Source organism: Scyliorhinus canicula, chromosome 20 (genome assembly GCF_902713615.1).
Source record: "Scyliorhinus canicula chromosome 20, sScyCan1.1, whole genome shotgun sequence".
In the NCBI taxonomy this organism is placed as follows: domain Eukaryota; kingdom Metazoa; phylum Chordata; class Chondrichthyes; order Carcharhiniformes; family Scyliorhinidae; genus Scyliorhinus; species Scyliorhinus canicula.
In genome coordinates, this window is record NC_052165.1 from 64070249 (window position 1) to 64358606 (window position 288358).

At 46.6% G+C, this 288358-nt stretch overlaps 5 protein-coding genes and 1 long non-coding RNA gene across 11 annotated transcripts in view; 1 reads left to right on the plus strand and 5 right to left on the minus strand.

Moving 5' to 3' along the window:
• Positions 1-1075: 1075 nt before the first annotated feature.
• LOC119955207 (V-type proton ATPase subunit S1-like) lies at positions 1076-62614 on the minus strand. Its single transcript, XM_038781217.1, has 10 exons — positions 62483-62614; positions 48287-48413; positions 48100-48168; positions 36297-36478; positions 27942-27982; positions 23470-23555; positions 12857-13098; positions 7828-7890; positions 5802-6039; positions 1076-3155 (listed from the first exon to the last, which is right to left on the minus strand). The coding sequence occupies exons 1-10, from the start codon at positions 62590-62592 to the stop codon at positions 2946-2948; spliced, it is 1368 nt and encodes a 455-aa protein (XP_038637145.1). The 5' UTR covers positions 62593-62614; the 3' UTR covers positions 1076-2945.
• An 11969-nt stretch (positions 62615-74583) lies between these two features.
• iqub (IQ motif and ubiquitin domain containing) lies at positions 74584-157674 on the minus strand. 5 transcript variants are annotated; one of them, XM_038781262.1, is made up of 19 exons: positions 157615-157674; positions 152233-152420; positions 146970-147098; positions 144726-144848; positions 141208-141327; positions 137424-137510; positions 133468-133608; positions 125865-125999; positions 123650-123784; positions 120941-121108; positions 111096-111274; positions 108843-108998; positions 103411-103621; positions 98363-98538; positions 95936-96106; positions 83020-83196; positions 76969-77217; positions 75606-75791; positions 74584-75216 (listed from the first exon to the last, which is right to left on the minus strand). In XM_038781262.1, the coding sequence occupies exons 2-19, from the start codon at positions 152414-152416 to the stop codon at positions 75049-75051; spliced, it is 2895 nt and encodes a 964-aa protein (XP_038637190.1). In that variant the 5' UTR covers positions 152417-152420; positions 157615-157674; the 3' UTR covers positions 74584-75048. The 5 variants fall into 5 exon arrangements, with proteins under 5 accessions (XP_038637190.1, XP_038637191.1, XP_038637189.1 ...); XM_038781263.1 differs by lacking the exon at positions 157615-157674 and adding an exon at positions 157523-157553; XM_038781261.1 differs by lacking the exon at positions 157615-157674 and adding an exon at positions 153652-153821 and having other exon boundaries at positions 137424-137507.
• A 4933-nt stretch (positions 157675-162607) lies between these two features.
• Positions 162608-169770, minus strand: ndufa5 (NADH:ubiquinone oxidoreductase subunit A5). Its single transcript, XM_038780778.1, has 5 exons — positions 169441-169770; positions 168168-168212; positions 166807-166923; positions 164976-165041; positions 162608-162809 (listed from the first exon to the last, which is right to left on the minus strand). Exons 1-5 carry the CDS (start codon positions 169459-169461, stop codon positions 162708-162710), a joined length of 351 nt encoding a protein of 116 aa, XP_038636706.1. The 5' UTR covers positions 169462-169770; the 3' UTR covers positions 162608-162707.
• Positions 169523-223509, plus strand: LOC119954994 (ankyrin repeat and SOCS box protein 15-like). Of its 2 annotated transcripts, XM_038780776.1 has the most exons (11): positions 169523-169581; positions 173621-173699; positions 176384-176531; positions 177865-177917; positions 178079-178210; positions 181007-181165; positions 194283-194528; positions 196266-196437; positions 211719-212262; positions 215841-215994; positions 223324-223509. In XM_038780776.1, the coding sequence occupies exons 3-11, from the start codon at positions 176419-176421 to the stop codon at positions 223407-223409; spliced, it is 1659 nt and encodes a 552-aa protein (XP_038636704.1). In that variant the 5' UTR covers positions 169523-169581; positions 173621-173699; positions 176384-176418; the 3' UTR covers positions 223410-223509. The 2 variants fall into 2 exon arrangements, with proteins under 2 accessions (XP_038636704.1, XP_038636705.1); XM_038780777.1 differs by lacking the exon at positions 215841-215994 and having other exon boundaries at positions 223324-223482.
• Positions 223510-243789: 20280 nt separating this feature from the next.
• Positions 243790-266882, minus strand: LOC119954620. The gene is made up of 3 exons (XR_005458276.1): positions 266707-266882; positions 261308-261363; positions 243790-244046 (listed from the first exon to the last, which is right to left on the minus strand). It is a non-coding gene; the product is annotated as an uncharacterized LOC119954620 (long non-coding RNA).
• Positions 266883-278952: 12070 nt separating this feature from the next.
• Positions 278953-288358, minus strand: part of LOC119955167 (leiomodin-2-like) — a 9493-nt gene continuing 87 nt past the window's right edge. Inside the window, exons 1-3 of the mRNA XM_038781125.1 lie at positions 287795-288358; positions 280477-281883; positions 278953-279544 (exon numbers count right to left, since the gene is read on the minus strand). The exon at positions 287795-288358 is cut by the window's right edge and continues 87 nt beyond it. Of these exons, the coding sequence (XP_038637053.1) occupies positions 279518-279544; positions 280477-281883; positions 287795-288070 (1710 nt within the window). The 5' untranslated portion in view covers positions 288071-288358 and the 3' untranslated portion in view covers positions 278953-279517. The remainder of the gene's footprint in view (positions 279545-280476; positions 281884-287794) is intronic.

The following is a 288358-nucleotide window of genomic DNA, read 5'->3' on the forward strand; positions in this document are numbered from 1 at the left end:
AAAAGGCCTCCTTGCAACGGTTTAACAAGTTCCTCAGGGAGGAAACCTTCCATCCTATTTATAACTCTACTGATTGAGTGTTAACTATCTGACAACTAGCGATGGTCAATACATGCTGGTCTTGCGAAGGAAGAACATCCCAAGAATTAAGTTTTAAAAATGTACTTACAATTATAATGGTTTTCTGAACAAATAAGGTATTAATAATCAATGTCAATCATGGTTAATTGTTTCAATTCTGGAAATGGCTGAAGATGGTCACACCTTATGTAGTTCAGGTGGTATCACGAATTGCAGTGGAAAATCGTATGACATTTCTGCAATTATTAATATTTTCAACCATGACTTCTACTTTTCAAAATGGTAAAAGAACTCATCTGGCAATTGGATGGTTTGGAAATCTCAGAATGTTTGATTTTATTTTAACTGAAGTCACATAAATCATTTCCACGTAAATCAATTCCAGCATGTTTATAGATTACCAGTCAGAATCAGAATAGAACATACAGTGCAGAAGGACGCCAGTCAGCCCATCGAGTCTGCACTGACCCACTTAAGCCCTCTATGCCAATAACCCTCCTAGGAGTTCTGGACACTAAGGGCAACTTTAGCATGGCCAATCCACCTAACCTGCACGTCCTTGGACTGTGGGAGGAAACCGGAGCACCCGGTGGAAACCCACGCAGACACGGGGAGAACGTGCTGTCTCCGCACAGACAGCGACCCAGCAGGGAATTGAATCTGGGACCCCGGCGCAGTGAAGCCACAGTGCTAACCACTGTGCTGCCATGCTGCCCCATAAAGTCGAAGTGTCTTACGGAGGATCACACAATCATGACATTCCAAGTATGTTGCAGCTCCTGATTCCATAACTACCCATTTTAATTTCCCTACAGAAACAATTAAGCTTGCACCAACATTGAACTTTAATGGTCTTGCGCAACAAAAGTTCCATAGTCAGGACATACTAGTTTGTGGACACACTCCCAGCTTACTACTTGCAAAAATAATGAGTAGAACTCAGAGGGACAAACGTCTTTCAAAATTGGTTTGAGATATAGACAGAACAACGTGAAACTTGGTATGGTCTATTTTTTATTGTGTTGTGACCATGGAGGCAGCTCATCAAAGCTCTACAATCTATGAGTTACATTTATACAAGAATTGCAAACAGACACTAGCTTTTATCATTTTCCTCCATTCTCCTGTAAATTAAAAATATCGCAATGAAGCAGAAAAATGAAGTCATGGAGCGACTAACTCTTACACTCTTTATTGCTAAATTGTGACCTGAGAAAAATCATGTTGAGATTATTCTGTGTCTAATTTTGCAGTCAGATTGACAAATGGAGACATGAATGTGATGCGTTTGCACAGATTATTTTGTTAACGTCACTACCAAAGAATAAACAGACAGGCAAATGTTCCATTTGTGCATTGACAGTGTTGCAAAGTGGCCTTGGAAGCTCTGCATTCACTTTTAGAATTAGTGACCCTCTACAATTCAAATCTGGAACAGATTAGTTTTGCACACAATGTGATACTGGATTGTAATCAGAGGTTGCACCCAATGATGCTTTTCTTCCTGAGCAAAGTTAAAGAAAAATAATTTGCCAGGCAGTGCTCCAACTAAATCTACATTGTCATTTTAAAACCTGTGCAAAATATGTTAAAATAAATCATTCAGAGTCACCTTGGGCTGTTAAATATTATCTATTGGTGACATGTTTTATTTGCTGGTCATCAAGAAACATTCGATGGCGCTTAAGACCATTGTGGAATGAAATATTAATTTCACCTGTTTGTAATGGATGTGAACCCAAATCCCAAGGGTGCGAAGATAGCAGTAACACAGTGATGCAAGTGAATCAATTGTCCAATTGGCACATGGAAGATTGATTGATGGTTCCACTAGAATTTATTTAATAAATTAATCCACTCTCAATCTGGGTTCTTACTTTGAAATGTTATACTTCAATTTTCTTTCATAAAAAGGAGTTTCCCCTGACTTTGGGCCATCTCTTATACCATCATCATGGCTAGTTTGAATTTAAGTTAATTTAACTTGTATCACCAAAATGCAGAGTAATTGGTGGTGTATATAAAACAATCCATCATGCCGCGAGTATTGGTCAGTTGTTCCACATGGTTTTTTTGTTTGGAATTTGTTGTCTCTATCCCTATGTACGGAAGGCTTGTGGCACAGTGGTAGCATCCCTGTCTCTGAGCCAGAAGCTCGAGCCCCATCCCAGGATGGCCAAGGAAACACAGTTCATAACACAGTCAAACTGGTTGTGCATCAACCTGCAAATCCTTCCAAACATGCCAATGACTGGCGACAAGAACAAGACTCCTGGTCAGCCACTCTTGATGTGGAGTGGCCCCCCTCAACCTATAAAGCCCTAGCAACAGACTAGCGATCTGTCATGGAATTATTAGCCATGGAAACTAATGAAAGTCTGCCTTAGTACACCCATAGGTGCGGGAAGAGAATTGGGAAATCCCCTATGTACAGATGGAACAAGATAAGACTTCAGGCTCTTTTCCTTAAGGCAGACCCAAATTAGCTTCAACAACTGCATTTCACTAGCATTTGTTCATGTGATTTTATCCTCCATCTTTTCTTTCTTACATCCAAATTGTCTTTCTCTGTCAAACATTCCCACTACACCAGTGAACAGACTATGGCCTTTCACAATCTTACTCTTTGATTGTTTGAAAACTGTAATGATTGAGCAATTTGAGTGTATTTTCCTCTGGTCAATTTTCCCTTGAGGTTCCAGTATAAACAAATGTTCAGGCTGAATCCAATGCTCCGAAATTATAACTAGCTTCATCATTCTGTGAATGGTAAAATCTGTAAAATAATATGTTGCGTAAACTTGATTGAAGTAATGAGAAAAACTATTAAAGGACATGTGGTGGATTCAGCTTAGATCACAAACTCAGTCAGTCTGGGGGACTGTTAGAGCCTGGCCTTTGGGATCATCAAAACGGTCATTAGTTGTCAACTGCATGATCATGTGAATGCCATAGGTAAGGATGTACAAAAGAACCAGCGATGTTACCAGGGCCATCCAGATTGCACGAGTGAAGAAAGAGGTGCAGTCACTTGCATAAGCAAATAGATTGTTCTCCACATTGAAACCCTGAATCTGTTGAGGAGAAAAGAAAGATATAAAAACAAGAACATTTGAAGCACCGATCAGTACTTTAGTCAAGACCACGTTTAGATCACAAAGGATTTATTTGGCTTCTGTGCAGATCAATGCAACACACCTTGTAAATCGTTCCATTGTCTTGGAAGCTTGATCTAGAATAGGCTTCACCTAAGATATTTCCATAACAAACTTTAGGCTTTCACCACCAGATGCATTTTAAAATTGGACACAAACAAAAAACTATAAAACAGCAAAGTACTGCAGGTGGTGGAAATCTGAAATAAAAGTATAAAATGTTGGAAATACTGAGCAGGTCAGGCTGCAATTATGGAAAGAGAACCGAGGTTAACATTTCCATCGACATGAAATGTTGACCCTGTTTCACCTTCTACAGATCCTGCCTGACCTGCTCAGTATTTCCAGAACTTGCGTTTCCAAGATTTTTGGTACACCAACCCCAAAATCACCATTCAATTTTGACATCAGCTTTAATTCAATCGAAACGGAGTCAGACCGTTGTAGGTACAAGACTCACTTCAGTACATAATTGAAGCGGATTCTTCAATGTAGCATGGAGGCTGGCCTGCTCTGTTGAAGGTGTCAGTTTTCCAATGGGATGCTAAATTGAGGCTCAATTGCTCTCTCAGGTAGGCCGAAAAGATCATCTGGCACTATTCGAAGAACAATGGGAGAGTTTTTCCATTGTCCTGGTTTCCATGACCAACACTTTTCCCTCAAACAATGCGACTAAAAGAAACAGATCATTATTTGTATCATTGCTGTTAGTGGGACCTTGCTGTGAACAAATTGGCTGCCTCATTTCCATCAATACAACAGTGTCATATATTTCAAAGAGTACTTTCTTAACTGTGAAATGCTTTGGGACATCCCAAGGTTGTGAGATGTGCTACATAAAGACCACTGTCTATAATTAAAGAGTTACTTCTTCAATTCATCTTAAGTGGCAGAAACCAAATGCAGCTATATGCCAGTGAGATGTGCCTCACTCATGTATTAGGAAGCACATTCTGCCATTTTCTACTCTACATGGGACTGTGTAATGACAGCCTCTGTTCACAACATGGTGTGGAAGTGTCAGCAATGCACTAGTAGGTGCCTTACTGCACCTTTTGTTGAAGGTAGTTTAAAGGTTCATTGTTGAGAGCAACTTGTTTACAGTTTCTCAGGTAACAAAAGGAAAACTCTGAAACCCGATGAGATCATTTCATGGCAGAGATGCAACCCGTTCATTATTTCCCTCTCATGCTGCCTAATGACAGAGTGTCTTCCAAGGCAACTCACCCAACACAGCAAACTATTGTGGAACTAAGATTCCATTTAGTGTCTCCAACTGAAACTGTTGGCAATGCCGAATATATACCATTTGTGCTGTGGGACTTGACCATCAGGTCTCAATTTTAGTTCTGGTCACAAAATTGGCTAAATCAATTGTTAATTTTAAAACTGAGATAGATAGTCTTTTGTTAGCCAAGGGTACCAAATCATATGGGCAAAGGTGGGTATGTTGAGTTAGATTGCACATCAACCATGGCCCCATTGTCTGGCATCTTTGAATTTGTCTATATATATGTTTCTGGAACATACCTCTTCATTCACCTGAGGAAGGAGCAGTGCTCCGAAAGCTAATGTTTGAAACAAACCTGTTGGACTTTAACCTGGTGTTGTAAGATTTCTTACTGTGCTCACCCCAGTCCAACACCGGCATCTCCACATCATTGAATGGTGGAACAGATTTATGGAGCTAAATGGCTTAGTCATGTTTCTATGTCAATAAGCAAAACCACTCAGCCTCTGCAGAAGGAAAATACAATGCCCCTGGCGTTGGTAAATCTGCCCTGGGTCCAAACATGGCAATTGCATGAAGAACTGAGTTGCCAACCCTCCCAGATTTGTTGTGGAGCTTCACAAGTCTGATTTCCAGGAGATGGGAACCAATGAAAAGAGGCATTGATTTGATGGGTCAGAGGAGTAGCACTTATCAACTGTAGAGAATCCGTAAAATCATTAAGTATTGAAATCAAATCCTGGACATCGCCCATATGCTTCAGATCTTGAAAGTCCATTCATTTCGCTAAAATTGCTACCACATCTGCCCGATAGGTAGGTTCGCTTACTAAACAGATATTTCTGTCCAGCGTCACCACATTCAAAAAAAAGATTCTCTCGACCCAATTAGTGCACGATACATCTCAGGACAATTGCGCAGAAAATAATTAAACAGAGACAAAGGAAAAAGAGCCAAGCATGATTTCTAACAGAGGTGTGAAAAATTGCTCATAACCCATTGAAGTGACAGTCTCACAAGCCAGAGATTCCAAATACATAAGACTTAATATGCTGATAATTTAAATTATTATGATTCTAGATCAATTTGTTACTTTGCTTTAGAGAGGTATGAATATTTCAAGTTCTGAAGCAGAGTTTTCTTCCATAGACAGAACTGTTGGCTTTTTCCAGCATTTTTTATTTCAGATTTCCGACACCTGCAGTATTTTGCTTTTATTTATATGAATGATGTAAGGTTTGTTAGAAGGTAACTATTTTCGCATTTCTCACATCGAGCATTAAATCAACAACTGCATTTGTTAGTAATAAATTTGTTGAGTATCACCTATTTACCTGAAATTCAGAAATGGTGATGGTCCAGGCTTCAGCTGCCTTGTTAGCAGGAATAAATGTTGCACCGTAAAGCCTACTGGTCCCCACTAACTGACAGTGGAAGGAATACTCCTGAGGTGCTGAGATTCCGGACACATTAAACATTGCAACATTTTGCTCGTCCTGCACAATTTCAACAAAATCCAACCTGAACCAGTTTCGAGCTGATCCGGCGTAGAACTTGTTCCTCATTAAAAACCTTTGAAAGAAAACAAAAGGGTTTTATTTCCGCAAAGTCTTATTACTTGGTAAATTATTTGTTCAAAGTTGAAGAGTCAATAGCAAGGAGGCATAATGTTTAGGTGAAAGACAGGAAGTTCAGAGAAGATTTGAGGAAAAGTATTTTCGCACAGATGGTGATGGGAATCTGGAATGCACTGCCTGGGAAGGTAGTTGAGGCAGGAAACCTCCCAACCTTCAAAAAGCACTTGAAATGTCATAACATTCAAGGCTACGGGCCGAGTGCTGGGAAGTGGGATTATTATAGTTTAGAGTAGCTTTTTTTCTCGATGCAGGCTTGATGGGCTGTATGATTCTATAATTCTGTTTTTCTGTAATATGATCCCCCAAAATATCTTGTTCATGTGACAGATTCAACGTTGGAATTTTAGGCCCCTCTTGACAATTTTTCTTCAAATGACAATGAAAACAGAGAAGAAATTAGCAGATAAGAAATGGCCATGGGTGAGGAGCAGAGGAAAGGCAGAGAAATAGCAGCAAAAAGGCACAAGCAATAGTTCAGAAAGGACCGCATTCATTGATTTACTATGTACAACTCTGTGGCATTGAATAGTAATAATACGAAACACAAATATTATATAAAATTAGGGTCAAAATAAATTACTTCAAAATTGGGACAGAATTGTGTTTGCAAGTTTTGGTTCCATTATTTCTTGCCCTTCAATCCCATCATACTTAATGATCTCATTTAGGGCTGGATTCTTCCGCCCCGCCTGTCACAGGCGAGTCGCGAACAATGGAAAAGTCCATTGACCTCGGGCGGGATTTTCTGGTTGCCAGGCTGGCGTGGAGGGAGAATCCCACCCTTAGTCTTTATGATCTATGAATAACATGGGAGATCAGCAAGTAATATATTAAACATCTAAATATAATTCATGGTCATGTCCTACACTATAAATTTCTATGTCCACATTTATAATTGGAAGGGCCCTGTAAAATGATCAACTTGTAAATGCACATCCTCTCAGTGACCGTGCTGCAGTGCCAGACAATATCAAATAATCGTCTATCATCTCCATGAGAAAATATCATCTTTTTAAAAAAGTGTGCCCTATAGCTCTTTCTGCTCTGGACATTAGTTCCTGTTATTTGAGAGTCGCTGCTGTGGGCACTGCAGTGTCACACGATTCAGTGCCATCCTTTTCTAGCTTGCCCACCTTCCTACTGCAAGAGGTATAATTTAGGTTGTGGGTATTGGCTCCAGCTCCAGCCTTGCTACTCAAAGTTGTTCCTTCTCCCACCTCTAGTTCCAGAGGTTTCTAGCCACATTCTTCTCCCAACTGTTTCTAGTTAGATCACTTGATCAATTACCTAATCCTCTCAAAGGCCTCCACAAAAAAGTTACTACTCAGTGCCAGATGGATGAGAATTTTGATTAGTTTGGCCCATGTCTTCTGCTTGCTCCTCAGAATTGACATTCAGACCATCTCTCCCACTTAGAGATTTTTATTGGTGCAATCAGCATGCTCCATAGTGCTCTCCTGTTGAAACCTGTTCCACCATCTTCAGGGCCTACACTCCTCCACAGCCTGCTCTTTGCTGCCCAGCTCCCCGGCAACCCAGCTTCACCAGAAGCTGCCATCGAACCAGGGGAGCAGGACGCATTAATGTCAGGAGCCAGACACCACTTTAGGACTGGTGTCGGCCTAGTTTAAAAATTATTATTATATTTAAGAGATTTTGAAAACCTTTTGATTGCATGAAAGCAAATCCCTGTCATCTAATCAGAAATGGCAGCTAGGCTTACCTTATTTCCAGAGTGTTAACACGGATTATTGGATTTTTTTGTAGTGCATACTTGAGGGATAACCTAAAGTAAGGTACATAAAAATATGAGGTGTCTTTGTCAAAGCAAGTTTTAAAACTGAAGTTCAAAAATCTGAGCCCAAATTTGAAAGCACAATATTAGCACAGTTTGGATACGTCTAGACTGGCTAATGACTTATAAAATCAGAAATTTGGGAAATGGGAATAAAAATATTATTGAAAAGTAATATTTGATAATAGCTATATGTGTCCAAGCCTCACTTCAGGACTGGAGAACATAAAATCTAGGCTTATACTTCAGTTCAGGCCTGAGAAATCACAACAATGACATTGGTAACATTACACAGTGCCCGAGAAGAACATAAACATTCTTGGGCATTTCAAAAAAGAGAAAGCTAGCAAAGTGCGCTCTATGGTCAGCTGTGATATTATGCACCAAATTCAGAGTAAAGTTCAGTTCAGTCGCATTGTGGTTCAACATTAAAAAGACAATGCGCATACTACACTTACCTCACCAACCTTGTGCATACCAGATATTCAGGGCAGCACGATAACACAATGATTAGCGCTGCTACCTCACAGCACCAGGAACCCGGATTCAATCCCGACCTTGGGTGACTGCCTGTGTGGAGTTTGCATGTTCTCCCCATTTCCGTGTGGGTTTCTTCCCACAGTGCAAAGATGTCCAGGTTAGTTAAATTACACAATAGTCTCCAAAAATGTGGAGCTCAATTTGCAGGGAGAGTGAGCTTTTATAGGGTTGGTGAAAACTCAAAGGGCCAAATGGCCTCAAACTGCATTGTGGGGATTCTATGACTTCTATATGTGTTCCTGGTTTACTCCCAGATTCTGAATTTAGGCTGGAATTCTTTGGTTATTGCGATTAATTTTCCCACCGGCAGAGTATTCCAGCCCACGGGTTTCCTGGCAGTGTGGGATGGTTTTAATGTAAAATCCCATTGACAAATGACGGGAGTATAGAATCTCGCTGCCAGCGAATGGCGCACTGCTGAGAAACCCGAGACTAGCAGACCGGATAATCCCGTCCAGTATTCAAATGTTAATTCCTGCTGCTCTGATGCTAGTCTTTGTTGCAGCGGAACCCTCAACCACAAAATAATCCTTTCTCTCGGATATATTTCAACTGGACTTCCAAACTCATTCAACAAATTAGGTCAGTTCCTCCCACTTTGGTGCAGCATAATGTTAAGGACGATCAGTGATCTTTTGAGTGCCACTGGCATCTATTCAGTAGTATTTCGCTTTGCAATACTCTCAGTGGGACAGTCGAGTATATAGTGAACTGCCCTCACACTATTCAGCAAGGTCAGCCAGACCTTGATGTCTGATTCCCCAGATGTTCAGAGTCTGTGCGAGGTGTGTACTATCTATCCAAAAGTGAATAACAATTGCATTTCATCGATTACACATTATCATTTGCTGGTGACATGACCCCTATGTTGATTTCCATCACAAATACCCTATAAGTGTGAGGTTACTCACTTTGGAAGTAAAAACAGGAAGGCAGATTACTACCTGAATGGTTGTAAATTGGGAGAGGGGAGTGTGCAGCGGGACCTGGTGTCCTTCTGCATCAGTCGCTGAAGGTAAGCATGTAGGTGCAGCAGGCAGTAAAGAAGGCAAATGGTATGTTGGCCTTCATTGCGAGAGGTTTTGAGTATAGAAGCAGGGATGTGTTGTTGCAATTATACAGGAGGGATGTTCTTGCTCTTGAGGGAGTGCAGCGAAGGTTTACCAGACTGAGTCCAGGGATGGCAGGACTGTCATATGAGGAGAGATTGACTAGGTTGGGATTGTTCTCGCAGGATTTCAGAAGAATGACGGGGGGATCTCATAGAGACTTACACAATTCTAACAGTACTAGAGAGGGTAGACGCAGGGAAGATGTTTCCAATGATGGGTGTGTCCAGAACCAGGAGTCACAGCCTGAGAATTCAGGGTAAACCATTTCGGACAGATATAAGGAGACATTTCTTCACCCAAAGAGTGGTGAGCCTGTGGAATTCATTACCACAGGAAGTAGTTGATGCTAAAACATTGGATATATTCAAGAGGCGGCTGGATATAGCACATGGGGAGAATGGGATCAAAGTCTATGGGGAGAAAGCAGGATTAGGCTATTGAGTTGGATGATCAACTATGATCGTGACAAATGGCGGAGCTACTCGAAGGGCCAAAAGGCCTCCTCCTGCTCCTATCTTCTATGTATCTATGTATGTACACAATCAGTGAGTTGGATTTTGACCACAGTGATTGCTGGAATGGTTCCAGGTGGGGTTTTAGCCATAAAGTTAGGTTTGAGAAGCTGGGATGGTTCAGCTTGGATCAAAGGAGATTGAGGGGAGATCTGATAGAGCTGGCAAAGATTATGACAGGTTTGTATAAGAGGACAAGAAAAATATGTTCCATTAGCTGGTGATACAAGGACATGGAGGAGTGGGGGGAGCACAGATTTAACATTTTGGGCATCGGCCATCAGCTGGGATTCTCCATTCCCGCCCACTGTGATTGGAAATTCAGATCGGGCAGAGAATGGAGCGTTTGCAGAAAACAGGATCACGCCAGGCGTCAGACCCATTCCCATTCTTCATTCCCTTGCCACAGGCCATAGTGGGCTATTAGCCCCACACTGGTGGGAAAATACAAAATAATGATCAGCATGCATTAGCTTGCAATTAACATGCTGAAAGCCAGATTCTCCCTCCACCAACCTCCCCTTGCTGTTGTGTTTGGTATTCAATGTCTAGCAAGGAAACGACTTGTAACATGTCCAAACCAGGATGCTTATTAAATCACACGTGGTAAGATGACGATCTGACACAGAGAAAGTTATCATGGAGTTTAGTTATATCCCCAGAACTGCCCCATGCACAACTGTACTCATGTAAATCTTATAACCATCTGGGGATCGCTGGTCGTGCCCCCACTTATAGCTGAGTGCCTGGTCACATGATCACTGTCTCAAGACTGCATGATGGATCTGTACCACCACCTGCTGGTTGGAGATCGCTCCACCAGCTATCTACAAATTGCTTATAGGCATATCACCACACCCACGTGTTGCTCTGACCCCCACAGCAGGAAGTTCACTGGGCTGGCTTTTGTGTAAGTATGGCCAAGCGCAGCCCTGGCGAGGTGGACCCTGAGGAGGGTCAAGAGGGGTCAGTCCATCAGGTAATGTGCCACGCTGCTGCTGCCAGGCTGCAGAGGGTGGGTCCCCCAAGACTCTTGGGGATTGGGTGGGATCGAGCTGGGGATGTGGGATTGATCCGGGGAACCCCCACTGGCATGGAGGTCCCATGCCTGGTCTGTCCCTTCCATCCCTGGGCAACCTGAACATCGCCCTTGACATGGTGATCTCAGGCAGCTCTCTGCTCAACCTCATCATTTTGGTCATTTTAAACTCCAAAATGGTCTCCTCACCTTGCTCTGCCTGACAGCTGATGAGCAGTCCAGGTAGATCAGTGATAAATCAATGCAAGAACACTTTCCCTTTCCTAACATCTGCGCTTTCAGACAAATGCCTTTAAAACAGCAGCTGTTACAAAAATCAGAGGTTACCTCAAAAGGTCACAACACTCAAACAAGCTTCAATCCTCTGACACCCATTGAAATGCTCAGCATCCATTCAAATTCACAGAGTAATACATTTCACTAGCCAGTGATTGATGATTTTATTGGTCCCCACACAGCGTCTGAGGGGATTTGTTTATCTTCCCCTGCAAGCTTGACTGCATCTCAAGTACCCTCCATTGATCCTAACCACAATGCTTTGATATGACAGCACCTGACCACATCAAGGCAGCTAAGTGCTTTCTGCTCTGAAACCATTAAGCTGTCAATCACAGGCTAGGGTGATCGTCAGGTTGTCCAGTGCTGGAAGGGGCAGACCAGACACAGGCCACCATCCTGGGATGGGGGAAGCCCAGAGTGAACCCCTCACCCACAGCCTAAGCCCACCCAACCCCCAGGACCCTTAGGAACCTTCCCTCTGCAGACTGGCAGCAGCAGAGGGGCACATTACCTATGGACTGACCCCTTTTGGGGTCCACTGCACCGGGATGGGCTTCACTGTCAGGCTGTAAGGGGGCAGTGAGCCATTGGCAATGCTGATAGTGGGGTCTGAAGAAGGTGGCTGGTGGGTGGCTGAAGGGGCGGTTGAAGGGATTGTTGATGGATGGGGTGACCGGGTGCTGTGGGGCTGCTGAGGTGGCTGAGACAGGGCTGAGACTGGGGGAATCGTGTGTGCGGGGGGGGGGGGGGGGGGGGGGGTCACCCTAATGCATGTGTGGTGGGAGGGTGACCCATAATTTCCATGGTGAGGGAAGTGAGTGCCCTCCCAGATAAGGGATAGGTGTGCTCTTCTTGTCAGTGGGGGAGGGAGCGGGGTTCGTGATGTGCGGTTGGGGGGGATCCCGCTGCTGGATGCTGGGATTGGGCCACGCACTCAAAATAGCCGGCCGATACCAGAATTTGAATGAAATCTAACATGGTCTCCACCATGCATACATTTGCATGGATAAGGACTGTGACTCACACCTGGGCACCATTCCTAGCACCAGAGAAGACCAGTCTCATTCTCTGCTGATGAGAGAACTCAGACTCCATAATGGAGAATCCCAGCCGATAGTTGCACAGAGAGCCAGAATAGCCTAAATGGCCTCCATCTGTGTCATAAAAGATTCTACGTTACAACATGAGGTCGATGTGTAGGGGAACAGCATACCTTAGAGATATTACCAAAAATATGAGGTGCAATTTAAAATGAATAAGAAATGAAATCTTCTCTCATCCCCACTCATTCTTTTAAGTCATAAGCTGCTACAAATCTATATCCATGCAGGTAAAAATAAGCTTCAGATCATTACCAAGTTAATCAGGAACATGTTTCCAAACATGCATATGGCCTTACATTGGGGAAAAAAAATTCAGCAGCTCAGACTGAAGAAACTATGTTTAACTTTAGTACTGCCATTTCTTCAACTTACGTGGTATTAGTGGTTGAACATATGGAGCCACTGGAGTCCACGGAATTGGAAATAAAAGTTTCATTAGTCAAGTTGATTAATGTTCCGTTGGCTGTTAGCAGCAGACTGGTAGCATGAAAGAGAATGCATATGTTTGTGCCATTAGTCACATTCAGGGGTGAGTATGGAACAGGGCTTATTGAATCTGTGGTCATTAATCTCCGTCCAGTTTGAAACATTCCATCATTAGACTTTCTAATAACCTGAAAGAGTAAAGAGATCATGTCTGATAAAGCAATTTGATGACAAACAGTAACAAATGACTCTAACAAATGACTCACTCTCCCGTGTACCAGCCATTGATATCTGGATCCTTACTTTGGCTAAATAAGCTATCATTGCCATCGTGCATAGGTTTGCTTCATGGTCCACGGGATGAAGTTTGTGGCCACTTTCCTGGCTTATTTGAAGGGGGTGTGGTACATGAAATAAAGCAGGTGGCTGGCCCACCACCTTCCCCACTTTAGGGCCTCAAGCCGCAATTCCTTGGTCTGCAGGCAAAGATGGGGGAATGGTGAACAGCTCAGTAGCTTTAACTACATGAGCTATTGGTGGGCAAAAGGGGCTAGTAACTCCTTTGAGGGAGTCCCCGTTTCCATTTCTGAAGAGGCTCAGTTTGGAGGTTGAGGCCAGAAATACGGAGCTCTGACTCCTTGGAAGATTCAGCCCAAGATTGTGGATCTTAATCTGTCACAGAATCCATAGAATCCCAACATTGCAGAAAGAGTCCATCCGGCCCATCAAATCTGCACTGACCCTCGGGAAGACACCCCACCTAGGCCCGCTCCTACAACCTATACACGTGACCCCACCTAACCTGCACATCTTAGAACTCTAAGGGCCAATCCACCTAACCTGTACATCTTTGGACTGTGGAAGGAAACCGGAGCACCCGGAGGAAACCCACGCTGACACGGGGAGGACGTCCAGACAGACAGTGACCCTGGGTCAGAATCAAACAGTGCTGACCACTGTGACACCGTGCCGCCCAGATTTCTAAAACAGATGTTGAATTTTAATTTCTCCCCTTTTGTGTGTTTTTTTCTAAAGGTGCAAGTTAGTCTGTTGGACACCTGTCAGATTGGAAGCTGGAATACGGCCAACACCAATGATCATCAGCTGTCATTTTGCCCACTATGGAGCAGTAATTAATCATGATTTCAAACTGTAAATCAGAAACCAAGACCAGGATGAATGCTGATCACAGATGGCAAAGGAGTGATTATCTTTTGAGTGGGATGTCTGATCCACATTTGTACAACATGTTAAGTTCTAGCTGCAGCATTTTTACTGATGGGTAAAAAATATAATGCAGGCCCAAAAAAGCATTCGTAAAGGGCTCCAAAGCTTGCGCGATAGATTGTAATGGAAACAGAATGCTATTTGGCACTGATAACAAACAAAAATAATTTTGAATTCAAAAGATATGGATAATGCAATGACCAGCTGTGAGGCAGATTCCCAGGGTTGGTGGACTGGGTTAGAAAGAAGCGTGAAAAATTTGGCCTCCTCAGCTTTGAAAGGACATGATCGAGAGGCAGGTTTTTTTGGCATTAATTCAGGTAGAAAAGGTAGACCCTATCTACTGCTTCAGAAGGATACAGTTGAAAATGATAATAAGATGACAGGAAATAGAAGCAGGTGAAGGCAATTTGACCTAACGATCCTGTTCTACCATTCGATAAGATCACAGAAGATTAGACTGTGCCAATAACTCCATTTTCTGGACTGTGTCCCATAACCCTTAATTCCCTTGTTGATAAAAAATCTGTCCAACTCAATATTGAATACTCATTTATTTTTATTTGTGCTGCCGTTTCATTTACCTTGGAAGGAATTCTGCATGTATTCCAGATGAGAAGCCTGATCATTCTGTCTCCAGACAATTTCTCCCTACTCTGACTTTATTTATTGGTGCAGTCTTAAATATTTACACTCTGTACCTTCCTGGCACGCTCTGCTTATCATGACCCTCATTGTTGCCCTGCACTATTGCCTTATTCTTTGTCCATAACTTTCTAAATCTCTCCTCACATGACTACCCACACCTCGCCCCCACCCCGCCCCCACCTCCTGCCCTCTACTTTCTCTACTTAGTTTGAAACCCTCTCTGCAGCCCTAGTTATACAAATTGCCACCGGTCCCAGTGGGTTTAGGTGGAGGCCACCCCAATGATGTGGCACCCTCTTTTCCCATTGCCAGTGCCAGCACCCTTTGAATCAAAATCCATTCCTCCCACGCCGATCTTTAAACCACAATTTCAGCTCTCTAACCTTATTTATCCTTTGCCAATTTGTTCGTGACTCGGGTTGTTGTGGTGATAACCACTGTAGTTATGCGTACTTGCAGTAGGGGGATGTACGGCTGTACCTGTAATACAGGTTCCTCCGGTAAGCCCCTGCCAGCTAGCTCCGCCCACAGGGAGCTTGTGTATAAATATGCATGTGAGTCACTGAGATCCTATTCTATAGTTGCAGCCGGAGGAATAGCATCACACAGCAATAAAGCCTCGATTGTACATGTTTCTCATCTTTGTGTGCAATTGTTAGCGCCACAATTTATTGCTGTGTGATTTTCCGTACACCAGTGACATCAGGATCAAGCCTGACCATCTGCAGCTGGATCCACAGTCGCCTCACGCCAGGAAATACTTTGTTCACTGGCTTGCAGTCTTCGAGGCCTACATCTCTTCAGCGGACCCTCCCCCGACGGAGGCTCAAAAAAAAACAACTCCTGTACTCAAGACCTAGCTCCAGTGTCTTTCCCCTAATTCGAGATGCGCCTGACTACACCAGAGCTACAGAGCTATGGAACTGCTCAAGGAGAACTATGCACAGTCGACGAACACCCCGTTTGCGAGACATCTACTCTCTACTCGCGTCCAGCAGCTGGGTGAGTCGATTGAGGACTTCTGGAGGGCCCTTATACCTCTAGTACGAGACTGCGACTGCCGGGCCCTCACAGCCACGGAACACTCTGACTTACTTATGCGCGATGCCTTTGTTACAGGCATTGCATCGGACACCATCCGGCACGACCGCTGGAAGTGGCCGCCCTCGACCTCGCGGCCACAAAGACTCTGGCGCTTTCCATGATGGCCGCCTCCTGTAGTGCGCGATCTTACTCCGCTAGCCACTCGGCCCACCCGTCCTACCCCTCGTGGAACCCACAAACGGCCCCCCAGGCCCACCCTTCCTACCCCTCGTGGACCCCGAAACCGGCCCGCCCAGCAGCCGCCCCCGCGCACTACGCCTGCGCTGCTCGCCTCACCGCGCTCCCTGGGGGTCCCCGCTGTTACTTCTGCGGTCAGCAGAAGCACCCCCACCAACTCTGCCCAGCACGCACCGTGACCTGCAAAGCCTGTGGCAGGAAAGGCCACTTTGCAGCGGTGTGTCAGTCCCGGACGGTTGCCGCTATCGCGCCCCCCGTTCCCCCCCTCGCCTCAGCTGATCACACAATGGGCCCTGCCGTCCGCTTCCCCCGGCCCCACGTGCGATCAGTGGGCGCCGCCATCTTTCGCCGCCCCGGCCACGTGTGCTCCATGGGCGCCGCCATCTTCATCCCCCACCGTCATGTGCGTTCCATGGGCGCCGCCATCTTGTCCCGACCTCACAACGTGCGCTCCATGGGTGCCACCATTTTGTCTGCCCCCATCTTCTCCCACACAGGTACTCCAGATGCCGCCATTTTGTCCTCCCGGGACAGGGCCACGGGTCGCTACCGCTCCTCGTCGGACTCATCAGACTCGACTGCCGATCGCCCGCTACTCGCCTCCGTTACGCTCAACCAGTCGTGTCCTCACAGCCTGGCACCCTCTTCCACAACGGTGCTGGTCAACGGCCACGTGACCTCCTCCTTCATCGACTCCGGGAGCACCGAGAGCTTCGTCCACCCAGACACGGTAAGGCTCTATTCCCTTGCGGTCCGTCCCGCCAACCGGCAGATCGCTCTCGCCTCCGGTTCCTGCCTGGTTCCTGCCTGGTTAAACTTACTGTACAGGGCATGGAATTCGACCGTTTCCGTCTGTACATTCTCCCCAACGTCTGCGCGTCACTCTTACTAGGCCTGGATTTCCAATGCAATCTCCAGAGCCTCACCCTCAAATTCGGCGGACCCCTACATCCCCTCGCGGTTTGCGGCCTCGCGGCCCTCAAGGTCGAGCCTCCCTCCCTCTTTGCCAATCTGACCGCAGTTTGCAAGCCCGTCGCCACCAGGAGTAGACGGTACAGCACGCAGGAAAAGGCCTTCATCAGGTCCGAAGTCCAGCGGCTGCTTCGGGAGGGTATCATCGAGGCCAGCAACAGTCCTTGGAGAGCCCAGGTGGTAGTGGTTAAGACCGGGGAGAAGCACAGGATGGTCGTGGACTACAGCCAGACCATCAACCGGTACACGCAGCTCGACGCGTACCCTCTCCCCCGCATTTCTGATATGGTCAATCAGATTGCACAGTACTGGGTCTTCTCTACTATTGACCTGAAATCCGCCTACCACCAGCTCCCCATCCGTAAATCGGACCGTCCCTACACTGCCTTCGAGGCAGACAGTCGTCAGTACCAATTTCTTAGGGTTCCCTTCGGCGTCACAAATGGAGTCTCGGTATTTCAACGAGAAATGGACCGAATGGTTGACCGGTATGGACTGCAGGCCACCTTCCCGTACCTCGACAATGTCACCATCTGTGGCCATGACCAGCAGGACCATGATGCCAACCTTTCTAAATTCCTCCACACCGCATCTCTCCTTAATCTCACGTACAACAAGGAGAAGTGCGTGTTCCGCACAGACCGCTTAGCCATCCTCGGTTACGTAGTCCAAAACGGACTACTGGGGCCCGACCCCGACCGCATGCGCCCCCTCATGGAGCTTCCACTCCCCCACTGCCCCAAGGCCCTCAAACGTTTCCTAGGGTTCTTTTCTTATTACACCCAGTGGGTCCCACAATAGGCGGACAAGGCCCGCCCACTTATCCAGTCCACACATTTTCCCCTCACGGCCAAGACACAACAGGCCATCGCCCGCATTCGATCTGACATAGCCAAGGCCGGGATGCACGCAGTAGATGAGACACTGCCTTTTCAAGTAGAAAGCGACGCTTCAGATGTCGCCCTTGCCGCCACGCTGAATCAGGCAGGCAGAACCGTGGCATTCTTTTCACGTACCCTCCACACCTCCGAAATTCGACATTCCTCTGTTGAAAAGGAGGCCCAGGCAATCGTTGAAGCGGTGCGGCACTGGAGGCATTACCTGGCCGGCAGGAGATTCACTCTCCTCACTGACCAACGGTCGGTAGCCTTCATGTTCAACAACACGCAGCGGGGCAAGATCAAGAATGACAAAATCTTGCGGTGGAGAATCGAGCTCTCCACCTACAATTATGAGATCTTGTATCGCCCCGGCAAGCTCAACGAACCCCCAGACGCCCTTTCCCGAGGTACATGTGCCAGCGCACAAGTGAACCAGCTCCGTGCCTTGCACGAGAGCCTTTGCCATCCGGGGGTCACTCGGTTGTACCACCTAGTCAAACCCCGCAATCTGTCCTACTCCTTTGAGGAAGTACGGACAGTCACCAGAGACTGCCAGGTCTGTGCCGAGTGCAAACCGCACTTCTACCGGCCAGATCGCGCGCGCCTGGTGAAAGCATTCTGCCCCTTTGAACGCCTCAGCGTGGACTTCAAAGGGCCCCTCCCCTCCACCGAACGCAACACGTACATCCTTAGTGTGGTCGATGAATTTTCTCGGTTCCCCTTCGCCATCCCATGCCCGGATATGACGTCTGCCACCGTCATCAAGGCCCTGGATTCCATTTTCGCTCTGTTCGGTTTCCCCGACTACATCCACAGTGACAGGGGATCCTCGTTCATGAGTAATGAGCTGCGTCATTTCCTGCTCAGCAGGGGTATCGCCTTCAGCAGGACAACCAGCTACAACCCCCGGGGAAACGGGCAGGTAGAGAGGGAGAACGGGACGGTATGGAGGGCCGTCCAGCTGGCCCTACGGTCCAGGAACCTCCCAGTCGCTCGCTGGCAGCAGGTCCTCCCTGACGCGCTCCATTCCGTTCGGTCACTACTGTGCACCGCAACTAACAGTACACCCAATGAACGTGTTTTTGCCTTCCCTAGGAAGTCTACATCCGGGGTGTCGCTCCCGACTTGGCTCACGACTCAGGACCCAGTCCTTCTCCGTAGGCATGTCCGGCACCACAAGGCGGAACCACTGGTGGACAAAGTACGCCTTCTCCACGCCAACCCTCAGTATGCCTACGTGGAGTTCCCCGACGGCCGCCAGGACACAGACCCGCTCCGGGACCTGGCTCCCTCAGGTGCCGATCCCATGCCCACGCCCCTTTCCCCCCTGCGCCACCCTCCTTTTCCCCGGCGCCCCCGTATTCATCCCCACCAGGTCCATTCCTCGTCCCCCTGCCCACACTGGAGGACACGGAAGATTTCGGCTTGCTCTCGGAGTCATCCCGCCAGCAGCCAGCACCAATACCGCCAGCACCTGCAACATCGTTGCCATCACCGCCTGGGCCGACGTCGCCACCACAGCTACGCCGATCACAGTGGAACGTTCGACCGCCGATTCGGTTCAACCTGTAACCTGCTAACCGATGGACTCTTGGTTTTCTTTGTTTGAACCCTTTTGTAAATATATCATCCTTTGTATTAGAGTTACATGTCACCCCTGCCGGACTCATTTTTTACAGGGGGTGAATATGGCGATAACCACTGTAGATATGCGTACTTGCAGTAGGGGGATGTATGGCTGTACCTGTAATACAGGTTCCTCCGGTAAGCCCCTGCTGGCTAGCTCCGCCCACAGGGAGCTTGTGTATAAATATGCGTGTGAGTCACTGAGATCCTATTCCACAGTTGCAGCCAGAGGAAGAGCATCACACAGCAATAAAGCCTCGATTGTATATGTCTCTCGTCTTTGTGTGCAATTGTTAGCGCCACAGTCGTAATCCAAAGATTACCACCTTTGTGGTTCTGCTGTTTAATTTAATTCCTATCTGCACGTACTCCCTCAGCAGAACTTCTTTCTTAATTCTCACTATATCATGTTTACCCATATTGGGCCATGACAACTGGATCCTTCCCCTCGCCAAGTTCCCCTTTAACCCTGACAAGATGTCCTTAACCCTGGCACTACACTAGGCAGGCAACACAGATATTAACACAGACTGACCCCATTGGCTGCTGAAAACAGTATTCACCCAGTAACTGGGTTGCTCCCGACCAAAACTATGTTCCTTTTTACTTTCCCCAATTGAATGCCTCCCTACACCGTGGTGCTGTGGTCAGTTTACTCACCCACCCTGCAGTCCCTGTTATTGTCCACACAAATGTGTTGGACAATTGCAAGGGCTGAGGCTCCTCAATTGCCACCTCCTGTATCCCGATACCTGCCTTACTCAGAGTCATACCATCTTGAACCTGAGCATGAAATCTGAAATGCCTTGCTTAACAGGTGTGACCGCCTCCGGTAACAAAGCATCCAGGTTATTTTCTCCCTCCCTGATTCACCACAGTGCTCAAAGCTCGGACTCAGGATCATCAACCCGGAGCCAATGTTCCTGGAGCTGCAGACAGTGACCACAGATGTGATTAAAAGTAGATGATGGAATCTGAAACCAAAACAGAAAATACTGGACAATCTCAGCAGGTCTGACAGCACCTGTGGAGACAAAAGGGGGCTAACGTTTTGAGTCTGGAAGGTGTCCATCAGCTTCCACATGCTAACGGCTGCAACATGTCATCTGCCACGCCATCTTCATTGTGTTTAACTTAACTAATTAGGTTTTAAGTTTAAAAATACCATTCAACTGTAGTCTGTAGTTATACGAAGTAGTTTAACTAATTAACTATGAAATTAATACAATATCTCCCCAGTATCTGTTTAAACTGTTCCCCAAATTTAGAGAGATAATGGGCATGATTTAACGCACAAAAGAGAGTCCCGTTTTGGGAGCGTATAGCGGAGTCTTTCTTGGAGCCTGCAGTGCCGAGACTGACCCCGCTTTCTAGTAGGACTTTGTTGGGTTTTTATAGCCTCGGTTGGGAACGCCTCGCTGAGGCCTCACTTACTTCACTTCCTGAACCGACGAACTCAGCTTGCGCAATTTAACAGCCCCATCATTGCACCAAGTCGGGCGCGACGAGGCCATTAACTCAGCCCCAAAGTCTTAAAATATCATCAAACTATCACATGCATGCTCATCTAATTAAGGCTTGGAATGGAACATTCACCTGAAAGAAATAGATAAATTGCAGCACTCCCTTTCTCATCCGCACAGAATTCCTGTTAGCTCTTATATTTGTCACACTCAGGCCTGCTCCCATTCTGTGCGATAGTAAAACCTGTCTAATTTTAGAGAGGGCAGATGACTATTGCCTAAGTTTCAACTGCTAAGTCAGCTCCCCGCTACAGCGATTAACACCAATTCACTTTAAGTTGGTTGACAGATAACTGCCACTGCTAGGTAAATTCTCCATAACTAACTTGCAGTTTAAAATTCTAAGTCAGAAATCAATGGCTAATCTAAATTGTAGTTTGAGAAAAACGTAGCAGACAGATTCCCACTGTACCAAATCCCTGCAGCACAAATAGAGGCCCTATGGTCCCATGGTTCAAGCACTTATCTATTCTAATCCCATTTTCCAGCACTTGGTCCATAGCCTTGTGTGCTAAATGTTTCTTAAATGTTGTAAGGATTCCCATCTCTACCGCCCTGTCTGCCAGATCCTCACCACCCTCTGAGTGAAAATATCTTTCCTCAAATCCCTTCTACGTATCTGACCCATTACATTAAATCTATTCCCACTGAGTATTGACCCCTCCACTCATGGAAAAGATCTTTCCTATCTACCCTATCTATGTCCCTCGTAATTTTGTACATGTCAACTAGGTTCCCCCTTTCTCTGCTCTAAGGAAAATAATCCCAGCCTAGCCAGCCTCTCTTCATAGACTCTCAACATCCTGGTGAATCTCCTCTGCACCCTTTCTAGTGCAATCAGAATTGCACACAGTACTCCAACTATGGCCTAATGAGCATCTTATACAGCTCCATCATAATCTTGCTGCTCTTATATTGTGAAGGCAAGTATCCCATATGCCTCCTTAACCACCTTATCTACCTTTCCTGCTGCCCTCAGGGATCTTTGGACATGCACCCCAAGGTCCCTCTGGGCCTCCTATTTCCTACTGTCGCTCTACATTCCCTTGCCTGGTTAGTCTTCCCAAAAGAGATCACTTCACACTTTACAAGGTTAAATTCCATTTGCCACTATCTTTTCCATCTGACCAGCCCATGTATGTTGTCCTGTAATCTAAAACTTTCTTCCTCACGATTTACCACACTACCTGTGAACTTACTGATCATATCTCCTACTTCCACATCTAAGTCACTAATGTACACTATAAACAGCAAGGAACCCAAACCGATCCCTGTGGTACCACAGGACACAGGCTCCCAGTCACAAAACAATCTTCGACCATCACCCTCAGCCTCCTGCCAGTAAGCCTATTTTGGATCCAATTTGTCAAATTGCCCTGGATCCCATGGATCCCAAATTGTCCTGGACCGTCTTGATCAGTCTCCCATGCGGAACCTTGTCAAAAGCCTTACAGAAGTCCATGTAGACTACCTCAACTGCACTGTCCTCATCTACACACTGAGTCACCTCCTAGAAAAATTCAATCAAGTTTGTTTTACATGGTGTCCCCCTGACAAAACCATGTTGACTATCTCTGATTAATCCTTCCCTGTCCAACTGGAGATTAATGCTGTCCCTCAAAATATTTTCAGATAACTTTGCTACCACTGAAGTTACACTCACTGGCCTGTAATTACCATATTTTTCCCTACCTCCCTTCTTGAATAATTATACCAGATTAGCTGTCCTCCAATCCTCCATCCCCTCTCCTGTGGCCATGTGGCCAGAGAGGATTTGAAAATTGGCGGCAGAACTCCTGAGGCAATATCTTCCCTTGCCTCCCACAGTAGCCTGGGATTCATCTCATCTGGGTCTGGGGATTTATCCACTTTTAGCCCACTAACCCCATCAATACCTCCTCTCTCCCAATACTAATCTGTTCAGTTATATCACAGTCCCCCTCTCTAATGTGAACCATAGTGAAACAGATGCAAAAACTTATTTAACACCTCACCTACGTCTTTTGGCTGCACACGCAGATTGTCACTGAGGTCCCGAATGGGTCCTACTCTTTCCGTGTAACATAATAAGTGCTTAGATAAGTTTACTATTACTGCTTATAGTTTTGTACTTTCAAACTATTAGTTAATCAGTTTTTTCAATATTATGTAATATGTCTGAGAATGCCTGCAGTCTTAAATGGGATGCCAAGGAGTTTCAAGATTGGGAGAAGATAAAATTATCTAGATACAAAATGTCGGTTTAGAGACACTAGACATCTCTCGTCCACACATTTCTAGAAACTAAAGTGTTCAAACTGCTTATATTAACATATGAATGGCTAATGGGTTAATGCTCCACATGAAGGAATTTCCAGCCATAATTGGAACTCCGACGCTTTGTTTCTATGTTATTACTCACCACACTAGGCCTCATAGCTGTATAAATGCCAGAAAAGTGTAGTCCTTTCTTTCTCAAAGTACGAGATACCATCCCAATTACTTTATCTAGAAATGGAATTTAAATGCTTTATGAAATCCAGAACGTAACATATAAAAACAAAAATAGTTCAGTCAATGCTAACAGGGTTGAAATACATTTCGGCTATCAACATGAGGCGAATGAATACCGGCTTGGCTTTCTGAATGAATATGTATCTGAAATAAGATACTGGGCTGAATCTTTACTTATAAATATTTATACAGCAAAGTTCCCAAATATAATAGACTCACATTCACAATTTTGAAGTCAAGCACACAACATTGTGTATTTTACTGTATTTTACCCAATTTTTAAATGTGTTGAATGAGAACAAGTAAAATTGTTGTACCTTTAGACACTGATTAGTTAACCTTTCAGACAGTGCATGAGTGTAATTGTTTTGAGAATTAACACCTTCTTTGCTTGGACGCCTAAAAATATTGAACTGAGGGACGTGGGTAGGAAGAGTAGAAAACAATAAAACATTGAGATCTTGTCAGCAGATCTATGAAGCCTAATATTAATAATTGCTTATTGTCACAAGTAGGCTTCAATGAAGTTACAGTGAAAAGCCCCGAGTCACCACATTCTGGTGCCTGTTCGGGGAGGCTGGAACGGGAATTGAACCCGCGCTGCTGGTTTTGTTCTGCATTACAAGCCAGCTGTCTCAGCCCACTGTGCTAAACCAGCTGCTGGGGATTTATCCACTTTTAAGCCTATTTTGTGTAAAGGTTTCACTAAAATTCACTTCCAGAATGGAGGAATGAAGCGAGCAGAAGATGGATAGTCATTATTCATCAGACTCTGAAAACATACTTAAGTACATTACCTTCCCAAAAACTTCTAATTAATTTATTTTCAGTTGTTGAGCGGTAGCAGCGAGAGCAATAACCAGGGGTCTGTCGGGAAGGTAAGTTTCCTGCATAAAAAACTTACCTTTCAGGAGAAGCGGCATTCAGTTGTTGAGCAGCAGCAGTGAGAGCAGTAACCAGGGGTCTGTCGGGAAGGTAAGTTTCCCGCTTTAAAAACTTACCTTTCTGGATAAGCGGCCTTTGTTTTTTAACTAACTTTTTTTTTTGGAGTTGTTTTTTTGTTTCAGAGCAGCAGGAAACCGGAAGTTGGTAGTCGGGATTTCTGGGAAGGTGTGTAGTGCCTGTACATAAGTTGGGCGGTTGATAAATCTGAGACACTACACTTGTAGTGTCCCCCACCCTTCCACCTCCTCTAACCTAATGGGTTGAGTGAATATCAGGTAAACTCTTCCTTTCTTTTTCTTGTTTTATCTAGAGGGGATGGCAGGGAAGGCAGTGCAATGTTCCTCCTGCAGAATGTTTGAGGTGAGGGACGCCGTCAGAGTCCCTGCTGATTTCACCTGTGGGAAGTGCGCCCATCCCCAGCTCCTCAGAAACCGCGTGAGGGAACTGGACCTGGAGCTGGATGAACTTTGGATCATTCAGGAGGCAGAGGTGGTTATAGATAGTAGCTTCAGGGATGTAGTTACTCCGAAAATCAAGATAGATGGGTGATGGTGAGAGTGGCTGGGAGGAAGCCGTTAGTACAGGGATCCCCTGTGGTCGTTCCCCTTAGTAACAAGTATACCGCTTTGGATACTGGTGGGGAGGACAACTTACCAGGGGTAAGCCATGGGATACAGGTCTCTGGCACAGAGTCTGTCCCTGTTGCTCAGAAGGGAAGGGGGGGAGAGGAGTAGAGCATTAGTCATTGGAGACTCCATAGTTAGGAGGATAGATAGGCGATTCTGTGGGAATGAGAGAGACTCGCGCTTGGTGTGTTGCCTCCCAGGTGCCAGGGTCCGTGATGTCTCGGATCGTGTTTTTGGGATCCTTAAGGGGGAGGAGGAGCAGCCCCAAGTCGTGGTCCACATAGGCACCAACGACATAGGTAGGAAAAGGGAAAGGAAAAGGGATAGGGATGTAAGGCAGGAATTCAGGAGCTAGGGTGGAAACTTAGAGCTAGAACAAACAGAGTTATTATCTCTGGGTTGTTACCCATGCCAAGTGCTAGCGAGATGAGGAATAGGGAAAGAGAGCAGTTGAACATGTGGCTTTGGGATGGTGCAGGAGGGAGGGTTTCAGATACCTGGATAACTGGGGCTTATTCTGGGGTCGGTGGGACCTCTACATACGGGATGGTCTACACCTGGACCAGAGGGGTACCAATATCCTGGGGGGGGGGGGGGAAATTTGCTAATGCTCTTTGGGAGGGTTTAATCTAATTCAGCAGGGGGTTGAGAACCTCAGTTGTAGCTTCAGTACACAGGAGTTGAGAGTAGTGAGGTCATGAGTAAGGTTTCCAGGTTGCACAAGGGTACCGACAGGCAGGAAGGTGGTTTAAAGTGTGTCAACTTCAACGCCAGGAGCATCCGGAATAAGGTAAACTTGCAGCATGGGTTGGTACCTGGGACTTCGATGTTGTGGTCATTTCGGAGACATGGCTAGAGCAGCGACAGGAATGGTTGTTGCAGGTTCCGGGGTTTAGATATTTCAGTAAGCTCAGGGAAGGTGGTAAAAGAGGGGGAGGGGTGGCATTGTTGGGAGTGTTCTATAGGCCTCCGAAAAGTTCCAGAGATGTGGAGGAAAGGATTCCAAAGATGATTCTGGATAGGAGCGAAAGTAACAGGGTAGTTGTTATGGGGGACTTTAACTTTCCAAATATTGACTGGAAACGCTATAGATCGAGTATAGATGGGTCAGTTTTGTCCAATGTGAGCAGGAGGGTTTCCTGACACAGTATGTAGATAGGCCAACAAGAAGCGAGGCCACATTGGATTTGGTACTGGGTAATGAAGCAGGACAGGTGTTGGAGTTGGAGGTCGGTGACCACAATTCAGTTACGTTTACTTTAGCGATGGAAAGGAATAGGTATATACCGCAGGGCAAGAGTTATAGCTGGCAAAAGGCAATTATGATGCGACGAGGCAAGACTTAGGATGCATAGGTTGGGGAAGGAAACTGCAGGGGATGGGCACAATTGAAATGTGGAGCTTGTTCAAGGAACAGCTACTGCGTGTCATTGATAAGTATGTACCTGTCAGGGAGGAAGTGGTCGAGCGAGGGAACCATGGTTTACTAAAGTAGTTGAATTACTTGTCAAGAGGAAGAAGGAGGCTTATGTAAAGATGAGACGTGAAGGTTCAGTTAGGGCGTTCAAGAGTTACAAGTTAGCTAGGAAAGACCCAAAGAGAGAGGTAAGAAGAGCCAGGAGGAGGCATGAGAAGTCTTTGGCAGGTGGGATTAAGGATAACCCTAAAGTTTTCTGTAGGTATGTCAGGAATAAAAGAATGACTAGGGTAAGAGTAGGGCCAGTCAAGGACAGTAGTGGGAAGTTGTGCGTGGAGTCTGAGGAGATAGGAGAGGTGCTAAATTAATATTTTTCATCAGTATTCACGCAGGAAAAAGACAATGTTGTCGAGGAGAATACTGAGTTACAGGCTACTAGACTAGAAGGGCTTGAGGTTCATAAGGAGGAGGTGTTAGCAATTCTGGAAAGTGTGAAAATGGATAAGTCCCCTGGGCTGGATGGGATTTATCCTAGGATTCTCTGGGAAGCTAGGGAGGAGATTGCTGAGCCTTTGACTTTGATCTTTATGTCGTCATTGTCTACAGGAATAGTGCCAGAAGACTGGTGGATAGCAAATGTTGTCCCCTTGTTCAAGGTGGGGAGTAGAGACAATCCCGGTAATTATAGACCAGTGAGCCTTCTGTTGTGGCCAAAGTCTTGGAAAGGTTTATAAGAGATAGGATTTCTAATCATCTAGAAAGGAATAATTTGATCAGGGATAGTCAACACGGTTTTATGAAGGGTAGGTCGTGCCTCTTAGGCTATTGCAGAAAATATGGAGGCATGGGATTCAGGGTGATTTAGCAGTTTGGATCGGAAATTGGCTAGCTCTAAGAAGACAGAGGGTGGTGGTTGATGGGAAATGTTCAACCTGGAGTTCAGTTACTAGTGGTGTACCACAAGGATCTGTTTTGGGGCCACTGTTGTTTGTCATTTTTATAAATGACCTGGAGGAGGGCATAGAAGGATGGGTGAGTAAATTTGCAGATGACACTAAAGTCGGTGGAGTTGTGGACAGTGCGGAAGGATGTTGCAGGTTACAGAGGGACATAACTAATATTGTTAACGATTTTCTCTCTTCAAGTGTCATTCCCCGTTCCTTTAAATCAGCTGTCAACACATCTCTCCTAAAAAAAAACATTTAACGCACCCCCCCCCCCCCCCCGCCCCGCCCCTCCTCCCTAACCTCCCCCCACCTTCTAGCTTCGCTCGTAGAGTAATGATTGTGCCCTGTACATCTCTCAAAACCCACTGGGTAGGCAAGAAATGTAAATTCAGTCTTTAACAGTCTTAAACCAAGAAAGAGTAACAAAGTAAAAAATCAATCTTACCATTGTCATCTAGAGTCTGTGCCAATTTCAAATCAATTGTCCTGTTAGTTAAGACAAAGACATTTGTTAATGTCAATGTGTAACAGTAATAATTATTGGCACAATTCAATTACTTTTTAAAATAAATTTAGAGTTCCCAATTATTTTTTATTTTCCAATTAAGGGGCAATTTAGCATGGCCAATCCACCAACCTGCACATCTTTGGGTTGTGGGGGTGAAACCCACGCAGATATGGGGAGAATGTGCAAACTCCACACAGACAGTGACCCGGGACCGGGATTCGAACCCGGTTTCTCAGCGCCGCAGTCCCGTTGCTAACCACTGCGCCGCATGCCGCCCACAATTCAATTGCTTGCACTCGTTGACGCCCATGTTTCAAAATTCATTCATGGCTGCCTTCAGCTGAACTGTGCTTGCAAGCGAGGGATAGCACTTCTCGGGCGTGGGTTGGCTACAATCTTTTAAAATGACTGACTTTGAAAAATGAAATGAAAATGAAATGAAATGAAAATGAAAACTGCTTATTATCACGAGTAGGCTTCAATGAAGTTACTGTGAAAAGCCCCTAGTCACCACATTCCGGCGCCTGTCCGGGGAGGCTGGTACGGGAATCGAACCGTGCTGCTGGCCTGCTTGGTCTGCTTTAAAAGCCAGCGATTTAGCCCAGTGAGCTAAACCAGCCCCTTTGCATTGGTCCTCACATTCACCCAGCCTCCCCACCTATGACCCCAAATAGTTGTCAGCATGTGACAGCAGCACACCCTGGTAAACCACTTTTGATTTCAGGGTAGGTGCTGGGTGACCTAACCTCAGTGACTTAGGGGCTTATCTTCCCTGGCATGCAAAGAGTGACTTGGGCGGGCTGGGCAGATGAGACCAAAGTAAGCTCCAATAATTTGAAGGCGGGTCAGCTCCGTGCTGTGGAACGGGTAGAGTTTGACATGACACAGAAGCTATCCTGGTCACCCACGGCCAGCCTTATCTTCCAGTTCTATCTTCAGCCATCTAGATTCATCTTGCCACAGGACAAACACAGGTTAGATTGAGAGAGCGAGGCTGCCTATCATCTACATTGCATGTAAGTCACATTTATCATCTGTCAGCTTTATGCCACAAGTCCTGTGGTGATGGGCGATTAACATAGCAGCAGGGGTGGATTCATTGGGAGCTACAAATGTGAACTAACACACAGATAGTCCAGGCAATATAGCCATATTTCACTGAAAGGAAACAGAAGTGGAACTCGGAAGCTCTGGCTTGGAATCTGAAGGAAATTGCTCCCGGTTACATATTCTCTTGCAATGGCCATGAAAAGAAGACTTGCGCGAAGTTGGCTATTGTCATGGACTACATTGTCAGTAAGTTGACTTGCCTTCTCAAGGATGCTAATGATCACCTGATGGTGCTTAAATTCCAACAGGCAGGTAACTCTCATCAGTGTGTAAAACCACTACCATTACCAACCCTGATGATGCTAAGGATAAATTCTATGATGACCTCCACTCCTAGGTTCCCTCTGTACCAAAGTCAGACAAACTAATCATTCTTCAATGCAAGAGTTTGTGCTATCACCAGATGTGGGACAGGGTCATTGGGGAAAATATGGGGTTAACAGCTGCACCAACAATGGTCTCCTCTTGCTGAAGACTTGCATTAAACATGAGTTCTTTATTAGCAACACCCTTTTCCATAATCACAATAAGACTCTTTGCGTTGCTTATTTCAGGATAGATGGCGTAGTGTGACTCGGGCGGATGAGACCAAACTAAGCTGCAAAGACCTTGAAGGTGGGTCAGCTCTGTGCTGTGGAACGGGTAGAGTTTGACGTGACACAGAAGATATCCTGGTCACCCACAACCAGCTCTAACTTCCAATTCTATCTTCAGACATCTAGATTCATCTTGCCATTAGACCAACACAGGTTAGATTGAGAGAGTGACTATCGACACTTCATCAACCCTTGCAGTGCTGACAGTTATGATAACGCCACAAAGACATCTTGGATGCACCCCTGTTCTACATTTGGTATTTAATTGGCCATGCCATCATCAGGCAGAGGGTCTGGCAGGATGTGTAACGAAAGCTGTGTGTGGCGCTGACAGCTGGACTGACCACTGTCTTATAATATCAAAGCTAACCATCAAGATTTATCTTCTAGGATGCCCCCAGACATGATGGTCCAGAAGTGCCTCAATGGCTCAGGCCTCACGGAGGCAGTGAAGAAGAAATCCAAGCTAAGACTGAGGTCTCCAAGGACATACTTTGTGATTTCTTGCATGCCGATTACTGTGCAGTACCTGCTGGTTCAGAGCTTGAACTGTTCTCCAATGCATGCAACAACTTCAATCTTACTGTTTTAATGCCCATGAAGAGCACAGGGATCGCTGATTGATCGCCAAGTGGGCTTCGTAGAATATGAGTTCCCATGTTGAAGGGGCTCACCAGTGACACCTTAAATATTGACCCACAGACATGGACAGCCAATTCCTGATAGTCCCAGGCCGGAACATTTGTTTTGTACACTGTGGCTGCAGTTTTATTTATGTTGGAGAATAAACCTGTTTTGCCTTTTCCATAGAATATAATCGCTGAGGTGAAGAAAGAGGTCATTTAGCCCATCAAGACCGCACCGACCATCCAAAAGAGCAGCCTACCTAGGCCAACTCCCCCGCCTGATTCCAGTAACCCCACCTAACCAGCACATCTTTGGAAATTAAGGGGTAATTTTAACTTGGCCAATCCACCTAACCGGCACATCTTTGAGCTGTGGGAGGAAACCGGAGCATCCGGAGGAAACCAACACAGACACAGGGAGAATATGCAAACTCCACACACACTGTCTCCCAAGCTGGAATTGAACCCGGGTCTCTGGCACTGTGAGGCTACCGTGCTAACCACTGTGGCACCCTACCACGCCTGGACTTATTACATTGGCGACATTTTTAAACTTCAGAAGACAATTCCCGTAAGGAAAAAAACTCGAAAATGCCTTCCTTTGGAAGACTTGAGCAACATGCAAACGTAGAGGACTGGTAGAGGAATAGCTCATATGCTATTTTTTTCATGCCTACCACATTGAAGAGGTTGGGAGACAAAACGTAATTCTCCTAATAGCATACGATGCCCCATGTTTAGCATTATCAAAAGCTTAAGCCTTGGCATCAAAACATTCAATGAGCCCACGGGCCTGGTGAGAAACCATTACAACCCAAAGCCGTCATTATTCTTCAACCCTACTGTTTTAATTGAGGACTCCAGGGGAAGACATTATGGAATTTCTTGCGGAAATTGATAGAGTACTGCGAATTTGGCCCATCTCCAATTGAGATGCGAACAGATAGGCTAGTTTGTGGGATTAACAATGTTACAACCCAGAAAGAATGACTGGCAGAACGCAACCTGGACCTCAAAAAGGCGATAGAAATAGCTTTGTCCCTGGAGAATGCTGAGAAAGGGCCGCAAGAACTTCAAGGGATGACAGAAAGTCGTGTCCTCAGGTTGGGTGAAGGGGGCGTCCTCGCAGACTGAAGTCAGCGTATCTGTGGAATACACCAACATGCTTCACCCACCATCAGCCCAACTTTCCAAATGGGCATCCTGGCATTATAAAATTGGCCGGATAACCCCAGAAGTACCTGGGAAACCTCCCTGGAGGACCACAAGTTTCAGATGCAGATCTCCTGTAGGTGCTATCGAAGGCTCGACCCAGGCAACACTACGAGAACCATCAGCATGTTTACTGCCCAGGCCGGAAGCCAAAGCCATCTCAGGTCCATTCCTTGCATGTGTACTAGCCCTCAGAGGATGAAACATTGCAGTTAAACTGTGAAGGTTGCCTTGATAAGAATAAGGCTGCTTGTCAAAGGTCATTCCTTAGGGAGGGAGATGGATACGGAAGCCGCTCTCTCCGTCATTGGGAAACAGATATTTCGGCTTCTCTGAACAGGTATTCTGCCCTTAAACCTAAGGGACACCTGGGCTAGAGTAGCCACATACATGGGAGAACCTTTGAAGTTTATGGGTCCACTGAGACCCGGGTATCTTATCGATATCAGTTAGCACAACTCCCGCTCGTCTGAGGATCAGAATCATGTCTCAGGGGCAGGGATTGGCCCCTGAAGATCCAGTTGGATTGGCTAGAAATGTTTAAATTGAGGATCAGTGGATTGTAGGTGGTTATTAGCAAAAAACTCAAAGTATTCCAAGAGCGCCTCGGTAAAATAATAGGAGCCAGGGCCAAATTCTATGTGGATACTGATGCCTTACCAAAATATTTCAGTGCTCGGCCCAGCTCATACTCTTTGCTTGCGAAGGTAGAAACTGAACTCAAGTGGTTGGAAACTTGGGATAATTAGGCCAGTACAGTCCGCTGAGTGAACTGAGACAGTAGTCTGCCTTCTCAAGCCTAATAAGTCAGTCCGCCTTTGTGGAGATTACAAACTAAAAGTCAACAAAGTCTCATAGCTGGATAGGAACGCCATGCCGCAATAGAGGGTTTGTCGGCCAAATTGGCAGCTCGTCAAACATTCACAAAACTGGATATGAGCCATGCCTACCTCCAGCTCAAACTAGATGAAACATCCAGACAGCATGTCACATTAACGCCCATAAGGGCCTGTACGAATATACACGCCTGCCCTTTGGAGTCTCGTCTGTATGTGCTATCTTTCGGATCCTCATGGAAAATATTCTTAAGGGCTGCCTAGGGTGGCAGTATACCTCAATGTGGTAATAATCACAGCGGCCACTGAACAAGAGCACCTACGAACTCTCTGGAGCTCTACCTAACATCCTAAATGATGGACATGGACATCTTCACCCATAACATAGAACAGTACAGCGCAGAACAGGCCCTTCGGCCCTCGATGTTGTGCCGAGCAATGATCACCCTACTCAAACCCACGTATCCACCCTATACCCGTAACCCAACAACCCCCCCCTTAACCTTACTTTATTAGGACACTATGGGCAATTTAGCATGGCCAATCCACCTAACCCGCACATCTTTGGACTGTGGGAGGAAACCGGAGCACCCGGAGGAAACCCACGCACACACGGGGAGGACGTGCAGACTCCGCACAGACAGTGACCCAGCCGGGAATCGAACCTGGGAACCTGGAGCTGTGAAGCATTTATGCTAACCACCATGATACCGCGCTGCCCTAAAATAACATGCTAACTCTCAAAGGCTCATATATATATATATACTCCTTCCATTGTCAAAGACATTTTTAAAAAACTAACTAATTACCTTTCACCTGAATTAAATTATAGTCTTCATCAAAAGTACTCAAAGACACTCATGGACTCCCATGGTATTGCTTTTGGTTAGTCAAAGGAATTTGAGGAAATTATGCATGTTTCCCCAGTAAACACTTGAAAAAGGTTTGAACAAATTCTGCCCTGAGTCACGGAAAGGTTATTAAATTAAGTTATGTTTCTTCTACATATTCAAAATTAATAAGTAAAACCACAGTTTCATAATAAATGCATATCTGGAAGAAACGTTATGCCCTCGGCTTTGGAAACTAGAAATATCACGAAACTTATAAAGTTTCAGAAAATATTAAAATACTTTGCTTCTTTGCCAAAAGGCCCAGCAGCATTATTTAAATTACCCAAATATTTTACATAAATTTCCATGTTTAAGTTAAGAGTTTGACTCTGAAGGCAGGATTGGTTTCCTGTTGCTTGCACTCACCGCCGCTGGGGATCCCATGGTGGGGGGTCGCCGTGGGCGGGACCAGAAGATCCGACTGGTCAAACATACCAAGCATACTAATGCTCATCAGGATTAGAAGGATTTCTGGCATGTGTACAGAATGAAGATGACTGCATACCCAAGTAAATGCTTACGGAGAGGTAGCCCGTGCCAAGAGGGCAGGGTGCCCAAAGTTCCACTTCAAGGATGCTGTCAAGAAGGACATGGAAGCCCTCAACATCGAACATGACAAGTGGCAAGCTTGGGCTGATGATCCATACAATGGGAACAACATCTGTGGGCAGCAGTTTGCCACCATGACTGTTATATGCCTTCCCTTTGCCTCCAAGATAACCATATACGTAGTGTTGACAAAGAATATAAAAAATGAAGTTTGAATCAAAACTAATATATTTTACATGACTAACTTTGATGAGGTTCGCACACTTTACTGAGTAACAGATACTAAACTAGTAATACTGAATCTGTGGTACAGTAGTCAATATTCTATCTAGCTATGAAACTATTTTAAACTATGACTTGACCTTGTGCTATGTCTCTACAATCAATTCTTACTCTGCTCTCATCATGGGCGGGATTCTCCGACCCCACGCAGGGTCGGAGAATTGGCGGGAAGCGGCGTGATTTCCGCTCCCGCAGGTCTCCTAATTCTCCCGCCGGTAAAAAACCGGCGTTGTGCAAATCCCGCCGGCAGCCTGTGAAAACAGCTGGCGCCGGCGGGATTTCATTTTTTTAAAACTCACCTTTAAATCTCCGGCCCGGATGGGCCGAAGTCCCGCCGCTGGGAGGCCTTCTCCCGCCGCCGAGGTGTACACCACCTCAGAAACGGCGGACTCAGCGGCGCGAGCGGGCCCCCGGGGTCCTGGGGGGGGCGGGGGGCGATCGGACCCGGGGGGGTGCCCCCACGGAGGCCTGGCCCGCGATCGGGGCCCCCCGCTCACTCCGCGGGGCAGTGCCGTGGGGGCACTCTTTCTCCTTCCGCGCCGCCACGGCCTCCGCCATGGCGGACGCGGAGGAGAACCCCGCATCGCGCATGCGCCGGCAGTGAGGTCAGCGGCCAGCTGCCGCTGACGTCACTGCCGGCGCATGCGCCGACCGCCGAAAGCCTTTCGGCCAGCCCCGCTTCCGACTGCGCCGGGTGTTTGCGCCAGTCTACCGGTGCAAACTGCTCCGGCGCGGGGCTGGCCCCCAAAGGTGGGGAGAATTCCCCACCTTTGGAGGAGGCGCGACCCCTGAGTGGTTGGCGCCACTCCCCTACGCCGGCACCCTCCGTCACGCCGGGTAGGGGAGAATCCCGCCCCATGTTCTCCAGCTTTTCCCAGAATTCCTAGAGATGCTGTCTTACATACAATGAATTAGTAACGCAATCTAGTGTTTGATTTACACGTAGTTTCAGATATTAGCCCTTTACTACACTGGCACTATATATATCATTACAATGACCACATGTGGTTTCAGAAGCTTCAAAGCAGATGCCAGCCCAATAAACAAAGCATCAGCAGACTCCTGGCAAAAACTGACTTAATGTGTGGTACTTGTGGCAGCTTGGCCTTTCCAGAATCACCTTTTCAATTGTCAAAAATGTACAGAAGCCGTCCTCAACAAAGTTCTGAGGCCGCATTCCCAACATCTCACAGATGGCAGGATGCCAACCTATTATAATCAGTATGAAGTAAGTATGAAGTACTCATAAGTTAGACAGGGACTTAATTAAGACGTGATTCTTTCTCTATTCTGCTCCAGCAATGCGTCTTTGAACAAACTTCAGAATATTATATTTGAAATGAAAAATGAAATGAAATGAAAATCGCTTATTGTCACGAGTAGGCTTCAAATGAAGTTACTGTGAAAAGCCCCTAGTCGCCACATTCCGGCACCTTTTCGGGGAGACTGTTACGGGAATCGAACCGTGCTGCTGGCCTGCTTGGTCTGCTTTCAAAGTCAGTGATTTAGCCCTGTGCTAAACAGCCCCTGTTTGGAGGATGCAGTATAGGTTTTCATGTCCTTCTCCTCATTGGGATAGTCCTCTTCTGGCCCCAAGTCTGTTCACATTATGTATTCATGGACATAAACTATGAACCAAATAAAAAATAAACTAAGTGCATTTACTGTATATCATCAGGCTCAACTCGTTCGAATCTAGTGATGTGCATGTTTATTTAATAACTTAACATTCACTTTCAGTGATGGGCAGCATGGTTAGCATTGTTGCTTCACAGCTCCAGGGATGCGGGTTCAATTCCAGGTTTGGGTCGCTATCTGTGCAGAGTCTGCACAGTCTCCCCGTGTCGGCGTGTGTTTTCTCCGGGTGCTCTGGTTTCCACCACAAGTCCCGAAAGACGTGCTTGTTAGGTGAATTGGACATTCTGAATTCTCCCTCAGTGTACCCGAACAGGCGCCGGAGTGTGGTGACTAGGGGCTTTTCACAGTAACTTCATTGCAGTGTTAATGTAAGCCTGCATCTGACAATAATAAAGATTATTATTATTATCAACAAAAGGATCAATGAAGATCTTTCACTGGAATATATCTAAAGGTTTTTCACAGTTCTTATTTAGTCAGAAGTTCCTTTATTTCATCACAATTTAAAAAGTAGATGCCTATAGATTAGGTTAGGAATTGAACCACATACCTGTTGACTGGTCTTAAGTTTATGCTGATTAAGTTTGGATTTGAAGGATCTATATTCAGGTCAAACTCCTCAAACTGACCAATTTGAACTTTGGTCCAATTTTGATTTTCCTGCAGATGTTTTATAGCCCTCCAATCAACAGCAGGCAGAACCAGGGATGAGTTTGAGAATTCAAGCAATTGCTGGAAAAAAATATATTCCACTGATCAGATTTAAATAATAAACTTCACAAATCCATTTGCATGTAAAGGAGAGCATTCAAACACCTGATGATATACAAAACCTCATTCAGCAAACATTTCTTCCATATTTTAATTCAGTTTGGAGTATAATTTTCTCTGCTTGTTTATGGATCTAGAAATACATAGACTGAACAGACCTTAATTACTAGCTATATTAGTTTTTCACGTAATCTAAAGTTGGTGTAATATCAAACGCCTTTGATCAGAAACTTTGAAAGTTTTATGCTTGCCGAGGAATGAAACCGGAAATGTCTCCTGCATTTTCATTTCAAAAATTAGGATTCAGTAATGCAAAGGAAGGCCAAATAGGCTTTCACTCAGTCAGCCTGCTTTGCTACTGAGGGTTGTATGATTTTAACAAAAGGAACAGGGCGAGGAAACATGGACACATTCAAACAGATATTAATGGTGGAAATGCTGACTGTTATCTGCACAGTAACCAGAAGCAACATTATCCGGGGGCGTGTGCAAGCCTGGTCACTTGGATTAGCTCGTGAAGGTCTCGATTTGAGGAGGGCTTAGTGGAAAGCGTGGCTTACGTAAGAGAAATAGGCAAAACTGAAAAAAAAGTCCAACTGACTCTAATGAAGAAACATCTAAACTAGAAAAGTGAAGGGTGAAGAAAATAATTCAGAATGAATGGTTATGATTGGGGAGGTGATGTTAAGGCACTTGGTGGATTTTCTACCTTCCACCACCACCACCCCTCGCCCCCGAGTGATGTTTTCTGGCAATGGTGGCGGCTCGATTGGCATCGACAGGATCTTCTGGTGCCGCTGATGACATTGGGATTGATTTAACATTTACAAAGTTAAGTAGCTTCAATGAAAATAAGCATATCACATGTCAGACTGGAGCTTAAGGAGGAGGTATTGGGAAAGCTATGTAATGGATTCAAGGCTAATGATGGACCTCTGTTTTATATGTTGGCTGAAACTGCTCACAAGGACTTAGAGGTTGATCACTCTGTTCATAAGAGAAGATCTGGGAGTGGTTAAATAAATCATATAACACAAAGGAATAAATATTTGAACAAAGATAACTTAAAGCATGCTCCCAGACACCCAGCACAGCAAAGGACAGGGTTTCTTTGAGCAGCTTATGTTTGCTTTACAGCTGTACTGACATGATCAGAATCAAGAGTTTGAAAAGGAAAGAATGCATGAATATGTTGCGAATAAGGACAAGCCAGCATGGATTTGTTAAGAAAGAGAAAATGCTGGAAAATCTCAGCAGGTCTAGCAGCATCTGTAGGGGAAGAAAAGAGCTAACGGTTCGAGTCCGATGACTCTTTGTCAAAGCTAACAGAGAAAGTGGGAAATATTTCACACGTTCTCTGTCTGTTAGCTTTGACAAAGAGTCATCGGACTCGAAACGTTAGCTCTTTTCTCTCCCTACAGATGCTGCCAGACCTGCTGAGATTTTCCAGCATTTTCTCTTTCGTTTCAGATTCCAGCATCCGCAGTAATTTGCTTTTACGGATTTGTTAAGGCTAATCGTGTCTGATTAAGTTCTGATTGAATTCTTTGATGAAGTAACAGAGAGGAATGATAGCAGTGTAGCGCATGCATATATGGACATTAAAAAGGCATTTGATAAAGTACCACATTACAAATATTCAGAAAAGAGAAATGATTAAAGTTATCTTGGGTATGCAATTGGTTATGGATGGGGGAGCAGGCAGTAGTGAAAGAAGTATGCAGCCTCCCAGGATTTGGTGTTTGAGCCATGTTTTGGTTGCATATAAATGTTCTGGACATGTGCCTAGGAAGCGTGGGTGGGATTCTCAGACCCCGGGCCGGGTCGGAGAATCGCCGGGTGGGGGGGGGGGGGGGGGGGGGGGGGTCGCAATTCACGAGATGCCGCCCCAACGCCGGTCCGCCGATTCTCCGGCAACCGGAGAATCAGCGCCATTGGCACCAGCGGTTGGCGCGCCGCTGGTCGGGGGGCGCTCTACGCAGTAGGAGGGCCAAGTGCCCTCCGAGATAGGCTAAGTCCCGCCGGCATCATTCACGTGTGGTCCTATCAGGCGGGACCTCGCCTTTTGCGGGGGGGTGGCCTGGTGGGGGAGAGGGGGGATCCGAACCCAGGGGTGGGGACTCCACGGTGGACTGGCCCGCGATCGGGGCCTACTGATCGGTGGGCAGACTTGGTGGGGCCTATTTTCCTCTGCGCCGGGCCCCTGTAGCTCTCTGCCATGTTGCGTCGGGTCCTGTGCAGAGAAGGCAACCCATGCACATGCGCGAATTTGTGCCAGCCGTAGTGCGCATGCGCAGACCCGTGAAGCCCATTCTGACGTCGGTATCAGCAACTGGAGCTGCGTGAGTCCCTCCAGTGCCATGCTGGTCACCTGTGCGGTGCAGGATCGCTGCTCCTAGGGGCCTGTTGACGCCGTCGTAAAACGCAATCGCGTTTACGATGGCGTTAATACTTAGCCTCAGGATCAGAGAATCCCGCCCCATAGCTTTGAAACTTGAGGATGATGCAAAACTTGGCAGCGAGGGAAATAGTGAGGTGGATAGTAGTGGGGAGGTACTGCTGCTCGACCAGTAATCCAGAGAGCCAAGCTAAGGCCCTAGGGACACCAGTTCAAATCTTACAATGCCAGCGGGAATTGAAAGCTAGTCTCAGCAATGTTGACATTGAAACAGCGAAGCCCACATCACATGACAGAATAAAACGAGTACACTTCAGAAGAATGTAAGCATAGTGGTGGAAATGCGCAGCCACATGGGAGATGCCATTTAATGACGATCAGTAGGAACAATAAGATGGACAAGCAATTTAGTCAAAATGGCACTATTTTGAGGTGGATGCAAGAACTGAGGGATTGGAAACTATAGTTATTTAGGAAGGATGTCTAAGGGCATAAAGGATGTTTATCAAGATAATACCCGAGTTGAGGGACTTCAGTTATGTAGATCAATTGGGGAAATTGGGATTGTTTCCCTCAGAGCAGAGCAGGCCAAGAAGAGTCAAATAGAAGTATTCAAAATTTTGAGGTGTTTGATAAAGCAAGTAGGAAGAAACTATTTCCTCTGGTAACTGGTCAGCAACCAGCGGTCATCATTTAAAATAATTAACATAGGAACTGGTGGGGAAATGAAGAGTGTGTTTTTCACACAGAGGAATCTAGAATATATTCAGCCAAATCTTCCCTTCTCGTTGGAGACGGGACATATGACCAAGATGTCAGGACTTTGTGGAGTCCCGATGTGCAGGCCTTTCTGGGAACTTCCCAGGATATATAATTTCCGACGGGCAATTCCCCTGCTCCTTGGGAGCCTCGCAAATACTTCTGACCCTGAGTTACATTTAGAGACTTGGGTCAGATGTAATGTATCTGCCTATCTAGTTGCTCAGGAAATATTAGATGGGTTAAAACCTAGTCTCATTCCTGGATAACCACACAATTGGACACCCTAATCATCCTCCTGACATCCTCAAAATACATCCCCAACCCCCCTCTCCCCGGCAGCCATATCCCCCCCCCCCCCCCCCCCCCCATGGCTACCATCTAATTACCCCCCGACCGCCCCCTGACCATACCACTACCCCTTCCCCCTGTGATTACTATCCCAACCATCTGACTACCTTCCGACCACCCAACTACCCTTCTGATCCTCAAATCCACATCCCTTCCGCTCAATACCCTCCTGATCATCTGACTACCTCCCCAAACACCCAACTATTACCCTGAACATCTGACCATACCCCAACCATCTGTCTCCCCCAAGGTCCCAACTAGCCTCATGACCAACCTACTACCCTCCTGACCTGACACCCCCTGACCTGACTACCCATTCACCTATCTACCTTATACTCACATGTCTACCTACCCCTACCACCTCACCCACCTACCCCCTACCTACTTAGCCACTTACCCACCTACCCCGATCCACTTATCCACCTACCCACCACCCCTCACCCGCCTACTCGCTCATCCACTAACTCATTCACTGACAATCAACGCTAGCACTCATTCACTAGCATTTGTTCACTAGCATTCGTTCATTAGCATTTGCTCACAACCATTCATTCACTAACATTTAAACTTAACATACACAGCTAGAGCTTTAAATCTGGGTTTCACTTTCCCCCATTCCACCACGATCTGAAAGTTCTTTGAGGGATTCTGTGCTCCATATTTTCAGGACAGCTGGGCATGGAAGACCCTGGTAGAAATGTGGAGCAGCGTTGGGTTGGGAAAAAGTCTGGATGTAATGCCAATCCAATAATGACTGCTGCTTCTCGGAAGGTCCAGGCAAGTACCTGGAAGGGAGGTGGAATTAGATTCCATAGGAACTTTTGAAAGATAATTGGATATGTACTTGAAGCAGGCTAAGTTACAGGATTCTGGGGAAAACGTTTGGGCCTAGGGCTCGATTGAATACCTCTTTCAAACTGATAGCACGGTTGCTAATGGCCTCCTTTGGTGCTGTAGAGTTCTATGATTCTATATTTTCACATCTTACAATTTGCTTTTAAATAATGTCATAGTCTAATATTCATTTAATAATACTTTACTGGAAAGTTACATTTATAGAAGGTATGTATTTCCCCCAGAGTTTGTAATATTACAACAAAAATGTTGCTGAGAGTGTGGTCAAGACTTTTTCAGCTGCGACCAGGAGAAATTTCTTCACTTAAGGGGTTCAGGGTCTTTGGGACTCTCTATCCCAGAGAATATGCTCAGTCATTTAATGTATTCCATAACAAAGGTTGATACATGGTTCGTTATTAAGGGATTTATGGATAGTGCAGGAAGTTGGAGTTGAGGATAAGATTGGCCATGATCTTTCTGAATAGCAGAGCAGCCCAGAAGCACCAAATAGCCGACTGTAACTTCTATTTGCTCTGTTCTTATGGTTTAAATCTTCATTACAGGCGTCCACAGTGTGCACTCCGGGGGGCTCATTTCCTTTACATTTAAAACGTGCAGCATGTTTTTCCTCAATTTCTTGCACATTTAGACTGTAAACTGCAGCATAACTCTCAGCTTTAGGCAAAAGACATACAGCGTGACACATGTGACTGTTATTCATTCACAACCATTAGAACTAATGAGTCTAATATACCAAGGGAAATTAAGAATAAAGCACAAATCAGAACCTAAGTTCCCATCTTCCAGTCGTTAACACTGAGCAAATATCTTTGAAGAGAAACAAATGATTGATTACAATTGCTAGGCTAACAGGATGGTGCAATATGCTACTTTCTAGTCTTGAGATTCTCTATTTTTCCATATTTTCTGTGAAGATTAAGTCTGGGGATTTATTTGACCCAACAGATGGAATAAATAATTTAAAATGTCACATTCATTCAGCCAATTCCAACATAAACTAAATTATTTGAAAGTTATGCTGCGAGTGTTATCAGATTTCCCACCTTCCCGTGTTCTTCCTTCTATATTTCTGCCATTTTAGGTGATTTTCTCATTCCCATAATCGAATGCGTGTGTCGCAATCTCAATCGCAGCGCAATTGCTGCCAGCTCAGATTCTGAACGTCCGTTTCCTACATTTTCACTACAAAAATAGAAGAACTTTTCTTCCTCTCTGCTTCCCCTTCAACTTGAGTCGGTAATTTTGTGCCGAAGAAGCATCCTTTTCTGTGGAGCAATCTTAATAAAAGCTGTCAAGGAAATTCTGTTAGCGATGAATAGTTGAAAGCTGCGTCAGTGGTGCTAATGGGCCTTTGCCTTTCCCATCATTTTCCATTTGCCACGCGGAGCCAGCTCCCTTTTAATCAGCATAATGCCATTTTGTGACACTTCTTTGCAAGTTTCAATTTCTCAGCATGGAAAAAAGGTCGCCTGAAAGCGATGACTTCAGTCTCACCTCATTAGACAACCTGAACTCAACCCGAGGAAAGGTGCCTTCAGTTAACTGCGCTGCCAGCGACAGGAATAATTCTCCTGACTTGAAGCTGATTTAATTGTTTGCGATAGGTTAGACAGTTAACTGAAAAAGCATTCAACAGTTTATGAATAATCCCTTCAATCACTTGCAGCCTCCGCTTGGACATAGATTAAATGTGAGAAATCAATCATCCTATCCTGGCCTGCCAATGACGTTTGGTTTATCAGTGATTTGAACTTTGTAATCAAATCACAGCAGCATATGGGGTGGCACGGTGGTTCGCACTGCTTGGCCATGCTAAATTGCCCCTTAATTGGAAAGACATTTAAAAACTTCAAAAAAAGTATCACAGCAGCATTCTATCTTTCTTATTGTCCATTAATATTTAAAATCCGTGATCATGACAGAGATTTTACGCAGATTTGAGAATGATTTGAGAATCACCATGGACAATAGTTTGAGGCCAATGTAGTTGGTTCGAGCTGACAAGATTTAATAACTGCAAGGTATTCTGCAATTGTTTCAATTAGATATGCAGTGATTACTTGTTAGCTTGCATACTGGGAATTGTCCAAATTTCACTCATTTAGAGACAAATTCACTCATTTTGGTTCAAAGAGATATCGTTTACTTAAAATGAGGATGTTTTAGTGTGCTAAGAAATCAATCTCGCCCTTACTGATCAAAAATCTCACTCCTAGCGCCCCCACCGACAGCCGTATGCTCCGCCCTGCCAGCTGGCCAATGGGCTTTCCCATTGTGGGCACCCCCACGTCATTGGGAAATCCGCAGGCGTGAGTGCGCTGCCGGCAAAGCGGAGGATCCCAACGACGGAGAAGCTGGCCCCTAACATTACCCTGATGTTGAGTGCACATACACTGCAAGCAAGGAATAATGAGCAGTACCCCAAATCCTCAAGTACATACATTAGCCTGGGCATTCAGAATATCTGGCCTGCTGGAACACAGTCACATAGGAACAGGCCATTCTGCCCCTCGAACCTGCTCGGCCAGTCAAGGTGGTGGATGCTGCACTTTTAGACCTCAATAATCCTCCAGCAGTAAAAGTTCAATTCCGCTGCCAGGGACACTGAATAGTCCATCTCAGCCAGACTTCGCCGGTTCGCTCAGCACTTTGAGATCGGAACCGCTTTGTTCTCACAAAATGCTGCACCACTGTTTCGTTTGTGGAGTCCATAAACTCAACATCCAAAAGGAACTCAAACTGAAAATGCAAACATGTTAGAAAAAGGCGGTCGAGGTAACCCAGGTGACGGAATGCACTGAAAAAGGTGCCAATGAGCTCCAAAGCGTGCTAGAAGGGAAGTGAATCAAGTATAGGTTAGTATGGCCGGGAAACATTTGGCGGGATCAATGAGCACAGGAGGGAACTAGATACGGTCCTCCAGACTGGATCGAAGCCAGAGGACCGAGAAAAGAACGGGTTGTCAGCCCAAGTCAGAAGTGGACTGCTATCGATGTGGGGGAGACCATCCCCAGGGAACTTGCCATTGTCACGGGTTTTTGTGCTTCTGCTGTAATCGTGGAGGCCATGTTCAGTTCCATTGCTGCGCAAGGCAGAACGCGCCAATCCAAAACAAACAGCAGCAGCAATCCATGATGCCACTGAACCAAGTGGAGAAGAACGCTGAGGAGGGGCACGCAATGCACCAATGAATTATAGAATCCGACAGTGTACAAGCAGGTCTTTCAGCCCATTGAGTCTGCATTAACCTTCTGAAAGAGCACCCTACCTAGGCTCACTCTCCCCACCCGATCCCCATAACCCCATCCGACCTATACCTATTTGGGCACTAAGGAGCAATTTATCATGGCCAATCCACCCAACCCGCACATCTTTGGACTGTGAGAGGAAACTGGAGCATCCGGAGGAAAACCAGGCAGACACGAGGAGAACATACAGGGCGAGATTCTCCCGCAATTGGAGGGATGGCCCGACCCAGGTGCCAAGAATAGAGAGAACCACTCCAGCGTAAGGCCTACCAGAAGTTGCGGAATCCTTCGCACTTCCGGGGGCTAGGCCGGCACCGGAGGGGTTGGTGCCGTGCCAACCGGCACCAAAGGGCTGGCGCGAGTTGGCACATGCGCAGAACCGCTGGCGTGGTTCCGAGCATGCGCAGACCGGCTGGTGTGTTCCTGCACATGCGCAGCTGGGGGTTCTTCTCCGCGCCAGCCATGGCAGGGCCCTACAGAGGCCGGCGCAGAAGGAAGGAGTGCCACCACGGTACAGGCCCGCCCGCAAATCTGTGGGGCCCGATTGCGGGGCAGGCCACCGTGGGCCCCCCCAGGGCCGAAACCCCCAGGCCCCCCTGAGAACTCCACTAGATGGCCTATCAGCCAGGTCCTGTCGTGTGGCACCATGTCCATTTCACACCGGCAGGACTGGCCAGGAACTGACGGCCGCTAGGCCCAACTGGGCGCGGAGAATTCCAGGGGCACCACTGTCAATGACCCCCCCCCCCCCCCCCCCCCCCCCCGACCGCCGTGGTGTAAACCCCACCCCCACCCAAAAACCGGCACCGAAGAATACAGCAACCAGCATTGGAGCAGCGGGGCGGGATTCACGCCGCCCCCAGGGATTCTCTGACCCTCCGGGGGTTCGGAGAATCTGGCCCACAAACTCCACACAGACAGTCACCCAAGGCCAGAATTGAGCCCTGGTCCCTGGCGCTGTGAGGCAGCACTGCTAACCATTGTGCTAATGTGCTGCCATTAATGTCCAGGTGAACAAGACATCTCCCATCAAAATCATTCCATACATGAATTGAAAATGGAAGTTGACACAGGAGCCGCGGTGATGGTTGTGAGGGAGCAGACGTTTGATTACAATCATGAAGGGGCTCAGACCCTGAATTTGTGCAGCATCATGGCCAAGCTGTCCACTTACACGGCAGAAACCCTGAAAATCCTTGGGACCACCAGTGGCTTATAAAGAGAAAGAGGCCCAGCTGCCCCTGGTTGTGGTCGATGGTTATAAACCCAGTCTAGTGGGAAGGAACTGGTGACAGAAAATCAAACTGAATTGACTGGAAATTTGGAAAATCTCAAACAGCGTTCTGCAAGACATGCTGCAACGATACAAGGGTGTGTTCCAGATTGAGATCGGCTGAATCAAGGGCGTGAAGGCCAAAATTTGTGTCAATCCAGATTCGACACCAAAGTTTTTTAGAGCCAGACCAGTGCCCCATGTCCTGCATCAATTAGTCGAAGCTGAGCTAAAGCGATTAGAAGAGTGAGGCATCATTTGACCAGTGCAATTCTCCGAGTTGGCAGCCTCAATAGTCCCCATCCTAAAGCTTGATCATCGATAAGAATCTGTGGGGGCTATAACCTAACTCTCAATCAAGCTGCCCAGGTGGATAGATCCCCGATCCCCAGGATTATTTGGCATTGCCTCAGCCTGCCCTATTTTTCAGGGCACCATGGAAAACCTCCTTCAGGGTGTTCTAGTAGTGATGGTCTACCTCGACGATGTTTTAGTTACTGGAGGTAACCATAAAGAGCACACAACAAATTTGGATGAGGTATTAAAGCGATTCCAAGGTGTGGGAATCTGCCTCAAATGTGAAAAATGTACATTCCAGGCCTCAGGAGCTACGTACATTGTATTTCCGAGTGGATGCAACAGGTGTCCATCCTCTCAAGGAAAAGGTTGAAGCTAGCCAAGAGGTCCCAACACCCAGGAATGTACCTGAACTGAAATCCTTCCTTGGCATGGTGAACTATTACAGCAGAGCCATTCCGCATTTGCCCGCGCCATTGGCACCATTACACCAGCTGCTAAGGAAACAACAACGGTGGCAATGGGGGGAGCCACAAGAGAAAGCCTCCCGCTCAGTAAAACAAGCTCTGCAACCCTCAAACGTCTTAATTTATTTCGACCCTGGGAAACCTTTGTCCTCACGTGCGAGGTGTCTCCATAGGGGATAGGAGCAGTGCTGTCCCACAAGATGGGAGGATGGATCTGAGCGGCCCATTGCCTTTGCCTCCAGAACTCTCTCGGAAGCGGACTGAAACTATGCTCAAATTTAGAAAGATGGATAACAGTCATCTATGGTGTGAAAAAGTTCAACCAACACGTCTTTGGGCGGCGATGCGTAATAAGCACCGACCATAAGCCACTATTGGGCCTCCTGAGAGAGAACAAACCAATACCCCTATCCACCTCCACGGGGGTGCAATGTTGGGCCTTTCTGCTACTGGCCAAAGACTATACTTTCCAGCACAACCTGGCACTCAAATCTCCAATGTGGATGCATTGAGAGGACTCCCCCTACTGAAAAGTGTGCTGCCAGCAGTACCTCAAGAGATCACCTTGGCACAGAACTTCTTGGACACCTTGCCAGTGTCAGCTGGCTACATCCGAAACTGGAACCAGCAGGATCCAGTATTGTCCAAGGTTAAACAGATTGTACAGACCAGGTGGCACCATGAGAATTCCAAACAGTTGAGACCCTGATTAACCCACCGAGATGAACTTACCTGTGGGGACGGCCTAATCCTGGGTTCACGGATCAATGTTCCACCGCCAGTGAGGGAAGACCTCTTATAACAGAGACACAGTGGCCACCCGGGGAAGCAAAGGTGAAGATGCTGCGGCGATCAGTAAATGCCCGGAGATCCCTTGCTGTGCCTTGCGAGATCTAAAGTGATCGCGCGAGATCTCGCAATGTGAATTCTGCCCATTGTGGGCGGGTCATTTTCTGGAAAGTCTGCATATATATACACTCTGGAGTTCCAACCTGGGCGCGGAATTTAACTTTGAGACATCGGGCAAGCGCCGTTCAGCACTGGGCTCCACAAACAGGGACCAGACTAAATGGCACTTGTGATGGAGGAGGGTGGGGGTCGGGACCAGAGGGGGGTGTCGGGAACCAGAGGCCTCTGGGTAGGGCAGCACCCTGGCACTCTGGTTCTACCTGGGCACCCTGGCACGGCCATCCTGACATCCTGGAAGTGTCACCTGGGTGCCAACCTGGCACTGCCAAGGTGCCCATGTGGCACTGCCAGCTGATAGAGGCACTGTCAGGATGCCCAAGCATTTTTTGCATGGCAGGGATCAGGGCGGATGTGCTGCGTGCGGGTTGCGGGTGGCCGAGAACCCCCTTATTGTGAGTTTGGGCTTGGAGGGGGGTTCAGGGGTCGCATTTAAAAATGGTGTCCTGATCTCCCACTGCACTGAGTAGTTCAAGCGAGCGGATCGCCTCAGTGCAGAAAATGGGACGAAGTGAGGCATCGGCCGCGCATTCCCGGCTGAGGCCCCCGATCTACCCGGATGGGTGTTAGATAGTAGGGTGTTTCTTGGCACTCGAGCACTGGGAAACACCCTGCTAATCATGCGCTACGGGACTCTGTCCCCACTCGGGTAACATGGACTACGAGAGCATGCCCCTTAAAGGGACCATGCAACTACACTGACGCCAGAGAATGGCAAAGGTGCCAAAACCCAACGCTCTATCAAATGTTGCATAGATGTCACACAGCTGATCAAAGCAGTTGGACATGAAAGTCCATCCTTGTTGTCTGTGTACTACAATTAGCAGAGTTAAGAGAGAGTTCAATTTTATAAATGCCTATGGTTAGCAACTTTGAACGAAATACATAGAATATAATCATAGATCTGATTTATACAATTGCAGATCCCTGTGCAGCAGGATATTGTGACATTTGGTTATATTTACCTGGATATTGCAAAATATTTCTTTGCCATCATAATCAGGACCATAGCGTGTGAAGTCTTCGATGCTCAGCTGAGGAACAAACGAAAAGATTAAGGAGGACACATTGGAAATCATTTCACAAAGATTGAGCCATGAACTATGGTGATACTGGGAGGGATAATAGCTGTTACTAATAGCTGTTACTAACCTCGTTCTGAAGAAAGAAAATAACATTTTGAGAGCCTTGCTTAAAAATAGGTTCCAGGAATGTATGCAGCTCTTGGTTTTTAACGATATGACCTTCGTATGTTGCACTTTTCATATTCCACAAAGAGCTGAAAATGAATCACAATACATTTCAAAGGGGGTTTGTGTTAGCACTCTCATGCAGTTAAAACAAATAGTTCACTTAAATATGAATACTCCTTAACTCACAGAAAAGCAAACTCATTTGCATGCTTCATTTGGCTATTACCCAAAAGATTTTTTTTATTGTAACGGTGAAATCAGATGCATGTGTGAAATAAAATCAAAACATTGCATGAACATTTTTCTTCAGTTTTTACTCTTTCTTCGAATTGCGACTATATTGGAAGACTCAATGTTGACCTGACCCTGAACTATGTTTTGAACTATGACTGCTTCCTTGACAATATAACAATTGTGCAGTGCCAAAATTGTACCACAGCCCCATTTCTCCCTATTTTAACGAACAGACAAATGTGCATGAATTATATAGATTGCTTGAAACTTTAATTTTCACGCTTAAAAAAATAATATTTGATATGGGTTTGGTGCTTTCCTAAAGCCCTAGGGCTGGATTCTCCGATCCTGCGGCTATGTCCGCAGGATTGGTTTTACGACAGAAATGCGGCGCCGTCCCCGCACCGATCCTCCATTCGGTGGGAGGGGGCTAGCAGCTGTGCAGCATAAAGCCCCCGGCTTTACCTGCGGATACGGCTGAAGAATGGCCACGTCCATGGCCGCGTATGCGCCCAGCGGCGGCCTCCAGCGACTGTGCCGTGCAACATAGTGCTGGTCGTGTGCAGACCCGGCCTGCCAAAATCTGTCCCCCTGTGACCAGCCTCGCCACCCCAGGACCACCTACCACCAGTCCCACCAGCCCCTGATGAAGGCCCCCCCCCCCCCCGCCCACCAGCGGAATGGCTCTCCACCCCCCCCCCCCCCCCCGACAGTGGTGGTGTTGGACTCAGTCCGCAGCCGCCACACAAGGTCCCCGAATGGTGTGAGCACACGTGAGTGACGCCATCGGGAACACGGCCCATCGGGGGCGGAGCATCTGGGGAGGGCCAGTTGACGTTCTGAGGCCATCCATCCGGCGTGTCGTGTACTCCCCGAGGGGATGGAGCATCGCAAAAACGGCACCAGCCCCGCCTCTGACGTAAACGGGGACTCTCCAGCCAATCGCCGAACACAATTTTGGCATCGGTGATCGGAGAATCCTCCCCCTAATTATGCACACTAAATTGTTTGTGCACATTCTTACATTCTGGTTGTCAGGAATTAAGGTATAATGAAATGAAATGAAATGAAAATCGTTTATTGTCATGAGTAGGCTTCAATGAAGTTACTGTGAAAAGCCCCTAGTCGCCACATTCCGGCGCCTGTCCGGGGAGGCTGGTACGGGAATCGAACCGTGCTGCTGGCCTGCTTGGTCTGCTTTAAAAGCCAGTGATTTAGCCCAGTGAGCTAAACCAGCCCCTAAAATAAACATTGATAAAATGGGTGCATGTGAAGGAGCATAATTCCAGGCATAACTCTCCGTATTACATCTCCATAGCAACTTCCGGGGAGAATGTTTTCGATATCATTTACATAGTGGCGGAGATTGCTTCACATATTCACAGCAATGAAATTGAAGCAATTCCATGATTATTATAATCTTCAGCCACTTGAATCTTGCACCTATGTAGTTCAATGGCACCCCAGAGTTTCCATTGGTAAGCATTTAGACAGGTTAGAACAGAAGTAGACCATTCAATTCCTTGAGCATTCTCCACTAGTCAATTAGATCATTTCTAAAAATTCATTTCTGGAATGAGGATACTGCTGGCTAGGCCATTTGTTGCCCATTACGAATTGCCTTTGAGAAGGTGGTGGTGAGTTGACTTCTTGAGCCCTTTACGCCCACTGTGCTGTTAGTGAGGGAGTTACAGGATTTTAACCCAGAAAGAGTGGCGGAATGGCGTTATATTTCCAAGTCAGGATGGTGGGTGGCTTGAAGGAGAACTTCCAGGTGGTGGGGTTTCCATGTATTCGGCTGCACTTGCCCTTCTAGATGGTAATGGTTGTGGGTTTGGAAGATGCTGCCTGAGGAGCCTTAGTGAGTTCCTGCAGTACATCTTGTAGATGGTATACATGGCCGTCACTGTTTGTCAGTGGTGGAGAGAGTGAATGTTTGTGGAAGGGGTGCCAATCAAAAAGGTTGCATTGCCCTGGATAGTGTTGAGGTCTTGAGTGTTGTTGGAGCTGCACTCATCCAGGCAAGTGGAGAGTATTCCATCACACTCCTGACTTGTACCTTGTAGATGGTGCACAGGCTTTGTGGAGTCAGCAGGAGAGTTACTCGCCACAGGATTCTTAGCCATTGACCTGCATGTTGTAGCCATAGTATTTATATGTCTAGTCCAGTTCAGTTTCTGGTCAATAGTAATCCCAGGATGTTGATAGTGTGGGTAATGCCATTGAATGTTAAGGGACAATGGTTAGATTCTCTCTTGTTGGAGATTGTCAGTCTGGTACTTGTATGGTGTGAATGTCACTTTACTGATAATCAAGATAGACATCAGATGGATAATTCCCTCGACACTACTTACTGAAGGTTTTTGTGAATGCTTCAGCCTTATGAATGCTTCAGCCTTATCTTGTGCGCAGATGAGCTAGGCTCCTCCATCATTGAGGATGGGGATATTTGTGGAGCCTCCTCCTCCAGCGAATTGCTTAATTGTCCACCACCACTCACAGCTACACATGGCAGGACTGTAGAGCTTAGACTTGATCCATTATTCTGGAATCACTTAGCTCTATTACATGCAGCATATGATGTTTGGCAAGCAAATACTCCTATGCTGTAGCTTCACCAGGTTGACACCTCATTTTTCTGTTTGAAGTCTATCCCATATAACATATTGGTAGTGCCATGCAACAAGATGGAGGGTATCCTAAATGTGAATACAGGTCTTCATCTCCAGAAGGCCTGTATAGTGGTCACTCCAATGCTACTGCCATGGTCAGATGCATCTTCAGCATGCAAGTTAGTGAGGATGAGGTCTAGTATGTTTTTCTCTTTTGTTGGTTCCCTCACCACCTGTTGCAGACCCAGTTTAAGAACTAGGTCCTTTAGAACTCGGCCAGCTCGCTCTGTAGTGCTGCTACTGAGCCACTATTGGTGATGGACATTGAAGTCCCTCACCCAGAGTGCATTCTGCACCCTTGCCATCCTCAGTGCTTCCTCCAAGTGGTGTTCAACATGGAGGAGTACTGATGTGGTAATCAGCAGGAAGTTTGCTTATCCATGTTTGACCTGATGCCGTGGGACTTCATGGGGGTCAAGATTCGATGTTGAGGACTCCCAGGGCAACTCCCTCCCGACTATATACCACGGTGTCACCATGGTCTGCCGGTGGGATAGGTCATAGCCAGGGGTGATGATGGTGGCATCTGGCCCTGTAAGGTATGATTCAGTAAGCATGAATCATACCCAGTTTTGGCACAAACCCTCAGACATTAGTAGAGAGGACTTTGCAGGGCCGACAGGGTTGGGTTTGATTTTGTTGTTTCTTTTGCTTGGGTTGATGCCATTTGTCCCTCTGGTTTCATTTCTTTTGGTATTGACTACGCAGAGGTTTTATATAACTGATAGGCTATTTCAGAGGGCATTTAAGAGTCAACAACATTGACTTTTTGATTTTTACCTCCAGTTCACTGACCTGCCATTGCTCCATGACACTTGATGTACTTATTGAACAAAGATTAGTATAAAAGTTCCAAAAAATTGATTTATTTATTTATTCCTGGGATTTGGCTGGCACCAGAAAGTTCAGCATTTATTGCCTCTTATTCTCAGCTGAGAAGGTGGTGGTGAACCAAATTCTTAAACTGCCAATGTCAGTTTAATGAAGCTGTTCCCACGATGCTGTTAACTGGGTAGGCCCAGGGCTTTAATTAATAACAATGAAGAGATGGTGATGTTTGCCCAAGTCAAGATGGTGTGTGACTTGAAGGGAAGCTTGGAGGTGTGAACTGATTCATTTGATGCCCTTGTCCTTTTAAATTGCAGAGGTCGTGGGTTTGGGTGATGTTATCCTCGGCTTCTTGAAAATGCCGAGTAAATTCTGGAGGCCAAAAGCTAATATCTTGCAGGAAGAGTACCTGCAAAGCAAATTCTATTCCTAACAATTTGACAGGGCAGAGAAATGCAGCTGCAAGGCGATAATGCAAATGCTTAAGCGGGCAGGCTGGCTTCAAGTAGCTGCAGACATGTTTTATAAAAAGAAAGAAACGAATAATTTTTTAAAAAATTTCAAGTACCCAATTATTTTTTTTTCCAATTAAGGGGCAATTTAGCATGGCCAATCCACCTAGCCTGCACATCTTTGGGTTGTGGGGGTCAGACTCATGCAAACAGGGGGAGAATGTGCAAACTCCACATGGACAGAAACAATTTAATTAAAAGTGTCCTTTTCCAGGATGTCTCAAAGCACTTCGCAGCCAATAAATTACTGTTGAAGTGTCATCACTGGTGTAATGTACGAATTATTGGTTGCACGATAATCGTCAACTTAAAATGTATTTGGTGGTGTTTCATGAGCTTTTAATAGAGAAACCTATAAAAAGACATTGAGGACAAGAAGATAGAAGCATTTCAGGCAAAACTAAACTAGATGAAGGAGAAAGGAATAGAAGGATATGCTGGTAAAGTGAGATGATGAAGGTCGATGTGGAGCATAAACATCAGCATGAACCAGTGGAGATGGCATTGCCTGTTTCTGTGCTATGTCTTTACATGAAATGGGCTCTTTAAACTCACCCCTTGACCTGTTGATTATGTCTCTTAACATCCCCTCCTCTGGCTCTGTGTCCACTTTTTTGATGAAGCATCATTAAACCTGCTTTACAAATGTACGGTGTTGTTCGTAACCAAAGGTATTAATTTTTGTAGTTAATGCATTCAATTTACCTTGTCATTTGGAAAGGTTTGAATGCATTTTAAAAATCTGGCTAGTTTAAGAATCTATTCCTGTGTAGATATACTTTTCTAAGGAGGAAACAAAATGATTATCCTGTTCCAGACTTTGTTCCTTTGGACGTTTCTATTTCTGAGAACAGGCAGGAGCGGTTTTGAGTATTTAGGTCAGGTATGCCAAATAGCTGTAAAAGTAGATTTGGCAGGTGTTTCAGCATGAAGTTTTAACTTATTCAGAACTGACCCTGTAAAGGATCTACCTTGTATTTAATTCTATTTTGTTTTCAATTGTCAAACTTAAAAATGGACCTTTCAATTAAAGATTCAACACAAAAGGAGTTGACAGTTTCATGCTTTGAGAGGTATGGCAATGATTGAAAGCTTCATCCATGGTGCTCATATCATCCCAGGATAACAATAGTGAATGTTGAGGCCGGACAGTGGGGTAGACTTTCTGTTTTCAAAAACGTTGCTTGAAGTTGCAGTGGTGAGGTCACAGTTCAAGTTGCTAATTGAAGCCGTTTGCATAATCATAAAAAGTGAAATAGTTCCTGAACCAGTGCAATCAAACATTGTAACAGAATGTAATCATTTACTTGCTGTTTCTTTTCATTGAAAACTGCTCCTTGATGTCTTTAAGAAACCTTTGCAGTTTTAATAATAGGGATGAAATAAGTACTGTTAGCAGAATGCCCAATCCCCCACCAGTGACTAACCTGGTTTGAAACCACTCAAAGCAATGTAAGAAAAACTGTACAAAACCATTTACTAATCACAGTGGTAGATGGGAGTCAGTAATTTATAGCAATTTAGAGAGGTGTTTTCCCCAAAAATGGCAAAGTGTCAGGTCCTGACTGAAAATCGGCAGAACAGCCAGATTTTTTTCTCCAGATTTTCTGGCACTTGTCAGTGTTTTGTGCTTTTACTCTCAAGGGGCTGGACCTAAAGACGTCAACGAAAATACTTTTTCATCCAGAGGGTGATGGGAATCTAGAACTCACTGCCTTGAAGGGTGGTAGAGGCGGGAACCCTCACAACATTTAAGAAGCATTTAGATTAGCATCAAGGCCCATAGCTTCAAGGCTATGGACCAAGTGCTGGAAAATGGGATTAGAATAGATGTTTGATGTGGTGCAGATACGATAGGGCTAATGATCTCATTATGTGCTGTAAATCTCTATGACTCAAAGGCATCAGGAGCAGATAAATCCCTGCCAAAGTAGTAATACATGACCTCATTTCCCTTATCTGGAAGGATCCTCCACAGACACAATTCATATTTGGACTGGGATCAAGCATGGCTGTGCCATTACATAGGGGATTTTCTCGATCCAGCTTGCTGCAATGCTGCATCTCACCCTCAGCCAGCTGGTGTGGAGCTAATCCTCAGAACAAACTGGAATCTGTTTAACACTGCCTGCAGGTCAGATCCAAGGTCATCCCATATTCTGTCTTTGAACTACAGTATATAGATGATGTTTGCACCTGCGCACACTCAGGGGCCTTGGACAACATGGGCCACTTACCATACCTTGGCAGCGTACTGTCAACAAGGGCAGACATCGATGACAAGGTTCAACATCGCCTTCAGCGTGCCAGCACAGTCTTTGGTCGTCTGAGGAAGAGAGTGTTTGAAGACCTGTACCTCAGACTCAGCACAAAGCTCGAGGTCTGCAGAGCAATATTGATACCCACCCTCCTATATAGCTCAGAGATATGTTGGACTATGTACAGAGGGCACCTCAAAATCCTGGAGATGTACCACCACCACTGTCTCTGAAAGATCCTGCATATCTATTAGCAGCATAGGCATACCAACATCAGTGTTCTTGCTCAGGCCAACATCCCCAGCATCGAAGCATTGGCCACGTTTGATCAGCTCCACTGGGCAGACCGCAACATCCCGACTGCCGAAACAGGCACTCTACTCACAGTTTCGACACAGCAAGCAAGCCCCAGGAGGACAGAGGATACTCTTCAAGGACGCCCTCAAAGCTTCCTTGAAAAAGTGCAACATCCCCACCCACACATATAGAGTCACATGTAGAACAGGCAGTGCAGAAGGAGGCCATTTGGCCCATCGAGTCTGCACCGACCCACTTTAAGCCCTCACTTCAACCCTATCCCCATAACCCAATAACCCCTCCAAACCTTTTTGGACACTAAGGGCAATTTAGCATGGCCAATCCACCTAACCTGCACGTCATTGGACTGTGGGAGGAAACCGGAGCACCCGGAGGAAAGCCACGCAGACACAGGGAGAACGTGCAGACTCCACACAGACAGTGACCCAGCGGGGAAACGGAACTGGGACCCTGGCGCTATGAATCCCTGTCCCTGGGAATCCCTATCCCTAGATGGCCCGAAGTGGCGGAAAGGCATCCGGGGAGGAGCTGAACATCTCGAGTTTCATCTCTGAGAACAAGCTAAAGCCAAACTTTGGCAGCTAAAAGAGCGTGTGGCAACCGTGCCACCTCACCCCCCCCCCCCCCCCCCCATCCTCCCCCTAACCACTGTCTGCCCCACTTGTAACAGAGACTGTAGGTCGTGCATTTGATGCCTCAGTCACCCTAGAACTCATTTCTCGTGTGGCAACAAGTCATCCTCGACTGTTGAGAGACTGACTAAGAAGAAGAAGATGATAAGGATAAGAGGTGGGAGAACGGGCAGCACGGTGGCATTGTGGTTAGCACAATTGCTTCACAGCTCCAGGGTCCCAGGTTCGATTCCGGCTTGGGTCACTGTCTATGCAGAGTCTGCACATCCTCCTCGTATGTGCGTGGGTTTCTTCCGGGTGCTCCAGTTTCCTCCCACAGTCCAAAGATGTGCAGGTTAGGTGGATTGGCCATGATAAATTGCCCTTAGTGTCCAAAATTGCCCTTAGTGTTGGGTGGGGTTACTGGGTTATGGGGATGGGGTGGAGGTGTTGACCTTGGGTAGGGTGCTCTTTCCAAGAGCCGGTGCAGACTCGATGGGCCGAATGGCCTCCTTCTGCACTGCAAATTCTATGAAATGTGATCACTTAAATCCATTTTTCCCCCACTCTCAAAATCAAACAGCATTTGCAAATTAATTTCATTAGTTTTTCAACACCAATACCTCCTGCAGCAACACGCAGAACAGAAGAGACACAATTGGGCAGTACGGTAGCATTGTGGATAGCACAATCGCTTCACAGCTCCAGGGTCCCAGGTTCGATTCCGCCTTGGGTCACTGTCTGTGTGGAGTCTGCACATCCTCCCCGTGTGTGCGTGCGTTTCCTCCGGGTGCTCTGGTTTCCTCCCACAGTCCAAAGACTGTATGGCCTCCTTCTGCACTGTAAATTCTATGAAATTCAATTACTGGCGTTCCGCCATCGTAACTTCATCGGGAATGCATCACAAACTTAGTGCCGGATTCTCTGTCCTGTCACATCCATTTTCTGGTGCGGTGCGCCCGTGCCGGCAGCAGGATCCTCTGTACTGGCAGCTGGCCAATGGGGCTCCCCATTTTGGCCAACCCCACACCGTCGGGAAATCCGTGGGCGTGAGTGCGCTGTCGGCGTAGTGGAGGATCTCGCCGACGGAAAATTCCGCCCTTAGTCTTTCACACACAAAGCATGGCTTCCACTTTCAGTTCCAAGGAGCCTCTGTTCCAGCATCTCTTTAATTATTTGGTTTATGGTACGGATAATAATTGTATGTTTTGAGGGTGTATCCTCTTGTTTTAATTTGAGATATAAACAATGGAAACTTAAGATTAAGCTTTTAAAAATAATAACAGGGACAGCACGGTGGCGCAGTGGTTAGTTCTGCTGCCTCACGGTGCCAAGGTCTCGGGTTCACTCTCTGTTTGGAGTTTCGCCCCCACAACCCAAAAGATGTTAGGTGGATTGACCACGCTAAATTGCCCCATAGTTAGAAAAAATGAATTGGGCACACTAAAAAATGTTTTTAAATTGTAACAGGTGTACATCAGAAAGGATTTGAAAGGAAGAGCCTTGAGAACGAGGAGAAGCTGAGGCAGAAATATTTCATGAACAAAGCAACAAAGGAAAGGCAGTCAGGAACCACACAAGAGGTGAAGGGGGGAATCAGTCGCCTTCACAAGTTATTCAGACAAATCCATTCCTCTGACACTATGCCGCACCACCGTAGATACTCGAGGCATATCTTTGCGTCAAGTGTTGGCTGCGCTTATGAAAATTATGTAATCTTTGTTTTGACCTTCATACACTGATTCTTGTGTAGGTTTTAAGGCAGTAAAAGCAGTCACTATACACATTACCATCTTTACCAGTCACTGCCCTGGAACAACTGAACTGAACAGGAAAGAAACTTCCTTCAACTGGATACAGACATGTTTGCAACTCAAACACGACTTGAGCATTAAAAAAATGTAAGTATTCCTGTTTGTGTTGGGATGGTATTGGTTTCAGAACACATCTGTTCAAGTAGTCTTCTGTATGTTAACAGCAAGTCTTTATTAAAAACTTGTAACTACATACAACTATGCAGTAAAGGGTACAGCTATGGAGCCATCTCCATCATATGTCTTAACACATCTCTGGCCAACACCATACTGACCTTAGGTTTAGGTCATGTGCTTTCTTACCTGTGGGCAGTACAGTACTCAGTCCCATATTAACCCTGTGTGTGTCAGACCTTTCTACTACAGTTTGCACTGAGACAAAGGCTAATTAAACATAATTAGCATTCTATAATGGTCTACACGATTGCACTCATGAGATTGGTTATCTTGGACAGTATTGTGCTTCCTGTGAAGCTTATCCCTAACTTAGAATAAAACAGACAGTACTGAAAACACCATCGGGTTTGCCAGCACAAGTGGGGAGAGAATCAAAATTAACATTTCAGGTTAATGACCTTTCATCAAACCTGGGAAAAGTTAGAGATGCAAGTGAAATGGGGGAAGCTGGGAAAAAGAACAAACGAGAAGGTTTATATTCATTGCGACCTTTCCCTCTCTAACCTTAGCAAAGATCTCAGCTTCATTCCAGTATGAAGTTTAAGCTCGGCAGAACACTGAGCTTGTGTTCCGCCGTGTTCTCCTCCGCGCCCACCTCTTCCGGCCACGGCACAGAGACATTTTTTAATGTTTCCACCTGGAATCTCAATCTCTTTGCTCCCTTCACTCATTCTAATCTGTCTTTCTCCGACTTTGCTGCACTCTGTTCCACCAGGTCTGACATCTTTATCAAAGCTGCTGAGACTGACCTCTACCTAGCAGAGACTGAATGGCAACTCTCTCGCCACTTCCTCCTGCCTCCACTGGATCACAGCCCCAGCACGGAAAATAAAACCACTATATCCTGGACAGTCACTGACCTTGACTTCACTGGAGATTTTCCCTCCACATCCTCTAAACTCACAATGCTCCAACCCTGAGCAGCGCACTTCCAGGCATAGGACTGCACTGATACACCCATCGTTTCAACCTGTTCCTGCCCCACTGAACTGATTTCTTCAAATCTTGACTATCTCCCCTTGTCTAGTCTCTTCCCACCTACATCTATGATTCTTCCCATGTGCTCCAGAACTTTAACAGTTTCCAATGTACTGGTCCTACACTGTCTCCCCCCCCCCCCCCCCCCCTCTTTACACCCCGTCGCCCACCAGGACGTTCTGAAGTCTCTCCACTTTTTACTTCAGCCCAGGTCCAACCAGCCTCCAACCACCACCACCTTCCTCTGTCTGCCTGAGCTTGTTCTTACTCTGAACAACATCTCCTTCAATTCCACCACTCACTTCCTCCAAGTAAAAGGTGTTTCTTTGGATGCCTGCATGGGTCCTAGCCTATGTGTGCTCTTTTTTTAGGATATGTTGAACATTCATTATTCCAGTCCTACTCGGACTCCCTCCCGCACCTCTTTCTCTTGGTACATTGGTGGCTATATCAGTACCGTTTGCCTGCTCTCATTCTGAACTGGAAAACTTCATCATCAACTTTGCTTCTAATTTCCACCCTGCTCTCACCCTCACATACTCCATCTCTAACTCTTCCTTTCCTTCTATGCACTTTTCAGGCTCCATTTTTGGGGATAGGCTATCAACGAATATTCATTATAAGCCCATAAATTCCCACAGCTACCTCAAGTAAATTCCTTCACACCCTTCTATTCCATTCTCCAAGTTTCCATTCATGGCCCCCACTCCCCATCACTGAGGTAGACAGGGCCCTCGACCATTTCTGTTCTATTCCCTGCACTTCAGCTCTCACTCCTTCCCTTCCCACATTGAGGCAGAACAGGTTCTCCTTGTACTCATCTTCCACACCACCACCACTCTCCATTTCAACTAATCATCTTCCTGCCACCTCCTGCCTGATGCCACCGTGCTTCCACCTTCTTTCAGCACTGCAAAGGAATCACCCCCCTCGCAACACCCTAGTCCATGCCTCAATCACCCACAACACACCCTCCCCTTCCCATTAACCTTTCCATACAAACCCAGAAGATGCAGCACCTGCCCATTTATCTCCTCTCTCCTCACTGTTCAAAGGTCCAAACACACCTTCCAGGTGAAACTATCATTTCCTTGTGCCTCTTTCAATTTAATATACTGTATTTGCTGCTCGCGATGTGGTCTCCTCTCCACTGGGGAGATCAAATGCAGTTTGGGTGACCGTTGTATAGAATGCCTACATTTTGTCTGCAAGCGTGACCCTGAGCTTGCAGTCATGTCATTTTAATTCTCCACCTCACCCTAACGCTGATATCTCTGTCCTCGGGCTGCAGTCTTCCAATGAACCTCAACATAAGCTTGAAGAACAGCGGGCGGGATTCTCTGGTCCCCAGCCGCGTGTTTCTCGGCCACGCGTTGTTTGCTGGTGGCGGTGGGATTCTATCTCCCCGCTGATCGTCAATGAGATTTCCCATTGTAACCACCCCACACCGCCAGAAACCCACTGGTGGGAGTATGCTGCTGGTGGGAAAACTGAACGGCAATGCCAGAGAATTTCGGCCAATATCGCATTTTATAACATTGCAGATCCGCCGCGAGTTCAACAATCTAAGACCACATTCTCTGCCCCTGTTTTTCTCTGCAGGTTTTGGCTTGACTCTTGTTTTTCTCCTGCCTTTGCTTTCAGTCGGTAGCTGTTATCAGTCTCCCATTCGTCCTTCCTCTTTACTTGTCCCACTTCCACTCCCTTTGGCCTTGCACCATCCACTTTTTGACCATTTAAAGAGCAGCTAATCTAGTTGAATGTCCACAGCTTGACTGATCCAAGGGATTGCACTGGAATTGTTTACTGAATTACAATGGCATCTCTCCAGCAAGCAATGAGGGAAAGAGAAAGAAGCAAACTATTACCGTTGGTTTTGAAAAATGGAAACCATGAGAAAAGACATTGGCCGGGATTCTCTGTCGCGAGTCCGCCTCACTACCACTGAAGGCGAGAACGGAGAATTTGGTGGTCAGTCAAATCTCCATTCACTGCAGTAGGACCGGAGAATCCCGCAAGCATGGTGGAATGGAGAATCCTGCCCATTATTTGATCAGGGCAATGTGGGGGGAGGACTACGTGAGGGAAAAGAATTCCCTCGATCCATTAAGTTTCAAAGCAATGAGTGGGTTTTTAACCTGTGGTAGCAAGGTTTTCATTGTATGAATGCTGAGCATGGGTGAGTATTTTGCACACCGGAGCCAGCAGCTATAGAATCCCTACAGTGCAGAAGGAGGCCATTCGCCCCTTCAAGTGAGCATGCTACTCATATCCACTCACTTGTCCACCCCGCCCTATCCTCTTACCCCGATGAGTTAACCTGCACATTTCTGGATACTAAGAGACAATTTATTATGGCTAATCCACCTAACCCGCACATCTTTGGGAGGAAACCGGAGCACCCGGGGAAACCCACGCTGTGACGGTGAAAAAAGTGCAAATTCCGCATGGACAGCCACCTGAGGCTGGAATTGAACCCGAGGCCCTGGTGCTGTGGGGCGGTAGTGCAAACCACTGTGCAACCATGCTGCACATATAATCAATGGAGGCCTTGTTACCCAGTAACCTCCCCTAAGTGTAGAATCACATTCTCTCAGGAGAAAATCTTGTAGATTTTTAAATAAATTAATTTCTTTACTCTATTTTTTCTGTTTTTCTATTTTTCTGTTTTTCTTCTTTAATCCCCCTTAATCTTCATTTTACTTCCTTGCATTGATTCAAATTTAATTTATATTTTGTGCATTTTACTTCCTGCTTTGCAATCTGTGCCTGGGCGAGGATTCTTCCACCTGATCGATTAAATAGCCACCCTGCTGTTTATCTTGTTCAGGGATACTATGGATCACATGTATAGTGTGCCACATCAAGATAGATGCATGATGACCGGAAATCTCCTTTGATAAACCCCAAACTATATGCAAGGCGAATGGCAAATGCCTTTTACAACTAAGCCCAGTCAATAAGTGATTACTGAAATATGTGACCACATTAAACCATCCCGACTCCAATATGTATCTTGCAGAATGAGAATTTTTCAACTGTTTTAAAAGCTTGTACTCAATTGCTAAGCACCCATTCAATAGATTTCTAGTCAGACATCCTTCGATTGGCATTGATACATGTTGACGCACTCACTACGCACCCCAGTATGTTACGAAGACGTAACCACAATTGGCAGTGCGCCTATTGACTGAGGGAATCAGAAAAAGAAACGCAAAACGGTATTCAATTTTAAAAATTGCAAAATTGGATCTAACCTCTTTCAGTTTTCACAATCTCAAGATTAATTCATAATCGTTAGAAATTTCAAGCACCTGCAATAAGTATCCATGTACAATTCAAACATTAACTGACGATTACATTATAACTTATTGCCTTTTTACCCTTCTTATTAATATATTTAGGTTAATTGTGATGTAGAGAATAAAAACTGCCAAAATGCTGGACATGCATGTGGAGGTACAAATATCTTTTTAACAGAAACATCTTTAAGTTAATACTTGCACTTTCCCCAAAGGAAATTAGCCCATATTTACACAATCTTCATTATAGCACACTTGGAATTTCTTTCCTGGCATCACTTGCAATCTACTCACACAAAGGAATTTACTTTGATTTAACTTAAAAGCTCACGTCCTCTGACTTCATTTTACAGCAGAATGCTCATCCATGGTAGGTTGCTGGAAAAGAATTAACTTACAACTCAGTAACCTTTCTGACTTTGTTTTCCTACAACATTGGTCTCAGGCCTACCTGAAGGTCGACCACATCAGCACAGGGACATGATCCACAGCAGAAATGCCCTGAAAAAAGCGAGCTAAAATACAGCAAAGCAGCAGCAGCAAACAATGATCTCGAGCCATGGTTCTTTCAGAGGGACACACCTCAGATTAAAATGCACTGAAAAAAAAACATATATGTATTTTTTAAAAAGCCAACCCTCTTGGTCAGATCTCTGTAATGTCCAGAACCAACCAGGTTTGTCCAGTATTCCTTTTGTTTTGGTTAAAACTCTGATAAAACAGATGGGCAGGAAAAAAATAATAATGAAACGGCATTTAGGAGAAGGAAAAGATACAAAATAATTTTGCATTTCCTAATGTGTTATGAAGCAATGACATAAAGAGTAAATTTGTAATCAGTAATGAGAACACAAGTTGCTTAAGTCCAAAATCACCAAGTACCTACTAGCTTCAAAAGTAAGTATCCCTTCCTTTTTTTGTGTTTTATTTCTCAACTGAATATCTGGTACAAAGGACAGTATAGAGATCCATAAATCCATAATGAGTGTACAATATTTTTAGAATACCTTTGATATTCTATAAATTTTGAGGATAAAGATTTCCTCTGTGCACCATATGTAACTACATCATAAATCTGTATGTGGCGAATGTATTCACCATAGTATCAGCTGTCTGTGTAGCACTGTGACCCAATGGTAATGTGATCTCCTTCCAGGTATTGTACTGGAACCTGGTGGACTCCGCTTCTGGCTCCGTCCCCCTCAGATGGTATATAGGCCGGCCGCCTGGGGGCGGAGCTCAGTTGTACAGCAGACACAGGCAGGCAAGTTCGTGGTTAATAAAGCCTATGTTTACTCACTCTCATCGTCTTGCAGTGAATTAATGGTTCATCAATTTATTAACCAAAGATATCACTATGGAAGCCGCTCTAAAGCCTGATACGCTGGAACTCGACGCGCAAACAGCAGAAGCTAAGGAAATCATCTTCCTCTGGCTCCGCTGTTTTGAGGCCTACCTCGACTCCTTCGAAGCGCCTCTCTCCGATGTCCTCAAGCTGCACATCCTCCACGGCTGGGTGAGCCACCGAACATCGGGTATGATTCAGGATGCGGCCACGGATGAAGCGGAGGTTGCGATCCAAAAGAGACAGTTCGTGAAGCCCGTGGACGAAGTGTTCGCACGGCACCTCCTCACTACCCGCAGTCAATGCACGGGAAATCGCTGGACGAGTACCTGGAGAACCTGAAGCTACTCGTCCGTAACTGCAACTGCAAGGACGTGACGGCCGATGAGCACATGAAACTGATGATCCAGGACACCTACATGGCTGGGGTCCAGTCTAACTACATCCGGCAGCGACTGCTGGAAAACTGGGCCACTGACCACAGGACACGGTGTGGTGGTATGGATAGGAACACTCCCATTGGTGCAAAGCACTGGTTTCCCATTGACTCTGGCTGGTCATGTGCCTCTCGGTTGATTGGCTGGGACTAGTCATGTGACTGCTCACCAATTGGTCGAGAGGCAAGTAGACTCTGCTTCTGAGGCAGGGTATAGTACCCAGAGTTCCCGGCGATCGGCCTTTCTCTGTAGTCGACCACCGGGCTAACATCTAGCTGATTAAAGCCTAAGTTTGGACCTTCATCGTGTCTCACGTCCAATTGATGGTACATCAATTTAATTAGCTAGAATTTTGAAATGGAGCTACGCATCAAGCCTGATTGCCTCCGTATCAGCCCACATTCTTCGAATGCGCCTGCAACCTTTAAACATTGGCTGGCGTGTTTCAACAGTTATCTGACGCCTGCAGCCAGAAAGCCCACCAAGGAGCAGAAACTCCACATCCTCCACTCGTGCGTGGGCACGGCGGTATACTCAATGATTGAGGACGAAAACGGTTATGACGCGGCCATGGATCTTCTAAGAGGACACTTTCTCTGGCCGGTAAACAAAGTATATGCACGGTATCTCCTGACTACTAGACAACAGTTCCCTGGTGAGTCTCTCAACGTTTTTTACCAGGCCCTCGTGGCTCTGAGGAGAAATTGCGCCTGTCCCCAAGTTTCTGCGACAGAGCACATGGAACTTTTAATTAGAGACGCTTACGTTGCCGGCATGCAATCCTCCTCTATCCGCCAGCGATTGCTGGAGAAGAACGCCCTCAGCCTAGCTGAGGCACGGACTCTCGCAACCTCCCTGGAGGTCGCCAACCTGAACGCTCGCGCATATGCCCCCGGCCGCGCGGCAACCCCCTGGACATCAAGGCACGCGTCACCTCCGTCCTCCGCTGACCCCGACCCCCCCAGGCCTGCGCAGCGGGACGCACCGACAAGCTAGCGGGGCCCCACTGCTATTTTTGCGGCCTCTCTCTAAACACCCCTGCCCGCGCTGCCTGGCCCGCTTCGCTCTGTGTAAGAGCTGCAGGAAGAAGGGCCATTAGTCTGTGGTCTGCCAGACCAGGTCGGTCACTGCTGTTCCACGCAGCAACCAAGGATCGCCCCTCCCCCCGGGCCCTCCCAGGGCCCAGCGCTGCGCACCGACCTCTCCAGCCCGCCTCCCGGCCCCCGCAACAGGCCCACGGTCCTCCCTACCCCCGCTCTCTGTTGCCCTGACCGGCCCACAGATGCCGCTGACCCGGCCCCCAGCCGCCATGAGGGTCCCACGGGCGCCACCAGCTTGGGCCCCGGACGCCACATGCGGGTCCTGGGCGCCGCCATCTTGGGGCCCCGACTCCACGTGCGGGTCCTGGGCGCCGCCATCTTAGGCCAACACAGAAGGCCCTGCCAGCGATTACTCTGCCACCGAGGACGATCTGGAACTCTCCCCACGACTTGCTTCCATCACGCTTGACCAGTCGCGACCACGCACACTCGCCAAGACAACAACATCGATCCAGCTCAACGGGCATGAGACAAAATGCCTACTGGACTCCGGGAGCACGGAAAGTTTTGTCCACCCCAACATGGAAGTCGTCCTCCGGATCCCCTCTCCCGACCTGGCTGGCCGCCCCCGGGCCCATCTTGCTCCGGAAGCATGTGTGGGTGCACAAGTCCGACCCGTTGGTTGAGCGAGTCCAGTTACTCCACGCTAACCCGCAGTATGCGTACATGGAGTATCCCGACGGTCGGCAGGATACGGTCTCGCTTCGGGACCTGGCACCCGCCGGCGTGTGGCCTCCCCCCCCCCGCATCAACACCTCCCGCCCAATCCCGATTTCCCCCAGCGACCCCCACGACCCAGAGCACATGCCCCGTCTTCCCCGATCACAGCGTCTCCACCACTGGCCCAGGATACGGAGACACATCTACGATCGACGCTCCTGGAGTCAAGGACGACCACCGGCCCGACATCACCGGCTCCACTGCGATGGTCCACCAGAGCACCACGGGAACCCAACAGGCTGATCGTGTCCATCTGATGCAACCATGGGACTTTATTGGACTCTATTGTAATATTTTTGCATCCAACTATATTCGTTTTGTTGCCACGAGCCAGTGGGCAGCCCCCATCTTCTCGATTGTCTCTACTCATACCACCAGTCCTTGCCCCCCCCTCTACCTCTTCCCCTTGCAACACCCCCCCCCCCCCCCCGGCATCTTTCTACACAAGGGGTGAATGTGGTGGTATGGATAGGAGCACTGCCATTGGTGCAGAGCAATGGTTTCCCATTGGCTCTGGCTGGTCATGTGCCTCTCGGTTGATTGGCTGGGACTAGTCATGTGACTGCTCACCAATTGGTCGAGAGGCAAGTAAACCCCGCCTCCGAGGCGGGGTATAAGTACCCAGAGTTTCCGGCGGTCGGCCTTTCTCTGTAGTCGACCACCGGGTTAACATCTAGCTGATTAAAGCCTGAGTTTGGACCTTCATCGTGTCTCGCGTCCAATTGATGGTACATCACACGGTAAAACTAGCCACCTCGTTGGAGGTGGCCTACTAAAACCTCAGCGCGTTCCCGGCAGACCCAGCGAACCCCTCGTGAGCACCACAGACACGGCTGACACCAGACCCGACTACGTCTCAGGCCTGTGCCGCACGGCTGCCCTTGCAGCCCGGGGGACTGGCGTGCTACTTCTGCGGGCAGGGCCTACACCCCTGGCAACGTTGCCCAGCCCGCACCGCGACATGCAGCGACTGCGGCAAAAAGGGACTTTTTGCCGGAGTCTGTCTGGCCCAATCCAAAGCCCCGAAGTTGAAAGCTCACCAGGCCCGATCCACGGACTCTCAGGCCCACAGACCCCACCAGGTGGCTGCGTGCCTGCAGGTACCGCCCCTTTAAGACGTGTCACCCACCTCGTGCAGCTCGTGCGACCCGTGAGGGCGGCCATATTGGCCGCCATCTTCAACACCAGCCGACACATGCGACTGATGGGGGCAGCCATCTTGGTCGCCATCTTCGACTCAGCCCGACACATGCGACCCGTGGGGGCCGCCATCTTGTGACCTCGATACCTCGGACCACGCAGACTACCCGCAGCTCGGTGCAGTAACCCTCGACCAGTCGCGGCCAAAGCATCTGAGGACGTCAATGATGGCCGTCCAGGTCAATGGGCACGAGATCCCTGTCTTTTCGACTCTGGGAGCACAAAGAGCTTTGTTCACCCCGACACGCTAAGGCGCTGCTCCCTCCACATCTACCCCGTATCCCAAACAATCTCCCTCGCCTCCGGATCCCATTCGGTACAGATCCGGGGCTACTGTGTAGCGAACCTCGCGATACAGGGTGCTGAGTACGCCCAATCTCAAGTGTATGTCCTCCCTCACCTCTGTGCACTCCTACGGCTTAGGCTCAATTTCCAATGCAGTCACCGAAGCCTGATGCTTAAGTTTGGCGGACCCCTTCCCCCCCCTCACTGTTTGCAGCCTCGCAACCCTTAAGGTCCCCCCCCTTCGCTCTTTGCGAACCTCACCCCCGACTGTAAGCCAGTCGCCACCAGGAGCAGGTGGTACAGTTCACAAGACATGATTTTTATCAAGTCGGAGGTCCAGCGACTCTTGAGGGAGGGGATCATCGAGGCCAGCAACAGCCCCTGGAGAGGACAAGTGGAGAGCCCCTGGTGGTCGTCAGGACCGGGGAAAATAATCGCATGGTTGTGGACTACAGTCAGACCATTAACCGGTTCACGCAACTTGATGCGTACCCCCTCCCCCGCATAGTGGAGATGGCCAACCAGATCACGCAGTACCAGGTGTTCTCTACGGTCGATCTGAAGTCTGCCTACCATCAGCCCCCGATCCGCCCAGATGAGCGCCACTACACTGCTTTTGAAGCAGCCGGCCGACTTTTCCACTTCCTCAGGGTCCCTTTCAGCGTCACTAACGGGGTCTCGGTTTTTCAGAGAACGATGGACCGAATGGTGGACCAGTGCGGGTTGTGGGCTACATACCCATACTTGGACAATGTTACCATCTGCGGCCATGATCAGCAGGACCACGACGCAAACCTCCAGAGGTTCCTCCAGGTCGTCCAATCCTTCAACCTCACATATAACAAAGAGAAGTGCGTTTTCTGCACTACCCGGCTAGCCATTCTCGGCTATGTCATTGAAAACGGGGCTCGACCCCGACCTCATGCGCCCCCTCATCGAACTTCCATTTCCCCACAGCCCCAAGGCCCTCAAACGCTGCCTGGGACTATTATCCTATTACGCCCAGTAGGTCCCCAACTATGCGGACAAAGCCCGCCCACTTATCAAAGCCACGATATTCCCCCTGCCGGCTGAGGCCCGCTCGGCCTTCAACCGCATCAAGGCAGATATTGCCAAAGCCGCGGTGCACGCAGTGGACGAGTCCATCCCTTTTCAGGTAGAGAACGATGCATCAGACGTCGCCCTGGCCGCCACCCTCAACCAGGCGGGCAGGTCGGTAGCCTTCTTTTCCCAAACCCTCCACGCCTCCAAGATTCGACACTCCGCTGTCGAGAAGGAAGCGCAAGCCATAGTGGAAGCTGTGCGGCACTGGAGGCACTACCTAGCCGGTAGGAGGTTCACTGTTATCACCGACCAACGGTCGGTAGCCGTCACGTTTGACAATGCACAACTGGGCAAAATAAAAAAAAACGACAAAATCTTGAGGTGGAGGATCGAGCTCTCCACCTACACTTATGATATCAGGTATCGTGCTGGGGAGCTCAATGAGCCCTCAGATGCCCTGTCCCACAGTACATGCGCCAGCGCGCAGGATGACTGACTTCGGGCCATCCACAATGACCCCTGTCACCCGGGGGGTCACACGGCTCATCCACTTTATTAAGGCCCACAACCTGCCCTACACCGAGGAGGTCAGGGCCATGACCAGGAACTGCCAAGTCTGCGCAGAGTACAAACCGCACTTCTACCGGCCAGACAAGGCCCACCTGGTAAAGGCCTCCCGGCTCTTTGAGCACCTCAGTATTGGCTTCAGAGGGCCCCTCCCTTCCACCAACCGTAACGTATACTTCCTGACTATCATTGACGAGTACTCCCGCTTCCCCTTCGCTGTCCCATGTCCCGCTATGACCTCGGCCACCGTTATAAAGGCACTGCACAGCATCTTCACCCTGCTCGGTTTCCCTGCATATGTCCACAGTGACCAGGGCACCTCTTTCATGAGCGTTGAGCTGTGTCAGTACCTGCTCAGCAAGGGTATCGTATCGAGCAGGACTATGAGCTACAACCCGCAGGAAAACGGGCAAGTGGAGAGGGAGAACGCGACGGTCTGGAAGGCCGTCCTTCTTGCCCTTCAGTCTATAAGTTTCCCGACCCCCCGCTGGCAGGAGGTCCTCCCCGACACGCTCCACTTCATTAGCTCGCTCCTCAGCACAGCCACGAACGAGACCCCTCACGACCATTTGTCTTTCCGGAAGTCCATCTCCGGGCTCTTGCTTCCATCCTGGCTAACAACTCCGGGACCTGTCCTTCTCCGGACGCATACGAGGAGCCATAAGACCGACCCCCTGGTCGAGAGGGTCCAGCTGATGCACACCAAACCCCCAAATGCCTACGTCGCGCACCAAGACGGACGGCAAGACATGGTCTCCCTCCGGGACCTGGCTCCCGCTGGTTCCCAGGGCCAACGTGCCCCCCCCCCACCACATATCGCCACACTCCAAATCCCTTATGCCCCCCGGGGTTCCTGTACTGTCCCGAGACTACGCTGCCGCCATCCACCACCCACCACCCCCATGCCTACCCCCACTCCTCAACAGTCGCCGACACACCGGATCGAAGCTCCTGACAACACACTCTTGGAGTCAACAACTGCAAAGCCCGTACTCGCCGCACCTCCAGAGCTGAGGAGGTCCAAAAGAACAATCCGGCATCCAGACAGACTGAACATTTGATGATCCCACTTCACCCCGCTGGACTTCATTTTTTTAACAGGGGGTGAATGTATTCACTATAGTATCAGCTGTCTGTGTAGCACTGTGGCCCAATGGTAATGTGATCTCCTTCCAGGTATTGTACGCCTCTGGCTCCGCCCCCCTCAGACGGTATATAGATCGGCCGCCTGGGGGCGGCGCTCATTTGTACAGCAGACACAGGCAGGCAAGTTCTTGGTTAATAAAGCCTATGTTCACTCACTCTCATCGCCTTGCAGTGAATTAATGGGACATCACTGTACTCAAAAATGTTTTGTACTTTATAATAATCTTTATTGTCACAAGTAGGCTTACATTAACACTGCAATTAAGTTACTGTGAAAAGTCACATTCCGATGCACGTCCGGGTACACAGAGGGAGAATTCAGAATGTCCAATTCACCTAACAGCACATCTTTTGAGACTTGTGGAAGGAAATCAGAGCACCCGGATGAAACCCATGCAGACCCACGGGGAGAAAGTGCAGACTCTCCTCAGACAGTGACCCAAGCTGGGAATCAAACCTGGGACCCTGGCTCTGTGAAGCAACAGTGCTACCCACTGTGCACATAGAAGAAATACACTGCTGCGGACATTTCTTATTTTGGTCCAGAAAATGGTTCATTTCTATATATTGGGCGGGATCTTCACAAAATTTGGCAAAGAGTCGGTTCCGGTGCAAAAACTGGTGGAAATCGCATCAGTGGCAGCAAATCTCACGGAATATTGAACCTCCTTAGCAATTTTTTCCACAAGAATCACGCCATGCTCGAGGTGGCCTCCCACTGATTCACTCAACCCGGGGCAACTTAATCTCTGCAATCAGTGGGGAGCTCCATATAAACACCTCCCCAGCACTCTGTAGTACTTGTTCCAGATCCAGTCGGGGGGCAGATGGCTGCCAGGAAACCTGAACCTAGATTGTCTGAGGGAGCCCTCACCAAACTCCTGGGCAGTGTGCAGTAGGGGTGGGACCTCCCAAAGCTGTGTTCTCACGTCCAGTCGAACATAGCTGACGTCCTTCCAACAAAGAGAACCCAGACCTCCGAGCGAGGGGACATGAAGAGCGGTGTGGCAGACCGTGCAGGGTCACCAACGCAAACACCGGCCTACTCATCGATGGAGGAGTTGATTGAGCTTCTTTCAATAGAGCTCCAGAAGCACAAAGACTCTATAAAAGAGGACCTCATGTCAGCCATGAGGTTAGCCATGGAAATTGCTCTGGCCCCCATTAAAAAGGTGTTGACAGAACAGACAGGAGACTGGAGGCCTGGGAAGTGATGGTCTGGTACCTGGAAAAAGCAGCCATAGCGAGTGGATCGCTTCACTCGAGGCTGAGGTGGCAAAGGTTGGTAACAGGCCAGAAAGCGCTCAAGGGGAAGGTGGAAGATCAGGAGAACAGGCCCCAACACCAATACCTGAGAATTGTCGGGCTACCTGAGGACACAGAGGGCAGAAACCCATCCGAGTACGATTCGAAGATGCTTGGGAAGCTGGTCAGAGGGAAACGCTTCGCCAAACCCCAGAGGTAGACCAGGTCGACAAGTCGCTCCGGCAAAGGCCCAAATCTGGGGAACCATCACAGGCAATGATTGCAAAACTCGAGTTTCAGGAGAAAGAGTGGGCACTTAATCAAAATGAAGTACACTGAAGTGAGAAGGGAGGGTCGGGTAAGGGAAAATGGTCCAAGAGCAAAAAGAGCTGCGGGCGAGAATGCTAGTGCATGGGAATAAAAAGAGTGCTCGGGGCTGCAGGACAGCTCCCGAAAGGGAGTGAGTTCCTGGCAGAAGGTGGGGGCAAAACAGTGAACCGGGGAGGGGGAGGGGAAGAGAGGTAAGTAATAGAGGGAGAATTCAGAACGTCCAAATTACCTTACAGCACGTCTTTCAGGATTTGTGGGAAGAAACTGAGCTCCCAGGTTTGACTACTTCCAGCTGCATGGAGGCGCTAGGCAGGGACGCCCTTTATCCCCGCTGCTATTTTCCCTCACAATTGAGCCACTTGTTATCGCTCCCAGATCAGCAAAGGGGTGGAGAGGCATCCAGAGGGGAAACAGGGAGCAGAGTCTCACTCAATGTGGATGATCTGCCTATGATCCTCTATGTCTCAAATGCCCTGGCCAGCATAGGAGGAATAATGGAACTCCTCTCCTGAGGGAGTTCGGAGCATTCTCAGTTTACAGATTCAACCTGAGCAAGAGCTAAATCTTCCTCATGAACCCGTGCCGGGGGTGGAGCGGGGGTGCGGGAGGGTGGCAGGTGAAATCAGAGCTGGGAAGCTAACGTTCAAGTTGGCCCAAACCAAAGTTCGATTCTTGGGGATCCAGATAGTCCACGACTGGACACAGATCCCTAAGTGGAACCTATCGTCTTGTAGAAGAGGTAAAGAGAGACCTGTGGAGGTGGGACTCGCTCCTGTTCTCCTTGGTGGGAAGAATACAGGCAATTAAGATGAACGTGCTGCCAAGATTCCTCTTCCTGTTCAGATCACTCCCATTCTTCATCCCCAAGGCCTTCTTCACCAAAGTAGACAAACTAATCATGACGTTTGTGTGTGTGTGTGGGAGGGGCGGGGGGAGGGTTGGGGGAGGTGGAACCTTATGACCTGTTAGAGCATCCTACAAAGACTGAGGAATACGGGGTGTCGGCCCTCCCAAACATCCTATTCCACCACTGGGTGGCTAACGCAGAAAAGGTATGGGGGGAATTAGAGAGCTGGGGGCAAAATGGGTGCGAATGGAGGAGACCTCCTGTATGAATACATGCCTTCACACACTGGCCACAGCCTCACTCCCATTTCCCCTATCCAAGTATTTGAGAAGCCTGGTGATGGTGGCCAAGCTTAGGACTTAGAATCAGCTCAGGAACCATTTCAACCTGGATGCAATGTCTGCTATGGTCCCCAACTGCAAAAACCATAAATGCATCCACGGCAACAATTGACGTTTCCTTTAAAAAGTGAGACAGGAGAAAGGAATATCAACAGCAGACTAATGACCCTAGGGGAACTAAAGGACAAGCTTCAGCTCTGAAATGGGACGAGCGCAGTTACATGCAATTAAGGAACTTCCTCCACAAGGAGACCGCAATGTTCCCTCAGCTACCTGGACACACCCTACTGGACAGACTTCAAACATCGGACAATCTAGGAAACGGTAACTGCGCTGACATGTACGGATGACTGCTAGAAGAGGTAAGGGCCCACTTGACAAGACATGTGTAAAGTGAAGGGAAGAGCTGGGCATGGAGATGGGGGAGGACTGCATCAAGGCACTGCATAGGATGAACTCTATCTCCTCATGCACAAGGCTGAGATTAACGCAGCTAAAGGTGGTGCACAGGGCACACTTGACCAGAACACGCATGAGCGGGTTCTTCCCGGAGGTGGAAGACAAATGTGAACGGTGCTAGGGAGGCCCGACCAACCACACCCACATGTTTTGGTCCTGTCCCAGTACTTGTTGAGTACTGAACCTCCTTTTTCAAGGTCATGGCCAAGGTTTTCGGGGTGAGGGTGGCGCCACGCCCACTAGTGGCAGTCTTCTGGGTATCAGAACAGCCAGTATTTTTAAAGGAGAGGGACAGAAGCCCTAGACTTTCATAGAATTTACTGTGCAGAAGGAGGCCATTCGGCCCATCGAGTCTGCACTGGCTCCTGGAAAGAGCACCCTACCCAAGGTTAACACCTCCACCCTATCCCCATAACCCAGTAACCCCACCCAACACTAAGGGACACTAAGGGCAATTTATCATGGCCAATCCACCTAACCTGCACATCTTTGGACTGTGGGAGGAAACCGGAGCACCCGGAGGAAACCCACACAGACACGGGGAGGATGTGCAGACTCCGCACAGACAGTGACTCAAACCGGAATCGAACCTGGGACCCTGGAGCTGTGAAGCGATTGTGCTATCCACAATGCTACCGTGCTGCCTCCCTGATCACCCACCGGAGACTCCTGCTCGGCTGCAGAATTCCTCAAATTGGGGAAGATAAAATTCACCATTAGAGAATCAGAAGGTGGCTTCCGTAATACATGAAAGCAATTTACCAACCTGTTTGTGACCAGCGACAAATAAGGGGGAGAGCGGCGAGGGGAGGTGGGGGGGTGGGAAGAGGTGAGGCATCACCCAGAGAGCAAGGGATGTGAGTGCAAAAGGTATCGAGAGAAAGAAAACCGATGGAGGCAGCCAAGGCAAAGATCAATAGGGTACACCTTGGTGGCCTCAACCACAGTCCTGGTATGTTTTAATACCATGGGACAACATGTGCATAGTTAATAGTATGTTTGTAACAACCGATTAATGTCTTATCTGAATATATGTTTCCTATGTCTTCATACCTGCTTATTTTCACTTTCTTTGTGCACACTTCCTTATTGTTACAAATACATAAGAAAACCAATAAAAATATATTTAAAAACATATAGGAACTAGGTGAATATTTTTCTGAAGTGGCGAGTGTTAAAATGAGAACTATGTTTTTTCCTGAGAATAAAGGTGTGCTATTTGGCTCATCAAAGAACTAACGTCGCTATCAACATGATATTCCTTGTATCTTTGAGCTGATCTTTGATTGACAGTATTATATCCAGACATTCCTCAGCCTGAGGGATATGATAAGCTTTCACTGGTTATTTAATTTAGTTCAGAGGCCCAGCAAATATTTAGGTTACTATTAAGTGACGTGACTCCATAAGTGAGCATTGTGAATAACAGAGTTAAAGACCACATTGATAATATTTTGCTTGGGTATAATTTTATTTCTCAGGAAATGTACCTTGTATTCTTTTGTTTGCATTAAGATGAAACGGTAGTGTTTTTCACTACTGTGACGACATCTGGATTTCACGGTGTGTAGCCCACGCTATTTCCAGTGCATAGCAAAATGATTGAAAGCTTTGTTGTTTTACCTGTGAGAATACCATCCCAGATACTGTCTGCAGCTCGGTGCCTGCGGAAATTACTCTTGTAATTGAGGAAATAGTGGGTTTTAATAGCATTTCATTGAAGAAGACTTCATACAAAAAGTTTTTCAAATTTGATTCCAGTTACACTTTAGTTCACTTCTCTTTGCATCGAAGAGCTTTAAATAAAATATCAACTATATAGATACCAATTGGGAAGTTTTGTTAATAATCTATGATGAGGGAATGGAGTAGCATTACAACATTTTATTCAACAAATTTGCCATTTTTAATTGAAATCAAATATTAAAACGTGGTTGTCTAACAACTACGACTACTGTTTAGCACGAAATGAACGTGTAACTATGAGGTCATTCTTGGAAGTCAAGTCTTGCATCAAGCAAGTGTGTGCATAATTCACTATTTCAGGAATCCGAGAAAAATAGGTCTTTCCCAAAGTGTGCCGGTGCTTGATCTTGCGAATAAATGTGGCTTCATAATCCTGCATGGTGAATAACAACAAAAGCCTGTGATTTCAGGTTGAATGTTAACAGGTGAGGTTTTCTTTGACATGTTCCAAATAAATATCTATGCTTTTCATTTGATCCATAAAAATTAAAAGTCCTGAAGCTGACAAATTTTGTGGAAGAAGAATAAGGGACCGAACAGAATGAGAGGACAATGAGTGCATAAGAAAAACATATCAAAACCAGGACACATTAGATGATCGAGGCATAAATCTAGAGAGGAAACACAAATGAACCAACTGAAAAGGCTAAGGATTAGAGGGTGCAACAATAGGGGACCATAAACACGGAACAGTAACGAGTAAATACTAAAATATTGGAAGAATAGCAGATTTTAAAGAAGTGGGGCGATGAGCGTACGTACCTTTTCAATGTTGCTAATTTTAAGATGAGCCACAGCTTCCTCTTCTGTCAGGAGGATGCAGTTCCATGGTGACCACTCAAACCTTTTATCCCATCTTATCATTGTAAGATCTTTCAGATTGTTCGAAGCACTCAGTGCAGACTGCGTACCCCAAATACTGTCAACCAGATGTTTCAAATCTTGTTCCTGCCAATATAACGCCTGGTTTGTAACTTCATTTCAAACTAATGGTTCAAAAATCTTAAAGCATAATCTTTATTTTATCAAAAGTTGCATAACATTTTATTATTACGGAGACATCAGTCAAACAGGAATTCTTGGTCTGGCCAATATTCATGTATAAAAAGGAGATAACTGCCACATTCATCTCTCTGCTTTTGGCATCATACCATGTACTGTGAAATCTTAGATGTTAATTTATAATAATAGAGAGTCTTGTAGTTTTTACAGCACAGAAAGAGGCCCTTCAGCCCATCGTGTCCGCACTGGCCATCAAACACCTATTTATTCTAATCCCATTTTCCAGCACTTGGCCCGCAGCCTTGTAGCTATGGCATTTCAGTTGCTCATCTATTAAATGTTGTGAGAGTTCCCGCCTCTAACATCCTTTCAGGCAGTTAGTTCCAGATTCCCACCACCATCTGGGTGAAAATGTTTTTCCTCTCATCCCCTATAAACCTCCTGCCCGTTACCCTGAATAGTCATTGCACGTTTCACTGTATGTGAAGTGTTTGAGAAGTGGTGAGGTGCTTTATAAATTCAGGCCTTCAGGATATTGTGGGCAGCACGATAACATAGTGGTTAGCACATTTACTTCACAGCTCCTGTCTGTATGGAGTCTGCACGTTCTCCTTGTGTCTGCGTTTCCTCCGGGTGATCCGGTTTCCTCCCACAGTCCAAAGATGAGCGGGTTAGGTGGATTGGCCATGATAAATTATTGCCCTTAGAGTCCCAAAAATGTTGGGTGGGAGTTGCTGGGTTGTGGGGATAGGGGGGATACATGTTCAGTAGGGTGCTCTTTGTAGGGGCTGGTGCGGACACGATGGGCCAAGTGGCCTCCTTCTGCACGTAAATTCTATGATTCTATGAGATGTAGTATCAGAAATCAATAGACACACCCAGGGGGTCTGTCAGCATTTGCTTGACTACTGAGTAGTTCAAATAGGTTCTGTTTTTAGTTCAGATTTCCAACATATGGGGAAAAAAATGTGGTTTTTAGACATAAAACCATTAACTTGACATTAAAATCACCTCCGCCACTGGGAATAACTTCCTCTATTTTTTTTAAATGATAAAACAGATTGAGACAGAATATAAAACAAGCATACTAGCTTTATATTATAATATAACTTATATATTGCACCTGTAATAAGAATGCCAGCTGTGAGCCATCTTCAAAATTTGCCTCGGTTTTTCTCAGCCGCTTCAGGATCAGTTTGTACATGGTTGCTTCTTCACGGCGACGAGCTTCATTATTCATCTTAAAGCACTGTCGGCACATTCGAAGCGCCTGTGAAGTTAGCGACAAGGGGAACTCCGTGGATGGTAAATAACTTCCACAACTTGAACAGAAATGAACATTTTTGCGCAATTGCATTGGATCCTGTGGAACCTATAAATGAGATCAAAAGTTAATTTTGCAGAGTCAAAATCTTCAATTCCTCCTATTGCACATAAATCCAAAATTAAAAGGAGAAAATCACTCCATTTCTACTTATTACACAGCAGCTTCAAGGAGACTGATCCGATTTATCTTCCAATCAAAAATAAAACTAACTACCACAAGTCTCCAATATCAAATGGAAGTTATATTAGGACTTTCACATTTATGTACGGACCAGTATAAAAATGTTATAAAACTCTTAGTACAATAATCAATCTGTCAGTGTGTTGATTCCAATTAATATATTCCAGTTTGCTTAATGACAAAAGCCATTAAACTCGAAATCAAAGTGGTGCAGCAACGTTACCCTAAATTCAGCACAGCCGAATAACTGGATGTCTCACATCCTGTCCCAAATTTCAGTTGATGAGGATTGATAACACATATGGGGTGTTTCCTGTGGTTGCAGTGGCTCATCCATCAACAGTGGAGCCTTGGAGTGGCATCCTACTCCTCTAAGAAGGGGAGCTATGGGTAACCAGGTTGTGAATTAAAGTCAGCATTTGTAGGTCCAATTCCAATTAGAATTTTACTGGAGGGCCCACTTTCATCCCAGAATGTTGGCGGGATTCTCCGAGCCTGCGCCGGGTCGAAGAATCACCGGCAGGATGCGCAAATCCCACCACGCCGCTCTGACGCCAGTCCGCCAATTCTCTGGCGACCGGAGAATCAGCGCCAATCAGAGGAATATAAGGAAAGATTTGTAGGATAACTCATGGTGCTCAAAAATGGTTGTATGGGGTCCAACAGAAGTCAACAGAAGAGGCACCTTCTGTTCAGCACCTCTGAGGCAGAATTTGATGTGCAGGGCAAAGGGGACAGGATTTTCGTGTGCCTGAGTACTGTGGCATTTCTCACCCAATCAGTTGCCCCAGTAAGAACCTCAGGTTAAAGAGGTGTGCATTGTCTCAAGCCAGGACAGTTGGTGGGGGATGAATGTAATGCGACATGAATCCCAAGTCCCAGTTGAGGCTGCACTCATGTGTGCGGAATTTGGCTATAAGTTTCTGCTCGGCGATTCTGCGTTGTCGCGCGTCCTGAAGACCGCCTTGGAGAACGCTTACCCGGAGATCAGAGGCTGAATGCCCTAGACTGCTGAAGTGTTCCCTGACTGGAAGGGAACATTCCTGCCTGGTGATTGTCGCACGATGCCCGTTCATTCGTTGTCGCAGCGTCTGCATGGTCTCGCCAATGTACCACGCTTCGGGACATCCTTTCCTGCAGCGTATGAGGTTAACAACGAGTATGTACCGCGTGGGTGGGTGGTGTTCTCACGTGTAATAGTGGTATCCATGTCGATGATCTGGCACGTCTTGCAGAGATTGCCATGGCAGGTTGTGTGGTGTCGTGATCGCTGTTCTGAAGGCTGGGTAGTTTGCTGCAAACAATGGTTTGTTTAAGGTTGCGCGGCTGTTTGAAGGCAAGTAGTGGGGGTGTGGGGATGACCTTGGCAAGATGTTCATCTTCATCGATGATGTGTTGAAGGCTGCGAAGAAGATGTCATAGTTTCTCCGCTCCGGGAAAGGTACTCTGTTGGTTGTGTCCCGTGTTTGTCTTCTGAGGAGGTCGGTGCGGTTTTTTGCTGTGGCACGTTGGAACTGTCGATCGATGAGTCAAGCGCCATATCCTGTTCGTTAGAGGCATCTTTCACTGTCTGTAGATGTCTGTTACGCTCCTCCTTGTCTGAGTATATCCTGTGTATACGGAGGGCTTGTCCATAGAGGATAGCTTCTTTAATGTGTTTAGGGTGGAAGCTGGAGAAGTGGAGCATCGTGAGGTTATCTGTGGGCTTGCGGTAAAACAAAGTGCTGAGGTGACCATCCTTGATGGAGATGAATGTGTCCAAGAATGCAACCAGGCAGGAATGTTCCCTTCCAGTTGGGGAACACTTCAGCAGTCAAGGGCATTCAGCCTCTGATCTCCGGGTAAGCGTTCGACAGAGTGTAGTGATTTTTTGCCGTGGGTCCAAAGGAAAAAAATGTCATTGATGTATCTGGTGTATAACGTCGGTTTAAGGTCCTGTACGGTGAGGAGGTCTTGTTCAAACTTGTGCTTGAAGATGTTGGCATATTGGGGTGCGAATTTGGTCCCCATGGCTGTTCAGTGCGTCTGGATGAAGAACTTGTTGTCGAAGGTGAAGACGTTGTGATCCAGAATGAAGTGGATGAGTTGCAGAATTGCATCTGGAGATTGGCAGTTGTCGGTGTTGAGTACTGAGGCTGTTGCAGCAATGCCTTCGTCATGGGAGATGATGGTGTAGAGTGCCGAGACTTCCATTATGACGAGGAATGTTCCGGGTTCAACTGGTCCATGGGTGCTGAGTTTCTGTAGGAAGTCCGCCGGGTCGCGACAGAAGCTGGGCGTACCTTGTACAATGGGTTTCAAGATGCCCTCGATGTAGCCAGAGAGGTTCTCACAAAGGGTCCCTGCCTGAAACGATAGGATGGTCTGGTGTGTTGGCCTTGTGTATTTTCGGGAGACAGTAGAGATCTCCAACGCGGAGAGTATGTGGGATGAGAGCACGTAGGGTGCTCTGAAGGTCTGGATCCAAGGTCTTGATCAGTCTGTTGAGTTGGCAGATGTGTTCCTTGGTCGGATCTGCGGGTAACTGTCTGTAGTGTTCCTGGTTGTTGAGTTGTCGGTATACTTCTTTGCAGTAGTCCGTTCTGTTCAGTATGATGGTGGCCCCTCCTTCGTCTGCTGGTTTGATGACGATGTTGCAGTTGGTCTTGAGAGTTCGGATGGCGTTGCGTTGTGCTTGGGTGACATTCGGGGCTGTCTTATTAATGCGACTGATGAACCTGGCATTGACGCAACTCCTGACGGCTTGAGCATACATGTCGAGTCTAGGGCAGCGGCCTTCCGGAGGGGTCCAATTCGACTCTTTCCTCTCGCGCGACAGTCACTTTCCTTTATTAAGGGCGTAACTTCAGTTACGATGATAGATCGGGCGGCCCTGCCACAGTGGCTAGCACTGCTACATTCACAGCTCCAGGGTCCCAGATTTGATTCCCGGCTTGGGTAAATGGCTGTGCGGAATCTGCACATTCTCCCCGTGTCTGCGTGGGTTTGCTCCGGGTTCTCCGGTTTCCTCCCACAGTTCAAAGATGTGCAGGTTAGGTGGATTGGCCATGTTAAATTGCCCTTAGTGTCCAAAATTGCCCTTAGTGTCCAAGAAGGTTAGGTGGGGTTACTGGGTTATGGGGATTGGGTGGAGGTGTGGGTGTAGGTGGGGTGCTCTTTTCAAGGGCCGGTGCAGACTCGATGAGCCGAATGGCCTCCTTCTGCACTGTAGGTTCTATGATTCTATGAAGAGATTGGGGCTGATCTCCTTGAAGAGAAGAAAGATTACAAGGAAATTTAATAGATATATTCAAAATCATGAGGGGGCTGGACTGAGTAGGTAATGAGAAACTGTCCCTGCTCGTAAAAGAATTGAGAATGAGACAGCACAGATTAAAATGATTTTCAAAAGAAGAAAATGTGATGTGAGAACATTTTTTTTGCACACGAGTGGATTGGGTCTGGAATGCACTGCCTGGAAGTGCGGTGGAGGCAAGTTCAATTGGGGCATTCAAGAGGGAATCAGATGATTATCAGAATAGAAACAAATGTGCAAGGATACAGGGAAATGGTAGGAAAATGGCACTAAATCATAATGCTCATTTGGAGAGCTGATGCAGACATGATAGTCCGAATGGCTACCTTCTGCAAAGTAATAATTCTGTGCCAAGTGCCAAGTCATTCTAAGATTTCAGAAGAACTGGAAAACCCCTAAAGGGAGGTCAATCATTCAACCTATTTATGCACCATGATATCCAACTGGTGTGAGAGGTTTTTACCCTTTGACGAGCCCCAATTACCTTAAAGCCCAGATCTTCTGAGGAGTGGCAATCATCACCAAGGCGCAGTAGAGTCAGATGAAGAAAAGACACTAGCTGCCTTGTGTTGAATTTAAATGCCGAGTCTCTGCATGTTAATATGGATGAGTGAATGGGTAGGGTGGGTGAGGTAGGTCAGAGGTGGTCAGGAAGAGTAGTCAGGTCGGAAGCTGGTCAGGTCTGAGATAGTCACATGCTGGTAAGGGGAGGGTCAGTAAGTGGGTCAGGACAGATGGTCAGGTTAGATCACCAGGTAGGGGGTTGAGGTATATGGTCAGGAGAAGTATTTGGGGAGATTGGGATGGTAGACAGGGTGTTGTTGGGGGGGGGGGGGGGGGATCGATTGGCTGTATGCTCCTGCTCCTGTTTCTTATGTTATCTTTCCTTGGGTACAGTGCCCAAACGGAACACTGTGCACTAGGTGGGGCCTGACCCATAACTTCCTCCCCTTTGTAGTCCAGTCCCCTTAAAATAGATGTTTACATTCCTTCAGTCTTTTTGATTGTTTTTTGTGCCTGTGCATTACTTTTCTTTTTATTGATTTTTGGATTTGAACACCCAAATGCCTTTGCTCCTCCAGTTCCTTGTCTCTTGGTAACAAAAACGTATGGCACTTCTTTGTTGGATCCGAACTGGATGCCTCACACTAATTTTCCTCCTCCAACATTTTGCCCATTCACTTACTGAGCTTTTGAAACATCCTGTTCCCATCTGCACATCTAACTGCTTCATAACGAACTGGCATGAAACATGAATAAAGAACTCAATTCTTCCATCCAACTTATTGATTTTTTTTAATGGTGAATAGCTGAAGCCTGAACCCGATCCCGAGTGAGCACTACTTGTCACATCATGTCAATCAGAGAATGTTCCCCTTCCACTCTTTGTCACCTACCTCCCAATCAATTACCAACCCATGTCACAAGGTAACCTCCAATTCCACGAGCCTTTATATTTGTGCATAATTAGTTGTGCGGAACAAGACCATAAGACATAGGAGCAGAATTAGGCCACTCGGCCCATTAAGTCTATTCCACCATTCAATCATGGCTGATGTTTTTCTCATCCCCATTCTCCTGCCTTCTCTCCATAACCCCTGATCCCCTTATTCATAAAGAACCTATCTATCTCTGTCATAAAGACACTCAGTGATTTGGCCTCCACAGCCTTTTGCGGCAAAGAGTTCCACAGATTCACCACCCTCTGGCTGAAGAAATTCCTCTTTGTTTCTGTTTTAAAGGATCGTCCCTTTCGTCTGAGATTGTGCCGTCTGGTTCTAGTTTTTCCTACAAGTTGAAACATCATCTCCACGTCCACTCTATCCAGGCATCGCAGTATTCTGTAAGTTTCAATCAGATCCCCCCTCATACTTCTAAACTCCAACGAGTACAGACCCAGAGTCCTCAACGTTCCACATAGGACAAGCTCTTTATTCCAGGAATCATTCTTGTGAACTTCCTCTGGCCAAGGCCAGTACATCCTTCCTTAGATATGGGGACCAAAACTGCTCACAATACTCCAAATGGGGTCTGACCAGAGCCTTATATAGCAACTTCAGCAGCTGCTTGCTTATACATTATGTTAGTGACCTCCACAACAAAAAAACTGGTTTAGTTAGACATGACCTGTCATTCATAAACTCATGCTGACTGTCTCCAAAAGCTTGCTATATTGAAGCCAGATACAGAATCAGCAAGGACAGGTATATGCAACTCTGCAAAGTTGTATAAGATTCTTGCTGCCTCTAGCCAGTCAGTGGAAAGTGGAGCATGTGGGAACATTGTTGTAACAATAAAAGAGCTCAAGTGCAGAAATGTTCACATCTGAATTGACCCCTGTTGATCAAAAACAAATTGGACTGTTTTTGTACCTGAAGGAATCTGGCAACTTCTGGGTTAAATGTTGGTGTTTTGATATACTGAAGAAAGAGTGTCGATATTCTCTGTCTGAGTCCTTCCAGGTAAGATTCCTTTACTTGCCTCATCAGAAGATCTGCCTCTCTGTCAATTAATTCCACAATTTCTTGCGTTAACTTACAGTCATGTTCCTGTATAGAAAAATAATAATTTGTTTTTCGCCCTGACTGAAAAATCAGATGATGTAACCATAATCACGGTAAAGCTTTTGAAGACCAGAACAGAAATATTTGATAATTGAATTCAAACTGTGCCATGGGGATGCAATATAATTAACACAATACCTTTGCTTAAGAAGGAGGACAAGAATAAATCAGACAGAAAGCACTTGCATTCAATTGTGTTTTTACATAAACCAGTGCAGTATTTTTAAGTATAATTACTTTCATAACGTAGGAAACATGGTGGCCAACTTATGCACTGCAAGATCCCAATGAATTAAGTGAATCTTTATACGTGCACTGGTGTATAAAAGACAATCAGTGCAATTTGTTAAAGAAAGTAGTGCTTCATAGATTTTGATCAGGCTTGTTTTTGAAGAGGTGACTAATTGGATAAAGGGGATGTTTGTACATATTGTTCAAAAAACATTTGGTAGCGTGACTCTCAAAACGTTTGCTGGTAAAAATATGGGGCACAATTCAGTGAACTCAAGTTAAAGTCCGCTGAATGGCATGTTTAGCAGGGTGTTTCTTGGGGTGTTTCTTGCAGAAACACCCCTTTATCCAACGGCAGTTTGCTGTCTATTTTGGCCTTAGGTAGTTTCTCCCCTCGAGGTCGCACTTCAGGGTGGCACATCCAGGGTGCCTGGGTGGTGCTGTCAGGGTGCCAGGCTGAGTGCCATGGTGCCCGGGTGCCAGGGAAGTGCCACGGTGCCACCCTTCTCTGTCCCTGACCATCCAAAGGCCTGGAAGTCCCAACCAGGTGCCATTACAACGGGTCGTCATTTGTATGGACCAATACTAAACGGTGCCCTGGCGAGATCTCCCAGGCACGGTAGGTGAGTCCCAAGCACCCAATTCCATAGGGCTCATTTAAATATTCAGATCTGGATCTCGCCCTTTGAGCGAGTGAATCGGGTGACTTGCAATTGGTCCGGCGCCCAGCATTGAGCCCGATTTGAGGCTCACACGGGATTCACCCATTGCGCCTGGATCCGAGCCGGGCACAATGGGGTCGCTGAATCGCCCCCATGGTCTTTCAGGAAATGCAGCAGGATTGCTGAAAACTTCCTGTGTGATTAAAAGACAAAGGTCAAGGGTAAATGAGTGTTGACTTATATGATTTTGTACTTTTGCAAAGGGAGGAGGTCTCTCAATTTGCTGGTGACACAAGTTTTGGGCACTTGGCAAACAATGAAGAGGATTTTGAAATATTTAAGAACAGGTAATTTAGTGAAATGGGCAACCAGGAAAATGCAATTGTGATAGTAAGAGTAGACAAGCAGAAAAGGTGTTAAAATTGTGGATGCTTGTGTTCAGAGGGACTTGGCACAATTTTCCTCTAAACTGCACACCTATGCAGCACACAACAGTCTATTGAGTGCTGCACACTTAATTATAACAGTCACACACATTCCTGCCATTCATAGCCTTGCAGTCAATTAATACTTTGCGGATGACAGAGCGGCATGGGGGCAAATCTTGGGAGGTGCATTATGCCCACAGAAGATGATAATTGCTGAACAGACCAAATCGGCGTGGGAAATTTGGCTTATGAGCCAGCAGAAAGAATTGCTGTAAAGTTTTTGAGGTTTTAAAAAATTTAAAGTAAAAGATTTACTGACAAGAAAAGAAAACTTGAGCAAATGAGGTTAGTTACACAGTTAAAAATAGTCTGACTAAACAATGTCCTCAAAAGAATCCCTTTGTCAGACCCACAAATAAACAGATTTCAAGCAACACTCCCTTTTGATGTTAACTATAAAAATCCAGTTATATTACCCAATGAAAAAAATGCTGTTGTTTAAATAACAGTATATCATATGATCTCCCAGATTCATTTCCACTTTATCAGCTAAAAAAGTAAGGGCGGGATTCTCCAATCCCGCGGCAGAGTGACCACGCTGTCGTAAATGCATTGTGTTTTACGACGGCATGAACGGACCGCTGCCAGGCCAAATTCTGGCCCCTACAGGGGGACAGCACGGCGCTGGAATGGTTCACGCTGCTCCAGCGGCCGATCCCGGCGTGAACTGTGCGACGCGTGATCCGCACATGCGCAGTGGTGCCGGCGCAGTGACTCTGCGGAGAATCACGTGCCGGCGTCGGGGCGCCTTTGTCTGGTCGCGGGGTTCCCAGGCCCAGCCCAAGGCTCAGAGAATCCCGCCCGAAATTCCTCTCTATCCCTTAATGCAAGTTTATAAACCTTAGTTATTTACTTAAGAAATGATCTTATATAGCTTCATTACAAATGCATGCAATTAGCACCTTCACTCCTCTCATCCATCAATGCTTCCAGACAAATGGGGCGGGATTCTTCGGAAACCGGCGGGGTGAGCAACTCTGGCATGAAGGAGTGACATGAACCACTCCGCCGTCGGGCCGCCCCGAAGGTGCGGACGGTGCGGAATCCTCCGCACCTTCAGCGGCTAGGCCGGCGCCGGAGTGGTTTGTGCACGCCGGCCGTCGAGGAAGGGGCTTGGCGCCACGCCAACCGGCGCCGAAGGGCCTCTGCAGGCTGGCGCGAGTTGGCGCATGCACGGGAGCGTAAGCGTGTGCTGTGGTCATCCCAGCTCATGCGCAAGGGGGTTCATCTCCGCGCCGGCCATCGCGGACTGTTACACCGGCCAGCGTGGAGGAATAGAGTGCCCCCATGGCACAGGTCCGCCTGCGGATTGGTGGGCCCCGATCGCGGGCCAGGCCACCCTGGGGGCACACCCGGGGCCAGATCCCCTCATGCCCCCCCCCCCCCCCCCTGTGGACCCCAGAGGCCGCCCGCGGAGCCAGGTCCCCTGGAAAAAACCTGCCGTAACATACGCCGGCGGGACCCGTCAAAAACGGGCAGCCACTCAGCCCAGCGTGGGCTGGAGAATCGCCGGGGGGATGGCTGCCAGCGATTCTCCGACCCGGCCCGGGGGGTCGGAGAATCCGGCCAATGGTCTCCATAATCTTTCCTCTGGATATACATAGGCACACACGCACACATATTTATTTAAAATTACCCATTCTCATAGGGGCCACGTGATTGGAAAAGGGGCCATGCCGAGGGTGTTCCCACCCCTGAACCTCTCCAGTTGTACTGTTCAAGGACTCGTCCATAAAGAGAGGACCCTGGACCTTGCAGGCAGATCCGAGGACCGGGAGGTCGCGGAAGCAGAGTTCGGGGGTGCATCGGCAAGTGAGACCCCCTCTGCCTGCCCCCCTCCTCTGATTCCCTATTCCCTCCTTCTCCCATCCCCATAACCCCCTTCCCCCTCCTCTGATCCCCCATCCCCCTCTCCCCTTCTCCCATCCCTATAACCCCCTTCCCCCTCCTCTGATCCCACAGCCCCCCTTCCCAAACTCCCCTTCCCCATCCCTCCCCTTCCCTCATCCCTCCCCTATCTCCCCCTTCCCCATCCCCCTTCCCTCTCACCATCTCCCCTTCCCCCATTCCCCATATCTCCTCCATTCCCCACCTACCCTTCCCCCATCCCCCCTTCCCCATCTCCCCCTTCCTCCCCGTTCCCCATCTCCATATCCCCCTTCCCCTTCCTCCCCGTTCCCCATCTCCCCCTTCCTCCCTCCCCATTCCCCATCTCCCCCTTCCTCCATCTCCCCTTCCTCATCCCTCCTTCCCCATCTCCCCTTCCCCATCCCTCCCCTTACCCCATCTCCCCCTTCCCCATCCCTCCCCTTTCCCCATCTCCCTCTTCCCCATCCCCCCTCCCCTTCCTCCATCCCCATATCTCACCATCTAACCTTCCCCATCCCACCTTCCCCATCCCCTTCCCCATCTCCCCCTTCCTCCATCTCCCCTTCCTCATCCCCTTCCCCCATATCTGCCCCTCCCCCTTCCCCATCTTCCCTTCCCCCATCCCTTCCCTTCCCTCCCCTTCCCCATCCCTCCCCTTACCCCATCTCCCCCTTCCCCCATCCCTCCCCTTCCCCATCTCCCTCTTCCCCATCCCCCTTTCCCCCCTCCCCATCTCCCCTTCCTCCATCCCCATATCTCCCCATCCCAATCTAACCTTCCCCATCCCCCCTTCCCCATCTCCCCTTCCTTCATCTCCCCTTCCTCATCCCCCTTCCCCCATATCTGCCCCTCCCCCCTTCCCCATCTCCCCTTCCCCATCCCTCCCCTTCCCCATCCCCCCTCCCCATATCTCCCCCATCCCATCTACCCTTCCCCCATCCCCCCTTCCCCATCTCCCCCTTCCTCCATCTCCTCCTTCCCCATCCCCCCTTCCCCATATCTCCCCCTTCTCCCCCCCCCATCCCCATCTCCTCTCCTCCACCCGATGTGTCTAACCATGCATGCTGTATTGTGTGTGGCAGTAACACACGGCAATCCACCCGTCCCTGCAGATGCCGATCGCCCCCAGGACGATCCAGGAACCCACACGCCAGGTATCGGCCCGTTCCATCAGGTGTACCTTGCCCACATCCAAGTGCCGGGGCGCCCACTAGACAACTATAGACCCGGACCATCAGGTGTACGCCGCCCCAATCTAGTGCCAGTGCGGCGATGCCGTAGGGCCACACCCAGCGACGGGGAGAGCAGCCACACAAGTAGGCCACCGTCCCAGTCGAGCCAGGACATCGAGACACAGGACACATCCACACAGGACACTGAGACACACGATACATCCACCCAGAACACTGAGACAGAAGACACATCCACCCAGGACACTGAGACAGAAGACACATCCACCCAGGACACTGAGACACAGGACACCGAGACGCAGGACACATCCACCCAGGACACTGAGACACAGGACACATCCACCCAGGACACTGAGACACAGGACACATCCACCCAGGACACCGAGACGCAGGACACATCCACCCAGGACACTGAGACACAGGACACATCCACCCAGGATACTGAGACACACGGCACATCCACCCAGGGCACTGAGACACAGGACACATCCACCCAGGACACTGAGACACACGACACATCCACCCAGGATACTGAGACACACGACACATCCACCCAGGACACTGAGACACAGGACACACCACCCAGGGGACCCCGGACTTTGGGTCCGATGAGGACATCCACGGAACACCACTGCCATCTCCTGCACCCTCCATCATCGCAGAGATACTCACCTTGGTTGGGTACTTTAGCAATGAGGCTTCTGGTACACTAACTGGTGCGCACCACACAGCCGTACCGGTACAGCAGGTGGAGGTATGAGCAGGCGAGGGGCCGGACGGTCGGAGGGCAGACCAGCCCCAGCAACCAGCTGCCGCCCAGGCGGGTCCCTGGAGCTCCCACACCCACTCATAGACCCGATGCAGTCAGGGACCCTGGGACAAGTGGAGGGGGTGACGGCCGGCTTGCAGCAGCTGCAGACTGCAGGAGCAGGGAGTGGTGCCGGTTGTGGTGAATGTATAATGCATAATTCACACTGTGTATCACTGTGTCCCTGTGGGCTCCGACTGTGAGCCGTTGCACGGCTCTGCCCACAGGGGGAGATGAGGAGCTTGTACAGGGCTCCACCCTTGGCTCTGCCCATGGCCCCTCCCACTACCAGAAGTATAAAGTGCTGCGGTCTTGTGAGTCTGCCCTCAGTTCTTCTGGTCGCAGGCAGGCTCAGTTTTAAGTCGATTAAAGCCACAGTTTCCTTCCTCTCGTGTCTTGAGTGAATTGATGGTCGCATAAATTTAATCGACTTTAAAAAACCCACCATGGAATCAGCCCTCAAACCTGATCGACTGGAACTCGACCCGCAGGCCGCAGAAGCGAAGGAAATCTTTCTACATTGGCTTCGGTGCTTCAAGGCCTACCTGGCTGCGTCGACTACCTCCGCTGTTACTGAAGAGCAGAAATTCAGTCTCCTATACGCACGGGTAAGCCTTCGCATTTCTACGCAACGCGATAGTACCGACTCGTACACCGAAGCCTCGCTATACTCGACCGCCTATACGTGCGGCCTGTAAATGAAGTTTACGAGCGGCATATTTTCACTACCCGCCGCCAGCGCCCCGCAGAGTCGCTAGAGGACTACCTGCACGACCTGAAAGCTCTTGCACGGGAATGTAACTTTCAGGCTGTAACTGCCTCCCAGCATATGGAATGCGTTGTCCGTGATGTGTATGTTGCAGGGGTCCGGTCCAACTACGTGCGCCAGCGCCTCCTTGAAAAAGTGGCCCAGAACCTGGAGGACTGTGTTACTCCAGCAACCTCGCTGGAGGTCGCGTTTCAAAGTTTTAACTCATTCCCCGCCGACCACGCGACCCCATTGTGGACCCTCGACTAGAGACTGCCCCAGGCCTGCGCCGCGCGGCCACCCGCCCACTATGGAGCGCCATCGTGCCATTTCTGCGGTCAGCCCCAACACACACGGCAGCCTGCAACGCGACCTGCAGCAGCTGCGGTCGAAAAGGACATTTTGCTAAGGTATGCCTGTCTAAATCTAAACCCTCTAACTCTCCCGCTTTCCAGAGCAATCGCTCCCCCAACTCGCAGGTCCGCAGCGTGTCTGCCGACTCCGCCTCCGCACAACATGTGCGATTCATGGGGGGCGCCATCTTGGCAATCCTCCCCCACGTGGCCGGCCATGTGCGAGTCATGGGGGCCGCCATCTGGGGCGCCATCTTCCTCGCCGCCCGCCACGTGCGATCCACTGGGGCCACCATCTTGGCCATCACCCGATGTTCATATCGACGACTACGATCTCCGCGGACAGTCATCACGGGGCCACTACAGCACTGCTGATCAAGTCACCGACTACCCGCAACTCAACGCAGTCACTTTGGACCAGTCGCGGCCAAAGCACCTCAGAAGCTCCATGATGTCCGTTCAGGTCAACAGATACAAGACAACGTGCCTCTTCGACTCCGGGAGCACCGAGAGCTTCGTTCATCCAGATCTCATAAGACGCTGTTCGCTCCCTATCTTTCCAGCACGGCAAACTATCTCCCTCGCCTCGGGGTCGCACTCGGTCCAAATACAAGGGCGCACCGTTGCGACATTAACAATACAGGGAACCAACTACTCCAACTTCCAGTTGTTAGTACTCCCAGACCTCTGTGCCCCCCTCCTACTCGGGCTCGATTTTCAATGCAATCTTAGAAGCCTCACACTCAGCTTCGGTGGACCCCTACCCCCTCTCACTATATGCAGCTTAGCGACTCTAAAAGTCGACCCCCCTCCACTTTTCGCTAATATCACTGCTAACTGCAAACCCGTAGCCACTCGCAGCAGGCGGTATAGCCTGCAGGACAGGGTATTTATTAGAGCCGAAGTCCAGCGGCTCCTACTTGAGGGAGTCACAGAGGCCAGCAATAGCCCCTGGAGAGGTCAGGTGGTGGTCGTCAAGACCGGGGAAAAGTTCCGGATGGTGGTTGATTACAGCCAGACCATTAACCGGTTTACGCACCTCGATGTGTACCCCCTCCCCCGAATTGCAGACATGGTCAACCAGATCGCCCAGTACCGCATCTTCTCCACGGTGGATCTGAAGTCTGCATACCACCAGCTCCCAATCCTCCCGGAGGACCGCCAATACACGGCGTTCGAGGCAGATGGCCGTCTCTTCCATTTCCTCTGGGTCCCCTTTGGCGTCATGAATGGGGTCTTGGTGTTCCAACGAGCAATAGACCGAATGGTGGACCAGTACGGGCTGTGGGCCATGTTTCCGTACTTGGATAACGTCACCATCTGCGGCCATGGCCAGCAGGACCACGACGCCAACCTCCACCGATTTCTCCAAACCGCCCCTAAACTCAACCTCACATACAATAAGGAGAAATGTGTTTTCCGCACAACCAGACTAGCCATCCTCGGCTGTCGTGAAAAACGGGATCCTGCGGCCTGACCCGGACCATATGCGCCCCCTCTTACAACTCCCTCTCGCTCACTGCTCCAGGGCCCTCAAGAGGTGCCTTGGATTTTTCTCCTATTACGCCCAGTGGGTCCCTCAGCATGCGGACAAAGCCTGCCCACTATTTAAGACCACACTCTTCCCACTGTCAGCCGAGGTCCGCCAGGCCTTCAACTGCATCAAGGAGGACATCACCAAAGCCGCCATGCGGGCGGTGGATGAATCCAGCCCATTTCAGGTGGAGAGCAACGCCTCATAGGTCGCTCTCGCTGCCACTCTGAACCAGGCAGGGAGACCAGCAGCTTTCTTCTCCCGAACCCTCTCTGCTTCAGAACTTTGACACTCCTCAGTCGAAAAAGAAGCTCGAGCCATTGTGGAAGCTGTACGGCATTGGAGGTACTATCTCGCAGGTAGGAGGTTTATCCTCATCACCGACCAGAGATCGGTTGCCTTCATGTTCGACAACTCGCAACGGGGCAAAATAAAAAAATGATAAAATCTTGAGGTGGAGGATCGAACTCTCCACCTATAATTATGATATCATATATCGGCCGGGGAAGCTCAACGAGCCCCCAGATGCCATGTCCCACGGCACATGCGCCAGTGCGCAAGACGACCGATTACAGGCTATCCACAATGGCCTCTGCCACCCGGGGGTCACCCGGCTCACCCACTACATCAAAGCCCGCAATCTGCCTTTCTCCACCGAGGAGGTAAACGCTATCACCAGGGATTGCCCGATCTGCGCGGAGTGTAAACCGCAATTCTATAGACCAGACAAGGCCCACCTGGTAAAGGCTTCGCAGCCCTTTGAACGACTGAGCATCGATTTCAAAGGGCCCCTCCCCTCCCAATCGTAATGTGTACTTCCTCAACGTCATAGACAAATTCTCCCGTTTTCCGTTTGCTATCCCGTGCCCCGATATGACCTCCCATACAGTCATCAGAGCCCGGCACGGTGTCTTCAACCTGTTCGGCTTCCCCAGCTACGTTTACAGCGACAGGGATTCGTCCTTCATGAGCGACGAGCTGCGTCAGTAGCTGCTCGACAAGGGCATCAACTCGAGCAGGACTACCAGCGATAACCCCAGGGGGAACGGGCAGGTGGAGAGGGAGAACGCGACGGTCTGGAAGACCTTCCTACTGACTCTACGGTCCAGAAATCTCCCGATCTCCCACTGGCAGGAGGTCCTCCCCGACGCGCTTCATGCAATTAGGTCCCTCCTGTGTACGACCACTAATCAGACCCCCCACGAGCGATTATTTGTTTCCCCTGGGGGCACTACCAAGGGGGCCTCGCTTCCACCTTGGTTGAGGACACCAGGCCCGGTTCTCCTCCGGAAGCACGTCCGGACACATAAAACGGACCCACTGGTAGAGAGGTGTAGCCACTGTAGCCACCTAAAATGGACACTGAACTAAACAAAATGGAGAATCGCTAAGACTGCAGGGAAAAACAGTTTAGCCAAGGCAAGCAGCCTGCAAACACTCATTAGCATTTTGCAAGCAGCAAAACCAGTTTCTGGCCAGGTGGAAGATCTCAAACCAAAGGTGATAATGGCAGAACGTTTTACATACTAATGAGGCAGTCCAGATCTAGGCACACACAATGGCAACATTTGGGTTTGAATAAGATACTTGAGTGGATGTCCAGACAGAGCGGCACCAGAAGTATCCACTATAGAAACCGCCCCCACCATCGAGAAAGACCCTCACATTGGAGGAATTCAAAAGATATCGATTGGAAGCGATCCAATCGATACCTGAAGGTAAAGCCCGCCCAGGAAAAGGCAAGGACATTGGGGACCCCTATAAAAGTAGACCCCCACACATGGTCCTGTCTGTTGTTTCGTGCTCCGGCTTTGACCAAGACCTTGAACGTGTATCCTGACTCCAGCCGTTGAGCACCAGCCGCCGAACCGTAAGTGCCAATACGACGCTCGCTACGCGAACCAAGCCCGCTAGACCCCCAGTGACCAGCACGCTTTCTGAAGGTTGCAGACCAAGACCGGGACGAAGGCCTCGCTCCCTGACCTTGCCTGTTCCTGTGTAGTTAAGTATTCTGTTTGCTTAGTTTAGTCATAGCTTGGTCCCTTAGTGTGTGCATGCGTATTTATTATAATTGTATAATAAATATTGATCGTTTGGAACTTACTAATCGGTGTATCGTTTTATTACTTTGAACCTGACCTTGGAATATTTGTGAGGTGTCTATACGGCATCTGGCGACTCCTGAGCTGAAAAATACATATACAGAGCCTAGTGGTGTTAAGCACACGGCCTTTAACAGAGGCAAGTTAATACACCCCAATAAACGCGTTTTGCACCCATAGCAAAACGTGCAACAGAGGGTACTACTGCTACACTCAAACCCACACTACACCTTTATAGAACACCCCGACGGCCGTCAGGACACGGTTTCCCTCCGGGACCTGGCACCTGCAGGATCCACCACCACCACCACCGCCGAGGTACCCCCACCCAACACCCCAGGCCCTGCGCCCCCACACCTACAGGTTTCCTGCGCCCCACTTCGCCCGTCGCACTGGTCAGGAACGAAGCTCTGAACGAACCACCCCCGGAGTCCACCCTCAGATCCACACTGGACATCAGCACACAGCCATCCGAAGCGGCTGCAACCCCGGTGCTCCGCCGATCCCAGCGGACGACTCAGCCACCGGACCGACTCAATCTGTAGACCCGTCACCCCCGCCGGACTTAATTTTTTTACAGGGGGTGAATGTGGTGCATGTATAATGCATAATTCACACTGTGTATCACTGTGTCCCTGTGGGCTCCGTCTGTGAGCCGTTGCGCGGCGCTGCTCACAGAGGGAGATGAGGAGATTGTACAGGGCTCCATGCTTGGCTCCGCCCATGGCCCCACCCACTACCGGAAGTATAAAGTGCTGTGGTCTTGTGAGTCTGCCCTCAGTTCTTCTGGTCGAAGGCAGGCTCAGTTGTAAGTCGATTAAAGCCACAGTTTACTTCCTCTCGTGTCTTGAGTGAATTGATGGTCGCATTACCGTCTTGGGTGCCACCCAGGCCAAAACTGCACGGGTGGTGTCTGCGGTGGAGGCAATGGGGGCAACGGTGCCAGACATGGGTAGCAGTATGCAAGGCCTGGGGCTTTCCGGGCAGGTAGTGTCCGTGGTCCAGGACATGGCTGCCCTCTCACAGGAAGCCATGAGCCAGAGCCAGCTGCAACACTGTGGCCCAGTCTTAGCAGGCCATGGCCCAGGCTTAGCAGGTCATCGCTGAGGGCATCGGCGCCGTTGCCCAGGTGCTGGCCGGCATCGCCCAGACACAGGCAAGGTTGGCCAACTCCCTGAGCCCCATGGCTGCAAGCTTGCAGAAGCTTGTTGATACCAGGGCAGGCTTCCAGGAGTGGCAGCGCCAGCTGCCGGGGGTGCCCCGGGTGCTGGATCTGGTCGCATCCCCGACCCATGGAGAGCCCCGGGGGCCATCGGGCACGCCAAGGAAGGAGGTGCTGAGGCCCATTCTGGGTCCCCCCGCAGGGGAGCTCCCGGAAGACCGCAACACCTCGGACTCCCCCCTTCTGTCGCAGGTGCATCTGGTGGGCAACGGGCAGAACAGGCTGGCAGCACGCCACCTCAGTTGCCTGAGGCGCAGCCTGGCCCAGCCAAGCCTGGCCGCCCCAGGAAATGCACGCCAAAGGGGACCCTAATCACAGGGCAAGAATCACAGGAGTCTGCCTCCAGTTCATCTGTACCGCCTGTGGTGGACAGAGAGGAATTAGGAAGATAAATTGGGAATTCAGAACACAGGGCACAGTCTCTGGATAAGGGGCTGGTCATTTAGGACTAAGATGCAGAGGAATTCCTTCAGTCAGAGGATTGTGAATCTTTGGAATTCTCTACCCCTATAATTTAATATATTTAAGGCTGAGCCTGAATGATTTTTGGTTTCTCAAGGGATCAAAGGTTATGGGGAGCGAGCGTGAAAATGGAATTGAAGCTGAAGATTCGCCATTGAATGTTGGAGCAGGCTAAATATTTCCTCTACTTCTGCTCCTATTTCTTATGTTCTTCTGTGCAGAGAGAACATTTAAGAAAGGAGTTTTAATAGAGTGAATAGGAGAAAACAATTTCTAACGGTTGACAGCAATTCAGCCAAGAAATAGCACAATTACATTTAATGTTTGACCAGAAAAAGGAAGTTGAAAAGCTGTATTTTTCATGGCGACAATTACGTGGGCAGATATCTCTGGCTTTCACATCTTTGAAAAAGAATGCGCAAGTGATTTTCATGTTTGTACTATTTCTAAATTGCGTAAAATCAATTAGTAGCATAGAATTACAAAAGGAGTGCATTTAGCTCCAAGCATAGTCTGAGGCAAGCCACTTTAAACATCTGCACTTATTTCCAGCCTGAAATTCAGAAATGACAGTAATTTCAACCATCCAGTTCAAAGACATAGATCTATATCACAATTACCGACATTATTCAATAACACAAGTAGAACGGCTACTCTGAAGTCTCTCCATCTTCCAGAGAAAGTGCCAAAGGACAAATAAAGATTGACTGAGAGAGGTGTGAGGAGAGCTTGCAGGTTGCTGCTGGTGGGGGATGGAGGGGTGCAAGGCCATTCGCGGTGGGAAGTGGCAAGGCCAAGGTGTGGGTTGCTGTTCAATTCTGTGATTGTTTCAGAACATGGAGCTCATTGGCTAGCTTTGAGAGCAAAGCGTGGAACTGATTTGAAATTTTCCAGCCATTCCTCTTTTAAAAAGTAATTTCAAACTCATCCCATCTGTTCACCCTGAAAACAACTTTTGTAGATTTGCCTTTAGTTTGTAAGAACACCCAATATCAGTTGTTTAATGTTTGATAGACATCAGCATAACCATGTATTTATTTTGAGTACTTCAATACCTTGACTGTGTGTTTTAATGTTAAAAGAGCATCCAGCCTCTCATCCTGGGTCAGGTATTTCATGTTAATACTGTTGTAAATATCACGCAGCTCTCTGGCCCGGATAGTAAACGGTGTGTCCATTTCAGTGACTCTGCCGTCATATGCCTTCCACCTTATGGGGTCTGCACACTACAACATTTAAATATATATATTTTTAAATCACAGCTGGCATTAACGTTCTTTTTATAAAAAATATCAGCAAATATTATATATAACATTGGATCCAGTCAATTTGGTGACACCTTGTGGTCAATAAGATGCATACCATCATGTTATTTGCACAGAAATAAATATGTGATATAATTTTTCACTTACTAATTAAACAATAACAATGTTTTGAAGCGGATAGATTATTTCATAATAACTTAACAAAAACCTCACCTAAAGCAAACAAAATAAAGTAACAAAAGTTTGATGAGGAAGGAAGATTGAAACTAACACAAGACTAGGTCCTTAATAAAATAGCATGTAATAGAATATTAATCATTATTTTCACATTACAATTGCTGCAAGGTGGAGATCTCAGCTTTCTCTAAACTTTCCCACATCTGCAACGCTAGGATGGTGAATGGCTGACATAGTAATTGTGCCGTGTTTATTTTTGCAAGATTCGGCAAGGGCACCACTTCATCTTGATTAGACTGAAACCCCATTATATTTCAAAGCTGATGGGATGTGATTCCAACTACGGCCAAAATTCTCCGGCTGTCGGGATTCTCTTTTCCTGCTGGCAGCGCATTCCCGCCCGCGGGTGTCCCGGCAGCGTGGGGTGGCTTCAATAGGAAATCCCATTGACCGGCGGCGGTAAGCGAGAATTGCACCGCCGGCGAATGGTGTGCCATTCGCCGAGAAACATGTGGCTGGAGGACCGGAGAATCCAGCCCTATTTTTCATAATTATAATAGGTGAAAGAAATATTATTACAAGAATTGAACCATATTTCTAACCTGAGGTAATAAGAGTTGTGCCACTTATCCAGTATACTTAATTTGCATACCTTGAGATTGTTATTTTAAAATTACATTAATAACCACACAGTGATCTTATAGAATTTGGACTTCAATGACAGGATTTTGGGTCGGAATTTCTGTTGCGGTTAAATGGAGGCCATGCCCTTCATTGGGTGGAAAACAGTTGCATATCAGTGATTTTTCCAGAATTGGCCAATTAGTGGGCAGAGGACATGCTTGCTTTCAAATCAGGAATGGCGGATGGGTTTCCAAAGCTGAAGGCCCAATCGTAGGCCTGCAGTTCAAGGGAGAGAGGCACCTTCACTCCAACTTCAATTGAAAAAAATGTCCTCAGCAGCTGGGCCACCATTGCAGAGGGGAAGTCTTCCAAAATAATGTAGACGGCCTCATAGCCTGCCTGGAGCACTGCCTCCAGTCTGCCACCAGTGCATGTCATCTCTAGGCAACTGGCCTGGTCCCTGACTCCCAGGGAACCGGTTGGCCTCTGAAAATGGGCTTCAATAGGCCTTTAACTCCCCATAATTGGGCGTACTTGCCACTCAGTGCTCAGAACCCCCATCCGGTTTCTGGGAAAATGGCCTGAGGTTGAGGTGATGACAGGAAACTGGTGAGATGGCCAGTGATGTGAATTTTCATGCTTGCCCAGCTCCACAATCTTTTCATTTCATTTCATTTTCACAATCAGCCCCATATGGGTCTAGAATTCACTGTAATGAGTAATAATTGAACCCTACTATTTGTTGCTGGAGCGGGAAAACTTAGAGGAACTGTACTCAAACTGTACCTGGGCAGCATAGTAGGTAGCACAGTTGTTTCACAGCTCCAAGGTCCCAGGTTCGATTCCCGGCTGGGTCACTGTCTGTGCGGAGTCTGCACATTCTCCCCGTGTCTGCGTGGGTTTCCTCCGGGTGCTCCGGTTTCCTCCCACAGTCCAAAGATGTGCGGGTTAGGTGGATTGGCCATGCTTAAATGCTCTTAGTGTCCGAAAGGGTTAAGTTGGGGTTACTGGGTTACGGGTGTAGGGTGGATACGTGGGTTGAGTAGGGTGCTCTTTGTGAGGACCGGTGCAGACTCGATGGGCCGAATGGCCTCCTTCTGCACCGTAAACTCTATGATCTACTGGGAAGCCAATTAGTAAAATGTAAGTTTCCCGTAGATTAATATGTTTGAACTACTTTACTTTAGTAAGTGACCACAGATCCTGCATAAATGAATAGGAGTTCTAGCTGAACTATGCAATGATCATTTGCTCATTGCCCTTTGCTATTATACTGTTCCAGAGGAACAATTCAGTGAATATCTCATTCCCCTGCACCTGTTCCTGACAAATAATTCACTGCTTTAATTGATCAAAGAGATTCAAATAAAATCTCATGATGTGCAAAGTAATTTAACATATTTAAATAAAACCGACCTTATTCAAAAGATTCTGAATTAGTTTTGGTCCAGTTTCCTTCGCAGCATCAACTTTGTGCCGAGAAATTGATGCAATAAGCTGTGCTTCTTGTTCCAGGAGTGTGTACAGAGCAGCTTTTCTCTCTGGTCCGGTAAGGGTACGGTTTATGTTACTCAGCTCCTCTTGCTTCCATACTAAATATACATGGACAAAACACATGAAGATAATCTCATTTTTCACCTCCACTGCAAGCATGAGTGCCAACAACAAAGAACCAAATAAAATAATCAGAACAAGGGTGTAAAATAAAAAAAATCAGAACTACAATTTTCAACTGAATATGAATGTCAACTCTGACTTGAGACAAAGGGTGATATTTTACTGGAAATCGGCAGAAGACCGATAGAATGCACGAGAAACAGCCTTGAAGCTGTGTTATTCCTTGTGTCTGAATAAAACTCATAGTCTTACAGTTGAAGTTATTTTGAGTTTGTTCTCTCTCGGGCAGCACAGTGGCCTAGTGGTTAGCACAACCGCCTCACGGCGCTGAGGTCCCAGGTTCGATCCCGGCTCTGGGTCACTGTCCGTGTGGAGTTTGCACATGCTCCCCGTGTCTGCGTGGGTTTCGCCCCCACAACCCAAAAATGTGCAGAGTAGGTGGATTGGCCACGCTAAATTGCCCATTAATTGGAAAAAATAATTGGGTAATCTAAATTTAAAAAAAAAGAGTTTGTTCTCTCTCCAGCGCTTATACTATGGTACATATGAGCTGCCTGTCTGTCCTGCTCACCAGCTGCCGTTCCTGTGAAGAGTCCCTGACTTCCTGTTTGTTTGTATTTATACATCTCCCGTGCTCTCTCTAGTGATTGCTTAGTTGTATTGCATTTACATTGACCCCTTGTATATATACACAGATATGCCGATCACTACATCCCCACTTATTTCTTTTATATATTTTCTGTACAGTGTTAAAGAAAGTTTAGATTACTTATGATATGTATATCTGTACAAGTGGTGATGATATTGGTTATTATACAAAGCCAATTAATATTTATGAGTCCAATCTTAATAAAACCATTTATGAGTCCAAACTTTATGAATTTGTTTGGTTGAATTTGTTTCTGTTGTTGACATGGTGATATTGATATTGTAACTTCTTTGTGAATGTCGTCGAGTGTTCTTGTGTTTTAAGTAACCAACAAGTCATCACGAGGTATTCAAATGGTTGAACCACTGATGTTGACTGACGTGGACTTTTTTCTGTGCTTGTGGTATCGATTTAGTGTGTCATCTGGGTTGAAAGCTGGTGTGCTTGTTTGTTCTGGAGCAACTGTGAATTTGTGAGATTCATTGTCATGATATAGTATGTTTGTATTCTTGTCATTGTTTTGGAATATGCTGTTGCATTGTCCTTCATGTGCAGAGTTGTACCATGTTGTACAGGTCGTTGTTTCATTGTTGTTGTTTCTGTCTTTGTTGTTTTCGTTGTCGTTCTTATTGGTATCATCTTTCTTGTTGTTTTTGTTGTGCTTATTTCTGTTTTTGTTGTTTCCGTTGTTGTTCTTGCTGTTTTCATCGTGCTTGCTGTTGCTGTTGTTGTCTTTGTTATGGTTCTTGGTGTTTTTGTTGTTCTTGTACTTTTTTGTTGTTGTACTTGTAGTTTTTTGTTGTTGCTCTTGTGCTTCTTGTGGTTTTTATTGTTCTTGTTGCGCTCAATGACTGCTCCGTGTGGATAATTAGAGTCATTCTCCAAGTTATTGGTGTCAGTGTCCTCTGTGGTATCTGCTGTTTCATTGAGTGTTTCTTCTTGAGATTTGTGAGAATGATCTGATGTTGCATTGATCTTGGTGACATCAGTCATCTGTGGTGGATTTGATTCCTCTTCTTTGCTTCCTTGGTGCTCCTCTTCTGGAGTCATTTCCGGTACATTTGAATCATCTTTGGCTTCTTGGTGCTCCTCTTCTGGAGTCAAAATCTTCAAGATTTCATTTTCTTGTGGGTCGTTTAGAGTGGGTGAGGTTTCAATTGACGTGGTCTCTCTGGACTCATGAGTAGACCTCCTCTGATTGTTGAGTGCTTCTAAACAGACGATGTGAGATAAGTCAGTCTCGCTGTGATCCTGCACATCCTGTATGTTGATTGTCACTGTTTTCATATACAGTGGGTAGACTTACATTGTCTTCTTGTTGATTATGTGAGCTTGGTCAACTTTTATAGCCTGCTTCTGGTTGCTCAGATATGGTGGGTAGACCTTCATGGTCTTGTTCATGCATGGCGTTCGCTATGGAGTCTTTAATTGCTTCCATTTTGGAGTCTGTCAATGAGCTCTCTGTGAGGATTGCGTCGCTCTCTTTGTGGAGTCTTTCATCGCTCTCTGTGGAGTCGTGCAGTGTTCTCTCTGTGGAGTCGATCTGTGTTCTCTCAACGGAATTGGTCAGTACTCGCTGTGTGGCATTGTGTTCTTCTTGGGTATTTGACAGGTTGCTGTCATCGACGATCTGCCATTGCATCATGGTATTGAATTCATCTACCATGAATAGAGTCGTGTAGAGCTTTCCAACTATGTTGCTGATGCTGTGATAAGCATATCCGAATAACTCAGCCATCTCTTGAGTAGTATTTTTCGATATACAAATCATCTCTTTTTGTTTTCGAATTGTTATAGTTCTCTTCATGTTCAATGAACAAATCATCTTCTTTGGTTTTGGATTTGTCATTGCGCTCTTGACTTTGGGTGGTGCAAACTGCTTGTTCCAGGGTGCTGCGAAAGTTATTTTCAACTGCTGGTAGAAGTTCAGGCAATGTTGTGCCTTTTGAGGTTGAATTTGGTGGTTTTGTGCCTTTAGAAGTCTTGTTTGTGATTTTCGGGCATTTCCCCTTTAAGTGGGTGTGGTCTGCATCTCATGACGTCATGACGCTCGTGACCTAAAGCGTAGGAATCGATTGCGCATGCACAATTCAATTTTCCTTTACTGTGCGCTTTTTTATAAACTGCGCCGCAGATCAATCGGCGAACGGTGTTTGATGTTCTGCTGACTGCGCAATGGTCTTCGCACAAATCGGCTGATTTAAACTGCGCATGCGCGGCTGCCGTTGCCACACATGTGCAGACCCAGATTTGCGTCTTTTGTTCCCCGGGCAGTTTAAAATGTGCTCAGATGCCATTTGAACTACTTTAGACCTGTGGAAAAGAACTTTATCATCGTTTCTTTCTAGGTAAGCACTTAAAGTTACTTTCTTCTTGCGATTACACTTGTCAATCGATTTTCCAGCATTAAACGTTTCTGTTCTGGTAATGATTGGTTGAGTTTTGCATCACTCATTCCCTGTGCAATTTGGTCTCCAAGCATTGAATTTCTTTAAGCAGCATTGTTACTGGCGTTACAGTACTCTTCAAATTTGGTGCTGTCTTCACCTTTCAAGTATTTAAAGCCGTTACATATTTCTCTAGCTTCATGTCCTGCAAGGAGCAGTGCTATTTTCATTTCTTCTGAGGCTGCTTTCAAATCATAAGCTATGATATATATGTCGAACATTTTTTAAAAACTTTTCCAGCTGTGACTTAAATTACCAGTTGTGTTCAGCTGCGGTGGAGTTCCAACAAATTCCATTAAATCAGCAAAGTCTTCCCATGTCGAATGACCAGTATGGGTTTTCTTGTCATTTCGATCTTTCTTTGTCTGCATCTTATGTAATCTTATAGTAAGCGTTCTGAAGTCTCCTGGTACCACGTGTTATTCCCTGTGTCTGAATAAAGCTCGTAGTCTTACAGTTGAAGTAGATGCTTTATTTTAAGTTTGTTCTCTCTCCAGCTCTTATACTATGGTACATCTGAGCTGCCTGTCTGTGTCCTGCTCACTAGCTGCCGTTCCTGTGATGAGTCCTTGACTTCCTGTTTATTTGTATTTATACATATCCCATGCTCCCTCTAGTAATTGCTTAGTTGTATTGCATTTACATTGACCCCTTGTATATATACACAGATATGCAGATCACTACAGAAACCACTAACAGCAACAGCAGCTTTCTCCGCCATCTTGTGCAGGGCTTGGAAAAAATAGCATCAAGGTGCAGGTCCCATGATATACCGCTAGTGGGACGGCCTCTGATTTGCCCGTCCAGCCAGCAGTTTAGAAACTTGAGGATCAGGGCACCATTTTTAAAGGCCACCGCAGCACAAAGGAGTTCACCACATGGCAGAAAGTTCACTGTAGGGTAGCTCGGTAGCACAGTGGTTAGCACAATTGCTTTGCAGCTCCAGGGTCGCAGGTTCGAATCCCGCCTTGGGTCACTGGCTGTGCGGAGTCTGCACGTTCTCCCCGTGTCTGCGTGGGTTTCCTCCAGGTGCTCCGGTTTCCTCCCACAGTTCAAAAATGTGCAGGTTAGGTGGATTGGCCATGCTAAATTGCCCTTAGTGTCCAAAAAAGGTTAGGTGGGGTTACTGGGTTACGGGGATAGGGTGGAGATGTGGGCTTAAGTGTGGTGCTCTTTCCAAGGGCCGGTGCAGACTCGATGGGCCGAATGACCTCCTTCTGCACTGCAAATTCTATGATCTTTGACCATGGAAACTGCTCCCCACTCGGCACTGACAGGGGCAGTTGCAGGGCATAACTTTCTCTCTCCCCCCTCAGCGATGCGCTCACCTGAGCTCCGCTTGGAGGTCTGCTCGTCAGGTGCACGCTTTGGGAGACCAGTTATGTTTCACGCCATCCTGCCCTCACGCCAACGTGAATAGATTTTCTGTCTGGGGGGGTGGGAATGATTCAGGCGTAGGGGCCTGTTAATGAACGCAAACGATGTTTCCGATATTCAACGTTGGGAAATGAGCCCAGTCACAGATATGGGGAGGGGACAATTGCATCACCTGTTTACTTCAATGTAAAACGTGATTTGGCTGTTCTCATCATATTTTCCGAACCCGTCTCCGAACCCGCCCGACACAATCAGGAGCGGAAAATGTCGGCCAAAAGTTTTGAACTGAAGCATACACTAACATTTATAATAAAAAGGATTGTACACTTACTACAGGTGGCAAGATCAATGCCTGCCTTGAAGCCACAACATACCTTCTAATGCATGAAAAAGTAGATCAAAATCTTCTTTTGTCTTTGGATTCATCCTTCTTTCATACTGCCTCTTTATGTAACTTTGCTTTTCCAATTTAACTTTCAGTTCTTGCTCCTGTTCCCATTGCACTCTCCTATTCCTTTGCATCCTCAGTTGCTGAACATAATTCTTCGCAGCCCAGCGTCTAAGGTTGGTCTGCAGCACAATTACCTAAAAGAAGAGAAACAAACAGTATAGCTAAACATCAGATAGCACATCAGTAATAGTAGGTTTCCATTAATGCTGGCATCTTCTAGAATGGATTTTGTAAAAGTTTATTTCTGCACTGCTATCACAATAGTTTATCAATTGCCACAAATCCGGACAAAATGCAAGCTGTTTAATAATTGACAGTACAGAGTAACCTAATAACACATTCAATTCTCTCCTTCAGATCAACCTTCAAATAGAATTTCATGGGGACTTCTGGTGGCGGCATGTAGGGAAAGGTCGCACACCAGATAGCTCCCACCAGGGTTCTTGTTTTTGGCCATTTCTGCCTGGTTTTCGGGGTACTCTTGTGGAAAAAAACCTATCCATCTGAAGATATAAGGTGCCTGTATCAGAAAGATGCCAAGAAAGGCTGGGGCTAAGAAACCTGCAGATGGAGATTCGTCAACAGACTTTGCATATCTCCTCCATGGAGAAAATGGTGCATGTTGCTCCAGTGCCTGCGGCTGCTCCGGTCATAGTGGGCATGCTTGATGATGGGCTATGAACGGAGTTCGATAAGTAATTTGAGAAACAGTGGACGGTGATGTCTGAAACCCTTCGAACGTCGATTGAGGATGCCCTGGGTTCCATCTGAGGCAAGTTGGAGACCTCTGAGACAATGAAGGAGGAGCATGGCGAGGTGTTAAAGGGCGTGGAGAAGGTTCTGCCGAAGACCAATGAGCAAGTTGGAGGCCGAGGTCTCCCTGGTGGCTAAGAAGAACGAGATTCTAAGGGCTAAGGTGGTCGAACTGGGAACCGTTCGATGAGGCAGAACTTCAAAGTCTTGGGAGAGAGTGGGGAAGGCCTGACCCCCTCTGTGTAGTACTCACAGGACCCACGTGCCCTCCAGAACTAGATAGAGTCCATTGAACACTCCTGCCTCGATCTAATGAACCACCAGGGCAGTCATCATTAGGTTTCACAGCTTTCAGGCGAAGGCACAGGACCTAAAGTGGGCCAAGGAACACTGGGATTGGAAATAGTAAGGTAACCTCACCAGGCTCTATCAAGACATCGGAGCTGAACTGGGGAAGAAGCGGGTGGCTTTCAATAAGGTTCAGACTAACTTGTACAAAAACGATGTTCAGTTTGGGGTGGTGTATCTGGCAAGAGTTTAGGTTAACTATGAATCAAAAGACTATTATTTTGATACGTCGGAGGACACTGATGCCTTTGTTAAAAAACATGGATTTGGTGTGTGTTCATTGGAGTCTGTGAGGACTTTTATTGTTATGGTTGGGAAAGGGTATTAGGGTATCTTGTATATAGTTATTTTTTTGCTCTTGTGTGGGATGTTTTTTTTCATATGTTGTATGTTGGTTGGTGGGGTCTAACTGTTCTGAGGGGTATTGTTTTATGTAATATTGTTGTAAATATATAGCTTGGGGTGATAATTTGATCTTGGTAGGGGTGCTGGACTATGTTTTACTTTTTGTACCCAGGTCGGGCAGTAGTGTTTTCTTTTTTCTTTACATAACCTGGTGGGGGCTGCCCGTTGCAGTAAATTTAGCTTACAAACATGAGCAAGGTGCGGGAGACAGGCTATAGCTTGTTGAACCTACCTCACAGCTCCAGGGACTCAGGTTCAATTCCGGCTTCAGGAGACTGTGTGGAATTTGCACTGTCTCCCTGTGTCTGGGTGCTCCAGTTTCCTCCCACAGTCCAAAGATGTACAGATTAAGTGGATTGGCCAAGCTAAATTGCCCAGGAGTGTTCAAAAGGTAAGGTGGGGTTACCGGGTTGCAGGGATAGGGCGGAGACGTGGGCTTAAATGGGGTGCTCTTTCTAACGGCTGGTGCAGACCCGATGGGCATCATTGCCTCATTCTGCACTGTAAATTCTATGATTCTATGAACCAGTTCTGCCTGTACTCCCTGGGCAGGTGCTTTATAATCCCTTTCGATGGGAATGCTGACTCCTAGATGGGGGGTGGGGGTTGGTGCGGTAGGAGATCCCCGAGTTACTTGGTCAGCTGGAATGTGAGAATGTTGAGTGAAAAGGTCAATTCTGATTGACAAACAGGTTGTTTTTTCGCCTACGAGCTGTGGTAGACCCTTACGGGATACGTGACGGTCACTGGGTCTTTGGCGGGCAGTTGGTGGCATTGGTCGATTTATACGTGCCGAATTGGGACAATACGGCATTTATTAGGAAGCTGTTGAGTTCTATCCCTGATCTGGACACACATCAACCGTTTTTTGGAGGAGATTTAAACTGTGTTCTTGACCCTAAGCTGAATCGCTAAAGGCCTAAGTTGTGGGCTCCATGGGGGTTAGCAACGCATTGTTAGCTTTCATGGAGCAGAAGTGGCGGGTGGGGAGGCAGATCTGTGATCAGGAATTTTTATTCTTTTCCCAGATCCACAAGGTCTATTCTAGGATGGACTATCCCTTGGGTAAGGAAGGTGGTGAACTCGGCTATAGTATCATGGACTTGATTTTGGAGTCAGGTCCTGCTCAGCGGCCTCTGTGGAGGTTGGATGCAGAGCTATTTCGCAGATAAGGAGTTCTGCGGGCGTACGTCTACGGCCATTGAGCAGGACGTCAAGTTCAACAAGAATGAATCTGTCTCACCCTCCACGCTTGGGAAACCTTAAAGTGGTTATTAGAGGAGAGATAATATTATATAAGGGCCATATGGATAGGAAGAATAAAGGTGGAACAGCAGATGTTGGTGGTTCGCAGGTACTCGTGTGATCCTACCCCAGAGCTCCTGGTGAGCAGGAAGAAGCTGCAGGTGCAGTTTGATCTGCTGTCCACGTGCAAAGCAGTGAGCCTGCTGTGGCACTTGACAGGTTTTTTTTACGAGCAGGCCTTGCCATCAGCTGAGGCAGCAGACAGCTTCCCGGGAGAGCATACAGGTTAGGTATGAGTGGCATACCTCCCGGGGAGAAATTTGCCCCTCCCGGGAAAAGGTTAGTGCAGCTTTTGAGGCATTTTACAAGGTCGGGGGAGGGGGAGGTGCACTGTCCTTTCCAGTGGTGGAAAGAAAGAGATGGGAGGAGTTGGAGGCCCTGTGAAGCCCTGCGGAGATACTAAAAGGTATTGGGTTGATGCAAACAAGTAGAGCTCCTGGCCCCAATGGGTGTCCAATCGAATTTCATAAAACATTTGCAAATCAATTAACTCCATTGATGATGGACATGTTCAATGACTCCTTGTCCCCGGGTTCTTTGCCCACTACACTTTCGCAGGGTCTATTTTGGATGAAGAAGTGTGGAGTGAGGCCTTTTATAAAGTAAAATCCATGTCCTGTGCAGGATAAGTTGCCTGATCCAACTTAGGGGCATTTCCATCGTGCCCAGGTTGCACTGCCAAGGTGCCAGGCTGGACAGGGTCCCTGTGCCCCGTGTCGGGGAGGTTTGGCGTGAGGGGGGCCCCCAAGTCCCCCTTATAGGTGGGTTGGGGCTTTGGGGGGGATTCAGGAAGTGAGAGATGAGGAAGCTGTTTCTAAATTGCGTACCAATATCTCCCTGCACTGAGACGTTTCGGCAAGCGAAGTTCCTCAGTGCAGGAAACGGGACTAAGTGTGGCTTCGTCGGGGAGTTCCCCGCAGAGGTCCCGAATAGAACCAGAGTCCTGGTAGATAGCATGGTGTTTCTCGGCACTGCAAGCATGGGAAACACCCAGCTAAGCGCGCCCGCCCCAGCACTCTATTCTGAATCGGTTAGATTGCGCCTTATGTCTTTAGCAGTGATTTACACCGATTTAAGAATAATTTGTTTTGGTTGATGGGAAGGAAATTTCCCAAGAATCTGCTCGTGTTAAGGGACCAACAGCACATATGGCTAAACATCTACTAGTTCGTTGAGGTGGATTGCAGGTACTCATGAGTTTCCTTGATGAGTTTCACATATGGAACTTTATAAGAAGCCTTTTGAACTCCAATTGATTATCATTTGCTGGATTATGAAATATTGCCCTTAAGCCCTTCAGATAAATGCTGACAGCACACCATGGGCTGCATTTTCTCATTGCCGAACCACGTGTTTTTCGGAGGTGCGCCGTTAGGGGTTAGGTAGGGTTAATGGGTTACGAGATAGGATGGAGGCGCGGGCTTAAGTATGGTGCTCATTTCAAGGGCTGATGCAGACCTGATGGGCCAAAAGGCCTCCTTCTGGACTGTAAATTCGATTATCTATTTCCTCCACTATTGCTGCAGTTAACTGATCCTAGACCTTGCACTCATGGCTGCAAGTGTTTCTGGGGGGTTTTTTAAAAACTATTTTTGCAAAGGAATGAAGTTGGAATAAGATTTATTTTTAATAATTTTTTCTTTAAAAAGCTGTAGACATCATCACGTGTTTAAATAAAAAAAGGTCTTCAGATAAAGAATGGTCAACCTGCTGTTTGGAGCAGCAATTCCCAAAAGCTGATCAATAAATTAGTTTTCCTGGGTATTTGAAAATACACTTTTCATGTTGTGTTGGAAAACTGTCAGAACCCCCACTAGCACCACATGGAAACAATCACTGATCTCCCCCTTGGACTTGTGGAGTACGAGCTCCCCAGGTAGGAGGCAGAGTCCAACCACCTCATTATGAGCAATGTATAAAAGCAGGCCTAATTCAGGGCCTGGTCAGACCAATCCTCCCAGATAGAATTGCACTGGGAGTGAGATGGTGCATTAATGGGCAATTGTAAATATGTAAATAAATCTTATCTCATTAACGACAGCTTCCTTTTCTTTTAATCTGCGAGAGTGATAAGTTTCTAATGCTGATCGAGAGGCGTTTAGGATAAGAATTCAAGCACCTGAAAAGGCTTTTAGACATTTGGAAACAGGCTACAGCACTGACAATCAGGCAGCAAAACTCAAAGAGCTGCACAAAAAAATAGCTGTGGACACTGATCTTCTCTCCATCCCTGTGGGGTCATTGAATTTAAGCATGATGTTTTAAAAAATAGATATTCACCACATATGCTATTGTTGGCCAAATACCCCATTGTGACACAGCTTAGAGTACTGACACCCATAAAACATGTTAAATATAATTATTATCCATTATTTGGTGCAACTAGATCAACAAATATATTATGCATTATTTGGTGCAACTAGATTAACAAATTGATAGTTGACTTGTCATCTGTGGAACCAAAGTTCCATAGATTATGCAGCTAATGATCTAGAAACTTAAAAGTAGCTTACAATATAGCCAATATACTTAATTAAAACCCACCGCTTTCAACCGACAGGCATGGTATTCTGCAGCAGTGAAATACCTTCCTGGAGTAATCAACTTATCTGTGATGTTGGACACGTAACAGCCAATTTTGGTCATCTGTGTGGAGGTGTGATTTGTTGTTTGTTGCTGCTGTTTCTTGTCAGAAATTGTCTAGATAGAAAATGTAACATTTATTGTATAAATTTGCAAAAGGCAGAAGAAAACAAACGTGTATTGTAAGAAGTGAAATTTGTGGAGAACAAAATGATGAATCCACTTGTTTTCCTCAGTAACAGATTGCTTTTTTCCAACCGTTACTAATTATGTTAATTTACTCTGGAAACAATAGAACCAATTTTCCAAGACTGGCAAGCAGCCAGCATATTAATAGTCAAAAGCATACGAAAGAAAAACAGGAACAACTTATATTTATTTGACTCCTTTAATGAAATAAATATCCCAAGGCACTTCCCAAGACCATCACAAAGCAAAATATGACTCTAGAGGCACATAAGGCAATATTAAAGCAGATTAGTTAAAGACGTTTCCGGTAAGGAATGACTGAAAAGAGAAACGAGAGACAAAAATATTTATGAAAGGAATTCCAGAACTTAAGTAAGGATTTTCATGGAAATCGTGGCCAGGGTTCAATTATGGGATTCCTGCCTCCATTCTCTGACTTTCTGATTTTCAACAGTGCTGTTTAAGGGTGTGGGCTGGTTCAGGTTGCAAGCCTGCAATCTCTCGTCCTGAGCTGGAGAGCTCCATTGCAGGGATAGGCATATCCTCTACAAATTTCATGGAGTTGGACAAGTTTCAAAGTTGTGGTATATGGCACCTCAAAGGTGTTGTGACCATGGTCCAGATGAGGAAACCTTTTTAAAAGTAAGCACAAAAAGGTCGTACCCACGCTCCCCATGCTAATCTCTGCCCCTCCTTCCATTCCCATGCCCATTCGTATCCCCATGACAAGCTATGGCACTTAACCCCATTCACACACTTGTACGCTCTGTGTACAGTATAGAACCAATGAACCTTACAGTGACAATACGCGTTAAAAAAAATTTTTAAGAAGTCATTCGTTCATAATTGTTTTTACCACAGGCCAATTAAAGTGTCAATCAACCAAACCTTTTAAAATTGAAGCACAGCTTGTTGGGAATCAATGTAGATGAATGCGTGCAGGGGAGATAGGGGAGCAGGAATTAGTGCAGATAGGGGCACAGGCAGCAGGGTAGAATATGAGAGGCTGGTGCATTAAAATAGCATTGTCTGGGAATATAGTCGAGAGGCAAGGACGGAGTTGATGATATTATGGAAGGAGAAACAGGAGGTCATAGAGGTGGTGGTAGGAAGCTCATCTCAGTGTCAAAATCAAAATGACAGAGCCTCCTGTCACTTCACCTATTCCAGTTGGACAAAACGTTCTCAACAGTTTATTGGCTGGATTTACATGGGTGTACAGTATTTCATCTAGGGAATGGAAAATTAAAACAAATGTCCTCACTACTTTTTATGACTTTTTAGCCACGATTTAAAATAGAAGGGTTGAAATTAGCATTGAAACAGCATATCCATTCCCAAAGATAGGTAAAGGACTTTGAAAACATAAAAGCTCAGGAGTCCCGAGAAGATAAATCCAAAAGACAATTTATTTTCTGCCTAAAGAAAATGGCGCACCCGGCATACAGCACAAAGATCCCAACTGGGACTACCGATCATGTCGGTCCCAATCCGCGTTGGCTATTATGAAGTGATTTCTATGAGCCCCAGCTGATGGGCCTCTGCTGATTAGCTGGGAAGCTCGTATTCCATGAGCCCCTTGTGTTTAGCTCAGTTGGCTAGACGGCTGGTTCGTGATGCACAGCAAGGCCTGCAGTGCGGGTTCAATCCCTCTACCAGCTGACGTTATTCATTAAAGGCCCCACCATCTGAGCCTGAGGTGTGGTGATCACCAACAGTCAGCTCTCCCCCTCAAATGGGAAGCAGCCTATGGTCATTTGGGACTATGACAACTTTACGCCTACGGCCATACTAGTCTGAAAATGCCTGATCTCGGAAGCTAAGCAGATGCAGGACTGGTTAGTACTTGGATGAGAGACTGCCTGTAAATAGCATATCAATCAGGTTGTCCCCATCGATCTCGTGAGGGTTATTACAGAAAATAATATGGAATTTTTCATAAACTTCGAACAAAACAAAATAACAGATTACGGCTTTATTATTTTAAAATCAAACATATCACACAACCAAAGTGTTTGACTCTACCTGTGTCTCCCTGCAGAACCTCTCCACACAACGACAGTCTGTTCTCCTTTTGTGTGTAGTCTGTGTTCCTGCATGATGGAATTCTGTTCCTGTGAACTTGTGTTTGTAGCCACCTAGAAAGGGCTTTTGATAGGGAAGTCTTTCAATTTCTACCACCACACAGCAATCTGCACCGTCATCTGTAAGAAATCAGTGTTTACTTTTCTCTTAATTGTTTTTCAGAGTATCCATTTGTTTTTCTGAGCAACCCTTTGAACCAGTGTATTTTTCTCCAATAATTTTGTTCAGTGAAGTTTGCAGATTAGACTTAATGACGTTACTTGGCACCTTAGATTCTTGTTTTAACTGTAATAAATGCCTCACTGTAAATGAATTGCATAAATATACACAAGATGAATTAAGTTCAACATTTTGCTGTTCATGATGTCAGGGGAATTGACTGCCATCAGTAATGAGCTTCATTTCAGGAATGAATACAAGATAGATAAAACGCAGTTCTCCTTGGAGGGGAAATTCAAGCTCTTACGATAAAGTCCTCTGTAGCCATCTGGGATGGCCACTTACAATAAGAAACACACGGTCACAAAGCATAACGGGAAAAATGGCCAATGTAAGGTTCAGGCTGGCTCAGAGCCTGAAGGTATATTTGTGAGCGAAGAATCCAGACGGTATCGAAACCCCCAACCGATTAGCATTTTGATGGCCCATCTCCGTCAGACAAAGGACTGATATTTGAGCAACCGATACAATCCCAGACATTTCGGCACCACTCCCTGTACTCGAAAAGCGTAAACAACAGGAAAAATGACCGCTTAGGACACGCCCAGCCATCACGGCACCCACCCCTTCATTGGTTCAAATCGAACACAGTGATCAAGAATTACCCAATTTATGGGGTCCAAACTGAAGGACCGCCCAAAACAGCGCAAAAACCTCCAAGGGTAAAGAGAGAGACCACCATGTGTTCGGCCTCTCTTGGGCCTGGCGCTCCGGCAACGTCTATCTCCAATTGCAGCACCACCAGAAGAAAGTTGAAGTTCAATGCCTGCTACCAGACTGATGAGCCCAGTTGAGCAGCAGTTACTGCTACAGACCACTAACAAAGGCCACTGTTCCTCTGACCTAAGTTGGGTGCCTGAAGTTAAGTACAGGTTGACATAGTTGATAGGTATAGTTTAACTAGTAGTGTCTATGTTGCATGATTAATTGTGTGTGTAAATAAAATACCCTTGATCTTGAACTAACTAACTGGTGTTTGGCTCTTTGATCGATATCCGGTTGAACCTTTTGATGGTATCTGATACCTGGCGACTCTGAGCAATAGAATATTGATAGCCAAAGGAAAAAGGGCAACCTCATTGATTGCCATATTCATAGCAGGCAACACCTCCAGGCATTTGCTTTGTATTTCAGCAGCATTTGATAAAATGTAATCACTGAATGAACAAAATTTATTAACAGGACTTCCGGTTGCGGCTATGACTAGCTAAGCCGCACATTTGGAAGCTCCTGCGACAAAGGTGTTTTTGGGCCAATTGGAGGGCCCCAACGGTGCTGAAAAGACGAGTCCCGGTGGGGGAAGGTCCCCTGAGGAGAACTAGACCGATTTTATGGTCGGTACCCGGAGTGGAGCGGCAAGAAAAACGGCAGCAGCTCCCCAAAAAAAGCGGGGGAAGAAAATCAAAATGGCGGCCGGCGGCGCATCGGAGGAGTGGAAGAAATGGGCGGAGGAGCAGCAGGCCGCTCTCCTCCGTTTTTTCACGGAGATGAAAGTGGAGCTCTTAGAGTCCATGAACGCGACGGCCACCAGGTTGGTGGGAGCCCAGGCGATCCAAGAGGCGTCGATTAAAGAGCTGCAGCAGGAGATGACCGCGAGGGAGGAGGAGGCCACAGTCATCGGGGCAAAGGTGGAGGTGCACGAGGCACTCCACATGAAGTGGCAGAGCCGCTTCGAGGAGCTGGACACTCGGATGAGGAGGAAAAATTTGAGGATCCTGGGCCTGGAAGAAGGCCTGGAGGGGTCGGATCTCCCGGGATATGTGGCGGAGATGTTGAGCTCCCTGATGGGGGAAGGGGCCGGTCCGGCGCCCCTGGAATTGGAAGAGGCATACCGGGTCATGGCCAGGAGGCCTAGGGCAAACGAGCCCCCGAGGGCGGTGCTGGTGCGGTTCCAGCGGCTAAGTGATCGAGAGAAAGTCCTGAGGTGGGCAAAAAGGGAGAAAAGCAGCAAGTGGCAGAACCCGACGGTAAGGGTGTACCAGGACTGGAGTGCGGAGGTGGCAAAGCGGCGGGCCCGGTACAACCGGACAAAGGCGGTGCTACACGCGAAAAAGATCAAATTTGGAATGCTGCAGCCGGCGCGCTTGTGGGTCACCTACAAGGACCAACATCATTATTTCGAGTCCCCAGAGGAGGCCTGGACCTTTGTACAAGAGGAAAAGTTGGACACGAACTAAAACCTGGGAGCACCAGGTGGTAGCCGCCTGGGGACTCTTGATTGAGCAAGTGGCCCTTTTCTTTTTCAGGCCAGGTCGGAACTGGGTAACAGTTTCGTGGATTGTTTGGGGTGTTTTTTCTCGAACGGTTGACTTTTCTGAATATCTTGAAGGTTTCGAGTTGTTGGGTGTTTCTGTATATTTGTACTGTTGAAATCTCTATTGTGGGTCGTTGGCTTCTTATGGGGTGTTTCTTCCCGTTTCCAATTTCCCTTAGTTATTTACCCCTCTTACCCTTTTCCTTTGGGTGCTTGGGGGGGTTTTTTGTTCTTTTTTTCTTTTCGGGTTATGGTTATCTGCGGTTATTTATACTGTTTGATGGAGGGTGATGGTTGGGCACATGGTTAGTTGATAGCTAGTTAATTATTTTGTTATTGAAGTATGTAGTTAAGTATTTATGTATTTAGTTGCCATTGGGTATTTATATCGTTAAGTTGGGGAGACGGGACGGGGGTGAGCGGGTTGATTATGCGGGTCTTTCTCTGGGGTTTTAAGGGGATCTTTCACGGGCGCAGATGGGGTGAACCGGGAGGAGTCGGAATGTGGCAGGAGCAGCCGGGTCAGCGGAGACCAGCTGACTCTCGGGAGTACGATGTTGGGTACATCGCGGCTAGGAGGGGTCCTAGCCAGGGGGGGGGGGTGGGGGGGGGGGGGGAAGGGGGGGGGGGGGCTGGGGGGGGACACCGGGTTGCTGCTGGAAAGACCAGGGATGAGAAGGGGAGAGCCGGGGGGGTGGGGGGGGGGGGGGCCATCGCTATGGGAAGCGGGTCAGAAAAGGAGGGATGACCCGGGGCGAGCAAGGGACAAGACATGGCTAATCGACAGGGAGTAGGGACGGGTCGCTCTGCGATCCGATTGATCACGTGGAACGTAAGGGGGCTGAATGGGCCGGTCAAAAGATCAAGGGTCTTCTCACACCTGAAGGGACTGAAGGCTGATGTAGCAATGCTGCAGGAGACTCATTTGAGGGTAGCAGATCAGGTCCGCCTGAGAAGGGGGTGGGTGGGACAGGTGTTCCACTCAGGCTTGGATATCAAGAACCGGGGGGTGGCGATTTTGGTGGGAAAGAGGGTGTCGTTTGTGGCGGCAGAGGTGGTGGCAGACAAGGAGGGCAGGTACGTGATGGTGAGGGGTAGGTTGCAGGGAGGGAATGTGGTACTGGTAAATGTGTATGCCCCGAACTGGGACGACGCGGGTTTTATGAGGCGCCTGCTGGGCCTCATCCCGGGACTGGAGGCAGGGGGCCTGATCATGGGAGGGGACTTTAATACGGTGTTAGACCCTGGGCTGGATAGATCGAGTTCCAGGACGAATAGGAGGCCGGCAGCGGCAGAGGTGTTAAGGGGGTTCATGGAGCAGATGGGAGGGGTAGACCCATGGAGATTTGGTAGGCCTAGGGCGAGGGAGTATTCTTTTTTCTCCCACGTCCACAGAGTGTACTCTAGGATCGATTTTTTCGTATTGAACAGGGGGCTGATACCGAGAGTGCAGGACACGGAGTACTCGGCCATTGCGATATCGGACCATGCACCACATTGGGTGGACGTGGACATGGGGGAGGCGCGGGATCAACGCCCGTTGTGGCGCCTGGATGTAGGGCTGTTGGCGGACGAAGAGGTGTGCAGAAGGGTGAGAACGGGCATTGAGAACTATCTGGGTACGAATGACACAGGTGAGGTGCAGGTGGGGACGGTCTGGGAGGCCTTGAAAGCAGTGATTAGAGGAGAGCTGATCTCCATAAGGGCACACAGAGAGAGGAAGGAGAGGCAGGAAAGGGAGAGGCTGGTGGGGGAGCTCCTAGAAGTAGATAGGAAATATGCGGCGGCACCAGAGGAGGGGCTATTAAGGGAGCGGCGTAGCTTGCAGGCCAGGTTCGACCTACTGACCACTAGGAAGGCGGAAATGCAGTGGAGAAGGGCGCAGGGTGCGGCGTATGAGTACGGTGAAAAGGCGAGCAGGATGCTGGCACACCAGCTTCGTAAGCGAGATGCAGCCAGAGAGATTGGGGGAGTGAGAGAGAGGGGTGGGGACGTAGTGCAGAAGGGGCAAGAGGTGAATAGGGTCTTTAGGGACTTCTATAGGGAATTGTATAGGTCTGAACCGCCGAAGAGGAGAGGGGGAATGAAGAACTTTCTCGACAAATTGGGGTTCCCAAAGATACAGGAGGAGCTGGTAGAAGGGTTGGGGGCGCCGATAGAGCTGCAGGAGCTAATTAAAGGGATAGGCCAGATGCAGGCGGGGAAGGCGCCGGGGCCGGATGGGTTCCCGGTGGAGTTTTACAGGAAATTTGTGGACTTGGTGGGTCCAGTGCTGGTGCGAGCCTTTAATGAGGCGCGCGAGGGGGGGGTTCTGCCCCCAACAATGTCGCAGACCCTGATCTCCTTGATTTTGAAGCGGGACAAGGACCCGGTCCAGTGCGGGTCCTACAGGCCCATCTCCCTCCTGAATGTTGACGCCAAGCTGTTAGCAAAGGTCCTGGCAACCAGGATAGAGGACTGTGTGCCAGGGGTAGTCCATGAAGACCAGACGGGGTTCGTGAAGGGACGCCAACTTAACACAAATGTCCGGAGATTGTTAAATGTGATTATGATGCCAGCAGTGGAAGGGGAGGCGGAGATAGTGGTAGCGTTGGACGCGGAGAAGGCATTTGACAGGGTGGAGTGGGAATACTTGTGGGAGACGTTGGAAAGGTTTGGGTTTGGGGAGGGATTTATCAAGTGGGTCAAACTGCTCTATTCAGCTCCGATGGCAAGTGTGGTAACAAACGGGAGGAGGTCAGAATATTTTGGGCTCCATCGAGGTACTAGGCAGGGATGTCCCCTATCCCCCTTACTCTTTGCATTAGCGATTGAGCCGTTGGCGATGGCACTGAGGGGTTCAGGGGGGTGGAGAGGACTGACAAGGGGAGGGGAGGAACATCGGGTCTCGCTCTATGCGGATGATTTGTTGTTGTATGTGGCAGACCCGGAGGGGGGAATGCCGGAGGTAATGGGGATACTAGCGGAGTTCGGGGACTTTTCGGGGTATAAATTAAATCTGGGGAAAAGTGAGGTCTTTGTAATACACCCGGGAGACCAAGGGGAGGGAATTGGGAGGCTCCCCTTCAAAAGAGCAGTTAAAAGTTTTAGGTATTTGGGGGTGCAGGTGGCAAAGAACTGGGGGACCCTCCACAAGTTGAACTTTTCCAGACTGGTGGAACAGATGGAGGAGTTTAAGAGGTGGGACATGGTGCCGCTGTCGCTGGCAGGGAGGGTGCAGTCAGTTAAAATGACGGTCCTCCCGAGGTTCTTGTTTTTGTTCCAGTGTCTGCCCATCTTCCTCCCCAGGGCCTTTTTCAAGAAGGTAACGAGTAGTATCATGGGGTATGTGTGGGCACATGGCACCCCGAGAGTTAGAAGGGTCTTTTTGGAGCGGAGTAGGGATAGTGGAGGGCTGGCGTTACCCAACCTTTCAGGATATTACTGGGCGGCAAATACATCGATGGTACGAAAGTGGATGATGGAAGGGGAGGGGGCAGCCTGGAAGCGCATGGAGAGGGCGTCCTGCGGCAACATAAGCTTAGGGGCACTGGTAATGGCACCATGGCCGCTCCCTCCCACGAGGTATACCACGAGCCCGGTGGTGGCGGCCACCCTCAAGATCTGGGGGCAGTGGAGGCGACACAGGGGGGAAGTGGGAGGTCTGATAGGGGCACCACTAAGAGGGAACCACAGATTTGCGCCGGGAAACACAGGAGGGGGATTCCAGAGCTGGCAGAGGGCGGGTATTAGACAACTGAGGGACTTGTTTATAGAGGGGAGGTTTGCGAGCCTGGGAGAGCTGGAGGAGAAATTTGGGCTCCCCCCGGGGAACACGTTCAGGTACCTCCAAGTGAAGGCATTTGCCAGACGACAGGTAGAGGGGTTCCCCGCGCTCCCCGACACGGGGGTGAGTGATAGGGTGCTATCAGGGGTCTGGGTCGGGGAGGGGAAGATCTCGGACATCTATAAGATTATGCAGGAGGTGGAGGAGGTACCAGTAGTGGAGCTGAAAGATAAGTGGGAGTTAGAGCTGGGGGAACAGATAGAGGACGGGACATGGGCAGACGCCCTGGAGAGGGTCAACTCGTCGTCGTCATGTGCGAGACTAAGTCTCATTCAATTTAAGGTACTGCATAGAGCCCACATGACGGGGACAAGGATGAGTCGGTTTTTCGGGGGTGAAGACAGGTGTATTAGATGTTCGGGAAGCCCTGCGAATCATGCACATATGTTTTGGGCATGTCCGGCACTGGAGGAGTTCTGGAATGGGGTGGCAGGGACGGTGTCGAGAGTGGTGGGGTCCAGGGTCAAGCCAGGATGGGGACTTGCGATCTTCGGGGTTGGGGTGGAACCGGGGGTACAGGAGGCGAGGGAGGCTGGAATATTAGCCTTTGCGTCCTTGGTGGCTCGGAGGAGGATCTTGATTCAGTGGAGGGACGAAAGGCCTCCGAGTGTTAACACCTGGTTAAACGACATGGCAAACTTCATCCAATTGGAAAGGATCAAATTCGCCCTGAGAGGGTCGGTGCAGGGGTTTTTCAGGCGATGGCAACCCTTCCTAGACCTCTTGGATCAGAGATAGAAACTGAGGCCGTGACAGGGGAGGGGAGGGCGGGAGGGAGGGGGGGGGAGGGGGGGGGGGGAGGGGGGACCAAGACGAAGGAAGTACGGTAGCGGTGGTGGCACGGGCAAGGCCTGCCCGAGGACGCTGCTAGAAATGATAAGTTGGTCTGACTGGCGGTTCGCCGGCGGGGGTGGGGGGGGGGGACGCGCGAGATGGGGGGGGGGACTTTTTTCTTTTTTTTGTTAAGTAGGGGGGTTTGACTTTGTTTTGTTATAATTTAAATGTAAATGTAGGGGGGTTAAAATGTTTGTATTTTGAAAAATTTCTTCAATAAAAATTATTTAAAAAAAAAAAATTTATTAACAGAAAAAGGGTGAATGCATGGATTTGTCCATCAATGGTCTATACAGGCTAGCTGAAAATTGTAACTACAGAATACTGCGAGATTCATTATATTGCAATCGACGAAGCTGTATCAGATCTCTTGCAAACAGGAGAGAGTTTAACTCTCACTAAGAGAGTACAAATTGTGGACAGACTGAGCTCAGAAAACTAAATAGAGCAGTTATTCTTGTGGAAAGTGATGGCCCATGGAAACATTTAAAATTTTGAACAGAAGAGGGAAAGAGCATGTGTGGGATTCTCCGCCGGCGTAATTTTCCGTTTTGCCGGCGCCCGGGGGTTTCCGCACACTGGGAAACCCCATTGACCGGCCGGCGTAACGGAGAATCCGCCAGCGGGCCGAGGCTGAAAAGTGGCGTGGCGGAGAATCCAGCCTACATAAGAGGGAAAGTACTAAGACAAAAGCCTGTGAAAATTGGGGAAAAGAACGCCAACCACCATATTGAAATGCTCTCGGTATAGAGGAAAATATCTGCGCAAGCAGGAAGAATGCCCTACTGGGGAGCAGAATGTCACAACTGACGAAAGTTAGAACATTTTTAAATTGTCTGACGATCTAAAACAGGCATCCTGCAAAAAGAAAAAAAAACATAACAAGGCCAAACCAGATTGAAGAAGAAGTGGAAGAGCCATAGAAAAGGCAAATAACGCACCTAGGAAGCGAATGCAACAAAAAATAATTACTGCCGCATTAAACTAGAAATGGATGGACACCCCACAGATTTTCAAAATTATTCAAAGGGGCTGGTGTTTCCGTCTTAGCTGACAAAGTAAAATAGCTCAAGCACATTCATCCATCCAGCTACAAGATTCTGGCAGGACTGAAAGTCATAGGTCAACACTTGGCTGTTGTATTCGGTGTTTGATGTCCAGCAAGGAATCTGCAAAACGACTTGACTCGTCCAGACCAGGATCTTTACTGAATAACACGTGGTAAGATAATGATCTGTTGCAGAGCAAATTATCTTAGAACTCCTCTGGGTTTACCCTCGCACAACTGTCCACTTGTCTGTTTTATAACCCACTGTGGCTAGTCACATGAACACTGTCTTGAGATTGCATGGTGTGTCTTTACCTATGATATTACTTACAGACATATCACCACATTGGTAAGAGTAAAATGCAGGATGGAGAAATCAATGAAACTCTGTATGTTATACAGAACCAAAAATGATCATTATTGAGCTAGAAAACATGCTTATAATTGAAGCTGCATTACAAAGAAGTTTAAGTTGCTGATCAGCAGTACAGTGATACTCTTAGGAATGCATTTTCAGCATTATTTACAGGTTGAGGAAAGCTGAAGACCAAATATCATGTAACCTGAAGAGCTGATGCAAAACTAATTTACCGATTCACACCAAGAAAAGTCCCTCACCCATTCCTGGACAAAGTCAAAAGTGAAATTGAGCACGTTACATCAGGAGGTTTCCTCTCCAATAACCATGCAGACAAAGTGATGTTCTGGAATGGGCAGAGTCCCAAAGCCTGTTGATTTCGCTCAATTAAACAAATCAGTGGAATGCGAGATCCACCCGATGGCATCAGTGGATGAGTGTCTTGCCAAATTAGCTAAAAATACCCTATTCACCAAATCAGATGTAAAAAGCAGCTTTTTGAATTTGCCTCTGGAAAAAGAATGCAAACTATGGACCACTTTCAATATGCCATTTGATCATTATTGCTTTCATAGATTACCAGCCAGAATTGCAGTGTACCAGAGATATTGCACAGCACAATGTCCGACAAAACACGCTGAACAGTAGACCGAACTTTGCAGAACCTCGGGCCCAACCGGATCGCGAAAATGCCCCCCACCCTCCCCCCCCAAAATCGCAACCAGCATTCAGGATCCGGCCAGACGCAACCTTCCTTGTTCATCGTGGCCGGGAACTTCAAGGCCAACCTCAAGAGTCTACTGCCAAAATTCCACCAATGCATCTCCTGTCCCACCAGGTCCCCCAGCATCCCGGCTCTAGGGTAACTGTCCGTGTGGAGTTTGCACGTTCTCCCCGTGTTTGCGTGGGTTTAGTCCCCATAATCCAAAGATGTGCAGGCTAGGTGGATTGGCCGCGCAAAATTGCCCCTTAATTGGAAAAAATGAATTGGATATTCTAACTTTTAAAAAAGCTCAAGAACTGATCATATGACTATAATGTACAAGGTTAAAAAAACAAAAAAAAGTCAAGAATTTTAAAAAATGGCCAAGAATTTAAAAAAAGATCCATTTTGTTCATCTAGTTTCTCCAGAATCCAAATTCTCCATTTATGAAACTAATTGCTGTTAAGCTTTGCATTCTTGTACAAATCTGAATAGATTTGTCAAGTCTACAATATCCACAAGGATGCCTCCTTTTGCATTACCTTTTTGAAATTTGACAGTTATCACATCAGATGTGGCACATTCCTGCTGTGGTCTAATTAGTTTGATTGGGTATTTTTCAGGTTCAGCGGATGCCAGTTCTAGCTGAATAGAGCCATGTGGTCTGACTCCTAAATCTACAAGTGTTTCAGAATCCTTAGCCGTTCTGCCTAAAACATAAGAGAAGAATGTTAATTCATCAACACTCAAATTTTCATGAGATGCTTCGGAATACGTATCAGGCTGAGGTACAAAACTTTAGTCATTAATTCAAAATGATAATAGGCACAAGATTCCTAATATAAATGAAAAATTACAAATGCAATTCTTCTCAACATTTTGAAAAATATACTGGTTTAACCACAACTTGTATTGATATAGCACCATTAACATAATCAAACATTTGGGGGGGGGGGGGCATTATCAAACATTCCAAAGCACTTCACAGGAGCATTGAAACTTGTAACTGCTTTAGGATGGGATCATCATGCTCCTGTATCATGTCACTGAGCAAATGCACATTCCTGAAGACTGTTAACCATAACTCTGGAATTCCTATAGGCTCCTCCATCTCTTCATTTGGTTTATCTTCCTCCAGCTTGACTTTTACTTTTACCTCATCAGATAACTGTGCCACTTCATCTCATTGCCATTTGCAATCATCCTCTGTCGTAGTGCTGTCTGGAATGTACAGCCACTCAACTAGCTCCAGTGCCTCACACGCTTCCGTGGAAAATGTGATAACGTTACTTCTGTTCTGTACCCATGCTTCAAGCTCACAGGTTCCTAACAAAGCAATTTCTTTCCCATTGTAGTCTCTCAGCAGTCTTGTTTGATTGACGACTGTCGGTTTGACTCAGCCTATTCAAATGATAAGGTTGGCTCCCGGGTTGAGCTTGCATTTAATTAAAGTGCCATCAATCATCAATGGAATCGTCCATCTGTCTTCCATGGACTCAGAATCACTATCACTACTGCTACAACCGATAAGACTTCTTTGCTTTGCATATTCGGACTCATCGTGTCCTCAGTTGAATTCAGATCAACGAAAAACAGGTCTTCAATGCACAGCTGATCAATCACGTTGACTGATCCTATTTGGTCCACTGATGGACGTGAAAAACATTGCCTCGCAAAGTGATTTGTTCAGCCACACTTGGAACACACCTTGCCAAATCCTGGACACTGTCATGGCAAATGTAGATTGCCAATTTGCTGGCATAAAATGGCGGACCCAGTTGGCAGCTTAAAATGGCCGCCCACATTGGGACCACATTTCTTATTCATCTGAGTCACAATGCTTATTGCATTGGCATCTTCATCCACATTGGAGCCAAAATGTTTCAGATTGAGTGTACTAATCTTCTGTGCAGCTAGCTCACAGACATGAAAAATCTTGATTGCGTTTTCTAAGTGAAGCTCAACTTCCTTTAATAGCCTCTTATGTACCTTGTCATTTTATAACCCAAACACTATCTGATCGCGGATCATCGACAACTTTAAAGTATTAAAATTGCATGACTGTGCCTTCAAAACTATCAAAAGATTTGTCTGCCTTCTGAGTACGTGTGTGAAAGATATAACATTCAAAAGTTTCATTTTTCTTCGGTGAGCAATGTCGATCAAAGTATTTTATTACTTCATCGAAGCTCTTGCTGTCCACTTCGCTGTCGAACGCAAAGGTATTATAAATTTTGATGGCTTGAGGATCTGCTACTCTGAACAGCAAAGCAATACACCTCTCATCAGGCTGTGCCTGCAGGCCAAGGGCTGCAACATAGAGCTAGAATGGCTGCTTAAAAGTACGCTAATTCTCATCAACATTATCAGTGACTTGAAGCTGGTGAGATGCCTTCAGACCTTCAATCTCGAACTTCACAGTCTTTCCGTGTGTTAGGTTCCAGTTGCCCCGTAGTTTACCAGGTAGGTGGAAGAATTTTTTCTTTCTTCAGTCTGTTTCATCCCATCTTCTCCGTAGTTATCTTCAGTTGTTCTACACGCTTGCTACCATGTTATGTTCTGTGTTGTGGCCATGGTAAAGATGCACACAGAACATCTAGTTCTTTGACTAGTAAGATAGTTTATTAACAAAATTAACACATGGAAAGATAACTAACAAACTAACATAACTAACATATTACATACAGTAACGAATAAGTGAATTCTCCTGGAACTACTTCTAATGCGACTGTCCTCTAGTATGACTTACTACCAACTCCCGATCTGTGCAGTCACATGATGGATCACCTTCCCCACCTGATGGTCGGAAGTCGTACAGCCAACATTTAAATTGCTACGCATATGCATATCACCACAGGTGCAGAAAGAGTTTGGTTATTGAACTGATAAAAGGCATTGAGAAAATGAAAGATGAACCTGTAGGTAAATAATGAGACAGCATGCAATCATAGAAATAACTAAATGGAAGGTTAAGAAAATCAGATTCTTGGATTGTGAAATCTTCTGTCACAAACTGTTGTTCCAGCAGAGTCCATGAGTACTTTTCAAAAAGGAAGTTGTTTGACATAGTATAGTAGTGGTGGACTTAGAGGTGGTTCATGCCAATAAAACATTGGCACAAAACTGATGGGGCAAAATGACTAATTGCTATGCTGGAACATTCCATGACCTATAATGATACAGTTAATAGCAATTCGGTAAACGCACATATCGTTTCTTTCGCACAATTTCTTTAATTGCTTCAGGCTTACCGTCACATGTTATTTGCAGTACACGTGCTGGTACTTTCAATTCTTTTCCAAATTGTTCCTTTAGCTTCCCTGCTGTGAGGCAGATGGGAAGTGCCACAGTCATGACATCACCAGTAGGTAGCAGGGCAACTTTAACTAAAGTACAAAACACAAAACATTAGTTTGAACACCTAAAAAAAGATAGCAGTGTTTTATTGAATTACAATTTGAGTAATTTACTTTCAGTCGTTAATTATAGTAATAATAATAATCACTTATTGTCACGAGTAGGCTTCAATGAAGTTACTATGAAAAGCCCCTAGTCGCCACATTCCGACGCCTGTTCGGAGAGGCTGGTACGGGAATTGAACCCGTGTTCTGGCATTGTTCTGTATTACAAGCCAGCGATTTAGCCCACTATTCTAAACCAGCCCCTTTGGCGCGATTTAATGGAAAATAAACAGAGTCCTGTTGTGGACGCCTTTAGTGGGGTGCTTCCCAGCGCTTGCAGCACTGAGATTGACCTCGCTATTAAATGAGACTGCTTCTTTTTTGGGCCCCGCCGAGAAACGCCCCACTGAGGCCGCCCTTAATTCCTGCACTAACGCCAGTGCAGAAAGAGATCAGGGTGGCCATTTAAAAATGGATCCTCCGTGCGGCCTCGGGGCCCACCCAATGCCCCAACGTACTAAGTAGGGGGTCCCTGAGCTCCTCACACCCCGGCTCATAAGGACAGAGCTCCGCAAGCCCTGATCCCTGGCATGGGCAAGACACCACATGAGCGCCTTGGCACTGGAAGAGGCACTGCCAGAGTGCTCAGATAGCACTGCCGGGGTGATAGGCTGGCAGTGCCATGGTGCCCAAGTGGCATCGGGAGTGCCAGGATATCACCCTGCCGAGAGCACAACCACCCGGCCGGGTTCTCCAAGGCGAGGCCGTTAGCTCCCGCGCCTTGGGTAACTCCGGCAGAGACATATTCAAGTGAGGCTAACTACTCATTGTGGGCATGATCCAGATCGTGATGCCTCACAAGGTCGTTAGATCTCGCAAGGCATAATGAGCATCGTAAATCTCGGGAGAGGCCTCGCAAAAGATTTAACAACCTCTTCGTATCCCGAGTCAGGTGCGATTAGGCCAGTAAATCACACCCATTAGAAGCAGTTGATGGTTAATAAAACTAGTATACCAACTCTCCCTCCAAAGATTTGCATATTTAAGTAAAAGTGCTTTGTGGGGGGGAATTTTCCATGTTCCCGCAGCATGTTTCTCCATGGCAGGAGGGGATCTTCTGGTCCCACCACTGTCAATTAGATTTCCCATTGAATCCGCCCCCCGCTACCGGGAAACCTGCGGTGGGGTTCGCCATTGGCAGAGCCAAAAGATACCGCTGGTGAGAACAGCCAGAAAATCCCCCTGGAAGGGCTCATTTGTAGAATCGAAAATCCTTCTCTCTCTATACGATTTTGATCATTGCTTAAACAGCTTTCTGATATACAGAAATGAATCCTTAGCAGTTTTACGCAAATTTTAAATGTTGACAAATTTTTCAACCATTATATACCATCCAGTCCAGCAGCCAAACATAATACTGGTTAAAAAAGTGAAGTACTTCTTTTAAATGCTTTTATTGGAGTTTTTTGTTTATGACAAGTCGAATCATCATACCATTCACTTGTAGAGTTGCATTAAAAATAACTGAGTTTATAAATAATTTGCACCCTTGTACTATACATGTGGTTGAAATTTACATTAGCGTTATCAGATAAAAACATAGTGAAAGAAAAGAAATACAACAAAAGAGATAAGTGGGCTATTTACATTGCCGTGACCAGCATTGTTTGGATATGGTCAGAGCTGCCCTTTTCCTGAGGCGGTGGACACTTAACGAGTTCCACACCCAAGGATGGAGCGAGGCCGGGGATGCACTCAGGCATGGCGGTTACGCCCTTTGTACTGCAGCATTGTTCTGCTGCCGCGCATGGGCCCTCATGTCCCTCGGTGCAGAGTGCAGCTTTTTCCTTCTCCTCGCTGTGGTGTGGGTGTTCCTTCCCCCCTATCCTTCCCCCCCCCATCCCGCCCTCCACTCCGGCCCCCTATTTTCCCTCTCACATTGTTTCTCCCTTAAAATAGTGAAATACAATTATAACTCTTACTGTAAGATCAGTTGATTATGTAAAACACATACACTGGATCACACAAATATTTTTCTGATATTTCACCGTTTGGCAGTCATTACCTGTGGCTGTACTACTTGCAATATCTGGTGATGGGCTCTTTGGTGGTGCAGGATATGACTGCAGAACTGATCTCTTTTTTAAGTCTCTTTCAGCAGCAGATGGTGCAGTTTGATAAACCAAGCAAGCAGAAGTTCCTAAACAGCAGTAGGGAGAAAGTTTTAAAATAATGTAGTATTTAAAAGACATGAAGAAACACACAGTTGGTGCAACACAGCAAGATGGGCTCCTTTGATTTATATCCTATATGTTTCTACGTTCTGGAGACTGGTGGAAATGCATTGTTTACAATGATCAATTCATACATGAATCCTTTCAAATCTTAATTGACTGAAGTGAGTACAAGACCAAACTCCATTGTATTTGTAACTTTCTTTTTAATTTTCTCCTCTCCTGTTTTTGTGAAATATTTTTATTAGCTGTAGTTGACTCCTTGCTGGGTTCTAGGCATACTAGTCACCAGACTCAGGTTTTGGCACATGAGTCTTGATTAAAACTTTCAGTGTGCTATTTGACCATGGGAGAGAACATGGCTGTGCCTTATACTAACCTCACCAGATTTTCACATTATGATCATTGGAAGCCCCAACAGAAGTAGGCAGCCTGGTTGAATTTCCCTATTCTTAACTCAGGGTTCTAAGGACAATTGTAGTTCTTGCACCATTGGCCTGCCTGAGATAATTAAATCAGAGAAGTTCTGGGGCGCAAGCCTGGCACCTCTGGTTTGCAAAGACCAGCTGCTCATTAGACCAGTAAAGGTGGCACATTTATTTTGCACTCTTAACGTTAAAAACAATCAAAATTTCACTTGATTAGGAGCAACTACCAAAAACATGTTGAGGTTTAATAGCTACTTCATAGTTTGTGCTGAAGTGGACACACACAAATCGTTACCAGATGCCAAAGTGGCCAGTTCTGATACATTATTCAACCTCTGCCCCCGCTTGCACTGTACATTAAACCTGGCTGCAAGTTTCCCAATAAAAACAGAACAAGCTTTCAAAAATCAGGTGTTTTGACAAACCATCTCACATATACTTATCTACTAATGGCTGATTCTAAAGTGTGGGTGGTCTGAGTGTACATTGGTGAATGTAATGTAATGGGCCGAAGTTACATCATCTACACAAATTTCATGCACTAATGCTTTTAAACAGCCATATCCTGTGATTCAAAAGGGACTGATTAAAAGTTCCCTCCGAGGGCTAGAGCCTTGATGATTTCTTTTTTTTTTAAATAATTTTTATTGAATTTTTCAAAATACAAACATTTTAACCCCCCCTACATTTACATTTAAATTATAACAAAACAAAGTCAAACCCCCCTACTTAACAAGGAAAAGAAAAAGAATCCCCCCCCCCCCCCCTACCCGCGCATCCCCCCCCCGCCGGCGAACCGACAGTCAGACCAACTTATCATTTCTAGCAGCGTCCTCGGGCAGGCCTTGCCCGTGCCACCGCCGCTACCGTACTTCCTTCGTCGTTTTCCCCCCCTCCCCCCCCCCCCCCCCCTCCCCCCCTCCCGCCCTCCCCTCCCCTCCCGGGTTGCTGCTGTCATGGCCTCAGTTTCTATCTCTGATCCAAGAGGTCTAGGAAGGGTTGCCATCGCCTGGAAAACCCCTGCACCGACCCTCTCAGGGCGAATTTGATCCTTTCCAATTGGATAAAGTTTGCCATGTCGTTTAACCAGGTGTTAACACTCGGAGGCCTTTCGTCCCTCCACTGAATCAGGATCCTCCTCCGAGCCACCAAGGACGCAAAGGCTAATATTCCAGCCTCCCTCGCCTCCTGTACCCCCGGTTCCGCCCCAACCCCGAAGATCGCAAGTCCCCATCCTGGCTTGACCCTGGACCCCACCACTCTCGACACCGTCCCTGCCACCCCCTTCCAGAACTCCTCCAGTGCCGGACATGCCCAAAACATATGTGCATGATTCGCAGGGCTTCCCGAACATCTAATACACCTGTCTTCACCCCCGAAAAACCGACTCATCCTTGTCCCCGTCATGTGGGCTCTATGCAGTACCTTAAATTGAATGAGACTTAGTCGCGCACATGACGACGACGAGTTAACCCTCTCCAGGGCGTCTGCCCATGTCCCGTCCTCTATCTGTTCCCCCAGCTCTAACTCCCACTTATCTTTCAGCTCCTCTACTGGTACCTCCTCCACCTCCTGCATAATCTTATAGATGTCCGAGATCTTCCCCTCCCCGACCCAGACCCCTGATAGCACCCTATCACTCACCCCCCTGTCGGGGAGCGCGGGGAACCCCGCTACCTGTCGTCTGGCAAATGCCTTCACTTGGAGGTACCTGAACGTGTTCCCCGGGGGGAGCCCAAATTTCTCCTCCAGCTCTCCCAGGCTCGCAAACCTCCCCTCTATAAACAAGTCCCTCAGTTGTCTAATACCCGCCCTCTGCCAGCTCTGGAATCCCCCTCCTGTGTTTCCCGGCGCAAATCTGTGGTTCCCTCTTAGTGGTGCCCCTATCAGACCTCCCACTTCCCCCCTGTGTCGCCTCCACTGCCCCCAGATCTTGAGGGTGGCCGCCACCACCGGGCTCGTGGTATACCTCGTGGGAGGGAGCGGCCATGGTGCCGTTACCAGTGCCCCTAAGCTTATGTTGCCGCAGGACGCCCTCTCCATGCGCTTCCAGGCTGCCCCCTCCCCTTCCATCATCCACTTTCGTACCATCGATGTATTTGCCGCCCAGTAATATCCGGAAAGGTTGGGTAACGCCAGCCCTCCACTATCCCTACTCCGCTCCAAAAAGACCCTTCTAACTCTCGGGGTGCCATGTGCCCACACATACCCCATGATACTACTCGTTACCTTCTTGAAAAAGGCCCTGGGGAGGAAGATGGGCAGACACTGGAACAAAAACAAGAACCTCGGGAGGACCGTCATTTTAACTGACTGCACCCTCCCTGCCAGCGACAGCGGCACCATGTCCCACCTCTTAAACTCCTCCTCCATCTGCTCCACCAGTCTGGAAAAGTTCAACTTGTGTAGGGTCCCCCAGTTCTTTGCCACCTGCACCCCCAAATACCTAAAACTTTTAACTGCTCTTTTGAAGGGGAGCCTCCCAATTCCCTCCCCTTGGTCTCCCGGGTGTATTACAAAGACCTCACTTTTCCCCAGATTTAATTTATATCCCGAAAAGTCCCCGAACTCCGCTAGTATCCCCATTACCTCCGGCATTCCCCCCTCCGGGTCTGCCACATACAACAACAAATCATCCGCATAGAGCGAGACCCGATGTTCCTCCCCTCCCCTTGTCAGTCCTCTCCACCCCCCTGAACCCCTCAGTGCCATCGCCAACGGCTCAATCGCTAATGCAAAGAGTAAGGGAGATAGGGGACATCCCTGCCTAGTACCTCGATGGAGCCCAAAATATTCTGACCTCCTCCCGTTTGTTACCACACTTGCCATCGGAGCTGAATAGAGCAGTTTTACCCACTTGATAAATCCCTCCCCAAACCCAAACCTTTCCAACGTCTCCCACAAGTATTCCCACTCCACCCTGTCAAATGCCTTCTCCGCGTCCAGCGCTACCACTATCTCCGCCTCCCCTTCCACTGCTGGCATCATAATCACATTTAACAATCTCCGAACATTTGTGTTAAGTTGGCGTCCCTTCACGAACCCCGTCTGGTCTTCATGGACTACCCCTGGCACACAGTCCTCTATCCTGGTTGCCAGGACCTTTGCTAACAGCTTGGCATCTACATTTAAGAGGGAGATAGGCCTGTAGGACCCGCACTGGACCGGGTCCTTGTCCCGCTTCAAAATCAAGGAGATCAGGGCCTGCGACATTGTTGGAGGCAGAACCCCCCCCTCGCGCGCCTCATTGAAGGCTCGCACCAGCACTGGACCCACCAAGTCCACAAATTTCCTGTAAAACTCCACCGGGAACCCATCCGGCCCCGGCGCCTTCCCCGCCTGCATCTGGCCTATCCCTTTAATTAGCTCCTGCAGCTCTATCGGCGCCCCCAACCCTTCCACCAGCTCCTCCTGTACCTTTGGGAACCCCAATTTGTCGAGAAAGTTCTTCATTCCCCCTCTCCTCTTCGGCGGTTCAGACCTATACAATTCCCTATAGAAGTCCCTAAAGACCCTATTCACCTCTTGCCCCTTCTGCACTACATCCCCACCCCTCTCTCTCACTCCCCCAATCTCTCTGGCTGCATCTCGCTTACGAAGCTGGTGTGCCAGCATCCTGCTCGCCTTTTCCCCGTACTCATACGCCGCACCCTGCGCCCTTCTCCACTGCATTTCCGCCTTCCTAGTGGTCAGTAGGTCGAACCTGGCCTGCAAGCTACGCCGCTCCCTTAATAGCCCCTCCTCTGGCGCCGCCGCATATTTCCTATCTACTTCTAGGAGCTCCCCCACCAGCCTCTCCCTTTCCTGCCTCTCCTTCCTCTCTCTGTGTGCCCTTATGGAGATCAGCTCTCCTCTAATCACTGCTTTCAAGGCCTCCCAGACCGTCCCCACCTGCACCTCACCTGTGTCATTCGTACCCAGATAGTTCTCAATGCCCGTTCTCACCCTTCTGCACACCTCTTCGTCCGCCAACAGCCCTACATCCAGGCGCCACAACGGGCGTTGGTCCCGCGCCTCCCCCATGTCCACGTCCACCCAATGTGGTGCATGGTCCAATATCGCAATGGCCGAGTACTCCGTGTCCTGCACTCTCGGTATCAGCCCCCTGTTCAATACGAAAAAATCGATCCTAGAGTACACTCTGTGGACGTGGGAGAAAAAAGAATACTCCCTCGCCCTAGGCCTACCAAATCTCCATGGGTCTACCCCTCCCATCTGCTCCATGAACCCCCTTAACACCTCTGCCGCTGCCGGCCTCCTATTCGTCCTGGAACTCGATCTATCCAGCCCAGGGTCTAACACCGTATTAAAGTCCCCTCCCATGATCAGGCCCCCTGCCTCCAGTCCCGGGATGAGGCCCAGCAGGCGCCTCATAAAACCCGCGTCGTCCCAGTTCGGGGCATACACATTTACCAGTACCACACTCTCTCCCTGCAGCCTACCCCTCACCATCACGTACCTGCCCTCCTTGTCTGCCACCACCTCTGCCGCCACAAACGACACTCTCTTTCCCACCAAAATCGCCACCCCCCGGTTCTTGATATCCAAGCCTGAGTGGAACACCTGTCCCACCCACCCCCTTCTCAGGCGGACCTGATCTGCTACCCTCAAATGAGTCTCCTGCAGCATTGCTACATCAGCCTTCAGTCCCTTCAGGTGTGAGAAGACCCTTGATCTTTTGACCGGCCCATTCAGCCCCCTTACGTTCCACGTGATCAATCGGGTCGCAGAGCGACCCGTCCCTACTCCCTGTCGATTAGCCATGTCTTGTCCCTTGCTCGCCCCGGGTCATCCCTTCTTTTCTGACCCGCTTCCCATAGCGATGGCCCCCCCCCCCCCACCCCCCCCGGCTCTCCCCTTCTCGTCCCTGGTCTTTCTAGCAGCAACCCGGTGTCCCCCCCCAGTCCCCCCCCCTTCCCCCCCCCCCCCCCCCCCCCCCCCTGGCTAGGACCCCTCCTAGCCGCGATGTACCCCACATCGTACTCCCGAGAGTCAGCTGGTCTCCGCTGACCCGGCTGCTCCTGCCACATTCCGACTCCTCCCGGTTCACCCCATCTGCGCCCGTGAAAGATCCCCTTAAAACCCCCGAGAAAGACCCGCATAATCAACCCGCTCCCCCCCGTCCCGTCTCCCCAACTTAACGATATAAATACAAATACCCAATGGCAACTAAATACATAAATACTTAACTACATACTTAAATAACAAAATAATTAACTAACTATCAACTAACCGCGTGCCCAACCATCACCCTCCATCAAACAGTATAAATAACCGCAGATAACCATAACCCGAAAAGAAAAAAAAGAACCAAAAAACCCCCCCAAGCACCCAAAGAAAAAGGGTAAGAGGGGTAAATAACTAAGGGAAATTGGAAACGGGAAAAAACACCCCATAAGAAGCCAACGACCCACAATAGAGATTTCAACAGTACAAATATACAGAAACACCCAACAACTCGAAACCTTCAAAATATTCAGAAAAGTCAACCGTTCGAGAAAAAACACCCCAAACACTCCACGAAACTGTTACCCAGTTCCGACCTGGCCTGAAAAAGAAAAGGGCCACTTGCACAATCAAGAGTCCCCCGGCGGCTACGACCGCCGGTGCTCCCAGGTTTTAGTTCGTGTCCAACTTTTCCTCTTGTACAAAGGTCCAGGCCTCCTCTGGGGACTCGAAATAATGATGTTGGTCCTTATAGGTGACCCACAAGCGCGCCGGTTGCAACATTCCAAATTTGATCTTTTTCGCGTGTAGCACCGCCTTTGTCCGGTTGTACCGGGCCCGCCGCTTTGCCACCTCCGCACTCCAGTCCTGGTACACCCTTACCGTCGAGTTCTGCCACTTGCTGCTTTTCTCCCTTTTAGCCCACCTCAGGACTTTCTCTCGATCACTTAGCCGCTGGAACCGCACCAGCACCGCCCTCGGGGGCTCGTTTGCCCTAGGCCTCCTGGCCATGACCCGGTATGCCTCTTCCAATTCCAGGGGCGCCGGACCGGCCCCTTCCCCCATCAGGGAGCTCAACATCTCCGCCACATATCCCGGGAGATCCGACCCCTCCAGGCCTTCTTCCAGGCCCAGGATCCTCAAATTTTTCCTCCTCATCCGAGTGTCCAGCTCCTCGAAGCGGCTCTGCCACTTCGTGTGGAGTGCCTCGTGCACCTCCACCTTTGCCCCGATGACTGTGGCCTCCTCCTCCCTCGCGGCCATCTCCTGCTGCAGATCTTTAATCGACGCCTCTTGGATCGCCTGGGCTCCCACCAACCTGGTGGCCGTCGCGTTCATGGACTCTAAGAGTTCCACTTTCATCTCCGTGAAAAAACGGAGGAGAGCGGCCTGCTGCTCCTCCGCCCATTTCTTCCACTCCTCCGGTGCACCGCCGGCCGCCATTTTGATTTTCTTCCCCCGCTTTTTTTGGGGAGCTGCTGCCGTTTTTCTTGCCGCTCCACTCCGGGTACCGACCATAAAATCGGTCTAGTTCTCCTCAGGGGACCTTCCCCCACCGGGATTCGTTTTTTCAGCGCCGTTGGGGCCCTCCAATTGGCCCAAAAACACCTTTGTTGCAGGAGCTTCCAAATGTGCGGCTTAGCTAGTCATAGCCGCAACCGGAAGTCGCCTTGATGATTTCTAACTAACGTGACAATTTGCAGTCTAACAAAAGTGAGCACTTCAAAATCAGCGTGAATAAAGCAGGGCTGACATTCATTTTTGAAAATCTAATCGGCATGTGTCAAGCTACAGCATGTGGAGCAGGAGGAAACTGGCTTACACCCATGAGCCGATTGCAGAAGTGAACAAAAAACAATTAGTTTGATAATTCTACTCTCTGGCATTGCCAACTATCTGAGTGTAGAGTGGAGTTGGGAACAGGTTGTCTGTTAACTACATTCATCAGAAAATGGTGTGTGTTAGCTAGTTCTAAAATGAACTTGAAACATGGTGATAAAGATAATTAACAAGCAAAATAATTTTGAATTGATGTAAATTAAAATACTTTCGTTATTACCTGTACCTACTGCTTTGGAAACTGTTTTCTCAATGTGTTCTGGTTCACTTCTACCATGCCGTGCTTCAATATCAGCTATATGTGCTTCTAGTTTCTCTCTCAATTCTTCGCAAGTCAGTGAAGGTTCAGTTGCCAGGTCTTCTGCAGGGTAAAATAGTAGATGAGAATATAATGTAATATCGTTTTAATGAAATCTAACAAAAGGAAGGCGAAGCCAATAGTTGATTATGTAATTTTAGGAACATGGACAATACAGGAAATCAAAGCAATCCAGTGTGTTCATCCAAAGAGGTGGGTTCAAAGAGAACTAAAGATTTAAAAAGACCAAAGTCCATCCATATGGGTCAGTGCGTATGTGGCGCACTCCATTCGTCCGCATGAAATTCCTGAACTCCCCACAAGTAAACTGTGTTCCATTGTAAGAGACCAGTACCTCCAGGATGCCATGCTTGCTAAAAGAGAGCCTGAGCTTTTTGAGTGTTGCTTTCAAAGTCATTGACTGTGGATATCCAATCATCTGAAGTGAGCGTCAATGAGGAGGAGGAACATGGACCCTTGAAAAGGTAAGGCAAAATCGGCATGGAGACATACTCACGGCTGACCCGGCTACTCCCAGCGATGAAGTGGTGCCGCCAGTCGGGAGCTTCTGCTGCTCCTGGCACACTTTGCAATTTTGGGCGAGCATCTTCATCATAGGCATGCCGGGCTGCCATTATGAAGGTCAGAAAGATGGGGCCTTGCCCCTTGTGCAAAACCACCAGGCGCATCCCCCAAAGGAGTATACCGCCCTCTACAATGAACTCAGCGATCTTCGAGGTAAATTCTTTCAGCTCACGGAAGGGCTCAGTGCTGGGCCCACGTAACACGAGATAACAAACTTTGTTTGTGAGAGGGTCAGTCTTCATCCCGTATGTACCCAGGCCACACTGACTAGAAACAAATCCATAAAATTCATAGTAACAATGACCTCGGGAGTTCTGGGGGGTGGCATCGGAGGTCTCATCGGCAGCGGGAGCATACTCAGTACGTCAGTGTTCACAATCTGTGTCCCAGTCCGGTGTTCTAGCATGTATTTGTACGCGCCAATAAAAGGGCCCATCATTGAATTCTGGCCGCTATTATAGGTTTGAATAGCCCCAAAAGCAGCTTGTCATTAGTCAATACCGTGACTCGTAGATATACTGATGGAACTTCTTTATGGCAAAGTCCACTGCCAGACCCTCCTTCTCTATCAAAGCTCATTGCGCTCAGCCAAGGCCAGTGTTCTTGAGATAAAAATGATCAGACGCTCCTTACCATCAGTGATCCAATGAGACAGCACGTCGCAGATGCCATATGGCAAGGTGTCACAGGTGACCAATAGCGGTTCGCGGCATCAAAGTGAGTCAGCAACTGAGAAGTGAAGTATGCTGCCTTTTAACCTCAGTGAATGCCACTTCCAGCGGAGCTCTCCACGTTCACTCCTATTTCTGTTTACAGGGGGGGCCAACATAGTTGGAAGACCCAGGATAAACTTCCCATAGTAATTGAGGAACCCCAGGAACGAAAGGAACTTTTTCACGCTTCCCCGCGTTGGGTCTGTTCGATGGCTTGCACCTTGTCTTCAACTGAGTGGAAGCCTTCACGGTCTTCATGATAACCCAGTGAGGTCACTTCTTGGGCTTGAGGCGCCGTGAGGAAACAGGGCTAGCAACAGGACTAACCTACTGCGCCACCGTGCTGCCCTGCTGCAGAATATTTTCCATCAGGCACTGGAAAATGGTGCAGGCTGACGAAACACCAAATGGTAACCTTGTACACTCATACAGCCCCCTAAAAGTGTTCACCGTCACTTCCCAACAAGACTCTGGGTCCAGCTCCAACTGGAGGTATGCGTGGCTCATGACATGCTTGGTGAATGAGTGACCCCCCCCCCCCCAAACCAGCCAATTTAGCTTATATATTCAATCCACGGCATTGGATACCAGTCCAGCTTGGACGCCGTCAATTTCTAATCGTCGCAGAGACGAACCAGCTATTGGGCTTCATTAAGGAGAAGACTGGCACCACCTAGTCCGCAAACCACATCGGCCAGATAATCCCTAGACTATCAAGCTGGCTGAGTTCCATTGCCACCTTAGGCAGTAGCGCGTAGGGAACCAGGCGAGCACGAAAATACCTCGGTTGTGCCATAGGATCTACGTGGATCTTTGCCATAGCATCGCAGGTTATCCCCAACCCAGTCTGGAAAACCTCTGGTTACTCCGCCTACATCAAGTTGGGGCCTCTCAAACCCATTTGGAAACCTTCTGCCAATCAATATGGAGGCGTTGTAGCCAGGCGTGGACCTGCAAATTGGGGCCATCACCATGCATCACGATCGGGGCAAATAAGAGGACTGTTGCCCGTAGACTACCGGGGTCACTGTAATGGCAGAAGCTGTACTCCTATCCTGAGCCTCTCAAAAGTGCACTTTCCGACAATTGAGACGGTGGCACCTATGTCTAACTCCATTAGCAACGGGTGGCCATTGACCCGAACCATGACCATAATGGGGGCTACACAATGCAGTTCAATTGCAATCGTCTGCAGGCTCTTCCACAAAAAAAGGTGCGGATCCAGGGCAGGCAGCCAGTTCTAGCGGAGCAGCGGATGGACGAACCATCCCAGTCACAACTCCTTGTAGCTCTCCGACCATTTGTCCCACAATGCCCGGGTCTTCCTCTCACGCCTGTGAGCAAAGATGGCTACTCACCTCCTCGACATCAGGTTCACATTTTTGAAAAGGAGTGCCAGGGTGACCATTTGCTGGGGAGGCCGATGAATCACAGGAGGCCGTTAGAAATGGGTTGCTCGGGTAGCACGGTGGCACAGTGGTTAGCATTGCTACGGCGCTGAGGACCCGGGTTCGAATCCCGGCCCTGGGTCACTGTCCGTGTGGAGTTTGCACATTCTCCCCGTGCCTGCGTGGGTTTCGCCCCCACAACCCAAAAGATGTGCAGGATAGGTGGATTGGCCACGTTAAATTGCCCCTTAATTGGAAAAGGTAATTGGGTACTCTAAATTTTAAAAAAAGATATGGGTTCCTCCCGTTAATTATATAGAAATAGGGCTTAAGTGGTGCTAATTGGTTTCTCACCACGCTACGGCGTGATCCCGATTTCGCTTACGGGAGTGGGCCGGTTGTATCGCAAACTGTTTGGTGCCTGGCGCAGTTCTCGTTTTCGGCCTCAAGCAAGAACGTATCGAGGCCGGAGAATCGCATCCTATAGCAAAGGAAATGCAGTAGAAATGCAGTTGCAGACTAAATTTTTGTAGCAGCACAGGTTAGAAATATTGAGCAGAGGGTCGGGTTTGAATAATTTATTTAACAGAGCAGCTTCCCTTTATAATAGGTTCAAAAGTATTTAATTTGCGTCTTTTCTGCTTCCTAGCCACTAGATGACACCTTGCCCACTCAATGTGACTTTTATTTGAGTACTTATGCGGTATCTCTTTAAGAGAGTATGCAAATAGTGTACTTTCATCACTGCAGGAAGAGATGTAAAGCACCATGTGATCAGCTGGTGCTTGTGTTGAATCCTAGAGTAGATTTGTTTGTTAAGCTCTCCTGTAACTAGTAAGTCTTCTGGGGGGTCAGTTATCTGGACGGCTGATTCGTGATGCGGAGCAATGCCAGCAGCGCCTGTTCAATTCCCGTAACGACTGAGGTTATTCATGTAGACCCCGCTTTCTCTGCCTTGCCCCTCACCTGAGGTGTGATGACCCTCAGGTTAAATCACCACCAGTCAGTTCTCTCTCAAAAGGGCAGAGCAGCTTATGGGATTTTGGCAACTTTCATTTCAGATACATTCTTCAAATAAAATAATGTACTTTCTTGTCTGTGATTGCTGAGTTTGTGTGCAGAAAGCACATAACACATACAGTAATTAAACAACTCAAAAAATACTTTACCACTAATTAGTATTGTACTTTACCTTGCGATTTCTCTTTTAAGACAACTATTGCAGGGATTTCTGTTGCACCATACCGAGTACATTCCACAACTATAATGTCTTTGTCTGCTGTCGGAGTGCAATAGGAAAAAATGTTAATTGAAAATAAATGTTGGATAAATTGCTGTTTCAATATGGTTGATTTTTATGGCCCTGGATATAGCAATGTGATATGACACCATGGATAAATGGGTGAACACAGAGACAAATTGGACCCCTCACTCCCCAATATTTCTCTACCCACTGATCTTTTAATCTCATTTGGCTAACCATTATTATATTACGTCATTAAAGTAATATAGGTCGCAACTAACTGTAGATGATGTTGAAGAATGCTTGGGTCCTCGAAGTAGGCTGAAAGTATTTATTTAGTAATGACAGAACTAATAATTGAGTTCGACACTCTGCTGATCTAACTCTAGCAACACAGTAAAATTGACTAGCTGTACATGTGATGACTTGATTGAGATCTCTGCTACACTGGTGTTCTTCCTTCAGCTTCTGCTGGGAGTGAGGGTGAGATCTTGTGTGAGCTGTGGTTTTATAGTGGTCGTGTAATGCCCTCCAGTAGTTATGCCACAGCTGGGTGTTCTGATTAACCCCTTAGTTACATGTTTGTCTACATATCATTATAGCCTTGGTAGCCAATTTGAGACCAGAGGGAAAATTAATAAGTGATCTACATTGTGCCATTCCTATACATCCTTTAAGGGGTGGTTTTTCGATAAATACAGCTAGAGTTCCTGTACCAGCCTCCCCAAACAGGCGCCGGAATGTGGCGACTAGGGGCTTTTCACAGTAACTTCATTTGAAGCCTACTTGCGACAATAAGCGATTTTCATTTTTCATTTCAGTTGGTGCAAGGCTAAAGTGAATTACTAAAACAGAAGGGAAATATAAATCAGCAAACCAACAAAAGAAATCCACAACAGACACCCATGGAGAGAGTGGGAGGAAATAAATTTACTTGGGCCACCCGGAAAAAATGAATTTAAAAAATTGCTTCAGAATTCTGCTCTCAGAGACTTCCAACCATCTGAAACAGAGACGACTCGGGGAGTCAGTTACCCCACATTTACTAGAAAGTAGTATGTGTGGTGTCCAGTTCTGGAAATAAGGGGCTGGATTCTCCATTCCTGAGACTAAGTGTTGATGCCAACGCAGAATTCGTGGAGTACCACGACAGCAAAATCGGTGTGGCACCTGGACCAGTTCATCTACTGTTGAGGGTCTAGCACCGGCGCCACATGATTGGTGGCATAGTGGACAGTGAAGAAGGTTATCGGGGCAGCACGGTGGCACAGTGGTTAGCATTTCTGCCTATGGCGCTGAGGACCCGGGTTCAAATCCCGGCCCTGGGTCACTGTCCGTGAGGAGTTTGCACATTCTCTCTGTGTCTGCGTGGGTTTCACCCCACAACCCAAAAGATTTGCCTGGTAGGTGGATTGGCCACGCTAAATTGCCCCTTAATTGGAAAAATTAATTAGGTACTCTAAAATTTATTTTTTTTAAAGTGAAGAAGGTTATCTAGGATTGCAACGGGATCTTGATCAATTGGGCCAGTGGGCCGATGAATGGCAGATGGAGTTTAATTTAGATAAGTGTGAGGTGATACATTTTGGTAGATCAAATCAGGGCAGATCGTACTCAGTTAATGATAGGGTGTTGGGGAGAGTTATAGAACAAGGAGATCTATCAGTACAGGTTCATAGCTCCATGGTAGTGAAGAAGGCATTTGACATGCTTTGTCTCATTGGTCAGAACATTGAATACATGAATTGGGACATCTTGTTGAAGTTGTACAATACATTAGTAAGCCACACCTGGAATACTGTGCACAGTTCTGGTCACCCTATTATAGAAAGGATATTATTAAACTCGAAAGAGTGCAGCAAAGATTTAGTAGGATGCTTCCTAGACTTGATGGTTTGAGTTATAAGGAGAGGCTGAATAGATTGGGACTTTTTAAGGTAAGAGGGAGAGATACAAAAGGGACCAGAGGGGCAAATTTTTCACACAGAGGGTGGTGAGTGTCTGGAATGTGCTGCCAGAGGCAGTGTTAGAGGTGGGTACAATTTTGTCTTTTAAAAAGCATTTAGACAGTTATATGGGAAAGATGGGTTTAGAGGGCAATTGTGATTAGCTCAGTGGTTAAAAACTGGGCGGCATGGACAAGTTGGGCTGAAGGGCCTGTTATCATGCTGTAAACCTCTATGACTCTGACTCTATGTGGTGCAGGGTGGGGTTCGGCTGTCCTCCCAGTTGGGGGGCATGGACGGGGTTATGTGTGTGTGCGAGGGGGGTTGGTGCCAGGGGCACAGGGCTGCCTACCCACCCTGGCCGCCCCAGGAGTAAGGGGTGTGGGGGTGGTTCTCATGAGAAATGGTGCGGGATTCGCTGGTTTTGCGACTGACACTTAGGAGTCTGACAAGCTACAGTTACACATACACACTACACTCCCCACACACACCATCGCAGCCAACAAGATGCAGTAAGACACGCGGTCCCACATTTCGCGGACGCCGAGCTTGTGACCCTCCTGGATGCCATGTAGGAGAGGTGGATGACCATGTACCCCAGCCTGGCAAGGAGGCTGCCAGCCCAGCCGTTGTGCCTGGACGTAGTTGGTAGAGGGCGTGAGCGTTATGAGCAACTCCGTCCGGACCGGCCAGCAGTGCCAGAAAAGGCTGCATGAGTCGCACTGTCTAACACTGTCGGTTTCTCTTTGTCCCTCTCCAGTAGTAGGCCGTCCATAACCGCCAGGAGCAGGAGAAGACTGGAGGGGGACCACCAGACCTGCAGTCCCTCACCAAATGTGGTCAGTGGCCCAGAGGAAAGGGAAGTCACCGGGGAAGGGGGGAGATGTCCAAAAACATGTCATGCGACAAGCATCCCGTCAGCCCACATTGAAATGAATGTATTGAGCCACCTGGACATATAGCGCCTCTGTGACAGCATGGATAAATCTGTGCATCGAGGTTTGTGATATCCCGGACAGGTCGCCACTCGGCGTCTAGAAGGACCCCGTTGTGTAAATGTTCAGGGCGACTGTCACCTTGACGGCCACTGGGAGCCAGTGTCAGGTGTGCCATGATATCTCTTTGCGTCATCTCCAAAGCTTCAATATGCCCACATTATCACTTTAGGCCTTGAGCATGTTTTGAACAATTGGGGAAGAGCCAGTCTAAGGAGTTATCCCATACAGGATGAATATTAAAATTGTTAACTAAGCTCCTGAAAGAAGTCTCATGAATTCTCAGCAGCATTTGCACAAAACTATGGCTAGAAGCTTGGGAACAGAAATAAATGCCTTATTTTGCCTGTTAAAAACATTTTTAAATACTTCAGATGCAATGAATTACATTGTCATGGTCTGATGAAAGCAAACTACTTTTTAACAGACAGCGAAACCCTACAAACAGCCTGAAATGACTGACAAAATAACCTGTTTCTGGTTGCTGATGTAATCGAGGGAAGAATGTTGGCTAAGTCACTTAAAACTCACTCCTCTCAAAAAATGTAATCAAATCTTTATAACCCAACAAATCTGGCAAAATAATATGAAGGGAATGGGATACAAGAATTGACAAAAAAAGGAACATTAGTCATACATGTTATGTTTGGAACAATTGAAGAAGTTAAACAGTACTGATTCAAAAAGTTCACACTGCAGGCACAATTCTTCTAAACCTTGGCTAATAATTTGAACTGTTGTAAAACTGAACAACTTAAAAACATTTTGCTACCAAGTAAAATTTTACATTACCTTCTGGTTTCTCATTTGATTGATCAGGCGCAGCAGGCAAAGGGCTTTCTGAACTTTTAGTGCCTTCTCCCACACCAATTTTGCTACAGTCAACAATAATAACTCCTTCTCTTGCTGTGTCTTTAGTCGCATTCGTTGGTTTAAACAAGTTCAATAGGAAAAAAGGGGTCAAGTGAAAATATTACTTAAAAATAAATGTTGACTAGATATATTGCTGTCAGTATACAGTAGATCATTATAAACCTGGTATCCATTGAAAACTGATGAGATATGTTAATGACACAGATTAATGGGCTGATACACTGGTACACCCCAGAAATTGATGGCCAGTCCATAGTGTGGCCAAACACGTTAAGTGTGTCAACCTGCAAATCTTTCCAAACCTGACAATGGCTGGTGGTGAGAGCAGGGTAGACTCCTGGTCAGTAGCACCTTTCAAGTTATAAGCCCCAGGCGACAGACTAGCGACCTGTTCCGGGAATTACTAGCTATGGAAACAGACAAAAGTCTGCCTTAGTGCACCACTAGGTATGGGAAGAGAATTGGAATGGAAAACATGAGAGGGAATATAAAATAAGAACCAGGACAATGCAGTGGTGTGGGGACACTGATTGACTACACTTACTAGTAAAGCTCCACGGAAAATTGAAAGAAATTAGAAAGATTACTTCATCATCATTATGGTGATAAATATACATCAAAAAGTATATCATTAATTGTTCAGGAACTGATTGTAGTCTTCAGTCGCATCCGGCCAATAATGTATGAGGCTAGGTATCAGTAACATCGAGCCAACAAAGATAATTTTACTTCAAAGAATCATAGAAACCCTACAGTACAGTAGGAGGTCGTTTGGCCCATTGAGTCTGCACTAACCCTCCGAAAGAGCACCTCCACCATATCCCCGCAACCCAATAACCCACCTAACCTTTTGGACACTAAGGGGCAATTTAGCATGGCCAATCCACCTTGCCTGCACATCTTTGGATTATAGGAGGAAACCGAAGCAGCGGGAGGAAAGACACGCAGACATGGAAAAACGTACAAACTCCACACAGAGAGTGACCCAACCCCAGTCCCTGGTGCTGTGCGGCAGCAGTGCTAACCACTGGAAGCTGCTCTAAGTGTTAGAATCCTCGAAAATGGTTTTCATACTTCAGAAACCATTTTTAATACTCTCCTTGAGCACAAAAGAAGTTCTGGTGTTTGTTACTTGAAACATAGGGGAAACATTTTTATCCTGGCACTTAGGCTATGAAAGCAGGGCATTCACATTAATTAAGAATGGCTGAATGACTTAAATTTTAAACGATTGGTCAAGTATTCAACATGGTGTCCTGACTGGGTTGGGTCTCCTGCTGAGATTTTATTCAGTTGGGCAAAAACAATCTGATACAGCCATGACCCTTCAAAGGCTGTAGCAGCAATACAATAGTAAAATTATGGGCGGCACAATGGCGTAGTGGTTAGCACTGCTGCCTCACGGCGCCGAGAACCCTGGTTAAAACCCGGCCCCGGGTCACTGCCTGTGTGGAGTTTGCAGATTCTCCCAATGCCTACTCAACTGCCCGCTTCCACTCTGGAAAATTTTCATCCAATCTAATTTTAGGTCTTTCAGCCAGTTCCGTCCAATTAAGCTCGGTCCGGAGCACTCTACTATCGTCAATGGTAATCTGAGCAATTGTTTTTCATATTCCACAGGTACATGAGTCGTGCCTAGAACGTCCAGGGGTTCCCCCGTGTAGGGTTTAAGGTTCGTCTATGTTTTTGTTAGGGTTAGTGGCTGGAGTCCATCTTTGATTTTTCTAAATGCTGCCACTCCCATTACTGATACGGCAGCACCCGTGTCTATTTCCATTATTGTCGGCCGCCCGTTCACCCGTGGGGTAATCCTAATGGGTCCTGCTTTCTTCGTTGTAATATTATATAATTGTTCCCCTTCGGAGGAGAATGGGGCGTCTAGGTTGTGTACTTCCCTGCGTCCCCACCTGCTATTTCTCTTTTGCCAACTCCTTCTAGGGTTTCTGTCGTTGTTACCCCACACTGTCTGGTGCCAGAAACGGTCCTTCTCTGTTGGGGGAGCCTCAGCCGGTACTTCCCTCTGTCTCCAGTTAGTCCTAGGAGACTTGGGGGCAGTTCTGGGGTTTTCCTTTTTCCCTCTATTCCTCAGGTTTTTCCTGAGAGCGACTATCTGGTAGCAGGACCCGTTGTGGTAGTCCCTCTCACAGGTATCTACCTCCATTAGCGTGCCCTGTAGTTCCTGCACCCCACTTGCTGCCTTTTCTAGGGACAGTTTGAGCTGTAACGCCTGTCTGCAGTCTAGCTCTGTTTCCGCCAATAGGCGTTTCTGTATTGTGAGGTCGTTTATACCACACACCAACCGGTCCCGAAGCATTTCATTTAGTGTCGGGCCGAACTCACATTTTTCCGCCAGCCTTCTCAGGCGGGTCAAGAAATTCGTGACTGACTCCCTGTCTTCCCGCTTCGCTGTGTACCTAAGCAAAATGGGTCGTAGTGCTCTTTCACCAATTCTGTTACTTCTTGGAAAGTTTTCGTGTCCGGCGCATCGGGATAAGTCAGACTACATATAATGGCGAAAGCGGAGGGTCAGCACGCCGACAACAGGATAAGCCGTCTCCTTTCGTCCGTCAGTATATCATTTGCCCGGAAGAAGTAACACATTCTCTCCACATACTGGGATCAGTCTTCAATAGCCGGGTCGAATGCCTCTAACCTCCCAAAAAACGGCATTTTTAAAATGGCAAGGCTTACCCTCCGAGTGCGGCAGCTGGTCTCCGCAAAATTCGTAGTTTACCTCGTCGCCACTGTGGTAATCCACGGGAGGCAGGAGTTCCGTCACCACACCAATATTTATTTACAATAACGATATTACAGGAGCAGCTACAAACAGTGCTGCTAGCAGTCCAGTCAACTTAAGACTGCTCACAAAGCCTAACCAGGTGATTATATGGGCCCCCTCAATGAGCTATCATTGAGGGAGCTCATACTCCAATTGGCCAACCAATAAAGCCAATTGGAGTTCATTACAGTTGTCATAATTTATAGTATTTGTGGATGACCGAACACTGCAAAATTATGGCATGACAAAGCTAAAAATATTTTTAAAGTTTGGAATGTATAATAATTCATGCAGTTTAAAACCAAAGCCTTAAATGATGAGGGTAAAAAATGAGAGACTAATCACAATACTATTGTATTGTGATTAGTCTCTCATTTTTTACCCTCATCATTTAAGGCTTTGGTTTAAAATTATTTCTACTGATATTCATCTTGTCTTTAATGCTAACCATCCCCCCACCCCCAAAAATAAAACAGAATTTTTAAATCATCATTAAGAACTGATTTAAAAGATAATAAAATATATCGTGCTCAATACAAAGACAATATCACGTGAAATTTAAATGTCACCAGTAATGAGAAAGATACCGAGCAACCTGGAGATTGTAAATTTATAGATATGAACACTGTGTTACATTCTGTGAAAATGTCAATATTACCTGGTTTGGTGATATCAACACGGTCTGGTGACACTGCCTCTTGTGTTGTAATGGCCTGTACTCCTGCTGTTTGGTCAACAATTGGACCTTCTCCTGCATCATGGCTTACAATTTCAGAATCTTCTGTTCCACGTGAATGATAAAATAGAATAAATGCTGGATATTGAAAGCCATTGAGATCAAACATAATCTAATTAAATAAAACCAGATTGATCGGCACACTGAGTTGTTGGGCATATTGTCACAGAAATTAAGAGGATTACATACTTCCCTATTGATTTGTGGGATACCTTTGTGTCTACAATGTTGACTTATTTATTTCTATGTGAACCACAAGCTGTTTCTTATATTGACCGAATTACCACACCACCAGTATATTAGTTCAAAAGACAGTTTATTAACAAACACACTTGTTTTATGTGCATTGATTCACGCGGCTACACACTAAACTAAACCTAATAACTAAGATGACCTTTACTTAACTTCAGGGTGACCGGCTCTGTGCGGGAGGTAAGGCCATTATCTGCGTCCACGTGAGTCGGTTGGAAGTCTTCAGGTTCGTCTCGGCTGGGCTTGTCCTTCAGGTAGTGATTGCGGGTCCTTGAACTTGGCTGGTTGATAAGCTGCAATTGGTCACACACAGGCCGGTCCACAAGAGGCTGATCCCTAACGTGCAGGGCTTCTTATCCTTCTTCTCTTTTGCGCCCTTTTGGGCGGTTCAAACTCCAGAACCAACGGATCGATAGGGTTTCGATCACCCTCACTGATCCTGGCCAATTAAGAGGCGGATACCTCGGTGGCTGGGCGGGTCTTAGCTGTCATTGTCCCAGGCACGTAGGCCTTTCCAAATAAGGGGAAGCGGTGCCGGTTAGTCTGCTACTGTTGTTGTTCCTTGATTCATTCTATTGCCCTGGGGGAAATGGTGATTGACTTTTAATGGGTGCAAGTTTTGGCCAGGTCTGGCTTCTTTGCACAACACACAGAGGCTGTGTGTTGACCACAATTCCCATGGTCCTTTGCAGATGGCCATTTTAGATGGCTACAACAAGTCTCTCCATGCTGATTTCCCCAATCAGCTGCATAAAGAAAACAAGTCACCTTGTTGCTATGTCATTTGAGAGATAAGTGCCTATCCCTGTTCACCTCAATTCATACCCCTCCTTAATGGTCCTTCCCAAAACCAGCCCCCTCTGTCCCTCCCTTTAACCTGCTTGGAAAGCCATTTACTTTGTAAGGAGGATCTGGGGAGGTGGGCTGGAGGATGTAAATAGTCTAACAACATCAATCAGAAAAAAACTATCATATAGAGGATAGGGCACAGTGGATTGGCATGCCCATACTTGCCCATTGATTCCTTTGCTAGTTTTGTTGTCAGCCTCCCCACGTCTTGTCTTCATTAATTTCAGCCAGCCTAGAACTCCCCAGCATGTGTATCCTACTGCATTAAGCCCCACATACTTCATTCCATCTGATCAATAACTGTTTCAGAATCTTCTACTCCACCAAATTAATTTGAGAAAAATTAAGATACTTGCACAGTTACGGCTGTGCTCCCCTCAATCTGAACCTTTTCGAACCATATATTCCTGCCAAAACCTCTTCCTTGATGTCTTAGGCTGTATTCTGTCCCTTTTTTCTCCCAAAGGATGCTACACTTTCAGTCATAATATTCTTGCCCTGTAGAATTCGAACAGAATAATTTTGCTATTTTCGGTCTACCTTAAAAGGCCCCCTAAAAACCTAGATCTTCAGACATGACTGAAATCTACCCCCACCTCATCTCAGATAAAAATAACTCAATGATTCCAGAAAAATCAATTGACAATCGATTACACAGTGATAGCTCAATTCTGTGTCGTGGATTTGAGTTAACAATTCCCCACAAGTTTCTCATGGTCTAACCCAATTGCAAGAGAGGCCGACAATCTGCCAAAAATAAGGTGAACCACTCTGAGCTGCAGCTAGTTACCATGTAGTGAGTAAAATACCATGGAAACAGTGCATGTATCCAGTATGGTATGGTGATGCAAGACTCCAAAAGGACTCCAAATGGATGCAGTTGGAAAAATGACAAAACTCTGAGAAAATATTAATGATAACCATTTCCATGGAAATTCCACATATCTGAATTAGTACGGAAATATCGACCCACAATCCTTCAACTGAAATGTCACCAAAAATTTGAAAAACAAAACTTTACTAGTCCACGAGCACTAATTTTATTCTATTAGCAAAAAACAATACCTGTTGGACCGCCAGCAACATCTAGTGACACAGTCTCTTGTGATGTTTTATTTGCTGTTTCTTCATCAGTCAGAGTAGCTATAGATACAGATGATTCTTCCACATTATAACTTGCAAATTCAGAACTTCCTATTGCAGCAAATCAATTCATTTGTATGGTTCATGGTGTAGCATCAAGTATGAAAAGGAGAAAGAAAATAGGTTATCATACTTACAGGTAGGGTGAAAAATATTAGTTTGTAAATACAGTATATGTGGGAGAACAATTGTCCATCCACCGAAGAACATGTGTGCATGTGTGATTGTGTGCATACTGTTAGGTGAAGTGGCAGAATATATATGTTTTATATATAACATATATATTTCGCTATCACGTGAAATTTCTGATCTCAGGATCAATGTAAAGACATTTAATATAAATATAAGAATGCGGTTTTAGAACATGGACAGGTAGATAATTATCTCCTTGTGCTGAATTTCTACGGTTCTACAAAAATTAGACTTTCTATTGTATGAGAATTTTCATCTGACATTTCAATATCACATTTAGGGATGCCACAGTTTTTGGACTAGATATCCCTTGAGTTCATTGTCAAACGTCACTTATGATCCAGAGTGTTCTTTTGTTCTGCACAATTTGTTGTTAAACAATTGCATGGCTCAGAGAACAAAGAATGCTTAATTTGGAACATTGGCTACTGAAATAGGACACATGCTAATTTCTCCCCTCTCTATAAACATGGATTTAATACAAACTCTATTAAGATGAGGCATAACCTTTGGATCCATGACTAATTTACGTAAAATACAGATTTGTGCATGATTTAACAGGAGAAGTTCTAAGTGTCCTTTTGGGCGCGACTTCCCGAATGCTTCCCGACGGCTAACCCGGCAAGAGAGCGTCCAATATTTAATGGCACTTTAGCTGTGACAGAGGGAGGAGCTTCCAGGGAGGGTAGGCCTGACCGGGGAGCAGCAGGCCATGGGGTAAGGGGCTCAGCACCTACGGGTCATACAGACCATCCTCCAAATTGTCTATGCCCATAACGGGAGCAATCACAGCTGTTGTGTATCTGTCCCACCAAACACTTCCAGGACAGAGCCCTGTTCATGGTTATATGGTAACGGTCACGTTAACACCTTATGGCTGTGAGCAGCCTCTGGCTGCACAGCTGAAGGCTGTTGCTGAGAAGGAATTGGTACTGTTAGTTATGTGAGTACTTCACAGCTCTCAAGTGGTGTTGCAGGTTGTGTTTACTACTTGCTACTGCTGGTAGCTGCAAATGCCCGGGGGCTGCAGCTGCTGCTTCATTCTTTTTTGTGTAGCCTGGAGTAAGGAAAGAGAGGATGAAAAAATGACCTATTGTCTAGGCTGGAGAGTGGAAGGGGAGCTCTTCCTCTCTTCTGGCGTGCTTTGGGTTGGTGCGATTTTTCCACTGTCAAGGAGTTTACTCCTGGGAGCTATGTGAGGGGCAGAGAGAGGCGGATTGATCCGAATGAGCAGTAATTGCTGTGTGTTGTTGTTTCCAGCTGTCTGGAGCTGTGTTTGTTTGCTGCCGCCTCTTTGCTCTTGGAGTAAGGAAAAGGGAGATGGGAAGATGATCTGCTGCCTGGGCTGGTGAAGGGGAGGGGAAGTGGAGTTCTTTCTCTCTTCTGGATCAGATTTTCCATTGTTGAAGTGTTTACTGCTGGGAGCTGCAGGAGGGAGAGAGAGAGCGCGAGAGAGATGTGGATTGATTTGAGTGAGCAGCTTGATGAAGGTTTTGAAGAAATGCTTTTGCGGATTGCTGGTGGTTTTGTACGTGCGGTGGGTGCTGCATGTCGACTAGCACATCGTCGCGAGTTAAACACGTTGGACGTCGAGGCTGTCTAACTGCACCGTGAATGCCAGTGGGGCATGTGGACACTGAGCTTTGGTTCCGATTAAATTAGATCGTATAAGAAGGCCTGTACAATGGCGGCTCATGGACAGAGGCTGATACGTAAAACAACCGAACAGCAAGATTCCTCCATTCTGCTGAGGGGAGATAAAGCGTGTTTGATTTTCTTTGTACAAATTAACTGTTGTATCTTTGTGTTTGTACCGATATTCTGTAGTGAGAAGGTGCTTATGAGTGTATAGCAACAGCTCCAGTATGCCCCTGTATGGCTGTATGCCCCAAAACAGAAATGGCTACTCACCTCCTCTGATCTTCTTTAGCAGCCATTGCACTAGGTTCCTGTTTTTAAATAGGAGTGCTAAACAGTGCCCACGTGACTTCTCGTGGGGAGCCAGTTAGTTCCTGGGAGGCCGTTAGATTGGCTTCCATCTCGTTAATGAGATGGAGATTGCCCTTTAATTGGTGTCTCGCCACGACTAGATGCCCGCTAACGGGAGTGGGCCAGTTAGATCGCGAACCTTTCAACAACCACCACGGATCCTGATTTCAGCCTCTCCCGTGATTTAACTGGGGCACACGGATCCGTGCTGGGCACAGCATGGTCGCTAAATCGCGCCCAAAGCATTTATATTTTCCAAAGTGAGAACATAAAATTCCTTACACACCTTGGTTTAGAAAAACAATAAAAGATATAATCTACTTTCTCTTCAAATATGTTACTTTTTTTGATTCATTCTTGGAATGTGGGCATTGCTGGCTAGGCCAGCATTTGTTGCCCATCCCTAATTGCCCTTGAACTGAGTGGCTTGCTAGGCCATTTCAGTGGGGGTAGTTAAGACTCAAACACATCGCTGAGTGGGTCTGGAGTCACATAGGGGCAGAAGATCTCTTTCCCTGAACATTAGTGAACCAGATGGGTTTTAATGACAATTGGCAATGGCTTCATGGTCATCATTAGACTTCTAATTCCAGATTTTTATTGAATTCAAATTTCACCATCTGTCATGGTGAGATTCAAACCCGGGATTCCAGAACATTACCGTGGGTCTCTAGGTGACCAGTCCAGTAACAATACCACTACGCTACTGCCTTCCCTGACAAAAGACCATTGATTCCAGTTTCATTCTTTGATGCTACGTTTGCGGTGAATTTTATGTGCTAGCCTTAAAATTCTGAAAAGTAGACAGAGGTGACAAATTTGTGAACTGTTCCCTTAAACCTATAAGAAGTAAGCATTGTCCATTGCCCATTGGCTTTCAAAAAAAAGTGGATTCCAGTCAACCAACGGTGTAATTCTTTTAGCAAATAACTCATAAATAATTCTCAACCAAAGTTACTCCCTCAGGTTTGAATTTGGGTCGGGAAGGTGCGAATGTTTGCTTAGCTAAGCCCTCACTGTGCTAATGAGATAGTGGTGGAGCAGTGGTGGGCAACATGCGGCCCGGGGACATCAAGTGGCCCATCAGGATCTGAGTATGGCCCACAAGACATTCAGTTGACTGTTGCCCACTTGCAGTGTTGCCACATTCCGCTGGTTTCTACCTGCGCAGCTTTTTCCGACCGGTGATACACATGGAAAGCAAGTGCATGTAAAGTGAGGTGATTGCTGACTGCACACAACATTGACTAAGAGAACTGTGCGGTCCCTCAGCATCCAATCAAGAGTAAATAGCTATTTTATTTTTACCACTTGAAGTGGATGACTATTCTATGAATACATGCGTTTTCTATACCTTGCTGTGAAATATTCGGCGTGTATTAAATGTATTCAATCTTATTCAAGGATCATAGTTAGTGAACATGTCCAAATTCAATTTTGTAGCCCACTGAGATGAAGAGGGGGCTACTAATGTGGCCCACTCACTAGCCTAGGTTGCCCATCACCATATTAGAGTGATACGTTTGACTATCGATTAAAGCAAGAAGCATTCATTTGGTCAATCTAAAGTCATATAAAAAAATAGCAATTAATTTCCCAAATTGTAATGAAACAAAGTTCTGCTTTTCTTACACAGTTATCCCTTGTGGACCTCATGCACCTCCTAGAGGATGAGAAATAGTGGGCGGGATTCACTCACCCCGGGGCCGGGCCAGAGAATCACCAGGACAGGCACGAATCTTGCCACGCTATCCCGACTCCGGTCCGCTGATTCTCCGGAGAGCGGAGAATCGGCGCCATTAGCGCCGGTGCAGTCAGGGGCTGCTCTACGGGGCCCACCCCCGGCGATTTTCTGCCCGGGATGGGCCGAGTGGCCGCACAAAAAAAAGCCGAGTCCCGCCAGCGCTGTTTACACCTCCACTTACCCAGCAGAACCTCGGCGTGGATGCATCCGGGGCGGCCTGGTGGGGTGGAGGGGGGTCCGACCCCGGGGGGGGGGGCCTCTGCTGTGGCCTGGCCCACGGTCAGGGCCTACCAATCGGCGGGCCAGCCTCTCGGGCTGGGGGCCTCTTTTGTTCCGCGCCAGCCCCTGTAGCCCCACGTCATGTTGCGTCGGGGCCGGCACGGAGAAGGGAGCCACTGCGCATGTGTGCATTGGCGCCGGTCCCACTGCGCATGCACAGACCCGTGGCGCCCATCTGATGCCGGGGATCAGCAGCTGGAACAGCGTGGATCACTCCAGTGCCATGCTGACCCCTGTAGGGGTCCGAATTTCTGCTCCTGAGACCATGTTGATGTTGTCAAGAAATGCGTTGTCATTTCTTGACAACATCAACATGGTCTCAGGAGCAGAAATGGCGTTTACGACGGTGTCAACACTTAGCCTCAGGGTCAGAGAATCCTGCCCAGTATATTTGCTTCTGTTCCGTCAGGGAATGACATATTGCATCAAAAGGCCAAAAGTGAGAAGAAAATAATTGAAAAATAAAAAGGTTCATGTCAATTAAAAAGAATCTGTCACTACTCTAATGCAATACTTGTGGACACATTAACATTTACGTTATTAATATTCTATCTGGTGGCATGAAGCTGAATGAAACAGCGGTTTTCTATTATCGAACACTGTATTAAATTCCTTTCGCATTCTTTGCTGGGCAGAATGGCATATTTTTTCATCCATGATTTGCTAAGTTATAGATGGTAAGGGAGTAACATGTAGCAGCAGATTGTTCCCATAGCTTCATTTTTCCGGAGGAAAAGAATAGGAAAATAAAATATTTAGCAAATAATCTGCAGGTTGCATGGGATAGAAATGATAGTCAAATGTGTTAGTAATGAAACAGTTATCCTTTTAATTCGATTTGCAAATTCCTTCTCCCTATTTCCCATTTTCCAACTATCAATCTCACTGTGCGGTAGTAAAATGACTGTATCATTCTAGAAAACTGCAAGTTTTTAGCAATAAGTAATAGTTCAGTTGAAGATATTTTATAGTCAGTTTTACCTGCAGGTGACTGAATAGTATAATGCTCTGTTGGGTCTGTATCAGCTTTTCCATCTGCTGACTCTTCAGGAGGGCCCTCTTCCGCCACTTCATTAATTTCTATGGCTGGATCAATAAGGTGCTCTTCCACAGATGCATTGTTTTGTTCTTCAGTTTCCTGGGTGCGGTCTTCATTTTCTGCCATTTGTCTGTATAAAATAGGTTAAATCCTTAAACGAATTTTTTAAAATCCTGAGTGCAGCCCCATTTTTATTTATTTTTATTCATGCATAGAATGTGGGTGTTTCTGTTTACGCAGTCTTAACTGCCTTTCAAAAGTTGACGCCGAGCCACCTTGTACTTCCTGCAATCATTGAATCGCCATCGAGCTTGCACCGAAAGAGCATCCCACCTAAGCCCAATCCCTGCCCTAACCCCTAACCCACCTAACCTTTTGACACTAAGGGGCAATTTCTCAGAACAGAAATGCGGAGACATTTCTTCAGCCAGAGAGTGGTGGGCCTGTGGAATTCATTGCCGCGGAGTGCAGTGGAGGCCGGGACGCTAAATGGCTTCAAGGCAGAGATAGATAAATTCTTGATGTCGCGAGGAATTAAGGGCTACGGGGAGAATGCTGGTAGGTGGAGTTGAAATGCCCATCAGCCATGATTGAATGGCGGAGTGGACTCGATGGGCCGAATGGCCTTACTTCCACTCCTATGTCTTATGGTCTTATGGTCTAATTTAGCATGGCCAATCTACCTATCCCCACACCTTTGGTCTGTGGGAGGAAACTGGAACTCCCAGAGAAATCAACACAGGGAGAGTGCACAAACTCCACACAGTCACCCAAGGCTGGATTCAAACCCAGGTTCCTGGTGCTGTGAGACAGCAGTGCTAATTACTGTGCCATCATGCTGCAGTAAAGGTACACCCACAGTGATGTTAGGGATGAAGTTCCAGAATTTTGACCCAGTGACAGTGAAGGATCGGCAATATATTTCCAGGATGGTGTGTGACTTTTGAGGTGAACCTGCAGGTGGTGGTGTTCCCATTTGCCTTTGGACCTTTGGTTCTTCCAAGTGGTAGAGGTCGCAGGCTTGGAAGAAGCTTGTAGATGGCACACATTGCAGCCACGGTGCGCCGGTGGTGAAGGAAAATGAGTGTTTAAGTTAGTGGAGTTTTCACTGGGATAGAATCCTACAAGGTCTATTCCAAGTAGACCTGGAAGTGCTGGAGGGTCTTTCCGAGATCATGAAAATTATATAAATACAAGTTTTTTGTTCTTCTTTGTTAATCCTTTTCAAAGCTACTGGATGTTAGTAGCATTGCTTTCTCAAAGTAGCATGCAGATGTGCCACCATTGCTATAGAATCTTTGCACAGGAGGAACCATGAAATTCACTTCAAATGACATTTATGGCCAGGCCATCATGCTTACCGCATACACAAGATGTCTTTGTTCTTAAAAACTCTGCTTTTAGCGATCTTGATGGTCTTTTAGGCAAGCCTCCCATTTTAGGTTTTGATATCATGCTGAGAAAAATCTTTTTACAGCTGATGGAATGCTTTAAACTGAGTTTCCTCTTTACTTTTTAATGGGCTGGGAGAGTTTGACAGCATGGCCAGAATGGCTCCAAAGCCAAGAATCTGCTTGGATAGATGAGAAAACATAACTTATGGCTCTTTTTTAGCTGGTCTGCCATTTACCCCAGGCCTTCTCAATGGTGAGGGTTTCCACTATAAACCCAATGCCATTTTTTGGGACACCCTTGAGACTGCATACTTCATGGTCATAAGTTCAAGAGAAACATGTCAAGGAAAGTCCCACCCTCTTTCATATCATTGCTGGGCCTGCACCCTACTGCAGACACACGCCCAGTCCTATATCTCCAGGGAAACTCAGGAAGTGGTAGGGCCAGACAATAGGGGTCAGAGGCTTCCTTGTTATAGGACTCTTCAGCCTTACTCATAAAAGGAAATAGGCATTCCCCAGAGAATAAAGTTAGGAAAATTAATTATTGTTTAACAGCTTGGAGTTTAGATGACCTGACTCCCAAATGTTTGCTCTCACATAACCCTGACATAACAGCATCTGGCGATATCACACTCATAAAATGTCACATCAGGCCCATCGTACCTCTGCCAGATCTTTCAACAAGCTATCCGATTCGATCCACCCCAATCTCCTTTCTCCATAGCCCTTCAAATTATTCTCCTTTGCATATTTATTCAATTCCTTTTTTGAAAGCTATTGTTGAATCTGCTTCCACCACCTTTTCAGGCAGTACATTCCAGATAACAACTCGTTGCATAAAAACAATTCTCAGCTCATCTTCAGATCTTTTGTCAATTACCTTAAATCAGTGTTCTGGTTACTGACCCACCATATCAAACCCCTTTATGGCTTTGAAAATGAAAATCACTTATTGTCATAAGTAGGCTTCAAATTAAGTTACCGTGAAAAGCCCCTAATCGCCACATTCCGGCACATGTTCGGGGAGTCTGGTACGAGAATTGAACCATGCTGCTGGCCTGCCCTGATCTGCTTTCAAAGCCAGCGATTTAGCCCTGTGCTAAACCAGCCACTGGTTTGAACACCTCTGTTAAATCTCTCCTGCTCTATAGGAGAACAACCACAGCTGCTGTAGTCTCCCCAGCCTGCTATTCTAGTAAATTTCTTCTACATCTTCTCTCTGGCCTTGACATCCTTCCTAAAGTGTGGGGCCCAGAATATACCAACTGGAGTCTAACCAATGATTTATAAAAAGAAAATGAAAAAGTAATTTGCTTAAGTTTCTTACTTATTCGACTTCACGGCTCTACAGCACAGTGGTTAGCACTGTTGCTTCACAGCACCAGGGAACCGGGTTCGATTCCCGGCTTGGGTCACTGTCTGTACGGAGTCTGCACGTTCTCCCTGTATCTCCATGGGTTTCCTCCATGTGCTCCAGTTTCCTCCCACAAGTTCCAAAAGATTTGTTGTTAGGTAAATTGGACATTCTGAATTCTCCCTCGGTCTACCCAAACAAGCTCCAGAGTGTGGAGACTAGGGGATTTTCATAGTAACTTCATTGCAGTGCAATGTAAGCCTACTTGTGACACTATAAATTATTATATGCTTTTTTAACAACCTTCTAATCTTGTCCTGCCATTTACAATTAGTGTATTTATGCCCCAGGTTTGCATTCCTGCACACCATTTGCAATTGTACCATTTAGTTTGTGTTGCCTCTCCTCATTCTTCATACCAGAATGTATCAATTCATTTTCCCTATGTTAAATCTCATCCTCCACGTGTCTTTCCATTTCAACAGTTTATCTATGGCACCCTAAAATGTGTTACTACTCTCCTCACTACACTTCTGAGATGCATGGCATCAGCAAACTTTAAAATTATATCCTGTACACCCAAGCCCATGACATTAATAAATATCTAAAATAGCCATTTTCTTAATAATAGTTCCTCAGGGACTTCATGTTTACATCCTTCCAGTGTAAAAGACATCTGATCACTGCTACACTGCTTTCTGTCTCTTAACCAATTTGATATGGATGTTGTCTCTACCCATTGAATCTCATGGACTTCAACTTTGCTAATATTATAATGAAAGAAAAGTATTAGAGAAATTAATTAAGCGAGAAAAGTGGAAGAACCCGAGTAGGTGCATCTGAAATTCTTGATAGCTATGGGGATGAAATATGGAAGGCCCGAGAGGTTTGATTTTAGAGAGTGAATGTATGCTCAAGTACATGAGAGTGACAAATGTATTGATTTGCAAAAGAGAGACAGAGCTAACCTAGATAATGTATGAGCTGTTTGCATTAATGTCACTGGATGCTATTTTTTTGAATCTGTAATCAAATACCAAATTGGATGAAGTATTTAGCCTGCCTTTTTTTTTAAAACACAATTGTAATCCTAAAAACCTACGTGAGAGTCGGCAGCTGTCCTAGTTGTGTCCTTCCCATCCACTTTGGCCCCAACCTTTGATTACCCATTAGATCCTAGCCATGGTCCCACCTCCAGCATATTCCTAAGCCCCTCCAAATCACTGGATATCTCAGGCCTGTGCTCAGCCAAATATTATTTTATTTTTTAAATTACTAAAAACAGCTTATATCATATTTTAACATGAACATTTGTTGCCCAAATATCTGATATTATGGGATCATATCAGAGCACTGCTGAGCATAAAGCTAGTTTATGACAAGAGGTACCTAGCCTGCAATGTTGACATCCTTTGTGACACTGGAGAATGTGCCTCTTCTTTGCAGCCACATACTGTATTGCTATGGCAACCTAAATTCCCTGCCTGCTGATTTACCCCAACCCATATGGTACTTAAAGTAGATACTGCATTCTTTGGCTTCTTGCCAGCCCAGAAGAAGAACAGTAATAGATCACAAACCAGGAAATTGCAGGCTAACTGCCCACCATGTCTGACAGCATTGACTGGCCCAAGTGGACCAGTGACTGGTACACAACTCAGGGCTACTGGAACCCAGATATCCCTGAAACTCTAGGTGGTGCAACCCCAGTCCACAGCTCCCTGAGCGACACAAACCATGCCCCAGATTTTCCTGGATTCCTGAGTAGCACCGCCCCAGGCCGCAAATCCCTCAACTCCAAAGTGGTACAGCCTGTGGCCACAGATATTCCTGGAGTCCTGAGTGGCACAACTGCAGGCCACAGCCCCAGGCCATAGATATTCCTGGATCTCAGAGGGGCACAGTCCAAGATATTTCTGGATCTCTGAGTGGCGTAGCATCAGAAATCCCGGGATCTCAGAGTGGCACAGCCACAGAAATCCTTGGATCTCTGAGTGGCAGAGTTCAGAAATCCCGGGATCTCTGAATGGCACAATTCAGAAATCCTTGGATCTCTGAGTGGCACAGTTCAGAAATCCCTGGATCTCTGAGTGGCAGAGTTCAGAAATCCCTGGGTCTCTGAGTGGCACAGTTCAGAAATCCCTGGGTCTCTGAGTGGCAGAATTCAGAAATCCCTGGATCTCTGAGTGGCAGAGTTCAGAAATCCTTGGATCTCTGAGTGGCACAGTTCAGAAATCCCTGGATCTCTGAGTGGCAGAGTTCAGAAATCCCTGGGTCTCTGAGTGGCAGAGTTCAGAAATCCCTGGATCTCTGTGGCACAGTTCAGAAATCCCTGAATCTCTGAGTGGCACAGTTCAGAAATCCCTGGATCTCTGAGTGGCAGAATTCAGAAATCCCTGGATCTCTGAGTGGCACAGCCACAGAAATCCCGGGATCTCTAAGATGGGACAATCCCAAAGCAGCAACCAAAAGCACAATTACTAAACAAACTGGAAGGTGGTCTTGGGCCCGGCTTGGCCCAGCCCGAGGTGGTGGGGTAGGGCTGGCTGTGTCCCCGAGTAGTGTTTGCTGACCTCGGGCTCCTCTCTGCAGCCGCCGCCGACCTCTCCTGTCCCGGATCTCCGCTGTTGTCAGTGGAGCCATGGTAACCGCCGCGGCCCTGGTACGCGTGCGCCGACCAGCTGCGCCTGCGCTCTGCCGACACGCCTCCCCTCCCATTGTGAAGCTGCTGAGCGGAGCACGTGTTTGCACAGTTGCGGCCCTGGTCACAGAATGTGACTGTGCCTCTCCACTCTCAATTGCACTGAGATAATTTGCACAGAAGGTGCCACTCATAAAATCATACTGCACACTAAACGGACTCTTTGAAATAAATAACTCAGAATCTCTGCAGTGCAGAGGGAGGCCATTCGGCCCCATCCACTGTGCATGACCCTCTGAAAGAGGCCAACTATGAAAGCTGTTCACTTCAATCCCTCGACCCATTCCCTATAACTGTACAAATGAATACTCCGTAAAGTCAATTCCAATCGCTCTTTGAAAGTTCCTTTGTAAGCTGAGCAGCTACATGAAGAAATATCTCACTTTCTCTCTAATTCTTTTGTCAATTATTTTAAGCCTATGATCTCAGATCACCAAACCACTTTTTTTTAAATTTTCATGGGATAGGGGCATTCCTGGCAACACTAACATTTTGCTCCCCGTGCGAATTGAACTGAGTGGCTTGTTCGGCCATTTCAGGGGGCAGTTTAAGAGGCAACCATATTGCAGTCAATTTGGAGTCATACATAAACCAGGCCAGCTAAGTAAGGATGGCAGATTTTCTTCCTAAAGGGTATTAGTGAACCAGGGCTTTATAACAACTGCTAATGGCTTTATGGTCTCCACCATTGAGATGAGTTTTTATTTCCAGATTATATTAATTGAATTGAAATTCCACCATCGGGCATGGTGGTAAAGTGGTTAGCATGACTGCCTTATAGTGCCAGGGTCCTGAGTTCGATTCTGACCTTGGGTAACTGTGTGGAGTCTGCATGTTCTCCCTGTGACTGTGTGGGTTTCCTTCCACAGTCCAAAGATGTGCAGATTAGGTGGATTGGCCATGGTAAACTGCCCCTTGGTGTCCAAAGGCCCAGGGTTATGGGGATAGGATGGTGGAGTGGGCCTGGATAGGGTGCTCTTTTGGTGGATCAGTGCACACTCGACAGGCCGAATGGCCGCCTGCATTATAGGGATTCTATTCTATAACTATGTTGGTGGATTTTGAAGCCGTGTCCTCAGAGGAATAGTTGGGCCTCAATTTATGAGTCCAGTAATCTAATCACTACACCACTGTCTCCCTGAAAAGAGGAAAACATTGCCAGAGGAAACGGTTTCTCCCTATCCTGTCGTCCTGTTTCTCGCCTCGCTCCGCTCTAAAATCAACCACAGGTTCTTAGGTCTCGCCACATAACAGACCTCCCTCATCCCCAGTATAATCTTGGTAAACTTGTCCTATACCCTCTCTAAAGACTTGACATTCTTCCTAATATGTGGTGCTCAGTGTCATACACAATACACCAGCTGAACCTTCGGGATTTGTAAAGTTTTAGCAGGACTTCCCTGTCTTTATATTCAATGCCCCTCTTTTCAAAGTTAAGTATCCCATATACTTTTCTGAGCACTTCAGCTTGCCCTGCCACCTTAAAAGTTTCACATGTATCCACAGGTTCCTTAGTTCTTGCATTAACTCACCAAACTAAATGGAGATCTTCCGGGCCCACCAGCAGCAATCCCCACCACAGGGTTCCCAGCTTGGGTTGGGGGGGGGGGGGGGATGGGGGATGTGTATTTAATGGGAAACTCCAATGATGGTGGCCACCTCCTGCCACTGAGAAACAGGCCGCGGGGGAGTGGGAAAATCCCACCCATTTTCAGCATATTTTACAGGAAGCAATTTTTAAAAATATATTGGCAAAAATGAATGTGGCGGAAATAATTGTAATGTTAAGAGTTGCCATATGCTGAACCCCTTGCAAACCTAAAAATAATTTGCCAGTAGTTTTTGGAGACACATGCAATGACAAAATTCCCTTCACCTCTATTCCAGAACCAGAAGCTATTTCATTAGCCTTGTAAAGTTTAGTCAGAGTTTTGTTTGCTTTTTAAGCCTTCGAGGGAGAGATAGAGATTGGGTAACCTCAGAACTCTGGGCAAATGTCCATATCAGTAATTCCAATTGAGGTGCATTTTGAATGAAATAAGATTCTATGTTTCTAATGCTCAATCTCCATGGAGCATTCCAATGTTTTATAGTCAATAGTTTATTTTTGAAGTACTTATATAAATAAACACGTCTGCAAATCTGAATACAGTAAACGTTCACAGCAGATTGCACTGGTGCAATAGAAGTGAAGTGTCCATGGTGCATCACTTTTATAGCCAGTGTGATCAGCCTTTTGCACTTCCAGTTCAAAATTGCATCGTAGTAGGCATCCATCCAAAACTAATGGATGTTCTAAGACAAGGCGGGGGGAGGGGGGATATATTTCCAGGCCTGATCGCCGTGGGTGCAAATCCCATTTGTCGCTAACACGACCTAGAAGGCTATAACGTCATTTGCACTAGCAAGATCTCAGAATGAGGTCTTCCCCATCCACCCACCGGCAACATAATCTCATCGTCTTCCGGGGATGCAAAAATACATCCCCGCCAGCGTGATGTCATGATGGCGGGAATCACGACTGCTCTCCAGCAGTGGAGATGACCACGCCAGGGGCACAGATGCCAATGTACCCCTGGGTGGCCAGGGACATTGCAGGGCCCTGCCAGTACCGGGGGCAGAGCCTCTCAGGAAGCCCTACATGAGGAGATGCCAACGAGGGTCATGGGCACTGAAGCTCTGATGGCAGCAATGGTGGTGGGGTGTGGCACTGAAGCCCTGATGCCAATGGAAGGAGGTGCACTGAATCCCATATGGTGCTGGAGGCCATTACTTCCACATTGAAATCGGGATTGCATCTTTAGGCCCCGCACCTCAAGAGCGACAGCACCAAGCACGTCTCCTTTTTTTTTGGGACAAAGTGTTAGATGTGGAGAGTCGCTGGGGAAAAACATTTCGGTTTTCAGTCAAAACCTCACACTTCGCCATTTTGTAAGAAAAATTCTGTCCATTTTCAAGGGGCTCGATCCAGTCCAAGATCTTTGAACACAAAGCCCTTATTGTTCTTTCTTCACAGCATGCCCATGTATTTAATGTTCTTCGGTCTATTTGGGAATGAGTAATTATAAGTGAGCTTGGTTTTATGTTCACCAGCATCCTTTCCACCAATGAATGATTTGAATCGTGGAATCTTGCACCATTGTCTGCAGCTTTTCAGGAAAGTATTTAGTATGCTAGTCCAGACTTCCCCGTAGCTCAACCAGCCCAAGTGGCGAATAGCTGAATCATACAGATCAGGGATGGAGGTTTGATTCTTCATTTGTACACAGTTGAATGACATCAGGTGGGCTAATGGTATAACACTTACAATTGCACTTAAGCCAGTGAGATAATGCCACATTGCACTTGATCGATTGCAAAATGAATAGGGAAGGGTTCCAGAATGACCCGAGTACCCAATTTGCTCCACAGGTGCATCAGCTGACAGCGACCTCCAAGTATTTTGGAAAAGTAACTAAAACAAGCTAACTCCTTAAATATGATAATCAGGGGCCTAACACCCCAAAGTCAAACTGGATGCAGAAGGGTAGGCAGGCTTTTTGGTTTTCGCTGACCTTAATTTGCAGTCAGAAAGGGACAGACTCTTCGAGGTTCACAGCAATTCTTTCCCATCATGTTGTCTCCACCTCTTGCCCAGGATGTTATCTGCAGGACAGCGCAACATCCAAGCTAGATGTTGGGGAGGCCCAGTACTTGGAAGCTGTTGGAACCAACAATTCTACGGACACGTGCTTGTAGGATTAGACTAGCGGTTTTAATATACTCACAACAGAGCCAGCCTATTAGCCATTGAACTTTCGGTGAACTGGCCGGCTGACCATGTGGCACTGATCTTTATACAGCAGCTTCCGGGGGGAGGAGTCCTGGGCAGAGCCAAGAGAGAAGCCCCGTACAACTTGAGCATTCCCAGAGCTACTCCCCCTGGAGGACAGGTAGTGCAACTGCACTTACAATATAGACACATGTATATACAGATTATAATCCGGTGTGAATCACATTCACCACAGAAGCCCAATTGGCATTACATTATCCTCTAAGTCTGAATAAAGATTGTAGACTTCCAGTTAACACAAATACTTTTATTTGGTGGGTTTGTTCTGTTTCTAGAGCTTAACTAGATATAACACATCAAGAGGCATGACCAGTGAAGCTAAGGTAAACTGCCTATGCTGAGCTGTCTGTCTGCTGCTGCTCACTAGCCTTGTGCTTCTGAAAGAGGCCGATCCGCCCTTGGGCTGGACCCTTTATACACGTCTCTGATGCTGCCCTCTAGTATTGCTGTGGCTGTTACATCTGTCTGTAGTCCCTGGTGTATGTGCAGATGTATGTACAGATCGCTACAGGCATATGTAGCTCCCTGATATTATTGAAACACAGTCCAATTTGGAGCAGGCCATGAAACCCCACTTTTAGGTCTACATTTCAACACCATAAATTTAGCACTGATTATCAAAACTATTCCAATATCTCCCCCAGCAGCATAGAGTCTGAGAGAAAAAAGGGAAGTCAGAATTCGGAACATTATTCGGCATCGCTAAGTGCACCTGGGTGCTATAAAGCTAGGGCAGAATTTGGTTTGACTGCAATGCCGTCCACAGTTAATGACAGAAAAAACTCATTGCTCACTTTCCACAAGAGAATGACAATGAGGACAAAATATCGGAAGGAAACTGGTATGTATATCCGACCCAGCTAGAAGACAATGCCTTCATACGAGTAAGTTACTTGTAAGGGAAGCAAGTTGGCAGAAAGGAAATGTTGCTTCATTGTGAAAATGATTATTTTGCAATGTACACAGGAATAAAAAGGTGCATTTATTGTTCACATCAGATATTATGGCACGGAAACATTAAAAACAAAGCAAAGACTGTTTCAGGGATTCATTTTAATAACATCTATACAGGTTGGAATTGTCAGAACAGACAGTATGATTTGCCAAATAAAGCAGTGTTATTTACATAAAGTTTAAAGTGGCCATTTCCATTGATTGTGAGGGGCTTCTTCTATTAATGGTTCCCAAGGTTTCCACTTGACCATTTTATATGCCAGAGAAAGTTCATCCTCAGCCTGGAAGTGAAATATAAATCAGCATCCGAAGGTATTCTAATATGATTTCAAACACATTTCAATATTTCAATTGAGCTTTGCTTTTCAACTCCTGCCAAAAAAATAAAGTTCTCTACTTTAGTTTAGTCTAAAAAATGGTAAGCTTAGAAAGATATCAGGGGATTAAATTATTTGCTGCGCCCTCCAGAAATATTTACAACATATTTAGCATTCACAAGTCAAATCTGATAAGGATTCCACTTTCCATTGTAAGCCTCCCAGAAAAATAAATAAACATTTTGCTGAAGCCTCACAACTTCTAAAAGCTATTTTGCCAAGATAAATAACACAATTGTCTCAAAATAAAGCATCACTACATTGAGTAATGTTTCAATTATTTTTTCTTTGATTCTATAATATTTTATCATTAATAATGAACCTGTGGGCAGCATGGTGGCGCAGTGGTTAGCATTGCTGCCTCACGGCGCCAAGGTCCCAGGTTCGATCCCGGCCCTGGGTCACTGTCCGTGTGGAGTTTGCACATTCTCCCCGTGCTTGCAAGGGTTTCGCCCCCCACACCCAAAGATGTGCAGGGTAGGTGGATTAGCCCGCTAAATTGCCCTTAAATTGGAAAAAATGATTTGGCTACTCAAATTTTTTAAAAAATTAATAATGAACCTAAGCATTCCAGTGAAGTTAAAAAGAAGCACAGATGGATAAATGGTTACAAACTAATATGAGGAAGTATTTTGTAGTCTCCTTTTTTAAAAAAAACATCAGGGTATTTGTAGTTTTTATAACAATAACAGCAACATAAACATGGTACATAAAACATTTCCATCCCTATCACGTTCTTCACACCCCCAACAATGAAACAATAGCCTAACCGCCCCGCCGTACCCCCCCAACCACTAGATTTCTGCCTCTGCTGACATTTTAATTTTCTCCGAAAAAGTCGACGAACAGCTGCCACCTCCAGACGAACCCTAACATTGACCCTCTCAGAACGAACTTTATTTTCTCGAGACTGAGAAACCCCGCCATGTTACTAACGCAGGTTTCTAATTTGGGGGCTTTGAGTCAAGTATCCATCTCCGGGCTACCAGGGAGGCAAAGACAAAGACGTCAGCCTCTCTCCCCCACTGGACTCCCGGCTCTTCCAACACTCCAAAGATTGCCACCTCTGGACTCGGCACCACACGCGTTTTAAGTATCGTGGATATTGCCTTAGCAAAACCCTGCCAAAACCCTCTAAGCTTCGGGCATGCCCAAAACATATGGACGTGGTTTGCTGGACCTCCCGCGAACTCACAGACCTGTCCTCCACCCCAAAGAACTTGCTCATCCAGGCCACCGTCATGTGTGCCCGGTGGACTACCTTAAATTGTATCAGGCTAAGCTTGGCACATGATGAGGATGTGTTAACCCTACTTAAGGCATCCGCCTATAGACCTGCCTCTGTGTCTCCCCCAGCACATCTTCCCACTTGCCCTTTAGTTCCTCAAGAACGACTCCATAAGTTCTTTGTAGATATCTGACACCTTCCCCTCTCCCACCCGTTCTGGAAACTACCCTGTACTGTATCCCCCGTGGTGGCAGGAGCGGGACGGTCGGAACCGGCCTTCTCAGAAAATCCCGTACCTGCAGATATCTAAACCCATTCCCTGCTGACAGTTCAAATTTCGGCTCTAGGTCACTGTCCGTGTGGAGTTTGCATACATTCCCCTGAGCAGAGGGGTCAGTAAGCAGGGGGCACAGATTTAAGGTAAAGGGCAAGTGGTTTGGAGACATGTCAGGAAGATATTTTCATCCAGCGGGTGGTTGAAATCTGGAACTCATTGCCTAATAATTATTGGTGGTAGTGGTGGGAACCCTCACAACTTTTAAGAAGTATTTGGATGAGCACTTATCATCTATGCCATAGCATACAAGGCTACCGGCCATGCTGGAAAATGGGATTAGATTAGATAGGTGCTTGATAGCCGGCCCAGGCACATTGGGCCAAAGGGCCTCTTTCTGTGCTGTATAAACTCTGACACTTTGACAGCAATGATATTGGAGGATGGAGTCCTCTTCATTTTGAGAGGAAATTTCTAACATGATAGTTGTTTCTGTTGCTAGAAATCTGTACTAAATACATTCCACTGATTTTCATGTGCAGCCTTAAATACTTCAGCAGTGACATACCTGTAAAATTACTTCCTCTAACTGCCCACAGTTGATTTTGTCTTCTAGTTTTTGAACATCTTGCTCCTGCAATACATAACACAGAACACTTGTGGATAGAGCCTCGCTTCCCGGGGGTATACTGACAATGCTGTTAGGAAGGATGTTTCAGGATTTTAACCCAATGACAGTGAAAGAACGACAATATACTCCTCTAAGTCACAATGGTGTGTGGCTTGAAAGGGAATTTGCAGCTGGTGATGTTCCCAGACATTTGCTGTCCCTGTCCTTGCACATGGTAGCGGTCACGGGTTTGGAAGGTTCTGTTGAAGGAGGTTTAGCAAATTGCTGCAGTGCATTTTGTAGATGGCGCACATTGCTGCCACTTTACATCGTTGGTGGTGGGGAATGTTTGGATGGGGTGCTGACCATGAAGCTTGTTTTGTCCTGGATATTGTCAAGCTTTTTGTGTTGTTGGAGCTGCACACATTCAGGCAAGTGGAGAGTATTTCATCACACTTCTTACTTGTGGATGGTGGACAGGTTTTGGGGAGTCAGGAGTGGAGTTGCTCACCACAAAATTCCCTGCTTCTGCAGTGACAGTATTTATAGAGCTGGTTCAGTTAAATTTTTGGTCAATGGTAACCACCGGATGTTGAAGGTTCGGGCAATGGTAATGCCATTCAACATTAAGGAGAGATTATGAGATTCTTTCTTGTTGCAGATGGTCATTGCCTGGCACTTGTGTGGTGAGAATGTGACTTGTCACTTATCAGCCGAAGCCTGAATGTTAACTTGGTCTTCCTCAGATGTGACTGCTGAGAGTAAGAAACAAATTTAAACCTATCACACAGCATAAATCAAGACAAACCAGGTAAGGAAATTCAGAGTGACTGGGCATCACTCACAATCTGGAATGTAAAGTATATTTCCAGAAAATTAGAATTGCTATTTAAAAATATATTCCTTAAATATCTTTGCCTCTAGATTTTGGTATCACTTTATTAATCTTGATCTCTACAATTATATATATATATATATATTATATATATATATATATTATATATATATATATATATATTATATATATATATATATTATATATATAATATATATATATAAATATATATATATATATATATATATATATATATATATATATATATATATATATATATAAATATTTTGTCTAAGTAAGTGAGGAATTGAACAAAGAATGTGATATAAAAAGAGATAGTTAGTTAGAATAATGTAGAGGATAGAGCCGGTCTGATGGTAGTGAGTTAGCATGGTAATGGACAAAGGAATTCAGCAAAGCATGACCAGGAAGGGGGGAGGGGAGCCTCGTGCAGAGGATGGTGAAAAGAATGGTGGGTAACAAGAGGCCCAGGGTTGAGGAATGCGAAGTGAGCCAATCAGGATATATGGCCAGGTCAGGAGGTAAATAGGATGACCTATGGGAATCTTGAATGTGAAACTTGATGCCATTTGAATGATATGTATAGGAGATCTCTGTGTCCTCTGTCTCACTCGGCTTTGGGAGTTTCAGGAGATTGTATGTGTTCTGAGTCTCTATAGAGCTGGTCAGCCTTGCAAGTTGTTTAAAAATAAATAATACTATCCCTCTCGAGTTTTATTGAGACCAGACTGACGGGTAAAGAACTTAATTTGTCATAAGCACTGCACAACATTCATCATCCTTAATTATTTTGATGCCATAAGCTAAGTGATTTCAACAGTTAGTTAGTTACAGGCCTTGAAATAAATACTCAAGTGAAACATATCCAATCCATTTGGCAAACAATATGCCATCCATTAAAAACATGCAGTCAGCGAAATAAAGCCAGCTTACCGATTTTACCATGTTTAACCTGTCATTGATTGTCTGCTCGGTGTACTTCCTATAGGCTGCATCCTGAGGGATGGATTGCAGGACAGTAAGAATTCTGGAGTACAAAATTCTTAACTTCTGAAAGTAAATAATACAAAAATCATTGGAGCATTCACTCTCTTGTGGCTTATTTCACTTCTTTTAGTCTTGCCAAACTTTCTCTGGCAGGCAGGACAGGCAGCAGGAGAGTCGCTGCCAGTTCCATCAGATAGCTGTTTACATCGTTCACTTGTCTTCAGTTTTCCCTTTTGCCAAGAAACATTAATATCTTTCCTGGTGCCTCCCAGTTGACATACCAGTTTGAAATGAAGGACTATTCAAGTGATATAATTAAGTTTAAAACTGGTGGTAGCAATAGATTCTATTTAGATGCGCAAGTTAGATGGGGAGGGGGAAACGACATGGTACGAGAATAGAATATGAAGAGGGTGAAGCTAAAATGTCAGGAAGTACTTTTTAAATACAGTTATCCATTGCCAAAACAAGTGGCAAGTATGAACTCAATGCAATCCTTCAAAAAGGTTACTGGGCAAGTTCCTGACAACTTCAGAGATCCCGAGTGCAGATGATAAATGGAGAGGGAGCTGTAATTTTGCAGTTTTTAAAAATAAATTGGTTTATAGCGTCTTTGACTCTTCCAATGAGAGTGAAGAATCGTGTTCACAAATTTACATTTGACCACACTGCACCTCACATACTGTACCTCCAATCAACCTTTTTCTTTAAGATCTTGATGAAGCTAGCAGCGGCCTTAAATTAAACCTCGAACATCGGCAGGTGAAACAAACATGAAAGCACTCAAACAATTATTGTATGAACACCAAAAAGTTATCTTCGTCATAGGGCAGAACTCTAACATCCTGTTAGCAAGCACTAACTAGCTTTTGAATATTATACAAATATCAAATTCAGTCTTTAACTGGGAACCGTGCTACTAATCAGTTACAGACATCAGGGGTTGGATTCCCAATTTCTGCACCCCTATGTTTCTCCCATGGATTGTCTTATTAAGTTACAGAATAAATGCTTCTTGAAAGTCTCATTGTTAATTTACTGCAAGTCTGTCCACGTAGATTAGTTCTTTCCACCAGGATTATTCTGACCAGTCAATACAGCCATTTTTAGTACAGAAAGGCTGTTCTCTCTCTCTACTCAACACCGATGAAATATACTTTTCAAAAGGAATGTTTGAATTCCAATCATATTTGTTTTCTTACAGATTTATGGTAAAGAATTTCACAATGACAAGTACTGTTCCAGATCACAACGCATAGAATTGTACCTGTTACAGAACGCGAGTCAAAAAATTACAAAAAGCTCACCTCATTAGGATTCTGGGCCACAGCAAGACCCACTAAGCCAGTTGTCTTCAGGAAAGAAAACAAATAAAATTAATATATTCTGATTCCAAAGAGTCATATTGCACTTGAAACATTAACTTTATTGCTCTCTCCACAGATGCTGCCAGTTTTTCCACCACTTTACCTTTATTTCAGCTCTCAAACACGTGCAGTATTTTGGTTTTATTTTAAAATTTCCTCAAGGATATTTTGGTCTCCACTACATTCCCCATATGCCTATCTTTCTTTCCATATCTACCTCTCCCACTACTGCTTTTCTCAATAATATCTTTCCATGTCCTTCCCATCGCTCTCTCTCTCCCTTCGCCATATATTATCTCTTTCCCTTGTTTCTCTTTTCCAACATATGGCTCCCCCTATATTTTCCACCCAATCGCTCCATCCTTTCCCCTATGTTTATCCATCCTCTTCCCCTCAGTCTCCATGTTTTTCTTCACTATATTATTTTCTCTCTCTCATTCTTCTTTAGTGCCTATCCATAAAATATATTCTGCCTCTGCCTTTCTAAAATATTTTTATTGCTCAAAAATCTTTCTCTATCTATCCCCTATATAATTATTGCCAGATATTTATTTCACTCTGTCCATCTATCCCTACATATTTATTTCTCTCCAACTCTGCCTTTCCGGTGTCTATTTCTCCTCCCTCCGATATTTCTCTCTTTGCGCTCTATATGTGTTGTCTCTTTCTCTCTATCCCTCTCTGCCATATATATCTCTATCCCTCTCTGCCATATATATCTCTATCGCTCTCTGCCATATATATCTCTATCCCTCTCTGCCATATATATCTCTATCCCTCTCTGCCATATATATCTCTATCCCTCTCTGCCATATATATCTCTATCCCTCTCTGCCATATATATCTCTATCCCTCTCTGCCATATATATCTCTATCCCTCTCTGTCATATATATATATATATATATATATATATATATATATATATATTCCTCTCTGCCATATATATATATATATATATATATCTATTCCTCTCTGCCATATATACATATCCCTCTCTGCCATATATCCGTCTCTCCCGCATTTATATCTCTATCCCTCTCTGCCATATATCCCTCTCTCCCGCATTTATATCTCTCTCTATCCCTCTCTGCCATATATATTTCTATCCCTCTCTGCCATATACATATCTCTCTCTATCATTCTCTGCCATATATATATCTATCCCTCTCTGCCATATATATATATATATATATCTCTTTGACCTCCACTCACTTTCTTCAGGACGCCGGCCATTGCCGCCGCGATGCACTGTGGGATCGGCTCCAGCCCGGTTAATCGAGCACCGTTATCGCGATATCCAGACGCGATCAGAGGAGCTCTGAGCGCTGGAGCCACACGAGCTTCAACTGGTCGGTGGGTCAGCGCGGGTGCGCGCGGAGGAAGAGGGAGGTGGGTTAGAGAGCAGAGTCCCGGGGCTCAGCGCTCGCTGATCAGCGGCAGTGGGGGCAGGAGGAAGCCATTCAGCTTGCTCCGCCATTCGGCACCATTGTGGCGGATCGGACTGCGGCATCAGCTCCGCATTGTGCCCTCCTTAAACATTGACCTTTTTTCGGTCCCTCTGTTTAAAGTAATCCGCAAATCTGAGAGGGGGAGGGGCTCAGGTTCTGAGGCCTGGGAAAGGGGCGGGGTTTTGAAGGGGAAGGGAAGGGGCGGGGCTTTGGAGGGTGGGGCGGGGCCTTGGAGGGGGTGGGGCGGGGCCTTGGAGGGGGTGGGGCGGGGCTTTGGCGAGAGGGTAAGGTCAGGGAGGGGGCAGGGCCCAAGGTAGAAGAGGGGGTATGGCTAGGATGCTTTGAGGTGGTTGGGTGGCCATGGAGGGGAAAGCGATGGACTAAGACTGAACCTATCCCTCCTCTAATGCCCCTAAAGTGTCAGTAGCACTAACAATCTCTGATGGAGGTGCCCAGTAATCAGGAACTACGCCTACATGTAAACCCTTCCTCAGACAAATCTGATCTAGGCCTCTACTTGATTCTCAATGAACTGCGGGAAGAATGTGGCTGAATTTTCAACACTGTCTTGTGGCTTGTGCAGGAACCTGCTTGAGCTTTATTTTTGCTTCCGTGTCTCAAGACACCTCATTTCCCACTTTCTCCAGAACTTTGTTAATACATTATGATACATTATGACTTACACAGATGCCAACTGTAAGCATTTTATAGCCTTCTTTTCCCTGCTCTGGGAGTGTTTTCCTGACCAAAACAGCATACATTATTTGTTTTTTTTTTTACAGTGCTTTTGTTAAAGACTCTGTATTACCTTGCATTGTTCATGTTTTGCAATGTCAAACAATGTGCACTGATGCAGAGCTTGTGAGTGAAGCAGTGAAGCTATGCAAATCACCAAGTCTTGTGCATGCTGAGAATTTGTGGACACCTGCATGGAGAACAGCAATGAACTGTTGTGTATTAATGTCAATTGATCTGCTCACTTTTTGCCTTCCGATGATAGGAACTTTGAATGTCAATTACAAGTTTTAAGAAATTTTTTTTGTTAATGTTAAAAAATATATTATCTTACAAAATAAACCATTTGTGGCTACAAAAGTTGAATAAGTAAGTTGTACAAACTGTATTTATGTAGCAACTTACACAGCCTCCAAACATCTCTGGCTTTTCCCAGTTAACAAAGTACTTTTGAATTTGTGAATATCAAGATCCCTCAAACAGCCATGAGATAGATACATTCAGATTAACTGTTTTCCTGACATTGGTATTGACCACGATACCAATTGACTTGCTCTTCAAATATCATCATCGGATATTTTTCCTTTGCTTGGTTATTTAAAAAACTTGGCATGTTCACTTAATTATTTTGAATCAGAGATTCATTTATTTGATAACACAGAGAAGGTTAGCGGGTCCTAAAACTCAATCCCACTGCCACCAGTTAACATAGATACAAATAGAATTACCATGACAGCAGAAACATCTCACAGCATGTTCTCTCAAAGAACTACATGTAGTTGGGGCGGCATGGTGGCGCAGTGGTTAGCACTGCTTCCTACGGTGTTCAGGACCCAGGTTCGGTCCCGGGTCACTGTCTGTGGAGTTTCCTCATTCTTACCGTGTCTGCATGGGTTTTACCCCCACAACACAAAGATGTGCAGATTAAGTGGATTGGCCACACTAAATTGACTCTTAATTGGAAAAAAATAATAATTGAGTACTCTAAATTTATTTTTAAAAAAGAACTGCATGTCGTTCATAAAGACTGCAACTACTTGTAACATTTGGCCTAGTTCGGTCAATCATCCATAGTTCATTTTCAGTTTTGGTTGCCATTGGACTGTTGACTGGATTCTAACCAATCTTAAAAACTAGATCCATATCACAAAAAACTCCCCTTCATCTCTGTCATCGGCTATTTCACTTTGAAGGAAATGTTAATGAGCCTGACTTTTCTAATTAGGCAGTTTCCTTTTGCAAATACTTAAGTCTCATAACAATAGTGATGTATAGTGTTAGCATCCCAAAGGATTTGTTACTCATAATGTTTGCTTTATTAGGGCATTCGTTTATTGATTACTTATGTTAAAAATCTCTTAATTAAGAGTCTTCATCTTTATACTTTGTGCACTGTGTAAAGCCAAAACCAATCTTAGGAGAAAATAATCTACTCAAAATGACTGAACAATCACAACTTGACACTATATTTTGGATTTATGCTGAGAACCAGGGGTGTAGCAGAATTGCTTCCCTACTCCCGCTGCATGTTGTTGGAATTGAAAAGCTTGCGTGAGTGCACCAACAAGACAGTGACACAAAAATATTGCACTTCAAAAAAACTTTAATGCGACAAAATAAGGTTTTAAAATTTAGCTAAAATGTAACGGTCGTGGAAATAGGGAAATTACAACAATATTGGTGAGACTGCAGTTGAAATTCATGCTGGATAAGTTAAAACATAAGAAAATGGAGATCGGTTGTCTTCACAGTGAAATTCCACCATTCACTATCATCTGTGAAACTGACAGCAACTTCCGGCATCAGCACATAAGCACAGAAATCTAGAAGCTGCTGTCAGTGCTTTCCTGTAGGGTGTGCTGTTGAAGTCTCCATAGACATCTTTAGAAGCAATTTAACTGACAAATACATCTCCTTTTATGTTGCAATATTGCTATTTTTTAAAAAATTGGTTAAGCTATGCCTTAGTGATGAGACATACCATGTCTCAACTTTTGCTAAATGACTTCGCTGGTCCTGGAAAACCAACCCCATATTTGTGGAATGGCAAATTTCTTTATAATAATAATTCCATAGTTTCTTAATTCAATTTTTAAAAAGTTTATTTATGGTATTTCAGTTACAAATCAATCTTTATTTTACTCACTAATATGTATTTGAAAAGTGCAAGGAAATCAGCACATTTTAATTCTTGATTTGTTGTCCATGAGAGTCCTTCAGTTTGATTGGCTGCTTACATTGTCTGGTAGGCTCACTGTTTCTGGTTGCCGGGAGATTCCATTGACTTGGAACCCAATTAAATTTAAGATGAAGAAAGGTGAAATCCATGCCACAGATATGGCAGGTTTCTTCAAGGCAAGCAACAAGTCCCATTGCTTTGCCACTGACTGCAAAATCTAGGCTGATGTTTAGTGAGTTGTAAATAATAATATTAAAGATAAACAAAAAGACAATTCAAAAATAAAATTAAGAAATCCAGTATTAGACAAAAAGAGACACCAATAAAACATTTGACTGTAAAATTGTTGGAAACGCCTTGAATAAGATTAATGTTTCTTCAAATAGAGCACAGTAGCGCAAGTGTTAGTCCTTTTGAAAAGGACTGGGTTGCTGAAGTCTGAGAACAATGAACTAGCAAAGTTATTTAATAATTACTTCATAATCCTCTCTACCCAAGAGTAGAGAAAATCAGAATTCGGGGGGGGGGGGGGGGGGGGGGGGATTCTCTGGGCTATTAGGCCCAGGTGAGAATTGTGATGGCCTGCTGAATCAGATGAGAGGGCCAAAACGGGATTTTCACCTGCGTCAAACCCATTGCGAGTCTCCTGGCCAGCACCGATCAGGTTCTCGCCCAGAGCATGCTATTTCCCATTTACATTCATTTTAATGTAATTATTGGGCAGGAAGCCCAATTCACCCGGCCTCCTGGCATGTTCCGGGGTCGCCCCCTATCCCCCGGCCCGCCAGCTGGGATTCATGAGGGCATGAAGTAGTGCCGGTTGACAAGCAGGAACCTGGTTCCTTGGACTCTGATGGGGTGAGTATTCTCTCTACACTTGCCTCCAGGGTGCTGAGGGTGGTCATTCATGGAAGGTGGGAATTGGGGAAATCTTGGGCTGGGCTGGTGGTTCTCAAGTTGGGAGTCCTTCCCATAATGGAGATTGTATGGCAGGTCTTCTAGCTTTCAAAATCATGAAACTGTCTTTCAGCATGTCAAGTGTACTCTCTGATGTGTTGGAACGCTTTGATGTCTCTCCCAGCATGTCAAGTTCAAAGACCTGTCAGAAGGTAAACATCTTCCCTTTGATGTGTTGGAATCTTTTATACTCTCCCAGCATGGAAATATAAATGATCTGTCAGAAGAATGTGAATGTCTTCCTTTTAGGGTGGAGCAGTGGTTAGCACTGCTGCCTCACAGTGCCAAGGACCTGGTTTGGTCCTGGTCCCAGGTCACTGTCCATGTGGAGTTTGCACATTCTCCCCATGTCTGCGTGGGTCTCACCCCCACAACCCAAATATGCGCAGGGTAGGGGGATTGGCCATGCTAAATTGCCCCTTAATTGGAAATAGAAATGAATTGGGCACTTACTTTTTTTTTAGTTTTTAAAAATTTGTTGGAAACCTTAAAAGTGCTTTTTTCACCATCAATTTAACTCCCCTTAACTTTTTTCAAGCTCGTGGGCATACTTAGAAGCCTAAAAGCTTTGACCTGCATTGTTCCTATTCAATTTCATGGTCCATTGCCTTTTGCAAGCCTCTTGATTGACAGGCCAGGCTATTTCAAAGGAGGAATTAGCATTGTTTTTATTGGCTCTTGAGGAGTCCATTAACTCTGAAGTGTTTCCTCTTTTGAGCAGGTGTTCTTTCTAACCATGGTTTTTTAAAAGAGGCCTCTTTTTGATGGGTGAAGTGTCTGCCCATATGTTACTGCTCTCTTTTTTTTTAATAAATTTAGAGTACCCAATTATTTTTTCCAATTAAGGGGCAATTTAGTGTGGCCAATCTACCTACTCTGCACATCTTTGGGTTGTGGGGGTGAAACCCACGCAGACACGGGGAGAATGTGCAAACTCCACACGGACAGTGACCCAGGGTCGGGATTCGAACCCGGGTCCTCAGCGCCGTAGGCAGCAATGCTAACCACTGTGCCACCGTGCTGCCCCATGTTACTGCTCTCTTAACCCATAGTTTCATCTATCACATTCTACCAAAAAAAAAATCATTTGAGCCACAGCTTTATTAATACAAAACATGTAGGGATAGCACAAGAAAACTGGATGCTGATTCTAAGATGGAGAAGGCATGGTCATAAACATGATTAGAGTAGGTTTAAGTATGACTTTTAAAGAAGAGAGGTAGGCTGTATGTTTTATTGAAGAAATTCCAAACCATGGGATCAAGGCAACCATAAGCACAGTGATGGGGTAAAGGGGTGAGGTTGCACAAGAGGCTGTGTGAAAGGAATGGGGAGGTTTCTGAAGGTTGAAGATTAGTCTGGGAGGAGAATGACATTAGTGGCAAGGCTACATTGTGGCAGATAGTGATGATTGTTTTGGCATTACTGATGTTCACCTGAAGTTTCATATGGAAATAGTTATGGCTCATCCAAGACTGGGCGTTGGACAAGCAGTCTGAGTATATGGAGACAGTGGAGAGATTGAGGTAGATAGTAAAGAGACAGAGCTAGTTACTGTCAGAATATATTTGGTACTGACCCCAAATGTGTAGATGGTGTCAGCAAAGGCAGTATTTAGATAAGGAAGAGAAGGGGCCAAGGATATATTCTTGGGGCACTCCAAAGGTAAATGTTGAAAATTCATGAAACATGGTACCATGCAAGTGAAAGCCCCACTGAACTGGATAACACAGGAGAGGCACTGAAGAGGATAATTTAGTTTTCCATGTTAAAGATTACTCGGGGGAGGGGGGGGATAATGACCCATGATCATAATCACAGAGGCTGCAATTTTTGATTTAGTTTGTGCCTTTTCAGTAGTGTGATAGAGGCAGAAATCCAGTTGGAGAGATTCATTTGAGGAGTTGTGAAAAATCTGGGACATGGATTTGGGTGATGCCAGCATGTTCAAGAATTTTGGAGAAATACAGGAAATTGGAGACAAGATAGTTTGCAAGAACTAAGGGAGGGTGGATTTTCCAAGCAATTGGTTATGAAGGCATTTTTTAACATAGGAGAGGGGGAGCAATATCTGTGTTCAGGAAACAACTTATAATTTCAGCTTCAGGAGAGGAACTAGGTGGTCAGCAGTTTAGTAGAAATAGAGTCAAGGGAATTGAAGCAGGGGTGGGTGGTAGATCACAAAAGAGTGGGGAAATAGGAACAAGATTAAAAATAGATTTGGAGCTAGGTGGGACAAGCAGCAGCTTGTCACAGGAGAAGGGTTTTGTGGGAGAGGAACAAGTAGAAGGGTGAATGAATAGATTGTCTTAAACTTAGTGACAAAGTAGTCCATCAGTTCTTTGCACCTTTGGAGGGGACTGGGACAGGGTTTATTACTTAAAATATCCATCCGCCAAAAACCTCCTCGCCAAGTAACTCTTTAATCAACTCATTAGTCATGTTCCCTAAGTCTTGTCCAATTGATACTTGTTATCTATTTATTTTAATTTCTACAATGTGCTTTGGAATATATTAAATGGGTATTGTTGCTGTAAGAAAGGACACCATATGAAACTTTTTAAAGTGAACATAAAATTTAAATCAAAGCAGACATAGTTGCAAAGTACATTTGGGAGAGAGATTTGATGCGAAAGTGGGCTAAGTTTATTTTTAACAAGTACAGGCTTACATAAGCCATTTGGTCTCTTGTTGCTAAAAGCTCTAATTCTAAATGGCCATTTATAATGTCAGGGAACGTTTCAGTTGAATTCTAGCCTCATTACTCATTGCCAGGCATCAATTAACTGATTCATAAGTTGACCATTACCCTCTTCTTTTATCTCTTCCCTGGTAGGTCCTAGGGAAGGTGATTGTCCAATTCACCAAATAATGGATGAAAACACTGATTCAGTCAACGATCAGCTGACACAGTATGCAGTCCAGCTGAGTATTGAAGAGAGCATTGAAGCCAATAATAACTCAGCATCTCAGTATAATGAAAGGTAATTGATGTAGAGCAGAATGTGACAAATGATACATTACCCTGACTCCATTTTTCTTTCTCCAGGTACCATGATCTAAGAGGGTGTTGGCGACCATGAACTTCCATATGTTGGTTCATGGTTATGCTTGAAAATGTGCTGCAGTAGTCTGCCATTGCCTTCCGCATGTGGCTGGCCCAGATTCTCTTCTGCTCTTACCACCTGCCGCAGACATACATTGGCAGGATTTGGAAGTCGATAGTCAACCTGTTTGGCCACGTTCCTCAGCCATTAAGTGGGACATGAACCCTGAGCTTCTGGCTCAGAGACAGGGACACTACCCACAGTGCTACAAGACTCCATTTATTTCACCTTAAAAAATGGAAAGCAGGGTGTAAAGGTAAGAGATAGTTATCCAGACTGGAGGAAGATGGAAAGCAGTGCTCCACAAGAGTAAATACCGGGTCCACTCTTATCCTAATTTACATTAATGATTTAGATTTAGCAATAAAACACTCAATATCAAAAGTTGCAGTTATTAATATCAAACGTGGGGTGTAGCAAACACAGGAAGAGTGCAGCATGATACCAGAAGACATGAGAAAACTTGCAGATTGGACACCTGTGTTCCAATGGAATTTCAACACAGACCTGTGAGCAGGTACACTTTGGTTGAAGAAATGTAAACGTTGGAAAATTAATAAAAAACCTGGATGAGGTAGAAGACCAAATGGATCAAAGTGCTATGATTTGTAGGATTTAAAATAAGTGAAATTGTGTTAAACGTGTACAGAGTCATGGTCAGGTAGCACTGCAAAATACTGGTCTCCATACCATAAAAGACAGGGAAGCACTTGAGAAAGTGCAAAGCAAATTACTTGAGTTGTACCAGAACTGAGAGAGTAAAGATCTTAGGAAGGATTGAATAGGTTGGTGCATTTTTCTTTAGAAAAGAGAAAGCTTAGAGAAAACAGCCTCTAAGGTGGAGATGCTAAAAATATTCATGGGTTCAACAGGGGATAGGGAGCATATAGGGGAGTTCAAAACTAGAGACCATATATATAAGATAGTTATTAATAATTCTACAGAGAAATGAGAAACTCTTTTACACATAGGTTTGGATGTGGAACTGACTAGTGAGCTTAAGATGCTTTCTAAGGAAGCCAGACAGGTACACAAGAGAAAAGAGGGGTAGAAATATATGCTGAAAGACGAAGATGAAATAGGTGGAATGGGAGGAGAATTGAATGGAATATTATCACCAGCAGAGACTTTTTGGGCTGAATGGCCTGTTTCTCTCTTGTAAATTCGATGTAACCATTTTCATCACTCACCTTGTGCCATTTTTTTGTAGGTTTTTGTCACCCAGCCAAGAAAACAGACGAATAGTGGAATCAATCAGGCAAGGTACAGTTTCTGGCCCATACACCATATGATTTGTAGTATTGTAGATTTCAATAATATGAACATCTGAATAAGGAGCAGTAGTGTGTCATTCGGCCCCTTGAGCCTGCTGCATCATTCAATACGATTATGACAGCAAACGCTTTGTTATTAATGTTTCCTAGGTGAAGTCTTCGCTCTACAACAGTTGATTGAACATAAATTTGCTTTTGATGAAGCAGATGAGAAGGGATGGTTTCCATTGCACGAAGCTGCTGTACAGCCCATTCAACAAGTGCTTGAAATTGTACTGGACTGTGAGTTGACATTAGATGCAAGGCTGTAATGTGGTAGAAAATTATCAATATCTATCCATTGAAATAAAATGCAATCTCACCACAACAATTTCTTGAAGGCATTGAATCTGATTCCATGGATAGTGATCATCCTTCAGTGCTTCACCCACTTGGCCGTTTTTGATCTGTGGCCCTTGGCAGCAAGTGACAAAAGTGTATCAAGCTATAGAGACCACTACAGCTTGGCTAATACCAAATGTAATAGATGCCCACACACCCTCTCTTCAAACAAGAGTTGCTAGGTAAGAGTGTGGAGTAGAATTTGCATCAGTTTTTTTCTGAGGGACAGTGGCTGAGGACCCTGGTTCGCTCCCAGCATTGGGTCACTGTCCATGTGGAGTTTGTATATTCTCCCCGTGGCTGCATGAGTCTCAACCCTCCATAACCCAAAGATGTGCAAGTTAGGTGGATTGGCCACGCTAAGTTGCCCCTTAATTGGGAAAAAAAAAGTTTTTTTTTTCCAAGGGACGTTGAGGCCAATCACAAAAATACCAACATCAAGTCCAAAGCACAGATGCAGACTATTCAGCTCAACTGGTCTGTTGCTCCAGTGTCTAAGATTCACATCAGCAAAAAAAAGGGGGAAAAAAAAATAAAAAAGATTCACATGAGCCTTCTCCCATATCTCCTCATCTAACCCAATAAGCAGAACCTCCAATCCCTTTCACCCTCATATCTGCATATCTAGTTTCCCTTTAATCTGTGCTATTCACCTCAACTATTCATAATAGATTAAAAGCTGCCCTGGTTGTAATGAAGTCAATCAGCGTGTGAAATGATTGAACTTGGGATGCCCCAGTTTGTGCGGCTCAGGGATCATGTGCTACCTAGTGGAGTCCAGACCCCAACAGTGACTAGGATGCTGGACCAAAACCCCCAAATTTTAATTTATTTGTAAGACTATGCGGAAAGAATGATTTGTTTCAGGAGTAATTGCATGAAAGAAATAGTGCTTTGGTATTCTAAAAAAAAACTTTATAATGAATACAATATTGAACTTTTTAACTTCACATCCGAAAAGAACAACTTGCAATTACCCCATAACATTACTACACAATTTCCCATTAAAAAACAAGAAAAGAAACATACAGATCTCAATCTATCTTAAAATCAGCAGGACATAGAGTAATACTTACTTTATAAAACAGATTTGGCTCCTATTAGAACCCCTTCAGACTGAATATCTCCAAAATCAGGTTCGCCTGGAGTGTTTCAGCTTCTTCCTTGTCCCCAGACAAGGCTGCTCTGCTTTACATGTTATTATTCCTTTATAACTACCCTACCATGACAGAATTGTGGACTCACTGTCAGACAGGTCAGAATTCTGTGCCTCTCTCTCAAAGCCTTCTCCAAAAACTAAGTGCCACTCTGCATTCCTTGGCTCTACCTGACAATTACCTCGTTTCTCAAAGCTTAAAAACAAATGATCTGTGCAGGCTGCAAAGCACATTAACTCCCCGGGGACTTCCCTAGTCAAACCACATTCCTTTGGTCAATTCACCTTCTGGTTCCTAGAAGTTCCAGACCTTTACAAAACAAAATCCTTTTTTAAAAACATGACCACTGCAGTCAAACACACTGTAATCCCTGCCATTTAACCCTTAAATTATTCCAATATTTGGAAGCCAATATTCCTAAAATCCTCCATTCGTCACACAATCAATTTGGATATTGTGAGATCTACCATGCGGATTTAGCGGCACTTTGCGATCACTAAAACTCAGTAGAAATTTGAGTTAAAACTTCTCAGGTCCAAATAAGAATCTGTTTTATTTGTCTCTATTGATTACAATTGAGAATCATTTAAATTCATATTCTCTAATAAGTCCAGCTAGCAAAGGACTCAATAGAAGCAATCTTGTAGACAATTCAACTTTCAAGTAATACAGAAATAATTTTCTTACTTACGGCAAACAGCTTGCAATAACTTCAAAAGGTCAAAGTCAGAAAATGAAATATGAAAGATAGAGAGACAGCGAGTAAGTTCGATCAAAGTATAGATGATTCATGAAGTAAAGAATGGCCGTACGATCTATCACAGTTATACTAAATCATATCAGACTTTAGCCATCTAGCTATGTAATCCTAATTGGGTTGGGTTGGAATCAAATAAGTTTGATTCTACGCTGAGCCATCTGTCATTAACAGGCAACATTAACCTAAAATGTATTCTTTTTTGACCTATGGAATGCGATTTGGCTTCCTTATCGCATAAACTTGCTTGTTAGGACAATGGTCTCTATGCTGTTGCCATGGAACTTGCCTTGTCCTTGGGTTACTTTATCTTGTTAGCTGCATAGGAATGGCGTTTTTAATCTATAATGCTGTGTTCTGTTGAAGCTACGTTTTGAAATGCTGAATGTCTGTTTTGAAATGACCTGAGGTTATGAGTGAGTTTTAAAATGGTATTTAATAGACTAGGGGCTTAATGCTAAATAGCTATAGAAATTAGCGGGCTTCTACAGATATCATTATTTTGCACCTCTATTTGCATATTTCTGTAACTGTCACCTCATCAATTTGCTGTGGGTATCATAAATGCTGTGGTTCCTTTTTCACTGGTATCACATAGAGGTTAAAACCACTGCCAAATCATAGTAGTCGAGTCTGTTCTGTCAATATTCTTTTATGGTACATTGGTTCCCACTCTCTCAAGCCGATTTGCGTCTATACTTAATTTGTGGAAATTATGGTTGGATAAAAAGGCAGTTCGATGTATAAATGTATCCATTTAATTTTCTAAATTGTTAATTGTAGCATCTTATAGAACAATTTGGCATCAGAGAACTGAAGATGGGGATACGCCGCTTACTTTGGCTGCTACAGCTGGGATATTAGGCAACGTGCAAGCTCTTTTGGAGAAACGTATCTGTCCCAATATCACTAACAACAGGGGAGAAACACCACTGCTGATTGGTAAGTCATTTTTTTCCCCTCTTGAATATTAGTTTGCTTTTTCCCATCCCCTTCTCTCCTATCGTCTTGCTGGGAAATGGATTAAATGCTAGGAGAGGGGAACTTAAAAAACTCAAACCTGACTGTGTTCTCACTTAACATGCATTCATGTGCACTGCTATCTGGGCAATCAGACTGATTTGCCTCTTGATTGAAGCTGACCAGAATACCCACCAGAATTAATATCTGCAAATTGGGAGACAAACAACACAGTCATTTTATCCTTTATTTGAAGTGGAAACTCCAGAGAAAAAGTGCAAATGATCATTTACGTTACTTCAGCAGAATTCCCTGTTAATCTTCTGTCAAAATTAGATTATGAAAAGACCCATGAAATTCCAGGTGGAATCAGGGAGCCAGATATAATCATCTAGATAGGAATAATATGATTAGGGATAGTCAGCATGGTTTTGTGAAGGGTAGGTCATGCCTCACAAACCTTATCGAGTTCTTTGAGAAGGTGACTGAACAGGTGGACGAGGGTAAAGCAGTTGATGTGGTGTATATGGATTTCAGTAAAGCGTTTGATAAGGTTCCCCACGGTCGGCTATTGCAGAAAATACGGAGGCTGGGGATTGAGGGTGATTTAGAGATGTGGATCATAAATTGGCTAGTTGAAAGAAGACAGAGAGTGGTGGTTGATGGGAAATATTCAGAATGGAGTTCAGTTACGAGTGGCGTACCACAAGGATCTGTTCTGGGGCCGTTGCTGTTTGTCATTTTTATAAATGACCTAGAGGAGGGCGCAGAAGGATGGGTAAGTAAATTTGCAGACGACACTAAAGTCGGTGGAGTTGTAGACAGTGCGGAAGGATGTTGCAGGTTACAGAGGGACATAGATAAGCTGCAGAGCTGGGCTGAGAGGTGGCAAATGGAGTTTAATGTGGAGAAGTGTGAGGTGATTCACTTTGGAAAGAATAACAGGAATGCGGAATATTTGGCTAATGGTAAAATTCTTGGTAGTGTGGATGAGCAGAGGGATCTCGGTGTCCATGTACATAGATCCCTGAAAGTTGCCACCCAGGTTGATAGGGTTGTGAAGAAGGCCTATGGTGTGATGGCCTTTATTGGTAGAGGGATTGAGTTCCGGAGTCATGAAGTCATGTTGCAGTTGTACAAAACTCTAGTACGGCCGCATTTGGAGTATTGCGTACAGTTCTGGTCGCCTCATTATAGGAAGGACGTGGAAGCTTTGGAACGGGTGCAGATGAGATTTACCAGGATGTTGCCTGGTATGGAGGGAAAATCTTATGAGGAAAGGCTGATGGACTTGAGGTTGTTTTCGTTAGAGAGAAAAAGGTTAAGAGGTGACCTAATAGAGGCATACAAAATGATCAGAGGGTTAGATAGGGTGGACAGCGAGAGCCTTCTCCCGCGGATGGAGGTGGCTAGCACGAGGGGACATAGCCTTAAATTGAGGGGTAATAGATATAGGACAGAGGTCAGAGGTGGGTTTTTTACGCAAAGAGTGGTGAGGCCGTGGAATGCCCTACCTGCAACAGTAGTGAACTTGCCAACATTGAGGGCATTTAAAAATTTATTGGATAAGCATATGGATGATAAGGGCATAGTGTAGGTTAGATGGCCTTTAGTTTTTTCCATGTCGGTGCAACATTGAGGGCCGCGGTACTGCGCTGTACCGTTCTATGTTCTATTTCCGAAATATTTTCATTGAGACTAAGTAGGTTTACAAAGAGCCCAGGGATCCAATTGACCCTGGACTTTGTGAGCACTGTATAAAGCAGGTTTGACATGATGCTGGGTTTAAACTGAATGTGGAGGCTGGTTTAGCACAGTGGGCTAAGACAGCTGGCTTGTAATGCAGAACAAGACCAGCAGCGCGGGTTCAATTCCCGTTCCAGCCTCCCCAAACAGGTGCCGGAATGTGGCGACCAAGGGCTTTTCAGAGTAACTTCATTGCAGCCTACTTGTGACAATAAGCAATTATTATTATTATGTGATGTCAAGCCATAATGACCTGAGATGACTCCTTTCTATAAATTAGGCTCTGGCACTTGAATCACGCTGCCAGTATGGACCTGCAGTCACTTCACACCAGTGTTGAACTTGCAGTGCAAAAACACTCGTGCGTGAAAAATGTATTTAATAATAATAATCTTTATTATTGTCACAAGTAGGCTTACATTAACACTACAATGAAGTAACTGTGAAAAGCTCCTAGTCGCCACATTCTGGTGCCTGTTCGGGTACACAGAGGGAGAATTCAGATTGCCAATTCACCTAACAGCACATCTTTCGGGACTTGTGGGAGGAAACCAGAGCACCCGGAGCAAACCCACACAGTCACGGGGAGAATGTGCAGACTCCACACAGACATTGACCCAAGCCGGGAATCGAACCTAGGCCCTGGCGCTGTGAAGCAACAGTGATAACCACTGTGCTACCGTGGTGCCCATTTTAATGTTGAGGCCAACCATTTTAATCAAAATAAGTTACGTTTAACAATCCATGTCAGTACAGATCATGATTGTTAACAGGACACTGGCATCTTATCATGTGTGATAACATTCACCCAAGAAAAATGTCAACTGGATCATTATTTTGGCTTCAGCAAGAGTTAATTTGAGGTTGATTACAGATCAAATTCTCTGACCCAGGCATATACATACCAAAATAATACCATTAGCAATTGATCTGCCTGAAATTTGTTCCATCTGCTGTGCCATTTGAAATCTCATGGGATTTAATGCAGCTGCTAGCGTTTGAACAGAGACCCTGTTCTAAACACGCAGTGTTGCATCATTGCACCTGTCTAGAACATGATATTGAAAAACTTTGGTTGAGGAATTGTAAACTATTGACATATTGTTTTTTTTATTTTTTTTTTCCCATTAACATGGCCAATGCACCTATCCTGCACATCTTTGGGTTTTGGGGGTGAGATTCACACAGTAATGGGGAGAATGTGCAAACTCTACACTCCACAGTGACCCCGGAAGGGGATTGAACCCTGGTCCTCGGCACCATGAGGCGCCCCTGACTATTGACATATTGTGAATACGGTCCAGAATATGACAACTGTAAAAGACTTTCCAATTGCGGAACAATAACAGTGTGAAAGATAGCATTAATTCTCCTGCCTTATTCTGAAATGTAGTACAATTATGACAAAGTATAGTTATAAGGGTTAACTTAGTGGGGAGTTTTCAGCCTGGTTTAGATTCTGGGAAAGCCTGTTCGGAAGATTTACATCTTTAACCTTTGGGAAAGGAATAATTTGCAGTGTAAATTCACGTGAGCTTTAGATGGCATTGCTTAAAGTTTTGCATTTGATTTTGTTTTTTATTTTCATATTAGTTTCAAAACAAATTCAGTGGAAATGATCAGACAAAGTGACGCAATCACACCGCACACATTTTCTGTGTAGAAATAGTTTTGTCAGCTATTTCAACTTGCAATCTATCATCGTCAAATGGTTCAGCTTGATCAGCTTTCTGTCTCTTTGTTTTTCTTTAAGGTAAAGTGCTGATGATATCATAGAGCATAGTGGAAAGCCATTTAGTGGACCATAAGACATTAAATCCATTGAGTGAATTTAGTGACATAATACGATGTAAATGTGAAGCTCAAATATAATTGAAAATACGATTGCTCAGAAATTACACATCTCAACTAATTCCTTGAAAACTTCTTTTTTTTCCAATGCACTGGTCTCTTTTATCGTGTAGGAAGTGTTCAGGTCAAGTGTTCTGTGACGAAAGGGTGACTTGAGTCTTTGACGCTGAGCCTGAAACTCTTTGCTCAGTGACTGAACTGGGCATGTTACCATCCCTCCTCACCAACGGGTTACAGCAGAATAAAATGTTATTCATGGAATCTATTTTTGAGACCGTGCATGGTCGACAGTAAAATATGGATCACAACTTATGGATTTATGCTTCATGTAACTATTGATTGGAACAGGTTCTGCAGAGAGTTTTGGGAATTAGTCTCCTCCACCTGGTGAAACGGAGCCTTGAACGACAAAAGTCATTCTTTTTACTCAGCTGTTGTAACTCATAACCCTTCACACTTCCTAAAACTTTGTATTTGCACTGGAGTCACCATGATAAGTAGTTGAGATCACTAAAGTGAATTTGTAAATCACCCAATAGAGGGCGATCTGATACTGTATTTTTTTATGTTTCAATCTCAAGCCTGTGTTTGTGGATATCACAGCCCCATATAAATTAAAGCAGTCGTAGCTAAGTAAGGAATAGACTATCTCAGTCTCAGAAAGTAGTTCTTTTAAAAAAAAAAAAATTCAGAGTACCCAATTCTTTTTTTCCAATAAAGCGCAATTTATCATGGCCAGTTCACCTACCCTGCACACCTTTGCGTTGTGGGGGTGAGAACCACGCGCACACGGGGAAAATGTCCAAACTCTACATGGGCAGTGACTCGGGGCCAGGATGGAACCTGGGTCCTTGGTGCCGTGAGGCAGCAGTGCTAACCACTGTCCAGAAGGTAATTCATTGACAAACCCTCAATACAGAGGAAGATTGTTTCTCAGTATATCTAAATATTAACATTTGCCATGTCTGTAAACATTTAAGCAATTTAGAGCAACAGACTGCAAAGGTAGATACCACATGAAAAGCAAATTGCCGGTACTTCAGCTTCTTCCTCGTCAATAACCATCAATGGAATCATTCTAGCGAGAATGTAGACTACTTTGGATATCTATTCCCCTTTCTTCCCATGTACTGAATGATCTGTTGAGCTGCTTGCAAAAAAATACTTTTCACTGTACCTCGGTACACGTGACAATAAACAAATCCAATTCAATCCAATCCAAGTAAAAAATGCAACACTGACAAGCATAGAATCTCAATGTGGAACTGAGGGCCTGGTTTATTTATGTTCAGACTTGTACTAAAAGTAACTGGGATATATGATTATTCCACGTCACATCTTAACATCCCCTTTTCAGGCACAGTTTAGTGCTGTCTACACAAAGTACTCAACCAGAATATTTGGGATTGGGATGAGTATTCACTGCTCCTTTAAAGACTGTGCTCATGGACAGTGTGCTTTTCAAGCCTATGGGCTGAATTCTCTGCTTTGCAATAGTGGTGAATCATGCGAAATTTAAAATCGAGATTTGCGCCCGGTGCCGATTCCAACGACATGCTCCAATCCCTTGCTGGAGGCCAAATCGAAGTTACCGCCCTGCTGGCCCATCCATGCAAAACCGTCATTTACATGGATTTCAATATCATCAATGGCTTGGACACTCCATGCTTCACCCTTCTGCAATGCTTCACCTCTCTTAAGCTGAAGTGCAAGTATTTACAAGCGGGGCCTGGGTGTCATGACTGTGGAAGGGGAGTGGGAGGCTAAAAAAAGCACTGAAAAACTTGCAAAGGTTGTTGGGCTTGCTGGGGGGTGGCTTCCCAGAATGGGGGCAGTAGTGGAGAGCAACCTGGTGCTAAGTCCATGGACTTGGAATGTCCCACTCGGGATTGGTGTGGCGTGACTCAGACCATCATTCCTGCAGTCTGTCTTTTAAACGCACCCCTTTGGTGCTACTTACAGACTGCTCATACTGCTGAGTGCTGCCTGTGCTATTTGAATGCTCAGAAAAACTCTGACAAACCTTCATACCCTATAGCTGTATCATCAAGGGGATGGGCATGGCCAAGCTCAATCAAAGCCCACCAGATGTTGGCACACCTCAGAAGCGCTGCTCTCTGTAGAGGAACCAGAGGATCATCAGAGTTCACCCCAACCGGAGGACACCTGCTCAGTGGCCTTTGGAGCCCTCCCTCGTTCTCTACCCCTCTCAAGGCAGAGACCTCACCAGTGATCCACACCCCTCTGGATCACCAGCTGCGTCCTCCTGGTCAGACTGGCAGCACAGATTGCCTCTGCCACCACTTCCCAGGCAGTGTTCAGGAGGGCAGGCTTGAGTTTGCGGCCCACCCTGGGGAAGAGGCTGTCATTCTGCTCCTCACTGGCATGGAGCTGTGGGTCCACCTCAGACTCCCGACCTCAGGGGGCAGGTCTTCTTTGAGCCATCTTTGAGGCTGCAGTGGTAAGTGGAGCGCTTAAAAGCGGCTCCAGCCCAGGCTGATGGGAGCCCAGGCGACCCAAGAGGCGTCGATTCGGGAGCTGCAACAGGAGATGACTGTGAGGGAGGAGGAGGCCACGGTCCTCGTGGGAAAGGTAGAGGTGCACGAGGCACTCCACCTGAAATGGCAGAGCCGTTTTGAGGAGCTGGATACCCGAATGAGGCGGAAGAACCTGAGGATCTTGGGCCTGGCAGAAGGCCTGGAGGGGTCAGACCTCCCGGGATATGTAGCAGAAATGCTGAGCTCCCTGATGGGGGCAGGGGCCGTCCCTTCGCCCCTGGAGCTGGAAGAGGCCTACAGGGTCATGGCTAGGAGGCCAAGAGCAAATGAGCCCCCGAGGGCGGTGCTGGTGCGGTTCCAGCGACTCAGCGACCGTGAGAGAGTGCTGGAGTGGGCCAAGAGGGAAAGGAGCAGCAAGTGGGAGAATTCGACGGTGAGGGTCTACCAGGACTGGAGTGCGGAGGTGGCAAAGCGGCGGGCCCGGTACAACCGGACGAAGGCGGTGCTACATGCAAAACGGATCAGGTTCGGAATGCTGCAGCCAGCGCGCTTGTGGGTCACCTACAGGAACCAACACCACTATTTTGAGTCCCCAGAGGAGGCGTGGGCCTTTGTACAGGAAGAGAAACTGGACTCGAATTAGACCCAGGGGATACTTGGCGGCCGTAGCCGCTCGGGTACTTTCAGCTGAATTCTTTGTTTGGATTTTGAACTCTTGCTGTGGTTTTTCTTCTGATGTTTTTTCCCCCTTTGCCAACTTCCCTTAGTTATTGTTATTGTGGTTATTCATGGTTATTTATGGTTATTTATGCTGTTTGGTAGAGGGCGACTGTTAAGTACATTGTTATTTGTTATTTATCTGTTATTTATAATGTTAAGTTGGGGAGGTGGGACGGGGGGGAGAGCAGATCGGGGATATGGGCTCCTAGGGGGGGTTCTTTTACAGGCATGGACGGGGACGGGGGTGGAACTGAAGATGGCGGGGTGGGGTGTGGCAGGGCGAAAGCGCGGGCTTTCCTCTGTTTTCCCGCGCGCGGGGCAGAGGAGGGGGGAGGGGAGGAGTGCGGGGCGTGGCTAGCAATGGCGACCTTTCCCGCGCTGGAGCGGGGCCAGGGAGGAGTGGCAAGGGGGGGGGAGGCCCCCCCCCCGAGCCGGGGGGAGTCGGAGTGGGGCAGGAGCAGCCGGGTCAGCGTGAACCAGCTGACTTACGGGAGTACGATGGAGGGTACATCGCGGCTAGGAGGGGTCCTAGCCTGGGGGGGGGGGGGAGGGGGGTTAGGGAGGGACACCGGGTTGCTGCTGAAAAGACCAGAAACGGGAAGTGGAGGACTGGAGAGGTGGGGGGAGGGGGACATCGCCATGGGGAGCGGGTCAGAAGGGGAGGGTCGACCCGGGGCGAGCAGGGAACAGGACATGGCTAATCGGCAGGGGAAGGGGGCGGGTCGTCCCGCGACCCGGCTGATCACTTGGAACGTGAGGGGGTTGAATGGGCCGGTCAAGAGATCAAGGGTATTCTCACACCTGAAGGGACTGAAGGCTGATGTAGCAATGTTACAGGAGACCCATTTGAAGGTAGTGGACCAGGTTCGCCTGAGAAGGGGGTGGGTGGGACAGGTGTTCCACTCTGGATTGGACGCAAAGAACCGGGGGGTGGCGATTCTGGTGGGAAAGAGGGTGTCGTTCGTGGCGGAGGAGGTGGTGGCGGATAAGGAGGGTAGGTATGTGATGGTGAAGGGTAAGCTGCAGGGGGAGAAAGTGGTGATGGTCAACGTATATGCCCCGAACTGGGATGACGCGGGTTTTATGAGGCGCCTATTGGGCCTCATTCCGGGACTGGAGGCAGGGGGCTTGATCATGGGGGGGGACTTTAACACAGTGCTGGACCCCGGGCTAGACAGATCGAGCGCAAGGACCAATAGGAGGCCGGCAGCGGCAGAAGTGCTGAGGGGGTACATGGAGCAGATGGGAGGAGTAGACCCATGGAGGTTTGGTAGGCCGAGGGCGAGGGAGTATTCCTTTTTCTCCCACGTCCATAGAGTGTACTCCAGAATCGATTTCTTCGTGTTGAGCAGGGGGCTGATCCCGAGGGTACGGGAAGCTGAGTACTCGGCCATTGCAATCTCTGATCATGCACCGCATTGGGTGGATGTGGAAATGGGGGAGGCGCGGGACCAGCGCCCGCTGTGGCGGCTGGATGTGGGGCTGTTAGCGGACGACGAGGTGTGTAAAAGGGTCCGGAAGAGCATTGAGAGCTATCTGGACTTGAATGACACGGGTGAGGTGCAGGTGGGGATGGTCTGGGAGGCCCTGAAGGCAGTGATCAGGGGAGAGCTGATCTCCATAAGGGCGCATAGAGAAAGAAAGGAGAGGCAGGAGAGGGAGAGGCTGGTGGGGGAGCTATTGGAAGTGGATAGGAGATATGCGGAGGCACCAGAGGAGGGGCTGCTGGGAGAACGGCGCAGCCTGCAGGTCAAGTTTGACCTGCTGACCACCAGGAAGGCAGAGACGCAGTGGAGAAGGGCACAGGGCGCGGTCTATGAGTATGGGGAAAAGGCGAGCAGGATGCTGGCACACCAGCTTCGCAAACGAGATGCGGCTAGGGAGATTGGGGGAGTGAAGGAGAGGGGCGGGAAGGTAGTGCAGAAGGGGCAAGAAGTGAACGGGGTCTTCAGGGATTTTTACAAGGAGTTGTATCGGTCTGAGCCGCCGACAAGGAGAGGGGGAATGGAGGACTTCCTAAACAAATTGAGGTTCCCAAGGGTCCAGGAGGGGCTGGTAGAAGGGCTGGGGGCGCCAATAGGGCTAGAGGAGCTAGTCAAGGGAATAGGTCAGATGCAAGCGGGGAAGGCGCCGGGGCCAGATGGGTTCCCGGTGGAATTCTATAAGAAAAATGTGGACTTGGTGGGACCGGTACTGGTACGAGCCTTTAATGAGGCGCGAGAGGGGGGGGTTCTGCCCCCGACAATGTCGCAGGCTCTGATCTCCCTGATATTGAAGCGGGATAAAGACCCCGTGCAGTGCGGGTCCTACAGGCCTATCTCGCTTCTGAACGTGGATGCCAAGTTGCTGGCAAAGATCTTGGCAGCTAGAATAGAGGATTGTGTGCCAGGGGTAATCCATGAGGACCAGACGGGGTTCGTGAAGGGGCGGCAGCTCAACACGAACGTGCGGAGATTGCTGAATGTAATTATGATGCCGGCAGTGGAGGGGGAGGCTGAGATAGTGGTAGCGCTGGACGCGGAGAAGGCATTCGATAGGGTGGAGTGGGAGTACCTGTGGGAGACGTTGAAACGGTTTGGGTTTGGGGAAGGGTTTATTAAGTGGGTGAAGTTGCTCTACTCGGCCCCGACGGCGAGTGTAGTGACAAACGGGAGGAGGTCGGAGTATTTCGGGCTCCACCGAGGGACCAGGCAGGGATGTCCCCTATCCCCCCTACTTTTCGCACTGGCGATTGAACCGTTGGCGATGGCACTGAGGGGTTCAGGGGGGTGGAGAGGACTGACTAGGGGAGGGGAGGAACATCGAGTATCGCTGTATGCGGATGATCTACTGCTGTACGTGGCAGACCCAGAAGGGGGAATGCCGGAGATAATGGAACTATTAGCAGAGTTTGGGGACTTTTCGGGGTACAAATTAAATTTGGGCAAAAGCGAGGTTTTTGTGATACACCCGGGGGACCAGGGAGAGGGTATTGGGAGACTCCCCTTCAAGCGAGCAGGAAAGAGCTTTAGGTACTTAGGGGTGCAGGTGGCAAGGAACTGGGGGACCCTCCACAAGTTGAACTTTTCCAGGCTGGTGGAACAGATGGAGGAGGAGTTTAAGAGGTGGGACATGGTACCGTTGTCGCTGGCGGGGAGGGTGCAGTCAATCAAAATGACGGTCCTCCCAAGGTTCTTGTTTTTATTTCAGTGCTTGCCCATCTTCCTCCCTAGGGCCTTCTTCAAAAAGGTGACGAGTAGCATCATGAGCTACGTGTGGGCGCATGGCACCCCAAGGGTGAGGAGGGTCTTTTTGGAGCGGAGTAGGGACAGTGGAGGGCTGGCACTGCCCAATCTCTCGGGGTACTACTGGGCGGCAAATGTGTCAATGGTGCGCAAGTGGATGATGGAAGGGGAGGGGGCAGCTTGGAAACGAATGGAGAGGGCGTCCTGTGGCAACACAAGCCTGGGGGCCCTAGTAACGGCACCATGGCCGCTCCCCCCCACGAGGTACACCACGAGCCCGGTGGTGGCGGCCACCCTCAAGATATGGGGGCAGTGGAGGCGACATAGGGGGGAAATGGGAGGTCTGTTGGCGGCGCCAATAAGAGGGAACCATAGATTCATCCCGGGGAACATCGACGGGGGATTTCAGAGCTGGTACAGGGTGGGCATACGGCAGCTGAAGGACCTGTTTATAGAGGGGAGGTTTGCGAGCCTGGGAGGGCTGGAGGAGAAGTTTGAGCTCCCCCCGGGAAACATGTTCAGATATTTACAAGTGAAGGCATTTGCTAGGCGGCAGGTGGAGGGGTTTCCCCTGCTCCCCAGTAAGGGGGCGAGTGATAGGGTGCTCTCGGGGGTCTGGGTCGGAGGGGGGAAGATATCAGACATCTACAAGATAATGCAGGAGGCGGAAGCAGCATCGGGGGAGGAGCTGAAAGCCAAGTGGGAAGGGGAGCTGGGAGAGCAGATAGAAGACGGGACGTGGGCGGATGCACTGGAGAAGGTCAACTCTTCCTCCTCGTGTGCGAGACTGAGCCTCATTCAATTTAAGGTGCTGCATAGAGCTCACATGACGGGGACAAGGATGAGCCGGTTCTTTGGGGGTGAGGACAGGTGTGTCAGATGTCTGGGAAGCCCAGCGAACCATGTGCATATGTTCTGGGCATGTCCGGTGCTGGAAGGGTTCTGGAAGGGGGTGGCAAGGACGGTGTCGAAGGTGGTGGGGTCCAGGGTCAAACCAGGATGGGGGCTTGCGATCTTTGGGGTCGGGGTAGAACCGGGGGTACAGGAGGCTAGGGAGGCCGGAATACTGGCCTTTGCGTCCCTAGTGGCTCGACGAAGGATATTAATTCAATGGAAGGACGCGAGGCCTCCAAGCGTTGAAACTTGGATTAACGATATGGCTAGCTATATTCAGCTAGAAAGGATCAAATTTGCCCTGAGAGGGTCGGTACAGGGATTCGCCAGGCGGTGGCAACCTTTCCTTGACTTTTTAGATCAGAGATAGACGTTCGGGGTCGTGGCAGCAGCAACCCGGGGGGGAGGGGGGGGGGGGGGGGGGGGAGGGAGGGGGGGGGAGGGGGGGGAAGGGGGGGGGGGGAGGGAGGGGGGGAGGGGGGGAGGGGGGGGAGGGGGAGGGGGGGGGAGGGGAGGGGGGGGGCAGCAAGGGTCGTGGGGGGACATGCACGACTGTAACGCGGGCAAGTCTGCTCGCTGCTCATGTCTGAAACTGTAGGCTGCCTTGGTTGTTAAGGTTGCCTGGGGGGGGGGGGGGGGGGGGGGGAGGACTGGTGCGCGCGAGAGGGCGGGCGAGGGAGGGACATTTGCCTAGAGGGATTGTGTTGTAAATAATTTAAAAATTAGTAGGGGTAAATGTCTGTATGGAAAAACTCTTTCAATAAAAATTATTTAAAAAAAAAAAAAAAGCGGCTCCAGCTGCCAGACTCTTTCGCGCTAACTCCGGCCCCAAAGATTAGAATGCCGTTGGGCTGGGAATTTCTCGGAATTTGCGTTGGAAAAATGATGGGCCATTTGCATGTCTAGATTTGCTTCCTGAATTGCGCCCCCAACGGGAACGTGAATTGCACTCTATTCAGTCCCGGCATCAACACCTAGGTCTCCCAAAGGGAGGATCCTGACCTATATGAAACATTATTGAAGGGAGGACTGCGATAAACATAAATAATGGCCTCAATCTTGACGGGCAGATTTTGTGAAGAAGGCGAGTATGAACTTTGGTTAGGATGCACACTGTGCAATTTTAACATCACAGCATTTCTCTTTATTTCCAGCACATTTTCCCACCCAAAAGCCAGCCTGATTCATAGCCTTGGCTCGGTATTGAATGGGGAGTTAATTATCCGCTGTCACAGAGGAGGCCACAGACCAAGAGGAAGTAGAGAAACTACAGCTGAATTAGAGGGAGAATGGTGTGGGGAGTGGGAGGGGTGGTCAGTGACCTTGCGACAGGGGAGGGTCTCATCGTGGGGTGTTAGTGGTCAAAGTGAGCCCGGCTGAGTGATATTCAGGAAAAGGGGTAAGCTTGGTGCGCTGAGAAAACGTAATGCTGCTTCACCTGGCCCACAAGGCAGACCTATTCTCCCTTCAGCTCCTGGTTTCCAGATGCACTGGAAAACCAGACGACCAGGGTTAAACGCAGACAATAGGTTAAATTAGAGACATGCAGCTTAATTCCAGTATTTGATTGACCAAACCATTTTGTGAGAGCAGGTTGGTAGTCCTCTCGTCATCCCTATCTCAGTTAAAATCTCATGAGATTCACATGAAATTTTCACTCTTCATCTGACCCAAACCGACCTATGTTTGGAGGGCTAGTATTCCTCCTAGTGTCGCTGAGCGTGTTGGAGGGTCTTGGCCTTTCATGACATCACGGTGGCACAGTGGTTAGCACTTCTGCCTACGGCACAGAGGACCCGGGTTCGATCCCGGGTGTGGAGTTTGCACGTTCTCCCCATGTCTGCGTGGGTTTCACCCTCACAACCCAAATATGTGCAGGGTCGATGGATTGGCCACGCTAAATTGCCTCATAATTGGAAAAAAAGAATTGGGCACTCTAAATTTTTTTTTAAGCGTCTTGGCCTTCAAGGCCTTCAATTACGGTTGTTAACCTCAGGCTTTGCTGCCACTGTCTCTTATCTCATCAAGTCTCTTGAAGTGTGTGTGATGTGACCTTGCACCATCTGTTCATCTATTTAGAATCCTCTACATATTTATTCAGTTTCAATTTGTGTTTCAAAGAAAAGTTTACATTTCTTGTATTTCTGACTGCTGTTTATTTCTCAGCTGTGAAGAAGTATTCCCTCGAGATGGTATCAATGCTGCTACAACATGGGGCACTTATAAACCGGCCCTGTGTTAGGAGGTGGACAGCAATGCATGAAGCAGCTAAACAAGGGCATGATGACATGGTGGCACTGCTGCTGAGGAACAATGGCAGCGTTAATCAGAAGGATGGGTACGGAGTAACTCCTGTTGCCATTGCTGCTGCATTTGGACACTGCAGCATATTGGAGCATCTAATTCATAAAGGTACCGTAAGGAAAAGTCACTTGAATTAATCTGGCCTACAGAAGAATGTAAGGAACAGGAGTTGGCCATTCGTATCCTTGTGCTTGCACACGGCCATTCAATAAGATCATGGAGGAAAGAGTAAGGCCCATTAGGGACCAAGAGGGATATCTGTGGGTGCAGCCAGAGGACATTGGTAGGGTGTTGACCGAATAACTCACATCTGTCCTCACCCAAGAGAATGAGGAGGTTGAGATGGAGCTCAGAGAGAGAGAGACTGAGGTTCTTGAGCAAATTGCCGTAGGGAATGACAAGGTATTGGAGATGTTGATGGGCTTAAAAGTGGACAGATCTCCAAGTCCGGATGAATTGTGTCCCAGGATGCTGTAGGAGGTGAGGGAGGAGATTGCAGGGGCTCTGACTCGAATTTCTAATTCCTCTGTGCCGACGAGGGAGGTGCCAGGGGACTGGAGAACAGCTAACGTGGTCCAACTAGTTAAGAAAGGTTGTCGAGATAAGCTAGGGAACTGCAGATCGTGAGTCTCACGTCAGTGGTGGGGAAACTATTGGAGAAAATTCTGAAGAGGAGAATCTGTCTCCACTTGGAGAGGCACAGTTTGATCAGGAATAGTCAGTACAGCTTTGTCAGAGGAAGGTCATGCCTGACAAATTTATTGAACTTTTTGAGCATGTGACTAGGCGTGCTCAAAATGAGCAAGATGAGGGTAGTGTTGATGTAGTTTACATGGATTTCAGCAAAGCCTTTGACAAGGTCCCACATGGGAGACTTCTAAAGAAGGGAAACAGGGATACAGGATAACTTGATAAGGTAGGTTCAAAATTTGCTTAGCTATGTCATGTTGGAGTTGTATAGAACTTTGGTGAGGTCTCAGCTGGAGCACTGTGTGCAGTTCTGGTCACCACATTATAGGAAGGATGTGATTGACAGGAGGGAGTGCAGAGACGATTCACCAGGATATTGCCTGGGATGGAACATTTAAGTTATGAAGAGAGGTTGCATAGGCTTGCGTTGTTTATATTGGAGTAGAGAAGACTGAGGGGCGACCTGATCGAGGTGTACACAATTATAAGGGGCATGGACAGGGTGGATAGGGAGCAGCTGTTTCCCTTAGTTGAAGGGTTAATTATGAGGCGACACAGTTCAGGGGCAGGGGGATTTGAGCAAAACTTTTTTACCCAGAGGTTGGTGACGGTCTGGAAGGCACGGCCTGGGAGAGTGGTGGAGGCAGGTTGCCTTGCATCCTTTAAAAAGTACCTGGATGAGCACTTGGCATATCATAACATTCAAGGCTATGGGCAAGTGCTGGCAAATGTGATTAGGTAGGCTGAAGGGCCTCTTTTATATTGTATTATTCTGTGATATTCTACCTCAACCCCACTTTCCCACTCTCTTAATTATATCTCTTAATTGCTATATAGTATGTATAAATCCCTGTCTTAACTATGCTTAACAAACTGCGCATCCACAGCCCTCTGGTGTAGAGAAAGTCAAAATCCATAAACCTCTGAATGAAGAAATGCCCCTTCACCTCAATCCTAAATGGTTGACCCTTACCCTGAAACCAAGAACCTCCAGCCAGAAGAAACAACCTTTCAGCATCTACCCGGTTGAGCTCGCTCAGAGTTTCAATGAAACCACCTCTCATTCTTCTAAACACTAGAGAATATAGGCTCAGCAGCTTTTTAACAAGTGTGACTTGCTTATTTCAACATGGGAGTGCCTTATTTTGTCTTCAGGAGGTGATGTGCATGCTCAAGCGGACGATGGCGCCTCCGTACTGTTTGAAGCAGCCGAAGGTGGGAATCCAGATTGTATCGTCACCCTGCTAGAGTATGGAGCCAATCCCAATGAACCAGACAACTCAGGCCACCTACCAATCCACAGAGCGGCAGAGGGGGGACATTACTTGTGAGTAATAGAGCAACTCATTAAAGCAGTATGCACTGAAAACAAGCTTTGGCTTGGCCGGTTATCAGTTATTATGAAGACTTTGTGGGTCTTAGCTCTGATGGTTTAGTAGCTAGGCGTACAGGTGAGGAAGATTCCAGGTTTGGTCTGTGCTGGGTGAACTGGGTAGTGGCCCTGTTTGGCCACTTCTCACTTAGGCTAAGGAACACAACTTCTCACTCTTGGTCGCTAACTAATCACTCCTGCTGCAAATGAGTTTGTCAGGTCAAGTCAATGTGGAGCTGGACTTGATGGCCTATAGCCAAGTAGCTTGTTGAAACTCACCATCAAAGCTCACACATGGTGACTGGTCACTGGGCAAAGTACCATAAGAAGGACAACAAGCCAGACTGCAGCTAGGTGACACCACTCAGCAGAGGCGAATGGGGAGAAACTGGCAAAGAGAAGCTAAATACATATTTTAGGGAGCAAAGTGAACAAGAATCTATTTTTTAATACATTCAGAATACCCAATTAATTTTTTTCCAATTAAGGCGCAATTTAGTGTGGCCAATCCACCTAACCTGCACATCTTTGGGTTGTGGGGTGAAACCCATGCAGACATGGGGAGAATGTGCAAACTCCACACGGACAGTGACCCTGGACCGGCATCAAACCCGGGTCCTCGGCGCCGCAGTCCCTGTGCTAACCACTGCGCCGCATGCCGCCCTGTGAACAAGAATCTTAGCTGAATCACTGGTTGATGACTATCATTGATAAGTAAAGTGTCCGTAGAAATTGTTTGTTCAATAAAAACAATTTCACATTAGTGATAGTAAAACATATTTCTTGGATTAAATCATTTATCTTACTCCATTAATACTTGAAGAAACTGCTTTTGATCTAAAGATGAGCCAGAGTCAGCTTGCATCCTTTTTGAAACAATAATATCATATTACACTCTAATGCCTTTCAGGAGTATTTCTCTAATTATGTTGAGAAACCAGGATAAAACAATTTGCTGAACCCTTATCTTTGTAAAAAAAAACATACGTTTTTTTGGTCGTTTGTTCACTTTGAATCGAAGTAAAGAATCAAGCTAATTTGATCACCAGATTGTATCTGACACTATGAGTCCTTTAGCAGAAGGCTGCTCAGCAGGTCAGGAGCTTGTAACACTGGATGCTATGAACTAAGAACAGCCAAGGACATGAGAGTGGAGGTCAGCATGTACATCTATTACTAATCTTTTGAGAATTAATAATCACGAATGACATACATCTATTTATATTTACATTTTATAGTGCATTACATGTTTCACATCACAAAGGAAATTGAGCAACAGGAGGTTTAGAATTTTTCACTCCGGTTGCTTTGGGGTAATTTTAAGCAAACCCACTGAACATAAACCCACGGGATTGGGTTGGATGCTGGTTTTATATCTCATACAGTATTGATTCGTTGACTTTAACAGAGAGTAAAATCAAACAGTATTCCGCACAATCCCGTTAGTTTCCTGACTGATGTGTTCGGTTAAAATTGCTTCCAGAGTCTTTGACAATAAAAGAGTGATGTTTTGAGCCAGAAATTGATGATTGTGGGCTCCTGCACTCCCTGATCTATGGACCGCAATGGGTTTGGAGACCTGTCATTAACCCTTTGCTCATCCCACTGTGTGAAGCATCACAGAACTTGAGACAGGATCAGGCAAAGTTGGCACAATAGTCTTAATCATAGCTTATCTACATCAATGATACCGACTTGTGTTATAATCCTGGACCAGACTCCTCCCATCCCCCCCGTATTTGGTGTGATCTGGTCAGGGACCAGTAACTTGTTTAAAACAGATAAAGTTTGAGGTCCAAGACACTTGTTCAGAGAATAGAGCTCCAGTATTCCCATGGGTTTTGAACAAACAAAATAAACTATACAAGGCCTGAAAGATAAACCAATTTAAAATACCTTATACTCTAACATTCGAGATTAATATGGGTTATATGTGATTGAAAAGACAAATTCTGGTCGAACACAGTACACTGCACAATAAATGGCAGAGGCAAACAAAACAGAACAGGTTTCTCAGCAACTCGCCGAGATGTCACTGAGCCAACCAATCCCGTTGAAACTCTGGGCTGAATTCTACGCCTCGCGAAGCCGCAAATGTGAACTACGAATGGGCGGCGAATCAGGCCTCAAGCCAAAATTGAGGCCCACCCCGGTGCTAATTCGGGTGCTATGCTCCAGTCCCTCGATGGCAGCGAAACCAAGGTTTGCACCCTGATTTGCGTACTGTTGGAATGTGCAAAACCGGCATTTACATGCATCTACATGTGATTAGGGGGTTGGACACAGTATGCTCTACCCCTTTCACGATGCTCCTCCGCTCTTCCGCTCCTCTCAGGCTGACATCTCGCGGGCGTGATTACTACAAGTATTTACAAATGTGGAATGGGGACCATGGCTGCAGAGGGAGAGCGGGAGGCAAAAAAACACTGAAAATCCATTGAATATTGACAGGCTTGCTGGGGTTTGGCTGCCTGGGCCGGGAGCAGTAGCGAGTAGTGACTTGATGCCGTCTGTGGACTTGAGTATACCCGTCAGGATTGGGGTAGCCTGGCTCAGACCGCCATTGCTGCAGTCTGTATTTTAAATGCACCCCTTACAGGCTCCTGACTGCTCACATCTTTATTGGTCAAGATCGATAGCAATGATCAGGAAGCAGCCCAATTAATTGGGGCCAAGTTTAAGGCCTGCCTAAAAGCACGCAAAGCCCCTCCAGGTATAAGAAAGAACTCCCACAAGAGAATCGCTCTCTTGGACTCGGCTCTCGAAGCGGAGAGACCCGTCCACCAGCTGCACCAGAAGCAAGTAAGTCCACGGTCAACGCTCGCTATTAGACGGACGACCTTAGCTGATCTCTTGTTACCTCTTCGAACCCAACAGCCTCAGATCCGAACAACAGCCATTGTTCCTCTCACTGAATGGGCACCCGAAATTAAGTATAAGCATTAGACTTTGTGGTATTTTGTGCATGAGTAGATATTACTGTGTGTGTAAATAAATAGTATTTACTTTGAACTAACTAACTGGTGCATTGGTTCTTTGATCAGTATTCGGGTTTGAACCTTGTGGCGGTATCGAAAGATACCTGGCGACTCTAGAGCAAACATAATTAGGATTAAGGAAGGCGACCATATTGACTGCTGTATTTATAACCAGTTAAATATAGCAACACCTCTCAGGGCAGAGGAATCACCAGTAACCCCAATCCCTCGGATCACCAGCTGTTGTCTCCTGGTGAGTCTGGCAGCACTGCCATCACCTCCCAGGCAGTGTTCAGGACGGCAGGGTTGGATCTGTGGCTCACGTTGGAGAAGAGGGTGTCCCTCCGCTCCACACTAGCATGGAGCTGTGGGTCCACCTCACCTTCCAGCCTCAGGAAGCAAATCTTCTCTGAGCTATCTTGGTGGCTGCAGTGAGCGTGTGGTAAGTGGATCACTTAAAAACAGCTCCAGTTGTCAGGCTGTTTGACGCTAACTCCAGACTCAGCAGTTAGATCGCCTACTGGGCTGGGAATTGCTTGGAATTTGCACCAGCAGACTGCCGGCCATTAGCATGTCCTGAATTGCTCCGCAAGTAGCGAACCGCACTTCTGCTTGTGACCATGGAGTGATTGATCACATAAAGGGCTGTTCCTGTTCAAAGTCACAGAAAAGGGCTCTTTTTACCTAGATCCGGGTGGAATTTTGATGAAAAAGTGTAGGTGAATGTTAGAGGAGTAGTTTACGCCTGGAATGGTATGTCTTCTGATCACCGGACCTGGCAGAAAACAGTGAGAGGTTTGGCTGGAAAGTTGAAACAGTCTTGTGCTTCACAGACAGTCTCTTCCAGCATGCAGGCGGGGGAGGGGCAAGCTGTAAGGCCCCAGATACAGGAACTGATGACTTTTATGAAGGAGGAATTCCATAAACAGAGGAAAGAAATGCATGAGGATCATGCAAAGGCCATTGCAGAAGCCGTGGCACCCCTGAAGCGTACTTTGGAGAGGTGGTTGGAGGTGCAGGGGTCACAGATTCGGAAGATTGAAGGAGTGATCTCGGACCACAGCGATCATGTGGTGGCTCTGGAGGCGGAGGTGGGGCTCCTAGGAGACCTTTGTAAAACCCTGAGGGACAAGGTGGAGGTGCAGTAGAATGCCTCGAGAAGGCAGAACCTGCGAATAGTGGACCTGCCTGCAGGAGTGGAAAGTGTGAATGCCACGAGGTACGTCTCGAGGATGCTGGCGAGACTGGTGGCAGAAGGGGTGCTAGATCAGGCACCTGAAGTAGACCGAGTGCATAGGTCTCTGAGGCAAAAGCCTAGAGCTGGGGAGCCCCGCAGGCGGTGACCGTAAGACTCCATAAATTTGTGGAGAAAGAGAAAATTCTACGGTGGGCCAAGGGGAAGCATAGCTGCGACTGGGAGGGAAATAATGTCTGGATTTATCAGGACATCGGAGACGAGTTGGCAAAACGGCGGGCAGGTTTCAACAAGGCCAAGGCGGTGCTGTACCAGCGGCAGATCAGGTTTGGGGTGCTCTACCCGGCAAAATTCTGGGTGACGTTCAGAGGCCGGGAGTATTATTTCAAGACCCCAGAAGCAGCTGAAGACTTCATTAAAGAGCAAACTGGGGGAGGACTGAGTGGACAATGCTTGGAAACCAGGGTGTTGGCACTATATAATGGTTGGGAGCATGTTTGAAGTGGGTGTAGTGATTGGGGGGTTTTCGCCTTTTTCTGTCGGGGGGGGGTGGTTTCTGTTCAATGTTGAGATTGTAAGGTCCCATTCCCCCTCCTGTTTTTTGGGACTGTTTGTGTTCAACATCTGTTTGTTTGCTTTTGGAAATGAAAAATGAAATGAAAATCGGTTATTGTCACGAGTAGGCTTCAATGAAGTTACTGTGAAAAGCCCCTAGTCGCCACATTCCGGCGCCTGTTCGGGGAGGCTTTTACGGGAATCGAACCGTGCTGCTGGCCTGCCTTGGTCTGCTTTCAAAGCCAGCGATTTAGCCCAGTGTGCTAAACAGCCCCTAGTAGCCCCTAGAAGGCTACCTGGAGTTCAGGAGAAGTCCTTGTTTGGGTGGGGGAGGGTAAGGCCAGCAGGAGGCCTTCTTCTTTGAGCTGAGGAGTGGGTGGGGGGAGAGGGAGGGGATGGTCATTAGGATGTGCCTTTGGGCAGGGGCAGCCGTGCTAGCAGGTTATGCTGGTGAACGGAAGTGAGTTGGTGGGGGAGAAGGCCAAGAGGGGTGGCCGGGGATAGGGGGGGGAAAGGGGAAGTTTGGGGGGGAAGAAGGGGAAGGGGAAAAACGGGGGGCGGGGGTTCTGCGACGTGGAAGGGGGTGAGAGGTGACATGGTTACGGGTGAAGAAAGGGGCCATCTGGGATGGGCTAGGTACAGAGTGGAATTAAAGAGGCAGGAATTAAGTGGGGAAGATGACGGACGGTAGAGGGGATTGGAGGCGCAAGCCTCCGGTAAGGTTGGTAACGTGTAACGTCCGGGGATTGAATGGGCCGGTTAAAAGGTCGCGGGTGTTTGCGCACCTCAGGAGCTTGAAAGCGGGGGTTGTCTTTTTGCAGGAGACACATCTCCGTGTGAAGGACCGGGTTAGGTTAAGGAAGGGATGGGTCGAGCAGGTTTATCACTCGGGGTTTGATTTGAATTCGATGGGTGTGGCAATTCTAATGAGCAAAAAAATGGGATTCGTGAGTGCGAAGGAGGTGAGGGATCCAGGTGGGAAATATGTGATTGTGAGTGGGGTATTGGAAGGGGCACCAATAGTATTAGTAAATGTGTATGCCCCAAATTGGGATCATCTGGGTTTTATGAGGGGATTGCTGACAGCAATCCCGGATTTGGCCACGTACCAGTTGATCATGGGAGGAAATTTTAACTTTGTCCTGGAGCCGAGGGTGGATAGATCGATCCCCAGGTCAATGGGTAGGGTACGAATGGCAAGGGAGCTGGGGGGGTTTATGGAGAGGATGGGTATGGTGGATCCATGGCGCTTTAAGTGGGGAAAGGAGTATTCCTTCTTTTCACACGTCTATAAGGTGTATTCGAGGATTGATTACTTTGTAGTGAGTCGGGAGATTTTGGTTGGGGTGGAGGGGGCAGAGTATACGGGGATAGTTACCTTGGACCATGCACCCCACTAGCTGGATATTCAGTTCAGTACGGGACGAGAGCAGAGGCCGGGGTGGAGGTTTGACTCGGGGTTGTTGGCGGATGGAGGTTTTTGTGATCAGGGGCGGGATTCTCCGACGCCCCGCCAGTTCAGAGAATCGCCGGGGGACGCTGGGAGAACTGTCCTGTGTCGGTCGGGACAGTTGACAGTGGCCCCCTCCCGCCGATTTTCCAGCCCATGATGGGCCAGGCGGCCGCCCGTTTTACGTCGGTTCCGCCGGCGTAAATTAGAGTAGGTACTTACCAGCGAGACCTGGCTCTGCGGGTGGCCTCCAGGGTCCTCGGGGGTGGGGGAGGTCTTGCCCCGGGGGGTGGCCTGGCCCGCGGTCGGGGCCCACCGATCCGCAGGCGGGCCTGTGCCATAGGGGCACCTTATTCCTCCGCACCGGCAGCTGTACCGGTCTGCCATTGCTGGTGCGGAGACGAACCCCTCTGCGCATGCACTGGGATGATGTGGCGTGGCACCAAGTCACTTCCGCACCGGCCGGCGCGGCGCAAACCACTCCGGCGCCGGCTTTGCCCCTGAAGGTGCGGAGGATTCCGCACCTTTGAGGCGGCCCGACGCCGGAGTGGTTCACGCCACTCCTTCGCGCCGGAGTTGCCCGCCCCGCCAGTTTCCAAAGAATCCCGCCGTGGTGCGGTTGGCGAATAGGGATTATGTGGAGTTCAATCAGAATGGGGAGGTGTCAGCGGGCATTTTTTGGGAAGCACTGAAGACAGTGGTCCGGGGAGAAATTATCTCATTTACGGTTCATGTGAATAAGGAAAGGAGGGCGGAATATGACCATCTAGTGAGCGAGATAGTGGAGGTGGACAGGGAATATTCGAGGGTGCCCACCGTGGACAGATTGGCGAGGAGGAAAAAGTTGCAGGGGCAATTTGACAGGCTGACAACGGGGAGGGTGGTAGGGGTGCAATACGAGTACGGAGAGAAGGCGAGCTGCATGTTGGGGCACCAGCTGCGGAGGCAGGCTGCATCCAGAGAAATATTGAAGATCCAGTCTGGGGCTGGTATGTGGTCAGAGCCAGGGAAGATAAATGAGGCATTTAGAGAGTATTACCAGGGACTTTTTGAGGCAGACCCAGGAGGAGAGGAGGGGTACATGGGGTGGTTTCTGGATGAGCTGGAATTTCCTCAGGTGGAGGAAGCAAAGAGGCAGGCGTTGGAGGAGCCCCTGGGGCTGAGGGAGGTACTGGATAGTATCGGGTTATGAAGTCGGGGAAGGCCCCTGGGCCAGATGTGTACCCGGCAGAACTTTATAAGGAATTTGCGGCGGACCTGGCACCACATCTGTTGGGGGCGTTTAATGAAGCACTGGAGAAGGGGGAGTTGCCAGAAACGATGAAGCAGGCAGTAATCACACTAACCCCAAAAAAAGGGAAGGATCCGGTGGAATGTGGGTCGTTTAGACCCATATCACTATTGAACACGGATGTGAAAGTATTGGCTAAGTTGTTGGAGGGGAGGATGGAGGATTGTGTCCCGGGGGTGGTTGCAGAAGATCAAACAGGCTTCGTGAAGGGCAGGCACCTCGCGGGTAATATAAGACAGCTGTTGAATGTGGTGATGAGTCCGTCGAGAGGTCTGGTACCGGAGGTGATGGTGTCCATGGACGCGGAGAAAGCATTTGATCGGATGGAGTGGCAGTACTTGTTCGAGGTTTTGGGAAGGTTTGGGTTTGGGCCGAGATTTGTGGCATGGGTGCGGTTGCTGTATGTGGCGCCAAGAGCGAGGGTGAGGATGAATGATATGACCTCACAAAGCTTTGACTTACTCGGGTACGAGGCAGGGGTGCCTGCTGTCGCCGCTGCTGTTTGCGCTGGCCATAGAGCCATTGGCGATGGCTCTCAGGGGGTCGGCAGAGTGGCGGGGGATAATGAGCGGACAGAGGGAGCATCGGGTGTCGCTCTATGCCAATGACCTCTAGCTGTATGTTTCGGATCCGTTGGAGAATATGGGAAGGATTATGGGCCTGTTGGGGAGGTTTGGAGGGTTCTCGGCATACAAGCTGAATGTAGGGTAAAGCGAGGCATTCCCGGTGAATGAATAATTTAGGGGGGATGCCATTTACGGTAGCGAGGGATAGGTTTTGGTACTTGGGGATTCAGGTAGCGAGGGAATGGATGGGGTTCCATCAGTGGAACTTAATGAAGCTGGTGGAGGATGCCAGGGAGGATCTTAAGAGGTGGGATACACTGCACTTAACGTTGGCAGGGAGGGTCCAAGTGGTGGAAATTAATATTCTGCTGAGGTTCTAATTTATCTTTCAGGCTCTCCCGATCTTTATACCAAAGGCCTTTTTTCGGAATGTGGACACAATCATCTGTGACTTTGTATGGGCGGGAAAAGTGCTGAGGGTGGGGAGGACCATGCTACAGAGGCAGAGGCAGCAGGGGGTGTTGGCGTTGCCAAACTTGCTTCATTATTATTGGGCGGCGAATGTGGACAAGGAGCATTGGTGGTGGGAAGGAGAAGGGGTAGAGTGGGTTAGGATGGAGGAGGAATCTTGTAAGGGGTCTAGTTTGAGGGCTATGGTGACGGCAGGTCCAAATAGGTATTCAGGGAGCCCAGTCATGCAGTCCACGGTGAAGATATAAGAATATAAGAACTAGGAGCAGGAGTAGGCCATTTGGCCCCTCGAGCCTGCTCCGCCATTCAATGAGATCATGGTTGATCTTTTGTGGACTTAGCTCCACTTTCCGGCCCGAACACCAAAACCCTTAATCCCTTTATTCTTCAAAAAACTATCTATCTTTATCTTTAAAACATTTAATGAAGTAGCCTCAACTGCTTCACTGGGCAAGGAATTCCATCGATTCATAACCCTTTGGGTGAAGAAGTTCCTCCTAAACTCAATTCTAAATCTACTTCCCCTTATTTTGAGGCTATGCCCCCTAGTTCTGCTTTCACTCGTCAGTGGAAACAACCTGCCCGCATCTATCCTATCTATTCCCTTCATAATTTTATATGTTTCTATAAGATCCCCCTCATCCTTCTAAATTCTAACGAGTACAGTCCCAGTCTACTCAACCTCTCCTCGTAATCCAACCAATTCAGCTCTGGGATTAACCTAGTGAATCTTCTCTGCACACCCTCCAGCGCCAGTACCTCCTTTCTCAGGTAAGGAGACGAAAACTGAACACAATGGAATTAGCTGAGGCGGCATTTTAGGGTGGAAGGGATGTCGGTGCTAATGTCGCTGTGTGAGAATCATTGGTTTAAGGCGGTGTGGATGGATAGTGTATACAGGATGTGGAGGGAAGTGGGGCTGGTCAAGGTGAGGGATTTGTACTTGGAGGAAGGGTTCGCCAGTCTGGAGGAGCTAAGGGAGAAGGTAGAGCTGCCGAGGGGTAGTGAGTTCAGGTATCTACAGGTTAGGGACTTTGCACAAAAGATCTGGAAGGGGTTCCCTAGATTGCCGGGATACACCCTACTGGAGCGACTGCTGCTTCCGGATGTGGAAGGGGAGGGAAGAATTGGGGATATATATAAGTGGCTCGGGGAGCAGGGCGAGCAGGTGGATAAGATAAAGGAGAAATGGGAAGCGGAGTTGGGAATGGAGATCAATTGGGGAGTATGGAGTGAGGCACTGCAAAGGTTAAACGGGACCTCCTCTTGTGCAAGGATGAGCCTGATACAGTTTAAGGGTGCATATGGCTCGGGCGAGAATGAGTGGGTTCTTTCAGGGGGTAGGAGATGAGTGTGAGAGGTGTGGATGGTGGCCAGCGAATCATGCGCACATATTTTGGGGTTGTGAAAAATTGGGAAGATTCTGGGCGGGAGTGTTCGCGGTCTTAGCCAGGATAGTGGAGGAGGGAGTGGACTTGGACCCTTTGGTGGCGATATTTGGAGTTTCAGAGAAGCTGGAGCTCATGGAGAGGAGGAAGGCCGATGTCTTGCCCTTCGCCTCCCTGATTGCCCGGTGACAAATTTTGCTGGAGTGGCGGTCGGCATCGCCACCGGGGGTAGCAGCATGATTGGGTGACCTGTATGACTTCCTGTGGTTAGAGAAGAGAAAGTATGAGTTAAGGGGCTCAGCAGGGAAGTTTGAGAAAAGGTGGGGGATGTTTGTGACCGTGTTTGAGGAGCTGTTCGTCGCATTGGGGTGGGTGATGGTGAGGGGAGGGTGAAAAAGGAGAAAAATCTGTTCAAACTGTATAGTTGATTATTGGGAAGAATGTTTCCCGGGGTGTATATTTGCTGTAACCTATTTTGATACAAGTTTGAATAAAATGCGTTTTTTAAAAAAAGGAATGCGAACTGCACACAATTCAGTGCCGGCGTCAACAATTAAAACGGATAATTTATTCTTTTGTTATGAGATTTCCTGTTTGTTCTTTTTGGTTTTGGTTGTGTTTAATGTACATATATATATATATATATGCTTAATAAAAATGTTTTTTTAAAAAAAGATTGGTCTGAATCAGATTGCCAAAATTACTGCACAGGGATTCAGTTTATCTCCTGAGACTCCGTTGCCCTGGATTCCTATGTCTGCTCTCCGGCACTAGCACAGTCACAAGCACAGCTTCAACTCTTTTGCCACATTGAGAAAAACACAACTGCTCCAAAAGGTTACCTTTATACCAACCTTTATCTGAATCTTCCGCTGCCTTCTCACATCTCCAGGGCATCTTCGAGCCCTGGTTACTTAAAAGCTGCCAATCGCAGCACTTTTACGCCTCTCTCTTTTCTCCTCTCTCCAGTGGTTTCTCCTGATGGCCTCCTCCTCCCAGTGATGCATTCCCCAGTTCTCTGATTTTACCTGGGACCTCTCCCTGGGTTCCCTCTTTAGGTTCCCACTTTAGGACCTTTCTCTGTCCCCTCTCTCCCTGTCCCTAATCCCCTGTCTGGGACTCCTCTCCGATGTGGCACCGTGCTCCTGGGTCACATGATCTGTTTTTTTTTGGCACAACCAAAACTCCAAATATAGCTGCCAAAGGCCAGGGCTCCAGCTCAATATTTATGATGCTAAAGGAGGATCTCCAAAAACCCACCAGCTTTGATCAGGACCAGAAAATGTATGTGTGGTTAGTGTGGGCCCACTCAGAACGCACTCACACCTATCCTCCACCCCCTCAAATAACTGACTCATCCTCGCCTCAATGAGGTGTGCTTAAAACACTACCTTTAGCTGGATCAAGCTCTGTCTCGCACAGGACGACGTGGCATTCATCCTCCGCAGCACCTCACTCCGTACCGCCTCCGTATTGGCCCAATTTCTCCACCCATTTAGTCTTTACCCCTTCCACTGAACTGAACTGCACGGTAGCACGGTTGCTTAACAGCTCCAGGGTCCCAGGTTCGACTCCCGGCTTGGGTCGCTGTCTGTGCGGAGTCTGCACATTCTCCCCGTGTCTGCGTGGGTTTCCTCCGGGTCCTCCGGTTTCCTCCCACAGTCCAAAGATGTGCAGGATAGGTGGATTGGCCATGATAAATTGCCCTTAGTGTCCAAACAGGTTAGGTGGGGTTACTGGGTTACGCGGATACGGTAGAGGCATGGGCTTAAGTAGGGTGCTATTTCTAAAAGCTGGTGCAGACCCGATGGGCCAAATGGCCTCCTTCTGCACCGTAAATTATATGTTCTATGTTCTAACTCTTCCCCAACAAACCATTCATACATGCTGGACGTATCGCCTTCCTCCGATCCCGAAAATCGTCTCCAACAGCAATGATAGTTGCACCACCGGGAACTCCAGGAGCACCCTCCTAGCAAAGCTCTGTGTCTGGATGTACCTAAAGATGTCCGAGCGGGACAACCCAAATTTCTCCTTCAATTCCTCCAGGCTGGCAAACCGCCCTTCCAGAAACAAATCACTCACTCTCTACAGCCCTTTCTCTTTCCATGTACCAAATGTGGCATTGAGCCTTGCCGGCTGCCCCCAACTTAAAACGGTGGAGGAGTTGCCTCTATATTTTTACCATGAATCCCACCACTTGGTTCACCACGTACCTTGCCAGCGCCAGTGGAAGCGGCACAATTAACAATGCCCCCCAAGCTTGTCCCTCAACGTGACCCAGACTCCATCTGAACCCAAAGAACCCCCAGATCCCCGCACCACCCCAACACCTTCTCCGCACTGACCCCCAGTAATAGATAGCAAGTTTGGTAGTGGAAAACCCCAGCCTCTCTATCCCTCAGAAGGACCATGCTCCGAATCCTCAAGGCCTTATCCGCCGAAATAAGGCTGGACATAAACCGCTTAACCCTTCGGAAGAAAGACTTGGACAGGAACATCGGTAGACACTGAAATAAAAACAAAACTCTCAGCAAGGTGTTCATCTTAACCAAATGAACCCGGCCCACCAAAGATAATGGGAGACTATCCCAACTCCGTTGGTATGCCTTCACTCTACTCACCAAGCTCGTATGGTTCAACCTCCGGAGCACGCCCAATCCCCAGCTACCTGGATGCCTAAGTACTAGTCCCCGCCGACCAGAAAGCAACCCCCCCCCCCCCCCTTCCTCAATCTGGCTGCCCTCCCCGATGCACCGACCATAAAATATTTGCCCTTCCCAATGTTCAGCTTGTAACCGGCAAAGGCACTGGAGCTCTGCAAGATACCCAGAATATCCCCTACAGACGACCCTGAGTCCCTCACATACAGCAGCAAATCATCTGCACATAATGATACACTATGTTTAGGTGGCATGGCGGCACAGTGGTTAGCACTGCTGCCTACGGCGCTGAGGGCCCGGGTTCGATCCTGGCCTCAGGTCACTGTCTGTGTGGAGTTTGCACATTCTTCCCTTGTCTGCATGGGTTTCACCCCCACAACCCAAAGATATGCATGTGAATTGACCACGCTATATTGCCCCTTAATTGGAGAGATAATTGGGTACTCTAAATTTATTTTTTAAAATGATACCCTAAGTTCCACCACACCCCGAACAATTTCACTCCACACATTCGATGTCCCTAAAGTAACGGCCGATGGCTCAGTCACTACCGCAAATGACAAGGGAGACATCAGACACCCCTGCCTCGTACCCCAATACAACCGGAAGACCCTGAGCTCATGGACAAACGGGACCGCATACAGCAACTATACCCGCGACACAAACCCAGGACCAAACCCAAACGTCTCCAATACTACGAAGAGATACCCATATTCATCCCGGTAAATCACCATCGCCACATCCAATGATACAATTATCTCCGATTGTGGCCCAGTTTCACGGGTGACCACCACATTCAACAACCGCCTCACATTGGACGTCAATTTCCGTCCCTTTACAAACCCTGTCTAGTCTTCCCCTACTATCTCCAGAGAACAAACCTTAATACTAACTTACATACTAACTTAATACTAATACTTACATGAATGAGAGATTACAGAAAGATTGAAGAGGTTGATGGCGATCTTTATAAATTCTGAATGGGTTGGTCAGGGTAGATGTGGAGAGAATCCAAACTAAGGGTCATAAATGCAAGATAGTATTGGCCAATAACTTGGCATCTACATTTAACAGGGAGACCGGGCGATATGGCCCACACTCTGTGGGGCCCTTATCCTCTTTCAGGAGCAGAGAGATAGACGGCCTGTCCCATTGTCTCTGGGAGGGTACCGGGTGCCAAAGAGTCCCTAAACATATCCAGCAACAATGAACCCAACTGATCTGAAAACCTCTTAGAAAATTCCACCAGGACCCCATCCAGCCTCGATACTTTCTTTATCAGAATCTCCTCCAAGCCCAGTGGCACCTGCAGTTCCTCCCGTAATTCCTCCCCCACCTTAGGAAATTTCAAACCCCCCCAGAATCTGCCATTCCCCGTTCGTTCTCTGGCAGCTCCGACCGATACAATCTCTCGTGAAAAGCCTGAAACCCTCCATTCACCTTCTCCGAGGCTGAGGCCAACCTGCTCTCCAAATCCCTAACATGGCTGCATCCTGTTGCCTTAGCTAGTGAGCCAAGAGTATTGCCTACTCCCCCTACTCATAGACTGCCCCTCTCGCCACCCTCAATTGGTGCGCCACCATGTCCGTAGACAGCAGGTCAATCTGCATTTGCAGTTTTTTTCCTGCATGCCAAAAGCTCCGGGGTCAGGTCCCTCCCATATCTAGGATCCACCCCGAGAATCTCATTCACCAGTTTCTGTCGCTCCTCCCTGACCTCCCAGCCACATGTGCTTTATACACTATGATCTCTGCTCTGATCACCGTCTTCAAAGCTTCCCACAAAGTCGAGGGCGAGCTAAGTTAGCGATTATAATCATATTGTACAAAACTATCGTTTGTAAAAATATATATCTATTGTACCTTGTGAGAGATTCTTTATTTGTTTTGGGATTAATTTCTGTTCTGGCAGTGACTATTAAAGGGGCATTGACTGTTTGTGAGATGCATGTTATTGGTGAGCAATATTCCTTACACAAAACATTTGATGCAACAGTAGAGGCCAGACAAATAATTAGAAATGCTAATAAAGCACTGAGATTTCTTTCTAGGGGTATAGAATCTAAAAGAAGTAAAGTTGTATAGGACCCTGGTCAGGCCACGCTTAGGGTAGTGTGCACAGTTCTGGACCGCATACTATAAAGAAAAGGGCATAGAAATACTACTATGCAAAAGAGATTTAGATGAATGAGAGATTACAGAAAGATTGAAGAGGTTGATGGCGATCTTTATAAATTCTGAATGGGTTGGTCAGGGTAGATGTGGAGAGAATCCAAACTAAGGGTCATAAATGCAAGATAGTTATTAATAAATCCATTAGGGAAATAAGAAAAAATGTCTTAATTAAGAGTGGGTAAAATGTGGAACTCTCTACCACAGGAAGTGTTTGAGATAGATAGTTTACAGGTGAATAGTTTCAAAAGGAAACTATATTAGCCTATGAGAGAAAGGTCGCTGGAGCAGGAGATGATATGTGTCGAGTATGAACACTAGCACAGATCTGGCCTGAATGGCCTTTTCCAGTACTGTATATTCTATGTAATCTATATTTCATTGAGACATCATTTGCAGTCAGTTGTCGGGAAATTTCATTGATATTGGAAAGGTTAATTCCTTAATTCTTTCTGCAAAGATCTAACTTTAAATTCAATTGTACACTTGTGCTTATTTTTATCTGCAGGGCTCTGAAACTTCTCATTCTCAGAACCCGGAAGTCTGCAATAGAGAAAAGTGGGATAAATCCAATCCATTCAGCTGCTGAGGGTGGCAGTGCCCAATGCCTTGAATTACTGATTGAAAGTGAATTTGATGTCAATGCACTTTTAGACGAAGAAATAGCTGAAAGCTACGATGACAAGCGGAGAAGCGCCCTGTTTATTGCTGTGTCTAATAACGATATCGAATGCACTGAACTCCTGCTGAAAGGAGGCGCATTATCAAACAGAGATCCATTGTCCTGCCTCCTTGTGGCAGTAAGATCTGGGAATCATGAACTGGTGCGATTGCTCCTACACCATGGTGCCAATGTGAACAGCTACTTCTTATTGATAAACGACACTCACTTTCCCACTGCTATCCAGTATGCTCTGAATGACGAAATGATGCTGAGACTCTTGCTGAATAACGGCTATAATGTGCAGATTTGTTTTGACTGCGTACATTCTGACAGCGTTGGAAGCTTTCTTCCCTGGCCGAGAGTAGAACCAAGGTCCTACATCACCTCAGTAAGTGACCCGCTCCTGTTCATAATGCATGGAGAAAGGAATTGTAGGAAATCAGTTCAGAATGATTTGTTTTTGCAATGCATTTCCGTACAAAGCCACCAGTCAGTGGGTTTCAAAGTCATTTGGTGCATTCGGAGTGTTTGAAAAGTTTCGAAGAGACATGATAAGGTGAAAGAAAGAAAAGAAAACTTAACCTGGATTTAAAATCTATCTTTCATGACTTAAGGTGACCCAAAGTGACAGGGGCAGCCCCCCCAGGGACCCAGGTTCAATTCTGGCCTTGGGTGACTGTGTGGAGTTTGCACTTTCTCCCCATGTCTGGGTAGGTTTCATTGGGGGCTCTGGTTTCCTCCACAGGGGTAGCTGGGGTTGTGGGGTTATGGAGATATGATAGAAGAATGGGGCTAGGTAGGGTGCTCTTCCAGATGGTCGGTGCAGACTCGATGGGCCGAATGCCCCTTCCTGCACTGCAGGAAATCCATGGTTCTTTGGGTAAAATGCTATTACAGCAAATGAAGTGCATTGGAACATAATCATGTTATAAAGGAAAATACAGCAGCCAATTTGCACAACCTGGAATTAGATAAATAGTGGTGAACTATTTTAGCGGTGTTTGATGAGGGTTAATAGTTGGCAAGTCACCAGGAGAATTCCGTGCTCTTCTTATAATAGTGCTATGCATCCTTTGCATCTGCCTGAGAGGAAAGAAGATATCTTATCCAAAAGGCAACACTTCTAACAGTGCAGCAAAGCTTCAGCACTGTGCTGGGGTGTCAGTCTGGAATATGTGTTCAAGTCTCTGGATGTAGAGTTTGAACGCACAACCATCTGTTTCAGGTGAGACTGTGTGCACTGAGCCATGGCTGACAACTGATGAATTTTCTTGATTGGGTAATAATGCAGTGCAGATTAACTAATGTTGCTAGTGTCCCCTGGATGATTTGGAATGACTAGTTCAGGATTATGATACTGGCTTTGGGTGGTGGCAGGTTAGCCTTCCCGGTGAAGCAATGTTTGGATGTTACCAATACATGGGTGAGAATGGATATTGTCAGTCTGCAATTAACGTCTCACATTCCCCCATTATATTCATCTACTTCTGTCATGTCATGGGCAGGAAAAATTAATAATCCTATAGTAAAGGATCCTCTGGGAAAGAGCGATCATAATACGCGGAAACTTCATTTAAGCTTGAGAGTGCTGTGGATAAGTTTGAAAAGAGGGTCTTAAATTTAAATTAAGCCAATTATGAAGTGCAAGTTTGCTGAAGGAAATCGGGAAACTAGGTTAATAGATAGGACAGTGGATTAGCCAACGGCAGAGGTTTAAATAAGTAATTCATAATTCTCAATGAGTATCCATTCTCTTGAGGAATGGAAAAGTGGTACAGCCATGACTAAGTGGAGAAGTTAGCATTTTATTGAAATCTGTTGTTTAGAATTTTCCAGAGAGAGTAGTAAGCTTCTAGATTGGAATGGTCTTAAAAAGATGACCAAGAAATTGATAGAGAGATACTAGAATGTGAGACTAAACTGGTAAGAAACATAGGGAAAGTAAGCTTGGCAGAAGGAGGTAATAAAGCTGCAAAGGGATATAGATGTGTTAAGTGTTTGGGCAAGATGGTGGCAGATGGAATATAATATGGGGAAGTTTGAAATATTCCACTTTTATAGGAAGAATAGTGAAGTGGAATATCTTTTATAAGGTAAGAGGCAAGTAAATGTTGAGATTCAGAGGAATTTGGGGTTGTTATACACAAATCACAGGGAATTAATATGTAGACAGAGCAAGCGATTAGAAAAGCAAATATTATGCTAACTTTTATTGCAAGAAGGTTTCAGTGTAAGAGTGAAGAAATTGTGCTGTAATTATATAGCATTTTGATGAGGACACATCCTGAATACTCTTATGGTCCTGAGTAATGTTATAACTGGACAGGAAGGTTTCAGAATGGAACCTTGGTTCAAGAGATCATGGACTGGACTTTCTGCTGGTGGGATGCTCTGTTTTGCCGCAGCCCGGGGTTTGCCCGACGGCGTGGGGCTGCCCCACAATGGGCAACCCCATTGACCAGCTGATGTAATGGAGCATCCCGCTGGCGGGGTGAAACAGAAATGTGGCGCGGCGGGGCGGAGAATCCAGCCCCATAACTTTTATCTTTGATTTAATAAAACATGGTGGAACAGAGTCACAGAATGCTAATTAGTTTCAACAACCGGAAAAGAACATTTACTAAACATGAAAAGTTGGATAATTACACAATACCCCTTTACTCCCTGTTAGAAAAACAAAGGTAGAGATTTATGTTTGTATTGAATTACAATACATGCACTCCGCTCTGAACCCAAGTTAGTGTCTGTGGATTTCTCCTCAGAATCCCCCCGATGATGATCACATGAGAGTTTCCAAACTCCACTCCCAAAAACACACATTTCCCTCAGTGGTTTGCATTCCAAAATCCAGTCCAGGTGTGTTCAAGACTGTGACCACTACGATTTATCCTATCTTGTAATTTCTTTCAGACCCACGGCCCTCTGAGAACTCAGCAGTCCTCCAACCACTAGGGGCTTTTCAGAGTAACTTCATTTGAAGCCTACTTGTGACAAAAAGCAATTTCTTTCTTTCTTTCTTTCGTTTGGGGCATTAGGAACTAAATGGACATGGGGATAAAGTGGGAAGTGACACTGATGTAAAGATTCTGGCCAGATCTTATTGAAAGTGGCATCATGGCCTATTTGTGCTTCTTTATTTTATGTTCATTCTCCTCCTCCAAATAATAGAGTGGAATTTTAAATGGAATTCAGATGTCCAAAATGTGGATTATAGATATGATGAAGCTCAGTGCCAAAACTCTGATCAGAATATCCCAAAAATAACCAAACTGTTAAAAATTAAAAGGGAAAATTCCATTTTGATAAAGTATTTTAATGTAGGATCCCAGCATGCCCTTTAAATTAACACTTTGTCTGTTCAGGACATGCCTGATCATAGTTCTGTACGTGCTTATTTCAATATGATTGGTATTTTTGCATATCAAAGTTATGTTGTTGCTTGTTTTTGAAGAGAATACCAGAATCAAGTCCTGAGGCTATTGGACAGCATTTAATATGTCCTCCCAGAGGCGATTTTGGAGGTGGGTTGGAGGGGGTTGGAGTGTGGCCAAGCAAGAGGTTGCAGGGTGGAGATCCTGCCGCCCTCCTGCCTATCTCCGATTCAGTCCAATCTATGTGTGACCTTGCCCCCTCCCTATCTCTGTAATTTCTTTCAGACCCACGGCCCTCTGAGAACTCAGCAGTCCATTTCTGGCCTCTTGTGCATCTTCCATTCCCTTTGCCCAGCCCATAGGTAGGCAGTGTCTTCAGCAATTCTGGGCCCTGAACTCTAGAATTCCCTCCCTAAATGTCTCGGCCTCTCCACCTCTCTCTTCTCCTTCAAGACCTTTCTGAAAACTTTCCTCCTTGATCAAGTTTTCAATCTCATGCTCTAATATCTCCATCCTTTAGCTTGATGCCTAAATTTATCGGATTAATGTGCTAACATGCTCTTGACGTTCTCCTGTTCTTTAAATCTGTTTGTAGTTCTGCGAGTTCATTACCGTTTCCTGGTTAAGTCACTCGGTCGGCAGGGTGGTGCGTGTTCTGATCGATTATGTGGATTACGTCTCCTTCTGCGTGAAATTAAAGCCTGTCCTTGAGAAGCAAAAGGAGTGGCCCGAGATCCGTGATATCATCGGTAAATCTGTCTTTATTCACTTTCCTTGCGAAAAAAACCTTCAGACTGAAAAAAAACAAGTACACGACCTGCAAAGAACACAAAATAAATTAATCTCATGAGTTAAACTATGCTTCAAAACTTATTTTTACTGCAAGGTCCCCGTCTGAAACATTAACTTACCATATCTCTTGGGCAGCACGGTGGCACAGTGGTTAGCATTGCTGCCTCACGGCGCCGAGGTCCCAGGTTCAATCCCGGCTGTGGGTCACTGTCCGTGTGGAGTTTGCACATTCTCCCCGTGTTTGTGTGGGTTTCGCCCCCACAACCCAAAGATGTGCAGGTTAAGTGGATTGGCCATGCTAAATTGCCCTTAAATGGAAAAAATGAATTGGATACTCTAAATTTAAAAACAAACTGACCATATCGTTTCCAGATGTTGACTGAGCTACTGAGCTTTCTTGCATTTCCAGTTTTTAATTCATCTTTAAGCATTTACATTTTGTTTTTATTTAAAAATGTATTGTGCAGGTCGGCATGTTACAGTACGATAAATAACTGGATTTATTTGACAGCAAAATATAAAGAACAGAACAAGGCAACAGGTTTTAATCTGAGTTTAACAAGCGAACATAAGTCATAATAATAATAATAATCTTTATTTCTTATTTTTATTTTATAAATTTAGTGTATCCAATTCATTTTTTTGCAATTAAGGGACAATTTATCGTAGCCAATCCACCTACCCTACACATCTTTGTGTTGTGGGGGCGAAACCCACGCAAACACGGAGAGAATATGCAAACTCCACACGGACAGTGAGCGGGGATCGAATCTGAGACCTCGGCGCCGTGAGGCTGCAGGGCTAACCCACTGAGCCACTGTGCTGCCCCTATAATAATCTTTATTAGTGTCACAAGTAGGCTTACATTAACACTGCAATGAAGTTTCTGTGAAAATCCCTTAGTCGCCACTCTACGGCACCTGTTCGGGTATACTGAGGGAGAATTCAGAATATTCAAGTCACCTAACAAGCACATCTTTCGGAACTTATGGGAGGAAACCGGAACTCCCAGAGGAAACCCATGCAGATGCGAGGAGAACGTGCAGACTCCACACAGACAGTCTGTGATTGAGTGACCCAAGCCAGGAATTGAACCCGAGTCCCTGGTGCCATGAAGCCACAGTGCTAACCACTGTACCCAGAGTCCCTGGCACCATGAAGCCACAGTGCTAACCACTATGTTATTGTGCCGCCCATCATGTTTTTTATGGGTCTCTATAGTTCCTGGATTCTGTTTTATAATACACAAGCACTATTTATGATCACACCATGGAGTATTGTGAGCAGTTCTATGATGCGACCATCAATTCACTCAAGACAGAGAATAGAAGTGAACAGAGCCTTTAATCAACTAGAACAGTGGCTGCCTGCGACTACTCTGCTATCAGAGCCGCCTACAGGGCAGTTGCTCTTTATACCTCCCCTCAAGGGGGCGGAGCCCACAAGGGCACCAACATGATACAAACAGTGTAGTACCGTACAATGGTCCATATGTGGAGCCCACATGGGCACAGCGTGATACAAGGTAGTACAGTGGTAAATGGTTACTATAATACGCTCACCACATTCACCCCCTGTTAAAAAATTGAAGTCCGGCAGGAGTGAAGAGCTCACAGGTTCAGTCTGTCCGGCGCCCTGATCGTGCGCTGCGATCGCCGGAGCTCTGGTGTTGCGGCGGGCATGGGTGTTGAACCCGTCGGTGCGGGCATGGGTGGTGAACTCGTTGAACCGGGCACCGAGCTTCATTCTTGTAGGTCGGTGAAGGGCGGAGGGAGTATAGGAGGGGGAGTAGAGGCCATGTCGGGGCGGGGACGTTGTTTGGTGTAGGTTGGTGGGGTAGGTTTGGGTGATGGTAGGGGATCCTGCGGGTACCAGGTCGGAAGCAAAACCCCGGAGGTGGATTTCCGAGGGAAAACAACAGGCGGTCATGAGTGGGCTGTGCAAAGGAGTGACCTAATGGAGTGGAGTGCATCAGGGAGAATCTCCTGCCAGTGGGAGACTGGGAGATTCCTGGACCGTAGGGCCAGGAGGATGGCCTTCCATACCGTCGCGTTCTCCCTCTCCACCTGTCCATTTCCCCAGGGGTTGTAACTGGTAGTCCTGCTCGAGGTGATGCCCTCACCGAACAGGTACTTGACGCAGTTCGTCGCTCATAAACGAGGAACCCCGGTCACTGTAGGGAAACCGAACAAGGAGAAGACGCAATGTAGGGCCTTAATGACAGTGGCCGCGGTCACGTCGGGGGCAGGGGATTGCAAAGGGGAAGCGGGGGAACTCGTCAACAACGTTGAGGAAATACGTGTTACGCTTGGTAGAGGGGAGGGACACTTTGAAGTCGATACTGAGGCGCTCAAAGGGCCGGGATGCCTTCACCAGGTGGGCCTTATCCGGTCGATAGAATTGCGGCTTACACTCCGCGTAGATTTGGCAGTCCCTGGTCGTGGCCCTGACCTCTTCAGTGGAGTAGGGCAGGTTGCGGGCCTTGATGTAGTGGAGAAGCCGGGTGATCCCCGGGTGGCAGAGGTCACCGTGGATGGCTCGGAGTCGGTCATCTTGCGTGCTGGCGCACGTGCCGCGGGACAGGGCATCTGGGGGCTCGTTGAGCTTCCCAGAATGATACACTATCGTAATTATACGTGGAGAGTTCGATCCTCCACCTTAAGATCTTATCGTTCTTGATCTTGACCCGCTGTGTGTTGTCCAACATGAAGGCTACCGACCGTTGGTCGGTGACAAGGGTAAACTTCCTACCAGTGAGGTAGTGCCTGCAGTGCTGTACAGCTTCCACGATGGCTTGGGGCTTCTTTTTTCGACTGAGGAGTGTCGAATTTCAGAGGCGTTGAGGGTACTGGAGAAAAATGCTACTGGCCTGCCCGCCTGATTGAGGGTGGTGGCGAGGGCGACCTCTGACGTGTTGCTCTCCATCTGGAAGGGGATGGACTCGTCCACCGAGTGCATTGCGGCCTTGGCAATATCTGCCTTGTTGCGGCTGAAGGCCTGGCGGGGCCTCAGCCACCAGTGGGAAGATGGTAGCTTTGATCAGTGGGTGGGCTTTGTCCGCATAGTTTGGGGACCCACTGGGTGTAATAAGAAAATAACCCGAGGCACCTTTTCAGGGCCTTGGGGCAGTGAGGAAGGGGGAGTTGCAGGAGGGGGTGCTTACGGTTGGGGTCGGGATGGCTAGACTGGTTGTGCGGAAAACGCAATTCTCCTTGTTATAAGTGAGGTTGAGGGCTTGGGCGGTTCGGAGAAACTTCTGGAGGTTGGCGTCGTGGTCCTGCTGGTCATGGCCTCAGGTGGTGATGTTGTCCAGGTACGGAAATGTGGCTCGCAGCCCGTACTGGTCCACCATTCAGTCCATTGTTCTCTGGAAAACCGAGACCCCCATTGGTGACGCCAAAGGGGACCCGGAGGAAGTGGAAGAGGTGGCCGTCTGCCTCAAAGGCTGTGTAGTGGCCGTCCTCCAGGCGGATTGGGAGCTGGTGGTATGCGGACTTCAGATCCACCGTGGAGAACACCCGGTAGTGTGCGATCTGGTTAACCATGTCCGGGGAAGTGGGTACGCATCGAGTTGCGTGTACCGGTTTATGGTTTGGCTGTAATCTACAACCATCCGGTTCTTTTCCCCAGTCCTGACGACCACGACCTGAGCTCTCCAGGGACTATTGCTGGCCTCTATGATCCCCTCCCGCAAGAGGTCGCTGGACCTCGGACCTGATAAAAGTCCTGTCCTGTATACTGTACCGCCTGCTCCTGGTGGCGACGCCTTTACAGTCGGCGGTGAGATTTGCGAAGAGCGGGGGAGGGTCGATCTTCAGGGTCGCGAGGCTAATATGGTGAGAGGGGGTAGGGGCCCGCCGAACTTCAGGGTCAGGCTCCTGAGGTTACATAGAACAGTACAGCACAGAACAGGCCTTCGGCCCCTCGATGTTGTGCCGAGCCATGATCACCCTACTCAAACCCACGTATCCACCCTATACCCGTAACCCAACAACCCCCCCCCCCCCTTAACCTTACCTTTATTAGGACACTACGGGCAATTAGCATGGCCAATCCACCTAACCCGCACATCTTTGGACTGTGGGAGGAAACCGGAACACCCGGAGGAAACCCACGCACACACGGGGAGGACGTGCAGACTCCGCACAGACAGTGACCCAGCCGGGAATCGAACCTGGGACCCTGGAGCTGTGAAGCATTATGCTAACCACCATGCTACCCTGCTGCCCCTTGCACTGTGGTTGCACTGGAAATCCCAACAGAAGAGGAACGCAGAGATCGGGGAGTACATATAGCTTATAGTTTGCATATTCAATGCCTTGCATCGCGAGGTTGCAACAGTGTACCGCCGGATCTGCACTGAGTGCAATTTGGAAGCGAGGGATATGGTTTGAAGTGCGGGGGAGATTTGGAGCGAGCCGCACCTTACCGTCTCTGGGTGAACAAAGCTCTCCGTGCTCCTGGAGTCAAACAGGCAAGGTGTTTCATGTCCTTTGACCCGGACGGTCATCATAGAGTTCCGGAGATGTTTGGGCGTGCCTGGTTGAGGGTGACCGCAGCCGAGTTGCGGGTAACCGGAGTGGTCAGAGGTGGTAGTGTGGTCCCAAGATGGTGGCCTTCGTCGGTCGCACGTGTCGCTCGGCGAGTAAGATGGTGTTCAAGATGGCGGTCCCCATGAGTCGCACATGGCGGGCCGCGCGGGAGACGATGGCCAAGGTGGCGGCCCCATGAGTCGCAGCGTGTTGTGCGGAGTGGAAGTTGCTGCCACCACAGACAACATGAGGCGGGTGACGCGTCCGGACCCGGGCAGAGCCGGCAGGCACGCTGCGAGGTCTGCGGGCCTGTGAGGTCCGACAGTCGGGCCTGTGATTTGGAGGACTTGGACCTGGCCAGGCAAACTTGGCATAGTGTCCTTTTTTGCCGCAGTCGCACTCTGCAGTTTGCTGCAGTTCGCGTCCGGTCCGGTCAGCGCTGCCTGGGGTGCTGGCCGCAGAAATAACAGGGGTAGCCCCCAGGATGGGCGGGGCAGCCGTACGGCACAGGCCTGGGGTACTCTCTGGTCGGGAGTCCACGAGGGGGTCAAGTGATCGGAAGGGAAAGCGTTGAGGCTTTGAAACGCTACTGCTAGGGAGGTGGCTAGTTTTACCATCTCTCCTAGTTCGAGGCGCCCTTCTCGAGCAGGCGCTGTCTGACGTAGTTGGACCGGACTCCAGCCACATAAGCGTCCCGGATGGCAAGTTCCATGTGTTGGGAGGCTGCGACGGCCCGGTAGTTGCAGCTTTGCGTGAGGACTTTGAGGTCGCGTAGGTACTCCTCCAGTGATTCCCCGTGGCGTTGGCGGCGAGTGGTGAGGAGATGCATCGCATATACTTCGTTCACCGGCCTCGCGTATAGGCGCTTCAGCATCGCGAGGGCGCCTGCGTATGTGGTCGCTTCCTTGAGTTGTATGGAGATTCGATGGCTCACCCGGGCGTGGAGGAGGCTCAGCTTCTGATTGTCGGTGATGGAGGGCGAGGAGGAGGCGGCGAGGTAGGCCTCTAAACATGCCAGTGTGAAAAAATCCCTTTGGCTTCCGTGGCCTGTGGGTCAAGTTCCAGTCAGTCAGGTTTGAGGGCTGATTCCATTGCGGTGTTGTTGTTGATTAAATTGATGCGACCATCATTCACCTCGAGACAGAGAATAGAAGTGAAGAGAGACTTTAATCAACTAGAACAGTGCCTGCCTGTGACTGCTCTGCTCTGAGAGCCGCCAACAGGGCAGCTGCTCTTTATACCTCCCCTCAAAGGGGGCGGAGCCAGGGATGGAGCCCACAAGGGCACCAACATGATACAACAATGTAGTACCATACAATGGTCCATAGGTGGAGCCCACATGGGCACAGCATCATACAATGTAGTACAGTGGTGAATGGTTACTACAATACGTTCACCACATTCTATTCACTACATCTTAGGAAGGATTCATTGGCTTTGAGGGGACATATATTTAAGGTACCCCCATTCTAAGGATTAATTTACTGGCACAGATTACAGAAACTAGGGTTGTACTCCCTGGAATTTTAGGACGGTTAAGGGGTAATTTAATCAAAGCTTTCAAAATATGAAGGGAAACAGAGAATAAATAGAGAAGATCTTTTTCCATTGGTTGAGAAGTTTAGGACTGGGGGCATGGATTTGGGGTTTTACCCGCAGGGGTACAGCAAGCCATTGGCTGCTGGCGGGATCCTCCGGTCTTGCCAAAGGCTACGGGATTTTGCATGGCTCGCATCCTTGCCGCCAGGGAACCCATTGTGGGGGGGTCCACTTCGGCGGGACCGGAAGATCTTGCTGGTGGAATGGGCTTGAAAATGCCACCCTTAGTATAAAAATAGAGTCAGACATTTCCAGAATGGAATGAGGAAACATTTCGACTCTCAACGTTTGGAACTCTCTTCCACAATCAATAATTCATGCTGGACCAATCGCTAATTTAAAATCTATGATTGAGAGATTGGAGTTAGATCGCAAATCAGCCATGACCTTTGTCAGAAGAGATTTGTTTCTGTGTAATTTTACTATTGTAAAATTGTAGATTTGTTTCTGTTGGTGTTAATAGCTCATCAAACTGTCAGAAAATGTTCAGATTAATCACTTTTTTTCGCCAAGGTACTTGTTGCATGAATGAGGGCAGACCTCTTTAATAGTGTGTACTTCTGTGAGAGGCTTTATTCAACTGACTTTAAGATGTCTGCCTCTGTGGCATGGCTACATGACTATGGAATGCCTGGAGGTGTCAATCAGACTGGTAACATTTCAAAACCCAAACGGTACTGTGGCGAGAATCATTTTTACCTCCCACCGTCCCTAGATATGATTCACTGGATATCGGCAGTTCTGTCTAATATTTTGTCCAGGTGCTTATTCTGGCAGCTCTACTGATGATATTGCCAAGACGAACAAAAGCAAAGCACCACAGGAATTAAAAATAAGGCCAGTGTTACACAGGAGATATCTCTACTACTTACAGTCACCAAAAGAGCCTGCACTCTCTTTAAGATAATTTTAAGATGTATTTTCAACTTGTAATGCCATTGTGGCGTGCTTTACCAAACCGAAGATTCAATAGTTTCTCCTGAAGGTCGCTTTTAAAGCTGTGCGAAGATATTTTGCTATCTCACAGTGACGACAAAATTCCCAAGCTCAGATTTTGGTTTGCATTCTTGGACACTCAGTGGCTACTTCCTTCATTTCTGGTTAAAATTCACTAATTGGAAAAATAACATTGGAAAAACTTTGATTTTCTTGCAGAAAACCCTCGTCGTTTGAAGCATTTGTGTCGACTGAAAATACGAAACACGTGGAGCAAAGACGACTACAGGATCCTGAATGTTTAGCATCGCTTCCTCTGCCTCCAGTGCTGGTGGATTACATAATGTACAAGGAATATGACCTATATGGAAGAGGTCTTGACTCCAGTAAAGTGAACAGCAATCATTTGCGAGTTGGTATCGTATTGTAAAATGCTGAGGTTCATATTCATGTTAAATTTAGGACAGCATTTGTCATAAAGTGAATGGTTACCACTGCAGTAACCAGTGAGGATCATCTTGCTGAATACGCGAACACAGCGCAACGACATCCCCACAGCTTGAATGTTGGAGGAACTCTGGCTAAAAAAGAACAAAGAAAAAGTACAGTACAGGCACTTCGCCCTCCAAGCCTGCGCCGACCATGCTGGCCCGTCTAAACTAAAATTTTCTACACTTCCAGGGTCTATATCCCTCTATTCCCATCCTATTCATCTATTTGTCAAAATGCCCCTTAAACGTCACTATCGTCCCTGCTTCCACCACCTCCTCCGACAGCGAGTTCCAGGCACCCACTCCCCTCTGTATGAAAACTTGCCTCGTACATCTCCTCTAAACTTTGCTCCTTGCACCTTAAACCTATGCCCCCTAGTAATTGACCCCTCTACCCTGGGAAAAAAGTCCCTGACTATCCACGGACTATGCCCCTCATAATTTGTAGACCTCTATCAGGTTGCCCTTCCACCTGCTGTCGTTCCAGTGACAACAAACCAAATTTATTCAACCATTCCTCATAGCTAATGCCCTCCATACCAGGCAACATCCTGGCAAATCTCTAAAGCCTACACATCCTTCTGGTGGCGACCAGAATTGAACACGATACTCCAACTATGGCCTAACTAAGGTTCTATAGCAGCTGCAACATGACTTGCCAATTTTTATACTCAATGCCCCGGCCAATGAAGGCAAGCATGGCCGTATGCCTTCTTGACTACTTTCTCCACCTGTGTTGCCCTTTCAGTGACCTGTGACCTGTACACCTAGATCTCTCTGAATGTCAATAGTCTTGAGGGTTCTACCATTCACTGTATATTCCCTACCTGTATCAGACCTTCCAAAATGCATCACCTCACATTTAAGGTAACACATTTAACATTACCATCATAAACTCTATCTGCCATCTCTCCGCCCACATCTCCAAACGATCTAAATCCTGCTATATCCTCTGACAGTCCTCATCACTATCCACATGGCACTAACTTTTGTGTCGTCCACAAACTTACTATCAGACCAGTTACATTTTCCTCCAAATCATTTATATATACGACGAAGCAGCAAAGGTCCCAGCACTGATCCCTGCTGAACACCACTAGTTACAGCCCTCCAATTAGAAAAGCACCCTTCCATTGCTACTCTCTGCCTTCTATGACCTAGCCAGTTCTGTATCCATCTTGCCAGCTCACCTCTGATCCTGTGTGACTTCACCTTTTGTACCAGTCTGCCATGAGGGACCTTGTCAAAGGCCTTACTGAAGTCCATATAGACAACATCCACTGCCCTAACCGCATCATCATCTTTGTGACCTCCTCGAAAAACTCTATCAAGTTAGTGAGACATGACCTCCCCTTCAAAAAAAACCGTGCTGCCTCTAGCTAATAGCATCCACACTTCCAAATGGGAGTTGATCCTGTCTCAAAAGAATTCTCTCTAGTAATTTCCCTACCACTGACGAAAGGCTGCACTGGCCTGTAGTTCCTGGTTATACTTGCTACCCTTCTTAAACAAAGGAACAACATTGGCTATTCTGCAGTCCCTCCTGGCCATCACCCGAAGTCAGTGAGGATTCTGTCAAGGCCGTCAGCAATTTCCTCTCTTGCCTCCTCAGTATTCTAGGGTCGATCCCATCAGGCCCTGCGGACTTATCCACCTTAATATTTTCAAGATGCCCAACACCTCTTTTTGGATATCAATGTGACCCAGGCTATCTACACACCCTTCTCCAGACTCAACATCCACCAATTCCTTGCTCTTTCGTGAATACTGATGCAAAGTATTCATTAGTACCTCACCCATTTCCTCTGGCTCCACACATAGATTCCCTTGCCTATCCGTCATTGGGCCAACCTTTCCCTGGCTACCCTCTTGCTTTTATATGTACGATTAGGTTAGGTGGATTGGCCATGATAAATTTGCCTTAGTGTCCAAAAAGGTTAGGGAGGGGTTATTAGTTTAAGGGGCAGCACGGTAGCATGGTGGTTAGCATAAATGCTTCACAGCTCCAGGGTCCCAGGTTCGATTCCCAGCTGGGTCACTGTCTGTGCGGAGTCTGCACCGTCCTCCCCGTGTGTGCTTGGGTTTCCCTCCGGGAGTGCTACCGGTTTCCTCCCACAGTCCAAAGATGTGCGGGTTAGGTGGATTGGCCATGCTAAATTGCCCGTAGTGTCCTAAAAAAGTAAGGTTGGGGGGGTGGGGGGTTGTTGTGTTCCAGGTATAGGGTGGATAGGTGGGTTTGAGTAGGGTGATCATATGCTCGGCACAGACAGCGAGGGCCGAAGGGCCTGTTCTGTGCTGTACTGTTCTATGTTCTATGTATAAAAAGCCTTGGGATTTTCCTTAACCCTATTTGCCATGACCTTTGTGTGACCCCTTTTAGGCTCTCCTGACTCCTTGCTTAAGTTCCTTCCTGCTTTCCTTATATTCCACACAGGCTTCGTCTGTTCCCAGCCTTCTAGCACTGACAAACGCCTCCTTTTTCTTTTGACGAGGCCTGGCAATATCTCTCGCTGCTTCGCAAATAAAATATTGCAAGTCCTTGCACAAGATTCAAAATACAAGGGGCTGGGATTCCCCCGATGGTAGATTAAGTTGGTCCGACACCGGAGTGCAAAACCGTAGTGTTCACTTCGGCGTCGGAGGCCGCTCCACACGAGCACCCTATTCTCACAACCCCTGGGGGTCTAGGAGCGGTGCTGCGTCATTTACGCTTGCCGGGCCTTGGCACCGCGCGTAACAGCGGGGCGGCGCGTAAAATGTACGCAGCCGCACACCGGCGTAAATGACATCACCTGCGCATGCGTAGGTTGGCCTGGCGCCAACCCTGCATGCCGTGGGTTGCCGTCCTCCATCAGGCCCCGCGGGTGCGCCCCGCAAGAAATGTTCGGAGTGAGATTTTGCCGGGGCTGCGGAGGAAAGAAGGCGGTCCTTCAAGAGAGGCCGGCCCCGCCGATCGGTGCCACAACCGATCGTGTGGCCAGACCCCTTTTGAGCGCCCCCCCCCCGGTGCTGGATCCTCCTTCCCTCCCCCACAGGCCGCCCCCGCAGCGTTCCCCGCGCTGTTCACCGCCGGCAGCGACCAGGTGTGGTCGGCACCGGCGGGAACACGTCGTATTGGGTAGGCCGCTCGCCCATCCGGGCCGGAGAATCGCCGCTCGCACCGTTACAAACGCGAGTGGCGATTCTCCGAGCGGCCAGCCGTAAATCTCGCCGCGCCGGTTTGGGGGAGGGGGGGGTGGGAGAATCGCGTGCGGGTGCCGGGGCAGCGTGGCGGGACTCATCCGGCGCCCCCGCGATTCTCCCACCCGGCGTGGGGGGGGGGGGGGGGGGAAGAATTGCGCCCAAGGGCTTTCCAAATGAAAATTGACCATGCCAAAAGCTTTTTTAAAAACAGCAAGTGGAGGAAAAATCCTCCACCGGTATTTTTGCAGTGTTAAATGTTGACCAGATGCCAGATAGCTTGAATTTGAAGCTTCATTGAAAACATTATTCTGTCTACACAATCCCATTCATATGGTGAAAAATCTTTGGTGGCGGCGTTTTTAAATTTTGATGGGCAGGTTTTCAAAATTAGCTTTGCGTGCAAACAGTTCAAGTACAGAAATTGTAATCCTCCGGAGTAATTGGCTCCTCCATTCCGATTTCTGCTTACTAGGCCCTTTTTTTGAGAGTACCAATGCTACTCGTGCTGTATTGCGGTCCTAAAGGTTGGACGTTGCCCTCTCGATACCCTGTCTGATGTTGAGGGTCTGACAGTGATTATTGGGCAGGCTGTTTAACAGGAATGTAAGAACATATTTACCAGATGTCCACACAAGTCAACACTTTATATTTTAGGATAATGAGTTTTTTGAAGTGACAAGGGGTTAGTTTGCATTCATATGGAACTAGAGTGATGTGGGGTGTGAAATATAACGTGTGTCCGCAAGACCCCTCGACTGGTATTGGTGTGGAGAGTCACTAGCATTTCAGGAACACTAAATACTGTAAGGTGCTTTGGGATGTCCTGAGGTCATCAGAGGCACAATATAAATGCAAGATTTTATATAAATAACAAGGCCTTAATGATATTGAACTACTGATATTGACGAACCAGTTGCCAATGAATTTCCCATACATGAATACCATTTCTTACTGGTTAATGATAGGATTGAAATGAAAGAAAATTGCTTATTGTCACAAGTAGGCCTCAATGAAGTTACTGTGAAAAGCCCCTAGTCGCCACATTCAGGCGCCTGTTCGGGGAGGCTGGTACGGGAATTGAACCGTGATGCTGGCCTGCCCTGGTCCGCTTTAAAAGCCAGCAATTTAGCCCAATGTGCTAACCAGCCCCTTAGGCCTTTCCACACTGGTAGATGACTGGAATTTGACTGACTTGCCCCTCTAACCACCGAATAGCTGAGTTCATCCATGGACAAATAGAATTCAAGCTGGTAGGCAGCCAAGTGCTCAAACAGTGCAGTCCTGGGATGCCATGCTGAAAACTATATCCTGACCGTTCATTTAGTTCCTTCATTCAACAGATCCCACTAATAGCATATGGTCCCAACAAAAATCACTCCTCACTTTGCCATTTGCGTCATGTTCAGATACTAATAGTCTACAGGAACCATTAGCCTCTTTATATGCCAGACATGCCAAAATCTGTGAAATGTTTAGAAAGACAACACACTAATTTCTGGACGGAAGAGACTTTTATGCCTTAGAAGTTGTTTTCATTTATTCAAAAAGAACCGTGGTACAATCTTGCTCCATAGCTCTGTATGGTTAGCTCCTAAACTATTGATTGTAGTCAAGATGCATATGTAAAAAATCTATTTAAAATAAATTAAGCATTTGGTGCTATAAGACCTTTTATTTTCTTACTTCTGATTTCTTTTCCCCCCAAGTGACGCATTTTTTCATTAGATTGTTGTTCTCACAGCCAATGTGCTGATGTGTTGCTCTGCCTTTGTTGTTCTGCCCATTTCCCTGTGAAAACAGGACATTTAAATCAATAACTAACTTGCCAGGTCCGTTTTTTGCCTGTATCAGGATTTCTACAGATTGTAATCAAAAAACCGATTGCCCATTAGAACAAAATGCAAGATAGAGCATTTATCAGCAAAAAAACTGGGTTCTATTGAAGTGGCTAGACTTTTAAAACTATGCCGTGCCATGCAAGTAACAGTTCTATTATGCACATTGAACCATTCATTCCCCTTGTCGGAAGGGGGAAGTGAATGAACAGCACATCATTTCTTGTATTCGCTGAGAATGTTATGACCCAGCACATAAACAACAATGATATTCTCCAGATCTGTGTTTTGGTATAATTGCGTTTGAGAAATAGATCTTATTGTTCCATTTTGTCTCTCTGGGGGGGAGGGAGGAGAAAGGGACATGCCACCCTGCAGTACCAATCTGTGGCTGTGCCAGGGACGGGGTCCTCTGGGAAGTCCCATTGTGGGGTTCCCCTAATTACATAGAATTTACAGTGCAGAAGGAGGCCATTCGGCCCATCGAGTCTGCACCGGCTCTTGGAAAGAGCACCCTACCTAAGGTTAACACCTCCACCCTATCCCGCATAACCCAGTAGCCCCACCCAACACTAAGGGAAATTTTGGACACTAAGGGTAAGTTATCATGGCCAATCCACCTAACCTGCACAACCTTTGGACTGTGGGAGGAAACTGGAGCACACCGGAGGAAACCCACGCACACAACATGGGAGGATGTGTGCAGAGCTCTGCACAGACAGTGACCCAGCCCGAATCGAACCTGGGACCCTATAGCTGTGAAGCGATTGTGCTATCCACAATGCTACCTTGCTGCCACATTGTGGTGAGAGGTTGCCCCGCTGCGTGTGAGGGCGGGGGCCCCATATCCATGGGGGAAGTTCTTCTAACACAGATGGTGATGGCCCTTTAAGATGATGGCCCTGATCTCGTGTGGAGCCAGCTCCATCGGGCACTGGGCCCCACCAGAGTAATAGCAGAAACCAGCCCCCAGATTCCAGAGGAATCTGGAACGAAAACTTGGCTGTGCAGTTGGAGAGCTATATGCCAGTTTTCTCGTTCAAAACCAACATTCTGACAAATTAACCGTGAGAATTCCATCCATTATTTTATGACTGTGAAAAGATCTGAGACAGTTTCTATACTTTTTTTTCTTTTCTTTCATAAGGGGCAATTAGCATGGCCAATCCACCTAACCGGCATATCTTTGGAGTTGTGGGAGGAAACCCACGCAGGACATGGGGAGAACGTGTAAACTCCACACAGACAGTCACCCAAGGCCAGAATTGAACGCCGGGTCCCTGGCGCGGTGAGGCAGCAGTGCTATACCACTGCCCACCCAATGTTTCTATATTTTCATACCTTCCCTCCCTGTGTGGTAATGAAGTAAGCGCAATGCCATTCAATAGAAAGTAATGAAATATATTTCAATTCTATTATGTTACAGATTGACTTTAATCATCCTGGGGGTGATTCTCTGGTCCTGCTCGTACAGGGCGGCAAATTGCGTTATGGTCAGAAACTCTCACGTGAGGGCCATAATGCAATTTGCGTCTTGAGAACTCATTTTTAAATTCTCCCAGGCCCCATATTTAATTTTCAAGGTAAATGGTTGTAGCAATAAATTCCATCCAATTAGTCTTGCATTTCGATCTTAAACTTCTGCAAAATACTTCAATGGATTATGAACAGTACATAACAATTGTTCTCTGATGAATTGTTAACAATAGAAAATGTCAAAATGTTGCAAATCCATACCAAACTCAATGTCTCCTTCTCAATGATCAAATACTTCTCCTTTGATGAATATTTAGGTTTTCTGGAAAAATAACTAACAGTTCTTTCTATACCGTTGTCATCATCTTGTAACAGTACAACACCAATGCCCACATCACCCGCATTAACAGCCACCTTGAATAGCTTGTTATAATTCGGTGTTTCCAAAAATAGGTGCGGCGGTTATCACAGTTTTCAGATTGTCAAAAACTGCTGAAAATGTGGCACGAATGTTCTGTGGAAACCACTCATCACCCAGAATTTTTCATTGATGGTATTGGGGCCATCTGACCATTTCCAACAGTATGGCTAAGATGGGACTTTGGCTTTCACAAATCTACTTTTAGTCAAGTTTACCACCAATCCAGCCTCCTGTAGTCAGTCCACCAATTCCTTTAAATGTTCCAAAGTCCTTTCACGTTTGATTGAAAACCATCAGCTTCACCTATGTACACTGCACAGTCCAGAAATCACCTTATTTTGTTAGTGTTTGGAATGTTGCTGGCTCATTCTATCACTCCAAACCTCATAACTTTAAACTGATAAAGATCATTTGGCAACACGGTAGCATAGTTGTTAGCTACAATGCTTCACAGCTCCAGGGTCCCAGGTTTCGATTCCCGGCTTGGGTCACTGTCTGTTCGGAGTCTGCACGTTCTCCCCGTGTGTGCGTGGGTTATCTCCGGTTCATCCTCCCACAGTCCAAAGATGTGCAGGGTCGGTAGATTGGCTATGCTAAATTGCCCTTAGTTTTGGGTAGGGTTACTGGTTATGGGGATAGGGTGGAGGGTGTGGGCTTGGGTAGGGTGCTCTTTACAAGAGCCAATGCAGCATTGATGGGCTGAATGGCCTCCTTCTGCACTGTAAATTTTATGAATTCTTATGAACCTCCAGGGTCCCGGTTATGGGCTTGGGTCACTGTCTATGCAGAGTATGTACCTTCTCCCCGTGGCCTGCGTGGGTTTCCTCCAGGTACTCCGGTTTCCTCCCACAGTCCAAAGGATTGTGCAGGTTAGGTGGATTGGCCATACTAAATTGCCCTTAAGTGTCCAAAAGGTTGGGTGGGGGTTACGGGGATAGGGTGGAGGTGCGGGCTTTGGTAGGATGCTCTTTCCAAGGACTGGTGCGGACTCGATGGGCCGAATGGTCTCCTTCTGCACTGTAAATTCTATGATTCTAATCTTTGATTCTAACACAAAAGCCAAAACTTCATTTGCACTTTCTGATTGCCAGTATCCTTTTATTTGGTAAGTAAAATAAGCTTTTCCCACCTTTTCAATACAGTCTTCCAAATGAGCAATAGGATACAAATATGACTTCCTGACTGCATCGACTTTCCTATAGTCCACACAATCATTGCGTTCCATCTGGTTTTAGTACCATTACAATAGGTGAACTGCAATCGCTGCAACTCACTTCAATTATATCATTCTTAAGCATGGCTTTCAATCTGTGTGTACCTGTGTCAACTTTAGTGGTTTGAGTCAATATCGATGTTGCTTAATTGGAATAGAATTTACTACATCTACATCATGTATATTTACTTTTGTACTTCCTAGTTTGTTCCCACATATAGCTCAATGTGACTATAGCAACGCTTTCAGGTCACTCTGATTTTCCTCCAGAAGATAACTCAATAATTTATCCAAATTCCATATTATTTCCTCATTGTCCAATTTAATATGAGGATTGCCAAACTCAGAATCATCTGGATTTCTTCTCACTGATTTATAACTGTTAACACATGTTAATTTCTTCCTTCCCTATCAAAATTCCTTCTGAGGCATATTAACACAACAGACTCAAGAATTTTCCTTCTATCTGGCGATCTAATCAGATAATTCACCTCACTCGATTTCCTTTTGATATATAAGGCCCACAAAATCTTATTTTCAATGGTTCACCTACCACTGGTAATAATACTAATACTTTCTCCCACTAACAAAACTACAACTTCCTGATTTCTTGCGCTGGAGTCTCCGCCCCGCCGCATTTTCCGTTTCAGCATGCCAGCGGGATGCTCCGTTACGCCAGCTGGTTAATGGGGTTTCCGGGCTGCCAGCAAAACGGAGCATCCCGCCGGCGGAGAATCTAGCCCCTGATCTGCTTTCATTTCATCACGTGCTTTTTATGGCCAACTAACCAGCCCTATTAATCTCATCCCAAAGTTGACACATAGCCCAACAAGGTAGTCAAATTCACCTGGCCCCTGTAATTCTCCCACTTGCCGGCACAATGTGAAGTCAATGCGAATCAATATTGGTCTCCAAAAATGAGAGGCAGGCGCTGCCGGTGGGAGGTGTGGCTCAGAGGCTACTCTAGCCCCCCTGGGTCAGAACCATGGCTGGACACTGCAGGGTAGTGGGGAAGTGCCAGGTTGACACTGCCACGGGGCATGACCTAAGGAGGGCCTGAAAGGAGGGATGGTGGCTGAAGGACGGGACCTTTGAAGACACCATAGTGGGTTCGCACTGAGCTGGGGTCTCATGTCAGTGATTGATGAAGGGGCGTCTTTGTCCGGTGATTGGGGGGGGAACGTGTTCTGTAGTGTTGTTTGAAGATCAGAGTGCCCTTTATAAATGGTGCCCTAATCCTGGAGAGCTGCACCTGTTGGCATCTTTCGGTCCTGCACACCCTCATTCCCGCTATGACAAATCACCCCAACTACCATAACATTCTAATGTAGTTGGATCGTGAGCTGGATTGTGCTATTTCACCCGACAGGAATTGCACTGCGTTTTCTGCCAGAGACGACACTTAGAAATACTTTAGGAGAATTAACCCCTCTGTTACTGACAGAAGTTTTTCAAAGGGGCTGCAAATCCGCAATTAAAAGTGACAGTATATGCTTGTTGTGCCTTTACAGCTCTTGATGACAGGTGAGAACAGAGGGTTCATTTTAACTGCCCGGATCACTGACCCATACTCATGGCAATAACATATGTCCTGTCCTTTGAATTTAAATTCCACTGAGTTTTGTTCTGGTGGTGCCCAGCCTGCTGTGTAAATGAACCCCTAAGTTTTGGAACAACACACAACAATGTTTGTCGGAGTGCGAGGAGATATTAAATCTCAGTGGCTTTTTTCCTGCAATGTAGCTTTTATTGACGGAATGCCAAAGCACTCTAGAAGATTAAATAAAAATGGAAATGCTGGAAATACTCAGACCGGCCAGGCAAGTAGAACTTTCATCAACCTGAAACGGTTGTGGTGGTGTGGTAGTCACCACAGATATATATATTGTATGTATAGGATGTCGATATAGGTGCTTTACGGTAAGGCCCTGTACTACAGGTATGGGAGTAGATCCCTGTCTGCTGGCTCCGCCCAGTAGGCAGAGTATAATGTGTGTGCTCCCCGTACAGTAGCCTTTTCGTCAGCTGCTGTAGGAGGCCACACACTCTGTGTAATAAAGCCTCGATTACATCCTACTCTAGTCTTAGCGTAATTGATAGTGCATCAATTTTATTACACTGAGTTTTTCAGAGATGGACCTACGCATCAAGCCGGATCGCCTGCAGCTGCATCCTCAAGCAGACAACGCCAAAGAGGAATTTGAACATGGTTAGCCTGTTTTGAAGCATACATCGGGTCTGCGCCAGACACAATTCCAGAAGCACAGAAGCTCCAGATTCCTTTACACGCAGCTGAGCTCCACGTCTTTTCCCCCTCGTTCAGGACGTGCTGACCTACGCAGAGGCCATGGCGCTACTGAACGAAAACTATGCTCAGCAGACTAACAAAATCTACGCCAGACACCTCCTCTCCACGCAACCGCCAACCTCCCGGAGAGTCGGTGGAAGATTTCTGGCGCTCCCTGCTCGCCCTAGTTAGAGACTGTGACTGTCAGGCCGTTTTTGGCCGCGGAACACTCAAATTTGCTAATGAGAGACGCATTTGTTCAGGGTCTGACTACATCCGCCAGCTATCCACATTCTTGACAACTTAAAATGAAAAAAATGAAAAATGAGACTTCCCGGTCCTACAGAGGATGCAACAGTCTCGGGCCCAATGCAAGTCAGCGTACAACGCCCATGCCACAGATCCCCATGCCCTGGTCCCTGCTGACCGAGTTCGTGTTCAGCTACCTGACAGTGGCTGGTCTGCCACAGCTGTGGTGGTTAAACAGTGGCCCCGAGATCGTTCCTCGTTCGCATGCCTGATAGCTCCTTTCTTCGGCGTAATAGGCGGGCACTGCAGCGACTTCTACGCCCGCCACCTGACCAGGACGCGCCCCTCCATGAGGCCACCGATTGCCAGTTATTCTACCGACCTCTACATTGGACGCAGTCCCGCCCGTTCAAGTGCAGGCGGCCTCTGACCCACCCTTGAGGTGGTCAACCAGAATTTGTCGCCCGCCACAGAGACTGAATTTATAGACTGAATGTTGCATTACCTTGTGATCTCATCGTTTACACATCTGCACAGAATGTTTTTTCCTAATTTGGTATCTGCCCTCTATCTGCACTGGACACCTTCCCATGTAAATACGTTAGCATATTTTTTTTGTATATAGTCAGGCTCCTGTACACACACACACACACTATTTATTGACCTGCACACTTTATTTTTAAAAAGGTGGGGGGGGGAAATGTCATAACATACATCCAGGTATATGATAGTGCACAGACAGGCAGTGATTGACACACAGGATGACCAGTGAACACACAGAACACAGCAGCCAAACACTAGACAGGACACGACCACTATAAAGCCAGAGGGCACTAGTTTTCCCCCGCTCTCTTGGGATCCAGCCTCTGAGACAGTCAGAGCTCGTGAGCAGCAACTAGAACATACACCATGTGGTCGTAAGAGAGCCTGGTCAGGTTAGCCTCAGGTCTCCAGTCAAGTCAGCATAGTGTCAACCCACAGTTAAAGCATGTATGATAGTTAAGGGTTCAATAAAATCAAGTTGCATTTCTTCAAGTGTTTGAAGCCTGTCTCTCTCATCACTGCAGTAAACGCAGTCCTCGCAGACCCAGCTTACCCAACACATCAGTAGTCACTACTGATGTATATATAGGAGGTCGATATAGGTGCTTTACGGTAAGGCCCCGGTACCAGATATGGGGATAGATCCCTGCCCGCTGGCGGAGTATAAATATGTGTGCTTCCCGTACAGCAGCCATTTCATCAGCTGCTGTAGGAGGCCACACATCTCAGTGTAATAAAGCCTCGATTACATCCTACTCTCGTCTTTGCGTAATTGATAGTGCATCAGGCGGGATTCTCCTTTTCAGAGACTAACTGCTGGGCCCGGGGATTGAATCAGTGTTCTGCAATCACAAAGCGGCGCCAGTCCCAGAACAATTCAGAATCCCTCAATGGGCTAGCATCTGCGACTCATGGAACTAGTGCAATTCCAATGCAAAATGGCGTCGGATTTGCCGGGGTCAGGATTGGCACTTGAGGCTGACAAGCCGCTTAAACACTCATCCCAGCCAACTCCACTCCCCACGCACACTCATCCCAGCCAACTCCACTCCCCACGCACACCCATCCCAGCCAACTCCACTCCCCACGCACACTCATCCCAGCCAACTCCACTCACCACACACACTCATCCCAGCCAACTCCACTCCCCACACACACTCATCCCAGCCAACTCCACTCCCCACACACACACTCATCCCAGCCAACTCCACTCCCCACGCACACTCATCCCAGCCAACTCCACTCCCCACACGCACACTCATCCCAGCCAGCTCCACTCCCCACGCACACTCATTCCAGCCAACTTCACTCCCACACACACTCATTCTAGCCAACAGGATGGGAGCCCGAAGAATGGCATGCCGTTTTGCAGATGCTGAGCTCAAGACCCTGCTGGATGCTTTGGAGGAAAGGGGGGGGGCACCCTGTTTCCTAGGGTGATAAGGAGGCTGCCACCTGCTGGCATACACTGGGCCTGGTTGTGGCAGAGGCTGTGAGCATTGTGGACCCCACCACCAGGATCAGCCAGCAATGCCGGAAAAGGTTGCACAGGCTCCTCAGGGTGGCCGGGGTAAGTACCAAGCACGTGCCCCTGGCACCAACCCCGTCCTGCACACCCATTTATTCCCCCCCATCACCTAGAGGGCGACTGAACCCCGCACTTTGTGGCCCTGTCTGATGGTACTCATACAGCCGATATTGCTCTGCGCAAACATGTGCCACGGTGGGCGGTTAGTGAGGTGGTCCTTGCCTGGATACCTTGATCCCGGGAGGGCACCCCAACTCCGTAGCCCATGCTCTGGTCCCCCCCCCCCCCCCCCCCCCCCCCGCCCAGCCAGTTATGCCAGCGGCCCACAATTGCATGTCTGGGAACATGTCCTACCTTCTCTCTCTCCCTCGGCTGCCATTGTGCATGTTTCCCGATTTTTCAAACTGCAAGTGAAGCTCGCCGTCGGTAATTCCTCCTGGCGGAGGCAGACCATCGCAGGAACCTCGAAGAATACCATGACAGACCCATTAGTGAAAGGCTAACGGCATGTGCTGTACGTGCAGAGTAGAATGCATTCAATCTGCTGTTGAGGCACCTTCATTGCATTTTGTTGCCTTTGCGTTTTGATCAGGTATCCACCTAAACTCTCTGTCACAACCACCTCTTTCCTCAGAAATTGTCTCCAGCTCTGACTTAGTCCACATGGATTCCAATTGAATTTCCATTCTTCATGTTTTGCATCCACCCACAATTACAGATATCTCCTAAACATTCAGCATTCCTCTAACTGCTGATCTAGCCACGTATCATAGCACAATGCTATGCACAGCTACATACACATTCACAGCCTTTCTTCAGCATCACTGGCTCACTCTCGATCAAAGCCCTTCACCTCATCCAGTGTTTGGCCAAAAAGCTTTTTTTGCCTCTTTTCTCGTAGGAAGGATCATAAGTTTCAACAGCTCACTGGTACCAATACCTCTTCCCTTCTCTTCCCTTTGACTTCTTCTGTTATCATGTCTTGCTCTGTTTTCACTATCCTGTCTGACCCTAAAGAGTCATAGAGTCATAAAGCACAGAAAAGGGCCTTTGGCCCATCGCATCTGCACCGGTCAAAAACAATCACCTTACTATTCTCACCCCATTTCCTAGCACTTGGCCCACAGCCTTGGGATCTCATGTGCACGTCTAAAGTACTTCTTAGAAGGTTCTCTGCCTCCACCATCCTTTCACGCAGCGAGTTCCTAACTCCAACCACCCTCTGTGTCAAAAAGCTTTTCTGCACAACCCCTCTAAACCTCCTGTCCCTTACCTTAAATCTATGCCCCCTGGTCATTGATCCCTCACCAAGTGGAAAAGTTTGTTCCTGTCTACTCTATCTGCAATAATCCACAGGAGGCAGGAGTCCCGTCACCACACCAATATTTATTGCCAATAACTAGATACAAGAGCATCTCCAAACAGTGCTGCTAGCATTCCAGTCAACTTAAGACTGGCTCACAAAGCCTACACAGGTGCTTATATGGGCCCCCTCAATGAGCTATCATTGGCCAACCAATAATGCTAATTGGAGGTCATTACACCCCTCCTCCCCCCCCCCCCCCCCCCCCCCCCCCCCCCCCCCCCCCCCCCCACGGTCCGAGGAATTCCTGCCAGCTGGCATTCCTCGGAGCTTCTTCCTGCTCCTCATGTCCGGGTCTGTCACTGTGTCGTCCGCCGGGTCGTTCTCCGAAGAGGGTGGGGTGTATCTTATAGGTGCCCGTCTTTTCCTTGACGACCTCCTTGGAAGTTTTTCTTCCTCCTCCTTGGGGAGAGGTGTCACGGCGACCTCGACGAACGTGTCCATCTCCGACTCTAACGACTGGATGACGGGGTCTGGAGAAATTGCTCGGGGCTGGGGTGTGGGTATCTTTTCCATCTGGGCTATCCCAGGTTGAGGCGGTCCGGCTTCGCCTGCCTCCAGGTGTGGTTCCGCTGCCCTTATTTGGTCTAGGTGTTTCTTCAACACCTTACCTCCTATCGATACTTCATAGGCTATGGGCCCTGTTTGGGACTCTACCGTGCCTTTGACCCACGTTGGTCCATTCCCATAATTCTTGACCCAAACCGGTGCCCCCACCTGGAAATGTCTCTGCTGCCGACTATTATCCTGCCCCCTGCGTTGGGCCTCCTGTGGTTTCTCCACTTTCCCCGTTAAATTTGGGAAAAGGAGACTCAGCCTCGTTCGCAGCCGCCTTCCCATTAAGAGTTCAGCTGGTGGTATGCCCGTTGTGGAATGCAGTGTGGTCCTGTAATCAAAGAGTCAGCGGGAGAGCTTTGTGTCCATTGACGCTGCCGGCTGCTTCTTGAGTCCCGCTTTAAGTGTCTGGACCGCTCTCTCTGCCAGGCCGTTGGTCGCTGGTTGGTAAGGGGCCGTCTTGATGTGGCGGACTCCGTTTTCTTTTAGGAATTTTCCAAATTCCCCACTTGTGAATGCCATTCCATTGTCCGACACCAATACCTCCGGAAGTCCATGTGTTGCAAATGAGGCCCTGAGCTTTTCGATTGTCAATGCTGTGCTTGCCGCGTTTACCCGGTGGACGTCCAACCATTTGGAGTGGGCGTCCACTATCACCAAAAACATTGAGCCCATGAAAGGGCCGGCGTGGTCAATATGCAGGCGGGTCCACGGTCTACCTGTCCATTCCCACGGGTGCAATGGCGCAGCTGGTGGCACTCTTTGCCCCTGTTGGCACTCCTGGCACCGACGTACCAAGGCTGCTATGTCAGTGTCCAATCCTGGCGACCAAACGTAGCTTTGAGCTAGCATCTTCATTTTAGACACCCCTGGGTGTCCGTGATGTAACTCGGTTAAGATTGCCCGACAGCCCTGAGCTGGGACTATTACCCGGGCTCCCCATAATAGGATACCGTCTTCAACGGTTATTTGGTCCCTTCTGCTCCAGTATGGGTGCATCTGGGGCTCCACTGGTCTTTCCAGTTCCCCTGTTAGCAGTAAATGCTTCATCTTGGCTAAAACTGGGTCTTTTTGTATCCGCAACCGAATATGTTGTGCGTCCACTGGTAGGGTGTCCAAAAAATTTAGAGTCATTAGGACAGCACGGTAGCATGGTGGTTAGCATAAATGCTTCACAGCTCCAGGGTCCCAGGTTCGGTTCCCGGCTGGGTCACTGTCTGTGCGGAGTCTGCACGTCCTCCCCGTGTGTGCGTGGGTTTCCTCCGGGTGCTCCGGTTTCCTCCCACAGTCCAAAGATGTGCGGGTTAGATGGATTGGCCAGGCCGTAGTGTCCTAAAAAGTAAGGTTGGGGGGGGGGGGGTTGTTGGGTTACGGGTATAGGGTGGATACGTGGGTTTGAGTAGGGTGATCATTGCTCGGCACAACATCGAGGGCCGAAGGGCCTGTTCTGTGCTGTACTGTTCTATGACTGTCTCCTCTACTTTTGGTATTTGCCGCGGAGTGTCCGGGAGGGGAAGTCTGCTCAAAGCATCTGCATTTGCTACTCGCGTTCCCGGTCTGTGCTCCAGAACGTATCTATATGCCGCCAGTAGCAACGCCCAGCGTTGGATTCTAGCTGATGCGATCGGGGGTATTGACTGGTCGTCTTTTAATAACCCTAATAACGGATTATGGTCCGTCACTATGGTGAATTTCCGCCGTACAGATACTGGTGAACTTTGTTTGCTGCAAATATCACCGCCAGTCCTTCCTTCTCGATTTGGGCGTACTTCCTCGAAGCGTAGTGTTTTTGAACCACGTTGGGCGCCATGTTTTTGAAAACTCACCACTATTCTTAGAATTCCCCCTATACCAAAAAAGGGTCGATATTCTAAATGGTGAACAGGGATTCTCACTCCCTGACTCCGATGCAGGCTTCGGTGGGTGCTATTCAGGTCAAACTATATTTTCAAGTTATCCCCCGGTATAACCCATACCTTCATCGAAGAATTTTACCTACTTACCCCTTAGTAGCATCGATGTCCTGGGTCCTGCGTTATTAAGTAAGTAAAGTAGGCTAATAACCACTGTTTCAGGTTAAAACTTAAGTTATTTTATTATTTTATTTTTTTTAAAGCTGTAAATACTTTCTTAACAGAAAGGTAAAAAGATCTTGCTTCTGGATCCTTCCTTTTGGTTGAAGGGACCTTCAGGCCCACCTTGACAATCAATCTTCTTTAAAGTCTGGTCTTCTTGAGATGTATTCGCTGGTGAACTCGGTTGCTGTGTCCTGTCCTTCCCATGCACCGAGCTGTGAGAGCTGGCTCTGCTGGCTGTCCCCTTTCTTTGGGTTTATATTCTCTTTCGAAGAGTTATTAAGTTTTAACGACTTTATTGTAAATGAGCTTGTTTCACTTTGATAGTTAAAAAGTATCTTTGATGTAAACATTTTAATACCACTAATTATTCATTTTGGGCATAACGTCTCCTCTCAGATCTGATTTGAAAATGCTTTGGTTTCAATAGTTAACTTTTATTTCTGTGATTTCGAATCGTTTAATTTTCCAATTGTCCCCAGCTCATAACCTTGCCTTTGATTTTGACTTTAAATAATGTCTCTCGTAGACAGGTCATCTCCAATTTTCTTTTAATTGACTTGATGTTCGTAGAATTTTACACTTAGAATTGACACCAAATTCGACTGAGCATCATCCATCCTTTCCAGCTGTTTACTAAGAGAGTTTATTTCAATTAAGGTGTGAGACTTTGCTTTTAGCTGTATGCTAAAATTTAACTTGGTCATGACTTGAAAGACCTGCCTCCTTTAAACATTTGTCACTTAATTCAATTGAAACTCTCAACCATGCCTTTCCAGATGCTTCCTCAGATAGTTACTTTCAATAAAGGTGTGAGCCATTGTTTTAGCTTATCACAACGATCCTGTGTGTTTGATAAGCCTACTTGTGAGAAAGAATCTGCATTTTATAATCCTGCTCTTTGCAGCTGCTATTCACCTTTTGTGGGATCTTTCCCTGTATCCTCTCAGACCAGATATTGCCAGACTTCCATGTTTCAAATGACACATTTTTCTGTATTTTCAATTACAGTAGGCTATTGGCCGTTCTTCCCCATTCCTTCCTCTATGGGCTAAGACATCTCCTACCCCATAAGGGGATGCGTCACAAGTGACCACCAACTCCTTCCTTGGGTCATAATGTTCTAGGATATTTTCGGATGACAGCTGTTCCTTAATGTCCCTAAATGCTCGGTTTTGGCGGGCGGACCATTTCCATTCTTGCCCCTTTTTTGTAGCTGGTGGAGGGGTTCTAGGATGGACGCCCTATTTTCAATGAATTTGCCATAACAGGTTACCAACCCTAGAAATGATCGTAGCTCCTGGACCATGGTGGGAGCTGGGGCTTCTTTTATTACCCTTACTCTGTCTTCCAATGGATGTAAGCCCGACTCATCTACTTTATATCTCAGGTACGTCACTTGTGGGGCCAGAAAAACACATTTTTCTCTTTTAAGCCGTACGCCTACCTTTGCGAAACGCCTGAGCACTTCCTCCAGGTTCCTTAAGTGTTCCCTGTTCATCCTACCCGTGATTAAGACATCGTCCAAATTAATCACTACCTGCGGTAGTCCCTGCAGAATATTTTCCATCGTACGCTGGAATATAGCGCAGGCTGATGATACTCCGAAAGGTAGCCTAGTATAACGAAAAAGGCCCTTCAGGGTGTTGATCGTAGCGAACCTCTGGGAGTCCTTGTCCAGTTTTAACTGCAGGTAGGCGTGGCTCATGTCCAGTTTTGTGAACAAAAGCCCACCTGCCAATTTGGCATATAGGTCATCTATTTTCGGGATCGGGTATTTGTCCAGCAGTGTGTATTTGTTTACCGTCTGTTTGAAATCTCCACAGAGACGTATCGAGCCGTCTGGCTTCAAAATTGGTACCACCAGCGCTGCCCATTCCGAGAACTGTACTGGTCTGATAATGCTGTCGTGCCGTAACCTTTCTATTTCGACCTCTACTTTCTTCCTGAACGCGAAAGGTACGGCCCTGGCCTTACAAAATTTCGGAAGGGCTTCTGGGTCCACGTGCAAAGTTGCTTTGGCGCCTATGATTTCCTCCAAACCTTCTTGGAAGACCTCCGTGTATTTTTGGAGTACTCCACTCAACTGCCCGCTTCCACTCTGGAAAATCTAATTTTAGGTCTTTCAGCCAGTTCCATCCAATTAAGCTCGGTCCGCAGCCCTCTACTATCGTCAACAGTAATCTGAGCCATTGTTTCCCATATTCCACGGATACATGAGTCGTGTCTAGAACTTCCAGGGGTTCCCCATGTAGGTTTTAAGTTCGCCGATGTTTTTGTTAGGGTTAGTGGCTGGAGTCCATCTTTAATTTTTTTAAATGCTGCCACTCCCATTACGGCCGCCCCGTGTCTATTTCCATTATTGTCGGCCGACCATTCACCCGTGGGGTAATCTTAATAGGTTCTGCTTTCTTCATCGCAATATTATATAATTGTTCCCCTTCGGAGGAGAATGGGGCGTCTAGGTTGTATACTTCCCTGCGTCCCCACCTGCTATTCCTCTTTTGCCACCTCCTTCTAGGGTTTCTGTCGTTGTTACCCCACACTATCTGGTGCCAGAAACGGTCCTTCTCTGTTGGGGGAGCCTCAGCCGGTACTTCCCTCTGTCTCCAGTTAGTCCTAGCAGACTTGGGGGCAGTTCTGGGGTTTTCCTTTGGCCCTCTATTCCTCAGGCTTTTCCTGAGAGCAGCTATCTGGTAGCTGGACCCATTGTGGTAGTCCCTCTCACAGGTATCTACCTCCATTGGCGTGACCTGTAGTTCCTGTGCCCCACTTGCTGCCTTTTCTAGGGCCAGTGCGAGCTGTAACACCTGCCTGCAGTCTAGCTCCGTTTCTGCCAACAGGCGCTTCTGTATTGTGAGGTCGTTTATGCCACACACTAACCGGTCTCGAAGCATTTCATTTAACGTCGGGCCGAACGCACATTTTTCCGCCAGCCTTCTCAGGCGGGTCAAGAAATTTGTGACTGACCCCGTCTTCGCGCTTCGCTGTGTAGAATCTGTACCTACGCAAAATGAGGGGTGGTTTTGGGTCATAGTGCTCTTTCACCAATTCTGTTACTTCTTGGAAAGAATACGTGTCCGGCGCATCAGGTTAAGTTAGACTACGTATAATGGCGAAAGCCGAGGGTCCGCACGCCGACAGCAGGATAACCCGTCTCCTTTCGTCCGTAATTATATCATTGGCCCGGAAGAAGTAACACATTCTCTCCACATACTGGGACCAGTCCTCAATAGTCGGGTCGAATGCATCTAACCTCCCAAAAAACGGCATTTTTGAAATAGCAAGGCTTACCCTCCAAGTGCGGCATCTGGTCTCCGCAAAGTTCTTTGTTTACCTCGTCGCCACTGTAATAATCCACAGGAGGCAGGAGTCCCGTCACCACACCAATATTTATTGCCAATAACTAGATACAAGAGCATCTCCAAACAGTGCTGCTAGCATTCCAGTCAACTTAAGACTGGAATCGCGCCCATAGAAATGTTTGTTTGAATCGCGCCCTCTGTTTGTTGCAGACCAGTAAGCCAGTTGGTGAAAGTTGATTCCGGCACCAATCTTTTCTCGTTCTTACAGAGTGAAGTATTACAAATATGCACCTCAGGCTCGAGGAGCCGAATAGTCACTCCTGCTCCTCATTTGTGTGTTCCGAATTCAACCACTCCACAGTTTCAGTAAGTCTCTTTTTGTGTGTTCTTAAATGCAACCCCATTTAATGGCCTCCATCTGCATATGATTAAACACAATTGATAATCAATTAACAAAGTTAACTACTGAGTTAAAAGTAAATTCATATCTACAGAAACGTATAAATCTTGGTTAAACTTTCATGTCATGAACAGTATTATTTCAAGCCCTTGATTTTTAACCTTAGCATTGTTGTATAAAGCTAAGGCTCACAGCTAATCAAAGGTGAGGTAAAATCCAATTTATAAAATAATCTGCCTGATCCTTCTGCAATTGCACTTCTTTTAAACAGAAGAATGCTCCGAAGTTTCTGGGATATTTACTTCAAGCCGAACAGAGCATTTGTTATAAAGTATTCATTTACAATAAGAAGTCTTAAAACACCAGGTTAAAAGGGCAGCACGGTGGCGCAGTGGTTAGCATTGCTGCCTACGACGCTGAGGATCCGGGTTCGAATCCCGACCCTGGGTCACTGTTCGTGTGGAGTTTGCACATTCTCCCCGTGTCTGGGTGGGTCTCACCCCCACAACCCAAAAGATGTGCAGGCTAGGTGGATTGGCCACGCTAAATTGCCCCTTAATTGGAAAAATTAATTGGGTACTCTAAATTTATAAAAATAAAAAAAAGTACCAGGTTAAAGTCCAACATGTTAGCTTTTGGAGCATTGCTCCTTCCTCAGGTGAATGTGTGCGGAACTTGGCTATAAGTTTCTGCTCAGCGATTCTGCGTTGTCGCGCGTCCTGAAGGCCGCCTTGGAGAACGCTTACCCAGAGATCAGAGGCTGAATGCCCTTGACTGCTGAAGTGTTCCCCGACTGGAAGGGAACATTCCTGCCTGGTGATTGTTGCGCGATGTCCGTTCATTCGTTGTCGCAGCATCTGCATGGTCTCGCCAATGTACCACGCTTCGGGACATCCTTTCCTGCAGCGTATGAGGTACACAACGTTGGCCGAGTCGCACGAGTATGTACCGCGTACCTGGTGGGTGGTGTTCTCACCTGTAATGGTGGTATCCATGTGAATGATCTGGCACGTCTTGCAGAGATTGCCATGGCAGGGTTGTGTGGTGCCATGGTTGCTGTTCTGAAGGCTGGGTACTTTGCTGCAAACAATGGTTTGTTTGAGGGTAGTTTTCTGCAAACAGACCATTGTTTGCAGCAAACTACCCAGCCTTCAGAACAGCGACCGCGACACCACACAACCCTGCCATGGCAATCTCAGCAAGACGTGCCAGATCATTCACATGGATACCACCATTTCACGTGAGAACACCACCCACCAGGTACGCGGTACATACTTGTGCGACTCAGCCAACGTTGTCTACATCATACGCTGCAGGAAAGGATGTCCCGAAGCATGGTACATTGGCGAGACCATGCAGACGCTGCGACAACGAATGAACGGACATCGCGCAACAATCACCAGGCAGGAATGTTCCCTTCCAGTCGGGGAACACTTCAGCAGTCAAGGGCATTCAGCCTCTGATCTCTGGGTAAGCGTTCTCCAAGGCGGCCTTCAGGACGCGCGACAACGCAGAATCGCTGAGCAGAAACTTATAGCCAAGTTCCGCACACATGAGTACGGCCTCAACCAGGACCTGGGATTCATGTCTCATTACATTCATCCCCCACCATCTGGCCTGGGCTTGCAAAATCCTACCAACTGTCCTGGCTTGTGACAATTCACACCTCTTTGTCTGGCATCTTTGAATTTGTCTATATTTATGTTTCTGGAACAAACCTCTTCATTCACCTGAGGAAGGAGCAGTGCTCTGAAAGCTAGTGTTTGAAACAAACATGTTGGACTTTAACGTGGTGTTGTAAGACTTCTTACTGTGCTCACCCCAGTCCAACGCAGGCATCTCCACATTTATAATACAAAACATCTTGCTGCCTTATTTTGCCTGACTGCTCTTTGGCCTGTAAGCTCAATATTGAGTCCACAGTGTATTATCACGTTGTCAAGGATACAACAGACAACAAAGTAATCTCAGCATTTCCCAGAGCTGTACATTGATCTGCGCAATGAAATCAAAGTATCTGCCTCTCATTTTTGAAATTCCAAACATGTATAGTCTGAGAATATTTGTGTGCTGACGTGTGCTCTGTGACATGTCAGTATAGCAAATCATGAGCAAACTATTTTTGTTGACTATGCTTTTTTCTATGCCTCTTTTTCTGTACATCTTTGATAATTTGACATTGATTTTTTAGTCTCTATATTAATGGGAGAAAATGTATTCATGTAATTGTTCTGTGTTGTAAAATATGTAATAGTTCAGCTGACACACACCCACATTAACACACAAGTGGTGCTTTCAGTGAACTCTTTCTACAGGGATCTGGCATCTACAGAGGGTTTACATATTAATGACACAACAGGACAATCTGTCTCTCTATCTTTGCCTCAAAATTTGATGCCAACTTTCTTTATTTTCCATCCCATATCTGCATGTAAGAATTCCCAAGGATATGTGACTATGACAAATTCTCTTGTATCAGAACTTGCCTCTATCACCTGGCAAAAAGAGAATGGGCTGGACATTTACTCGTGCAATGCTATGGAAAGACATTACTTTGCATCAAATGAGCGTGCAAAACTTGGAGATTCCTCTCATCCGCTGGATTCCCTCTGATATTCGGTGCTTCGGTGAAGGTTCTGTAGATGAGGGCATGTCAGTAGTTGGAAGGTGTACCTTTCCATGTCATGGCTGAATGCTTAAATACGGAAGTTTCATTTTGAGTGACAAAGAATTGTTCTACAAAACCATAAGATGTAGGAGCAGAAGTAGACCATTCAGCCCATCGGGTCTTCTCCGCCATTCAATGGGATTCTCTGATCTATGATCTATGATTTATGATTGTGACTGATCTGATAATCCACAACTCCACTTTCCCACCTTATCCCCATAACCCTTGATTTCCTTACTGATTAAAAATCTGTCAATCTCAGCCTTGAAAATACTTAATGGTCCATCCATCTGTAGTAAAGAATTCCACTACCCTCTGAGAGAAGACATTCCTCATCATCTCTGTCTTAAATGGGCAACCCCTTAAACTAAGAATATACCCTCTGCTCCTAGACTCTCTCACAAGAGAAAACAATTCATCCACATCAATCCTGTCAACCCCCTGAGAATCCTATATGTCTCAACAAGGTTGCCTCTCATTCTTCTAAACTCCAATGAGTACAGGCCCAACTTACTCAACCTCTCATAAGAAAATCCCTCCATACCCAAGACTAAACCCACAAATCTTCCCTGAACTGCCTCCAATGCCATTACATCTCACAGGGGCATGCACTGGAGCTAACAACTTTGTCTGCACCCAATGGAGTTGGGGTACTGGTCACGTAGATTCTATGTATTGTCATGTGAGAGTGCCTTTAAGAAAAGTGTGTGTTATCAAATGTCTGCAGTGATGTCATTGTGTGGGTGGAGCTGGAATGTGATTTTGCTTTTTACTTTTGTTTTGAGCTGGAAGCTCTTTTTGGCTCCGTGTTTTAGTTTTGCCATCAGTTGGAGAGCTGCATTCAAACCAAGCAGATATATTTTGGCCTCTCTCTTCATGCTAAAGAATGTTTCCAGATCACTTGATGATTTCAAAGTAATACCTGTTTCTGTAAGGAATGCAAACCTACGGTCTTTGTTAAAAAGGGTTTTTTTGACTTATGGATGTTGTTCAGAAAGGGTTACTATAGAGTACTTTATCTTTTTTGGGGTTCAATCGCGCTCAGGGCAGCAAAAAATTGGAGGGAGATCCGAAGGGGAGGTAGAGAGCACAGAGTCTCACTCTATGCGGATGATCTGCTCCTCTATATCTCGGACCCACAACGCAGCATGGACGGAATCATAGCGCTCCTGAAAGAGTTTGGAGCCTTCTCGGGCTACAAACTCAACATGAGCAAAAGTGAGATCTTCCCAGTACACCCGCAAGGGGGGGGGGGGGGGGGGGGGGGGGGCAGCACTAAAGAGGCTGCCGTTCAAACAAGCCCAAAATAAATTCCGCTACCTGGGGATCCAAATAGCCCATGACTGGAAAGGGATCCACAAATGGAACCTCACCAGCCTGACGGAGGAAGTTAAAAAGGACCTGCAAAGATGGAACACACTCCCGCTCTCCCTCGCGGGGAGAGTCCAGACGATCAAAACGAACGTACTGCCCAGGTTCCTTTTCCTGTTTAGATCCATTCCGATCTACATCCCCAAGGCCTTTTTCAAAGCGCTGGACAAACATATCATGGCGTTCGTATGGGGGGGTAAAAATGCTAGGATCCCAAAGAAGGTCATACAAAAAACAAAATCCAGGGGGGGGCTAGCCCTCCCGAATCTACAATTCTACCACTGGGCTGCAACAGCCGAGCGAGTAAGGGGATGGATCCAGGAGCCAGAAGCCGAGTGGGTGCGTGCGGAGGAGGCCTCCTGCATGGGAACCTCCCTCCGGGCCCTCGCCACGGCAGCACTCCCATCCCCACCCAAAAAACACTCCACCAGCCCAGTGGTGACAGCCACCCTCCAATCCTGGAACCAACTGCGGCAGCAATTTGGCCTGTACAAAATGTCGGACAAGGCTCCCATCTGCAACAACCATAGGTTCAAACCAGCACTGACCGACGCCACCTTCAAAAGGTGGAGGCAGGACGGGGGGACACTGACAGTCAGGGACCTATACACGGACGACAGGATCGCAACACTGGACGAACTGACAGAGAAATTTCAGCTAGCTGGGGGGAACGAGCTACGGTACCTGCAGCTCAAAAACTTCCTACGAAAGGAGACAAGGACGTACCCACAACCGCCACGACAGACACTATTGGAAGACCTACTGGACGCAAGTATCCTAGAGAAAGGGAACTGTAGTGACATGTATGACCGACTGGTAGATAGGGACGACACCGTACTGGACGCAACAAGAAGGAAATGGGAGGACGACCTGGGGATGGAGATAGGGTGGGGACTCTGGAGCGAAGCACTGCATAGGGTCAACTCCACCTCCACGTGCGCAAGGCTCAGCCTGACGCAACTAAAAGTGGTACATAGAGCCCACTTAACGAGAAACCGTATGAGTAGGTTCTTCCCGGAGGTGGAGGACAAATGTGAGTGGTGCCAGAGAGGCCCGGCCAACCACGCCCACATGTTCTGGTCTTGCCCCAGACTTGTGGAGTACTGGACAGCCTTCTTCGAGGCTATGTCCAAAGTGGTGGGGGTGAGGGTGGAGCCATGCCCGATAGTGGCGGTCTTCGGGGTTTCAGACCAGCCAGATCTATTCCTGGGGAGGAGGGCGGACGCCCTTGCCTTTGCCTCCCTGATTGCCCGCCGTAGAATCCTGTTTGGCTGGCGGTCAGCAGCACCACCCAGAGCTGCAGACTGGCTGTCCGACCTCTCGGAATCTCTCCAAATGGAGAAAATCAAATTCGCCATCCGAGGGTCGGACGACGGCTTCCACAGAACGTGGGAGCCATTCATGCAACTGTTCCGGGACCTGTTTGTGGCCAACGTACATGAGGAAGAATAGCCGGGTGGCCAAGAACCAGGGGAAAATGGACGGGAATCGGGGGAAGGTAGCCGGGGGGAGGGGGGGGGGGGGGATACGGGCTCGGTATGGGGGTTTGATGGCAAGCCAAGGCCCAAAACCAAACTATAAATAAATGCCTATAAACATGTGCCTCGGCCATATTGGGGAATGTAAAATATGTATGCTGGCTAAAGGGGGCGGCCACAATTATTGTTATGAAGATGCTTACCTGTAAATATTCATGTTAAATTTTTGTGTTTTCCTTTTTTTTTCTCTCTCTCTAATAACTTGTAATTTGTCATATATAAAATATGAAAACTCAATAAAAAAACATTTATAAAAAAAAAAAAAATCTTTTTTGGGGTTATCAGTGTTGGTAATTGATAATAGGTTTACTGTATGTTTAGAACATAGAACATACAGAGCAGAAGAAGGCCATTTGGCCCATCGAGTCTGCACTGACCCACTTAAGCCCTGCCATCCACCCTATCCCCCTAACCCAATGTCAACATAAAATGTTTATAAAATGTCAACTGGATTCATAGAATAAACATTGTTTTATTTTTTAAATACTTTTAGTTCTCGTTGCATCACACCTGTAAATTGGGCCCTTGTGCTCCCCATAACCAAAATCTATTAAACGCTGTGGGTCAGGTGAACTCCGCGATATACTTTGGCGTTCTCTAAACCCTGGCCCATAATAGTATCCTCTACCCTCACGAGCCTGGCCCCTTTCACTCCTTCCTTTTGTAACAGGAAGCAATGGCAAAAATTCAGTTACATATTAATCAATTTGAACATGAAAAAGAATTAAAGCAGCTGGAATACGAAATGAGGGAAAAAGAAAAAGAGAGAGGAAAGAGATAAAGAGAGAGAGGAAAGGGAAAAAGAGAGAGAGTTTGAACTTCAGAAAATGGACATGAAACATGACAGTCAGTTAAAATTGGCAGATGTAAAAGGAAATGTACAGTTTGAGGATAGTGATGAGGATAAATAGAAAGAGCTTCATAGTCGAAGGCTTGGTAGGGATCTATTTAAATATGTCCAAGCATTGCCAAAGTTTGATGAGAAGGAGGTAGAGGTTTTTTAAATTTCATTTAAGAAGATGGCTAAACAAATGAAATGTCCACAGGACATGTGGGTATTACTGATTCAAACAAAGCTGGTAGGGAGGGCTAGTGAAGTGTTTGCATCACTATCAGAGAAGGTATCTGGGACATATGAGGAGGTGAAAAAATCCATCTTAGGTGCATATGAACTAGTGCCTGAAGCCTACAGACAAATATTTAGAAATTTAAGGAAAGAACCTGGTCAAACATACATGGAGTTTGAAAGGCTTAAACAGAGTAATTTTGATAGGTGGATAAGGGCTTTGAAAATAGACCAAACGTGTGAAGCTATCAGTGAAATTATACTTTTGGAGGAGGTTAAAAATGATGTAGTGAGAACTCATGTGGAAGAGCAGAGGGTTAAAACTGAGGTTAGCATCAGAAATGGCAGATGATTATGAACTAGTTCATAAACCAAAGCTTGGTTTCCGACATCAGTTACAGCCTGTGAGGGATAGAAACTGGGGAAAAGAGAAATACTCAAGTGGTAGAGGTAAAGGAGATCTGATGGGAGATAATAAGGAGAGTGTACCTCAGATTAAAAAAGAAATCCAGGAGGGTGGAAGAGAAATGAAAAGTGTCAAATGTTTTCACTGTAATAAACTAGGCCATGTAAAGTCACAGTGTTGGTAGTTGAAGAAAAACACTGGGAAGGCTGATGTGGTAAAACAGGGTAAGACTGTCGGTTTGTTAAAAGTGGTAAAGGAAAGCCAAAGTGAAGCGAAGGAGGTGCAAAAGATTGTACAGACTGATCAAGAGGTGACGGATAAGAAGGTGCCAAATCTCTTTAAAGAATTTACTGGTGTGGGTAAAATTTACTCATGTGCACCAGAAGGAGTAGGTGAAGATGTCACAATTTTAAGAGATATAGGGGCTAGGCAATCATAAATGGTAAGAGATGAGGAGTTATGTAGTTTGGCAGGAATATTGCCAGAAAAGTTGGTAATATGTGGAATTCAGGGTGAGTAGTTTCATTATCATAGAATCATATAATTTACAGTGCAGAAGGAGGCCATTTGGCCCATCACGCCTGCATCAGCTCTTGGAAAGAGTACCCTATGTCAGCCCACACCTCCACCCTTTCCCTGTAACCCAGTAACCTCACCTAACCTTTTTCTTTGAACACTAAGGGCAATTTATCATGGCCAATCCACCTAACCTGCACATCTTTGGATGTGGGTGGAAACTGGAGCACCCAGAGGAAACCCACGCTGACACAGGGAGAACATGCAGACTCCGCACAGACAGTCACCCAAACCGAGAATCGAACCTGGGACCCTGGAGCTGTGAAGCAACTGTGCTAACCACTGTGCTACCATGCTGCGCATCGACATTATATAAGGTAAGGTTTGAAAGTCCAGTGAAGAGTGGTGAAGTGGTAGTAGAAGTAATAGAGAAACTATCTTGTCCAGCAATACAGTTCATCTTGGTAATGATATAGCTGGATCACAGGTGGGAGTGATGCCTACTGTGGTTGATAAGCCAGTGGAAAATCAGACAACTGAAGTGTTGAAGGACGAATATCCTGAGACTTTTCCCGATTGTTTGGTAACAAGGTTGCAAAGTCACAGGTTAAGACAAGAGGAGAAATCAAAGAGTGAAGATGAAGTTGAAGTTCAATTATCAGAAACGATTTTTGATCAGATGGTTGGAAAAGATCAAGAACAGGTGGAGGATGAGACGGATATTTTTAATTCAGGAAAATTGGCGGAGTTACAACAGAAAGATATAGAAATAAAATGGTTGTATCAGAAAGCATACACGGAAGAGGAATCTGAGTGCATACCAGAATGTTATTGCCATAAAAATGATGTCTTGATGAGAAAATGGAGACCTTTACATATGCAGGTGGATGAAAAGTGGGCAGACGTTCATCGTGGTATTGCCGGTGGGGTAGAGAAAGGAGGTGTTGCAAGTAGCACATTAGGTACCAGTGGAAGGGCATTTAGGAGTAAGGAAAACTCAAGCTAAACTCCAAACCATTTTATTGGCTTGGAATACATAAAGATGTAATTAAATTTTATCAATCTTGTCACACATGTCAAGTGATAGGGAAACGTCAAGCAGTGATAAAACCAACGTCTTTAATACCCTTTCCAGCATTTGAGGATCCTTTTACAAGGGTCTTAATTGATTGCGTGGGACCGCTTCCTAAAACAAGTGGGAATTAATATCTTTTGACTACAATGGATGTCTCCTAGGTTTCCAGAGGCCATTCCAGTACACAATATTACAGCTAGAAAGATGGTGGAGGCGTTACTTAAATTCTTTACTAGATATGGACTACCCACAGAAATACAATTGTATACAAGTGGAACCTGACCAGTCTGTGGAGGAAGTAAGAAAAGACCTTCAACGGTGGGGCTCACCCCACCTCATGAACGTACTGCCAAGGTTCCTCTTCCTGTTTAGATCCATTGCGATCTTCATCCCCAAGGCCATTTTCCAAAATGTAGACAGTCAAATCATGACGTTTGTGTGTGTGTGTGTGAGGGGGGGGGGGGGGGGTTAAGAACCCGAGAATTACTAAACCGACACTGCAAAGAGGAAAAGTCAAAGCTTGGCCTTACCGAACCTAAAATGCTGCCACTGGGCAGCAAAGGCAGAAAGAGTGAGGGAATGGGTACAGGAACCCAACACAGATTGGGCACAAATGGAGGAGGCATCCTGTAAAGGAATGACCCTCCGGGCCCTGGCCACAGCAGCACTCCCATCCTCCTCAACAAGATACACAACAAGCCCAGTGGTAGCGACCACACTGAGAATGTGTGCCCAGCTGAGACAGCACCGGGATAACCAAAATGTCCCCCATTGCCCCCATCTGCAGCAATCACAGATTCCCCCCAGCCATGCTACATACCACCTCCAAAAGATGGAGGCGGGACGGAGGCACACTGACAGTCGGGGACTTCTATGTAGGGTGCAGACCGGCGACACTGGATGAACTGACGAGGAAGTGGCAACTAACAAAAGGACTGGAACTGAGACACCTTCAAATAAAGCACTTCCTCCGCAATCTTCGGGGTATCGGAGCAGCCAGAGTTACACATGGGGAAAGGGGCCATCGCTCTTGCTTTTGCTTCCCTAATCGCACGCCGGGCCATCCTGCTCAGCTGGCCATCGGCAGCACCACTCAAAGCTGCAGACTGGCTCGCTGACCTCCAGGAGTCTCTCCACCTGGAGAAGATCCGAGGGTCAGAGGAAGGCTTCCTAGAAACTTGGGGGCAGTTCGTCGGCCTGTCCCAAAACCTGTTCAAGGCCAACTGCGGAGAGTAAGCCAGGAAAAAAAAGATAGATAGGGAATCAAAGGACTGCGCAACCCGAGGGAGCGGCGGAGGCGGGGGGGAGGGGGGGGGGGGGGGGAAGGAAGATGGGGAAACCACAAGAGAAGAGGAAGAGTGCTGAAGCCAAAGGGGGGGAACGATCCAAAGGGCAACAAAATGTACAGAGTTAGTTAAATGAAGGACAAAACAACCCTTTGTAAAATAAAGTAAATTAGCGCGGGTAAGAAAAATGTAATGTATATACACAGTAACTTTTTATAAATATGAGAAAAGCCAGTAAAAAGATTTTCAAAAAAAAGAAATACAATCGGATCAAGGATTAAATTTTACCTCAAGGTTATTCAAAGAAGTTATGGATAGTTTAGGAATAAAACAATTTAAATCAACTGCGTACCATCCAGAATTGCATGGAGCATTAGAAAGATGGTATCAGACATTAAAGACAACTTTGAGGGCTTATTGTAAAGATTATCAAGAGGATTGGGATAAAGGAATTCCATTTGTACTGTTTGCAATTAGGGACGTACCTCATGAGTCAGCCAAATTTAGTACTTTTGAACTAATTTTTGGTCATGAGGTAAGATACCACTTAAATTGATTAAGGAAAAATTAATGAGTGAGAAATCGGACATTACATTATTGGATTAAATGTCAAATATTAGGGAATGATTAAATAGAGCAGGGGAATTGGCGAGACAGCATTTAATAGTTGCACAAAATGTGATGAAAAGGGTAGCGAACAAGAAAGCAAAAGTTTTTAGTTTTGCCAGTGGAGATAAAGGGCGCGATTCTCCGCAAATGCGGCGAGTCGAAAAGGCTGCCATGTAACTGGCCGTAAACTCCGCGGTATTCGGCCCATCGGCCAGCGGAGAATCGCTGTTCGCCGTAAAAAACGGCGAGCAGCGATTCGTGTCGGGGGGCGGCCGGAGGGGGGGAGAATAGCGGGAGGCCGTGAAAATTGTCGGGAAGGCCCTCCCGCTATTCTCCGACCCGTCGTGGGCAGCGGAGAATCGCGCCCAAAGTTTTAGTATTGTTACTAGTAGGTGAACCTTTAAAAGCAAGGTTTCGTGGACCTTATCAGACTGAAAGGAAATTAAGTGAGGTGAATTATGTGGTAAGAACGCTAGATAGATGGAAAACTAACCGAGTGCGTCATGTGAATATTCTGAAAAGGTACTTTGAAAGGGAAGGAGAGCAAAAGTAGGAGGTTTTAATGATTCTAACTCAAAGTGAAGAACCAAATCCAGATGACTGTGAATTTGACATACCTCAAATTAAATTGGAAAACAAGGATGTTCTTTAAAATTGGGATAAATTGTTGAGTTACCTTCCAGAGGAAAAACAAACTGACCTGAAAGAGTTATTGATATAACATGGGCAGGTTTGTGGAGATGAGTTGGGAAGTACTAAAATGGCTATACATGATGGAGATGTGGGAAATGCTGTTCCAATCAAACAACATCCATATAGACTTAACACTTTAAAATTGGCACAGGTTAACAAAGAGATTGAGATTATGCTTAAAATGGCATTATTGACGTGGGTTGCAGCCAATGGAGCTCACCCATAGTGATGGTACCTAAACAAGACGGTACCCAAGGTTGTATCTGGACTATAGAAAGGTTAATGCAGTTACAAGTATGGACTCTTATCCTATCCCACGTTTGGAGGATTGTATTGAGAAGGTGGGAAATCAGCTTTTATTTCCAAACTGGTTTTACTAAAAGGTTACTGGCAGGTACCTTTATCCGAAAGGGCAAAGGAGATTTCAGCTTTTGTGACTCCAGATGGTATATACCAATTCAAAGTTATACCATTTGGCATGAAAAATTCCCCACCCAATTTTCAACGGTTAACTAACAAAGTCATTTCAGGATTACCCAATTGTGCGGTATACATCGACGATCTGGTAATTTTCAGCCAGACATGGACAGAACATTTGAAACATCTGATGGAGTTATTCGATCGACTTCAGGAGGCGGGTTTGGTGATAACCCTAGCCAAGAAGTGAATTTGGAAAAGCCCAAGTCACTTTCCTTGGCCATACAATCGGACAGGGTTGAATGGTCACACGGGATGTGAAACCAACAGTTATTGAGGAGTTTTCAATACCCTCAAGACGAAAGGAAATAATGTGATTTCTTGGCATGAGTGGATTTGATCCAACATTTGTGCAAATGTTTTGTAGCTTGATTGCTCCACTGATGGACTTGCTGAAGAAACGTCAAAAATTTCAGTGGACAGCGGACTTTCAATAGGCATTTGACAGCCCTGAAAGCTGTGATAACCAATGCTCCTGTGTTGGAGAATTGCAAGGGACTCTGTGATCAGATTGAACGAAAGTATCTGACTTTAAAGAGACATGCCGATGCCAAGGCACAGAGAAATGGATGGATTGTGCAGAGATCTTCTTGTTCAAAGAGACTGTCAATCGAGAAGGATTTCAGTTGGAAGAAGAACAGGAAAAAATGGACTATATTATTATACCTGTTTGCCTGTGTTGTTTTTTGAAACGAAAAAGTATATTTACTGTGTGCATTTATTAAAGGATAGTGAAAAGGTGAAAAATGAAACCATCTTGAAGTTGATGGTTTATTTTTTTTCTTGGGGGGAGGTGTCATGTGAGAGTACCTTTAAGAAATGGGCGCTTAAGAAATGTACCTTTAACAAATGGGTGTTTATCAGTGATGTCAGAGTATCGGTGGAGCTGGGCTGTCTGTCAGCTTTTTACTTTAGTTTTAGGCTGTTTGCTGCAAGGTGTGTTTTAGTTTTGTTTTCAGTGTTGGAGCTGAAGCCAGTCAAAGCAGGTGTACTGCTGTTCTCTCTGCCATGAAAAGACTATCTCTTGATCATTTGGTGAATTCAGAATTATAAATGTTCCCAGTAGTGAATGCAAACCTAATGTGCTTCTGTTAAAAGGTGTTTCTTTTGTCTTCTGTTGTCTTTTGTTTGGGAAGTTATTAAGCATTACGTAGTGTTGTATTCTTTGGGGGTTGTATTTGAATTGATGTTCACTGTATGTTTTAAACAGGTTAACTTGAGTTCATAGAATAAACATTGTTTTGCTTTAAAAAAAATACTTTTCCATTTCTGCTGTACCACACCTGTAGAGTGGACCGTGTGCTCCCCATACCTCAATCTATTAAAAGTTGTGGGTCAGGTGAACTCCATGATACACTTTGAGGTTCTCTAAACCTTGGCCCATAACAATGACAATGTAGTTGACAGCCGATATTTTTACTGGAAAAGTACCAGAACAGCACTGAATCACTTTTATAACATGGTGTATACAGGTAATGCAGTGGTGCTTTTCTGTATGATTTACAGTAGCTCGTAAACAAATTAATAGGTGGGAAAAAACACTGATTCATGAAGCTGCCCACTGACTTGCTATCACCCCTTGTCCTACTGCCTAGGACAAGTTTCACCCCCTGGGTCCCTGAGATAGAAATGTTCACCCCCCCCCCCCCCCCCCCCCCCCCCCCCACCCCCCAGCACTAATCCTTTAACTTAAGGACCACAAAATTCATATACATATATATATGTATGTATTAGATATATATATATAAACACAGAAAATAAATTGTACTCTCCATCACTTAAACCTTATTGACATTCCGAAGGGGGATGGGGGAGTGGGGGGCAAAACAGACTCTGCACTTAACATTTTTATCTTCAGAAATTAGTGGGCCATAGTTTCGCTGGAAAGTTGGCTTGTGTTGCTGAGTAAACATGTTAAGTGAAGGAATGTAACACTATGTTCTGTCAACAGGAATGGCAGCTGCTGACTGGCTCCAGCAAGCTGTTGCCACATGCAGAACAAAGACAAAGTCAAGGTCAAAAATGGAACAAACTGCCAGGGATCTACATGCTGTAGAAATATATCAGAATTATTGAAGTTGGGGGTTATTCCTCCAGGCGGTAGAGTAACTGATGCATCAGAAATCACATATGAGCAAATGATTCATTGCTATAGTTCACTTGGTGGTTGCAAAATTTGATTCCATCGCCCACTGGCTTTGATATTGTGAGGGCCAGGTGAGGTAGAAATAGCACAGGGGCCATTCTTGGCATGTTGAAGTACACCCCCCCCCCCCCCCCCCACCCCCACCCCCCAATTGATCTCCATGTTGTAGGGGCTGGAAACACAGGTGTCCCTTCCAATGCCCGGAAGCATTCAGAGTGAGCAGATTATGATATCCGTCAGTCTTTTAATGCCTGACATTTGATCTGCAATGTTGGACCTCATCATCCCTGTAAACACCCTCTGGCTGACACTGGGTTCAACTGCACAAGGCAGCCCCCACCAACATGATTAAAAGGAGTTAGTGGAAGTTCAATGCTCATGGAGAGATTCACAGAAGTTCTGTAAGTGAGAAGGCAGAGATGCAGGAACTTTGGTAATAGTTGTGTTCAACTCTGCCTTGGAAGATCCCAGTTGCTTCCAGATATGGGGTCTGTAGAGGTAGACCCCCTTAGGCTTTAGTACCACTAGTAAATGGAGGACAGGCTTGTCGCTGAGCAGTTACATTTCGATTTAATAATAATGTTTATTCATGTCACAAGTATGCTTACATTAACACTGCAATGAAGTTACTATGAAAATCCCGTAGTCGCCACATTCCGGTGCCTGTTTGGGTACACAGAGGGAGAATTTAGAATGTCCAATTCACCTAACAGCATGACCTTTGGGACATGTGAGGTGAAACCGGAGCACCCAGAGGAAACCCACATGGGGAGAATGTTCAAAGTGGTGGGGATGAGGGTGGAGCCGTGCCCAAAAGTGGCTATCTTCGGGGTATCAGACCAGCCAGATCTCTACATGCGGAGGAGGGAGGACACCCTTGCCTTTGCCTCCCTGATCGCCTGCCATAGAATCCTGCTCAGCTGGCAGTCAGCAGCACCACCCAAAGCTGCAGATTGCCTGTCTGACCTATTGGAATTTCTCCAAATTGAGAAAATCAAACTCGCCTTCCAGGTGTCGAAAGATGGCTTCCTCACGACATGGGAGCCATTCACCCAACTGTTCCGGGAGCTGTTCCTAGCCAACAAACCAAAAAACAGATAAACAACTAGCGAAGCACCCAGAGGAAACCCACATAGATACGGGGAGAATGTGCAGACTCCACAAAGACAATGACCCAAGCCGGAATCGAACCCGGTCCCTGGCGCTGTGAAGCAACAGTGCTAACAGTGGGCAGCATGGTAGCATAGTGGTGAGCACTATGGCTTCACAGCGCCAGGGTCCCAGGTTCGATTCCTGTCTTGGGTCGCAGTCTGTGCGGAGTCTGCACGTTCTCCCCGTGTCTGCGTAGGTTTCCTCCGGGTGCTCCGGTTTCCTCCCACAAGTCCCGAAAGACGTGCTTGTTAGGTAATTTGGACATTTTGAATTCTCCCTCTTTGTACTTGAACAGGAGTCGGAATGTGGCTACGAGGAGATTTTCACAGTAACTTAATTTCAGTGCTACTGCAAGCCTACTTGTGACAATAAAGATTATATTTTTAAAAACACTCTGCTACTGCGCTGCCCACTGTTCTGCCGTGCCACTCATGATGTGCTGGCTCAAAATTGGCAGCACCTATGCAGGGTGAAAGTATCATAGCTACTGCTGGGAGAGGGAGCATTCACCAAATCCTGTTCTGGGAATGTATGCACAACAACTTCAAATGACCAATAGCAGTCAAGACAACTGTGGCCCTCAATCTCTATGTCGGCAGATCCTTTCATATTGGAGCAGACAACATCACCAAGTTTGCTTGCATCGCTGCATCTGTGTGGTCATAAAGGTCCTGTACAACAGGAGAGGGGACTTCTCTGTCTTCTCTGCAATTAGAAAGAAGTAGGAGAAATATGGCTTTGTCAGGATAGCGGGCTTACCTGTGGCAATGGAACCATCGACTGCACACATCTGGGATTGTGCGACCTGTATCTCAGTAGAGAGATATCCTGAAACTACAAATTTGGAGGCTCCAATGCTCACCAGAGTGTCTCCTGATTTATTAGTTGTGTCATTCACCTGGTCATCGTGAAGGTGCTGCCCTAACGTGCAGGACTTTGAGGCCTTCCTCATATGGAGGAAGAAAAGAGAGGAAGTGAGGAGGCAGTTGGCACATCAACTGTCCAAACATACTGTCCAGGAGCATCTCATCAGACCCTGATTGCTTGCTCAACACATTTTCGTCTTACCAGTCATCCCAACATCCTCAGACAAAATGCCGAAATAAAAAGACACCATAAAGCAACCATTCCATCTAAACATTATCCTACAACAGTTCCAATAATACATACAATATCAAACAATTTGTTCTTGTGCATTCCAATTGTGTCTATCTTCAGTAGCCTTTGCATGTCTTCATTCTCCTACATAGTGCTACCCTTTGCTGGTCTTGAAGGACAAGCTTCAGCACCATCTTGGCACATAGGTAACAGTCTGTGCTGGCTGGCAAAGGCACTAGCCAAGTGGCAGTGTGGGCGCATCAATAGCCGTCATCTTGAAAGAGGACAGTGGGTTTGTGCAACATGGAGTCACTGCCACTCTCTGGGGCAACATGTAGATTTCTGTACTAAGTGAGACCTTCCAAGACCCTTAGAGAACTGCAGCCATGAAGTTAGCAATCTGAACCAGTTTACTAACAAGCTGGCAGATATTACAATAAGCAGGGGTCTTATAATCTCATGTAGCAATCAGATGTTGGGTAGATTCGCTTTGTGCAGCAATGGGAGCTGAGAGGTGCAGACTAGCTTTAACTGGGGTTGGAACTGCAATAATCCTGTCTCCCTGCTGATCATACTACCAGTAAGGATCATGTTTAGTGTTAGGCTACACATGACAATGATAGAAATGAGCAGGTATCACTTTGACTGGGTGTGTAGTAAAGTGTTATGACCTGTGAGGGCATGTTTCACAACTCATCCTTTCTTTCCCACTCCTTGGTTGGTTGTAACAGATGGTTTAATTATTTACAAGGTTGAAGGTATTAATTTCATGTTTGTGTTTCATCATTTGTGTGATTGCAAAAACCTCAGTCTGAAAAACATTCTTGAATTTAAATACAATGAGGTTATTGTGCTAAAAACTACACCCAGGTAAGGATATAAAGATATTTAAAAGGGTAAAATTACGTCTCAACTCTCGCAACACACACAAATAAACATATGCACACACAAGCATGTAAAATTACAAATACACAGTAGGAAGTTACTTTTTGGCAAAATTAAAATTCAATGGCAAAAGGCAACAAAAAAAAAACAGTTCACTTGTTATAAGCCCTTCGCTTGAGTCTATCTTTTGAGGCAGATCTCTTCCATCGTAATCTTGATGTAAACTGTAATTTCTGGAGACCGTCGCTTTTTTAAATGTAATTCATCTTTTCCAATAGTTGATGATTTTTTACCTGAAGTTACTTTTGATAGAAATCCTCTATATCTGAAGGATTCCAGACTGTAACATCTTGAGAGAGAAGGGAAAGAGAGTAAATGTTACCGCTCTATTGGCTGATTTCTTCTGTCTTTTTAGCAGCTTGAATGTTGTAATAAATGATATTTCAAGATGGTTATTCTGGTCACATGACATCTTTTCCCATAATGATTTCAGAAGGTAATTGATGACCTCATATCTGGACAGACCATGGTTATTGATTTAGGGGACTCATTTTTTTAAATCACTTCTGAATGAACCATTCTTCCCTGTAATGAACGAGAAAGGATGCCTTCCAACCACTTTTTCAGTAGAACTTCTATCTCTGGCAGAAAGGTAATTTTATAGAAATGAAAATGGTAGGAGCGAGTACAGCTTTGGTTCACCTTTGAAGTAATTCCTGACATCAGAATGTGTGAGGATGTCTTGGCATGTCCTAATTGTAATCCATGGTGGAAACTTCTAGAAGCTTACCAATTTGTAATACCAGGCATGTTAGTTGTCCTATGTCAGCCTTGAAGTCAGTATCTTTGTTTGTTTTAAAAAGAAGTCAATTTTGCCTTAAGAGGGTATGTTAGGCAGGGGGGATTTTCTGGCAAGTCTCAAGCAACTTGAAAAATGTAGAGTCTTATCTGATTAGTTCCCAGCTATTCAGTTTTCCTCACTCTCATGGTTAATATGATTTAGTTAATTACTCCTAATGATTTCTCAATTAAACCTTTTATCTAACTTATCTATAGCTAAGTGAGCGGGGTGGGGAGTTGCCGGAGATGCAAGCCGTTTACTGACATCTTCAAGGATAGTTAAAACGTCAGCGGGGGGGCGGGGGTGTATAGGGGTAAAAACAGGGGAGGCAGGGTGGGTGGAAGGGAACGGGGGGTGGGTGTTGGAGAGGTTGGGTGTTATTTATTTATTATGAGACTTCTTGTTTGTTTTCCTTTTTCATTGTATTTCATGTATATACACATATAAATCCGGGAGAGAGAGGGCTCAGTTCGGGATGGGGCTCCGTCCGGGAAGGGTGGGGGTCGGTCCAGGTTGCACCATGATGGCGAGTGGGGTGGGGTGGGCACGGAGGGGTGGGGGGATCATAGGTACACCCTCTAAATGTGACACTTGGAAACCCAGAAGTTATGGGCCAATATTATCTTGGACTCAGTCACATATCCTAATTTTTTAGGTCAATATTTTTACACTTCTAAGTGTTGAAGTTTTAGCGTTGAGGAATGCAACACAATGTAAATCTATATGAAAGCAGATATAGCATACACAGAAAATGATACCTTGTTATTAACAGTGTGATTGATTGGGCTTGGAGGAAGTGCGGTGCAGATTCATCAAAATTATACCAGGGCTAAAACGGTTCAATTATAAGGACAGATGGAATAAACTAGCGTTGTAGACCCTTGAGTATAGAAGATATATTGATGTTCTAATTGAGGAGTTTAAAATTATTTAAAGATTTGACAGGATAGATAAAAACTATTTCCTCTGGTGGGAATGTCCAGAACAATGGGCCACAACCTTAAAGTTAGAGCTAGAGGTGAGTCAATAAGCATTTAGGAAGGAGTCTAGAACAACACTATTTTAAAAGCTGGTGAGTCAAGGGGCAAAATTCTCCGACCCCCAGCAGGAAGAGAATCCCCCAGCACGCATGCGCCAGTGGTGACGTCAGCGGCAGCTGATGCACTTGCGCATGCACAAACCGGCGAAGGCCTTTCGGCCAGCCCCAGCGCCAGGCGACGGGCGTCAAAGGCCGTTGTTGCCGGTTTTGGTGCCAGTCGGTGTGGTGCCAACCACTCCGGTGCGGGCCTAGCCCCTCAATGTGAGGGATTGGCCCCTAAAGGTGCGGAGAATTCCGCACCTTTGGGGAGGCCCAACGCCGGAGTGGTTGGCGCCACTCTGCTACGCCGGGACCCCCCGCCCCGCCGGGTAGGGGAGAATTTTGCCCAAGGTCTTTTTTTAAAATAAATTTAGAGTACTCAATTCAATTTAGCGTGACCAATCCACCTACCATGCATATCTTTTGGGTTATGGTGGTGAAACCCACACAAACACGGGGAGAATGTGCAAACTCCACACAGACAGTGAGCCAGAGCCGGGATCGAACCTGGGACCTCAGCGCCATGAGGCAGCAGTGCTAACCACTGTGCCATCGTGCTGCCCTCTGTAGAGGCAACGTCAATTGAAATTTCAAAAGCTTGTTGGATTTTTATTAGGCAATAAGTGTTATGGAACTGGCACAGGTAAAGTACATTAGGTTACAGGTAACCATGATCTAATTGAATGCCAAAGTAAGCTTACATTCCTGGATGGCGTGCTTTGGTTCTTTTGTGATAACTGAAGGGGTATAGCTCAGTGGTAGAGCATTTGACTGCAGATCAAGAGGTTCCGGGTGCCCTCTTTGATCCCTTTGGTTCTTTTGTGATTTACCCTAAACCTCATAAAACACCTTCATAGCACTCCTCTTTTCTAAGTTAACCAATCTTGTGATCTCTCTGATAAAGACAGGGTAGTTTTAATGTTGCCCACTCATTGACCAACCATAGACTCTTGCAACTAACATCGAAGATTTCACAATATTGGTTGTGAAGGCCTTTCAAGCTATTTAATCTTACCCTTTCAGTGTACAGATCTGGGCTCTTTCCATTTCCTTTCAATTGTTTCATTCATTAAAATCGTGTTTCCTGAACTCAATCAATCATTCCAGTGACCCAATGCAAATAAATATTTCCTGGGGTCTGTCCGAACCCTGATCTTCATTCTATCGGCCCCAGGCTGGCTTCAGACTGGCCATGGATGTGAAAGGACTGTGTTACTTATCGCCGACTTCATTCACCCCTACCCTTTTTTTTGTAATAAACATCTTTTTCCTAAAACGTCTCTCATATTAGCAATAACAATTAGCAATTGTGCTGAGAAATGAGTGTAATATCAAGGGAAATAATCTTGTGAATTAAGCTAAAGAATCCACAACAAATGGGAGAAATCTGCATTCTATTAAAATCATTTAGGCCAATATACAGAAACTGGTTAGAATTGTGTGATTTATCTATTTAATAGAGGTTTGTTACACGAGAGCTCAATATAAAGGCATGCAGTGACAAAAGGAGAGAGCTATGGAAGATTTGTCTTCATCTAATCCATGGCAAATAGAAAAGCACAACATACCATTTCACTTACTAACAGTGCCTATAATTGAGTTCAGTACAGATAAAGAAGATATTTCTGTTTTATGATGACATAGCACTTCACTTGCAGTTATTACTGACGACTCAGAGAATGTTTTAGTTTGCCCAATCTCGGAAGCTAATGGACAGACCATGCAGTGATTTCACGTATTAACTCAGTTCACATCCATCCAACTTTTATCCATTTTGGAACAGATGCATATTGGGATTAGGTGGAGGGTGTGTTTCCAAGTAACACACATGCATCGCATAGTAGATTAGCAGTAGGCAGGCTCCTCTTTCACTTATATTGAGTGTTTCTAATTTGATCAGAATTATCTCAACTATGTTTTAAGATAAGCTGGAATGGGGACAACTCCTGCACTACACTATTGTTGCTTTTGTAAACCAGCATAGCATGACACAAAAACATTTTTTGTACCCAATCGTATAATTGAATTAATGGCATGGAATTTTAGCATGAGAGGACTGGGAAATCAGACTTGCCCAATTTCGGCAGACTCGTGTTCAATTTTTGCTGATTTGGTTATTTTTTTTAAGGTAATCAAAGGCCAGCGCTGTCATTTCTGATGAAAGCGACCATGATAAAATGGATTTGGTTTAAACTGTGTTTAAATTACGTGAATTCCTGATCTTCTCCTTGGGAGTGGGCTGTGTACTCAGCAACCCCAATTTAAACTTATGACAAGGGCCCAGTGATGTTCTGGCCTACAGGAAGTGAGCACTCAAAACTCAATTGCTGAATTTTCAATATTGCAAGGCAACTTGTGTTGTTGGCCTCACAAAGAGGTTCAGGGGTTTGTACGGCTGAACCCCAACTGTTTATTCGTAAAGCATAACTATGTACATATAGTACAAAGACTAGCCAAAACTATGAGCTAACCCTATGCTTACTTCAACACAAGTCTCTAAATCACGTCTACTTCATGTCCAAAACTGTCTGCTCTGTGTGCGGGTCACATGTTCCTGTGAGACTTTACATCACATTGTGGGCGGTACTGTTCTCCAGTCCCAATTAACCCTTGCTATGCCAAACATCCTTTTGCTAAACTGGGTGTTAGATTGAATGCTACTCTGATATCTTAATGGAGGTGGAAGAAAATATATGTGAGGTAATAATTATAATAATAATCTTTATTAGTGTCACAAGTAGGCTTACATTAACACTGCAATAAAGTTACTGTGAAAATCCCCCAGTCGCCACACTCCGGCGCCTGTTCGGGTCCACCAAAGGAAAATTCAGAATGTCCAATTCACCTAACAAGCATGTCTTTCAGGACGTGGGAGCAAACCGGAGCACCCGGAGGAAACCCACCCAACACGGGGAGAACGTGCAGACTCTGCACAGGCAGTGACCCAAGTTGAAGTCAAACCCGGGACCCTGGTGTGATGAAACAACAGTGCTAACCACTGTGCTAGGGTTTCATGTGACCTGCTTTGAACATTGCTGCCAACAAATTTGGCCTGGTTGTTAATTGTTAAAGGGGGTTACTGGCTTTTACTGGGAAGAAAGTGTAACATTCACACCTGTAAACCATGACCAGAGCAACTGTGCTGACTGTGGATAGACTGTTAGTCTCTAGCACTCAAAGGAAGGTGTTAGGGATGTCAAGTTTTGTAAGTGGTTATACTTTGAACTGTCCATTAAAGTATTTTGGGACTTGTGGGAGGAAACCCACGGAGACATGGGGAAAAGTTGTGGAGGTCAGGTGAGAGGGGGTTCAGATTTTTGGGTTTCCTTTTCAGTTTGTTAGTTTCGACTGCAGAAGAGATGCAGTGTTTCCCTGTTTTCTCTGTTTTTATTTTAAAGCTGTTCCAGTGAACTGAAAGCACATTGGGTGTGGCAAATTGCCTTGGTAACTTTAAAGATAAAGTTGTTTTCCGGAACGAGTTTTGAATCTGCTGGTTGTAAGCTAGGTCACAGGGAAAGGACCAGTCCCATTCCAGTGAGATTATAGTGTGCTGGGCCACGCCTTTGAAAGGGATTTTGGTTTTATTTGATTTTGTTACCGAATTGGAACAGCTACTAAGGGGGATTCCTTAAGAGTTATATACATAGCTGATGTGTGTTTTTTCATGTTTGTAATTGATAACAACACTTGATAACTGTTTTATATATGTTAACTACATTCTTATAATAAACTTTGTTTTGATAAAAGTGCCTATGAAATCTGATGAATCACACCTGAAGGGAAGGCTCTTGTGCTCATCCTAGCAAATTCAACAGAAAGGTTATAAGTCAGGTGAACTTCATGATACACTTTGGAGTTTCTAAGCCTTGGCCCATAATAACTGGAAGATGATCCACAACCATTCTTCCCCATGCAGTAAAGAGCAGAACCATGTCTGGCTGAGGGCAACTGCCTTCACCTGCATCGTGCTATCAAGGAGGCAGTTGCTTAGTAGTGTCATCTGTTGGAATCTGACAGAAACAACAGTAGTGCCAATGGTTGTGATGGTTACAGAATGCAAAACATAGAACTTAGAACAGTACAGCACAGTACAGGTCCTACTGCCCACGATGTTGTGCCGACCAGTTATCGTAATCTAAGATCAACCTAATCTACACCCCTTCGATTTACTGCTGTCCAGAGTCGCTTAAATGTCCCTAATGATTCTGACTCCACCACCTCTCCTGGCAGTGCATTCCATGTACCCACTACTCTCTGTGTAAGGAACCGACCTCTGACATCTCCTCTCTTCCTTCCTCCAATCACCTTAAAATTATGTCCCCTTGTGACAGCCATTTCCCGCCTGGGGAAAAGTCTCTGGCCAACGACTCTATCCATGCCTCTCATCACCTTGTACACCTCGATCAAGTCCACTCTCTTCCTTCTTTGCTCCAGTGAGAAAAGCCCTAGCTCCCTCAACCTTTCTTCATAAGACATACCCTCCAGTCCAGGCAGCATCCTGGTAAGTCTCCTCTGCACCCTCTCCAAAGCATCCACATCCTTCCTATAATGAGGCGACCAGAACCGCACAGAATATTCCAAGTATGGTCTAACCAGGGTTTTATAAAGCTGCAACAAATTCTTGCGGCTCTTAAACTCAATCCCCCGTTAATGAAAGCCAACGCATGATACGCCTTCTGAACAACCCTATCAACCTGGGTAGCAACTTTGAGGGATCTATGTACGTGGACCCCAAGATCCCTCTGATCCTCCACATTTCTAAGAAGCCTGCCTTTAACCCTGTATTCAGCATTCAAACTTGACCCTCCAAAATGAATCATCATTTATCTAGGTTGAACTCAATCTGCCACTTTTCAACCCAGCTCTGCATCCCATCAATGTCCTGTTGTAACTAGCTACAGCCCTCAACACTATCTACAACTCCACCAATCTTGGTGTCATCGGCAAACTTACCAACCCACACTTCCATTTCCTCATCCATTTATTTATAAACCACAAAGAGCAGAAGTCCCAGAACAGATCCCTGTGGAACACCACTGGTCAACTACCTCCAGATGGAATACTTTCCATCCACTACCACTCGCTGTCTTCTTTCGGCCAGCCAATTCTGTATCCAGACTGCCAAATTTCCCTGTATCCCATGTCCCCTAACATTCTGAATGAGCATACCATGGCGAACCTTATCAAATGCCATACTGAAATCCACATACACCACATCCACTGCCCGACCTTGATCAATGTATCTCGTCACATCCTCAAAGAATTCAATGAAGCTTGTGAGGCATGACCTGGCCCTCACAAAGCCATGCTGACTATCTTTAATCAAACTATGATTTTCTAAATAATCATAAATCCTATCTCTCAGAATCCTTTCCCATATTTTGCTCACCACAAACGTAAGTGTGTAATTCCAGGGATTTTTCTATTCCCTTTCTTGAACAGGGGAACAACACAGTACAGGTCCTACAGCCCATGATGTTGTGCCGACCATATATCGTAATCTAAGATCACCTTAATCTACACCCCTTCGATTTACTGCTGTCCATGTGCCTAAGTCGCTTAAATGTCCCTAATGATTCTGGCCACCACCTCTGCTGGCAGTGCATTCCATGCACCCACCACTCTCTGTGTAAGGAACCTACCTCCCTCCAATCATCCGGTACTACTCCAGTGGAGACTGAGGACGCAAAGACCATCGCCAATGGTGCAGCAATTTCCTCCCTCACTTCCCGTAGTAACCTTGGGTATAACCCATCAGGCCCAAGGGACTTCTCTATCCTGTTGCTTTTCAAAATTCCCAGCACATCCTCCTTGATATCAGCCTGTCTGAGTCTGTTAACCTGGTTCACGTTGTTCTCATGAGCAACAAAGTCCCTCTTTCTAGTGAATACTGAAGCAAAATATTTATTTAGGGCCTCCCCTATCTCCTCAGATTCTAGGCACAAGTTTCCTCCACTATCCCTGATCGGCCCTACTCTCACTCTGATCATCCTCTTATTTCTCACATAAGTGCAGAATGACTTGGGATTTTCCCTAATCCTTCCCGCCAGGGCTTTTTCATGCCCCCTTCTAGCTTTCCTAAGTCCATTTTTGAGTTCCTTCCTGGCTACCTCGTAACCCTCTAGAGCCGTGCCAGATCCTTGCTTCCTCAACCTTACGTAAGCTTCCTTCTTCCTCTTGACCACAAGCTCCACTTCTCTGGTCATCCAAGGCTCCTTCACCTTACCATTCATTCCTCATCTCAGTGGGACAAAACTATCCAGTACTCGCACCAAGTGCTCCTTAAACAACCCTCACATTACTGTTATGCATTTCCTAGAGAACAACTGTTCCCACTTTATGTTCCTCAGCTCCAGTCTAATGGCAGTATAATTTCCCCTCCCCCAATTAAATACTTTCTCATGCTATCTGTTCCTATCCCTCTCCATGATGATGGTAAAAGGTCAAGGAGTTGTGGTCACTGTCACCGAAAGGCTCTCCCACCAAGACATCTGACACCTGGCCTGGTTCATTGTCAAACACCAAATCCTATACGGCCTCTGCCCTAGTCAGCCTATCTAAAGTTTGAGTCAGGAATCCTTCCTGTACATACCTGACAAAACATGCTCCACCCAAACCATTTGCATTAAGGAGGTTCCAGTCAATATTAGGGAAGTTGAAGTCACCCATGACAACTGTTACTTCTGCATCTTTCCACGATCTACAACCCAATCTGTTCCTCCATCTTGCTGCTACTATTGGTGGGGTTTATAGAAAACTCCCAATAAAGTGGCTGCTCCTTTCTTGTTTCTGACTTCCACCCATACCGACTCAGTGGACGAACCCTCCTCGACTATCTCCATTTCTGCAGCTGTGATGCACTCCCTAATTAACAGTGCCACTCCCCCTCCTCTTTTACCTCCCTCCCTATTCTTCTTAAAACATCAAAACCCTGGAACATCTAACAATCATTCCTGCCCCTTTAAAATCCATGTCTCCGTAATGCCACATCGTAGTTCCAAGTAATGGTCCATGCACTAAGTTCATCTCCCTTATTCCTGACACTCCTTGCATTGAAACAGTCACACTTTAACCCATTCCACTGAGTGCAACTTTGCCCCATCAACTCTCTATCCTTCCTCGCAGACTAGTTGCATACTATTTCTGCCTATTCAACAGATACCCTATCCTCTGATCCATAGCTCGGGTTCCCATCCCCCTGCCAAACTAGTTTAAACCCTCCCTAAGAGCTCTAGAAAACCTCCCACCCAGGATATTGGTGCCCCTCCAGTTTAGGTGCAATCCGTCCTTCATGTACAGGTCCCACCTTCCCCAGAAGGTATCCCAATGATCCACATATCTGAAGCCTTCCCTCCTGCACCAGCCCTGTCGCCACGTGCACTGTCTGCCCATTGCTTTCCCTTCTCCTGACTGTAACCCAGCTACTCTTGTCCTTCACCTTGGGTGTGGCTACCTCCCTGTAACTCCTCTTTATAACTCCCTCTACCTCCCGGATGATCCAAAGTTCATCCAGCTCCAGCTCCCTAACGCAACCTCTGAGGAGCTGGAGTTGGGTGCACGTCCCGCAGGTCTTGTCAGTGGGGACACCAGTGGTGTCCCTCGCCACCCACATCCTAAAGGAGCATGCAACTGCCCGAGTCTTCATCCCCTCTGATCTAAATTCCAAAACAGATTTAAAAGGAAAAAAAAAAATTGAACACCCGCCATGCCCTATATATACTACTGCTGGGGCACCACGGTGGCGCAGTGGCTTAGCCCTGCTGCCTCACGGCGCTGAGGTCCCAGGTTCGATCCCGGGTCTGGGTCACTGTCCGTGTGGAGTTTGCACATTCTCCCTGTGTCTGCGTGGGTTTCGCCCCCACAACCCAAAGATGTGCAGGGTAGGTGAATTGGCCACGCTAAATTACCCCTTAATTGGAAAAAAAATGAATTGGGTACTCTAAATTTATTTAAAAAAATATATATATATATACTACTGCTACTCTCTCAAGTGAACCCTCTAAAATTGGTGATTCTGCTAAATGATACAAAGATAGCTTGCTGCCCCAAAACACCAACAAAAAAACTCTTACCTTACAGAATGTAGCTGCCCTGTGAATCAACTGGGACTCCGCCCTCTGACTCTGCTCCCTGTCAGCTGCACTCTCTGTAAACTCCCAGCTTCTTTCATGCACTTGGAGGAAATGTAGGAAATGAAATGAAAGGAGCACCTTGCTCCCTCCTCACCTAATCCTCTTAGTCACCAGACTCTCACTATGGCATTCTAAAGCACCCAAATTCAGCACTTCAGTGCAAACAAAGTCAGCACTGTAAGAGGCTCACCTCTTACAGGTGTCTGACTCTAGCCTCTAAAAACTGGCTTAATCCAATTAACTAATTAACAAACGGAGGCTGCAAGTAGAGCTTGAGTCAACTCTGTTTAAAGCTGGTTTAAAATTAACCTTCTAACCCAAACAGCAATTTTTAAGTTAATGTTACTAATTTGAAAGACTAAACTTCAGATAAAATATTAATATCCCTCAGTCACCAAACACTCACCATAGCACTCTAATGCACCCAAATTCAGCATTCCAGTGCAAACGTGTGACTCAAATCCAATGAAATATCAGTAAACCTGGAGCAAATAGATATCAAAGAGATCACCTGATGTCCGCAAGCCTTCATAAAACCTTCATTGCTTTCACCATGGATAGAAAAACATGAGTATAGTAATTCTTCCACATCAGGAGTATCCAAAGTCCAGGGGCGGAATTCTCCGCAACGCCCGACGCAGTCGTGAAACCCGGAGTGTTTCATGACGGTGTCGGAGGCCGCTCCTCGCCCCCTATTCTCTCCCCCCCCCCCCAGGGGGCAAGGAGCGGCCTTTCATAAATCTTGGCCGCTGGGCCTTGACGCTGGCCTCAAGGCGGCGCGCCGAGAATGATGCGGCCGGCAGCACCTAATGACGTCAGCCGCGCATGCGCAGGTTGGCCGGCTCCAACCTGCACATGCGCGGTTGCCGTCTTCCCCTCCGCTGCCCCGCAAGATGTAGCGGCTTGATCTTGCGGGGCGGCGGAGGGGAAAGAGTGCGTCTCTTGGAGACGCCGGCCCAACGATCGGTGGGCACCGATCGCGGGCCAGTCCCCTCCCGAGCATGGCTGTGGTGCTTGATCCCCTCTCCACCCCCCACAGGCCCCATACTCACCTTTTGCGCCATGTTCACGCCGGCAGCGACCAGGTGTGTTTGCCGCCGGCGTGAACAGGTCGGGAATGGCAGGCCGCTCGGCCCATCCAGGCCGGAGAATCGCGGGTTGCCGTGAAAAACAGCAACCCGCGATTCTCTGAGTGGCGTGTCACAAAACGCGACACGCCATTTTTGGGGGGGTGGGAGAATCGCGGGGGGTGCCAGAGCGGCCCTCCCGCGATTCTCCCACCCGGCCTGGGGAGCGGAGAATCGCACCCCAGAGCATTATTGATGGCAAACATTTGGCTGTCAAAGTTTTTGCATATTGACATGGTTCCTGCAAAACTGCAAAATATTCAATATTGATGGACCGAATGGCCTACATCTGCTCCTAATTTGAATGCTTGAATTGTTAACTCCATCAATATTGAGGTGATTAGTAATCCAGGAGGCTGAATGTCAATGCCTACCTCTCAGGTAGAAGTTAGAATTGCTTTAAATTAAGATCACCTTCTCTGCCTGAGTTATTTACCGAAGTTTCCAGGAGACTCAGGCTATACTCTTCGGTCCTTGCCTTACATGTGTATAGAACATAGAACATAGAACAGTACAGCACAGAACAGGCCCTTCGGCCCTCGATGTTGTGCCGAGCAATGATCACTACTACTCAAGTCAACGTATCCACCCTATACCCATAACCCAACAACTCACCCCCTTAACCTTACTATTAGGACACTACGGGCAATTTAGCATGGCCAATCCACCTAACCCGCACATCTTTGGACTGTGGGAGGAAACCGGAGCACCCGGAGGAAACCCACGCACACACGGGGAGGACGTGCAGACTCCACACAGACAGTGACCCAGCCGGGAATCGAACCTGGGACCCTGGAGCTGTGAAGCATTTATGCTAACCACCATGCTACCGTGCTGCCCCAATGTAACTGAAGCAAAATCCTGCATTGCTGGAAATCTGAAATAACAAGGCTAATCAGAATCATTATATAGTACAGAAAGAAGGGGACAGTTTTTCTGATGCAATGGATAGATCAGGGGTATTATGTTGCACCCTAAGGGTCTGCAAGGTCATTGTTACCTCCTACACAAGACACAACTTTTCCATTTTGCGAAACCTTACTGTAATATCCCTAATGAAGCCCACGGGACAGGTTTGATGATACTTCCCGCGTGGCACGAGGAGTATGCGCTCCTCTGTTAACTACGGGGCAAGGGCTGTTGTATATAAGGTCGACCTGACTAGAACAGGCCCCAGAGAGAAAGGACCTGTGAAGCCTAATTAGGTCCCTTGTGTATATACGTTTCTGTTGTGAATAACCCAGTACTTTATTTTTATATAACTGACTCAGTTGCCGTTATTACATTTACCTAATGAGAACTCGGCACAACATTGAGGGCCGAAGGGCCTGTTCTGTGCTGTACTGTTCTAAAAAAAAAACCTACGAACATAAACACTGACACGGACTAGGCATATATCCCTATTAGAACAGCTTTCTGAGGTAGGGAATTCCAAAGATACACAATTCTCAGTGAAAAAAAGTTTCCTCATCTCAGTCAAAATTACGTTTTGTTGTGAGTTATCTTGTGAGTTCACCTTTATGGATGCTAAAATGACAATTGTTTCAGTTGAAAATTGTCAGCTTGGTCAGGTGAGAGCTGTACAGGTATACATAAGTTACAATAAAAGTATGCCAAATAGGAAGGAAACACTTTGGCAGGCATACATGGTCTATCTGCTTTATGCAACCAAGTGCTAGGCAACCATTTTGCAGACTTTTTGAAGTTAGATAGCAACATTCTTCTAAACGCTCCTGATAGTTTGATCTTGTAGCTATCCTTGCTACCGTATGTGAGTTGCTCTCCTGCGGGAAGGAAGTCCATCTTCTTTATGTCCACTCCTTCATAGCTGTATCGGTAAGCAGTAGGGTTCTCTGCTACTCCTGAATATATAGCAGATTTGAAGGCTTTGCCTTTTTTACTATTTTCAGGCAGCTGTGCCATTAGCATAGAAACTGTTACCATGTACTTTACAGGTAGATGAGACATTAAAATAGAAGGATAAAGTATTGGAGACTGACCATAGTGGGAGATGTAGGAGCTTCCAGGATACCCGATAACTAGCTGAACAATATTATGCTGATGTTCACATGTGCATTCATTAAAGAAAGTCTGCCTTAATTCATCAGAGCCAGTGCTTTGTTGAAAAAAATCCAATACGGCCATGTGGCCCTGCACTCATGAAATTGTAGCCACCTTGAAAAAACACAGAACTCTCTCCTCTTGAAACCCACTAGCACTGGCAAACATGTTTTAATGATCTGATATTGTTGCGATCCGGATAGAGACTGATAAATTTAAAAATAAATTTGAACTTCTCGTGAATGGCGGAAAAGGCCACACGACAAGGTTTCAAGTTGTAAGACTTTTACTGTAACAAATGAACTAAAAGCAACATTACCCAAACACATTCCTGTAGGCAACTAAGTACATACTACAGAAACGATCCATCGTTTAACATTTACAACAACTAAAAATCTACGGGCCACTCAAGTCCATTTTACTCAAGTAGACATTTCATTCTCCTGGAGACAGTCCAAATCTATTCTCTGCTCTCATTAGCTTGCTTCCTTTGTCCTTTTCCACCTGGATAACTTCTGCTCCCTAAGATGTGTCCCACAATTAGGTACAAATTGGAGAGCCCTCCCTCCAGACAAAGATAGGTGAATCTTCCAGCTTCATTTAAACCCTCAAGAACCTAGTTTCTTCAATATGAGGGCAAGCTCCCAACTGCAGCCTGCGGAGTGACAATAAAGACTTACTGCCTCTGCGTCCCTGCTCTTTTTCTCAATTTCTTAAAGACTGACACTGACAGTGAGGTTCAGTGATATTTCAGGAAAATCTGCCATCCAATCTTACAATGCTTCCTCTCTCAAAACACAGCTCCATGGTGATGTGAATCATGAGTCATTTACTGATTAGCTATGCTCTAGTCGCCCAACTTCATTCTATCTTCAAATGTAGTGGACAGTTCATCGAAGTATAACTACTTACAAAACTTGACACCTCTATCATCTTCCTGTGAGTCCTAGAGACTAACAGTCTATCTACAGTGAGCACAGCTGCTCTGGTCATTGTTCACAGGAGTGAATGTGTTACACTTACTTCCCAGTAAAACAAACCAGGCACCCCTTTAACAATTAACAACCTGGCCAGACTTGTTGTCAGCAAAGTTCAAAGCTGGTCCCATAACCCCTTTCTTTTATCCATTTTACCCTGAATTAAAGACATAGGGCAGGATTTTGCACACAATCTGCTGTGTTTTTCACAGCAGCAGAGGCGACCCACCATTGGCCTACAACAAGATCCTCTGGTCCTATCGTTGTCAATGAGGTTTCTTGTTGGAAAACCCACAGGAGTACTGAGTCTTTAGTGGGATCGGAAGATCCCGCTGGTGTGAACGGCCGGAAAATTCTGGCCACAGTTCCAAAACGTGACAATCCTATAAGCTTTGTAATTGTAACAGTGTATTTAGGACTGCTTTATCTTACAGATGTTAACCCATGCAGTTTGCGTGGGTTGTCATATATAGGTTCAAGGGAGGGTGACACACAGCAGCAAAGTTAGAACCATCCTGATATTAGATGAGATTGGCAGACTGAATATCATTTTTGAAGCCGTAAATGAGGTCAGAAGTGAATGTTGTCTCTGAAACCAACAGTGCCTGGCCATAAAACTGATAGCTCAACTTTAGTTCACTGTAGTTTTACATGTCCTCCAAAATGTTATATACTGCTCCAACAGCCAAAGGGACAGGTCATCCCTTTGACAACTCAGATGTACTTTGACATGTAATTGTTACTTATTTATTTTTAACAAATTTAAAGTGCCTAATTTTTTTTTCTGATGAAGGGGCAATTTAACGTGGCCAATCCACCTGTCCTGCACATCTTTGGGTTGCGGGGTGAAACCCACACAGACACGGGGAGAATGCGCAAACTTCCCAGGGACAGTGACCCGGGGTCGGGATTGAACCCAGGTCCTCGGCGCCTTGATTTTGCAGTGCTAACCACTACACCACCATCCTGTCCCATTACATGTAATTTTAAGACAAAATATTGCATACAATTCAAATGAAGATCCTCACAATGTATCCTATTTTGTGAGGAGTATTTGATGGTGTTAAACTAAAAATCTATGTAAGTGTGTTGGAGGCCCTGCCAAAATATGTCTGATTTTCCTCTGACTTGAACAACACTGTTGACTTAAACCTCATATATCATTTGAAATGCTAAGCGAAAGTCAGTCTGGTCATGTTTACTCAGATATTTCAATTATTGGGGTCCGATCAAAGATAGAATGGCTCTCATTTTCATTTGCTTGATATCACAAGTAACACTTTCCCAAATAGACCTGGAATGTTATGCGGTTTGTCACCACTGGTTTGTGGAAAATCCAAACAAAGCCATATGAATGAAAAGATCAAGGTACAGTATAAAAACACTGAGAAATATAAATCTCAATTTGTCCATAGATTTTAACCAATGGACCTGCGCAACACAATTGGTGAGAATATTAAAACTGTGGTACTGGAGTGGAAAGACTGATCAGGAAGCAGAAAATCAAGCAGGGATCAGAACTCCCATCAGTTGTGTGGGTTTGGCCAAGGGTGGTTTCATGACCAGTACTGACTTGGAGGCCGAAGGGCCTGTTTCTGTGCTGTATTGTTCTTTGTTTGTGTGCCACACATCAGCCCTCCACACTGGCCTAAATTAATTTTGTTCCAGTTGGTCGCAGTTTCTTCTCAATACGAAAATGAATGATAATAATGTCAGAATCAGCCCCAAAAACAATTCCCCAATTTCTTCATGGGTAATGGGTTATGCTGGTGAGCAGGATCAGGGACGTTCTGGCTGAGGATGCGACTTGTTTTGACCTAGTATCTCATTTAGATCAAATATTAGTAAATGGATTTGAATTTTGAGTTTGTCACAGCTGAATTGGTTGCCATTATGCTTATTTTTGGAAGGCCTCTCAAATTTATGATTACAACAAATAAAATTCTGTATCTGAGAATTCCAACTGAGATTTTCCTCTTTCTGTGTTATTTCGAGGAGAGAGGTAGGTGAGAAGAGTAACGTAAAGTAAATTTGACCACACCAGATAAAGACTGCTCTTACTTGTGCAAGTGGTGTCAATAGACCCGAGTACCCATTCTTAATCCAAGTTCCACTTTATTACAATGTCAGTGACAGAGTTGTACCACTAGCACAGGTTTCTATGGAAAAATAAGTGGGCTTTTAAAACTGTACTCATATGGGACAATTCCTGCTTCCGAGGCAGGAATAATGATACTATTAACTGATCTTCTGTGCCTTGGCTATTTGAAGAGGAAGGCAACACTCACTTGTAACCCTATTGGGATATATAGTAATCATGCATTCAACAGAATTATTATCCAATGCATTGTACACACATCTTGAAATAGAACTTCAACTGTCTAGATATTGACTCACAACCAGAAGATATGCTGAAATGCTGCTGTAGCCAGCAAGAACCATATATGTTGGTTTTAAAGTTTACTGATAATGTTAGTGGCAAAACACTATTAATAACCCACACTGACTGCTGTCAGGCAGCTAGTTGAGATTATAATTCGATATAGATGACAGCTTTTATTTTTAAATTTGAAATGCGTGTAGTAAAACACGACTAAAGTCAGTTATTGTTCCACAGAAAGTCAGAGAGGTCTACATCACTTGGCATAAGCTTTGGCATCCCAAGCGCACATCCAAATGTTTCTTAAATGCTATGAGGGTCTCTGCCTCCACCACCCTTTTAGGCATTGAGTTACAGACTCCCACCACCCTCTGGGTGAAAAACGTTTCTCCTCACATCTCCTCTTAACCCCCTGCCCCTCACCTTAAATCTATGCCGCCTGGTCATTGATCCCTTCACCAACTGGAAAAGTTTCTTCCTGTCTACTCTATCTACAACCCTCATAATTTTATACATCTCAATCATGCCCCCCGCCATCCCCCCCCCCCCCCCCCCTCCCCCCTCAGTCTTCTCTGCTCCAAGGAAAACAACCCCAGTCTATCCAATCTCTCTTCATAACTAAAACTCTCCAGCCCAGGCAACGTCCTGGTAAATCTTCTCTGCAACTTTTACAGTGCTATCGCATCCCTCCAAAATGTGGATTCCAGGTCATTCCTTTTTGAAGAAAGGGTAGCTGACTGTCCCCAGACTCCGACCAAGTAAGTGGCTAAATGGACAATGTGAGAAAGCATGGTGTTGACTCCTGATGGTCTAGCCCATTTAACTTTTGCACTGCCAGAGGTTAGTTACTGCCAGATGAAATTAAATTGCTTGAGACACAAACAAATGAAGTGGAACATTTTTGAACAGTGAATGTTGCCGTAGTCCCCGAGGACCATATGCTGTTCTCCTGTTCTTTGACAGAGGACTGACTGGTGGTGATTTAACCCGAGGGTCACCACACCTCAGGCGAATTTCATGGATAACCTCAGATGGTACGGGGATTGAACCTGTGCTGTTGGCATCACTCCATGTCACAAACCTGCTGTCCAGCCAACTGCGCTAACCTGATTCTCCAACAGTTCTTCCTGGTTTAACAAAATTAGTTTTGGCCAAGACAGCGCTTAACTTTGTCCTCTTCTGAGTCCCACCATTGTTGGATGAACCGTATCCTTCACTGCTTCGGTGCACACATGAAGGAAAGCCCTTTAGGTGAAGTATCTGAGGGTTGGCAGGGCTTATGAACCAAACCACTTTCTGAACCAACGTTAATAGAGTGAAAAAAGGACAAACCTTGCAATACTTCAATGGCACATCAAAACTAGGTATTGCTATTGCCCAGATACACGTTTATTACCGCCTAATATTTAACAAAAGAAAATTACTTTCAAATTATGTATTCCATGTTTATCAGAAGATTCTTCTACAGAGAGGTGTTGCTGCTTATATAACAGTATTAAAAGATTAATATCTATAAGTCACTGATGTCGTATACATTTAATTCTTTAAAGCAATTGCCAAAACATTTTCCTTCATCTAGCACTTAACAGTATTATGAAAATTGTCTACTTAAATAGAAAATTATTCTGTTTACATATTTACATATAAATACATTTACTCAATGATAGTTATTCGTTCATTAAGACGCTTTGCATCCATTGACTAATGCTAAAGAAAGAACTCAATGTCCACTTCACACGCTAGAATACTCAGCTCTTGCACATTTGAAAGTGCACGTTATATTTTACTGAGTTTCTGAGAAGATCAGAGTTGACGACACCAACCATTCCTACAGGGTCCATTGTTGAATATATTTGTATCATTCCTTCTTGATGAAAATAACAAATGATATGTTCATCGAAGATATTTCATCGAAGATATTCTGGAACTTCAACCTAAAAAATAATATGCATCATTACTGTTTTTAGTAAAACGCAGATGATTACATTTATATTACTTCAGGCAACATATAGTGCAGTTAAAATTAATTTAGTTTTCAATATTTCTTTGCAAATAATCTAGGATTGCTGATGCTGAAAACAGTAAGTTCCCGTTGGTGTAGTGCGCAATATTTTTCTGAGGCTGGGGCTAAGGCACATTTTCTGTGAGGGGCAAAGATTTTCATATAAGTGCATTGATATGTTCATTACTAAAATGGCAGAGTGCACTTTGAACCCCCGACTGAGTTTTCAATTAATCACATGCCTCTGGTTGGACATAACAGTATTTCGGAAAAATACATTTCAAATGGCATTTTTTTCTAAACTAACATTGTGGTTACTGAACACAGAACTGAAGTAATTTACCTGTCAATTTAGCAATAACTGGATTGCCCTTGCAACAGAAACTTGGTGGCCTTGCTTCAAGCCACAAATAACACCACACGTCCTTGTTCAGCTGCCGTAAATGCTCAAAGTTGCATTTAAATTATTTGTGTAAAATAGAATTTTAACTGGCTGTGGAGTTTAGTGACAATGATTTGATTGAACAAATGAATGTAGAGCCATTGGGTAGATGATATTTAGACAGCCAAGTAAACTCCTTTTGTTGTTATACGTTCAACTTGATCAACATTATTTAATACGCATTATAGTATTTTTTATAATTTACATTTTCTATTTAGATATGATAGGGATATTAACAAATCTTAAACATGACTGAAAAAAAAGTTTTTAAATCCCCATACAGTGATGTTAGATAGTATATTTACAATCGCTACCGAAGAGTGCAGCACTTTCAACTGCTCATGCACAAAAACTCAATTACATAAATTTGTGAGATAAATTTTCTCTTAACATTTAAAATTTTCCTCCTTGTTATAACTTACAGGTCTTAGCTGTTTTATGCTGCTTGACCGGATAGCTGACATAAGCTCATCGTGGAATGTCCTTTGAGGAGTTGCTGGTCTTGACCCGTTCTCTGATCTTTGGTCTGAAATTGGTCTTAACGTGTTTCTGAGCTCCTTCAAAATATGATTCTCCTTGCTTAGTTTCTTGTTTCTGCTTTTGTTTTTCTTGACTTTTGCATTTTGGTGGATATCCTGTGATTTCATCTTGCCCATCTGCTGAAGCTTAATGGCCTCTGCTATGTTTCTACTGGGGGTTGGCTGTATTGGTAGTGGAGGAGGGGGTGGTGGCTCAGGAAGCACAAGTTTCTCTGCGAGAGGTGGAGGGGGTGGTGGAGGGGGTGGCGGAGGAGGAACAGCAGATTGCAGAGAATTGATTTTTCTGACCACTTTAGGAGACGACCAAGGTGAGCTCTTTGGAGAAGCACGTGGGGAGGATCTTGGTGAATCCTTCTGCAAGGCAAACGCCCTTCGGTTCATTGGCTCCACAATGCCAAGCAGTTTGTCCATTTCCTGCTGCTGTTTTTGTTCCTGTTGGCGTTTCTGCCTTAGTTTATCCAGATTCCTGGTCAGGATACTTGTCATCGCCATCCGTGGTCCTGGCAGTTCAAAATGGTAGCCTAATTTCATCAGCGTTGTGTTTTCTTTAAGAAGTTTAGCTATTTCCATTTCAACTTGCCCTCCACATATATGTCTTTGATTGTGGAATCTGAGTTCTGTTAACATACCATTGAATTGTATGGCTCTTATGATGGCTAAGATCCCTTTGCCTGTAATGTAGTTTGAGTCGATGTTAAGATTGGTGATGCTTCTGTTAACTTGTAACATGTCAGCTAGTGCACATGCCACATGATCGTCAGCATGAGTGTTGGCCAGGCTCAAAATTTTAACAACCGTGTTATATTTCAGAGCTTCTGCAATGAGTGCGAATGTTGCAATACTTATCTTTTCAATATTGTTCAGATTGATTTCTGATTTTTCAGAATCGTTATTCCTAATGCTGTCGAGAGTGTCTTCAATAAAAGTTGTGCTTCCATTTGGTGAGCTGGCAGTCGCTTTGAGATTTGGATCAGTTTCTGTTGGTTTCTCTTTGTTGTGCTGCGTGATATTGTTTAGGTTTGTTTGGGCATCAGCATGTCCATTACATGAGTGTGATCCATTCTGTCCATTGCTGCTAATTGATCTGTTGCCTAAAGTTCTGTCATCTTCCTCCTGTGCATTCTCCTGCTCTGCCTCCTCTTCTTCTTGCTCCTCTGTTAGGTCATCTTCATCTTCGGTTTCTTCCGATATACATTCTTCTATGTCGACTTCATTCTCTGATTGGTTCTCTTCACTTTCTGTTTCATAGTCACCTTCAGTATTTTCTTTCCCAGCTTCAATGATTTCTGACTGAAATTAACATTGAAAAATAAATACCATAAGTAAAACAGTACACACATGGCTTCAGCCATTCCATTAGATTATAATTTAGAATTGATGTCAGTTTTCTCCCGTTGGTATGGATTTTTAAATTCTCTAATTATTTCTAACCTTTCCCTACTCTTGAAATTGTGGATTATGAATTATTGGAGAAGAATGTAGTGTTTAGCTGTGGTAATAAGAGAAATTACTTTTCCAATGGTATTTGTGGTCAGTAGGATATTGTGGGCGTTTAAAAGGGTTCTTCAGATCAGATTTGGATGACACTCAAGATATGATAAGGGATTAAATGCCTGCTATCTATCAGTCATCACTACTGAAGATGGATAGAATTACCAATAATATACTGCAGGATTGCTATTAAAACTGATAGTATTCAAAAACAGAGGGATTTTTAAAAGAGAGATTAAGGGATTTTAGAACAGATTGGGCTGACAACCCTGACAGCATTCAACCAAGGGTGCTCCGAGAAATGGCTGATGCGCTCTTCAAACTCCTTGACCATATCTTGAACAGCTCATCGGAGACTAAAATTGGGGGAGGACAATATGGTAGCAAAAATTGACAAGGACAATTGTTTAGATTTGATTTCAGTTTTAGGTAGGAATAGATCAGATGGATGCCTTAACATTAGTTATTTGTGAATTCCAACATAGCTTTCTGAGTTGCAACTATAGAACCAGTTGTGCAGCATGTGGAAATAAACATTCAAAAAGTGGGATGAGATCCTAAGAGAAGCCACAATGTGTAGAAGGTTACTGGGTATTGCTGCACGTGTCTTACAGTCATTGTGAGCTCCTGGAATTATTCTGATTGACTTTGGGTTCTGAGAGAAATTAACAATTCTACCACATCTCCCACCCCTCCACCCCTCTAAAATCAGCCAAATTCCTTGTCAATATTTTTGTTACTTAGGAGGTTTGGAAGGCAGATAGGGATCCTGGCATGCAAAATATACAGCTTATCCAACTGATCTTTTCTGTTATCATAAGTTTGCATTAAATTTATGGCTCGTCATTCTACATATAAATAGAACAGCAGTGAAGCTTGTTATCATCTATATCTAGGCTTTACATAAGAGTGCGTAAGTAGCTTTTCCAATTAGACTTCTCTATCAAAAGTGTTTTTCAAAAAGGTGGTAAGTGTATATGGAGTAATAATCAGTAACACTAAAAATGATGCCTAAAACGTCATGTATCAAATTGAAAAATGTAACCAATTATTATTCACATATTTTTGTGCCTTCATGTAAGAAATCTCATCATTACACACTGAGGCTTGACAATAGTGATTATTGTACAGGTTCATATTTTCACATTAAACAGTAACGCATATTGAAGTGCACAGTGCATGCAAATACCTGGCCCTCAACCATAAAACACATGATCAAATTCAAAGCCCTGTCCCCTGGTTTCTCTGATTTCACAATGTTTCTGCATAAGTTAGAAACAAGTTAGTCTGCTATTGTCTGTTAACAGAATATTCTCCCTGCAATGACGTACTAGATTATTCTAGGTAGTTAACACTGGCTTTTAGAAATTAAGGCAGAGATTTATTTTATGGGTTCTTCCGCACTGCGAGAATTGACAGAGCACTCCCTTGCAAAGCATGTGTATTTGTACAGTACTCTTTCTAATGTATAAAATATCCACAGTGCTTTTCAAATAAGATAAATGAATGGTGAACTGTGGGTGAGAAGTGATTTAAAATTGAGTTTTTAATGGGAGTAGTAGGATCAGTAACAAAAGGGTACATTTAAGATAATTGGGGAAGGAACATAAGGGAGATGAGCAGAACATTTCCACATGGTGATATTAATGATCTGTAATTTGTAGCAGATACGACCAAGAAGGATAAAAACAGAGAATGCTAGATACACTCAGCAAGTCTGGCAACATCAATGGAGAAACAGAGTTAATGGGCTGGATTCTCCAGTTTTGAGGCTATGTCGATAGTTTTACAATGAAGAAGTCAGCGCCACCCCTACACTGATACTCCGCCCAGTGGGGGCTAGCAGCCGCGCCACATAAAACTCCCGGCGTTCCGGCCATAAACGGCCGGAGAATTGCCGTATCCGTGGCCACGCATGCGCACGGTGATGATTTGCAGCAGTCGCAAAGTACAATATGGTGTCCCCCGGACACCCCCTCACCATCGCCTGCAAACTCCCCACCAGCCCTCGCCAAAGTGCCCCCTGCCAGCAGCATGACTCCCACCCGACTGTGACGACACTGGACACAGTCCGCAGCCGCCACCACGTCGGATTTATGAAAACTCAGACTACACTTGACCGGGAACTCGGCCCATCAGGGGAGGGCTTAAAAGCGATGCGCTGATGCTGATTTGGAGGGGGAGGAGCATCTGAAAAACAGCACTGGCCTAATTCGGTCGCAAATGGGGATTTTCCCCCAGATCGCCGAATACGATTTTGGCGTTGGACAACGGAGAAACCCACCCAATGTTTCTAGAATACATAGTATCCCTACAGTACAGAAGGAGGCCATTCGGCCCATCGAATCCACAGTGACCCTTTTGAAAGAACTTTCCACCTAGGCCCAACCCCCACCATATTGCTGCAACTCCACCCTAATTGGCAATTTAGCAATTGGCCAATCCACCTAACCTGCACACCTTTGGACTGTGGGAGGAAATCGGAGCACCCGGAGAAACCCACACAGGGAGAAAGTGCAAACTTCACACGGACAGTACCCGAAGTCAGAATCAAACCAGAGTCCCTGGAGCTGTGAGGCAGCAGTGCTAACCACTGTGGCACCGTGCCCAATATATGACTTCTTCAGTGCTCAACAGCATTTAAGCAGTGGCTTTAAAATACAATAAAGTACATAAAGGATTTCACATCTTTTAGAACATAGAGCGTCCCTGACAGTGTTGCACTCCCTCAGCACTGCACTGGGGTATAAGTCTTGATTTTGTGCTCCAAGTTGGGCTTGAACTCACATCCTTCTCACCCAGCTTTGAAGATGAGTCATACCGACTGGAAACACTAACTAATTTCTCTCTTCACAAATGTTGCCAGACCTGCTGGGGTTTTCCAGCATTTTCCGTTTTGGCTGGAATTCTCCGGCTGTTTGTTGGTGGCAGTAATCTCTGTTCCCGCCAGCAGCACACCCCCACCAGCGTGTTTCCCGGCGGCGTTGGGTGTCTTCAATGGGAAATCCTATTTTTTATTTCTTTTAAAATAATTTTTATTGAAAAATTTTGAATTTACACAACAACATCAAACCATACTAAAATACCAACGATAACAGTAATAACAACAATCATAAACCTTCGCCCCTCCTCAATGAACAACCCAACATATTAACAACAACTTAAGTTAACCCAGTGTTAAGTTACATAACCGTAGCAAAAAAAAATATAGAAACTATAGTTAGGAACACCCCCCCCCCCCCCCCCCCCCGGGTTGCTGCTGCTATTGACCAAGATACCTATCTTTGAGCCAGGAAGTCCAGAAAAGGCTGCCACCGTTTATAGAACCCTTGTACTGACCCTCTCAGGGCAAATTTAACCCTTTCCAACTTTATAAATCCCGCTATGTCACTGATCCAGGTCTCCACACTTGGGGGCCTCGCATCCTTCCACTGTAGCAAGATCCTCCGCCGGGCTGCTAGGGACGCAAAGGCCAGAACACCAGCCTCTTTCGCCTCCTGCACTCCCGGCTCCACCGCAACTCCAAAAATCACGAGTCCCCACCCTGGTTTGACCCTGGATCCAACCACCCTCGAACCGTCCCCGCCATCCCCTTCCAGAATTCTTCCAGTGCTGGACATGCCCAGAACATATGGGCATGATTCGCTGGACTCCCCGAACACCTGCTGCACCTGTCCTCACCCCCAAAGAACCTACTCATCCTAGTCCCGGACATGTGGGCCCGGTGCAGCACCTTAAATTGGATGAGGCTAAGCCTCGCACATGAAGAGGAAGAGTTGACTCTCTCCAAGGCATCCGCCCAAGTCCAGTCATCTATCTGCTCCCCAAGTTCCCCCTCCTATTTAGCCTTCAGCTCCTCCACTGACGACTCCTCCACCTCCTGCATTACCTTATAGATGTCAGACACCTTCCCCTCTCCAACCCACACCCCCGAAAGCACTCTGTCCATCGTCCCCCGCGAGAGCAGCAAAGGGAATCCCTCTACCTGTCGCCTAGCAAATGCCTTTACCTGCAAGTATCTGAACATGTTCCCTTGGGGAAGCCCAAATTTATCTTCCAGTTCCCCCAGGCCCGCAAACCTCCCGCCAATAAACAAGTCCCTCAATTTACTGATGCCCACCCTTTGCCACCCCCTAAATCCCCCATCCTTGTTCCCCGGGATGAACCGATGATTGCCACCCAGTAGAGCCTCCATCGAGCCCCCTGTTTACCCCCTATGCCGTCTCCACTGTCCCCAGATTCTTAGGGTCGCCGCCACCACCGGGCTCGTGGTAAACCTCTTAGGGGAGTTCGGCAGCGGCGCCGTTACCATGGCACCCAGGCTCATACCTCTACATGACGCCATCTCCATTCTTTTCCACGCTGCCCCTCCCCCCTCCATCACCCATTTACGCACCATTGACACATTGGCCGCCCAATAGTACCCCAAAAGGTTGGGCAGCGCCAGCCCGTCTCTATCCCTCCCTTGCTCCAGGAAAACCCTCTTCACTCTCGGAGTCCCATGTGCCCACACAAAGCTCAAGATACTGCTAGTCACTCTCCTAAAGAAGGCCCTGGGGATAAAGATGGGCAGGCACTGAAAGAGGAACAAGAACCTCAGAAGCACCGTCATTTTGACGGACTGCACCCTCCCCGCCAACGACAATGGCAACATGTCCCACCTCTTGAACTCCTCCTCCATCTGATCTATAAGTCTGGTGAAATTATGTTTGTGAAGAGTCCCCCAGTCCCTGGCCACCTGCACCCCCAGGTACCTAAAACTCTCCCCTGCCCGCCTAAGCGGGAGCCTACCAATTCCTTCCTCCTGGTCTCCAGGGTGCACCACAAACACCTCACTTGCCTAAATTTAGTTTATAACCTGAAAAGGTTCCAAACTCAGCTAGCAGCTCCATCACCCCCGGCATCCCTCCCACCGGGTCTGCCACATACAGTAACAGGTCATCGGTATACAACGACACCCTATGTTCCTCCCCACCTCGCATTAAACCTCTCCACCTCTCTGAATCCCTCAACGCCATCACCAGCGGCTCGATTGCCAATGCAAAGAACAAGGGGGACAGGGGGCAACCCTGCCTGGTCCCGCGGTAAAGCCGGAAGTACTCCGACCTCCTCCCATTCATGGATGGGAAATCCTATTGACAGCGGCAAGAACAGAAAATCCTGCTGCCAGCGAATGGTGTGCCACCTACCGCTGCGGGAAACATTGTGGCTGAGGGGTCTGGAGAATCCAGCCCAAAGTTTATTTCAGATTTCCAGCATCTTTAATGATGTGGAGATGCCAGCATTGGACTGAGGTGGGCACGATAAGAAGTCTTACAACACCCGGTTAACATCCAACATGTTTGTTTCAAATCATTAGCTTTCGGAGCACAGCTCCTTCCTCAGGTGAATTCACCCAACATGTGTGTTTCTGGAACCCACCTCTTCATTCACCTGAGGAAGAAGCTGTGCTCCGAAAGCTAGTGTTTGAAACAATCCTGTTGGACTTTAACCTGGTGTTGTCAGACTTCTTATTTTGCTTTTATAATCAAGAGGGACTTGGATAGATACTTGAAAAGGAAACATCGACAGGAGAATGGGAAGGGAGCAGGAAACTGTGACAGATCTGACAGCTCTCTCCAAAGGCACCATGGGCCACCTTTGGCCCGGTGGGATTGTAGATTTGAGGCCGACTTGATGCTGTCCTTTCGGCCTGGGACTCGGGGCTCACCTGGTTTATCTCGGCCGAAAGCCTCTCGCTGTCCAAGAGTTTCTGTGTTTCGTGTTCCCAGTACGCCATCAAAGCCTCCCTGCTGAAAGTCCCTTGGGGGCTTTTATCCGTCTGGTCCTTCTGCCTCAGCCCAATGGGAACGAACTCATCGGGCTCCATGTCTTCCAAGTCTTTCTCCAGCTCCCTCAGCTCATCGGGAGTCAGGGTAGCGAGGATTTCATCCTCGTCGATGTCGTCGTACTTCTGCAGCTCGTTCCTGTAACCGAACTGCGACATTTCGAAGAGAAAATCGAACTTTACGGAGGTGGCACAAAAAAAACTGTCTCCCTCTCCCGCCGATCAACTTCGGCTGCGTTCGGGTTTGCACGAAGCAGCGGGATGGCTCTCCGGCTCCTCGCAAGGTAACTTTTAAAGCGGCCTGAGATCATCATGTGCTCGCTGCTCCAACAATGTGTGAAGGCATGTTCCCTTTTGAGCAACACACGTCACCTCAAAACACTTCAAAGAGAGAGAGAAAGAAAGAAGGGCAGGCATCGTTTCCAGGCACATCGCCCTCCCCCTATC

Coding starts and splice junctions, on each gene's coding strand:
- LOC119955207 (XM_038781217.1), bottom strand. CDS start 62,592: ATGGCTCGAGATCATTGTTTGCTGCTGCTGCTTTGCTGTATTTTAGCT. Junction 23,556..27,941: donor ACAGACTCTAGATGACAATG/GTAAGATTGATT, acceptor TTCCATTTCTAG/ATAAAGTAATTGGGATGGTA. Junction 7,891..12,856: donor TGTTCAACCACTAATACCAC/GTAAGTTGAAGA, acceptor ACCTTACTTTAG/GTTATCCCTCAAGTATGCAC.
- iqub (XM_038781259.1), bottom strand. Junction 126,000..133,467: donor TTCCAAAGCAGTAGGTACAG/GTAATAACGAAA, acceptor ACTGCTGTTTAG/GAACTTCTGCTTGCTTGGTT. Junction 108,999..111,095: donor GGTTCTGCAGGGAGACACAG/GTAGAGTCAAAC, acceptor TTTTCTATCTAG/ACAATTTCTGACAAGAAACA.
- ndufa5 (XM_038780778.1), bottom strand. CDS start 169,461: ATGGCCGGCGTCCTGAAGAAA. Junction 168,213..169,440: donor TGGCCGGCGTCCTGAAGAAA/GTGAGTGGAGGT, acceptor TCTTTCCTGAAG/ACAACTGGCTTAGTGGGTCT. Junction 166,924..168,167: donor TGGCCCAGAATCCTAATGAG/GTGAGCTTTTTG, acceptor ATTTACTTTCAG/AAGTTAAGAATTTTGTACTC.
- LOC119954994 (XM_038780776.1), top strand. CDS start 176,419: ATGGATGAAAACACTGATTCAGTCAACGATCAGCTGACACAGTATGCA. Junction 181,166..194,282: donor AGAAACACCACTGCTGATTG/GTAAGTCATTTT, acceptor TTTATTTCTCAG/CTGTGAAGAAGTATTCCCTC. Junction 196,438..211,718: donor GCAGAGGGGGGACATTACTT/GTGAGTAATAGA, acceptor TTTTATCTGCAG/GGCTCTGAAACTTCTCATTC.